At 38.9% G+C, this 222,186-nt stretch overlaps 1 protein-coding gene and 1 long non-coding RNA gene across 4 annotated transcripts; both read left to right on the top strand.

Annotated features, from left to right (window-relative positions):
- The first annotated feature begins 4,648 nt into the window (after positions 1 to 4,648).
- Positions 4,649 to 126,572, top strand: akap11 (A kinase (PRKA) anchor protein 11). 2 transcript variants are annotated; one of them, XM_039745286.1, is made up of 12 exons: positions 4,649 to 4,782; positions 44,264 to 44,380; positions 52,838 to 52,948; positions 77,934 to 77,987; positions 81,812 to 81,940; positions 84,790 to 85,054; positions 85,682 to 90,224; positions 102,816 to 102,971; positions 112,874 to 112,957; positions 113,843 to 113,889; positions 121,880 to 122,043; positions 123,578 to 126,572. In XM_039745286.1, the coding sequence occupies exons 2-12, from the start codon at positions 44,318 to 44,320 to the stop codon at positions 123,725 to 123,727; spliced, it is 5,766 nt and encodes a 1,921-aa protein (XP_039601220.1). In that variant the 5' UTR covers positions 4,649 to 4,782; positions 44,264 to 44,317; the 3' UTR covers positions 123,728 to 126,572. The 2 variants fall into 2 exon arrangements, with proteins under 2 accessions (XP_039601220.1, XP_039601221.1); XM_039745287.1 differs by lacking the exon at positions 112,874 to 112,957.
- A 6,178-nt stretch (positions 126,573 to 132,750) lies between these two features.
- Positions 132,751 to 149,572, top strand: LOC120523719. Of its 2 annotated transcripts, XR_005632684.1 has the most exons (4): positions 132,751 to 135,195; positions 148,280 to 148,451; positions 148,573 to 148,733; positions 149,009 to 149,572. It is a non-coding gene; the product is annotated as an uncharacterized LOC120523719 (long non-coding RNA). The 2 variants fall into 2 exon arrangements; XR_005632683.1 differs by having other exon boundaries at positions 148,573 to 149,572.
- Positions 149,573 to 222,186: the final 72,614 nt, after the last annotated feature.

Below are 222,186 nucleotides of genomic sequence, written 5' to 3'. Positions count from 1 at the left end.
GACCCTTTGGGAGCAACCAGACAGGAAGTCCAGTATCCAACTGCAGGGGGGAGTGATAGAAGTCCCAGATCTGCCAGTTTGGACGCCAGTCATTGTGGAAGGATGGTGTTAAACACCAAGCTGAAGTCTATAAAGAGCAGTCTGGCGTAACTCACCTGCGGCTCCAGGTGGGTCAGGGTGGTGTGGCCACAGCGTCCTCCATGGATCTCTTTGCTTTGTAAGCAAATTGAAATGGGTCTAGGTCTGCTGGCAGGCAGGTGATGATATGACTCAACACCAGTTTCTCAAAGCACTTCATGATGACAGATGTGAGTGTCACTGGGTGGAAATCATTCAGACTGTTTGTGCTGGATTTTTTTCGGCAGCAGAACAATAATTGAGAACTTGAGGCAGGATGGGACAGTGGCCTGGGAGAGGAATTGGTTGAAAATCCTAATGAAGATTCCAGCCAGTTCATCCGCACAGTCTTTCAGCACCTGTCCAGCCACACTGTCGGGTCCTGCAGCCTTCTACAGGTTCACCTTCCTTATCACCTGCCTCACCTCACACTCTTCCACCATGAATATGTTGCTGTTGTAAACAGGCGGCTGTGATGAAGCTGCTGTTGGTGTCGCCTCAAAGCAGGTAAAGAAGATGTTCAGCTCCTCCGCCAGAAAAGCGTCTCCCTCAGCAGCCGAGGAGTTGCTGGATTTGTAGCTGGTGATGTGCTGGACACCTTGCCACATCTGCCTGGTGGTGTTGCTCCTCAGATGGTCCTCTATCCTCCTACTGTACACTGCCTTGGCCTCTTGGATGCCTCTCTTCAGGTTTGCTCTGGCTACACTGTAAAGAGCCCCATCCACAGACCTGAAAGCAGTACTCCTAGTTTTCAGCAGACTCTGGACATCCCTCGTCATCCAGGGCTTTCTGTTAGGATAAATCCTTATGTGTCCGTTCCTGGTGACGTTGTCCGTGCAGAACCTGATGTAATCCAGGACTGCCGTAGTGTGGTTCTCCAAGTCTTGATGATCAAAAACCCCCCAATCGGTTCTCTGGAAGCAGTCCTGGTCATAGTGGGAGCTTGTCTCCTGAGGGGAGTATATGCAGGGATCAGAAGCATGGACGTGTGATCAGACTGGCCAAGGTGTGCTAGGTATTTAGCTCTGCAGGCCTGTCTGATGTTTGTATACAGCTTGTCCAGTGTTTTTTCTCCCCTGGTTGCACACTTTATGTGTTGATGGAATTTGGGGAGAACTGCTTTCAGATCTGCATGATTAAAGTCCCCAGAAATGATGTGAACAGCCTCAGAATACTTGCTCTGTTTACTGCTGATGGTGTCATACAAAAGCCCCACAGCCGAGTTAGCATTAGCATCTGGTGCTATATACACAGCAGTTAGCAATATGGCGTTGAATTCATGGGGGAGGTATATGGGTCTGCATTTAATTGTCATAAACTCCACGTCTGTAGAGCAGTGTCTGGTGACTATGGTGGAATTTGTGCACCAGCTATTGTTCACATAAATGCACAGTCCCCCTCCTCTTTTCTTACCGGAGCTACTTGTCCTGTCTTGCCGGTGTGCTGTGTAGCCTGCTATCTCGATCGCTGTGTCTGGTATGAGTGGCCATTTTTGCCAGACTGATATTAGAAAACTGATTTCTGATGCAGAATTTGAAAGAAAGGCTTAGTATTATTCACAGAAGTAATTTCTAAGTTTGTATTTAACAATAAATATCACAATTATAAAAAAAGTGAAAAATTTATTAGTTAAGTTTAAGGAATTGATTAGCAAAATGAGTCTTAAAGTTCACTTTTTGGATTTGCTTATGGAAGTCTTTCCTGAAAAATCATGGAGCAATGAGTGAAAAGCAAGGTGGAATATTCCATCAGCATATGAAGGACATTGAAAGAAGGTACCAAGGACATTCAGATGTAAGAATGATAGCAGACTACTGCTGGAAGAATCATAGCGATGCAGCTAGACTCGCCTAGAGTTTCTTGTATACTCAGATATGGGGATGGATATTTAAGGAGTAAACTGCAAGACAATGATTATATTTTTATATTACTAGGGGGACATATGGATTATTTTCACTTTTACTTTAAAACCTTTGTAAAAACAATACTTGTCCTTTATTTCTGGCCCTGGGCGTGGTTAAATCTTTCTTGCAGAACGTATAACGGATCTCATGTGGTTGGGTGGGGGTTGGCTGAACACATGCTAAGGAGATGCCATCAGATCATCTGTTGTCTTTCTGCTGCTGCTGGCGAGCTGCGTGTTCTTTTTGTCGCGCTGCACGTCCATCATTTAAAAGTCTGTACAGCAGCTGTCCTTTTGCCACTTCATATCTCTGCCACTTGCATTGTGAAAAGTGTGTGTGTGTTGGGGCTGGGGTGCTGGACGCATGCTATGGAGAAGCGGTCATATCATATTCCAGCTTCCTGCTACTGGCAACCTGCCTGTTCTGCTTGTCATTGTTTTAAGAGCTGGGAGCACATGATGTGTGTCTGCCAAAAGTATTCCAGCAACTGCTAGGTTAGATGTCCATGAATTTGTTTTAAATGTTGTCTCACGTGACGTTGTAAAAACAATACTTGTCCTTTATTTCTGTCCCCGGCCTGGTTAAATCTCTTTCTCGCAGGACATATAACGCTGATTGCGTTTTAAGGGGGAGATGGGGTTTTGGGGGCTGAACACACGCAAAAGAGATGCAGTCGGATTATGTTGACTTGCTGCTACTGTTGGTGAGCTTCTTGTTCTGCTTGTCATGCTGCGTATCGATTGTTTAAAAGCCTGTACAGCAGCTGTCTTTTTGCCACTTTGCGACTCTGCTGCTCATGTTGTGAACCTTTGGGGGGAAGTGGGTTTGTGAAGAAGTGGGGCTGAACGCACGCTAAGGAGAAGCGGTCAGATCATCTGCTGGCTTGCTGCTGCTGCTCCTGGCAAGCTCTGTGTTTTGCTTCTCGCTTGTCATTGTTCCAAGAGCTGGGAGCACATGAAGTGTGTCTGCCAAAAGCATTCCAACTGCTAGGTTAGATGTCCGTGAACTTGTTTTAAATGTTGTCTCATTGCCTTGTCTTGCGTAACATTAAAGTGTCTCTCACGGGACATCAAATTGTCTTCCGAGAACATCACATCTCGTCTCCCTAGTTTCCCTCCCAGGATTTGATTTTTATAATAGAGAGATATAAATTGAGGAACCATCAACAACAAATCAAACTAAATTAATAATATATTGAATGATTATTATAAAAGTAAAGTTGAATAAATTGGACTCTGCAGCTGCATGAATAAAAAGTAAAGTACCACTTTTGGATAACAGAAAATAGCCCAAAAGTTGCTAGAAATCTACATTTTGTACCTAATAGTTGTATGCAAAATTTGGTTGCCCTAAGTGAAAGCATACTCAAGTTATCATGTTTACACACACACACACAGGCAGACACAGACATAATTCCAAAATTGGTAATTTCGGACTCAGGGAGATCTAAAATGTCGAGATTTATCATCGACATTTTGATAAATGTTGATATCGAATCTTTGGACGATTACAATACTTCCCCTATATTTCATATAAGAGAAAGTAAAAAGTGTACAACTGATGGGCCACCAAATGAAGTTTTGGATTAATCTTGATGGGATCCAAACTAACCTGTGTGCTGTGGGTAACAGAAACTTCAGCTCTATCGTGCCCAGACTTTGGAACAACCTCTTTAAATGAATTAGAGCAGATATGACTCAATTAATTCTGTCCAAAAAAAAAAACCAAAAAAAACAAAACAAAACTTAAAAATAATTTTTTTCAAGAAGGCATTAACTTACTCTGACTTTTTGAATCTCCTTTCAGTTCACTCTGTTTGTCCAGATGTGCAGTTTGATTTGAATTGGTATGACAAATGATATTATTCATTAATGGTCTTCTCATAGCATTTATATTTTTGTACTGTATTCTGATTTATTGTCTCTCACTCTATTTCAGTGCTTAGTATTTCCTGTTTGTAGTGTTTATACGGATATTATTTGTCTCAATTGTCTTATATGCCCTGTTCTGAATTACTGTGAAGTGCTTTGAGTATGGGAAAGCTGCAATGTAAATAAAATGCATTATTATGGTTAAAAAGTGACAGAAAACTAAAGAAGTTATAGGTAAGTCAATGAATATGCATTGTTCTCTTTAAATATATGTTTAAAATATTAGATTGACTAAATATGTTCTTGTTAAATTGATTTAGAACAATGTATACATGAAATGTATTATATTTTAATTACATTTCAGTTTTCTACTTAAATGTGACGTGATAAAAACATTCTAATTACATATTTTTATTGAGTTCATGAGTGCAAATAAAAATAACTATTCATAATTAAAACGTTGTGAACCATGCACTATTCCTCAGGGTCCACATCACTCACCTGGGTTTCTGCAACTTTCACTAGAATGTCTGATTTTTTTTTGTATTATTATTTCATTATTTATGTGTGTCTGTGCTTGTCCATGAGTTGAATATCACGTCGTGCACCTGTCTAGGTGTGTTAGTCCACAATTTGAGCTGCGTGCGTCTCCGCTACAGACAGGCGCCCGAGCGGCGGCAGACCTGTGACGTCACGGCAGTAACTGGCGCTCGATGCGTCTGCGCTCCGCCACAATCCCTGCTTTCCCTTGCCGTGCAGGTTGAATGCGCTCTGTGCTTTATTATTGCAGCCTGCAAGCTAGGCTCGGTTTGTTGTTGTGTATGTATGGGTGTGCTTTTTAAATGGAATATAAATGAAGTGACATTGACATCGGGACGGACGGCACAACGGTGAGAGATGAAAAAAACAGCGAAATAAGGGCAAGGGCTGAAGTCGACGTTTGTATTGCATGTTCACGACCGTGCTGTTATCTTGGGAGGGAGGAGGGGACATCTATTTTAGAGCTGTATAAATGCTGCGACTCTGCAACGCTGTTGTTTTTTTTGTGTGGCTTAAACCTAAGATTTTTGTCTGTAATCAAGGAGGGAAACGGAGACGGGCAATTAAAAAGAGACTTAAGTAGAAACAGCGTTGTTTTTTTTCGGAGGGGCAGTCCTTTTGCTAGTTTGCGCTCGGAGGTGTTGTCATCAGGATGCGCAAGGGAAACTGACGTGATTTAAAAAAATGGTTTCAGCAGTGACGTTTCCTTTGGGTTTATGTGTGTGTGTGTGTGTGTGTGTGTGTGTGTGTATATTATCTGTTTGGTTTTCAATCTCTGCTAAATCAGTGGGACTGTGAGCCTTGTGTGCCCCAGTGAGGTGCCTGAAGATGTCTGATGTCAGCAAGGCCACCTTCAGTCACCTACACGTTACAGTTGGTCGTGTCGTGGGCATGTTGTGCGTCTTCTGTGCAGCTGGTCGCGGGCCAGTAAACCTGACGGGGTGTGCATGGAGTTTTCTGAGGTACAGTTCATTCACAGGCAGGCCACACTTAATGTGATACGTTTTAAAACGTGTTGCGTCCGTGGAAGATGCCACCTAAGTATACATTTGAAACCCTTTGTGGTTTGATTGGAAATGATATTGAAAACGATTTTTGTGCGTTGAATTTTTTTATACACCCTTAATGTACTTCGTATTGCTGGGGAAATGCTTTAAGGTACTATTTTGATTTGACTCTCACAACACGAAGTTATTCTGAAGATGAACAGCAAAGCTGATGTGCTTACTGCAAGTTTTATTTATGCCCATTTGGTTTTAATCCAACTAACAAATCTGTAGGTAATGCTGAAGAAGGACAAGCCTTAAATGTCTGTGCTGGTATGCTCCTGGTCGCTGCTTGATGAAGGAGTGGCTAAAATGTCACCACAAAAGGAAAGTCATCTGAGAAATGATTATAATACAATGGAAATGTTAGACGGTGATGTAATCAGACACCTGATCTAAATCCAGTATTGTAATGCTTATAATGGAAATGGCCCTCTGATTTAAAAGTTTTCAGGTATTTGTGTAGTTAATTCATCTAATGTATTAGCAATGCAAGTGAACCTAATAATCAAAAAAATGAGTATATATTCAATATTTTATATGCAGACATAAATGTAAAGAGTTGAAAATAGTACATTGTTTTTTAAGCTGTTTTGTCAGCTACAGGTGCAGTATTGCTGTATTGAAAAATCTTGCTTGCAATGGTATCCTGACTAGTCCTGGTTTCTGCACTGCAACAATGCTGCCTGCATAAGCTCTGGCCCTCATAAACCCTGACGGAGACTTCTGCAAAGAGCTGAAATTATACCATCTCAGAGAAATATTATGTATGGCACACAATGAATAGAAATATTAAATGTATAAAAAAACTAGATGGAAATGGAATAAACACACACAGTGGATAAAGCAGTTCCTTCGGGTTTCGGATTTGGATCCACCTGATCTATATGTAAGCTAAGAGATGGTTTTAGGTGGCAGGCTGGGGTGGTCCTGTAACAATAATTCTCTAGTTATAAGGGGTTGTAAGAAGTGATGGTACTACAAAGAGGAAAAAGCTGAAGTGCCAGTGCTGCAATCTGGTGGGTACTGTCTGACTTCAAACACTGCTGGCACGCAGGAAAAACTACTTGTGCTCCAAACACCAAAACATAAAAGTGCTGGTACTGAGCGCTTACCGGCCCACTTTAACTACAGATGATGCAGATTTGGAGGAAATGCACATCCTCGATCTCTGAGGAAAGTGAAGCTCCCAAGTAGATCAGTGATAATGTCTCAAATTGAATCGATCCAGTGCAGGGTTTATGGGGGCCAGAACTTATGCAGGCAGCATTGTTGCAGTGCAGAAACCAGGACTAGTCAGGATGTCATTGCAAGCAGGGTTTTTCACTTGTTCACCTTGAGGTACGGCTGACATTAGCTGTAGCAAGAGAGATCTGGGGATTCATTACTATGGCCCTAAGGTTCTTTTGGACATCCTGTATGTGTTTTCTGCCTTTCTTTAAGCAGAAAGGATGTCTGGATCTGTTTTGAATTAGTATGGTTAGCTTTTCTCATTTTATAAATTGTCTTTTTAAATTTTGTAATCCTTTTCAGAGCCTAGAACACTTTTCCTGAATTTGTATGGTGCATTTGTACATTGGAGCCTGGTGTATTACGTTAAGGTGCACAAGTATGGGTTCTTGTGTTTTAAGGCTCTAAGAGTGTTTAAAAGCATACATTGATTTATAATAGTATTGAATCTCAGTAAAAGTTGCTACTTAAATATCTTGTTCTTCTCAAGTGGACTTTTGCAAACTCATTTAATAAAGAAGAACAAAGCAAAGACAAAATGACTTACTTGTCAGCAGATATCCTAAAGTGTCAAACTACAGTGGTACTTGAAAGTTAGTGAACCCTTCAGCATTTTCCATATTCCTTCGTAAATGACACCTAGAACATCGTCAGATTTGCACGTGTCCTAAAAGTAGGTGAAGAGAATGCAATTAAACAAATGAGCCAGAATTATCTTACTTGGTCATTTATTTATTGAAGAAAATGATCCAATGTCACAAGTCTGTGAGTGGCAAAAGTATGTGAACCTTTGATTTTAGTATTTAGTGTGACCCCCCTTACTACAACTAAACATTTCCAGTAGATCTTGATGAGACCTGAACATCGGCTTTCCTCCATACAGAATTGCCTCAACTGATGTTGCTTGGTTTTCCTCAAATGAACTGCACACTTCAGGTCCTTCTACGATATTTCAGTTGAGTTAAGGTCAGGACTTTGAATTAGCCATTCCAAAGCCTTTACTGTATTCTTCTTCAACCGCTCTTTGGTAGAACTACTTGTGTGCTTGGTGTCATTGTCTTGCTGCATGACCCAGGTTCTTTTGAGATGTAGTCCGTGGACAGATGTCATGGTGTTTTCCTTTAGAATTTGCTTGTATAATTCAGAATTCATTTTCCTATCTGCAATGGCAAGGTGTCCTGACCCAGAATAAAAGGCCCAAAGCATGATACTTCTTTGTTTCACTGCTGGGGTGAGGGTCTCATGGTGGAATGCAGTGGTTTTTCTTTCTCCAAACATATTGCTTCTCATTTGAAACAAAAAGTTCAATTTTAGTCTGATTTGTCCCTAAAACGTTACTCCAGTAGCTATCATGCTTGTCCACATTGTCACAAAACTCACACAGAGTCATAGAAAGGTTTGGGGCAGCCACCCGTATAATTTGGTTTCCTGGCTGCAAAGGTCTTTTAAATGAATGCTGCACTGATGTGCACACAACCGAGTCCAAGACAGAACTGAGGGAGTAGGGAAAAGGTGTAGATTTTTAAAGGGAAAGACAAGAAGTGAGATCATAGGGATCGGGCTCATGGTCTTCAGTCATTGGTTCGAGTCCGGACGTGACATCACAGGGGCCGGGGCCGGCAAGGTCCTCTTCCATTGGTTCGGTCCTGGAAGTGACGTCAAGAGAGCCAGGTGGGATCTCCCGTGAGTGGTCTACAGGAAAGGGAGAAAAAGAGTCGGTGCACGCTGCCACATCCCGGCATGCCCTTTCGGAATCGCCCTTACTCAATCCGTTTAGCTGCCTCCCATGCGCACATGTGTGACAACATGCTTTTAAGCAGACTGTAGATAGTACGCAGTGTATTTTTTGGAAAACAGTGGGTTTCTCCTTGTAACCCTATCAGGAGAAAGAACCAAGTTCCTCTTGGTTCTTTTGAGAGCTCAATGACAATGACACGCCTTGCCTTTGGAGTGATCTTCGTTGGTCAACCACTCCTGTGGAGAGTAATAATAGACTTAAACTTCCTCCATTTGTACACAGTCTGTCTTACTGTGGATTGGTGCAGTCCATACTCTTTAGAGATGGTTTTATAGCCTTGCCCCCGCATCGACAGTTCTTTTTCTGAGATCATCTGAAATGGCCTTTGTCCATAACATGATACATTGATACTGCACAGACGGGTTCTTTTAATATAAACAGGGTACCCATTCACACCTGACTGTCATCACATTGATTGACAACACCTAACTACCAATCTCACCTTTAAATTATCTGCTAGGTTCACATATTTTGGCCCTCACAGATATGTAACACTGGGTGATTTTCCTCAATAAATAAATGACCAAGTATGATATATGTGCCTCATTTGTTTAGCTGGGGGTCTTCATATCTACTTTTAGGACTTGTGTGAAACTCCAGTGAGGTTTTAAGTCATATTTATGCAAGAATATTGAACGTTTTGAAGGGTTCACTAAATTGCAGGCACCACTTTAAATTATTCTGCTTGCATGAGTACTTTCATCATGGTGCTCTAAGTGCTTAAGTCACTTTTGCATTTTCTGAATAAAAATTAGTTTGTTTAGGAATCATTTGTCACACACTAAATCTGAAAAATTGCGTAATTAAAGACTTTCCATGATTCTGTAATTCTATATTAATATTATTTATCTTGATTTTCAGAAAGCATTTGATACGGAGCCACATGAGAGGTTGGGCATCAAACTAAAAGAAGTGGGAGTTCAGTTTGTAGTGTGTGGATGGATGCAGAATTCAATCAATCAATCAACATTTATTTATATAGCACATATTCATACAAAAAAATGTATCTCAAAGTGCTTTACAAAATGAAGAATAGAAAAATAGAAGACACAATAAAAAATAAACATAAGTCAACATTAATTAACATAGAATAAGTAAGGTCCGATGGCCAGGGTGGACAGAAAAACAAAAAAACTCCAAAGGCTGGAGAAAAAAATAAAATCTGTAGGGGTTCCAGACCACGAGACCGCCCAGTCCCCTCTGGGCAATCTACCTAACATAAGTCAAACAGTCCTCTTTGTATTTAGGGTTTTCATGGAAGGACCTGATGATGATGGTCACGTAGACTTCTGGCTTTCAGTCCATCATTTTTGGAGCATCATCATGTTTTGAGTAGGTGGTGGTGGCGCAGGCCGCCACCACAAAGAAACCGGAAAAAGAAACAGAAGAGAGTGTTGGGGTCAGTACGGATTTTAGAGCCTCTATGAATAGTTATTGTGATGAATTGAACATACAGAGTATCAGTATTAAGTTATATATATTATATATTATATAATATATTAAGAATTGTCTCAGACACAGGAAGCAGAGGGTTATGGTTTGAGTCACCCTATCAGAATTGGTTAATATTAAGAGTGGTGTCCAAAAGGGGTCAATGCTAAATGATTTGGATGGGAATATAAATAACAAGTTAATTAAATTTGCAGATGATACCGAGCTAGATGGATTGGTGGATAACCTATAATCCATTAAATCATTACAGAGGGAATAGGACAGTATACAAGCTTGGGCAGATTTGTGACAGATGACAGTAAATGTACAGGGTGTGCACAAAGTCCGTATATCCTATCTTTTGGAGGATTTTGAAAACACGCTTCGATTACGGGAGCTCCGATAAATCGTGCACTCGTCAGAGAACATATCATTTTCCTTCTCAGCATTTGTTGGAAATTGGTGCAGCATCAGATCACAAGCTTCCTGACGTCTGTCCAAGTCAGCATCTGATAACTCGTTAACGTACAATGGACGCCAACATTTCATTTGCAAGTCCTGTTTGATGTGTTTTCGCATTGTCGATTCCGCTTTTCCCAACTCAGCAGCACGTTTACGAGTGGATTTCATTGGGGATCGTTGGACAGGGTCTGCCAAATCTGCACACGTTTCATGCCTTGTGGATGGTCTTCCACTTCGCGGCGCATCTCGGATGCTGCCCGTTGCAAAAGCCTTCTTCTCCCACTGCAACAACGTCCTCTTTGTCAGTGATGCCTTCCTAAAATGCACAACAAAGTCATCCATGACATTTTTAATCGATTTCCCATTAACAGGCCGCTCATGAACCCACACAGTGGCCACCAAACGCTCATCGATCGTGAAAACACACATTGTTGTGATTTCTTGAGTGGCAGCAGGTGGCAGCACCAGACAGGATGTCGGAAACACACCTCGAAATACCAGGAAGACTTGGGCTGGTGTCCACAGGAACCAAATTGTCATGGTTATTCCTGTAAATGCTCCTAAAAATAGGGGTATACGGACTTTGTGCGCACCCTGTAAGTAAATGTATAGTATTCCATGTGTAATGTAAAATTAGGTTTGAACACACTGTGGGAGGTCTGAAAATTCAAAGTACATTTTAAGAAGAGAAACAGAATGTTAGGTTATATGGCGCCTTGATGTGTAGAGTACAAATCCAAGGAGGTTATGCTTAGGCTTTATAACACACTGGTGCGGCCTCATCTGGAGTACTGGGTGCAGGTTTGGTCCCCAGGCTACAAAAAGGACATAGCAGTGCTAGAAAAAGTTCAGAGAAGAGCAACGCACAAACATTAGAAAGTTATTCTTCAGCCAGCGAATCATAGACTCATGGAATTACCAATAGTGTGGTAGACAGCAGAACTTTAGGGACTTTCACAACTAGACTTGATGTTATTTTGGAGGAATTAAGTGGCTAGGACAGGTGAGGTTTGTTGGCCTGAATGGCCTGTTCTTGTTTAGATTGTTCTAATGTGCTAGAAAAGGTAATAGAGTAGGAAATAGTAACAGATTTTTCTTGAAGATCTTGGATGAAGGTCTTGGATCTCCATATAAGTAAAGTTTGCTTAATAACCATAAGGAGAGAGAAGCACTTTGAGGCGTAATGCTGCTATGAAAGACATGTCAGTTACTGAGTGAGGTTTAAAGAGAGCCACGTAGGTTTGTGGGAAAGAAAGCTTTGTAGCGAGTTGAGGCCAATTTTGAGGTTTCTGATCAAACGTCTTAAGCTATATGCGTGAAAAAGCTTCATGATCCCCATGCCTCTGAAAACATTTCAAAGTGTGGCTACCTCTTGACATGGATATACTTCTTATTAGTTTGGACTTGGGCGGCACGGTGGCGCAGTGGTAGCGCTGCTGCCTCGCAGTTAGGAGACCTGGGTTCACTTCCTGGGTCCTCTCTGCGTGGAGTTTGCATGTTCTCCCCGTGTCTGCGTGGGTTTCCTCCAGGCGTTCCGGTTTCCTCCCACAGTAAGTTAGGTGGATTGGCGATTCTAAATTGGCCCTAGTGTGTGCTTGGTGTGTGGGTTTGTGTGTGACCTGTGGTGGGTTGGCACCTTGCCCAGGATTGGTTCCTGCCTTGTGCCCTGTGTTGGCTGGGATTGGCTCCAGCAGACCCCCGTGACTCTGTGTTTGGATTCAGGGGGTTGGGAAATGGATGGATGGATAGTTTGGACTCTACTGTTTGTTAGAGTTGAAAAGAATAAGAATGGATAACAATACAAGTGAAGACTGCAAGTGTTCTTGTTTTTGTCTGTTAAAAATGAAGCTTGGGAGAAGGTGCACCATGAGGCAGGACTTCGATTAACATACAATGACAAAACATCAATTTCAGACTAAAAAGGTGACTGTCTTTAAGTGGTGTGGAAGAAAGCACAGCCCTTCTTTCTTATGCAATGCTCTCTGATCTCTGAGACTAAACAAGTCTTTATCTGGTGTGAGGATAAAATCATTTTAACTTACTAGTCATCGTTCCATGAACAGGATGTTGGTTCATACTGGCTTTGATTGTTCATAATCACAAGAGTCAAATATCAGCAGTAAGTCGTGACCTTAAAAGTCAGACAGGAATAGAATTCGTTTACAATTGTACAGGCTAAATTAAGAATGACATGTTAAGAAAATCACTTTTCACAGTCAAAGTCGTCATGCAAACCTCTCACTAGGATATTAGTGAAAATCTATCGTCTTAATGATAATGTGATTAAAATGAATTGGCATTGGTAAATGTAGTGGCCTTGCTGTCTTGCAACACCTGATATAGTTTTACTTTGTTACATTAGGGCAGTATTGAATCTTTATGTCAGATCAGTTAAGCCTATAAGCAGAAATTCATTCAGCGACAACAGGAATATTTTTGAATATTTTCAACAGTGGTGAAGTTCACTTTAAACTTTAATACTGTATAGAAATACAAAAGCAGCAAATATGCAGTGCAGTGCATCCCTACCTATAAAGCAAGCAGGAAACTTGCAAGGTCTAACTGAGCAGGCTATGCTCAATATGCAGATGCATCCATCCATCCATTTTCCAACCCGCTGACTCCGAACACAGGGTCACGGGGGTCTGCTGGAGCCAATCCCAGCCAACCCAGAGTGCAAGGCAGGAACCAATCCCTGGCAGGGCGCCAACCCACCGCAGATATGCAGATACAGTACACACAACATACAGCAGAAGCTGTTGTAAGTCCGAATGATTGATGGCCACTGCGTTCAGGATACCCTGCTCTATTCAGAGAAGCTGTCAGCTGCTGCTGTTTAGGAAACCATTTTTTGCCAAATGAAGGAAACAGCAGACTTAAGTGTTAATCAGGATTGAGGCATATTTTAATGAAAGCTGACATGACGATTTTAATGTCCTAGTTGTGGCATGGGGCAAACTAAGTCAGCAATATATGATGGGGGCCTAGCCACTTAAAGCTTTAAAGACAAAAGTTAACACTTTAAAATTAATCCTAAAGTGAACCAGGAGCCAGTGACGGAATGCTTAGACCAGAGTGATATGATGTCTCTTTTTAACGCCAGGTAACAGTTGCAACACTCTTTACTATATGGATGCATGGGTCATCACTTTCTCTAAATAACAATGAAATAAATAAAGCTTGATTTTAGAGCTTATTCTAAGTTTTAAATAAAGCTATTTTTGACAAAGTAAGCAAACACATATACTTACTTATTAAACTTGAGGTCTGAATCAAGAACTACTCCTTAATGTTTAACATGAAATTTGACTTTTGTTGACCGTTGCCCAGGAGGTTAACCCTAACCCTAACCCTAGAATTGACCCCTGTGGGGACTGCACACGAGACAACAACATATAAGGAGAATTTATCACCAGTTTTTACAGAAGCAGTTCTGTATTTGAGAGAAGAGACAAACCAGTCCAGTGTTGTATTGTGGGTACCAATCCAGATTTTAGGACTGTCAATGAGTTTAATATGCTTGACCACAGAATCATCAGCCTGTAATAAGTCATGTGTAATTTCGTGAAGAGCAGACTTGGTGCTGTCAAGAGTTTTTAACAAAATTGCTAAGTCTACAAAACCTAAGTTTGAGAATTTCAACTCTTGACCATTTTTAAGTTATTTGTACATGTGTATCGCTTATTAAATGGTAATTTTCAATATTTAGAGTAATATTTTGCTTATTGAAGCATTTTTGAATGTGTACTTAGCAGTAATAAAGACTTCACATATTATTTTTGCTGTAGTGCCTCAGCAGTGGAATCAGACAACATTGAATCTGATATTACGTAAAAACTGCTATAATCTTGTAGCAGTGTAACACTGGCATTGCTCAGTAGGTACTTTCACACTTCCAACCAGTACTATCAGAAATGTACGCAAACATGGTGCCTTGCACTTCGACCTCCATACTGAATAATGATTCCCTCTTTAAAATTTTGCATGCAGAAAAGACATGGCCTCTCCGGACATTTAATCTGCAGTAGAGTTAACACTTGTCGTAATTTGAAAGATTAATTCTTTTGTAATAGCGGGCACATCCCAGAAATCTAAAACAATGAAAGATTAGGTTTAGATGTGCCTTTCACCAGATGCTGCCAGCGTAGGCTCCAGCCTTTCATCTCCACCACTGATTCAGATATTTTAGTAAGGAGTAAGGTTGGCATTCCGGGACCTCCCTGCATGGAGTTTGCTTGTTCTTCAGGGGCAAAGTAGGTTTCCTCTGGGTGCTCTGCTTTTTTATTCAGAACCATAATACATCTTTAAACATGAGATGTTAAAAAATATAAAAAACATCACATATACAATATGCAATAGTTATAAGTCGCTCCTGCACAGTGCAGCCATTAAACAAAGAGATATAATGGACAATGTAATCATCACATTTCTGCCAAAGTTATGGGTTTAACACAGTATCACAACCACCCCAGATTCTCATAGAGACATAGTCTCTTTTCTGTTTGTGTGGTTTCCCAAGTACTAAGCTAGTCAAAGTATCAGAATTAGAAATATCCATGTAGTGGGGTCTGTAACTGTTTCTAACAGTTTACAGACAACATTTATAGAACCAATGTGTCCTGATTACAGCTGGGCAGGAGACACCATAACTGGATGAAGCCAACCTTGTTGATTAGACAGGCGAACTGAGATACAGTCCAAATGATTTTAAAGGCTCCACTTTCTATCCCAAGGTTTCCTACAAGACATTTCATTTGTGTCACTGCCTTCTCTGCAGTATGCCGCTGTTCAGTTATGTTGAGGGAGAAAATGGGGAACAAGCCAGGACCTCTAATATGCCTGTTATATATACAAGAGGTTTGCATAAAAAAAAATATATATATATATATATAATATATATATATGTGTGTAGAAGCTCAGATATTTTATCAGGAAGAAAAAATTCACCTGATATTGTTCTCTATATGCAGTATGCTTATATTGTGTTGCTGCATTGCTCAACTGCTACAATGGTATTTCAGTATAATTTTTGAGAAAATATAGAACAGCAGTCTCTGTAGGCTGTATGGGATCCATAAATGCTTAGTGATGGTACTCGAAAAGTTACTTTGTTGTTTCTTAAAATTGATTTTTTTTTATTCCTCTGTTAAAATTAATTACCTAACATCAGTATCTTATTTCTTTAAAAAGCTGCAATGCCAGTTGAATATTCCCACAATGCACTTTTCTATCAGCATGCAACCAGTCATCATTATCCTGTATTTATAAGAAATAACAACCAAAGTTTTACCATGGTAGCTGTGCAAGAGTCTTCTAGCCAAAGAGGTGTAATCTGAAGAAATAAAATGCTGGTATTTAGACCAAGCCACCTGGAGAAAAAGCTGCTACCTCCAGTTTTCTAAGCAGCAGTGTTGTGCTGAAGGCATTAATCAGATTCAAACTCTGTTGATCCAGTCAGTCAAACCAGCATTGTGCAATACTCAAACTATCATATTGAAGATGTACCATTTGGATTTTCTGTGACACATACCATATTTTTATATTTTGGAAAGGTTAAATATGTCCTGAAAAACACCATCTAACTGATCACTGCACATTTATACTACACTTCAGCTTATTTGGTTAGGTCCAGTTGCCTTTCTAATGATGGTTTTATGGAAAGTCTTCTTTACGTCCTCTCCAGTGACTAAAGATAGAATCATGCTATTCTGCAGGAATGGAGATGAAACTGGTTAAAATTTGGAAAAGGAGCTGGACGGAGAGGGGAAATATTGCAAAAAGGAGGATGAACTTATATTAGACTAGCAAAATACCCGCGCTTCGCAGGCAAAGTACTGCCTTAAAATTTTTATTAAGAAGAAAATTAAACCTTTTTAAATTGAGGGAAAATATACCAATAATTATTTGTTAAGGATCTCTTTGTGTACCACATTGTGAGTTCGGCCTTCCGGTTGTAATATGACCAAGCTCTGTGCTTAGCTTACTCTTAAGCATGCAACGTACAGTTGGCCATGTGAACAGTAATCTTGTTTCAAATCTCACAGTTTGGATTGCTGCTGTCATAATCGGTTTGAGTTTCATGGTTTGTTTCAATTACGACAGTATTTGTAGGACTTGTGTTGAAGAGACATTCGGCATCTGTCAAGCGTTGTAAGTATACAACCAGTTTCATCGATAACTTCACGTCCAGCTTTTGAGAGTTTAAACATTCATAAACATAAAAGTGTCTACTACTGAAATCGTCTCCTGTGAATCTAAGTTGTTTAAGAGGCATTGGCGGTTGTCCAAAGGTATAAAATATTTGGCCATTTTGGTACACTTGAAAGCGACAACCGAACAATTCAGCGGCAGCCATCAACTCACATGCAGAACCATAGGTGAAGGGCTTAAGCATTTCACTCTTATAGTGCTCCTGTGTAGTATAATTATCTCCTGTACCGTCATCAGTCCACACCTTGAACCTGTCCCAGTCATTCAATACATAAGACACAATGTTCCTGCGGATATCAAGAGTGAGCCTGATATGGCCGTGCAATATAATGTATAACAAAGAGAATGGAAAAGGCAGGTGCCATCTCCGGGCATGGAAACCACTCGATAAAGTGACAGTTCTTTGATCGATGGTGATCACCTCGATAGACATGTTAATGCGGCTACGGTTGGAATGATAAAGGAAATGGGTGCAGGGAGACGTGAATCCCATGGCGAAGCAAGGAAGGGAATGTAGAGACTGGAAGAAAAGACGGCCTTATATAGGCAGGCAGCCAACAACGTGGGAGGCGTTGGAATGGGGGACCCAACGCCGCCTCACATGGTGACCGAGCTGCAGGCTATGGACGTATACTGTATATGTACGTAAGTAGGATTCAGTTAGCGTTGGGAACCCGTGTACCAAATTTCTTGAAGATGGGCCCATAAGTAACAAAGGCCGTTAAAAAGTTCAATATGGAGGCCGACAGTGGCCTCATACCGCCAAAATAAGTACCAAATTTCAGCCTTCTACCTACACGGGAAGTTGGAGAATTAGTGACATTGGAAACTTCAATATGGCGGCCGACAGTGGCCTCATACCACTGAAATAAGTACGTACATCGGTTTTGGTTAGCGCAGGGAAGCCACCTACCAAATTTCGTGAAGATGGGGCCATAAATAAGAAAGTTCAACATGGCGGATGTTGTCGACCGTTATGACCGTTACGCGTAGAATTTCGAAATGAAACCTGCTTAACTTTTGTAAGTAAGCTGTAAGGAATGAGCCTGCCAAATTTCAGCCTTCTACCTACATAGGAAGTTAGAGAATTAGTGATGTTTGGAAAATTCAATATGGCGGCCGACAGTGGCATCATACTACCAAAATAAGTACGTACATCGGTTTTGGTTAGCGCAGGGAAGCCACCTACCAAATTTCGTGAAGATGGGGCCATAAATAAGAAAGTTCAACATGGCGGACGTTGTCGACCGTTATCGACCGTTATGACCGTTACGTGTAGAATTTCGAAATGAAACCTGCTTAACTTTTGTAAGTAAGCTGTAAGGTATAAGCCTGCCAAATTTCAGCCTTCTACCTACACGGGAAGTTGGAGAATTAGTGATGAGTGAGTGAGTGAGTGAGTGAGTGAGTCAGTGAGGGCTTTGCCTTTTATTAGTATACAGGGTGGGCCATTTATATGGATACACCTTAATAAAATGGGAATGGTTGTTGATATTAACTTCCTGTTTGTGGCACATTAGTATATGTGAGGGGGAAAACTTTTCAAGATGGGTGGTGACCATGGTGGCCATTTTGAAGTCAGCCATTTTGGATCCAACTTTTGTTTTTTCAATAGGAAGAGGGTCAGGTGACACATCAAACTTATTGGGAATTTCATAAGAAAAACAATGGTGTGCTTGGTTTTAACGTAACTTTATTCTTTCATGAGTTATTTACAAGTTTCTCTTTGTTTACAGCCATTGACATGTCGCAGAGGTTAACACGTGAGGAGCGGATAGAAATTGTGTTGATGTCTGGTGAACGCAGTAACCGGTCATTGCAGCAGATTTCAATGCAAGACACCCTACGAGACCACCCATCTCCCATGCTACAGTTAGCAAACTGCTTGCTAAGTTTCGTGAAACTGGTTCAGTGTTGGATTTGCCAAAATGTGGATGCATGAAAACTGTCACTAATGAAGAAACATCAGTGGGTGTCCTAGCTTCATTCAGCAAGAGCCCACAGCGTAGCACTCGCCGCATGTCACTGGAGAGTGGCATTAGTCGAACATCCCTTCGGCGGATATTAGCTACTCACAAATGGCACCCTTACAAACTCCAGCTACTGCAGCATCTCAACGAGGATGACCCAGATCGGCACACTGAATTTGCAGAATGGGCAAAACAAAAATTGGAACAGGACCCTCAGTTTACGCAGATTTTGTTCAGTGATGAGGCAGACTTTTATGTGAATGGTGAAGTTAACAAACAAAACCACCGCTATTGGTCTGACACTAACCCACATTGGATAGATCCCTCCAAGACTGTTGGAACAAAAAAATTGATGGTATGGTGTGGTATATGGGGAACAAAGATAGTGGGGCCATTCTTCATCAATGGAAACCTCAAGGCCACTGGATATGCGAAATTGATACATGATGATGTGTTTCCCTCTTTATGCATTGAAGCTGGCACGTTCCCCGAGTTTTTCCAGCAAGATGGTGCACCACCACATTATGGGTGTAAGGTCTGAGCATTCCTAGATGAACAGTTTCCTGGAAAGTGGATTGGTCGTTGTGGGCCAGTTGAATGGCCCCCAAGGTCTCCCTATCTGACCCCCTTAGACTTTTATCTCTGGGGTCATCTGAAGGCAATTGTCTATGCTGTGAAGATACGAGATGTGCAGCACCTGAAACTACGGATACTGGAAGCCTGTGCTAGCATTTCTCCCGCGGTGTTGCTATCAGTGTGTGAAGAGTGGGAGAAGAGGGTTGCATTGACAATCCAACACAATGGGCAGCACATTGAACACATTTTATAAGTGGTCAGAAAATTGTAAATAACTCATGAAAGAATAAAGTTACGTTAAAACCAAGCACACCATTGTTTTTCTTGTGAAATTCCCAATAAGTTTGATGTGTCACATGTGTGACCCTCTTCCTATTGAAAAAACAAAAGTTGAATCCAAAATGGCCGACTTCAAAATGGCCACCATGGTCACCAGCCATCTTGAAAAGTTTTCCCCCTCACATATACTAATGTGCCACAAACAGGAAGTTAATATCACCAACCATTCCCATTTTATTAAGGTGTATCCATATAAATGGCCCACCCTGTAGATTAAATTTAAACATTAGAACAGTCTTGGTGAGAACAAGCCATTCAGCCTAACAAAACTCGTCAGCCCTGTCCTCTCTTAGTTCTTCTAAAATAACATCAGGTCTAGTTTTGAAAGTCCTTATTTCCTTTTTGTAGCCTGGAGACCAAAACTGTACACAGTATTCCAGATGAGTCCTCACCAGTGCATTATAAAGCTTGAGCATAACCTTCTTGGACTTGTAGTCCACACGTCATGCTATATAACCTATCATTCTTTTAGCTTTCTCAATGGCCTCTGAATACTGTTTGGAAGTTGATAGTGTCAAGTTCACTGTGACTCCTAAATCTTTCTTATAAGGTGTACTTTCGATTTTCAGACATTCCATTGTATACTCAAATCAAACATTTTTACTTCTTACATGTAACACTTTACATTTATTTACATTACGTTTTATCTGCCACAAATCTGCCCAAGTCTACATGCTGTCCAAGTCCCTTTGTAATGACTTAATTTGATTCTAGATTTTATGACAGTCCACCTATCTTGGTATCATCAGCAAACTTAACCAGCTTGTTACTTATATTCCTATACAAATCATTCATATATATTAAAAATAGCAGCGGCCCTAGCAGTGACTCGTGTAGGACACCACTCTTAACATCGGCCAATTCTGATGAGGTTCCTCGCATACAACCCTCTGCTTCCTGTGTCTGAGCCAATACTGCACCCATCTAGAAACATCACCCTGAACTCCCACTTCTTTTAGTTTGATGCCCAATCTCACATGTGGCACTAAATCCTTTCTGAAAGATCACATAAATAATAAGATATTCTCCACTTTGATCAATGTACCTATGATGCATGTTACGCGTACTGGCCTGTAGCTGCTTGGATCAGCCTGATCACCTTTTGATCGACTTTATTCTCGACATACACTTTTTTTTTTCTTGACTGTGTCCGTATTTTATTTTCTTCTCCGTGGCCCTAATGCGCTTCTGTAGGATACAGTAAAGAGGTAGGTTTTTTGAGATTTTATTTTGAAATAATACAGTATTTGCTTTATTTATTTGGAACTGTCCAAAGAATGTACTTTGTTGTTCTCCTGTAAAACTTAACGGCTTTAAGATTTTAGAATTAAGATTTTATTTTATTTATTTGGAGTTGACCAACAAATTTAATGTGTTCTCCTGTAAAACTTTAAATATTTTGACAGGTCAGAAATTGAGACTTTTTTATTTTGTGTTACCTATTTTATTTTTTTGAAATTGACCAAAAACTTTTGTCACTGTCTTGTTCCGCTGACAGACTGAGGCGATTGTTCCTCCCCCACACTATGCGACTTCAATTCCACCCTGGGGGGTAAATGCTAACATTAGTCGAAGTTATTGTGTGCTTTTACAGGCATTTTTATTCCTATTTATTTTAATATTGTCCTTTGTGTCAGTATACTGCTGCTGGATTATGTGAATTTCCCCTTGGGATATAAAAGTATCCTATCTATCTATCTATCTATCTATCTATCTATCTATCTATCTATCTATCTATCTATCTATCTATCTATCTATCTATCTATCTATCTATCTATCTATCTATCTATCTATCTATCTATCTATCTATCTATCTATCTTAGTTGTGCATTGTATTTGTGTTCTCCTGTAACCATTGAAGCTTTTGACTGGTAAGAGTTTAGGTTATTAAACATTTATTTATATAGCACATTTTCATACAAGAAAAAATGTAGCTCAAAGTGCTTTACAAAATCAAGAATAGAAAAATAGAAGACACAATAAAAAATAAAAATAAGTCAACATTAATTAACATAGAATAAGTAAGGTCCGATGGCCAGGGTGGACAGAAAAAAACAAAAAAACTCCAGACGGCTGGAGAAAAAAATAAAATCTGCAGGGATTCCAGACCAAGAGACCACCCAGTCCCCTCTGGGCAATCTACCTAACATAAATGAAACAGTCCTCTTTGTATTTAGGGTTCTCATGGCAGGACTTGATGATGATATACACTTATTTAATTGATTTGAATATTCTACAGTACATTTGTCATGTTCACCTTCTGACAGAAAACAAATAATATTTAAACCAAAAATAACCTTATATCTTCATATTTCACTTAGAAGTAAAAGGAACCTTTTAGCTTGAGAGAAACAGTGATTTGATTTATATTGTGATATATATTGATATTGACTGATATGAAAACGATTATTGTGATAAAGTTTTCTTCTATATTGCCCAGCTCCAGTCTTTAGTTGTATGGGTGGGCTTTGTGCATGAGAGCTGCTCCTCCAGAAGTGCAGTGCATAGAATGTATTATGAGGAATAAGGAACACACTTGTTTTGAACCTCACAAACAGAAGAGAGGTTTTTCTTGCTGTCTTGTGTTTTAGGTACTAAAATAAAATGGAAAAAAAGAACATAAAGGTAGAGACTGTAGGTTAACTTCACATACCTGTTTACCTTTCATATAGCTCTGACTTTGTCAGGCAGCATGTTACTGGTTGTCACAAAAAACGACAGACACAACTGTGCTGAATGGTCAGCAGTCAGTTGGTAAATGTTACATAAACAGTGATTGTCAGGTGTGTAAATTAACATGGTCTGGGCAGTCAGCAAATATGACATACCCCATGACTAGGAGTCAAACAGGGTGACATTGGCTTGTATGTAGGATTGTCAATATGGATATTAAAATCACCTACAAGAATGAAGTCTGGGTAAGATAACTTAACTGAATTAGTAGTTCAGTTAGAGTAATTAAACAAAAAAAAACACCCATTGGATTTTGGAGGAAGATACTAAACAATAAGTAGGATAGGACAAAATTTCTTTATCAGTTTTAGAGCCAAACACTTGAAAGACAATGAACTTTAAGTTGGCATTTTTTGATATTTAATTTAGATCTAACAATTACAGCAAGTCCACACCCTGACTAGAGCTCCATGCCGCTGCAACGTAAACATAACTAGATGGTGTCTCCTCAATTAGAGACTCAAACTCATTTGAAGGGAACACAGTTATCTCTTGTCATGTATACATCATGTGTGGATTTATTAATTATCGCTATCACTGCTCTTTTTTTCATTGATAGTTCTTCCAATTCTAAAAGAGTGAAAATAAATATATATACATTTACACATTATGCAGAGTCCATACGACTCTACGAATTAGATTAGGCAAGCTTAATGTTGTCATGCTGCATTATTTTTACCAAGTATTGTTATATTATTTTTCAGGTTCATATAATGTGTTATATTTATCTATTCATTTTATGACTTTGCTGCAAGTTTCTTGGGGTGAAGTTGTGTTTTCATCACTTGTTTACAATACAAGACAATACAACTTATTTCTTTTATAGTGTTCTTCACTGAGTGCAGGCACAGAGTGCTGTGAACAATTCTCAGTTAAAATGCAACCATAGATTATACAAATTACTGAATATAGAACTGGAACACATCTAAATGCATATGTTTGAGAATAATGAAGTATTATGAAAACATTTTGTCGTGTGTTAAGACGATCCTTCAGGTACACACAGCCAACATTAGAAAGTTGATATAAGTAAAAGCGAAAGGTCAAGGGAGAGCTGTTTAATGTCTCCTGTCTAACCTGCATGCCACAGTAATTGGTACTTAGCAAAGAAAGGATCCATGACTATATATTAAAGAGCTTAATAATTACTGTCCTAATCTGCCGCAGAGAGTACAATGGCTTATTTTGTTTCTATTATTATATATAATAGTTTATTTACAAAGCTGCCTAGTGGCTAAGACATTGGGCTTTAAGTCAGCAGATTTCTGGTTTAATTCTCCTTACTAAATCACTGTGTGACCCTAAGAAAATCTTTGGACTGTGCTACAATTGCAAGCAAGGATACGCAGTTCTTTTGTGGACCTTTGATTTGCTAGTTTCTAAATAAATACAAAGTAAACAAACACTCTTATTCCTGTACATTTTTTATACATTTATTTTAAAGGAAATAGTACAGTCATATGAAAAAGTTTGGGAACCCCTCTTAATTCTTTGGATTTTTGTTTATCATTGACTGAGACATTAAGTTTATTGGATTAATTGAAAATATGCAATATGCATCATAACAAAATTAGACAGGTGCATAAATTTGGGCACCCCAATAGAGAGATTGCATCAGTACTTAGTTGAGCCTCCTTTTGCAAATATACAGTGCACCCGGAAAGTATTCACAGCGCATCACTTTTTCCTCATTTTGTTATGTTGCAGCCTTATTCCAAAATGGATTAAATTCATTTTTTTTTCTCAGAATTCTACACACAACACCCCATAATGACAACGTGAAAAATGTTTGCTTGAGGTTTTTGTTGTTCGGAAAACACCCTAGGACTCAGATATTCCTAGGAAATGAAAGACATACCACTGTTATCTTTTTTGTTGAAAGTAGAGTAAGTTATTATGCAGGCTAAGAGGAGTTCCCAAACCTTTTCATATGACTATATGCACTATTAAACCATAAATACATAAAATACCTAGAGAGGTACCTAATTCTAGCATAGGTAACCGGTAATGTCCAGACCAAAATCATATACTGTATACTAAATGTTTTTTTTTTTTCGTTGAATCCATTTTGAATGTTCAGAAAAAGTCTGGGCAAGAGCAATGTCATGACTTAACAATTTGATACTACTTCTTCATCTTTCGGCTGCTCCTATGAGGGGTTGCTACAGCAGATGATCTTTTTCCATGCCTTCCTGTTCATTACATCTTGTTCTGTTACACCCATCACCTGCATGTCCTCTCTCACCACATCCATAAACCTCCTCTTAGGCCTTCCTATTTTCCTCTTCCCTGGCAGCTCTGTCCTTAGCATCCTTTTTCCAATATTTCCAGCATTTCTCCTCTGCACATGTCCAAACCAACGCAATCTCGCCTCTCTGACTTTGTCTCCCAACCGTCCAACTTGAGCTGACCCTCTAATGCACCCAATTCTGCTATCCATCCTCATCACACCTAGTGCAAATCTTAGCATGTATTCTGTCTTGTTCCTACTGACCTTCATTCCTCTCCACTCCACTGTCGGCTTTAAATGCCAACATTTGTCCCCTTATTCATGGACATGGCAAGTGTTCACTATAGTAGAAAAAAATCTTTCAGTTTAGTAAGTATTGGCATTCCTTTGAATGCTTGTCTTCATAATATTGTACAGAAAAAATACCATAATAGTATATTGATTAGGTGAAGCATCAATGGATTGAAAGATAGACCATACATTTTTCACTCAGCATAGACAAATGACTAAAGGAAACATACAGAAATTTCCTCCCTAGCGAATTGGGCTTTAAGTAGCTACTACAACATTTCCAGGGAACCCTAACAAAGATTCTATAAAAGTATGGAACAGTTTAGAGTGCTGCAGCATTTTTTTTTTCCCACTTCCATCATTTCTTGTTTTGATGAAAATGCGTTTTCAGGTGCTGCGCCAGTATTTCCCATAAGTTCTTATTGGTGTTGCTACATTGTGATCAGGATGGCCTTTGTTTGTGGTTTATCTTGTTGCTATGTAATTCTAACCATTTTCACTGTGGGTATAGACATTGTTGGTACAGTGGAACATTCCTTTTCTAGCCAGATAGAAATATGTCAGTTGTGTGTGAACATTTAGAGTTCTGTTGCCCTTTTGGTGACTCAGATGATACATGAAAAACCATCTGCAGTCAGCAATAGTGAATAATCAATGTGGGTAATTTAGATTAACTGGGAATTTTTTGAAGTTGTTACTTGCAATGTAACATTTTTATTTATTATTTAAAGGTGTAGCATGCCATGCCCAGAATCCTTCACTGTGAGCAGTGCTTTTAGTGTTTGCCAATCTTGTTGTACTCCTTCTGTTGGTGAAAACAACATAAAGACATTGTTTTCTGTCTTTATACAATGCTTATTATACCACCAATGAATGTGTGCATTGTGCTACTTTACAAATAAAAGTAAATTTTTCAGTATAATTACTGAAGTTCTTAACTGATTGTTAATGAAACTTTGTCCTCATTCTCTAGATTTGTCTGTTTTTTCTTGTATCTTTTTCAGTGTGTGGACATTATAGTGAAGGAGGGTATTCTTTTGGCAAGACTGATAAATGCCATTCCTACCACCTCATCCACTGTTCTCAATTAAACATTAAAACGATAAGCAGTCATCTTACAGGTACAGGTCTTTAGCAGGCCAGTCAATGTTGTTAATAATGTGCAGTATTGTGATTCATTTCTTTCACCTTATCATACCATATCATTTAAACAAAGACACCCTACTCATTTTTAGTTAATTCATCTATAGCATTGCTCAATTTTAAGTTCATGCTTATTATATATTCATAGTATAATAAAATTATTACCTGTATGTCTCCTTGGAATTATGACAGTAATAGAATGCCAAAAAAGTCACAGAATATAACAACATGCATAGAATGTAACATATGTATGTGAAGGGTGTCTGATGGGAAGTGAACCTTCCTGGGAAGAAAGTCTTGCTGCATAATACCGTTTTGATATTTTTCAGTGTAGTCTCCCTGAATTTAAACACACTTCTTCCATAAGTGTTCCAACCTCCAAATGAAACCACCTCCTCATCAGTGTTAAAATGGAGACCAGGCAGGCAGATGTCAGTAGGTGCCAAATCTGGCAAATAAGGAGAATGAGACAACTGTTTGTGAAGTTTCCACTGTCATATGCTCTGTGTGGTGGTGCAATGTCATAATGAAAGAGGACACTGAGGGATAACTTTTTGGGATTTTTTAGCAATGGCAATGACAGGCAGGAGACGCAGTTGTCAAGATAACAGTTGTCAAGAAGTAGGTTTTGGCTACTTAAGAAAGTAAATTCACATACCTGACGTTACTCCTTCATAGGTGGGCTGATTTACCATCCAACACCCCTTATGTGTGTATTTTTATATATATATATATATATATATATATATATATATATATATATATACACATATACAGTGGTGTGAAAAACTATTTGCCCCTTCCTGATTTCTTATTCTTTTGCATGTTTGTCACACAAAATGTTTCTGATCATCAAACACATTTAACCAATTTAACACATTAGTCAAATATAACACAAGTAAACACAAAATGCAGTTTTTAAATGATGGTTTTTATTATTTAAGGAGAAAAAAAATCCAAACCTGTGTGAAAAAGTAATTGCCCCCTTGTTAAAAAATCACCTAACTGTGGTGTATCACACCTGAGTTCAATTTCCGTAGCCACCCCCAGGCCTGATTGCTGCCACACCTGTTTCAATCAAGAAATCACTTAAATAGGAGCTGCCTGACACAGAGAAGTAGACCAAAAGCACCTCAAAAGCTAGACATCATGCCAAGATCCAAAGAAATTCAGGAACAAATGAGAACAGAAGTAATTGAGATCTATCAGTCTGGTAAAGGTTATAAAGCCATTTCTTTTTTTATTAATTTTATTATAATCAATACATAGTAATCAAGTTTTTACAAAAAAAAAAGAATTATGCTAAGAACAGATCGATCCCCACCCTTGAGAGAGAGAGCAAGCCAAATGGTGTAAAATTTAAGGCTTGTAAAAATACCTAAATCAACAAATTCTCTGTGCTTTATAAACTCATTTCAAAATATTACTGATTAGATCCTGCCATGTTTTGAAAAAGTCTGCACAGATCCTCTAACTGAGTATTTGATTTTTCCAATTTTAAATAATATAACACATCAGTTTCCCACTGACTTAAAGAGGAGAGTTTGGGTTCTTCCAGTTTATCAGAATAAGTCTGCGTGCCAACAGTGTAGTGAATGCAATCACAATTTGTTTGTCTTTCTCCACCTTAAGACCCTCTGGAAGAACCCCAAACACAGCTGTTAATGGGTTAGGAGGGATTGTGAGTCCAAGACTGTCTGAGAGGTAATTAAAATTTTTGTCCAGAATAATGTTAATTTGGTGCAGGCCCAGAACATGCGACCCAGTGAGGCTGGGGCTTGGTTGCAACGCTCGCAGGTTGGATCATGCCCTGGAAACATTTTGGAGAGTTTTAGTCGAGACAGATGTGCTCGATATATAATTTTGAGTTGTATAATTGTATGCTTTGCATATGGAGCTTGAGTGAATTCTCTGCATTGCTACTTTCCACTCCTTTTCTGATATATTAATTGAGAGGTCATTTTCCCAGTGTCCTCTTGGATCTTTGAAAGGAAGGGATTGTAAAAGGATTTTATATATTGTAGAGATGGAGTCTAACTCCTTGAAATTGAGCAATAATTTTTCCAGCGTGGATGAGGGTGCAAGATGAGGAAAATCTGGAAGGTTCTGTTTAACAAAGTTCCTGATTTGAAGATAGTGAAAGAAATTTGTAGCTGGAATGTTAAATTTGGAATGTAATTGTTCATAGGATGCAAAGACGTTGTCTATATAAAGATCCCTAAGCAAGTTAATTCCAAATTTTTCCAGATATTAAAACTGCATATGTTTGTGAGGGTTGAAAGAGGTGGTTCTTTTGCAGGGTGCCACAGAAAGAAGCTTCTCCGTCTTAAAATGCTTTCTACATTGGTTCCAGATTCTAAGTGAGTGGAGCACAATTGGGTTATTAGTGTATTGCCGATAACGTGTGTTTATTGGAGCACAGAGCAAGGAATACAAAGAAGTACTGCAGGATTTTACTTCTATTGCGGTCCATGCCTGTGTATGTTCTTCTATTTGTGTCCAGGTTCTTATCGCCTGTATATTTGCGCCCAGTAATAAAACTGGAAGTTAGGTAGAGCCATGCCACCTTCTGCCTTTTGTCTTTGTAGGGTCGCTCTTTTGATGCGTGGATGTTTAGAATTCCAAATAAATGAGGTTATTGTTGAATCTAATTGCTTAAAGAACGATTTATTAATGTATATTGGTATGTTTTGAAATAAAAAGGAGCTTAGGAAGAATATTCATCTTAACAGTGTTAATTCTTCCAGCTAGTGTGAGATGAAGGGTTGACCATCTATGCAAGTCTTGTTTAATTTTTTCCATGCAGACGCGAAATTTTGTTGATATAGAGCTTTATGTTTACTTGTGATGTTTACCCCGAGGTATTTAAACTGTTCTGCAATGATAAAAGGAAGGGTGTCTAATCTAATATTATATGCTTGCGAATTCACGGAAAGAGTACACTTTTATTCAGATTAATTCTGAGACCAGAGAGCTTTTGAAATTCTGTGAGTGCTGCTAAGACTGCAGGCACAGAATTTTCTGGGTCCGATATATACAGTACCATGTCATCTGCATATAATGAGATTTTCTGTTCCAGTCCTTCTCTGCTAATCCCCTTTATCTGATCAGTATTTCGACAATGTATTGCCAGTGGTTCAATGGCAATTGCAAACAGCAGTGGTGACAAAGGGCATCCTTGTCTTGTGCCACGCTCTAGTTTAAAGTAGTCTGAGCAAATGTTATTGATGCAAACTGAAGCTTCTGGGTTAGTATACAGTAATTTAATCCATGCACAAATGTTGGGCCAAACCCAAACTTCTCCAAAATAGTAAAAGGTATTTCCATTCAATCATGTCGAATGCTTTTTCTGCATCCAATGATAATAATATTTCTGGGGTGTTTGATTTAGTTGGTGAGTATATTACATTAAACAGGCGTCGAAGATTTGAAGATAAGTGTCGGCCCCTAATAAATCCAGTTTGGTCTTGTGATATTACGAGGGGAGCACTTTCTCCATCCTTCTAGCTATGATTTTAGAGAGTATTTTAACGTCGTTATTCAGAAGTGAAATTGGTCTGTATGATGCACATTGTAATAAGTCCTTATTTTGTTTTGGAAAGACAGTGATTAGTGCTTGGCGAAAGGTTTGTGGAAGAGATTGGTTATCTCTGGCTTCTGTAAATGTTGCTAATAGGAGGGAAGCTAGCTGAGCGGAGAATTTCTTGTAAAACTCTGCAGGGTAGCCGTCAGGGCCTGCTGCTTTTCCACCTTGGAGTGACTTTATAGCATCCAGTAATTCTGATAATGACAGAGGTTTATCGAGTTCCTCCACACTAAAAGCGTCAATTTGTGGTATCTGTAATTTATCCAGAAATGCATTAGATTGTATATTGTCTTCTTTAAACTCAGTAGTATATAGGGATTTATAGTAGTCTCTAAAAGTGTACATTATATTTTTGTGTTCGATGATTTTATCTCCATTCGTGTTAGTAATTACCGAGATTGCGTTATACATCTTGCTTGTGAATTTGTTGCGCTAAAAGCTTATTAGCTTTCTCTCCATGTTCATAATAATGATGTCTGGATTTGTAAATTAGTTGTTCGGTTTCTTTAGTTGTCAAGAGGTTTAATTCTGAATGTAGAGCCTGCCTCCTCTTATGTAGAGTCTCGCTTGGTAGTCTGGCATGTTCTTCATCTATTTTAGTAATTTACTTTTTATCTCTGCTACTTTCTTCGCTTCGGATTTATTTCTGTGGGAAAGATATGAGATAATCTGTCCTCTTAAGAAGGCCTTAAGAGTTTCCCAGAGTATTCCTGCAGAGATCTCAGGGGATGTATTTGTCTCTAGAAAGAATTCTTAAAGCCATTTCTAAAGCTTTGGGACTCCAGCGAACCACAGTGAGAGCCATGATCCACAAATGGCAAAAACATGGAACAGTGGTGAACCTTCCCAGGAGTGGCCGGCCGACCAAAATTACCCCAAGAGCGCAGAGACGACTCATCCGAGAGGTCACAAAAGACCCCAGGACAATGTCTAAAGAACTGCAGGCCTCACTTGCCTCAATTAAGGTCAGTGTTCACGACTCCACCATAAGAAAGAGACTGGGCAAAATGGCCTGCATGGCAGATTTCCAAGACGCAAAACCACTGTTAAGCAAAAGAACATTAGGGCTCGTCTCAATTTTGCTAAGAAACATCTCAATGATTGCCAAGACTTTTGGGAAAATACCTTGTGGACTGATGAGACAAAAGTTGAACTTTTTGGAAGGCAAATGTCCCGTTACATCTGGCGTAAAAGGAACACAGCATTTCATTAAAAGAACATCATACCAACAGTAAAATATGGTGGTGGTAGTGTGATGGTCTGGGGTTGTTTTGCTGCTTCAGGACCTGGAAGGCTTGCTGTGATAGATGGAACCATGAATTCTACTGTCTACCAAAAAATCCTGAAGAAGAATGTCCGGCCATCTGTTCGTCAACTCAAGCTGAAGCGATCTTGGGTGCTGCAACAGGACAATGGCCCAAAACACACCAGTAAATCCACCTCTGAATGGCTGAAGAAAAACAAAATGAAGACTTTGGAGTGGCCTAGTCAAAGTCCTGACCTGAATCCAATTGAGATGCTTAAAAGGCCTTAAAAAGGCGGTTCATGCTAGAAAACCATCAAATAAAGCTGAATTACAACAATTCTGCAAAGATGAGTGGGCCAGAATTCCTCCAGAGCGCTGTAAAAGGCTCATTGCAAGTTATTGCTGCTAAGGGTGGCCCAACCAGTTATTAGGTTCAGGGGGCAATTACTTTTTCACACAGTGCCATGTAGGTTTGGATTTTTTTTTCTCCCTAAATAATAAAAACCATCATTTAAAAACTGCATTTTGTGTCTACTTGTGTTATATTTGACTAATGGTTAAATGTGTTTGATGATCAGAAACATTTTGTGTGACAAACATGCAAAAGAATAAGAAATCAGAAAGGGGGCAAATAGTTTTTCACACCACTGTATGTAAGTATATATATATATATATATATATATACTGTATATATACTGTATATTGTGACAGATAGGGGGTGCTATCGCTCCCTTGAACCCTGTCCACGAATCCAGACTCCGGGTAAAAGTTCAATAGTTGACTTTATTAAATTGCCACAGTGCACAAAGCACCCTCTCCTCCACTATACTCATATAATAAACAATAATCAATCACAATAAACAATTCCTCCACTCCCAGACGCGTTGCCCTCCTACCACCCAGCTCAGCTAGCCGTCTGGGAGCTCTCATAGTCCTTTTATATTCCCTGACCCGAAAGTGTTCCCAATCCCCAGTCCATGTGATCTTGTATCGCTTCCGCGTCAGGTAAAAAGTCCTTTTCTTCACCCCGGAAGCACGTCATTCCCCTTGTCCATGTGAATTGGACGTACTTCTGGGGTGAAGAAAAGGACTTTTTACCTGACCCGGAAGTGATACAAGATCACATGGGGGGTAGGGTAAGTAACCGTTGTTCCCCCCTGCAGCGTCCCCTAGCGGCCCCCATGGCATCCAACAGGGCTCCGTATAAAAACTACAATATCCATGATGCCCTGCTGGTTTTCGAGGGACCTCCATACTGCAGGGAGGACTCCACCTGGCAGCTTGGGGGTATTGGCCAGAATAAATGGCCAGCCATACACCACAATATATATATATATATATATATATATATATATATCTATATATATATATATATCTATATATATATATATATATATATATATATATATATATATATATATATATATCTATATATATCTACACACACACATATATACACACACATATATACACACACACAGTGGAACTTCGGTTCACGACCATAATTCATTCCAAAACTTTGGTTGTGAACCGAAGTAATTTCCCCCATAGGATTGTATGTAAATACAATTAATCCGACCAGACTGTACGAACTGTATGTAAATATATTTTTTTGAAGTTTTTAAGCACTAATATAGTTAAATATACCATAGAATGCACAGCGTAATAGTAAACTAAATGTAAAAACATTGAATAACATTGAGAAAACCTTGAACAACAGAGAAAACTAACACTGCAAAAGTTTGCGCTATAGTGCTACGAACCGCTTGTTAAAAACACTTTTTTAATGAGTTTTAAGCACAGGGAAAAAAATTAACATTTGAAAAATCCGTAATTTAATAAAACAGCAAGAAAAGTAACATTGCAACAATGCACTCTGTGAACCGATCACTGTAAACAGAAGTGAAAACAAAGACAAGCCCTGTTTATTTTTGAACTGCCTTCTCTGCCTTATGCATCCAACCCCCTCTCTCACTCTTTCTCTTTGTGTCGCCTGTGTGTGTGTCCCTGCCTCTTGCGCCTGTGTGTGTCTCTCTCACACGTGCCTGTGCGTCTCTCTCGCGTGCGCCTGTGTGTGTGTGTGTGTGTGTGTGTGTGTCTCCCTCGTGCGCGCCTGTGTGTGTGTGTCTCCCTCGCGCGCGTGTGTGTGTGTGTCTCCCTCGCGTGCGCCTGTGTGTGTGTGTCTCCCTCGCGTGCGCCTGTGTGTGTGTGTGTCTCCCTCGCTTGCGCCTGTGTGTGTGTGTGTGTGTGTGTGTGTGTGCTCCCTCGCGCGCGCCTGTATTTGTGTGTGTGTGTCTCCCTTGTGCGCGCCTGTGTGTGTGTGTCTCTCTCTCTCTCCCGCACGCCTGTGGGTGTCGCAATTTCTCTCGCTGCTCAGGGAATGCATAGGGAGAGACTGAACATGTGTGGAAATCATCGGCGCACACAAACCGAAAGGGAAACTGGCTTGTTTGTATACTGAGTCTGTGGTCGTGAACAGATGCAAAAGTTTGGCGAACTTTTTGGTCATAAACCGATTTGTAAGTGTTCCAAGAATATATATATCTTCTTTTTTTTTTCGGCTGCTCCCATTAGGGGTTGCCACAGTGTATCATCTTGTTCCATATTTTCCTGTCCTCTACATCTTGTTCTGTCACATCCATAATCCTTCTCTTAGGCCTTTCTCTTTTCCTCTTGCCTGGCAGCTCTATGCTTAGCATCCTTTTCCCAATATACCAAGCGTAACTCCTCTGCACATGTACAAACCAACGCAATCTAAGCTGACCCTCTAATGTACTCATTTCTAATCCTGTCCATCCTCGTCATACCCAATACAAATCCTAGCATCTTTAATTCTGCCACCACCAGCTCTGTCTCCTGCTTTATGGTCAGTGCCACCGTCTCCAATCCTTTTAACATAGCTGGTCTCACTACAGTCCTGTATATCTTCCATTACACTCTTGCTGATAACCGTCTGTCAGAAATTACTCCTGACACTCTTCTCCACCCATTCCACCCTGCTACACTTTCTTTTTCACCTCTCTTCCACAATCCCCATTACTCTGTACTGCTGCTCCCAAGTATTCACACTCATCCACCTTTGCCAACTCTATGTCCTGCATCCTCACCATTCCACTGACCTTCTTCTCATTTACACACATGTATTCTGTCTTGTACCTACTGACCTTCATTCCTCTCCTCTCTAGAGCATATTTCCACCTCTCCAGGTTGTCCTCAACCTGCTCCCTACTCTTGCTAGAGATCACAATGTCATCAGCAAATATCTCCTGTCTAAACTCCTGTCTAATCTCATCTGTCAACCTGTCAACCTGTCCATCACTATTGCAACTAAGAAAGGGCTCAGAGCCAATCCTTGATGTAATCTGACCTCTACGTTGAAAGCATCTGTCACTCCTTCCACAGATCTCACCACAGTCAAACTTCCCTCGTACATATCCAGTACAGCTCTTACATATTTCTCTGCCACTTCCGACTTCCTCATACAATACAACAAATCCTCTTGGCACCCTGTCATATGCTTTCTCCAGGTCCACAAGGACACAATACAACTCATTCTGGCCTTATCTATACTTCTCCATCAACACCCTCAGAGCAAACATCGCAACTGTGGTGCTCTTTCTTGGCATGAAACCATACTGTTGCTCACTGATCATAACCTCCCTTTTTAACCTAACTTCCACTACTCTTTCCCATATCTTCATGCTGTGGCTCATCAATTTTATCCCCCTGTAGTTACTATCGCTCTGCACATCCCCCTTATTGTTAAAAATCAGTACCAGTACACTTCTTCTCCAATCCTCAGGAGAGGAGTTAAAATCTTTCCAAGATTCCATTAAACAATTTGGTTAAAAACTGCACTGCCATCTCTCCTAAACACCTCCTTGCTTCCACAGGTATGTCATTTTGACCAACGGCCTTTCCATTCTTCATCCTCTTCATAGCTGTCCTTCCTTTCTCTTTGCTAATCCGTTGCACTTCCTGATTCACTATTTCCACATCATCCAACCTTCTCTCTCTCTCTCTGTCTCATTTTCTTCATTCATCAGCCTCTCAAACTACTCTTTCCATCTTCTCAACACACCCTCCTTGCTTATGAGTACGTTTCCATCTTTATCCTTTATGACCCTAACCTGCTGCACATCTTTCCCAGCTTGGTCCCTCTGTCTAGCCAATCGGTACAGTTCTTTTTCTCCCTCCTTACTGTCCAACCTTTCATACAACTTACCATACACCTTTTTTTAGCCTTTGCCACCTCTCTCTTCACCTTGCGCCTTATCTCCTTGTACACTTGCAATCTTCTATGTGCATCTCTCTGACTATCCCACTTCTTCTTCACCATTCTCTTCCTCTGTATACTCCTGTACTTCACCATTCCACCCCCTGGTTTCCTTTTCCTCCTTCCTCTGTCCAGATGTGACACCAAGCACCCTTCTTTCTATCACCCTTACAATTTCAGCTGTAGATTCCCAGCTGTCTAGTAACTTTTCATTGCCAACCAGTGCTTGTCTTACCTCCCTAAATTCAAACCTTGCAGTCTTCCTTTTTCAATTTCCACCATTTGGTCCTTGGCTCTGCCCTCACTCTCCTCCTTTTGTTGATCTCCAACATCCTGTGCTGTCTAACTACACTTTCCCCTGCCACCACTTTGCAGTCTTTAATCTCCTTCAGATCGACTTTTCTGCATTGGATGTAATCTATCTGCGTGCATCTTCTTCCACTCTTGTACGTCACCCTATGTTCCTCCCTCTTCTTAAAATACATATTCACTACAGCTATGCCCATACTTTTTGGAAAATCTACTATCTGACCTTCTTCATTCCTCTCCTTGATACCATTCCTACCTATCAGCTCCTTGTCTCCTCTGTTCCCTTCATCAACATGTACATTGAAATCCGCTCCAATCACCACTTCCTGTCCCTTGGGTGCACTGTCCATCACTTCATCCAACTTGCTGCAGAAATTTTCTTTCTCATCCATTTCACACCCAACTTGTGGGGCATATGCACCAACAACATTCATCATCACACCTCCAATTTCTAGCTTCAAAATCATTACTGTCTGACACTCTTTTCACTTCCAAAACACTCTTGAAATACTGTTCCTTCAGAATAACTACCAACCCCACTTCTCCTCCTATCCACACCATGGTAGAACAATTTGAATCCACCGCGTATCCACCTGGCCTTACTCCCCTTCCATTTAGTCTCTTGAATGCACAATATATCAACCTTCCTTCTCTCCATCATATCTGCTAATTCTCTCCCCTTACAAGTCATACTGCCAGAATTCAAAGTTCCTACCCTCAATTCCACTCTCTTTACCTTCCTCCTCTCCTCCTGCCTCCGGACACATCTCCCCCCTCTAATTCTTCTTCTTCTCCTTCTTTGGCAGACAGTAGCCCAATTTCCGTCAGCACCCTGTTGGCGGTCATTGTTAATCCGGGACTCGACCGATCCAGTATGGAAATCTGTATTGTTGTCTGCATGTTGATCTGGCAAAATTTTATACTGGATGCCCTTCCTGACGTAACCCTCCCCATTTATCCAGGCTTGGGACCGGCACTAAACACACTGGTTTGTGCATCCCCTATAGCTAGGTTATATATATACAACTTATTTCTTTAAAAGTGCTCTTCACTTAGTGCAGATGCTGTGAAAAATTCTGTTAGAATGCAAGTTTAAATTATCCAAATTACTGACTATAGAACTGGAACACATCTAAATGCAGATGTTTGGGAATAATTAAGTGTTATGAAAACTTTTTGTTGCACGTTAAGAAGATTCTTCAGGTACACACAGTAATAAACATTGCATAATAAATATGCACACAGTAGTAAGCATGGTGTGGAAAAAGAAATGGGTAGGGGTTATTCTGAAGGAACAGTATGCTTACTTAATATGTATAGTATATATATATCCATCTTTCCCAGCAATATTAGGATGCCAGACTGGAAAAAATAAATCCATCCATCCATTATCCAACCAGCTATATCCTAACTACAGGGTCATGGGGCTCTGCTGGAGCCAATCCCAGTCAACACAGGGCGCAAGGCAGGACACAAACCCCAGGCAGGATGCCAGCCCACCGCAGGGCGTGCCCACACACACACACACACAAGCACACACTAGGGACAATTTAGAATTTCCAGTGCACCCATGCATGTCTTTGGACTGTGGGACGAAACTGGAGAACCTGGAGGAAACCCATTCAGATACAGGGAGAACATGCAAACTCCATGCAGGGAGGACCTGGAAAGCAAACCCGGGTCTCCTAACTGCGAGGCAGCAGTGCTACCCACTGCGCCACCGTGCCGCCCGGAACAATAAATACTGTATATAATATTTACAAACCCTCTCACAATTTTATACAATTTGCATTTTCTGGATCACATGCAATATGTGTTATTATTACTGGCTATCCATTAACCTTCCAGCCTATGGATAGAAACTGCCTCAGAGTCAAAACGTGTGAAATCTAACAGAAGGGAACAGTAAGAAGAGTAACTGTGCAGGATCATTAAGGTCTTTAATGGGGTTATACAATATCAGAAAGTGCAAAAGAACACCCAGAAGAAATTCTGTCTGGAATACTGTAATATAAAATATTAAAGATAGAAGGCAGGAAATGTTATGATGAAAGCCCCATAGTTAGTAGAACACCCCATGCTATTACAGAGTACAACAAAGCTCACACCACAGCTATTAACAGACTGTTATCAGAGCATAATAGAAGCATTTGTTTGTGTTAACCCAGGATGCAAAGTTCTGTGTGAAGTGTTCTTCATGCCTGGTAGATGTCTTCATGCATTTTTGTCCCACTAATGGAGTTGCACCTTGATTGTATACTGGACATTAATGAAGCAGGATGCTTCTTGTAAACAGTGATATTTATCATGTGTATATATTTATGTCTGCAATACATAGGGCCCTTTGCAGGCATTGCAGTGTGGGGTACTATTAGCTGTAGTGCTTATTCATGTCTGGTGTTTGTGGAGGGCATAGAGCTAAGAAACTAGCACTACTTACATCAGGAACATCATCCAGCTGGTCCTGATCCTGAACCTGCATGAAATGAGAGATGTGTTCTTCCAGCAAGTCTGCACCCACCCACATTTTTCCCATGCAACTTAACATGATCTAGAGGCTGCTTGTCACATTCCCTAGCCTGAATCCAGTCAGCAGCAATGAGCCTAAACCAGTTGTTCCTCCTGTTTGAAAGTGCATTGGCTGACATTACACAGAAGGAAATTCATAATTTGTATGATTGCTTGTATGCCTGAGTGCAAACCTGCATTATAACATTAGGAGGTTGCATTCAATTTTAATGTAACACTACAGTATATGTACAAATTAAGCCATGTCAAATCACTCTTGTGTGAATTTGATTATTTTTTAACACACTTAGATGATTCCCCTACCCAGATCTTTTTTCTGTGGTGTGATGTCTCCAAGATGTTCTTTTTTTTTCATCTGGATGTTATACACCCAGTGAGGATGGACTCCATTATTTTCCTTTAGAAGTTAGTGATCTGTTATTCCATATTTGTTATCTGTTTATGGTCACAACTTCTGGATAGTGGTTGCAAGCAAACACACACATTTTTATGCATGGCTCATTCTCCATGATAGGATTAGGAGGACTTTGCATGGCTCAACCTTTGCTAGAGCTAGAATGTTGTGGAGGGAATGTATTTGTTGACTGGGCTACAAATGATTTAAAATGGTTTAGAAGTACTTGGAGACAGTTACCAAGGATAGGGTCGCCTCACAAAGAGAAAGTTGTGGATAGTGAATATTCATATGAGTAAAATCGTTAAAGTCAAGATCAGTTTTAACATCTCTGTTCTGCTGAAAAAAATGTCTTCCTCTGCTGACAGCTGACCTAATTATAAGCACTTAAATGTCTGAGATGTTGTTCAGCAGTAATGGTAGGGATATGGCCCTTGTCTGGATGTTTATGGTGACCCGGGGCCTTCATGTATAAATGGTGCGTATGCACAGAAATGTTGTGTAAGAACGTTTCCACGTTCAAATCGCGATGTATAAAACCTACACTTGGCGTAAAGCCACGCACTTTTCCACGGTACCTCATACCTTGTCGTACGCAAGTTCTCCGCTCGGTTTTGCAGACTGACGGCACCCAGCGTCAAAGCAGTGCTACTGTTCCTGTGTGGTTACCCTTTATTTGTTAGAACCACATTCCTGACGCGGCTTTATAAACACACTGAAACTAACCACATATTGTTTATTAGTGTAATGCATCTGATTGTAATTAACCTGTAACAATATAATGGCCCAGGGAATAGCCATAGTATTCCAAATACCATAACTGCTTTAGCGTTGTAACTCTTACTTTTTTTCCTTCTTTCAGCTGCTCCCGTTAAGGGTTGCCACAACAGATCATCTTTTTCCATATTACTCTCACTGCACCACTTGGAGTATTTATATAACTGTATCTGAGTGGGGAATCACAGCAGCAGCTGATCAGAAAGATAATTATCGGTATACAGCATCAAGCCCACTCTGCCTCAGCCACGGCAAAACGTTTTAAAGCCTTTCCTGTACGGACCTCGCGGTTCAGAAACAGTTTCATCCCAAGAACTATAAATGCACTCAATCAATTGCTCCGTGTAGAACTGTTTGTACTTATAAGTACAATCACCCCACTGCAAACTTGCACTACTGTTATAATATTACACAACCTGCGCCACTTTAGAAAGCTCATATTTACATATGATGACGATATCATTTTTATGATGAAATGCAGCAAAATATGTTTATTATATTATACAGATAAAACTTTAACTTCATTTAAATAATCTGTATTGTTAATATTTAAACATGTGAGGACACTTTGCTGCAGCGCTAGCTAGTTCACATATTGTTCCTGCCTTGCGCTGTATATTTGCTGAGGATGGCGTGACACTGGAAGGATAGACGGATAGAATAATTAAACATGTACTATGAAGATATTTCAATGTTCCTTAAAAGTTTTGAAGAATCATCATTGTAAGCTTACAGATGGCTTAACGTCTATTACAGAGCTGATTGTATGGCGATTGGGTATTTGGAGAAAGAAAAGTAAGGACAGGAGTTGGAGGTCAGTATGTTTGAAAGAGTCAGTACTGCTACAGTAATTTAATCGAAGGTTGCGCACAATCAGGCACCGTGTTCCCCTGTTTAATAACGTGCTTTAACTCCTATCATCATGAAAAAGATATCACGTATACATCTCAGTATTTTAATTATTCAGAGAGCTGTAATATCACGAATGTAATGGATTCTGTGTCCTGTCGGAGAAAGAGAAAAAACAGAAGCACGTAGTGATTCACGCACATAGAGCACATTGAAGAACAAATACAAAACAAAGCATTTAACGTGCTACTTTAGTTACGATGGGATTTGAGAAACTAGTAAATTAAATGATTTTAAAATGAAGTTTATGTTCTACTTTAATGACAAAATAAACTACATCATTAAAGTGGATATTTCGAGATTGAAGTTAACATTTCGTGCTTTTTTCCTACTCTGTGCCTTTTTTTCCTCACTGTACCCTAATAAGCTTCCATATAACACTCGGACTGTGGGCTACGTCTCGCCTTTTCACAGCGACTTTGATATGTGACAACTTCTTTTTTATGTCGGGCACTGCGCGACTTTGTGAACTTGAGCTTGTTTCTCCAACATGCTATGTCACTCGATCAATTTCCTTTTGTTGATTATAACACTGTATAAACCAACAAATAGTACATTTTTCTTTGCCTCCACTTGGTATTCGCTGAAATTCTTATATTGTCCCTCTTGCTTTTGCCATTGCCTTTTCACAGAATGCTGAGGTTAAGGTCTATTTATATTGATTTGCATATTCAAAGAGGCATAATTCTGGGAGGAGACTGGGCGGGACAGAAGGGCGCATGCATGGACGTTAGTTTTCACGCTGATTGGGAGTTATGGAGCGGAAGAACGTGAAAGTTGGAGTACGCACAGATTCCTGAATTCCAGAATTTTCTGTGCGTAAGCACATTTCGGCTTTTGTGCTTACGTCATGTTATAGTGCGAATTCTACGCACGGCGTTATACATGAGGCAGCAGGAGTTCTGTTTTTAGAAGAAAGTCTTAATTTACCCTCTGTTCTCTACTAGTCTCTGCGTCTGTCTTCATCTATGGTCATGCGTTCTGGGTAGTGATCAAAAGAACAGATAAAGTAACTGGCTGAAATGATGTTCCTCCTCAAGAGTATAAAACTTTTAATCCATGATAGTTTCAGTAACTTGACCGGTTTCAGTCAAGTGTCTGCTGCTTTGGAATAGGAACAGCTGGCAAATGATCGTGTTCACTGGTCTTCTCCTTTAGGAGGTGTACAAGGCAAAGATTTCTCACAGTAACCCTGTGGCAAACCAAAACTTACTGACAAAATGATTCCTTTCAATTGTGATGGGAGTTTTTCAGGGAAAGCTGCCAACTTTTGCTGGAGACACAGATGGCTTTTGAAGTTCTTACTAGGTTGTTAACAGAGAATTGATAAGTTTTGTAATGTTAGCTCTCTCCTGTCGGAACATAAATTTCTTTGTGAATGAAAAGCAGTATGTTAATTAATTTTTCATATGCAGTTCCTTGTGGATATATGAGTGGTAGATTCTAAAAAATGTAATTACTGAATTAGGTGCTTGCAGCCTTAAGATATGTTCTGTTCATGAAGCACTAAGAGAATGTGGTAATCGGGCTTCACAGTGATGAAACCCTTCATAAATCATATTAGAACTTTAACACTGGCTTATTATACAGCATATTGCACTTCATGTGATGTTATAACTAAGATGGAGTATCTGATATAAGTGTCCTTGTTTGGTTTTTTGTTGTACCAAATGATGAGTAAAAATGCTATTTAATAATGTCATTTGAATATTCAGAAAGAGCTAAATATAATGAAAATTAATCAAAGCATCTTAGAACTTAAAAATGACTTGCTCTTTGGAAAACAAAAAGCATGTACTGCTCAGTCTACTTTTTAGCCTCAAGGTGGCAGTGTTGAATAAAGTTTAAGCCCTTAGTCATACAATTTGAAAAGCAGAAATACTGTACAAGTTAACAGGTAATGTTAACTCAGCTTCATACTGAAGAGTTTTTCACTTTGTCTTATTATGTACACACAACACCTTATAAGGGTATACAATTATTGGAATATATGTACACATATACTGCCTATATCTACTGAATGTATTCTACAACAAGGAATAAGTGAAGTATAGAAATATAGATTTTGTTTTACATTTTGGACATATCTTGAAGGTCATCTTATACATTGTATGTCTTTTAATGAATAAAGAACTTAACAATTTTTAACTATTTACTAAGTGAGTGAAAGTGGCCAATACTGTTACTTACAGTCCTTGTGAAAGTATTCATCCACCCTCAGTGTTTGCGCTGTTTTGCTGCATTACAACCTGGAATTAAAATGAATTTTGGGGGGGTTAGCACCATTTGATTTACACAGCATGACACAAACAATAATTAAGACAAAAAACAGATATTACGACATATGCATAGGTATTCAACCAACAAACTCAATACTTTGTAAAGCTTAATTTTGCTGCAGTTTCAGCTGCAAGTCTCTTGGGGAATGTCTCTGTTAGCTTAATACATCAAGCCACTGGAATTTTCACCCCTTCTTGTTCAAAGCAAAACTGCTCTAATCTTGAGTTTATGCCATCGATTCTCAATTGGATTGAGGTCTGGATTTTGACTAGGCCATTCCAAGACATTTATTGTTACCCTTTAAACCGCTTCAGTGTAGCTTTAGAAAGTACTGTATGTTTAGGGTCATTGTCTTCTGGAAGGTGAACATTCATCCCAGTCTCAAATCTCTGGCTGACTGAAACAGGTTTTCCTCAAGAATTGCCCTGTATTTAGTGCCATCCATGTTTCCTTTAGACCTCACCAGTTTTCCTGTCCTTGCCAATGAAAAACACCTCCACAGCATGATGCTACCACCACCATGGTTCACTGTGGGAATGGTGTTCTTGGGGTAATGGGAAGTTTTGGGTTTGCACCCCACATGGTGTTTATCATGATGTCCAAAATGTTCAATTGTAGTCTCATCTGACCAGGGAACTTTCCTCCATGTGTTTAGGGAGTCCACCACATGCTGTTTGGCAAAACTCCAAACATGTTTCTTATTTATTTTCTTTAAGCAGTGGCTTTTTTTTCTGACCACTCTTCCATAAAGCCCCAATCTGTGGAATGTACAGCTTAAAGTGGTACTATGGATAGATACTCTAATCTCTGCTGTGAATCTTTGCAGCTCCTTCAGTGTTATAATTGTTGTCTGTGTTGCATCTCTGATTAACACTAGAATTACCAAAGCCTATGAAAAAACTCGTAAATCCGGACCACCTTAAATCCCTTCCTGTCCGTCAGTGTCTTTTGCTTTGTAAATGTGCCGATCAAGACAAGCAACAAGCAGCAAGCAGTCTACTTGCCTACTCCAGCTTGTAGCGGAACTGCCTCATGAGCACCCAGAAGCACTTCGGGTGTCCCTGGTATTTCTTCTGCCAGCACCTCCAGGTGTGGCAGAAGTGCTGACGTCCAGGGCTCCTCACTTGTTTGGACGCCCCCTGACGGCGGCCACGGGCCCCTATAGGGTTGCGCTTCCATGCTCCATTCCCGTGGCCTCCATACCAACCAGGTCGGCTGCCCTCTCGTGGTCCGGGGGAGGCACAGACCCCAGCTGACCACCACAGTATTGAGATGCTCTTATTGTTAATATTATACAATAAACACATACATTTGGTTTGCGCCTGTAATAGCCGATGTAAATGTATACTACTTGTAAAAGTTAGCTGTTTTTTTTTCCACTTTAATTCTCTCAGTCACGATCACGATACATACTACTGCTCACCCAGGGATGTGACGCTGATAGTTTTTATTTGAAACTGGGAATAAGTGTAGATGTGAGTGGTGTTTTGAGACAATGGAAATGGACATTCTCTGATCCGGATGGATATAAGCTGACACACAAACGCTGGTGAATCTGCCTTTTTCGTATCTCACTGTCACTTGATTTTTTTTTTTTTATTCAGTTTTATTGAGTATTCCTGCTTACGCTGAATTAGTACGCACCTTATTGTCCATGATGTCAAAGCTGCACTGACAAAAAAAAACCAAAAACATAGGTATATATGATATTTGGAGTTATTCATTTTATGACCTGTATAGTACATTTCAGAAAACATTATGGCATGAATGCAACATTATTATTGCGAGACAACAAATCTGTGCTCCACACTAAAACCCCTTGCACCATTTCCCCACTGCCCCACACGTTCTGTGGTACAAGAGTAGAGCATCTCACTATTTCTAATCCACATCCACATCTCTAGGAGCAATGGTATTGTACATGGTTGATGTTTTGGAATAATGATGTGAACTGTTAAGACATTGCACAGCCCTAATTCTGTCCAGTTATTATTCGTTTTACATAGATAAATTGTTGATTTAGTTTCTAGAGAAGCTTGCTGATAATTTCTTTTTGTCATCCACAGTTTCATTTCCTTTGGCAAACGCCAGTATAGGGAGACCTAAAAAACTGCCAAAGTATGGATGCCTGTGTCCGAGTCCGTGGTGTTCCTGTAAAGGCAAGGTCTTCTGTGAGAAAAGAGGTGAGCAGCTTTTTATTTTGTGCTAAACATTTTTAATACATGTTTTACTCATGGAATAGTGTCAATCAATGCTACATGTTGGCTTTGAAACAGCAGCACACCCCTCTTTTTAAAGACTCACCCAGACAAGACACTGGTACAAGGTTCTTTGTCTTTGGCTGTACTCATTTTTCTAATATTTTATATTTCTAATATAAAATTTCAAATTTCCTAAAAAAGTAAACTGGCTTAGACATCGCATTTCTGTAGTGTTTTGTTGTATCATTTCTGTCTTTTTCTGAAACCTCTGCAGTATGTTATATTTTGAAATTAGTATTTTTTTTAATACCCATCAAGGCCATTGTGTTTATTTTACATGTTCTGCTTTTCTGATGTTTATGTAAATTAAGTTAAAATATGAAATGTCAATTGTTTAAGAACAATTTTAAAAGTCACTTAACATACGTTTACAATTCCAAAAAATAAATCATTTGTAATTCTCTCTATTTGTAAAAAAATAATATCCTGAATTAGAAATAATTTGTAGGAAAGAATTAACAGACTTTTCACTTAATTTTCACAGACATATTGTAATGGTGGAGGCAGATTATTGGAATGAATTTTCAAGTTTGAAACTCAACAAATACTGAAGGTAGTCAGTTAGACCACACCAAGAAAGGGAATGCTATAAAATTCCACAGAAATACCCAATGATGTTGCTACCCTTTTCCCCGTATTTGGGTTTCATAAGATCGTATGTACACAGCTAATTTATTTTGAGATTAAGGCTTCAAACAGAATCAGCCCTGTTATGCTCACCTTTGTTGCCCATCGTTGTAACAATCAACATATGCTTTTGTAAACAGAACAAAAATATCTTCCATTTCTTCCTTAAAGTTATCCACTTTGTGACTGAGGCAATAGGTATTTATCTTTTATCATAGTTTATATTTAATCCACTCTTTGCAAGAAGGCAGCTTTGCTTTGCTAAAAAGAATAAGGCTTTAAATTGCTGTACAGAGCATAGATTACATACTGATGCTGCTCTATTTGAGTCTTACTGATTTGTTTGTGATTTTTATGTACTAATGCCTCAAAATTAAATCCTACAATGTGAACGTTAGTCTCCACTGAGGGGTTGTGTAGCACTTTTAACAACTTTTCCTTAAAGGTAAGAGACAATTAGAACAAGAAGAAACTAACATTCATTTAACAGCTACCTGAGTAGGAGTATATGCATAGAGTACATTGTAGGGTAGGTTTGAAGTTTTTTTAAGTTAAAATTATTTCTTCAGGATCGTGATACAGTACATATTAATTCGCCACATAAAATTGCATTCAAAAGTGAAGCTTGTTTTTATAAATATAAAAAAATGAGTTGTCAATTGTTGCAACTTACAATAGGGCTTAAGGGTACACGAGTCCATAGGTGAACTGAGAAGCCTTAAGATTTACCAAATGTGTCCTTATTGAAGCAAAGTTTTAGATTTAAGAAAACTTGCCTTCTGAATTTATGAGTCACCCTTGTGATAACGAAAGAGAATTAGAAATAATTATTTTATCACAGGTTCTTAGAACAAAAATTTTCTTGAGGCAAGAACACCTATCCAGGTGTTGTCCCTAGCTTTCTCCCGAATAAGCTCTAGCTGCCCAGTGACCCTACCCTGGATAACTGGGTTAGCAAGTTGGATGGATTATTATCATTATTATTGTGCCTGTCACAGAGAAAAATATATGAATAAATTAATCTTCTTCCTACTGTGTGTCCCGTTTTCCGGCTCATTGCTTTCCACTTCTTCTGATCTAGAACATCATGGAGTGGCGGCTTTGACTTTGCACATATCATCCCTCAGTTGTTTGAGCCAGCATTTCTAAGGAACTCCCACCTGGCCATTTGCCCTGTGGGCTGAGTCACAAGGCTGTGCTTGCTACCTACTGGTTGTCACTGTGGATCAAGTGGCCATAAATTACCAGAGGTGTGCTATTCTTTTTGAATAGAGTAATTGAGAACAACAATTAATAATCATCACAACATTGGGCTGCAAGATGGCATAGTTGTAGCACTGCATCCTGGCAGTGAGGGGAGACTAGGGTTTGTGCTTGAACAATTCAGTCACATACAGGTTAGGTGGGTTGGCATTTCTAAAGTGGCCTGTTTGTGTGTTAGTCCTGCTATAAACTGGCACTCTATCCAGAGATTGTTTCTGCCTTGCATCCAATGCTTGCTGGGATGTTTGTCAGCTGCCCTTTAACCTTGTCCTGAATAAGCATATCAGGAAGGTTGATGTATGAATAAATGGACACCTATCTGTTCTGTTCTTGCCACCTGACTACATATTCCATGCCTGTTGAATATTCTTTGTCACTAATGCATGTTTGTATTATCAATCTAGTGGCAGCAGCCAATCTTTGTGACATCAAGAAGTGAGCTTCCATATAGTCAAAAAATAAATGCGATTGCAAATGTGCCTTTTTCAATCATTATTGTCTCGTCTACAGAACTGACCCAGCCATTAACATTTGCACAGTCAATATTGTCAATAACAGGCACTTGATGATGGATTCAAGGTGAATCCCGGTGGAGAAAGACACATGGGGTTGTTGGCAAAGTGAAGTGCACAACCGGTCTCCTTTGAAGATGGATGAATCTTACAACAATGCTTTGTTACCTTTTTAAAACAGTATGAATACGCTGTCTTGTAATTATGTGTGTTATCTCAGGATGCAGATCAATACTCAATAACTTTTTGGCTTGAAAAATTGATTTTTGGTAGGTTTTATGGATATTTATTCACCTGTGAACTTGTGTACCCTTAAGCCCTATTGTAAAATGCAAGAGCAGCTATTTTTAAAACTTATAAAAAGAAACACATCACTTTAGAATGCAGTTTTCTGTGACAAATTGATATATACCATGGTTGAGAAGAAATAACTTTGACTTGAAAAATGCTGAACTTATCCTTTAATACATAGTTCTCTAAATAAATATTTTTGCAAAAAACAGGTTGTTAAAATGAGGCCAATACAATGCAAGATTCATTTGATGTTATACTGTTCTCAAGCTTGTGTACAGGAGAGCTACATCTGTGAAAGACCCCGGCTCATAACACCTTGAGTTTATGGTTGCTGAAGGAGGAGGCAGAGGAAGGTAGTCTGGACTTTAAAATGGCACTTTTCCACTGCATAGTATGGCATGACACGGTTCAGTTCAGCTCACTTTTGGGGATTTTTCCACTGGGAACAGTACCTGGTACCTGGTCCTTTTTTTAGTACCACCTCAGCCGAGGTTCCAAGCGCGCCGAACCGTTACTAAAACGTGACGTGTAAACTCTGCTGGTCACTGTTTGGCCGGAGAAAATCGCCATTACTGCGTCACTGAACTTGTGACACGAGACACAACAGACCAGCTAGATTTTAGCACAGCCAGCGAAGGTTCGGACGCACCATTTTGTTTTAACCAAAAATGGCTGTTTCGTGGTTTAATGAGGAAGTACAGACGTTCCTCGTTGGTAGCGAGGAGCGGATCCAGCGAGAGCTGGATGGGGCGACGCGGAATGAAAAAGTTTTTTCAGGAGGTCGCTTGTGGCGCATTTACGATGATGTCACAGCAGTAGAGGTGGCGCAACTATAACGACACATGAATAATCCCGCCCACTCTAAAGCGGTACTAAACTGCAGTTGAAAGCATAAACCGAGCCGAACTGAGCCGAACCAAGGTGAGCTGTACTGAACCGTGCTGTGCCGTACTATGCAGTGGAAAAGCGCCAAAAGAGAACTGAAGGAATTTGCATAATTCCCCTTTCAGAGCAATATTGTGCATTCCGAAAGGGCTGCAGGAGAATACTTCAGTCCAAACACTTAGCAATAGGCTGCATTATAGCTGGACGTAAGCAGAGGGTAAAAGAATCGATCTGTCCAGGGTATCATAGTTGGATGAAGCCAACCATTTTCAAGACAACTCTAAGGTTATAGTGAAAAATAAGAAGCCATACTGGTTCACTATTTAAACTAAGAGAAAAAGAAATTGTTGGGGTCACGTTATAATTAAAATTTGTTTTGCTTTGAATACATTTTGTGAATTTATTAGATTTTAATATTATGTAAGCTACATTTTTGAGCTTTGTTTTTATGTGTTTCATTTTTACATTTTTGTTTGAGTTAGATTTCATTTTTTTTTTTTTTCCAATTAACTTTTAAGTGCATCACAGGTTCATTTTTCTTTCTCAGTACAGTAATCCCTTGCTATATCGCGCTTCGACTTTCGCGGCTTCACTCGGATTTTAAATGTAAGCATATCTAAATATACAGTATATCACAGATTTTTTGCTGGTTCGCGGATTTCTGCGGACAATGGGTCTTTAATTTATGGTACATGCTTCCTCAGTTTGTTTGCCCAGTTGATTTCATACAAGGGACGCTATTGGCGGATGGCTTAGAAGCTACCCAATCAGAGCATGTATTACATATTAACTAAAACTCCTCAATACTATAAGATATGCTTCCCGTGCGGTGCTTGATTGTTTGCTTGTCTCTGCCTCTCTCTCACCCTCTCTGACATTCTCTGCCTGGACGGAGGGTGTGAGCAGAGGGGCTGTTTGCACAGAGGCTATTTGCTTAGAAGATACTGACGCTCCTCTAAAAAATGCCGCTTTATTGTGATGCTTCGGCAAACTTAAAAGCACATGTATTGATTTTTTGATTGTTTGCTTTTCTTTGCGAGCGCTCTCTCTCTCTCTCTGAAATTCTCTGCTCCTGATGCAGACACTCCTTTGAAGAGAAGATATATTTGCATTCTTTTAATTGTGAGAAAGAACTGTCATCTCTGTCTTGTCATGGAGCACAGTTTAAACTTTTGACTAAAGGGTGTTATTTCATGTCTAGAAGGGCTCTAATAATGTAAACCGTGTGGGAGAGTTTATAAGGGCTTAAAATATATAAAAATAACTATACAAACATATGGTTTCTACTTCGCGGATTTTCATCTATCTGGAATGCAACCCCCGCGATTGAGGAGGGATTACTGTATTCATTTAACAATTTGTTATGTAATGTAATTTCCTAAAGTCTGCATTGATGAACCTGCTTTATGAAGGCTTGGTAATAAATTACGAGATTTCAGACTCTTCAAGTTGAGTCTTGTGCTTTGAATGATTTAGATTAAAGTACTTTTCCATGTTTTGGATTTTGTGGAACCAACTCACCTTCCAATCACAGAGAATTATTGAGTTTATAGCTATTTGCATAGACATCAGAGTTCTTTTCAGTGTTGTTTTTATCATGACAGTTTTTCTCATAATTGCAGTACATTTCCAGTTTTACTTTTTATCTGTGACAGTTTGTCTTTATTTACTTGTACAAATTCGGTTAGGGAACACATCCTTTTAGAAAATCTCGTTTTTGGTGTTCTGATTTTGATCCTTGCTCTTTTACATTGTGTTGGGCCTATAGTCATTTCATAGATTTTCAGTTTTACCTGACAACAATTACAGTCAAGCCCTTTAGTCTGAAAACCAAATTTCAGTTTTCAGAAAAGTGTGTCTTTTGGTTTTAATTTTACTTCTAGTTTCTCTAAAACATACTGTAGTGCCAGTGGTCAATTTGGCGTGGTCAGGTTAGGAAAAAGATGGCTGGTGGATGTCTGAGCTGAGGATCTTTCAGGGCATTTTGCATTTCTGCTACTGATGTAACAAACATTTGCTTTTTTATGCTGATGTTAAACATATAACAAAACAATATACAGTAAGTTACATATAGCAGCAGTTAACACTAGAATTCCTGAAGCCTACAAACATATTTGTAATACCAGGCCCTCTTGCAACTCCTCATCAGCGTCTTTGTTTTGCAAATGTGTCAGTCAGCACAAGCAGCAAGAGCATGATGTGAACACTGCAAAGGATTTAAATGTATATTAATTCTGACTAAATTATACCCAGTGTAATAAGGCACTATATAGCACCTGACCCAGCACAGACTGACGCAGAAGCACATACAAAATAAACACAGGCTTTTATTATTCTCTTCAGCCGTGGGACACGTCTTCCCTGTGTCACACAGCCCAACACAGTCCCAAAGCAAAACACTCTTTCTCCACCACTCCTCCTCAAGCTTAGTCCTCCTCCTCCCGACTCTGGCTCCCGATTGGTGGTGGCTGGCCCCTTTTATAGCCCACCCAGAAGCATTCCAGGTGCTTTAACACAAGGTCCTAATTGCACTTCCGGGTGGGGCTGAAAACTCGTCCAGCCGGGCTGTTGACTTAATGCTGCACCCCCTAGCGGCTATCCCAGCTCCCAGCCAGGCTGTGGAAGACTCCATCTCCCATGGAGCCAGGAGGGAGGCTGGGAAATCACCTTTGGTCCGGGAGGCTGCCACCAAGCGTCCCGGGGGAGGTATTGAGCTGTCCATGGTTGCTCCCTCGGAACATATGCAGCAGGGGCGACACAGCCGTCCATCACACCAGATACAACTGAGATAGAAAGCATGTTATATGCTAGTACCAGGGTAACAACTGGGACAAAATTTCACAAAGCATGTTCTTATTTGCATATAATTCACAAAACACTTTTTGGATAAACCTTATCTCTCAAAATGTTAAAAATCATTGAGGGTGGTGCAGTAAAATATACTAGTAATTGGTGCATTTCTATGTTCTGTTAATTTGTTAAAAATATGCTGACATCATGTTAATTTAAACAAAAAATACTGCAACCCATGCATACATTTCTTTTTTTGTTGACTCTGTAAATTACTGGAAAATTTGCTAGCACATGATGCAACCTGCCAGCTGCTACTTCCATTTGCTATTGTATTGTGTTAAAAAAATAAATACGGTTTCCATATTTCTTTTCATGATGAATAATAATGATGTTATTTTAAAGCAGTAACTGGTCTCAGAAAAAAAAAATCATGTATATACTGTAAGTCAAAAATGAAGATGCAACAAGATACATGAAGAATTGCTTCAAAATCACATTCATCAAATTGTGAGATGCCTTGTGATTCCTACTCCTGTAGTTAATACTATTCAGGCAAGCACATGCTAAAATGTAAACCACATAACATTTGATCAGGAGTGCTCAAGGAAGTTATTGTTGATATGATCAAACCCTTAACATGGATTTTTGGGAGATGTAGCATTCTGTGGAAATTCCTGAAGATTGGAGTTAGCAAAAATCGCCCCTTCATACAAACTAGATAGTATTATATATACTTCAGTTGGTTTAACACATATTACAGGTAAATAAATGGAAGAAATTATTAAAGACAAAACTGAGAAACACAAGTTTAGTTTTATCAATGATCAGTCAACATTGGTTTAAAAATGTTGTGTCAGGAAGCATCTAAAGCATTTGAGAATAATGGAAGTGGTATTATTCATCTTGAGATTTCAAAAAGCTTTAGATACTAATGATCAAACTAAAAGAAGCATGTATTCAATATGTATAATGCACATTTTAAGCAAGATTGGTATAAATACAGGCGGAAATGAGTCATGGTGTAGGAACATTGAATCAGGTGGGGTCAGGTAAAAAGAGGAGTCTCACAAGGATGGGGCTGATGCTCTTTTTAATGTGTCTAGATAATGTCCAGATAATGACATTAGTAACAAACTGCTTAACCATGCAAATAATGTTAAACAAAAAGGGGTTAGCAGATACCCTAGGAGCAGCAAAATTATTACATAGTGGCCTGTGCAGAGTTTAGATTATACAACTCACTTGTGAAACCCCTTTTGAAATATTGAATGCAGTATGAGCTATGAGGAAAGACTGAATGAGCTGAACCTTTATGTTTATATAGTCAAAAGGTTAAGATGTGATATGACAAAAGAGTGTTCCTATTGTTTAATGTGCATAGCCTGATAACATAACTGTTGTGTTTAATACTGTATTCTTCAATGTTGTTTTCTACTTTAGAAAAAAATAAAACAATACATCCATTTTCTTTTTTTAATAATGTTAAGTTGATTTCAGAAGGCAACAAAGCAGCACAGGAAATGGTCTTTAGAGTAACACACTTAGTTCACTGCATATATATGCATAGGAAAAAAAAAAGAAATTCTGAAAAGCAGGAATGGTCTGCAAACATGCAAGTACAAGACCACATCATTTGAAGACAAAAGATGTTAACATTTATAAACTTTCAAAGGGTTACAGTACTTTGCAAGGTAATGAAAAAAAATTTTTCCATCAAGTAACTTGTAAAGTCAGACAGTGTCATCTCTGATAATATGCATTTATTTTGCTTTAGGAGAGAAAGTTCTGTGATCTTAATTCTAAATATATGATTTAATAATATTAATAATAGTAATAATTTTCAAAGTGTCATTTGTTCCCATAAATGCTTGCTGTCTATGCAGTATACTTATAAAGCACATTAAGGCAAAATCTTTAATATTTAAGGTTGATTCATGTATAGTTTTTAATTAAAAATCTTAAAAATGTATGTGATCATCCCTTTAATATAAATGTTTGTTTTTAGATCATCTCTGAAAACTCATTTCAGTCTACAAAAACATTGTTGAAAAGCAGGAAAGAATTGTGCAGTGTTGTATTTGAGGACCACCAGAAGGACCCTGTGTGTATGTTTGAGGTTGGTAATTTATGATTTTCTAAGAATTTATATTAGTATAGTGTACTATAGATGGCTAAATATCAATAGTGTCAAGATTCTAGTAACAACATTGCATGATTTGTTATTTTTGTTTTTGTGTATTTTCTTGCACTTATAGGAAATGTTATGAATATCGGCATTTTGTAAACTAGGGCACTTTGGTACTGCATGCTGCTAGGCATGGGGGCCATGCACAATGTGGCATGTGATGTCATGGAAACCATCATATTTAATGTTGACGTTCATGTCAAAATGTGTCTGATCTTTGTGTCTCTATTATAAAAAAAATCCTGGAGCGAAACACAAGGGCATCGAGACGTGATCTTCATGTTAAGATCACGGAAGACATTTAAAAGAAACCGCAAGATGAGATTGGCCCCAGAGCATCTCGTGGGGACCTTAAACATGAGACTTTGTGCCAAGAGATTGACCCAGGACCGTCTCGCGATGACGTGGAACATGAGATTCTTGCAAGACACACCCTACTTACAATCAATATCAAATAAGCCAACAGGCAGCAAAACATTCAGTCGTCTAAGGATTTGAGCACACACAGATCCAGGGCTTTCAGTGGATATAAAGCGTATAAGGACAGTACATTATAAATAAAATGTCGATGAATAAGCGAAGAAGAAAGCAACGCAGAGAAAAGAGACTCAAAAGTGGTGGAGAGAAAAAAGAGCAAAAAAGAAAAAGAATAATCTAGGTGCAAATTCAGAAAATAAGGAAAGTAATTATCAGCCTTGAGCAAGTGGAATTGAAAAAAAAGTACATCCAATCTGGTTCAGAATTAAAAGACAAAGTAGAACTTTGTTCACAAACGTTGGTGCTAAACACATGCAGAGCAGGTTAGAGATTATGAAAATACTGGAATCCGAAAGGCTCAAAAAAAAAAAGTTGGTGTGATACACATGTGGAGAAAGTTAAAGTATGAAAGTAGGAAAATTAGAAAGTATAAAAAAAGAAAGTAAAGATCGCAGTAGCGCAAACAAACAAACTGCCTCATTTAACTATGCACCGGTCTAATTTTGGTTTTGCACAATAATCACTGCACTATTACACCTTAACACTTAATTCTACTTTATTCACATAATTTTACTTATTTATTACGTTCTACTCTACTGTTATCTTTCAATCTATGTCTTTTTGTTAATCTAACTGATATTCTTCTAAGTTTGCACAGTTTTTGATAAGCGAATCAGGATGCATTTCACTGTGTGTTGTCCTATATAACTATGCATGTGACAAATAAAGAATCTTGAATCTTGAGAATTTCAAAAACAGAGTTTACCGCACATGCATTTATTGGTTACTTTGTAAAAAAAATATTAACTGCTGATGATGTAGATCGTTTTGTCTGTGCTGAAATTCTGAACAGAGAAACCTCTCCTGAATTATGGTACAAAGTCATTAAACACGTCTCATGGACCTCATTTAAAAGATTCAACATATTGGGACTCGCATGATTCCAAATATTGTTTTTTCAGAATTTCTGAAATAAAAGTGAAACTAATGAAATAGCAACAATTCAAAGAAAAAAAAAATCTTAAAATTGTGTATCCGGAAAACCAAACGCAGGGGTTGGCAAGTGAAGTGCCCTAGTTTATCTAAAGAAAAAGCTGTATGAAAGAAAAGCAATTCCTAACTGAAATTAATTGAAGAACAGATTCAGGCTCTGACCATCAGTTTTTAATGGCCTCACATTCTCATAAAGTACAGTGATCCCTCGCAATATCACGCTTCGACTTTCACAGCTTCACTCCATCGCGGATTTTAAATATAAGCGTATCTAAATATATATCACAGATTTTTCAATGGTTTGCGGATTTCTGCGGACAATGGGTCTTTTAATTTATGGTACATGGTTTCTCAGTTTGTTTGCTCAGTTGATTTCATACAAGGGACGCTATTGGCGAATGGCTGAGAAGTTACCCAATCAGAGCAGGTATTATGTATTAAATAAAACTCCTCAATGATATACAATGATATATCGATGCTTTGCATACTTAAAAGCTCTAACAGCACCTATTGATTTTTGTTTGTTTGCTTTTCTCTGTCTCTCTCACTCTCTCTGACATTCTCTGCTTCTGATGGAGGGGGTGTGAGCAGAGGGGCTGTTTGCACAGAGGCTGTTTGCCTAGAGGATACGGACTACCTTCTCATTGCTCCCTTTTCTTGCGGCTGCTTTATCGCGCTGCTTTGCATACTTAAAAGCCCAACAGCACGTATTGATTTTTGATTGTTTGCTTTTCTCTCTCTCTGTCTCACTCTCTCTCTCTGATATTCTCTGCTCCTGATGCGCACTCCTTTGAAGAGGAAGATATATTTGCATTCTTTTAATTGTGAGAAAGAACTGTCATCTCTGTCTTATCATGGAGCACAGTTTAAACTTTTGACTAAAGGGTGTTATTTCATGTCTAGAGGGCTCTAATAATGTTAAAAAACGTATTTAGAAGGTCGTAAACAGGTTTTCTATGCTCTAACTGCGAAAATATTAGATTTATAAATAAAGAATCCTACTTCGCGGAAATTCATTTATCGCGGTAGAGTCTGGAACGAATTAACCGCGATAAATGAGGGTTTACTGTACTTCACATTTTGACCCATGCTGTGTTATGAGTATTGTTTTTGGTTTTCCTATAAAAACATCTATGCTACTCTGATGATTAGTTATATCTTAGTGTTTTTTTCTTAAATCAAAATAGCCATAAGAAAGAATAGAGATGAATGGAGAAGAAAAAGAAATGCGAAAATGCTTATCTGTGCTTTAAGAGCTTATTCTAAAATATTATTGATTAGATCCTGCCAGGTTTTGAAAAAATTCTGTACCGATCCACTGAGAATTAGATTTTTTCCAATTTCAAATAGTATAAAACATCGGTTTCCCACTGACTTAAAAGAGGAGAGTTAGGCCGGAGTTATACTTCACACGACGCATGCTGCAGCGGACGCTCCTGCTACGCAAGCGTTGTAGTGTTTATACTTGCGCGCGTACTTTACGCTAAATCTGGAGGAATCCACCAGGTGGCAGTGCGAGATATTATCGAGGTGAGAACATGTTCAGCTTCTCTGTGTTGTGAATTGCCTAAAACACCTATTAAATTCCGATAACACCGTACCGCAATATCTCTGAAAAGGAAATCCATAAATCCAGGGATGTATGTGTCCATTCCAGGAAGCATTGGGCACGAGTGAGAAACAGTCCCTTGACGAGGCCTCAGCACACACATACACTAGCGTCATTTTAGCGGCACCAAATCCCCAAATCTGCATATCTTTGGAAGGAAACCGGAGCACAGTGTGGAATTCAAGCAGGAAATACCAGCAACATAACTCCCTGCGAGACAGCAGTGCTATCGCTCCACCACCGTGACACCCCCATGTGTGTAATTATTAACAGTATTCATTATTAAAACGAAATTATATGTAAAATGTAACATGCACATTTTAATGCATTTCATCATGAAAGTGATATCAAGTATAAATCTAAAGATTCTAAATGTGCAGAGAGTTGGAATATCATACATGTAATTTGTTCTGTTTGGCGATCTATTGCTGCTTTCCGCTGCTGAAGCAAAAAGCCGACATACAGAGGCATTCGTGGTGCTTTTATATTCAAGCGTCGCATATTCCCGATCGTAATGACACGATACATTTTAAAAGTCTCACATACCATCTTTTGTGCCATCTATTTTTTATTGTTTTACTTTACCTGCTGTCAGGTCCAAGAAGCTCGTAGTGATTAAAAACTGGGATTATGTTTACGACCGTCTGCTTTAATAATAAAGTAAACTACGAGGTTAAAGTGGACATTTCGAGATTAAAGCCGAAATTTCCACTTTAATCACAAAATACACGTTTTCACCGTGTCCTTTATTTTTTTCTCAATGGCTCAAATATAACGCTATACATTATGTTGCTGTTGTTAAGTTGCAAAAATTAAAAAATAAAAAAGACATATATAAATGACACGATACATTTTAAAAGTGTCACATACCATCTTTTGTGCTGTCTATTTTTTTTTTTTTTTTGCAACTTCACATCGGCAACATAATGTATAGCGCTGTATTTGAGCCATTCATCAAACAGCAAAGTGCGCACATCGATCCCCGAAGGATCTCCATAAAGGCTTGCTGTCACATATAGATAGTAAACAGAGACTCTGACGTCACGTTCCGACTTTTAGCACACTGCGCCCCCCGACTTTTTGCTGGTACTGCAACTCGTGCATGCGTCGCGTTAATTTCTGAGGACCTGCTCAGAGGACGCGTGAAATGAACGCTGGGAACGCGTGGCATCCATGATGCGGGCGCGTACGCGTTCTGAGTGTAAAGTATAAATGAACCCTTAGGATTCTTCCAGTTTAGCAAAATAAATCTGCGTGCCAATAGTTTAGTGAATGCAATCACAGTTTGTTTGTCCTTCTCCACTTTAAGCCCATCTGGAAGAACACCAAACACAGCTGTCAATGGGTTAGGAGGGATTGTGACAATAAGCCTGTCTGAAAGGCACTTAAAACTTTTGGTCCAAAATGATGTTAATTTGCTGCAGGCCCAAAACATGTGACCCAGTGAAGCTGGGACTTGATTGCAGCGTTCACAGGTTGGATCTTGACCTGGGAACATTTTGGACAGTTTTAAGCGAGACAGATTAAGTTGAATAATTGTATGCTTTGCGCATATGGAGCTTGAGTGAATTCTCTGCATTGCTACCTTCCACTCCTTTTCTGATATATTGATAAAGAGATCTTTTTCCCATTGTCCTCTTGGATACTTGAAAGGGAGGGACTGTAAAATAATTTTATACTAGCTGAAGCCCGCTGTAGCATACAGCGGTGTAAGAATAGGAACAGAAAATGGTTAGAAAGGAATTCAGTATAATAAAGGCTTAGGAAACCACCGTTGCAGTATAACGAAAATAGCAAGGAGCGAAACCAATGCCAGTGGTCGAGAGAGTACCTTCCTGTAGCAGGCTATGGAAAACAGACATATATAGATAGATGCCTCATTCACTGTGTTGCCCAGTTGACACGATAAGTCAGCGCGTCCGCCCTATTGCGAGTGGTAAAAGTGCCATTTAAACTAATACAGGTAGATGTGAAAACCAGGTTTTCTGATGAAAAAACAATAACGTTTTAAACAGTATCGTTTATATACAACAGATTTTGGCGAATCATTTACATGCAATTATTTATATCCATTTATACACTAAATGCGTGCGTATCCCATGGTCTTAGAGTTGATTGGCGGGGCTCTGTGAGTTGGCGGGCGTGGCTCTCTGTCTTGCGTGCGCTCTCTGTCTTGCTTGCCCTTAGTTAGAGTTGGCGGGCGTGGCTCTCTGTCTTGCTTGCCCTTAGTTAGAGATGGCGGACAGGGCTCTGTGAGTTGGTAATCGTGGCTCTCAGTCTTGCGTTCAGTGTAAAGTCAACGTGGCTCAGAGGTGCATGTGGACTTTTGCACAGACGAAAGTTACTGAGGCTGTGTTTGGTGAGTTGTTGCGTGCCTCGAGAGCGACGCTGGACTCGGGAGGATGGTTACAGTTGCCGTGCATGGCTCTGTCGTGCGTATCCCATGACGCGGTAGGAGGGTTTGAGTTGGCGGGCGGGGCTCTGTCGAGCGTATCCCATGGTCTTAGAGTTCGTGGGCAGGGCTCTGTCGTGCTTGCGCTCAGTGTCTTGCGTGCCTTTAGTGAATTATATATAGATATTGCAGAGATGGTGTCTAAGTCCTCGAAATTGAGCAATATTTTTTCCAGCCTGGTGGAGGGTGCAAGAAGAGGAAAATCGTGCAGGTTCTGTTTAACAAAGTTCCTAATTTGAAGATAGTGAAAGAAATGTGTAGCTGGAAAGTTAAATTTGGGTTGTAATTGTTCATAGGGTGCAAAGATGTTGTCTATATAAAGATTTCTAAGCAGTCTAATCCCAAATCTTTTTCACATATTAAAAACTGCATATGTTTGCGAGGGTTGAAAGAGGTGGTTCTCTTGCAGAGGTGCCACAGATAAGAGCTTCTCCATCTTAAAATGCTTTCTACATTGGTTCCATATTCTGAGTGAGTGAAGCACTAATGGATTATTAGTAAAATGGTGATAACTTACATTTGTTGGGGCACAAAGCAGGGAATATAAAGAAATACTGCAGGATTTTACTTCTATTGTGGACCAAGCCCGTGTACGTTCATCTATTTGTGTCCAGGTTTTTATACCTTGTACAGTGCATCCGGAAAGTATTCACAGCGCATCACTTTTTTCACATTTTGTTATGTTGCAGCCTTATTCCAAAATGGATTAAATTCATTTTCTCCTCAGAATTCTGCACACAACACCCCATAATGACAAAGTGAAAAAAGTTTACTTGAGGATTTTGCAAATTTATTAAAGATTAAAAAACTGAAAAATCACATGTACATAAGTATTCACAGCCTTTGCTCAATACTCTGTCGATGCACCTTTGGCAGCAATTACAGCCTCAAGTCTTTCTGAATATGATGCCACAAGCTTGGCACACCTATCCTTGGCCAGTTTCGACCCATTCCTCTTTGCAGCACCTCTCAAGCTCCATCAGGTTGGATGGGAAGCGTCGGTGCACAGCCATTTTAAGATCTCTCCAGAGATGTTCAACGGATTCAAGTCTGGGTTCTGGCTGGGTCACTCAAGGAAATTCACAGAGTTGTCCTGAAGCCACTCCTTTGATATCTTGGCTGTGTGCTTAGGGTCATTGTCCTGCTAAAACATGAACCGTGGCCCCAGTCTGAAGTCAAGAGCACTCTGGAACCGGTTTTCATCCAGGATGTCTTTGTACATTGCTGCAGTCATCTTTCCCTTTATCCTGACTAGTCTCCCAGTTCCTGCCGCTGAAAAACATCCCCACAGCATGATGCTGCCACCACCATGCTTCACTGTAGGGATGGTATTGGCCTGGTGATGAGCGGTGCCTGGTTTCCTCCAAACGTGACACCTTGCATTCACACCAAAGAGTTCAATCTTTGTCTCATCAGACAAGAGAATTTTGTTTCTCATGGTCTGCGAGTCCTTCAGCTGCCTTTTGGCAAACTCCAGGTGGGCTGTCATGTGCCTTTTACTAAGGAGTGGCTTCCGTCTGGCCACTCTACCATACAGGCCTGATTGGTGGATTGCTGCAGAGATGGTTGTCCTTCTGGAAGGTTCTCCTCTCTCCACAGAGGACCTCTGGAGCTCTGACAGAGTGACCATCAGGTTCTTGGTCACCTCCCTGACTAAGGCCCTTCTTCCCCGATCGCTCAATTTAGATGGCCGGCCAGCTCTAGGAAGAGTCCTGGTGGTTTCAAACTTCTTCCACTTACGGATAATGGATGCCACTGTGCTCATTGGGACCTTCAAAGCAGCAGAAATTTTTTTGTAGCCTTCCCCAGATTTGTGCCTCGAGACAATCTTGTCTCGGCGGTCTACAGACAATTCCTTTGACTTCATGCTTGGTTTGTGCTCTGACATGAACTGTCAACTGTGGGACCTTATATAGATAGGTGTGTGCCTTTCCAAATCGTTTCCAATCAACTGAATTTACCACAGGTGGACTCCAATTAAGCTGCAGAAACATCTCAAGGATGATCAGGGGAAACAGGATGCACCTGAGCTCAATTTTGAGCTTCATGGCAAAGGCTGAGAATACTTATGTACATGTGCTTTCTCAATTTTTTTATTTTTAATAAATTTGCAAATATCTCAAGTAAACTTTTTTGACGTTGTCATTATGGGGTATTGTGTGTAGAATTCTGAGGAAAAAAATGAATTTAATCAATTTTGGAATAAGGCTGTAACAACAAAATGTGGAAAAAGTGATGCGCTGTGAATACTTTCCGGATGTACTGTATGTTTGCTGCCCAGTAATAAAACTGAAAGTTAGGTAGAGCCATGCCACCTTCTGCCTTAGGTCTTTGTAGGGTCGCTCTTTGGATACGTGGATGTTAATGAGGTTATTGTTGAATCTAATTGCTTAAAAAATGATTTATTAATGTATACTGGAATGTTTTGAAGTAAATAAAGAAGCTTAGAACGAATACTCATCTTAACAACGTTAATTCTTCCAGCTAGAGTGAGATGAAGGGTTGACCATCTATGCAAGTCTTGCTTAATTTTTTCCATACAGATGGCAAAATTTTGTTGATAAAGAGCTTTGTGTTTACTTGTGATGTTAACCCCTAGGTATTTAAACTGATCTGCAATGATAAAAGGTAGGGTGTCTAATCTAATATTATATGCTTGAGAATTCACTGGAAAGAGTACACTTTTATTCAAATTAATTCTGAGACCAGAGATCTTTTGAAATTCTGTGAGTGCTGTTAAGACTGCAGGCACAGAATTTTGTGGGTCTGATATATACAGTACTATATCGTCTGCATATGGAGAAATTTTCTGTTCCAGTCCCTCTCTGTTAACCCCATTTATCTGATAAGCGTTCTGACAGTGAACCACCAGTGGTTCAATGGTGATTGCAAATAGCAGTGGTGACAAGGGACATCCTTTTCTGGTACCACGTTCTAGTTTAAAGTAGTCTGAGCAAATGTTGTTAATACAGACTGAAGTTCTGGATTGGTATACAGTAGTTTGATCCATGCACAAATGTTTGGGCCAAACCCAAATTTCTCTAATGTAGTGAAAAGGTATTTCCATTCAATCATGTCAAATGCTTTTTCTGCATCCAATGATAATATTATTTCTGGGGTGTTTGACTTTAATGGTGAGTATATTACATTAAACAGGCGTTGAAGATTTGAAGATAAGTGTCGACCCTTGATTAATCCAGTTTGATCTTGTGATATTATCGAAGGCAGCACTTTCTCCATCCTTCTAGCTATGATTTTTGAGAGTATTTTAAAATCATTATTCAAAAGTGAAATTGGTCTGTATGATGCACATTGTAATAAGTCTTATTTTGTTTAGGAAAGACGGTGATTAATGTTTGGCGAAATGTTTGAGGTAAAAATTTGATTGTCTCTAGCTTCTGTAAATGTTGCTAATAAAAGGGGAGCTAGCTGAGTGGAGAATTTCTTATAAAATTCTACAGGGTAGCAATCAGGGCCTGCTGTTTTCCAACCTTGAAGTGACTTTATAGCATCTAGTATTTCTGATAGCGCCAAAGGTTTATCGAGTTCCTCAGCACTAAAGTGTCTATTTGTTGTATCTGTAATGTATCCTGAAATGCATTAGATTGTGTGTTGTCTTCTTTAAACTCAGTAGAATATAAGGATTTATAGTAGTCTCTAAATGTGTATTTTTTTTAAAGTCAATGATTTCATCTCCGTTCGTGTTGGTGATTGCTTGGATTGCATTGCGAACTTCTTGCTTATGGATTTGTTGAGCTAAAAGCTTATTAGCTTTCTCTCCGTGTTCATAGTAGTTATGTCTTGATTTATAAATTAGTTGTTCCGTTTCTTTAGTTGTCAGGAGGTTGAGTTCTGAATGCAGAGCCTGCCTTTTCCTATGTAGAGCCTCGCTTGAACGCCTAGCATGTTCATCTATTTTAGTAATTTCGCCTCTTAGCTCTGATACTTTCTTGGTTTCTAACTTATTCCTGTGGGAACGATATGAAATATTCTGTCCTCTTAAGAAGGCCTTGAGAGTTTCACAGAATATTCCTGCAGACACCTCTAAGGATCTATTTGTCTCTAGGAAGAAACTGATTTGTTTGGATATGAATTCTGTACAGTTCTCGTCTGCTAATAGAAGCGGATTAAGACGCCATCTGCTAGGTGAGAGTGTTGGGTATAATGACTTTAACTCCAAGATCAGAGGTGCATGGTCGGAGATAACAATAGCGTCGTACTTGCAAGAATTAATCGGCAAGAAATTATTATCTATAAAGAAATAATCAATTCTTGAGTAGCAATGATGTACTGGTGAGTAGAACGAATATGTTCTTCAGTTTGGGTTTAGAAACCTCCAGGGGTCTGATAAGTTGTGGTCAGTTACAAACTGTGTAATTGTCTTAGCTGTGTTAGATGTCATCCCCCCAATGACAGGAGTCCTATCTAAGAGTGGGTTTAAAACACAATTAAAGTCCCCAACCATTATAATTTTATGAGTGTTCACATTGGGAATGGATGCATATACATTTTGCATGAATTCCTTATCATTGATATTAGGTGCATAAACATTTATCAAAATCACTTTACAGTTAAATAAGTTGCCAATGACAATCACATACCTCCCTTCAGAATCAGATACTACATCTGATACTACAAATGAGACTGTTCTATGTATGAAAATTCCCACTCCTCTAGTTTTCTTTGTAAAGCTAGAATGGAACATTTGGCCAGTCCTGTCTTTTTGCAGCCGGAACTGATCCTTGCTTAGAAAGCAGCCTATTTTGGCTTAAAATAGTAGTAAAACAAAAGAAAATCAGTGTCAAGGCATTTTACAATATACCAAAAATTTGCTATGAAGAGCTCTGTCTCTTATGGTAGCAGGTCCAAGAGTGACACCTAGTTAAAACAGTCTGAGCCCGTAAAGGAGTGGTGCATGAAAGGTATGTCAGGGAGCAGGGCTAGGCTAGGTGTAGTCTCCTTGGGTTTGGTCAGTGCTGCAGAGGAAACAGGAGATACAGTTAGTAACAGCACACCCTTTTGCTTTGTAGCTGTGTTAATGAGCTTACCTATACCTTCCATGTGCTCCCTATGCACATGTGCCTGACATGGCCCACCGCTCAGCCCGTCCCCAGTTGGACAGGTGGGCCTAGCTGAGAGGGCATCCATGTTAGCATGGAGCAGACAATGAAGTTTTGGGGCTGCAGGTCCAGGAAGCAACGGGTGAATTGAACGTTGGATTTTTTTGTGCAGGGAGAGCCACTAAAGAGGTGCACAATCCGTCCCCAGAACAAGTTCCCTCCACAATAAGTAGTAGTGTAGTTGGATGATTACTCATTTAATAGCTTGCACTTCTAGTACTATCACGGTGTACCTTGTCTCCTGGTCTAGGAGTTTTCAGCTAAGGTACATAACAGGGTGTTTGGCTATGTCAAAAATTTGACTGGGCACTACATCAAGGCTGGTATCAGATGTGCTACTCTGGAGGAGAAAAGGTAATGAAAATGAGCAATCAACACAATAACTGAGATCAGGGCATTCTTTATTTCATGGAAATCTACTTCAGTATTAGGAGTCTACACCTCTGTGCTGGGTACCCACTTGTAAGTCAGGTCTGTTAATGTTGCCGCACTTCTGGAGAAATGTGGCAGAAACATACAGTAATAACCTACAAACCCCAGGAAGCCTTGCACTTGCCTTTTGCTATGCTGTCAGGGCCAGCTATGAATGGCAGAAGCTTTGGAGCAGTAGTGTTTTACCTGTCCTTTTTCCAGCATGTAGACTGAATACTTGCTTTGGTGAGATCAAAGTAGCATTTTTTCAGGTTGTTATTCTTCAGGCCAGCTGTGCAGATGGAGCAGATAACAGCTAGAATATTTTGTACATGCTCCTGCCAGGTGCTGAAATAAATTACCACATCATCAATCTTGCATTTTATGACATTATGGAGTCATACTAGATTGTCCATGGCAGCTTGATGCTGAAATGCCACTGTGGCCATCTCACGTCTAGCTCCACTTCAGTCTTTTTCTCCCTCAGGAGATGGTAAGGGTGTTCTCCCACTACAACTCTGTGCTCCGTATTGATATAATTTGAAATCAGTGAGGTCTGTCCTGGATTAGGATTGACCACTCCCTTGACTGAGGCGATGGCAGTTCCCAGTTCTCTCCTGTGCTGGTGAGTCAGGGTTTCACCAAAATTAAGATCCCCTGGACCCTCAAAAAATGTTCCAACAGGCACAGCTTCATCTGTGTCTTTACAGTACTACCAGGGTTTCATGAGGTGCATATGGTAGACATGCTTTTGGGTCATTGGTATGGTTTGGGACACAAGATAGTCCAATAATCCCCTCCACTCCTTGATTTAATATGGGTCCTGCAATGAGCAAGGAGCTTGGAGTGGGTGATAAGGACCAGCACTAATACCCTGTCCACCAGGGCAGAATTTATGGAAGCTTGTGCCACGGTTGAACTGACGGTTCTGTGATTGTGCAGCTTTTTCCAAATGTTCTTTGACTAGAGGCATAATCCTCAAGAATTGCTCTTGCAGATTGCTACATTCTCCAGAATATTCATCAGAGGTGTCTGCTTGTCCTCCCAGCCCTCCTTTAGGAGATCCATTTGACCCCAGGGCTTTCGTCAGTATAATTCAAACAGGGGGAACCCTGTGGTGGCCTAAGGGACCTTGCGATAGACAAACAAATCCAAGGGGAGCAACTATAAGTCTCTCCCAGTCTCTCACACTACCCTTCACAACATTTGTTTAAGGGTTTGATTACAGCACTCAGCAAGTCCATCCATCTTGGAATGACAGATGAACATCTTAAGGTGCGAGATTCAGAGCAACCTGGCAGTTTCCCTGCAGATACACGGTGTAAAGGATGTGCCCTGATCCATCAGGTACTCTTTGGGGATGCCCACCCAAGCAAAGACCCTTCCCAATTCCCAAAAAATTGACTGTTACCCACTCGCAATGAAATGGCCTCGGACTACCAGGTTGCATAGTCCACAATAACCAGGATATATGTATTCCCATGTACTGAGGGCTCTAGCGGACCAGTTATATCCATGCCTTTATGCTCAAACAGTACAATAATCATCCTTTTATTCTCACTAGTGGCTCATCTTCTCAGCATTCTGATAGAACATCCCTACTGCCCTACCCCCAAAAGCAGTAAATAGCCTAAAACAGCTTTAGTGAAAGTAAAAATTATTTCCTGGCACACAACTTATTATTTGCATGTATTTTCATTGTAAACTAACAGTATATTGCTCAGACCCATTCATATGAAGAATTAACAGCTGTGCCATCTGCTGAGCATTAAGTTGGACACAATGTTGGACACGTCTTTGAATACCATTGTTTCTGTTCTCACACCAAACTGTCCTTTATGACTGCAGAATAAAGTGCTACACATCTTGATGACACAAAAAAGAACTCCAGTGGCGACATCTCCTAAATGTCACCCCAAATGCAGGTGGTATGTCTGTGACATAGAATGATAAAGAGATGAGCCTAAATATAGAACCATTGAGCAGATGACTAATACTATGAATTATTGGCATTCTGCACATACTTCACACTACAGAATGACTAATTGATAATAACAGAGACAAACAAGGAGATTGTCAAATACTCACAACCTCCCCAATATATAAACATTGCCTTTCCATTATTATATTCAAGATAGGTTGAGGAGCTGTACTTTCAAAAGTATTATTAAGTAGGTGTTCACTGTTGGGTGCTATTTAATCATATTGAAAACAAAAGCATCTGTGGCCATTATAGAAATGTGCAGCTTGCACAATATGAAACACCATTGTTTGAGGACTGGATAACTTTTTTAAGTCATAAAATAACAAGAGAGGCAGAAACATTTTATTTATGAAGAAATAGTAATAATTAAAAGTTTAGCATATAGACTTATTACAAAACAGTCTGCATCAACAGTCAGCACAGATTTTTGATATCTTTCATCTCCTTCACTCAAAACAGGGACAGTTTACACTTTACTTTTTTTTATTGCGTGTTCATCTTTCTACATAACATTGCCTTGTTGTACCAGGAGTGAGATAGATCCCAAGGGATGCTGTGGTACAGCCAGCTTTCCAATCATGTGGAAACATAAAATAATAAATGAAGTATTAGCTAATGTTTTTCTGTTTAAATAGTTTATAAAAATTGTAGCCACAGTAAAGCTTCAAAGACGTCAGTATGCAACATACATAGCCATCATCAAATTGACATAGGGAAAGAAGAACATGCAAGATGGCACATTATAGATGGACCAAGCCACGTTTAGTCAGCAGTGATAAATAATTTCAATAAAATAAAAGTGGCATGGTAGGATTGTCAAACTAAAAAGGATATGCAAATGCTGTCAAGTGTGAGCTGGAGGGGAGAGACGATGGTTCACACCTGGGTAGCAGTGTTCAGTGGCATTGGTTGCTGCAATCTTACATGGAAAAAAAAAAAACAAAAAACAAAGTGAAATATCATCAATAATGGTTTTGAACAGAACTTTAGAGTTACGACAACATGGGCACGCACTGATGAAATAATTAAAGATTTCTATGGCACTTCTAGTATTATGAAGCAGTTGTTTACAGTCAATAACAGCTTGTAGTGTGGAGTTTAATTTACTTATTTTTCCTCTTACATACTGACTACTTTTAAGATATGTCTTATTGTATTTGATCATACTTTTAAAAAGCTCCTAGATCTACATTTATCTGAAAGAAAACACAAGTAAGTTTTTTTTTTTTTTGACGGAAAATAAATTTAGCTATGATGTGTGTATTAAATTATAGGAATAATTTATTTTTCCTGAACTTGTTTGCTACGGTTTTACATTTTTTCTTCTTTTGAAATGTATGTAAGCAGTTGTTTTGTTAGGAACATTCAGTTTTTAAATTTTACAATATTAATAGCTCCTACTAAAGAGTGACTGCCATTTGCAGAACAGCCTGCAGTTAGTTTCCTGTAAAAAAAGTTCATAGTTTAAGTGAATTTTAAAAAGTTCCTATGTAAAGTTAATAAAAAAACATATCACTTACAAAACCTGGCACACTTAGAAAGATAGTCGAAAGTAAAGTGGGATGCTATTCTTTAACATTGCTAATTAACATGAACAACACAGGATGCAGTCCGATTCCTACTCCAGGAATTGTGTTATGGAATATATTTCAGCCCTTTTCCAACTCTCTGTCAGTAAAGTAAATATAAATAAATGAGAATAGCTGGATATATTTGTTTGGCTATCAAACCATTATCATGTAAGAAGAAGAAATGTGTTTAACTGTTCAACAAAATAATGAAGTTAAACTAAATTAATTTAATGATCAGTTGCTTTTTCTGTGGTTAAATGGTCTCCAGAAGAGAATCAGTTAAAGTAAAACTAAAGCTCAACAGTGAGTCAGTGCAGTTTGGTTAGGTTAATGTTATGGGAAACATTTAACACGGCACATTCATATGTATTTTGTGGTTATTATGAAAAGCCTCATATCATTTCATTAAACTGCCATTAAATACATTTGCGGGGGATTTTTTTTTCTAACAACAAACACTGCTCTATGGCTAATATAATGATTTAACCGTACAAATCAACTCATTGTGAAACAGAAGGGGCAAAGTTGTGGTTTTGTTAAAGCAAGCAAACATAAACCTTACACAATATAAGACAATGTATAAGTGGATTTGCAGAAGCTGAAAATATACAGAGAGAAGATGGTATTATAATAAAAAAAGGTTGTTGTATGTAATATACACAGTGCATCCAGAAAGTATTCACAGCACGTCACCTTTTCCACATTTTGTTATGTTACAGCCTTATTCCAAAATGGATTAAATTCATTTTTTTCCTCAGAATTCAACATACGACACCCCATAATGACAACGTGAAAAAAGTTTACTTGAGGTTTTTGAAAATTTATTAAAAATATAAAAAACTGAGAAATCACATGTACTTAAGTATTCACAACCTTTGCTCAATACTTTGTTGATGCACCTTTGGCAGCAATTACAGCCTCAAGCCTTTTTGAATATGATGCCACAAGCTTGGCACACCTATCCTTGGCCAGTTTCGCCCATTCCTCTTTGCAGCACCTCTCAAGCTCCATCAGGTTGGATGGGAAGCGTCAGTGCACAGCCATTTAAAGATCTCTCCAGAGATGTTCAATCAGATTCAAGTCTGGGCTCTGGCTGGGCCACTCAAGGACATTCACAGAGTTGTCCTGAAGCCACTCCTTTGATATCTTGGCTGTGTGCTTAGGGTTGTTGTCCTGCTGAAAGATGAACCGTCACCCCAGTCTGAGGTCAAGAGCGCTGTGGAGCAGGTTTTCATCCAGGATGTCTCTGTACATTGCTGCAGTAATCTTTCCCTTTATCCTGACTAGTCTCCCAGTTCCTGCCACTGAAAAACATCCCCACAGCATGATGCTGCCACCACCATGCTTCACTGTAGGGATGGTATTGGCCTGGTGATGAGCAGTGCCTGGTTTCCTCCAAAAAGTTCAGTCTTTGTCTCATCAAACGAGAGAATTTTGTTTCTCATTGTCTGAGAGTCCTTCAGGTGCCTTTTGGCAAACTCCAGGTGGGCTGCCATGTGCCTTTTACTAAGGAGTGGCTTCCGTCTGGCCACTCTACCATACAGGCCTGATTGGTGGATTGCTGCAGAGATGGTTGTCCTTCTGGAAGGTTCTTCTCTTTCCACAGAGGACCTCTGTAGCTCTGACAGAGTGACCATCGGGTTCTTGGTCACCTCCCTGACTAAGGCCTTTCTCCCCCGATCGCTCAGTTTAGATGGTCGGCCAGCTATAGGAAGACTCCTGGTGGTTTCGAACTTCTTCCACTTACTGATGATGGAGGCCACTGTGCTCATTGGGACCTTCAAAGCAGCAGAAATGTTTCTGTAACCTTCCCCAGATTTGTGCCTCGAGACAATCCTGTCTTGGAGGTCTACAGACAATTCCTTTGACTTCATGCTTGGTTTGTGCTCTGACATGAACTGTCAAGTGTGGGACCTCATATAGACAGGTGTGTGCCTTTCCAAATCATGTCCAATCAACTGAATTTACCACAGGTGGACTCCAATTAAGCTGCAGAAACATCTCAAGGATGTCCCAAAGGTATCACGTCCTAGTGAGCTGAATGACTTCCGGCCTGTTGCTCTGACGTCACATCTGATGAAGACCATGGAGCGGCTGCTGCTTCACCACCTGAGGCCACAGGTCCGCCACGCCCTCGACCCTCTGCAGTTCGCATACCAGGAGAAGGTGGGAGCGGAGGATGCCATCATCTATATGCTTCATCGATCCCTCTCCCACCTGGACAGAGGCAGTGGTGCTGTAAGAATTATGTTTTTGGACTTCTCTAGCGCCTTCAACACCATCCAACCTCTGCTCCTTAGGGATAAGCTGACTGAGATGGGAGTAGATTCACACCTTGTGGCATGGATTGTGGACTATCTTGCAGACAGACCTCAATATGTGCGTCTTGGGAACTGCAGGTCTGACATTGTGTGCAGCAATACAGGGCGCCGCAGGGGACTGTACTTTCTCCGTCCTGTTCAATCTATATACATCAGACTTCCAATATGACTCGGAGTCCTGCCATGTGCAAAAGTTCGCTGATGACACTGCTATTGTGGGCTGCATCAGGAGTGGGCAGGAGGAGGAGTACAGAAAGTTAATCAAAGACTTTGTTAAATGGTGCGACTCAAACCACTTACACCTTAACACCAGCAAGACCAAGGAGCTGGTGGTGGATTTTAGGAGGCCTAGACCCCTCATGGACCCTGTGATCATCAGAGGTGACTGTGTGCAGAGGGTGCAGACCTTTAAATATCTGGGAGTGCAGCTGGATGACAAATTGGACTGGACTGCCAATACTAATGCTCTATGTAAGAAAGGTCAAAGCAGACTATACTTTCTGAGAAGGTTGGCATCCTTCAACATCTGCAGTAAGATGCTGCAGATGTTCTACCAGACGGTTGTGGCGAGTGCCCTCTTCTACGCGGTGGTGTGCTGGGGTGGCAGCATAAAGATGAAAGACGCCTCACGCCTGGACAAACTTGTTAAGAAGGCAGGCTCCATTGTAGGATTAAAGTTGGACAGTTCAACATCTGTGGCAGAGCGACGGGCACTAAGCAAACTCCTGTCAATCATGAATAATCCACTGCATCCACTTAACAGTGTCATCTCCAGACAGAGGAGTAGCTTCAGTGACAGACTTTTGTCACTGTCCTGCTCCACTGACAGACTAAATAGGTCGTTCCTCCCCCAGACTTAATAGACTCTTCAATTCCACCCGGGGGAGTAAATGCCAACATTAATTTTTTTTTTTTCATTTTTATTACTATTTAATTTAATATTGTTTCTTTGTATCAGTATACTGCTGCTGGATTATGTGAATTTCCCCTTGGGATTTATAAAGTATCTATCTATCTATCTATCTATCTATCTATCTATCTATCTATCTATCTATCTATCTATCTATCTATCTATCTATCTATCTATCTATCTATCTATCTATCTATCTATCTATCTATCTATCTATCTATCTATCTATCTATCTATCTATCTATCTATCTATGATCAGGGGAAACAGGATGCACCTGAGCTCAATTTTGAGCTTCATGGCAAAGGCTGTGAATACTTATGTACATGTGCTTTCTCAGTTTTTTTATTTTTAATACATTTGCAAAATCCTCAAGTTAACTTTTTTCACGTTGTCATTATGGGGTATTGTGTGTAGAATTCTGAGGAAAAAAATAAATTTAATCCATTTTGGAATAAGGCTGTAACATAACAAAATGTGGAAAAAGTGATGCGCTATGAATACTTTCCGGATGCACTGTAAGTGTTATAAATTAAATTTAGTCTATCTGTAGTATTTCTTTTAAAAGTACACATTACGTGAATGTAAGCACTAGGATTTGCTCCTGTTTTTCTCTAAAGACTGTAATAAACAGCAGCTTCCATGGATACCGTACTAGTGTAGCAGGACGGAAGATGACAAAACAGTTTCAAATGCCTGAAGCTTTAAAGTAAAAATGATCATTTCATTTATAAAAAAAATATTAACAAGCAAGTAATCCTCTTCTTTGCCAATCTACTTACATTAAAACTATTTACTGTATATTCACTCCTTTTTTACTTAGTACAGTAATCCCTCCTCGATCGCGGGGGTTGCGTTCCAGAACCCCCCGCGATAGATGAAAATCCGCGAAGTAGAAACCATATGTTTGTGTAGTTATTTTTATATATTTTAAGCCCTTATAAACTCTCCCACACTGTTAACATTATTAGAGCCCTCTAGACATGAAATAACACCCTTTAGTCAAAAGTTTAAACTGTGCTCCATGACAAGACAGAGATGACAGTTCTTTCTCACAATTAAAAGAATGGAAATAGATCTTCTCTTCAGGAGCAGAGAATTTCAGAGAGAGAGAGAGAGCGCTCGCAAAGAAAAGCAAACAATCAAAAAATCAATACTTGTGCTTTTAAGTTTGCCGCGGCATTTTTTAGAGGAGCGTCAATATCTTCTAAGCAAACAGCCTCTGTGCAAACAGCCCCTCTGCTCACATCTCCTCCGTCAGGCGCAGAGAACGTCAGAGAGAGAGAGAGTGAGATTAAAGCAAACCATCAAAAAAATCAATAAGTGTGCTTCTGTAAGCACCGCAATAAAGCGGCATTTCTTAGAGGTGCGTCTGTATCCACTAGGCAAACGGCTTCTGTGCAAACAGCACCTCTGCTCACAGCCCCTCCGTCAGGCACAGAGAATGTCAGAGAGGGTGAGATAGAGGCAGAGACAAGCAAACAATCAAGCTAAGCGCGGGATGCATATCTTATAGCATTGAGGAGTTTTAGTTAATATGTAATACATGCTCTGATTGGGTAGCTTCTAAGCCATCCGCCAATAGCGTCCCTTGTATGAAATCAACAGGGCAAAAAAACTGAGGAAGCGTGTAGCATAAATTAAAAGACCCACTGTCCGCAGAAATCAGCGAACCAGCGAAAAATCCGTGATATATATTTAGATGTGCTTACATTTAAAATCCCGCGAAAGTCGAAGCGCGATATAGCGAGGGATTACTGTATTGTATTGTCTGTACTCTCACCATGTCTCAGATTAATATTATTTTTTATTTAGGAAAAAATATAAATAAAATTTAAATTGAACATTTTGTAAATAAAAAATTAGAAATAACATTTGTAATTTTTCTTGAACATCCGCAGGTTTGATGGTAAAAATTTTAAGCATGTTATTCCAAAGGCATTTCACAAAACACAAACCCCATTTTAGGATTCTTCATATAACTTTAGACATCTGGCAGTTTAATGTCACATTGGTTAGTGTTTGTCCATTATGGTCCCAGATGCTTGAATTCAGCTCCTTCTGTTTACTGTACTTTCAGTGTGGACTTAGCGTACTTTTCCATGTATTCATGTGTTTTTATCTCAGCACTTAGGGGTGTGTGATATTGGCAAAAATTATATCCCAATATGTTCTGGGACTTTGAAGATAACGATAATTAGACTATATTTTGTATTCTTTAAAAACATGTTTGTAAAAGTCTTACTGATCTACCTTGGTCTTGATAATCTAATATTAATTTTAGCTTACTAATGAGATTATTGGAAACAACAGTTAAGAAAAACTAATTTTATTTACTTAAAACTATAGTAAAACAACACAAAAACGATTAAAATCACCAGTCAAAGTATTGCTGAGATCAAACAGTGCAAGTAAGAATAAACCATTTCAAAGTTATTTACATGGTTTACACAAAATACCAACAAAATTATTATAATGAGAGCATTTAAAACTGACACATATCCTCAATGTAAACAAAATATGAAGCCAAAGGGAATAAAATATTAATCATAATTGAACTACAATAGGGGTCGCCTACTCCTGTCCTGGAGGACCACCGTGGCTGCAGGTTTTCATTCTAACCCTTTTTTTAATGAGTGCCCTGTTTGTACTGCTAATTAACTTCTTGTGAATTCATTTTAATTGAATTGCTTTTTTAAGATTTGTTCCTCTGAATTTCTTCATCGTTCCTCTGAAATACTTCATTTCTTTCCTTAAACGAAACCCAAACAGAAATGAAATGTGAACTGAGTAAGCCAACAGAAGACCAACTAAGGCAGGGCCTCAAACTCCAACCAATTTTATTCCGACCAGCTGCTTAATGAGGTGCCAATTCTTGTCGTTAATTAAGCCAATTCTTTAATTCCATGGCTTGCTGCTGCTCTCATGGTGCAAATTATTGTTTGGCTGCTAATTAAGGGAAAAGGAAACAATTAAGGGGTCTGAGTCTTCAAGATCAAGTTTGTTCAAATTAGTTCAAAAGAAGTTAATTACGAGCAAAAACAAGACACTCATTAAGAAAAGGGTTAGAATGAAAACCTGCAGCCACGGTGGTCCTCCAGGACTGGAGTTGGTGACCCCTGAACTACAGGGCATGAACATTAGAGTGTGAATAAATTTAAACTGTTCTGCTGTAAGATGAATTGTGCAGCATACAAGCAAGAACAAAAATGTAACATACTGTACTATAGTGTAAAAATCCAAAGTTCTATCAGATACTGCACAGGAAAAAAAAACTATTGCATTTGCAAACAAGTTCTGTCATATATTTTACAAAGACACAAAAAAAAAAACATTTTAAAACAACTAACTAACTTCAAGATCTGTCCAATATTGCACAAAGATATCAGAAAAAATAAAACAATTGTAAAATTCTACTGAGGAAACTTCAAGTGTGACAGAAGCACCAGTCAGTCCACAAAATCTGGCTTCACAGCTGCACTGTTACCTGTTACATCATTTTCTCCAGTGCTGAAAGTCCGCTAAGAAGGGCAACTTGAGGCAGGGATGCACAGGTAATTTTTTGCAAGTTTGTTTTCCACCACTCCAGTGGATTTACATCACTATCCATCTCAGGTATCATCAAGTAGCTCTTGTTCTCTTTTTCAAAGGCAGTGTGTAGACTTGCCTTCTCTGAATTCCTGTATTTTTGGAATTAGCTGCTAAGAGACTTTTCTCTTTGTTTTTTACCCAGTTATGGTCATTTCAGATGTATACATTGGTTTGAATAGAACGGTTGGGATTTACGGGCAGGCACAGCATCTCCTTTACGCTTTATCAGTGCTTTAACATTGTTGTCATTATTGTACATACTTCTTACACAAGTTGGGGTAGGATGGAGTGGGGTTATGAGGTGGGGTTCTGTGCGAGTGTTTCAAATAATGAAAAAAAAAAAGTGCTTTAGAATCAAGGACCACCAACCAAGTTGCCCGATAGGTATATGCTTCTTTCGCAAATAAAAAATAATCCATTCAAATGAATTATGTAATTTGTTTAAACAGATTTTTTTTTTTTTGGGTGACACCTATGAGACTCCATACTTCTGGTACACTGAAAGTGCAAGCCTATGTGCTTGCTTTGGACTCTCAAGGCAGGTTTTTGATTGTTTTTTGCAAAGTGAGTGACATACTCAATGATTTCAGCTCGTACATTGTTATAACAAAAATGTATATATTTTCGTAGATGATACCTATCGCCTACTCCTTCCCAGTACAGTAATCCCTCCTCGATCGCGGGGGTTGCGTTCCAGAACCCCCCGCGATAGGTGAAAATCCGCGAAGTAGAAACCATATGTTTGTATGATCATTTTTATATATTTTAAGCCCTTAGAAACTCTCCCACACTGTTTATAAATATTCTCCGCACAGTTATACAGTAAACCCTTGTTTATCGCGGTTAATCCGCTCCAGACAGATAAATGAATTTCCATGAAGTAGGATTCTTTATTTATAAATGTAATATTATTCGCAGTTAGAGCACAGAAAACCTGTTTACGACCTTCTAAATATGTTTTTTAACATTATTAGAGCCCTCTAGACATGAAATAACACCCTTTAGTCAAAAGTTTAAACTGTGCTCCATGACAAGACAGAGATGACAGTTCTTTCTCACAATTAAAAGAATGCAAACATATCTTCCTCTTCAAAGTGCGTAAGGAGCGGAGAATGTCAGAGAGAGAGAGTAAAGTAAACAATGAAAAATCAATAGGGCTGTTGCGCTTTTAAGTATGCAAGCACCGCGATAAAGCAGCGGCAATGAAGGGATCAATGCGAAGGTAGCCTTTCAGCATTTTTTACAGGAGCATCCCTATCTTCTAAGCAAACAGCCTCTGTGCAAAAAGCCCCTCTGCTCACATCTCCTCCGTCAAGCGCAGAGAACGTCAAAGAGAGAGAGAGAGAGCAAGCGCGAGATTAAAGCAAACAATCAAAAAATCAATAAGTGTGCTTTTGGACGCACCTCGATAAAGCGGCATTTCTTAGAGGATCGTCCGTATCCACTAGGCAAAAAGCTTCTGTACAAACAGCACCTCTGCTCACAGCCCCTCCGTCAGGCGCAGAGAATGTCAGAGAGGGTGAGATAGAGGCAGAGACAAGCAAACAATCGAGCACCGCGCAGAAGGCATATCTTATAGCATTGAGGAGTTTTAGTTAATATGTAATACGTGCTCTGATTGGGTAGCTTCTAAGCCATCTGCCAATAGCGTCCCTTGTATGAAATCAACTGGGCAAACAAACTGAAGAAGCATGTACCATAAATTAAAAGACCCATTGTCCGCAGAAATCCGTGAATCAGCGAAAAATCCGCAATATACATTTACATATGCTTACATATAAAATCCGCGATAGAGCAAAACCGCGAAAGTCAAAGCGCGATACAGCAAGGGATCACTGTACTCTAATTTTCGTTGTAAAAACTACAAAACTCGGTTTTTAAAGACTGGTTACTTCATTGTGTATACGACTGTAGGTGAATGAAAAGGTGTAACTCTGGAGAGGGCAACATACAATACAGCGTTTTACACGCTGCATACAGCGATTTACATCCGCGACAAATATGAATCTTCTTAGATGGTGCTGTCGCGTCCACCCACGCTCTCGGAGCACACACACTGCCTGGTCAATGTCAGTAAACATATACTCAGCCTCCCATCGGTTTTTAAAGGCTCTATGTTCAGAATCACCTTTTCTCTTCGGCATCGTGTGGGCTAGCTTCGCAATAACTTACAGCATCATAAACTAGACTTGATTAACGCGGTAAGTGTTCGGCAAGGCAGCTGAAGCGCTGCATTATGGGATCTGCAGTTTATTGTGTTACCAGCGCTTCATATCCCCGGGCCATTAATAACAATAATACAGTATATAAAATGATCTCGCGGGCCGGATATAATTACACGCCAGGCCAGATGTGGCCCGTGGGCCTTGAGTTTGACACATATGGACTAAATAGAACTTGAAAAGAAATATTTTTTCGAATGTGATTGCACAATTCAGATCGAGTTGGCGCAGCACTACAGTACATCGAGCCAGCGTGCTATTGTGGTTTTGCCTGTGTGCCTCAGTAAGTTACCCTCCCCTCGCTCTTACTTTTTTACCGTTCATCTAATGAATACACTGAGTATGGCTTTACCAAAACAATCATTGATCGCGAATAAAGTATCCATTATTCATGAAGCTTCAATTGGTGATCTGTCTTTCTGAGTTAACCGCATATGTTTTCATACGTCTCAAACCAAGGGGATGCGAGGCTAAAATGAATCGAGAAGCGCCGTACATACTTAGTGCATCCCCTCTCGGGAATCAAACCTCGGACGTCGGCGCTACAGGCGAAGGCTCTTACTATTGCGCCACGGCGTGTGGTTTATCTATTTGAGTGTAGCAGTGTAATTCGGTTTTTGTTCAGCACTCTTTGGAACTGTTGCTTTTTGTCTGCGTACTGCGTCAGTTCACGTGAGCCGCTGAATATGGTTTTATATGTCACTCACTCGCTTCTATTTGTTTCACTGCCTTCTTAATTATATAATGCATGTTTTCTTCAGCGCTTTTTGTAGCTCTTCCTGGTTTTCTACGTAATGCGTGATTACGTGAGAGGCGTGATGATGTCACATGAAACTCCGCCCCCCACGGCTTTCGAGCTCAACTCCATTACAGTAAATGGAGAAAAATAGCTTCTAGTTATGACCATTATGCGTAGAATTTAGAAATGAAACCTGCCCAGCTTTTGTAAGTAAGCTGTAAGGAATGAGCCTGCCAAATTTCAGCCTTCTACCTACCCGGGAAGTTGGAAAATTAGTGATGAGTCAGTGAGTCAGTCAGTGAGGGCTTTGCCTTTTATTAGTATAGATGATAATATTGACAGACTCTTAAATTCATTCAAAGTATAGATTACTTTATTGGGCAGAATCTTTATAGTAAAAAAGTGACATACATGTTAATTCAAGCTTATATTTTCAGCTATATGTTTTACATTTATATGGAGTTGTGTAAATTATTAGTACAATTTAAGTGCATACTAATTTGTTTTTCATTTGACAGATTAATTTTGTGAGTGTGCCAAATTCATGTGGAGAAGTAGATGTTTTCACACAGGTAAGTACTTCTGTCTACTGCCTATGCTGTTGCGCAGTTTGTATTATAAGCAGGCAACTGTCTTTTTAAATTGGAAATCAATTCATTGTTTTTCGTACCCTTTAGAACTTTTGGCCAGCCATTAATTTATTCTGTTTTAGCACATTTTCTTGAAATGGTGGACTTAAAGTAAGTCAGTAACATAATCTGCTTGTCTGTTCTCTGTATTCATTTTGATTTGGATAAGGAAATGTCTCCAGTTTTCCATATATATGTATGTAATTAGCCTTTTTCAAGTGAAGTTCAAGAATTTAAGTAGAGTTTAAACTAGTTGTCAGCATTCTGTTCGATTTAGACACTAAGTCTGACAATGGACATAAACAAGACAAGACCCTTTCACCATTGGATAGTTTGATGCACTGTCTCATTTAGAACTGTTGCCTGGTTTCTCTAGATGATGTGCAATTTTTAATGAATGGCTAATCAAATAAGTAAAATCATTATTTGCCTGTTAACATTTTTGTATGTGTTGCGGGACAATTTTACCTGTTTTCACAAGAGAATTAGGCAGATGATTAGAGGTGTAACTTAAGGTCTTGGTTCTTATTAACTTGCAGAATGTTAGTTGCGATGAATACAAGTTTTATGGATCAACATTTCATAATGCTGTACCATTTTATGCATCATGTATTGCTTTGTAATCACTTCACCAAATCTCACAATAGCTTGCTGTGCATACTGCAATACAGTTGAACCTGCATAAATGTCATGTGGCACCTTGTTAAAATAAAAGCACAATGCTACCAGTAAAAGGAGCATAGGGCTGAACATAGACCATAATATGAAGTGAGTAACCCAGTGCCCAATTTCTAAAAAAATGTTTTGCTCATTTTAGAAGTCCTAGAAGCATTTGATACAATTTAGAATATAAAACAGAATGAGGTGACTGTTCGTCATACAGCATACAAGCATGCGCACACACACACACACACACACACACACACACACACACACACACAAACAGAGTTTGGAGACGACATTTAGACAATTGTACATGACCATGTACATCGAGAGGCCTCAAATTTGAATTTACTTCTTATGAGAAGAACTTAGTTGTCATAGTGGATCCCTTACTATGTTATCCTATCTGCGGAGGAGGTGCCCAGCGTGTGCTGCGTGCTGTCATCATCTCTGCTGGTAGATTGCAATGAGTGGTGCTGCATTTCGTCTATGTGTGAAACTTGATTATAATATAATATTTGCTCCAAAAAAATGCTTTTCATTGCCATAAAGGTATCAAGTAGATGTTTTTCATCATTTTTCATTTTAGAGGGGTTTTTGGTGTTTTTCACCTACCCCGGAACAATGTCAAGTACGAGTGTGTTTGGGGTGTTTGTGTCTCTGCAGCATGTGGATGATAAATGTCAGCAGTGACCAGTATGTAAATTATTAGCCTTCTTCATATCTCTTAACAGAAAAGAAGATAGTGGGTTTTCCAGTAAAGAAGGAAGTAAAGGATTACTTGTTAGCTTAGGTACCTTGGGCACAAGCCAGGAGCATGGAGGGGTAAAAGGAGGGAAGTTCAGTATTTTGTTAAGTTGTAAATTATGTACAATTTAAATAGTATATAATTTAGTTATTAGTTTAACAGACTGTGTTACCTGTTTAATGCTTACTGGTCTCTCTAAGCACCTGTACTAACTGTTTGAGGTGCGCTCACTACTAAATATTTTCTGCCTTCTGCTGCTTTCTCACTTTAAGCTGCTTGTTGAAAGTGTTTTTATTTCCTACTAGATTTTCTTTAAGTCAGTAAGACTGTCTGTCTCCCTAAGAAACTCTCTTCACTGCAACTATTTATTTCCGTAAGCCAATGCTACTATAAATACTATGACTGTTAAAACATCCTCCTTTTTAAAGAATAAGTTTATTTTTCAATCCTTCATCCTTCACAGGCATGGTATATATTAGTTTGTCACATGAAATTGCATTCTTAACTGAAGCATATTTTATAAAATATATTTTAAAAATAACTAGCCCGCTCTTACGTTTTACAGTAGAGCTTATGGCTGCTGATGTCCCTTTATAATGAAATGCATTAAAACTACCAAATACATCAATTTTTCAACCCAGAAATGTTGCATTAGGAAAGTTTGAGTACTCTTGCAGTACTTTATGCTTGACTGTTTTTACAGTTGAAGAAGTCAGGTGAGAAACTAACTGCAGTGGATTTTGTATGGCTCTTCCATTTAGTACTTGCTTCAGACCTGCTCAGAATAGTTTCCTATCCCTGTCTCACAAACCACACCAGTTAGTGATTGATATACAGGCTTGGCTCTTTTGACATTAAATGTTAAGTTATGAGTTATAATGCATTTTATCCATATACAGTACAGGCCAAAAGTTTGGACACACCTCCTCATTCAATGTGTTTTTTTATTTTCATGACCATTTACATTGGTAGATTCTCACTGAAGGCATCAAAACTATGAATGAAAACATGTGGAGTTATGTACTTAACAAAAAAAGGTGAAATAACTGAAAACATGTTTTATATTCCAGTTTCTTCAAAATAGCCACCCTTTGCTCTGATTACTGCTTTGCACACTCTTGGCATTCTCTCGATGAGCTTCAACAGGTAGTCACCTTCAGTACAGTACAGGCCAAAAGTTTGGACACACCTTCTCATTCAATGTGTTTTCTTTATTTTCATGACCATTTACAGCACTCCATCACTCTCCTTCTTGGTCAAATAGCCCTTACACAGCCTGGAGGTGTGTTTGGGGTCATTGTCCTGTTGAAAAATAAATGATCGTCCAACTAACCTGACTTCTGCACAGCAAAACTGCTGGTCCCGAACCCCATTGATAAAGCAAGAAATTCCACTAAATAACCCTGATAAGGCACACCTGTGAAGTGAAAACCATTTCAGGTGACTACCTGTTGAAGCTCATCGAGAGAATGCCAAGAGTGTGCAACCTCTTATTTATTTTACACTGGTCACATGCAGGTAGAGAATATAATATTTATATATATTTAATGAAGGAGACATTACCTCATGAAACACAGATAAATGAACAAAAACCTAATGAAGGGAATGATTATTTGATGTTTTTCTGTATGTAACATATATCTCTATTAAAATGCACACTTTATTTAAATGATTGATTTAAAAATGTCTGCTTGATATGCCTCACACTCTCGTGCATTACAAACAGGTCACCAGTGCACATATGATATCTGATGGTGAGGATTTCTTGTCAGACTACAGTTTTATCATTTTTACAGTGTATGGCATCTTTAACTAAAACGTAAAAGAGCTTTCAGGGTTAGAGCATTGGTTTAGTAGTCTGGGCACATTTGACTGGTATGTCCATTGCATGATCAGTTTGTCACTTTGTCTGGGCTGCAGAAAAGACTGCTGATTTGTGTGCCTGGCTTGGTTCTGGTCATTGGGTGCTATGTAGAAAAAGTTAAAGCTTTGTGACGTTCCTTGTTTTATAAACTGATTGCACTACAAGACATTACTTTCTTATTGGATTGGATTGATATATATATATAAGTTTACATAAAGCAGTATTTACAATTTTATTACAATCCTTTTCATATTAAAATAAGAAGAAATTTCAATAATTTTGTGATCTTTGTTTATTTGTGTCTACAGGAATTTGTTTCATTTTTTGTATTTAACTGTCTTCTAGAAAACTATAGTATAACCCAGTTTTATCTTCTGCCCTTTAATAAGATACTCTTGCATAAAAACTATACTGAGTCCAATGTGGCTTACAGAAGTTACTCTTTTTGTACTATTTTTAAATTTTCATTACCATCATTCTTTTCAATTTCAGGCCCAGTCTACATTATCAACTGATATTTGTGACTTGCTGAGATCATTAAATATTCAAACACTCAAGGAGGAAGAAGTGTTGCTAATAAAAGATGTGAAGAAAAATCTAGGCAAAATGTCTACTTCTCAGGTACTTGAGATGTTAAACATTCAATGTTCATGTGAGAGCTTTAATACTGCAACAAAAACATCAGTTGGTACACAAATAGAAATCTTTCTTTTGTGTAAGGTTTTTATTCTTTGTTAAATACGAGAATAATTATCCAACCCATTTTAAACATTTATGTATATTGGTTTTGATTCTTGTATGTATACTAGTTCAGTCAGATTTCAGCTTCATGTTCCTCCAGACATGCAATGTTGCAATACTTCTGTGTTTTGCACATCTATTCTACGATCAGCGTTATCATTTTTAATTCTTACTTTGTATCGTCAGTTATTAAACTGCATTGCATTTTGGTTAACAGGCGTACTATCAACAGATTTTTCTCCAGTGCCATAAAAATATCATTTTGTTTCCGATCCAGTTCTGTTTCACTCTTGAACCTCAGATCCCTGATTTGCTGTTGTATTAATTGTAGCAAACAAAATTCGGTTCATTTTCTCATTAAATATAATGGGAAATAACTGCCATATTTCTTGTTTTCTATTTATTATTATTATTACAGCTTTAGACTCAAAATTTTAAAGAGCATTTTAAATGTCAGGAAAGCATACTTAGCTACCTCAAACAACATGCGTCTTTTGGAGCTGGCTAGCTTGACACAATTACTAAAAGAAAGTTGTAGTAATGAAAAATAAGTATTAAGATTATATGTGTTATATGTTGCTGAATCTGTAAAAGGGCAACAGAACAGGAAAATTACCACATATTGCAACACTATCATTTAATTTAGTAACATAACAAGAGTTTGATTTTCTTAACCACGTGTTAGAAATATCTTAACTGTTTAGTCGTAGATAGGTGCCAAGTTTACCGGTTTAACTCTGCCAAAATGCTTGAATTAAGATATTATCAGTGATGCCATAAAATACATTTTACAGTCTGGTCCTGTAAATTGAATTATAAGCATTTTTTTTTCTCACGGTCCAAATGTAGGAGTTGATTTATGCTCAAAGTGAACTTGGACTTGTATTGAACATATATGCAGTAAAATCTCAATTATCTGTCGAGTCAGGACAGAGGCCATGATGGATAAGAGAAAAGATGGCAAACAGAACAGCTACTTTAAAAATGATATACAGTATATTAGTTTAGTGAATAGTTATTTATTTACAAAAATAAAACTATATTAACAAAATATACTGTAGTGTTAACAAACTTAATTTATATATTGTAGCGACCAGTGTAATAAGAATATACTACTCAGATGTATTGGAGTTTTCTACATTTTACTCGGAGTCTTTGTTCCTTAACAAACAGTGCCTTGTCTTATACTCCGTAATTTGGGTTACAGACCACATCTCCAAAACAAAAGAAAGCTTTCCCTACCAATAATTATCTCCTGCAGCTCACGTTCTGTCTTTTTCTATACCACAAACTCTCCTGCTTATTGTCTCCTGACTCCCTACTCAAAACTTCCTTCTGCCACATCTTCTTTTTTCTCATAACTTCTCCTATCATCATCTCCTAAGCGGTCTGTCTGCTCTTCACCAGTCCTATCACTTACACAGCATTCTGTCCTTTCTGCTCCTGTACAGCACATCACAAAGCATTAACAAAACATAACAGATTTCAAAAAGAAAATACAATGCAGAAGAACTTTAACATTAATACAGAATTACTTTACCGTCAGTGGTTTCCTTTTTTGACACGTTTTTCAGTTTTGCTGGCATCATGTTTTATATCGTTCACTGTTGTTCTTCCTACTCCGTAAATTGAAGCAATACTTAAAGCGCTTTTGCTGTTTCGTAAACATTTAATAATTTTGGTATTTTTGACAATTCCAACACTACACTCATAAGTTTATGAATTTAATTATAACAAAAGACAAACGGTATGTAACTGACACTGTGATTTAAAAATGCGGCATGACACGTGGTGCTGGTGAAAAACACTGCGTACTAGTAAAAGGGAGAGTTGTTCCAATGTGCATATCTCGCAGTGTATCGTGCGGCAGTAGTAATAGGTAGACACTGGCATGCACAGTGTTTTTTTTTTGCCCTGTGATTAATGGAAACCGATGGTTAATTGAGAGACAGATAATCAAGGTTGTACCATATATATTTTTTTTTTGTGGTTTTACCAGTGTCACTTTAGTTTTTTTCCAAAGATGCTATATTTTAGATTAGAAAAACCTTATTAATCCCAAGAGGAAATGTAAATGCATGCAGTAGCAAAAACAGAGATACAGATTCACAGGGCAAATAATACAATAAATCAGTATATAGATAAGTAAATGTATATTATGCACAATTTGCAAGTTAAATTCAAAGAGTATAAATATTTAGTTTGGAACATCGGGAGGAAGCATTGAATTGCCTGATAGGAGTGGGCAGAAAAGACCACCAGAGGTGCTTCTTAGCACACAGTGGTGAAATGAACCTGTGGCTAAAAGTGCTCTCAGAGAGCACCTCCTGGACGGAATGGGGGGAATTTGCCATGATAATGCCCAATTTGGTCACCATCCTCTCTTTTCCACAACAGCTTCCAATGTGTCTAGGGGTAGCGCTGTGATGGAGTAGGATTTCCTGATTTGTTTGTTCAGGCACTGTGCATCTTTTGAGCTTAAGCTGTTTCCTTAGGAGACCATGGCACAGAACAATACTGTGGCTACTATGGACTAACATTTCTAGCAGCTTTGTGCACACATTAAAATATCTGATTTTAATCTTTTAAAAAATTGTTGATATCTCACTTTAATTGTATTTTGTCTTAAGAATATATTTGCTTAATAGGATTGCATTCTTTCTTTTCTTTAAAATTTTCCCATCTAGCATTCAACATAATATGTAAATGTTCACATTTTCTCTGTTTAGCCCCAGTGGCCAAAGGCTGTTTGTGTCTTGAAATACTCCCCTATGCCGCAGAGTAATAAAGAAAACACTGTGTTTAACCTGCTCTGCAAGTACATTAATGGAATAAGGTTTGCATTGGAGCTGCATTCCTTACTCAAAAATCATTCTGATCATTGCCAAGGAGATGATGATGATACTAACCAGTCTGTGTCGTCAATTGAAGATGACTTTGTCACAGCATTTGAGCACTTGGAAGAAGAAGAAGACATTAGCTCCGACAATAATGGTAAGGTTTAATTTATCAACTATACAAAAATGTTGAGGGTTCTTTAAACGTTTACATTTTTTCTTATGTGCCTTTCACAAAAATAGTTACAATGGCTAGATGTCTATCTCTAGGTAAAAGTTAACCATCTGTGGGTTTTCTGTGCTCGGGCAGTCGGTGCTGATTTGAAAAAAAAAAAATTAAATTGGGAGAAAAAGGCAGCCATAGAGCAAATGTGCAAATTATATAACAAATACGTACAGTACTCCAGTGGCAAAAAACATTCAAATATCAAGTGTCAAAATAAATGCAAAGTTATATTTTATAGTTGAGCATAATCCGAATTACCCACAGTGTGGCATACAGTTATTAAGTTCAGCATCATTAAGTCTTTGCTACTGAATGTTAAGTACAGTATGATTAGCATAGCTAACATCTTTGAAGTTTTTTTGTATAAAATTCAGCATAATTGTTAGTATTTAACATATGTAAATTAAATTTAAATTGTAAAATTGATTGTTTAAAGTTAAGTCTTATGTGTCCAACAGTGAAGTTATTCTAAAAGGACAAAAACTAATGCCAGTGCACGGATTTTATATAACTGAGTTTGAATGTATTAACTTGTTCCATTTTTGTTTATATCTTTAGCTACGATTTACAACAGCCAATCTAAGCTGCGTGATGTCGGCTCACAGACAGTGTCATCTCAGTGCACTGATACATCCGGTTCAAAGATCATCATGAGCTCTTGCCAAAAGAAGTTATCTAAATTTAGTGCTTTGTTTCCAGATGCATCTTCTTCTAGGAAGGATTCAATTAAAACAACAGATGAATGTACAGGGAGTCCACAAACCTACAGAACCTACAGCCCCCAGAAAATTCAAAATGACTTTAAGCAGAGAAGTATTACCTCAATTTCCTTGACTGAGTCAGATGAATCTGAATGTTCAAGCCCTAGTCCAATTATCTTTTTAGATGAAGAAGGATACCAGAGAAGCCTAGAAGCTAAAATTGAAATCCCAAAGTTACCAGTCCTTAAAGATGGAGTTGAGGACTCTGATTCAGAACTGAGTGAATTTTTTGATAGCTTTGATCAGTTTGATGAATTGGATCATCTTTCAGAAAAAAATCCAAAACCCCTGGTAGAAAAGACCACCTGCAGTCAAACACAGAAAAGAAAAATGGCTACTCAGGGCTGTTGTGCTACTGCTGCAATGAATCCCCATAGATTTGATCATTCCATTCTTCCTGCAAATGTAAAAAAACCCACACCTCTAAAACCAGACTCACCCTACAGTATAATATCTGATGGACCAGATTCACCTTGGCCAGTTAAGACTTCAGGAGAAGACCCGGGAGCGTTGTTCAGTCCAATTCGTTCTTCTGCTTTCAGTCCTCTGAGCAATTGTACTGCTGCTGATTCTTTCTGTAAAACAAATGAAGAACATTCAGAAATAAAGAAGCCTCAAGAGCTCTGTGCACTTTATAAAACATACTCTGATTATGCAAGTAGCATTTCTCATGACATTATGAGTTCAGTTTTTGGATATAATTCCTCAGCAGACATGAACGTGAATAAAAACTTAAGTTGTGTTTGTCACATGAAATTTAAAAATAGTGATGGACATTTTATGAAACTAGCTGATTTTCAGCCGACAGATAGTATTACAAAACTAAAATATACATCACAAACATTTAAAGATGGAATTCAAAGGTTTGCTACTGACCTAGTTGAAAAAAGCATTGGAAGTGCCTTTAAAGATTTACAAAAAGGCGTCTCATCTTGTACGAGTAAGCTTTGTCATCTTGCTGCAAGACTTACTACTTCAGTATTTCAAATGGCCTTTCACGAGATTGGAATGAGACATGCTTATGTACTGAAAGAACGGGCTATAAATGGCTTAGCAAGTTTTCTTGTAGGAGAAGCTTTATCAGGAGCTCTCAAAGAATTTTGCTTTGTTAAGAAACAGATCTTCAACAACACAGTTGCCCGGTTTGCTGCAGATTTAGCAGAAGAATTGGTTTTTGAGGGAATCATGGAAGTATGCCAGTTTTCACACCCACCCACTCCCTCTTCTCCAAAACACTGGTCTTTGGAGGAAGAGGAGAAAGTAGTCTTGTCTTATGCCAATGACTTATCTGAGTCTGTACTCCAAGAGGCATTTATTGAGCTGTCTCAAGCAGATGTCACATTTACAACTCAAGCTGCCATCAGTGTTTCTTTAGATAATATTCGATATGTTAGAGCAGAAAGTGCAGCACAAGCCACAAACACCTGTAATACATCATCAAATCATTTTGGATTACAGCACACATCAGATCACTTTCAGACATCTGTTCATCTTGGATTACTTTGTGCATCAGGTGTTGCAAGTTGTGCTCCTCTACCTATTGCAGGAAAAATCATTTCTGACAACAAGGCTTTAAGTGAAATTGGATCAGCTAAATCATATAATTGCTATTCTGAAGTCCGAGAGAAAGCAAATGAAGCTCCTAAGATCAAAAGTAACACTGCCTTTCAAGAACAGAGGTCGCTGGTGGGAAATGGCTGCCACATTCAAGGGACTGATCCATTTTTACCAAGTGCCACATATACATTTGAACATAAATTAGACTTGAGCAAAAACAAAGATAAAGTGGAGCACAAATCTTCTGAGACAGCATCCGGAAGAGGGAACTGCTCAGGAGCTATGGTAGACTTAGTGGTTAATGAAGGATTTGAATTAGTGGCTTCTTCCAAAGTAAAGAAAACTATGGAAGAATGTGCTGAATATGTGGGCAAGAAAATAATTGATAAAATGCCTTCTGTCAAACAGTTAACATCTCAAACTCCATATCCAGAGAATTTAACACAACCAGTATTCAAACATACTCACGAGAAAGTCAAACCGACAGTTTCCAATCCTTACCTTGACCAGATTGCACTGTCAGTGACTGAACAGGATGTAGCATTTCCAATGGAGGTGAAAACTTTTAAGTGTATAAAATCACTAGGCCATTGCAATACTAGCATCTCATGCAATCCAGTTTGCCCTGGGCAAAACAAAGATTACACAGATGATGTGTCCAATTGCATATTACTGCATGGTAATAATGAAATCAGAAGGTCTGACCGAAAAATGTTAAGTTTCAGGAGTGCTGGTCTACCAAGCTGTCTAAAAGAATCGCAGAACAGAGAGCGTAGAAATGAGGACACTCAGGGAATCCAAGACTTAAGAAATACATTAGAAATTCCAGGTTGTGAGGCATCCATGCCATCTCCAAGTAACTACTCTAATATGAAGGTACTGTATGGTATGGATTGTATCGAAAGGAACTTCACAGGATCTCCAGGCACTCCTCCATCAACTCCTCAGCAGCCTCAGCACATATGCCAGAATAAAAAGATTAAACAGTTCTCAAAGCAACTGAAAGGAAAGTTAGCCAAAGAGTTTTCTCCTGCTCCACCTCCATCAACACCACACAGTCAGTCAGATGTTTGTGGACCAGAAATTAGCCCTGAAACTGAGAAGACAGATTTTATGTTACGACTGATGCGATCGCTTTCTGATGAGCTAGAAGGTAGTGAAGATGAGGAAGACGAAGAAAATCAATCTGTTATTCATGTGGTGAAGCCTGGTAAAGATCATATGACTACTATGGAGTCAGATGTTGATAAAGGTGCTGTGTCCTATGCAGACCATTTAGCTTGTCACATAGTTTCTATGGCAACTGGAATGTCTACTCTCTGCAAAGATGAAAGAAACGATGAAAGCAGAGCCAGATCTTTATGTAATCCATTTGTGGGGCAGTTCCCTGAGCATTCCTTAAATTCATTATGGACATATGCCGGTGAAATTGCAGGAGAAGTAATTAGTGATGTGAAGAAAATGATAAGCTTAAATCAATGTAGACGTAAACCTTTAAAAAGACATGACGATATTCTGTCATACTGTTCTCAGCAAGACAGTAAAAAGAAAAAACATGAACATGAAAGAATATACTGCTTGGCTGAAAGAACTTCTAATGAGGTCTTGTCATCAGTACTTGGCTTTTCTAGTTCTAGTGACAGGAGTGACTTTGTATCCAAATGCCCAAGTTATGAAAGTGTGTCTGATGAGTATGCTGGGCATGTCATTAAGGTGTTGAAGCGAGAAGATGAGAACAGTGAACTAGTGTTGGATCAGTATGCCAGTAAACTTGCTTATAGATCCGTCAAGTCTGGTTTAGCTCAAGCTGCAAGAAAAATTAAACAGAGATGTAACTTGAGGTTATATTCAACAAGAAGGCCACCATTTGAAAGTAGAAATGAATTGTTAAGATTTCTTACAGTTGAACATAACCAAAGCATGAAGATAAATGGAAAAGTAAACAGTGACCAGGATTCCCATCTTTGCACATGTCGTCCTACTGAGGAAATGAGCCCCACAGAACATATGAAATTACTTGCATATGCAGAGTCTTTGGCATACAGTATTACATATGATGTTACAAGAAAATTGCGATCATCCTCACTAAGATTACCAAAGTCTCTTACAGATTCTTGCCTGTATAAAAAGTCTAAATTAGAAGGTATAGCAGAAAACTTTATTAAAACAAATTTCTCTTGCTCACTTTTACCTTACAAGCCAAAAAACAAACAGTATCACAGTACGGGGAGTTTAAATGATTGTCATTATAGTGATAGTGTTATTCAAGTCATTGAGCATTATGCTAGGAAAATAGTGGATGATACATTAGAAATGACTATTTCTACAGAAGACAGAAGGAAAACGGATAGTCAAACAGATGCTAAAAGTCTATCTGAAACTTCTTTAAAGACTGCTTTAGTTCACAATACCTGTGGATATTGTACACACAAAGAGCATCCATTCTATTTTGGGACCAATAGCAACCATAGGGCAGCACAAGTAGTGCAACAGGTTTCAAAAGAGAACAAGCAAGATTGTGACCAAAAATCTGAACCCTGCTGCAGTAAAACAAATGGATGTGGGTATGGTATTCCTAAAATTCATATTGACCTGGAACAAAAGTCTCTTTTTGCTGAGCAAATAGTATCATCTGCTATTGAGAAAGCTAAAAGAGAAATTAGTAGCACTAGTCTCAATGCAGACAGTGGAATTGGACATGATGGTGCAAGCTTTGCTGAGAGTATCACCACAGAGATAATGACTTCTGCAATGCTGAACGCCTGCCAAACAATTCATATTAGGTAAAGCCATCTAATTATTTATGGTATATTATACTCTTTGTTTTGGTGTGAATAGATTTGCATGTTTTGATAGTAACATATGAAAGATTTGAAATTAATTGCATAACTTTCACAGTTTATCTTTGCATCGTTTACTGTTTGTATGCTATATTTGTTTTAAGAAACGACTACACTTGTCCTAATATTAGATTTGGGAGATTTGTGCAGTGCAGTTGAGATCTGCCTGTCATGGGTACAGTATAATTCATCCTCAGTAAATACCTAAGTTTTCTTTATGCCTAAAAAATTTCCTGAAAATATCCTGAAGCCAAATGATATTGTGATATACATGCTTCTTCAGGGATAAACTTTGCATTTTTCATGCACCAATCAATTCATCTAACCAACAAATAGTCTGTTGTGTTCCTTACTCTACCAGATTCATGTTTCACCAGCTAGTTTTCCTATTTCTTAAACTTTGTAATTCTCATTGTTGTACTTGAATATTAAGAGTGTGTTGGAGCAGAAAGACCTAAAGTCAAACTCTTTTCGTCTCTTTTTATGACACATCAGAGGGATGTTGACTACCGTATTTACGCGTGTACCACGCTCACATTTTTTCCCAAAAATTAGCATTAGAAAATCAGGTCATACACGAGGAAACTGCTTGGGCTTGCTCTCTCACTCGCGCTTTCTCTCACTCTCGCTTGCTTGCTTGCGCTCTCTCTCTCACTCTCTTACTCGCGCACTTGAACTCTCGCTCTCTCTCTCTTGCTCGCGCACTCGCGCTCTCTCTCTCTTGCTCGTGCACTCGCCCTCTCTCTCTCTTGCTCGCGCACTCGCCCTCCCTCTCTCTCTCTCGCTTGCTTGCGCACTTGCACTCTCTCTCTTGCTCGTGGACTCACTCTCTCTCTCTCTCTAAACACTTCCTATACAACCACAACGTGCGTCGTACATGGGAGAATAACGATTTTCACGATTTTCTTTGTAAAAATTAGGGTGCGCATCTTACACGACGATGCGTGGTACACGAGTAAATACGGTATATGCCAGTCCCAAGATTGAGTCAATTAGATTGATAAAGAAAAGAAGAATATTTTCATGATCATGAAACAAATAGCAGAAGACAGACAGGATTTACTGTAGTAGGTTTCAGTTATTTGTAAAATGAAGGGAACATCATAATGGATAGCATTGGGATTTAGAATTCCTTGATGAAAGACATGACGAATTTAGAAAATGAAGAGAACACAACCAAGCTGTAAGTTTTCAAATAAGCAAGTTGCAAAAGTACTAAAAGGAGCTACATAGGTAAAGCAGCAGACCCAACTAGAGTGCTGTGTGTTAATCTGCCTGCCAGGCATTACCAAGGAAAATGTCTTAAGAACATTGTACAAATTACTAACATTTTCTAAAGTAAAAGCACTTACCTGTTTTGTCGAAATGTGGGGGTGCGCTTCCATAAGGATTTTAAATTTGGTTTTGGCAGGTTCCATGCATTGTGACGCTGGTGGTGGGGTAGACGCTCATCCACCTCAGGCCTGATGGATGCTGCGCGTGCCCAGCCAAAAAGTTGAGCATCTCCATAGCTGACTGCTGTTAACGAAGTAAGCAGTATGAATCATTTAGTTTAGTTAATTTCAGGCATGCATGCATTAGTTTACAAGAAAGGGATCTCCAGATAAAATTCCCAGATAGAATCCCGAGGCAAAGTTCTAAAAAGTAACTTACCTCAGTAACTCCAGAGAAGGCATCACTTTGTCTGGTGGGGCATGTAGAGGGCGAACGTATGCTTGTTCATGAGGCTGCTATGTTATGTATTACAGGCCTTACAGGAGTTGAGTGTAGCATGTGCACAGAATGCACCTGTGTCAACCGCTATAGGTAGAATGAATAGTATGGGTTGGCTTAAGGTTTCAAGCTCAGTTATAAAAGGCACTTTCTGCCTTATAGGGATTGTGACTTTTGACTCTGTCATGGGGACAGTGAATTTGGCATAGCAGTTTCTAACAGTATACCAAGTATAGTTGCTTGTGCCTTGTTTGTATATACACTGCTCAAAAAATTAAAGGAACACTTTTTAATCAGACTATAGCATCAAGTCAATGAAACTTATGGGATATTGATCTGATCAGTTAAGTAGCAGAGGGGGGGGGGGGGTTAATCAGTTTCAGCTGCTTTGGTGTTTATGAAATGAACAACAGGTACACTAGAGGGGCAACAATGAGATGACCCCCAAAACAGGAATGGTTTAATAGGTGGAGGCCACTGACATTTTACTGACTGTTTTTTCACTAGTTTTGTATTTGGCTACATGCATTGTCACTACTGGTAGCATGAAGTGATACCTGGACCCTACAGAAGATATGTGCCATTGCCAGAAGGTTTGCTGTGTCTCCCAGCACAGTCCCAAGGGCATAGAGGAGATTACAGGAGACAGGCAGTTACTCTAGGAGAGCTGGACAGGGCCTACAGAAGGTCCTTAACCCATCAACAGGACCGGTATCTGCTCCTTTGGGCAAGGAGGAACAGGATGAGCACTGCCAGAGCCATAGAAAATGACCTCCAGCAGGCCACTGGTGTGAGTGTCCCTGACTAAATAATCAGAAACAGACTTCATGAGGGTGGCCTGAGGGCCCAACGTCCTCTAGTGGGCCCTTTGCTCACTGCCCGGCACCATGCAGCTCGATTGGCATTTGTCATAGAATACCAGAATTGGCAGGTCCACCACTGGTGCCCTGTGCTTTTCACAGATGAGGGAAGGTTCACCCTGAGCACATGTGACAGACGTGAAAGGGTCTGGAGAAGGCATGGAGAATGTTATGCTGCCTGTAACATTGTTCAGCATGACTGGTCAGTGATGGTCTGGGGTGGCATATCCATGAAGGGACGCACAGACCTCTACAGGCTAGATAACGGCACCTTGACTGCCATTAGGTATCAGGAGGAAATCCTTGGACCAATTGTCAGACCCTGTGCTGGTGCAGTGGGTCCTGGGTTCCTCCTGGTGCACGACAATGCCCGGCCTCATGTGGCGAGAGTATGCAGACAGTTCCTGGAGGATGAAGGAATTGATACCATTGACTGGCCCCCATGCTCACCTGACCCAAATCCAATAGAACACCTCTGGGACATTATGTTTCGGTCCATCCAACACCACCAATTTGCACCTCAGACTGTCCAGGAGCTCAGTGATGCTCTGGTCCAGATCTGGACACCATCCGTCGTCTCATTAGGAGCATGCCCTGATATTGTCCGGCATGCATACAAACACATGGGGGCCATACAAACTACTGAGTACGATTTTGAGTTGCTGCAGTGAAATTTCGTCAAATTGGATTAGCCTGCTGCATCATTTTTTCACTTTGATTTTCGGGGTGTCTTTGAATTCAGCCCTCTGTAGGTTGATAATTTTCATTTCCATCAAACAATGTGGCATTCTTTTGTTCCTAACACATTACCCAGTACATTTCACTATAAATATCCAGCAGGATTTTTTCCCATTGAGATCTGATGTGTTTTCAAAGTGTTCTTTTAATTTTTTTTGACCTATTTGTATATAATTATAAATATAGATATCTCCTAGTTGTAGTGTTGTTGATGGGAAGTATTTATACAGTCAGGATTTGTGGTGCAGTTTTTGTATATACAGTGGAACCTCGGGTCACGACCGTAGTTCGTTCCAAAACTCTGGTTGCAACCCGATTTGGTCATGCCCCAAAGTAATTTCCCCCATAGGATTGTATGTAAATACAATTAATCCATTCCGGACTGTACGAGCTGTATGTAAATGTATTTTTTTAAAGATTTGTAAGCACAAAAATAGTTCATTCTACCATAGAATGCACAGTGTAATAGTAAAGTAAATGTAAAAACATTGAATAACACTGAGAAAACCTTGAACAGAGAAAACTAACATTGCAAGAATTCACGCTATAGCCTTATGAACCGCTCTCTCTAAACATTTTTTTAATGAGTTTTAAGCAAAGGGAAAAAAATGGACATTTGAATAATCCTTAATTTATGCAATAACTAACCATAAACAACCAAGAAAACTAACCTTGCATGAGTCGAGTTCTGGCAGTGAGGAAGAACTGGGTGGAGAGGAGATTACAGTTTTGAGGTAAAGTCTGTGAAGATGCGGGTTCGCTGCATGCTCCCATCTTGCTTCCAGGAGCCCTTAAACCCGTCACTGTTGGTAATGTTACCGATGAGCACGACAGTGAGGCACTACAATGGAGCAATCGGATGGTGAAAAAAGTACCAAGTGCTTTTATTAAAATCAACAAAACAACAATCAAAAACAAAGTCCAAATTAAAGTGCAGTGCTTTCAGAATCCTTCAATAAATTAATGATCCCATAAAAACAGAAGTGAAGTGGAGGTTAAAATCCAATAGAAAAAAGTCTTCATTAAATACGAGGTAAAAACAATGCTTGAAGCAGTCTCTTGAAAAACAAGCCAGGTGCATTCTTTAACTGCCTTCTCGTGCTTTTTCTCTCTCTCGCTTGCTCGCTCTCTCACGCTCTCTGTCTCTCGCTCTCTCGCGCTCTCTCTTTCACTCGCTGCACAGGGAATGCACAGGGAGAGACTGAACACGTGCAGAAATCATCGTTGTGTACAAACTGGAAGGGAAACTGGCTTGTTTGTCACCTGAGTGTGTGGTCATGAGCAGATGCAAATGTTTGGCAAACGTATTGGTCGTATCCTGATTCGTATATGGTCCGAGACGTTTGTGACCCGAGGTTCCACTGTACACTGCTTTTTCTGCTTGTAAATATTTTTGGGATTCATTGGAAGGACTTAGTTTTGTGTAGTTTCTTCCTGATCGTATTTTTAATTAGGAAGACTACAGTTTTTGTGTATGTACATTTTGTCTTTGATTATTTTCATTTTGGAACTGCCAAATTTATTTTTAGATTAAACCCGCTATTGTTTTTGTAAATACCATCTTTTTGTGTCTATGTCTCCAAGTCTTACCTGTCTCAAGTCTGATCCTGGTCGGTCCTGAACTACAAACTGCCCAATGTGTAGTCTTGTGACATCCTTGCCACTACTCGGGGAGTCACTTGGTGTTATAAATGTTGAAGGCAGTGGAACGTCCTGAAGTTGAATTTTTGACACACCTGCACAGCATAATTGTGTGTGAATACAGGAATCTAGAATATTAAAGATTAGAAAAGAAGTGAGTTAATTCCAGTTTACAAAGGAAAAGTTAATCCATTGAAGTGTACTGTATTGCCTGAACAAACTTTTGCAGCAGGCATAAAAAGTGGTTGGACTGTAGGAAAAACAAATTGGTTTGGTTTCATGCCTGGGAAGGGAAAAACAGATGTGAACTTCAAGCCAAGGTAGGAGAATTGGAAAGAAGCTGCATTATGCATTTGTAAATCAAGAGCATTAGACATTGTGTCATGAGAGATGGTGAGATAATGCTGAGAAATTTAGTTATGGACAAATGGTGAGTGCCTGTGGTGAAGTCAGTGTATGACGTAACGTAAACAGTGGTTGGGACAACATATAGGGTTAAGTAAAGGTGAATGCGACGTTTCAAAGATGACCATTCAGGGTCCTTTGCTTTTCAAAAGTTTGAGGAAAGTTGGGACCAAAGAATTGCATAAAAGATTGCCACAAGAGCACTTGTGTGCTGATGAAAAAGTCATGTACAGTTAAGGGAGAACATACTGAAATGGAAAGCTAGTTTGAAAGCGAATGGTCTTCATGTAAATGCAGGTGACAGGTGATGGATGGAGGTAAAAGGGAATGAGGCATGGACATGTCATGTGTGCAGTAGAGGCACTGAGGGACACTCAGCCCAGTGTGCACAGTTTGTCAGAAGAGTGGGCGCATAAACGATGTACAGTAATCCCTCCTCGATCGCGGGGGTTGCGTTCCAGAACCCCCCGCGATAGGTGAAAATCCGCGAAGTAGAAACCATATGTTTGTATGATTATTTTATATATTTTAAGCCCTTAGAAACTCTCCCACACTGTTTATAAATATTCTCCGCACAGTTATACAGTAAACCCTTGTTTATCGCGGTTAATCCGCTCCAGACAGATAAATGAATTTCCACGAAGTAGGATTCTTTATTTATAAATCTAATATTTTCGCAGTTAGAGCATAGAAAACCTGTTTACGACCTTCTAAATACATTTTTTAACATTATTAGAGCCCTCTAGACATGAAATAACACCCTTTAGTCTAAAGTTTAAACTGTGCTCCATGACAAGACAGAGATGACAGTTCTTTCTCACAATTAAAAGAATGCAAACATATCTTCCTCTTCAAAGTGCGCGTAAGGAGCGGAGAATGTCAGAGAGAGAGTAAAGTAAACAATGAAAAATCAATAGGGCTGTTGCGCTTTTAAGTATGCAAGCACCGCGATAAAGCAGCGGCAATGAAGGGATCAATGCGAAGGTAGCCTTTCAGCATTTTTTACAGGAGCGTCCCTATCTTCTAAGCAAACAGCTTCTGTGCAAAAAGCCCCTCTGCTCACATCTCCTCCGTCAAGCGCAGAGAACGTCAGAGAGAGAGAAAGAGAGCTTGAGATTAAAGCAAACAATCAAAAAATCAATAAGTGTGCTTTTGGACGCACCTCGAAAAAGCGGCATTTCTTAGAGGAGCGTCCGTATCCACTAGGCAAATAGCTTCTGTGCAAACAGCACCTCTGCTCACACCCCCTCCGTCAGGCGCAGAGAATGTCAGAGAGGTGAGAGAGAGGCAAAGACAAGCAAACAATCGAGCACCGCGCACGAGGCATATCTTATAGCATTGAGGAGTTTTAGTTAATATGTAATACGTGCTCTGATTGGGTAGCTTCTAAGCCATCCGCCAATACCGTCCCTTGTATGAAATCAACTGGGCAAACAAACTGAGGAAGCGTGTAGCATAAATTAAAAGACCCATTGTCCGCATAAATCAGCGAAAAATCCGCAATATACATTTACATATGCTTACATATAAAATCCGCGATAGAGCAAAACCGCGAAAGTCAAAGCGCGATACAGCAAGGGATCACTGTAATGGTCTGCAGGTGGCAAGTGTGACATTTGTTTTTAGAAAGTGTTGGACGTGGTGGAGAGTGCTGGTGTAAATGTAAATGTAGATATTGCAAGTGGTGTTACTTTGGAGGGAGTAGGGAATTTCTATTACTTAGGTGACATGTTGACTACTGATGGAGGTTCAGGCACAGCATTATCATTATTCAGGAATGCATGCATTAGTTACAAGAAAGGGATTAGAGGTGAGAGGTGCATGGAATAATGAAATAATGGATGAAAAGGATCTGTAGCCATTTCTGATTTCTCTGGCACTGAATAGAATCACTGATAAAACTGTGCTAGGTGTAGTATGCTCTGTGGAAGTGAGGAGATAACCAAGAAGGAGGCAAAAGATAATGTGGTTGGAGCTAGTGATGTGAAAAGAATGTGTCTCATCTGTGAGAATTTTCAGTACTTTGTAATGTGGAGGAAATAAATTTTAGTGATACTACTTAGCCTGATTAAACCCAATTCTTGTTAAACTATGATGATAATGATGATCTTTCCACTAATCAGTTTGTAACATATCCTTGCATTTGGATACTATTCTGATTTTTAATTTGGAGAAAATGTAAATGGGTTCGAATGTTGGTCAGGGACTGGACAAGCAAGGATAGGGAAAGAAGGGATAAAGATTATACAGTACGGCACCCACAGAGAAACATGTAAGTCATTCAGGTTAAAGGAAGTAATGACACCCCAAGAAAAGAAAACAACACATCATTCCAAAAGATCTGTCATACTTTGTCACAAACCAAAACAAAGAGATTATGGTGATCTTAAGGAGGAACCGGCTACTGTCTCTTTGGAAACAGATATGTGTATCTATCTGCAGTAATCTAATTCCCATCGAACAAACAAAAATAATAGAAAAATAAAGGTGCATAGCAGCACATAATACACAAACAAAAATAAAGAATGATTTTCAGAAAAGTGCAAAATGTCAATTAGAAGCAACTGCCTATACGGTATGATCAGAAACGCTGACACCCCTCTATTGCAGTCTATCATTTATTAGTGAACAATGCACACATGGGAGCTTACTTCCAGCAATATGCTCAAACACAATAATAAGTCTTTTGGAATTGGGGAAATTAGAGTATTAGTCTTTATTGAAAAGGATAAAAAATATTAATGTAACTCTAAAAACAGTCCCAATTATCTGTGATCTCTGCCACAGAAATTGTTAAGTTTTATTGTAATGCTTGTTTGTTGTTAATTTGCTTTTACCATGAACAATTTCATAATACCTTATATTTAATCATACACAGGAATTTTTAGGCAAGACATAACTGTTTTTGAGTATTAAAATAAATCAAGTTGTTTGTACATTCCATATTGAAGGTAATTTGGATCTTGACTAGAGATGAGCAAAACAGGCAAGTTTCAGTTTGCATACAGTTTCGCAAAACTGTCATTTAAGTTCTTTTCGCAAATGATTGCACAATTGCAATATTCATGAAAAAGATATTTTTGGATTAAACGTTTTTGGGGTTAAAAATAATATATCTTATTTTCAAAACCTTATTCGCACTTTTATGTTTACCTGTTTTTTTTTCCTGCAGCTGCATAATGCACACCAGTGAAATCAATTCTATGCATGAGTCTCGTTCATATCATACCAAAATAGTGCAGTGCTTTTTTTAATGACGTAAAGTGCTGCATGTTTTCCACACTGAGACATCTCAAAACGCACCATTGTGCACATCAATGTGTTTTCTCTGCTGGAAAACTCACTACATGAGAAGCTGCTTCCCTGGCCGTTGTCTAGTAGCTGCCCATTCCTGTTTATTGATACTGTAGATGATGGCTTGAATGCTGTAAGCCTTGGGATATTCAAGTTTCATTCCTGTCTGTCTTACATTTTTAGGACTGTAAACACCTTTCTTCTTCTGTCTGACATAACTTTCAATGGAATTAAAATGCTATTTGTTTTGCTGATTTATTCTTTTTTTTTGGAAAGTGAAACACATAGTTTCACAGGAATCATTTCGCTTTTCACTCATCTTGACTCACATTTGTAAACTGATTGGCAAACACTAATATATGATGAATTATTTTTCATAATGAATTGTACACAAAAAAAATTACGGTAAGTAAACAACAGTGATGCCAACTTTAATATAATAGCTGTCATGTTTTTTAAACTATTCTAATTATTTTCCAAGTTTAAGAGCAAAAAGATCCTTTAGAAATAGCAAGACCACATGATAGGGGTCTATTCTGAGTGGAATTACATTTGATTTACATATAGCAGGGCCAGTGTTTATAGTACCTTTCACAGAAGATACACCTCTGTTTTATTGTGTTTTACCAAGTGAAAAATAATGATGTTTAATTCCTCAATGATATTTAAATGCTGAAATTCCATTTTACATTTATTAATAAACTACTATTTATTTTCTGTCTTGCCTATTTTGAAAAATACTACAAATCACTGTGCAGGAAGTGCAATTCCACCAACTTTTATTGCCATGTACAGATATATACAGTATATGCATGAAGTTTAATATAAAATTACCATTTCGGGTATGTTGAAATGACTTAAACTGGAATAAAATGCTTTACATCTATACTGCTCTGAGTAATTCAGCTATTAAGTTCAGTTGTATATTAAATCCAATAATTCATACAATAATCATGTTCAAAGCCCCATTAGATGTTGTCCACTGCAGTGCTCATAGACTCACAGTGCCTGTGGTTTCTTGTTCTTTACATTGCTCATTTATGTAGTGCTCTATCCTTTAAATGATTGCTCACTGTGGCCTGTAAATTTACATGATGGCATGTCAGCTTATACTGTGAGTGTCTGTTCCCCCTAATGCAACTTTTCAGCAATGTTACAATATTTGTCATTTTCAATCCATTTTCCTAACTTGCTTTTCTTGGGCTGGGCCACAGGGCAGCTGGAGCCTAACCTTGTGTTGTTATGTTTTACCTAAACTTGGCAGTGAGATTTGGGCATTGGACAACAAAAGTGGTGGTGTGCTGGTGCTTATTTGGTCTTGCAGAAGGTGCATTAAGGGGACCTCCCCACCTTCTATTTAATGTTAGATTATCGTGGTACTCGTAAATTCAAGACTATTGTGCTCTGACCTCCCAGGAGGAATCCCCACTCGGTTATGTAAAAGTAATAATGAATTGGGAGAAGGAACAAGATGCTGACTAAACAGAGTATTGCCAGTTCCATGTTTAGCACTGCCTTTGGGCAAATAAGAATGTAATTGTACTGTGTACACAGGACAATAAATCTGAAATAAAATGACCACGATAAGTATCATGCAGTGCCTTAAATGTTTTTTAAAAAGACAGTGCTATTGTCTTCCTGCATGAACATCATACATCGGCATGTCATTTGCACACATGATAAGAAATGGTGAAATATGTGCTATAGCCAAGCAACAGGGAAACACAGCAAGTGTGATTTTTCTATAACACATGCAGAGTTGTCTTTTTTGTTAATAAGATGGTAACTGAGGACCCATAAGTCTAACATAACTGCAGCTGGGGACAAAAGTAGTTTTTATAAGTGTTAAATGTGCCTGTAGAAATCAGATTTAAAATGTGTCAAATTTGTAACCTTAATGTAAAAAAGTCTGAATTAGTGTAAGCTGCTCTAATTCAGAGTGTTCGTAATGATTTACTTCATGAGGTAGAAGTACATAATAAACAAGAATAGTGTGTCAGATATTTTAAAAATTAAAAGTATGCTTTAATTTAAAGCGTAAAGTGTAAATATTCTCAGTTTTAATATTGTCATTTAATATCACATGACATTTAATGTCTTTTTTGCATATGGTTGATACTTTTCATTTTTAATGTTCACGCAGCGGCTCTTACAGGGCTGGGAGCACTGGATAAAAATCATATATCAAAATATTATTTGTGATTAGCAACCTAGTAATAGCATAAAATGACACTCCACATGCCTATATTACTGGGGTTGGTTAGTGTGGCATGCATATCTTCAAGTCCTTCTGATCATTTTGCTGAAAATACCAATTGATTTACTCTTTATCCTAAGGAAATCATTTCCTGCATTAAATATTTGAAAATGTGTTTATTTTTCTTTTTTTTAATTGGCCTGAAGGGCCAAAAATAATGGGCAACCCCAAAAAACTCAATGTCTTACACAAGTAGACATCAAGATGAGTTAAATGGTATGTCATATTAGGGTTTCCTTATACAGGTGAGTCAGGAGGCATAAGACAAAAAAAATGATTTTAATAAGTAATAAGTATTCTTATGAAGTGTATAATTCTTACGAACACAAAAAATATATATTTTTTGTTTTAAAAATATGGCTTTGTCTTTGTAGTCCCTTTCATCATGGTAAGTTTAAAAAGTGATAATTGGAATGGTGACCATTTGTTATTCCAACTAATAGCAGTAAGCTCAGTTAGGTTTTTAATTTTTTTTAAAGAGCTTCCATAAAAGTTTTTGTGAGAAAGACAAAAGTGATTTACATGTGGTATCATGCTTAAAGTCAAAGTGAATAGAAACTTCTTATTTTAATCTTGTTAGCCACCCAACATGGTATAGTTGTAAGGTACCTCTTACAGGCAGAAAAATATCATTATAGTTCTTCTGTTAGATGAGACAAATTACAAGTTGTATTGAATGATATTTTCATTTATTATATTGATTAAGGATATGGACAGTGTTCAAATATTATCCTTCTTACAACATTTAACTTTTTTTTTTTTCTCTTTTGATAACTATTAAGTGAAGCCTGTCATGTCTACCTTTAAGAAGCACTGACACAGTTGGCAATCTGTAAAGCTATTACAGTGCTAAGGGATTATAGCAGAGGCACATTAACCATAAGTAATGTTATAGAGAAGAAGGCATCTTGTGTGATTAATATGTGGCTTTGTGCAACACCTTAAAAAATCAACACTTATTGCTTAAGTTATTCAACGAAAATATGTCTTTCATACTGTTGAAATTTTCTGCTTGTATGATTGTGTCTTGAGTATTTTACGTTGGATTTGTGCTGTTGACCACACTCCACAGTTTTTTTTTTTTCATTTTTATACTGAATGTGAGACGAGAATCTGTCTGCTTCGAAAGTTAAAGAAAAATAAACTTAATTTTCATTGCTTTTAAAATATTTTGACACATTCCATGTTGCAGGGGTACTGTGAGTGTGTTTTGTTGATCAGTAAGACAGAATGTAATTTCATAAGCCTTAAAATGTATTTTTACCTAGCAGTATGTGGGAAGTGTAGGAGGGTGTGAAGATTTGCATAAGACATGGTTTTTTATCAACCACTTAGATCAAAGAATAACCATGGTGGTGACCTATTTATGTTGACAGAAACCTTTGAATTGAATTTCCTTTTTACAGACTGAACACATTTCTCCACCAAATGCCACAAAAAGGGCATTGTTTTAGGCATGATTTTAAAAGGATAGCAAAAAGAATGAAATGTAATATTTCAGTTGAAGAACTGTGCCTGGTTTTGTGTGTTAATATGTATACCTAATTTACATACAGCTAAATTAATTTAAATCAGTGTTAAAATGAAGTATTGTACATGACAGTTTTTGTATTAACTTGTGTTTAGTGCTTCTGGGAAAGAGGGTCTACCTGTTTCAGAGTCCAGTGTGAGCCATCAGCCCAGTCTGAGTGTTGGGGATGACAGTACTGGTAGCTGGTCCAACTTGAGCTTTGAAGATGAACACGCAGATGAAAGCAGTAGTTTTCTACATATGAGTGACAGGTAAATGAGCAATAGTTGTGTTACACTGATAATAAATATATATATACCACACAAGCATGTGTATGAAAACACTACCATATTGTAGATGTCTTTAACCCACTCTCCAACCTCTGATGCAGCAAAAATATGTCCCTCTCCAAGCTAAAGGATATTATATAATTTCATGTTTATATGATATTCTGTTTAAGCTTTTTTTTGTTTATAGCAATATGATTTCCTGTTGGCCCAAAACACTGTGTTGCAATTTTTGTCTGGTTTACATCCTTTAACATGTTAAGGAAAATGTATTAGGCTAATGTCCCGTCTTAAATAATCCACAAATATGTAGACATAGCTAAAGCATAATTGATAAAAGCATGTTTTGTACTTGGTAAAAATGTAGAATGCAATACAAAGGTAAGTATGTTTTCTTTTATTTATTTATTTTTTTCAGTTTCTTGTTTAGTTGTATGGTGGCGCTCAGTGTGTTTTGGCTGGTGGAATGCAATCGTGATTTTTTTTTTCTTTATACTCTGCCATTATAAAGTTAAGCTTTGTCATTGGTTTACACTAGAGAAGAACTAAAGGGAGTTGTTTGATTCCGGCTTGCAGGAACCCTTGAATATGTGGGAAATATCAATCGGATCTAGACTCTTAACAAAAATTTCACACATTTAAGTTGAGTACTGAAACAGTTTTTAATTATAATTAATATAACTATTGTTGTCATATTATTATTTAATTAGTTTTAATGATTTTATTGTAATCATTCCATACAAATAGATCCATTTTTACAAAAAAAAAAATAGGATTGAAAACAAATCAACCCCCGCCCCTGAGAAAGAGAGCATAGCCCACGGACTAAAACTTAAAAATAGTAAATATGAATAAATTCATGGAGAAGATAAAGAAATGCGGAGAGAATCTATTTCCTCAGTGCTTTAAGAGGTTATTGTAAAATATTATTGATTAGAACCAGCCAGGTATTGAAAAAGTTCTACACAGATTCTCTAAGTGAGAATTACATTTTTTCCAATTTCAAATAATATAAAACACTAGTTACCCACTGACTTAAAAGAGGAGAGTTAGGATTCTTCCAGTTTAGCAAAATAAGTCTGCGTGCCAATAGTGTAGTGAAGGCAATCACAGTTTGTTTGTCCTTCTCTGCTTTAAGCCCATCTGGAATTACACCAAACACAGCTGTTAATGGGTTAGGAGGGATTGTGACACCAAGGCTGTCTGAAAAGAATTTAAAGATTTTGTTCCAGAATGATGTTAATTTGGTGCAAGCCCAAAACTTGTGACCCAGTGAGGCTGGAGCTTGATTTCAGCATTCACAGGTAGGATCTTGCCCTGGAAACATTTTGGATAATTTTAACCGAGACAGATGTGTTTGATATATAATTTTGACTTGAATAATTGTATGTGGGAGATGGGGGAAAATCTGGCAGGTTCTGTTTGACAAAGTTTCTGATTTGAAGATAGTGAAAGAAATGTGTTACTGGAAAATTAAATTTGGAATGCAATTGTTCATAGGATGCAACGATGTTGTCTATATAAAGATCTCTAAGCAATTAAATCCCAAATCTTTTCCAGGTATTAAAACTGCATATGTTTGCAAGGGTTGAAAAAGGTGGTTCTCATGCAGAGGTGCCACAGAAAAAAGATTCTCCATCTTAAAATGCTTTCTACATTGGTTCCATGTTCTGAGTGAGTGAAGCACAATTGGGTTATTAGTATATTACCGATAACTTGCATTTATTGGGGCACAAAGCAGGGAATATAGAGAAGTACTGCAGGATTTTATTTCTATTGCAGACCAAGCCAGTGTATGTTCATCTATTTGTGTCCAGGTTTTTATAGCTTGTATGTTTGCTGCCCAGTAATAAAACTGAAAGTTAGGTAGAACCATGCCACCTTCTGTCTTAGGTCTTTGTAGGGTCGCTCTTTGGATGCATAGATGTTTTAGGTTCCAAATATATGAGGTTATGGTTGAATCTAATTGCTTAAAAATTATTTATTGATGTATATTGGAATGTTTTGAAATAAAAAAAGAAGCTTAGGAAGGATATTCATCTTAACAACTCAGCTAGAGTGAGATGGAGGGTTGACTATCTGTGCAAGTCTTGCTTAATTTTTTCCATACAGACTGCAAAATTTTGTTGATAAAGAGATTTATGTTTACTTGTGATATTTACCCCATGGTATTTAAACTGATCTGCAATAATAAAAGGGAAGGTGTCCAATCTAATATTGTATGTTTGAGAATTCATTGGAAAGAGCACACTTTTATTCAAATCAATTCTGAGGCCATAGATCTTTTGAAATTCTGTAAGTGCTGTTAAGACTGCAGGCACAGTATTTTGTGGGTCTGATATATACAAAACCATATCATTTGCATATAGAGAAATTTTCTGTTCCAGTCCTTCTCTGATAATCCCCTTTATCTGATAAGCATTTCAACAGTGAACTGCCATTGGTTCAATGGCGATTGCAAATAGCAGTGGTGACAAGGGGCATCCTTGTCTGGTACTACGTTCTAGTTTAAAGTAGTCTGAACAAATTTTAATACAAACTGAAGCTTCTGGATTGGTATACAGTAGTTTGATCTATGCACAAATGTTCAGGCCAAACCCAAATTTCTCTAATGTAGTGAAAAAGTAGTTCCATTCAATCATATCAAATGCTTTTTCTGCATCCAACGATAATAATAACTCAGAGGTGTTTGAGTTTGCGGGTGAGTATATTACATTAAACAGGCATCGGAGATTGGAAGCTAAGTGCTGGCCTTTAATAAATCCAGTTTAATCTTGTGATATTACCGAAGGCAGCACTTTCTCCATCCTTCTAGCTGGGACTTTGGAGAGTATCTTAATATCATTATTCAGAAGTGAAATTGGCCTGTATGATGCACATTGTCCTTGTTTTGTTTAGGAAAGACAGTGATTAATGCTTTGCAAAGTGTTTTGAGGTAGAATATGATTGTCTCTTGCTTTTGTAAATGTTGCTAATAAGAGGGGAGCTAGTTGAGTAGAGAATTTCTTATAAAATTCGACAGGGTAGCCATCAGGGCCTGCTGCTGTCCCGCTCTGAAGTGACTTTATATCTAGTAATTCTGATAGCACCAGAGGTTTATCCAGTTCCTTTGCAATAAAAGTATCTATTTGTGGTATCTGTAATATATCTAGAAATTCATTAGATTGTGTTTTGTCTTCTTTGAACTCAGTAGAATATAAGGATTTATAGTAGTCTCTAAATGTGTGTATTATATTTTTATGGTCAATGATTTTATCTCCGTTCGTGTTGGTGATTGCTGGGATTGTACTGCGAACTTATTGCTTGTGGATTTGTTGCGCTAAGAGCTTATTAGCTTTCTTTCCGTGTTCATAGTAATGATGTCTTGATTTAAAAATGAGTTGTTCAGTTTCTTTGGTTGTTAAGAGGTTGAGCTCTGAATTCCTATGCAGAGCTTCACTTGGACACCTAGCATGTTCTTGATCTATTCTAGTAATTTCGCTGGTTAGCTCTGATACCTTCTTGGTTTCTAATTTATTTCTGTGGGAAAGATATGAAATAATCTGTCCTTTTAAGAAGGCCTTTAGAGTTTCCCAGAGTTTTCCTGTAGAGACCTCTGAGGATGTATTTGTCTCTAGGAAGAAACTGATTTGTTTTGATATCTATTCTGTACAGTTCTCATCTGCTAATAGAAGTGGGTTAAGAAGCCGTCTGCAAGATGAGTATGTGGAGCATAATGATTTCAGCTCCAAGGTCAGAGGGGCTTGGTCAGAAATAACAATAGCGTTGTACTTGCAAAATTTAATCGCAGGCAACAAATTATCATCTGTAAAGAAATAATGAATTCTTGTGTAACAATGATGCACTAGTGAGTAGAAGGAATATGTTCTTGAGTTTGGGTTTACAAACCTCCAGGGGTCTGATAAGTTGTGGTCAGTTAAAAGCTGTGTAATTATCTTTGCAGTGTTAGATGTCATCCCCCTCTGACAGGAGACCTATCTAAGAGTGGATTTAAAACACAATTAAAGTCCCCAACTATTATAATTTTATGAGTGTTCCCATTGGGAATAGATGCAAATACATTTTGCATGCATTCCCTATCATCAACATTGGGTGCATAAACATTTATCAGAATCACTTTACAGTTAAATAAGTTGCACATGACAATCACATATCTCCCTTCAGGATCAGATACTACATCTGATGCTACAAATGAGACTGTTCTATGCATAAGAATTCCCACACCTCTAGTTTTCTTTGTAAAGCTGGAATGGAACATTTGGCCAGTCCAGTCTTTTTGCAGCCGGAACTGATGTTTGCTTAATAAGTGGGTCTCTTGTAAAAATACTGTTTTAGCGTTTAGACCTGTTAGGTGAGAGAATACTTTCTTTCTCTTTAATTTATGATTCAGACCTTTAACATTCCAGCTCACAAAGTTAACTGTCCCATCATGGAGACATTGATTCTGAATTTTTGATGTCATTTTGTAGTCTTAACTGGAAGTGAGACAGCTTTAATCTTAATTTCCAATTTTCCCACAAGTTATTGCTATGCTGCCTATTGTTGCATTGGAAGATATAATTATAAGGATTAAAAGGATAGATTAGATATGGCTTACTCTCTTTCTCTCCCCTCTTATCTCCCCACCCCCCATTTTGCCTCCCCACGTGAGGCTTGATCCCACTTCACAAAGTCCCGGTCCTCTGACATACCTAGAGACAGAGCACGTCCAAAACAAAACAAGCTCCCCAGCAGCGGCATTTCAGGATTAAAAAGTAGAGATCTATTGCCGATAAAATCTAAATACTATAAGCATAAAATATAATCATCAACAGACTATAAGCATAAAATATAATCATCAACAGTCTAGGTTAGGTAAATACAGGATACCTTGGAATTGTAAACCCAGGGAATGGTGTTAAAAAGTGGCCTTGAATAAGCATAGTAAACCTTAATGCAATAATAACAATAAACCCAGGGTATGGTGTTAAACAGTCTCCTTTAGAATAGTTAAAAACCAAAATAAAAAAAGAACGAAGTACTTTAATTTAAAAAAAGAAAGAAGTACTTCAATTTGTTCCACACATATACATGTAATTATAATTAAAACATCAACAAAATGTGGCAGAGAAGAGAAAAAGGATGTATAATTTTGGTACCCGTATCATTGCAAGCAGATCAGACAGCAGGTAATATTTTTTTGCCATACTATGACAGGATGCGACTCACTTTCGTATTTTAAAAAAGTGTCGGGATTAGCCTTCTTAACTCCTTTACTGCTTCTTCTTTGGAGGAGAAGATGTGATATTTGTCTTGAATATCCCCTTTCAGTTTGGCAGGATACAAGAGGCTGTATCTGATAATGGCCTTCCGTAACCGCTGTTTAATGTTGCAAAAAGCTGCACGTTTAGCAGCTGTTGAGGGTGAGAAATCATGGAAAATATGAATATGGTCATTTTCAAATATAATCTCTTGTTTGTTTCTGAGAAGTTCCATTACATTAAGCTTAAATTGCAGTCTCTCGAAGTGGACAATTAAAGACCTAGGTTTAAAGGTATTTGAACCACTTATGCGATAAGCTGCCTCTATCTCGGTATCTGATTTAAAGTCCTCTCCAATTATTTTTGAGAATAGTTCAGCTACGAATTTCACTGGGTTTGGACTTTCATGGTTCTCAGGTAGACCTTGGATTCTAATATTATTCCTTCTACATCCATCTTCCAGAGCCGCTAGTCTATCTCCGAGTTTTTTGCATTCGGAAATCGCAGCTGTAGCTTTTCCATTGGCGTTAGATGCCAATTGTTCCTCTTTTTTCAGTTTGAGCCATGAATGCCTGCTTAATATCTTCCAGCTGATCAGCAAGTTCTCCCAGTTTAGACGCATTTTCCTGAATGTGTTCCTAAATTTATCTCAATATGTATTTAAAGACTGCTTTAAAACGATGATATATACATTTTTCCAAGTCTTTATATTCCTGCTGCATCTCTTGCAGCTCCAGCCGCAGCTTCTCGTTTGTCTTCTCGATTGTCTTGAGCAAGCCATTTATTTCTTTCTTCATATATTTCTGAATGTCTTTCTGAATGTCTTTCTTGAGCTCACATATGGCCGTGGCCAATGTTGCGATCATTTTGTTTAGTTTGGAGAAATCGTTTTGGCTTTCGTGCTCCACGGGAGAAGTGGCAACCTCAGTTACAGCCGATGCTTCCGGCTCACGAGGAATGGATGAAAGCGTGGACTGCAAGGCCATTTCTAGTTTCAAGTGATCTTTTGAAATCGGCAAGCTATCGTGACCTGCATCGCTTGCACCTTCACTCCCATTTTCGCTCTCGACTGGAGATGCTGCAGTGGAGCTGGGTCCTGGGAAGTCTGTGCTTTCGCCTGCCAGTTCCAGGTCAGTCTCTGAAGGGCTGTACCTTGCACTTGCACTTGGGCCTGATGTCTGTCTAGACTTGGGTGTAGTTTTAGGTTTCTTTTCTAATTCCTTCTGACCCCCTTTCTTGTTACTCACGTTTATATACTGTAATAGAAACTCCCTAGGTTAGGTAAATACAGGATACTTCGGAATAATAAGAAATAAGAGAAAAAATAAAGCCGCTGCAACGGAGCTCTGCTTCAGACGTCCATCTCCCATAACGGACGAGACTATATTGTTGTCATATTATAATGCAGAAAGATGATACAGTATACTGATCTGCCTGTTAAATACAGTTGCTTACAGTATATAAGTACATTTAATCACATGAAGATTTATTTCAAAGTACTCTGTCTCTGAAGAAGAAAGTAAATAGTAAAAGAACATAAAAATGAAAAATGTAGGCAAGTAATTGTGAATTAGAAAATAAGCAGGTCCCAGTGGCACATAACAAATATTAGATTAGGTTACATTAGCAAGTGCGTGAATTAGTTTGTATTGGCAGTGATGATTGTGGACAATGTTGATAAATGTTGTGTTTGAAGTTGTGTCCTGCTGACCCCTTTTAGAGTTTGTAGCGCCACAGTTGACTCAAGTCTCATAACAAATTAGGATTACTCATTGTATTTAGTCTGAATACAATCAACCTTTTCCACTTTTAATTTACAGTGAAGTTTCCAAATAATGACAAGGAAACATCTAATTACACAGATGTATTGAAAAGCACGTTGAGTTATACCCTGTATTGGGAGGTGGTATATAAATAAATGTAATTTTTGAATATATAAAGTAATGTTTATTAGTAAGCCTATTAGAAGTTTATTGAAAGCTGATTGTGTTAGTTTGCATTTTGATAAATCAAAAGGTTTATCCGTTTGAAGGACAGGTATACAAAGTGTGCAAAGTATTGCTTTCTCCTATTAAAAATTTGTCTTTGGCCTATTTTATAAGTGCACGATTGTGACATTTTATAACTGCATGATAAGTGGCATTGAATTGTAATTTTTTTTTCTTCTTTCATATAAAAATAGTAATAAATGAAGGGTGGCATGGTGGAATTGTTGTGAGTATAGCATTGGTGCTGCTTGAATTCAGTGTACTGTTTGGGTTTTCTTCCAACACTCCCTAAGATGTGCTCATTAGATTAAGTGGTGACTATACATTGGCCCATAGAATGTGTGTATGAGTAGTCCCTGCTATGGGCTCCAACTCTGTCCAGGGCTGTTTCCTACCTTGTGCCCAGTGCTGCTAGCATAGACTTATGTCTATTACAGTAGCCAATAATTTAAGCTCATTAAAACAAATAACTCCTCTTCTAAAGTGTAAGAGAAATTAATATTGCCATTTCTTTGTTGAATAGTTTTTTATACCTTGTGTTGTTGTACCATATACAATATTGTTACTGTATAATGTGCCAGCCACTGAAATTTTGGAACTAGTAACTAATAGGTTTACTTTAAATTGTAGTGACAAATAAATGAAGTTCAGTTGAACAAAAGCAACTAACTCTAATCGGTTACAATATAGACATAAGCTTCCTCTGGAAAAGTCTTAATGGTTTAGTCATAAAATCTCTCTTGGGGAAAGAAAATTGCTTTGTAGCAGAGTTCTTCTAATTAAGAAATAGTTCAAAAATCTGATGAAAGTTTAATAGTGTGCATGTTTTTATCTAAATAATGCTAAACTGGCATCTGTTTGTATGCATACATGTATGTTGGCATCTGTTTGTACTTGTGTATGCTCTAGCATCACGTAAAAACAGGCTCAGAATTTCATGACAACTGGAGGATTACTCAGGGATATTTCTACTTGAGCCCAGCGATTTTCATTTGTAGCCCTCATGAACATAATCTTAGGCATAATCTAACAAGTCTAAGTCGGTGGCCGGCTCCTATGAAGTCAGTCTTCTGATGTGACATAACTAATGACTGAGACCAACTAAACTGTGACAGGCTAAGATCAAATAAAGCAGATTTGATTTTTTCTTTGGTTGCAGTGATGATCAAGAGTTGAGAACCAATGAGTGTTCAGCTGACAGTATAATGCACAGAATGTAGTGATGAGGAAAAAGGAACACGCATGTTTTGAACCTCACAGATAGAAGATCATCTGTCTGATGTTTTACATGTTAAAACCGAATGGAAATAAAAGAAAAAAAGACAATGCTGAATGCACCACAGCTATTACACCTTAACACTGTGCATTTACAGCACCAGCTCTATCAGACAGCACAGGAACTGTGAGCCTCACAAACAGAAGAGAAGCTTGTCTGTTGGATGTCTCATATTTTAAATACAACAACAGATTGGAAAAAAAATTAAAGGCAGAGATTATGCTGAACCCGCTGCTACTGTAATTGTTGATTTCCATTTATGTTTAATCAGTTTCTTCTTGTTCTGTGTGTGTTTTTAACAAATCTGTATTTACGTGCATCAGTTCTATATTTAGTAATTATTATAAATTATACTTGTGTTTTGACTGAGAAATGTTCAAATCTCTCTGTGCCTGCAATCGGTAAAGAGTGCTATACATAAAATAGATTGTATTGCATTCTAATGCTTCGTACAGCACCTGCTCTGTTAAGCAGCACGCTATTGGTTGTCAGATAAAGGGGAGAGCATGATCGAATATCGGCGCTCAATCGGTAATTGTGACATGAGCTCTGGTCTTTAGTCATGTAATTTGACATGGTGCAGTGACAGGATCAGCGACTGCAATCAGCAAATCTGATAATACCCCATTACAAAAAGTTGTGTAATGTGACATTGGCTTTAGAATACAGGCTTTATGGCATCTCAGTAAGGCTACAGAGGAGCAGGGGCAACACAAGTGTTATGAAATAGTACAGTGTGATCTCTCAGTTTATTACACTATTACTGGATTATCTGGACTAATTTTAATATGAGTCCAATGTAGTTTATGTAAGTGGAGCTGTGTTCATCATTTAAAATTCAGCAGCCTGATTCCTATTTTTATTTAGTTTATTTTAACGTCAAGCTTACACACTTTTTATATTATATATCCTAATATATGTCTTAATCCAGGTTCAATATCAACTTTGCATATTTGGTACAGTGCCGCATTAGCTGATGCGAAAATAGCACCAGTGTATCATGATTTATCATCTTCGTTTTTGTGGTAGTCACTAAAGTAGCTTATTAGTACTAACAGGTCTCTGTTTTTTTATTATACTGGTCTAGACAATACAGTGCCCTCTTAAATTGTTGTCACTAATAGCATGTGTATACAGTAAGCATATATTAATTCACTCTGTAGGCAGATTTCATATGGGATGTGCTGGCCTAAATTAAACCTGCAGATTTTTCATTCTGTCATGAGGAGAGAAAGAGGAGATTCAGTTTTATTGTTAGGCTTGTTTGTAAATTCGGTGTTGTTTTTGATTAAAAAAGTGAAAGAAATACGGAATAAAATATAAGTAATGAACTTTTATTAAAGTGTTTCTGTATGAATATGAGTTTTTTTCTTCCCTTGGCAGTAATGGTAACAGCAGTAGCTGGAGCAGTCTTGGGTTAGAAGGAGATATTTATGAGGAAAGTTTATCCTTTTCACCATCAGACAGGTTGGTCTGACAGTAAAGGGTGCTGACATACATTTAGTGGGCATGTTCATATTTTTTGCATGATAACCGCCTTAGTAATAAATTGCTAATCGATATGTCTGCTTATGTGGGCTTTTTGCATCCACCTTCAGTTAACCAAAGGTTGTTTTCATAGCGGTTTAAGAAGAACACAGTAACGCAATGGTTTTTTTATCCATATGGGGGATTCAATAAATGTAATGCATCAGTCTCACCTAAGCAAACATAGAAGTGCTGTGTGAATCAACTGCATGCAAGGCATACAAGCACAAGTTAATACTTACAGTTTCTGTACTTATCACAGTATTTAATTGCACAAATTGGGAGGGAAATTGTTCATTTATTTGACAGTTTATAAATCTGCAGTTGCATGGTAGAAGCTGAAATTAACAAATGGCTGTGAATGTTAGTGTGTAATTTTTAGATTTTTTGTGTGCTTCAATTATGCCATGTTTGGCAACTTGCAAACCACTGAGGTACGTTCTACAGTATAATGCACTTGTAACCACAAAGAGCAATTACAAGATACATTACCAAAAATATGTTGCGTGCTTATAATAAATGACAAATAAATGTGTTAGAAAATAAATAAAGGTGTTAAAATGTGGTGAGAATGACTATTTTGACCACATTTACATACTAAGACCTGCTAAACTTTTTTAAGATGCAACTATAAATTCTCGCTTACTTTTAAAGGAAATCCTTTCCCTTGCTCCTAAGAAATACTGTGACAAGTACCACTAATATGATTTTCAATAATTCCTTATAATTTTGCATGTTTTTTCTTTATTTTGTTTTTATTACAATGAATAATAAAACATAATCTCTCAAAATATTCTTTTGTTCCTTTCATTTTACACTTCTCAGTGAGGGAACAGAAGATAAGGAAACAGAATCTAAAGACATCTTGGAAGGTAACGTTGCATTTAATAATTAATCGTAAAGGAAGTGTGTTTTTATCAAATCAAAATAAAGAATGTTTAGTAATATATTTCAAAACGATCCCTTTACTTCCAACATTGGTGTATAGTTTTTTTAATGTTAAAGTAACATTCATTCATTGAGCATTATTGTCTACCTTTTGTTGAAGATATTAAAAGACAGGTAAGTTGTTTGCCAGACATACTTGCTTTGTCACTTTCAAGTTTACAAATACAGTTGGCCCTCGTTTATCGCGGATAATCTGTTCCAGACTCTACCGCGATAAATGAATTTCCGCGAAGTAGGATCTTTATTTATAAATCGAATATTTTTGCAGTTAGAGCGTAGAAAACCTGTTTACGACCTTCTAGATACATTTTTTAACATTATTATAGCCCTCTAGACATGAAATAACACCCTTTAGTCAAAAGTTTAAACTGTGCTCCATAACAATACAGAGATGACAGTTCCGTCTCACAATTAAAAGAATGCAAACATATCTTCCTCTTCAAAGGAGTGCGCGTCAGGAGCAGAGAATGTCAGAGAGAGAGAGAGAGAAAAGCAAACAATCAAAAATCAGTAGGTGCTGTTCGGGCTTTTAAGTATGCAAAGCACCGCCAGACAAAGCAGCTGCAAGGAAGGGAGCAATGTGAAGGTAGTCTTTCAGCATTTTTTAGAGGAGCGTTCGCATCCTCTAGGCCAGTGTGCGAACAGCCCCTCTGCTCACACCCCCTCCGTCAGGAGCAGAGAATGTAAGAGAGAGTGAGAGAGACAGAGAAAAGCAAACAATCAAAAATCAATACGTGCTGTTCAGGTTTTCATGTAGGCAAAGCACCGCACGGGAAGCATATCGTATATCATTGAGGAGTTTTATTTAATACGTAATACGTGCTCTGATTGGGTAGCTTCTCTGCCATCCGCCAATAGCGTCCCTTGTATGAAATCAACTGGGCAAACCAACTGAGGAAGCATGTACCATAAAGACCCATTGTCGGCAGAAATCCACGAACCAGCGAAAAATCCGTGATATATATTTAGATATGCTTACATTTAAAATCCGCGATGGAGTGAAGCCGTGAAAGTTGAAGCGAGATATAGCAAGGGATCACTGTACTGCATATTTAACATACATCAAGATGAATTTCCTCAAATGAAAACGAGTACGTTTTTGGCACTGTCACAGTGTATTTATATTTCCCAGTAAGTGTGATTATTTGAGATAATTAATAATCATCTCAGAAATTTTACATTTGCACACAGACTGCCTTAGTGTAATGTCCAAATGCTTATTTAAAGAGCCATCAAAATCCCAAGCACTTGCACTCTGTAAAAGGGAAGCATCTGCACTGCTGTCTTCTTTTCAGTCTAGCAATGACAGCTGTGTGTTCAAGTCAAACCTCTCAGCCTGTTGGGAATGAAAACAATAGCCCTCACCCCCTGTCACTCAACTGTCCTGTACCCTCACAAAAAGTGCTTTCTCCATGGGCTCCGCCCCAGTTATGCTCCCCATTCTTTACAGATGTCCTTGCAGCAGCAAGACATGTCACAATATGGTTATAGTGCTGGACACCAGCTGAGTGTTACAAGAGGGACCCATGCAGCAACCTTTTTATATACACTTTACGCATGCAGAATCACTTAAAATACAAAATTTTTAAATATTAATAATAATGTAGCAAAGCGTGGTGACAGGATTTCAGCTTCCTTTCATGGCTGCTTTTATGGCTGCGCTGATAAGGATTGAGTTGTATCTGGATCACCCAGTAAAACCGCAATCAGTGAGAATTGTAAATGAAGCAGGAAAGCAGGCAAGAGGCAGACAGTTTGAAGGTAGACCTGTTTTATTATTTTGGAGATATCCAAGAAGTAGTGGTAGGGTACTGTTTGTATCACGGCTTTCAGAATAAAAAGCCAGTTGGCTCCTGTGAACTCACCTAAAAATGCAGGCTTATCACTGTACCATGTCAGGATTCACACAGTCTGTCAATTTTTTTTTCTCATTTATAGATGCAGAAATATTTTAAATAAAGTTGGCCTGAATATTTTTAATTACACCTCATTGTTTTAGACCCAGTGTGTCAAACCAGCAGCTATGCAAGATAGAGAGATAATTGTGGGACACGGGGTGCTGGCTGACCATCACAAGGCTCTTTAGAATAGGGAATTTTAAAGCATTTTAATAAAAGGAAAATCAGATTTATGATAGGTATTTTACAATTGCTTTAATGAGAAGGTCTTAGCATTAAACAGCAGTCGGCATCTCTTCTTTAAGAGTGAATGGGACAGAATCAAACGCAAAATAATACTTTTAGGCCATTTAGAAAAGCTGCTCCAAGTACATTTGTTGATCAAAGTGGAGAGCAGTGGGATGGGAAAAAAATACACTGTGAAGGAGTCAAGCCGTAAGTTTTGCTATTGAACATAAGATTACCCTTCAAATTTACAAAAATGTTGATAATGGTTTGCATGTTTATCAAGCGGGGTCATTTTTGCTAAATCGCTTGTACTGTAATTCGACCTCTCCAAATTAGAATCATTGCTGTTATTGAACTATCTGGAATATAAACACGTTTGGTCTCTTTGTAAAGGTGACATTCTCTAGTTTCACCTTTAGTAGTCAGAATCACTGTAGGTGTGACTGATCAAAAGTTATGCACATTAGAACTCACAAAAAAAACGAATTTTTTTGTTCTCGCCTAAGTTTTTTTTATGAAAATAAAGGAAAATAAAGCTGCAGTAGGTAGGTGGAGACAGAAACACACTATGTACCAACAGAATAACTTGTTGACTACTCAAATTTCAAATTTGAAAAGAATACCTGTAAAAATGACATTTTTTACACCAGTTTTTATGTGGGCATGCCCAGGGGCTTTTTAGAGGGACCATTATCCACATTTTGTAACATATGGAAAAAGTGTAATAACTTTTGAATGCTTCAACCCACATATATCAATGAGGGCTCTACTGAAAGCTTACACCTAAAGGAATCTATATCTACACACAGTGTCACTCTATTAGTTATGGAAATTCATGTTCCATAATAAAAACAATAAAAAATACACATTTCTATGTAAAAATAGTCAATACAAGTTATGGGCCAAAAATATATTTATATTTTTTATTTTTTACTTTTTTTTTTTATAAAATGCACACAAACTATATATATCTTTTACAAACTGTTACAGCACAGCTCAGCGTTTTTCCATGTGCCACTTGATGGAAGCAATCACTAGCAAGCAGAAAGCACAAGGCGGCACGCCGCTCTCTGCCATTAGACGTCTCCTGGGCGGTTGAATACTTTCGCAACGCGCATACATGCATCTATTATTTAATCGAGCGTTTATTTACGTTTAAACTTCTACTTTTATTCATATTTAAAATGTGAAAAAACTTGGCGAAATCACAATAAACAACCACGCACCAACTCTGCAGACTGGCACAAATGCCACCTTCACGCAGCTCCGATCGCTTTGTTTACAAGTTAGTATGGCAAGTTACATATCAAAATGCTCGGCTGCTCATTGGCTGTAAGTTTTGAGTGTCAGTCACAGTGTCCAATCAAACTGGTAGATTCTACCAGGGTTTGGAGCTATACGTCATCCTCCAAGCTTTCTGTGACACTGGTTGGCTATACGAGGTGCCAGTCAACCCCAGACCCGTCGTAATTGGCCAACTTAGGTGTCTTTCGGAAGCTAACACTTCAGTGTTTCATGCGGTAGCATGGTTATCGCCGACAGAAACAAATTACGTCTGATATGAGCAATATAAATGAAAAAAAATTACGTAGGTGGTCTCAAGTTATGAAACGTTTTCTGGAGTTTTTGTCCCTTTGAGAATATATTGTGTGTTTTGGACCTAAATCGTTTTACTGGATTATATTCGCTGGAGCCTTACGGACACAATGGGATCAATACTGCTCGGAAATATTGATGTTTGACTTGCAGGGGGTCTTCAAAGTTAGGGACAGTCAACTCTTAAAAGTATGTACTTCTCTGTAAAAAAAGGCTTTAGTGTCAGTGCTGTGGTTGTTGTGTGTCAAAATGGTTTATATCAGCGGAAAGACGAGACTTTGAAGTTTCATTTGATGGGTAGGGTGTCGAGATGCATGGCAGATGGGCATGCACACATTACTGTAACGTTTTTAAAATGCTGTTATGTCCCGGGACCGGCACGTGTGCGCGTTAAGAGGTTAAGTAATATGAAAAATTCGTGTTAGTAAAACGAACAACCATTCTTTTACAATTGATAATCAGGTTTTGCCTTTAAATAAATAAATTTGAATTATATTTGACTAGCAATGTTCACATAATCCAGCAGCAGCATACTGATACAAAAAACAATGTTAAATTAAAGAGTAATAAAAATGCAGGTAAAAACAGACAATAACTTCGAATAATGTTAGCGTTTACCCCCTGGGTGGAATTAAAGAGTCGCATAGTGTGGGGAAAGAACGATCTCCTCAGTCTGTCAGTGGAGCAGGACAGTGACAGCAGTCTGTCGCTGAAGCTGCTCCTCTGCCTGGAGATGACACTGTTCAGTGGATGCAGTGGATTCTCCATGATTGACAGGAGCCTGCTAAGCGCCTGTCGCTCTGCCACAGATGTCAAACTGTCCAGCTCCGTGCCTACAATAGAGCCTGCCTTTCTCACAAGTTTGTCCAGGTGTGAGGTGTCCTTCTTCTTTATGCTGCCTCCCCAGCACACCACCGCGTAGAAGATGGTACTCGCCACAACCATCTGGTAGAACATCTGCAGCATCTTATTGCAGATGTTGAAGGACATCAACCTTCTAAGGAAATGTAGTCGGCTATGACCTTTCTTACACAGAGCATCAGTATTGGCAGTCCAGTCCAATTTATCATCCAGCTGCACTTCCAGGTATTTATAGGTCTGCACCCTCTGCACACAGTTTCCTCTGATGATCACGCTGTCCATGAGGGGCCTGGGCCTCCTAAAATCCACCACCAGTTCCTTGGTCTTGCTGGTTTTCAGGCAAGAGTCTTTGATTAGTTTCCTGTACTCCTCCTCCTGCCCAGTCCTGATGCAGTCCACAATAGCAGTGTCATCAGTGAACTTTTGCACGTGACAGTACAGGACTTGTATTGGAAGTCTGATGTATATAGACTGAACAGGACTGGACAAAGTACAGTCCCCTGCGGCACTCCTGTGTTGCTGACCACAATGTCAGACCTGCAGTTCCCAAGATGCACATACTAAGGTCTGTCTGTAAGATAGTCCACGATCCATGCCACCAGGTGTGAATCTACACCCATCTCTGTCAGTTTTTCCCTAAGGAGCAGAGGTTGGATGGTGTTGAAGGCGCTAGAGAAGTCCAAAAACATAATTCTTACAGCACCACTGCCTCTGTCCAAGTTTGAGAGAGATTGTGTAGCATATAGATGATGGCATCCTCCGCTCCCACCTTCTCCTGGTATGCGAACTGCAGAGGGTCGAGGGTGCGACGGACCTGTGGCCTCAGGTGGTGAAGCAGCAGCCGCTCCATGGTCTTCATCACATGTGACGTCAGAGCAACAGGCCAGAAGTCATTCAGCTCACTAGGACGTGATACCTTTGGGACTGGGGTGATACAAGATGTTTTCCAAATCCTTGGGACTCTCCCCTGTTCTAGGCTCAGGTTGAAGATGCGCTGTAGAGGACTCCCCAGTTCCAGCGCACAGGCCTTCAGCAGTCGTGGCAATACTCCATCTGGACCCGTTGCTTTGCTGGCACGAAGTCTGCTCAGCTCTCTGCTCACCTGCACTGCTGTAATTGTGGGGGTTTCTCTCCTATGCTGGTATCAGCAGAAGGATGGTTGGAGGATGCAGTACTCCGAGGTGAGAGTGAGTTAGGGTGGTTAAACCTGTTAAAGAAGTTGTTCATTTGGTTTGCTCTCTCCATGTCTCTCTCGATGGTGGCACCCCGCTTCGAGCTGCAGCCAGTGATGAGCTTCATCCCATCTCACACTTCCTTCATGCTGTTATTCTACAACTTCTGCTCCAGCTTTCTCCTGTACTACTCCTTTGCCGCCCTGAACTGGACTCTGAGTTCCTTCTGCACGCGCTTGAGCTCATGCTGATCACCACCTTTAAAAGCCATTTTCTTCTGGTTCAAAAGGCCTTTGATGTCACTTGTAATCCATGGCTTGTTGTTAGCATAGCATTGTGCTGTTCTTACTGGAACTACAATGTCCATACAGAAGTTGATGTAATCAGTTGTGCAGTCAACAACCTCCTCAATGTTCTCACTATGTGATCCCTCCAGAATATCCCAGTCTGTAGTTCCAAAGCAGTCTCTCAGAGCCCTAGTCCTCACCACCTCCACTTCATTGTCAATGGGCAGAGTGGGCTTGACACTCTTGAAGTCATTGATTAACTCCTTTGTCTTATTACTGTAACGTTGTAGGTGGTTTAGTTTGTACAATTCAACAGAGTTCTTTACTAGTGTCTTGTGTTCACTCCTTCCCACCTTTGATGAATCTAAATCTTTCTCACTGGAAAATTTCTACAGATGACATGATTCCGTGTCATATCTAAAGACTGAGATGTACAGGGTAAATAGAAAGAGAGGTAGAACAGTTCACCATGGAACACCTGTGATTCTCATGACAAATGTCTAAGACACAGTTCTTAATTCGCACAGGCTGTGGTCTGCCAGTTAAGTAGTCTATCAGGGACACAGTGGTGTCACATTTAATTCACTATTTAGAGAAAGCTAGGTATTAGCCCATGCCTTGAGTGAAAAAAATGAAATTGACCTCTTGAGCTCATTAAGTGGATACTACTTCTATGTACCCATACATTTTCTTCAGTTATGTTCATTATGTTGTAGTGTTATATATGAAATTCTGTCTCTCTCATCCTTGCAGAACAGATTTTTGCCTTTGAACAGAAGGTTCTGTTTCACATTCTTCTGCATTGTCTCAGGGGGATTTATGTTTGCATTTGGATTAAGCAAAAATTATGAATTTATTTTTCTTCAGTTCGTCAGATCTGCATGGTGTTGGGGATCTTTTGCCTGTTTGCTTCTCACCTATACTTGATTATTCACAGTGGTGCAAATTAATGACAGTTTATACTGATCCAGTAATTTCTACCATACTGAAATCCAGCTGTGAAATTCCTTCCTGAATGCAGTGTTAGCTTTTCTTTAGACATAACTGGACCAACATCTTCCACTAAGTACCATTTTTCACATGTCTGTGTATAGAACATACTTTCAGGATGTAAAATTTCCAGTTCAGGTTAACAGTCAAGATATTAAGTGGTGTCAGCCTTTTATTTTTTTTTATCGTTCAGGATATTTCTCACATTGGAGTTATGAGTATTGACTTTAGCTATGGCGAGAAATCTTATTATCTCTAATTGTGGTCTAGGGTTATTTGTAACTTCCTGGAAACTTCTACACATTTTTTCTTTGAGAGATTTTGATAAAATGTTGACAACAATTAGACAGTATGGCACTAGGTGTGTTTCACTGGCACCCTTCAGTGCTAGAAATACTATTGTAACTTTTTCCAAATTAATAGACATGAATGGTATTTTCCTCCAGGGGTTTTTGAGAGTTTTTGCTTGTGATATGATGTGCCTGTTAAACCTACCTGCTGACATGAGTTGGACTTGCATAGGACAGGCTTAACTGGCCTGATAGATAGTTCAATTGATGTATTGCTTTGAGTGCACTTCATTTAGTAATCAAATTATCCAGTGACAATTATATGCCTGATTTAACACTCACACCAAACAAACAGGAGAAGCAATCCAGTTGAGATTTTGTTTTTTCTTTTAGATTCTACTGTGTACACTACTATATTTCATGAAAATACAGTATACAGTCACATTCACTGTGAAAAATGTTCTTTAATACAGAAAATCAGAAAGGTGGCAAACACCTGTTCACTGTATGCAAAATATGTAAATGTAAGATGGAATTTATTAGTTTACTAAAATATAATAATTGTGTTAATTCCTCTTAATGTTTGCTTTAGGTGGATTAGCACTAACTAGAAAAGGAATATTATTACTTAACACTGAAATAAAGAGCCATGAAGTGGAGCCGCAGCTGCGGACAGTGCTTCAGTGGGTTGCTGCATCTCATTCAGAAATGCCTGTTTTGCAATTTGCACAGCCTGCAGAGAAAGAACTTAGTCTGGTAAGTTGAATTTTGTTTTTGGTCATTTATTGTTTTATTATGTACATTATATAATTATACATTAGCAAATAGAGGTTTATACAGGCATATCTCAGTTTAAATAATATTTGACATAACACAGTAACATATTTTCATAACATTTTCTTGAGTTTTTGACTTCGGTGATGTTATGACTGGAAAAAATCAAAAAGATTCTGAGAGTGCCCAAGACATATGTGGATGCACAAAAATTGATTTAGAAATGAAAACTGTAATGATAAAGAAATATAAAGGTGGAAAAAGCTATATCATCAGTCTGCACCTCAGTGTCAGTAATGAAAACAATTGTAAAGATGCTGCTCACTTCAAATAACATGTGAAAGCAACTGCCCCTTTAAAGCCAACAATAATAATGAATCAGACTTCTGGTGCTATTGATGATGCGGAACAATTATTAATATTATGGATGGAAAATCAAAGACTTACCCCATTAAGCTGAATTAAATGAAGTCTAGAAGTCTTTACAAACTCAGACAGAGGAAATTATCGTAATCCTTCTCAATTGTCTGTGACTTGTAATGATTGCCTTCATCTTTTAAAGAATTATGCTGGTCTTCCTAATGAAAGAAATAATTAAAGACAGAGGTTATTTGCAGCAACAAATTTTAATGAAGATGAAACTGTTTTGTACTGAGAAAAATGCTAACATGCAGATATACTTCGAAAACAGAAAAATAAAACAATGGCAAGATTCAAAGCTGTAAACGCAGATGGAATGTGTTCCTTAGATGTAATGTTTCTGGTTGCTGTAACATTAAACCTCTGTTTGTCTATCATCAGTAAGGCAGCTCTTCCTATTTGGCACACTTCAGACCCAAAGAAGGGGGTACTGTTTTTAAGACTGAATTGCCCCTGAATTGATAGTTGTTTTTATCTAATTTCTTTGAGAAAAAGAAGACTCCCTTTCAGAATGTTGCTTAATCTCAATAATTCTCCTGATCATTATTTTCAATTAGAAGACTATCATCCAAAATGTAAAGTCCTGCTCTATCCCATCAACACCTATAGCTTTGTGAAATTGCAAAGGCATGACAAAAGCTTTCTGTTTGGAAAAGAATGTATCCTCAGTTTGTCCATGACTTCAGAGGCTTTGAAAAGGACAAAACTCTTGAGAAAGTGAACAAAAAAAGATGAAGCTTAATGAGTAGTTAGGATTAGAAGTTGATTAAAAATATGTTTAGGGATGAATGAATCACATAGAACTAGAAACTAACAAATGATTAGGCTTGGCAAGATTCTTGTCCTAAACCAAATGGTCTGATGTTCCAGCCCTTCCATGTGTTCTCTTACTATTAGTGCATAAAAAATTTCAATGTAAAATGGAACCAAATTTAGTGTTTCATAAATACAGATTTGATAGATAGGTGGGAAGTTGTATTAGATGGTTTGTTGTACAAAAATAATGAATTATTCTTTTTTTTTTCCTGGTTTAAGAATATTATTATTTTGAAATTTAATTGTCAACCAATTACTAACTCTCTTTTTTCTTTAAAAGCTTCCGTTTGTTCTGAAGAGAGCAAAAGATAAGAACTGGAAGGTGGGAGATTTGTTGCAAGCGGTTTTGAGATACTATGAACACCTGGAGTTGGAAGGAGAGACTAATTCCCCCAAACCATTATTTGAATGGCTTCTAAATTACACGTAAATGCATATGCACAGTTGGTTAAATGTTTATCTAAAAAAGATTAGAATGATTATCAACAGTTATATGAAACAGGCTTTTTCTTTCTTAACAAAAATCAAAATTAAAGGCTTATGTTAGATTCTTAACTGAAAATGCTCAATTTCAGGTCAATCAAAATGAAGAAACTTACATTTTTCCAAATGTAAATGTTACATTTGCTTAGTTTGTTGATGCAGTGGTGATTTACCTGGCTTTGTCAAACCAGATCATCAGTCCTCTCAATCCACTGCAGCTTTGCTTTTTGCTCAGTGTTTTTTGTGTTTGTGGCCATGCTTCTCAGCTCCTGCACAAAGTATAAGATACTGGGTAGCAGATGCAGTATATTTTTTCATATATTGTATTTTTTGCATTAGTCCTCATTTGTGCCATTGAGGTCCACACAGTGTGTTTAGTGTACTGTTGGAAAAAGTGAGAGACAATGCATTCCTGTTTTTCAATGGGGAAATTCCCTTGGCATAGCTTTCTATGAAGTCATTCTCATTCTGTCTATGAAAGGCCTCCTGTTGATATTCTGTATTGGTAAAAGTCAGTCTGAGACATATCTGCAGTAGATTTTGGTAACCAAAACATATAGCTATACCATACTTACCGGTATTTCAGTTTTTATTTGTATAGGATCATGATGGAAAAAACAATCAACCTTTTTATAAGAATACATGCTTAGTTCAACAAATCTTTCAGAAAAAAGTAATTTCAGTGGTTTAGGTAAATTGGACTAATCTATGTTAAATTTTGCAAGGAAAAGCCTTTCTAAAAGAATAAATGGCTTGGTCTCTCTCCATTATTACATTAATTTGAAAAAATCTGCGAGAGTATATAACACAGTGTGTGAAACAGCACTCCAGGGTATTTTTATCAGAGTATGTCTCAGAGATTTTGAAATGCAGCCAGCATAGATTTCCCACTTTAATTGCATCAGACCAGAAGTGGGATCTGGTGACGCACAAGTAGTAATTATTCCTGTGAGACATCACTTGTGTCTAAACCTTGCTTAACCACAGAGTATTCATGTTATCACAGAGTTTTGAGTGAGTGACACTAATACTTTTACATTTAAATTGGTAATTGTTTAAAACACTATTTCCTGTCTTGATTCATGTGTTAAGAATAATATGGACACATAATAATGGATTACCTTTGGATTTTGTCTGCTCTTGATGTCTTGTTAACACTAGAAATTTATAGTAACAACATTTTTTGGAACTGGACATTAATTTCAGTTTTAAAAATTAGCATTTTAAACTTTTAAAATATGGTTTCAGCCCTTTTATCAAATTACTGAATATATGTAGATGCCAATGTTTGCAATCCACAGAACTGCTACTTAATTTGTCTACTAAATCCTAGTATATTTACTAGGTCACTCCTAATCAGATATCAGTAAATTCCAACAAAAATAATATATATATATATATATATATATATATATATATATATATATATATATATATATATATAGTGTTTAAAGGTTTTTAAAAAATCATGTCCAAACAGAACTGGAATATTAAAACTGCTAGATCCACTGGCCCTAACTTGCTATCAACATTTTTATAAAGTTATATGAAGAGTTTGTTGACCCACTAAGTTCATTGAAACAAAAACGACCGAGTTGTTAATTCTTGCCAAAATCAGAAAGTTCTAACTCTCAGACAAAACACAATTTCCCACAAATAAAATGTTAAAGTTAAGTACTTTCTCTTCCCCAGCGATGGACCCAACTTCCTAATTCCTGTTTAGTAGCCCGGTGTGTGGCACATGGTATGGAGATCAATTGCGTCAATGCCATCTCAAAGCTAATCTTAAAGTATTCTGGGATTTACTAATTAATGTAAGATTGCATTTGAGTGAAACCAAATGTGGCTATTTCTAAGATAATAAAAGTTGATGTATTTTGTATTTTTGGACTATTATTTTTAAAACTAAGATGAATAATAACTAATCTTAAGAATGAGCAACATCTGAAAGTGCCATATTTTATGGTGTATCATAACCTTTGAAACAAAAAGATGTGTTGTATTCAAGGAAATGCAGAAACTGAGTAATGAAAATGAATGTAAAAGAAGTAACAGCACATCAAAAAATTCTTTACTGTTGATCTTGGATTCTATTCCCCAGTGCAATTGAAATATTAAAACTATGAATATATTGAGATACTGTTGTCCAGGATTAATAATTACCAGTACAGCAGCCAACTTTTCAAGTCTGAATGCCATAACAGTTTGTATTTTACATGACACAAGTTTGCACTCCAGTGTTGTTAGGGTTCAAAATAATGAAAGTTAATATTATGCCTTTCGTATTTAGCACTATACCATTTGAAATATACACAGGAGAGTTGAGAGGTGACATATCTGGTGCTGAATGAAAACTGTACTTCAGACCTAAGGTGTGATTCTCTGAGTTGGAACACGAGGTTTATGTCTATTTCTCAAATTATAGTCACTTTATTTTGTGTACATTCCTCTCTTTATAAATGGCCACACATTTTGTGTTTAATAACTGAATGTGTAATGGTAAAATGACTTGCTAATTTAATAACTGTATCAAGTTAATTAATAGTACATTGTTATCTTCTTGATGTCAACAGTTGTAGTTTATATAATATTTATGTTGACTGCTGTATTTTTTTCTGCAAATTGCATAATTATGCCAAAAAAGCAATGGATTTATGTAACTTATGAAGATTAATTAATTTGTCTAGTGATGCAGGCGGCATAACTGGTGTCCAGATTTTAAGCTTGCACTCGCACTACATTGGTCATTTATTGTTTTGTGATGGCTGCAAATAAAGAGATTTTTTTCTCTCCCCCCTGTTCAGAAGTGTGTGTTTATTTGGGGCTATTTGCTCAGGTATTCAGTTTGAAGAAATAAACATTTTCAAAGAAGACCTGTAAAGAATGTGCACTTTAGTGGAGGTGATAGATGACCTTGGCCTACTTTGTGATGCCTGCCTGCTCTGCAAGTCGTACTTCAAAGTTTGTTCACTGAGAAGTCCCATTTACTTAGGTTATTTCATTCTACTTTTCTTCCTCAGACCTAAAAACTGTTTGTTTTAAAATTTCTTAGTTTTGAAAAGTATAAGTCTTTGATTTGATTCTAAAATTTCAGAGATATCTTTATTTTTGGGGAGCTATCCTTTTAATGTGCTCACATCTTTCATAAAGTAGAGCAAAAAACAACTGATACGTTGGCCATCAGCTGGAAACAAGGGCATTTAAACATTGCAGTTTTATATCAAAGTCAAAATATTTACAAGCAACACTAAGACCAATGAGCAAAAACGAGATGCTTTCTAATGGTTTAGTTTTGTACGTTTTAAAGGTACAGTGCACATATGGTGTTCCTCACAAAGTACTGATCCCTTACCTTTTTGAGTGTTTGTTTCCAACTCGTTCTTCATTTATGTGCAGACAATCGCTCAAAATTAAAACTTAGCAGAGTAATCAACTATCCTTTTGCCCCTGCTTTTTTTATTTCCTTCTGCTGTAACCCTTTTTCTCTCTTGCAGGCACTGTTAGTAGACAGAAGGCCGTTTACAGGTACACTGCCTGTCAGTTCATGTTGACCTATAAATACCTGTAGTGCTGAATTTAAGTAATATAAATTACTTTCTGCAGTGTGAGCACAGAATGCTCGGTAACAGAAATGATGTAATCTGTAATGGCCTAGCTATGCGATCAAGAAATGTGCCTTTGGCTTCCTATTTTTTTGTATCAATTACTTGGAGAAAGTCCACAGGGACTTGCTACCATAGATGGCCACTTACTGTACCTTAAGTGTATTCTGTGTAGTTATTGTTTGTCAGCATCTTTAACAATACAGTGGAACCTCGGTTCACGACCGTAATTCGTTCCAAACCTCTGGTCGTAAACTGAATCAGTTTCACCCATAGGATTGTATGTAAATACAATTAATCCATTCCAGACTGTACAAACTGTATGTAAATATGTAAAGATTAAGCACAAATATAGTTAATTACACCATAGAATGCACAGTGTAATAGTAAACTAATGTAAAAACATTGAATAACACTGACACAAACACCCAGGCTCCCTGCTCAGCTGCACGCGCAGGCTCGCTCTCTCTCAGCAGCACGCACCCTCTCTCTCTCTCTCTCTCTCTCTCTCTCTCTCTCAGCAGCACGCGCCCTCTCTCTCTCTCTATCAGCAGCATGCACCCTCTCTTTCTCTCTCTCTCAGCAGCACGCTCTCTCTCACTGTAACATTGCAGCAGTTTGCGCTATAGCCTTGCAACTGATCGCTGTATAAACACTTTTTTTTAGTTTTAAGCACGGGAAAAAAATGAACATTTGAAAAAGTGAAAAGTAACACCGCAACAATTCACGCTATGAACCGAAAAATGAACATTTGAAAAATCCGTAATACAAAAACTAACAAACCACCAAGAAAACTAACCTTGCATGAGTCAAGTTCTGGCATGAAGTGAGGAGGAACTGGGTGAAGAGGAGGTTACAGTTTTGAGGGAGAGTCTGGCTCCGCGATGGAAGGATGTTTTCCTTCAGGTGTTTTCTCTCGTGTGATTTCTTTGGGTTTCTGGTGATTTTAGCTGTTTAGCTGGTGGGAGCAAAAGCTTCATGCAGCCATTCCAAAAACAAAGTCCTTGTGACCCAACCCTTCGTGTTTGCCCTCCACATCACTGGCAGTCTGGCTTTGTTTACATTGTGCTGCTTGAAAGCACGAGGGTTCTCAAATTGGTAATTGAGTAAACTGGTAAACAATTTTTCCACCTCTTCCAGCACTTGAGGTCTCTGCCTGGTTAACGCTGCTCCTTTTGCAACATCAGCTGCTTTAATAGATTCTTTCTGCTTTAGAATGGTCAAAAGCACAGAAATACTGTAGTGCACAAAGAGATCACAGGTAAAGCACGCACGTCTGACTGAGAACAATGAACAGGGAGCGGCTCTGCTTAAATACAGTAATCGGCGTGTACGAACTGGAAGGGAAATAAAATAGAGCACAAAGAGTTCACAGCGAAAGCACGCACGCACATCTGACCGAGATCAATGCAACACGTGCGGAAATCATCAGTGCGCACAAACCAAAAGGGAAACTGGCTTGTTCATATACCGAGTGTGTGGTCGTGAACCGAGGCAAAAGTTTGGCAAACTTTTTGGTCGTAAACTGAGTTGTACATGTACCGAGATGTTCATGGACCGAGGTTCCACTGTACAGTTTTACATTGGGATCAGTAAAGGATCTGTCTGTCTGTCTAGTCTCTACTTAAAGGATGTGAAGCAGACTAGTGTGTGTGTGGTAAGACGTAATGTATTTTTCACTTCTTGGGAATGGAAGTAAGCACAAGTACAAAGGACTAGCTAATGATTAATAATGTTGGACTCTGATGACAAGCACATAGCACTAGTGGTAGTGATACTGTCACATATATATTGTAATTCGTTCTCACATATCCAGTGTCAGAGAAGCAGTGCCCCTTAGTTTCATACCCTACATGCCTACTGGCTACAACCTATCCAAAGTTTTAATTTGCTTCTTGTGCAGCATATCATTTTTAACTATGAGGAAGCTGTAACAGTAAATAATACAAATGTCTGTGCTGCTGTTCTGCTGTGCATCCTGTAATTGTGTTGACTGTGCAGTAATAGCATAACATTCTCAAACCTGCCTGATCCAACTGAGGGTTACAAGGGGCTATTGCCTTCCCTTGCAGCACTAGGCTTGAGGTGGGAATCACCCGTGGACAGGGCACTAGTCAAACACAGCTCATACACTCCGCCACACTTACACAAAGTGCCAGTTTGGATCTCCAGTTAACCTAACCTGCACGCCGTTGGAGATATGGAGGAATGGACGAAAAGTCTCACAGACGAGTGTGACTTCCATAATGCGTGATATTAAACCCAGAACATCACATCCATGAAGCAACGGTTCCACCCAATGCATGGCAATGACAATGATTTATTTTTGTTTTATCAGTAAGAAGTCTGTAACTTTATACTTTAAATTGCATTTAAAACCAGGTGAGCTTTATCTTCCTATTTTATGCATAACTTAATGGTCTGTTCTTCAAAGGTTTAGTCAAAAAATGTTATATTAAAGTTTTAAATGAAATCCATTTCAAATGTTGTACTTAAATTGTGTTTGATATGTACTTTAAAGTAGACTACTTGTCCAGTTACACTAAACCTGCACAATATGGTTGTAAATAAACATTTCTGCAGAGTTTGGAATTTGTATGCCTTACTTTTGTGCCTTTTACTACCTGAACTGAGCCACATTGTAGTACGTTCTGTGATGCTTCCAGTGTCTGGAGATCCAACATGAGTTTCTGTGTACTTTCTTGCTTTGACTTCAGAATGTGATGTCTATGTGAAAAATATTTACATGGAATCTCTTTAGCTGCAAGCTTTAATTAGTGCTTTAGTGCCTCACTAATTGACTACATGTGCTTGTTCTTTCATTTGTCAAATTGCTGGCTTCACTAATGTAGTGAAAAGGCCCTCACTTAAAATACATTAAAAGATAGAAGCAAAGGATTTGTTTTTCATAGTTTTATGTATTCTGCTGAAGTAATTATATATAATTTAACGCTGTAAATGCTTTCATTTGGTTGGTATGCTCACTTGATAATACATGTAGGTAATTATAAAATATTGTTTTAGCTGATACCTACTGTAGCACTTGGAATAGTTACAACACCTTATGTGAATGGAACAACTCACATCAGTGACATAATCGCATTCTTTATGACTCTAAAGGTAACTTGTAATAGCTCTTCATAGCTTTTTATACCCAAAGGAAACAAAAATTGAGTTCAGACACAAGGCCAAGCAGACTTTTATTGGAAACATTTTGGTACTTTAACCATCATATATTGAACTATCAAGTGAAAGAAGTACTGAGGATACAGTAATGTGTAGTCAAAATGAATCTGCCATTAGACTATCAAACAGCGTTGTCCACAATTGGTCAAATATGTTACTACTCACAGATGTTAATTCCATTGGTTGGGACACATAATGTCAATTGCAATGTGTGGATTACATGAGCTAAGATGCTGTGCCTCATTGCATATCGCACAATAAATAAGATAATATCACCTACTGCTTAAATAATACTAATGCTCAACATATGCATTCCTGAGAAGAATGTCATTCTATGTTCGTTAATATGAATGCTGTCTTTTCTAATCTACAGTATTTTCCGTGTTGCAGAATATTGTAATCTCTGCTCAGAGAGTTTTTAACAAAAGGAAGACCGAAGTTTTAAGGTAAGGCAGTTATACTCACTTGTCATGGCACTGGAGAGGGACTGATGTGTTGTAAGTTGATTAGCATGAGCAGGTGACAGTTTTAATGTACTCTATACACTCACCTAAAGGATTATTAGGAACACCATACTAATACAGTGTTTGACCCCCTTTCGCCTTCAGAACTGCCTCAATTCTATGTGGCATTGATTCAACAAAGTGCTGAAAGCATTCTTTAGAAATGTTGGCCCATATTGATAGGATAGCATCTTGCAGTTGATGGAGATTTGTGGGATGCACATCCAGGGCATGAAGCTCCCGTTCCACCACATCCCAAAGATGCTCTATTGGGTTGAGATCTGGTGACTGTGGGGGCCATTTTAGTACAGTGAACTCATTGTCATGTTCAAGAAACCAATTTGAAATGATTCAAGCTTTGTGACATGGCGCATTATCCTGCTGGAAGTAGCCATCAGAGGATGGGTACATGGCGGTCATGAAGGGATGGACATGGTCAGAAACAATGCTCAGGTAGCCCGTGGCATTTAAACGATGCCCAATTGGCACTAAGGGGCCTAAAGTGTGCCAAGAAAACATCCCCCACACCATTACACCACCACCAGCAGCCTGCACAGTGGTAACAAGGCATGATGGATCCATGTTCTCATTCTGTTTACTCCAAATTCTGACTCTACCATCTGAATGTCTCAACAGAAATCGAGACTCATCAGACCAGGCAGCATTTTTCCAGTCTTCAGCTGTCCAATTTTGGTGAGCTCGTGCAAATTGTAGCCTCTTTTTCCTATTTGTAGTGGAGATGAGTGGTACCCGGTGGGGTCTTCTGCTGTTGTAGCCCATCCGCTTCAAGGTTGTGCGTGTTGTGGCTTCACAAATGCTTTGCTGCATGCCTCGGTTGTAACAAGTGGTTATTTCAGTCAAAGTTGCTCTTCTATCAGCTTGAATCAGTCGGCCCATTCTCCTCTGACCTCTAGCATCAACAAGACATTTTCGCCCACAGGACTGCCGCATACTGGATGTTTTTCCCTTTTCACACCATTCTTTGTAAACCCTAGAAATGGTTGTGCGTGAAAATCCCAGTAACTGAGCAGATTGTGAAATACTCAGACTGGCCCGTCTGGCACCAACAACCATGCCACGCTCAAAATTGCTTAAATCACCTTTCTTTCCCATTCTGACATTCAGTTTGGAGTTCAGGAGATTGTCTTGACCAGGACCACACCCCTAAATGCATTGAAGCAACTGCCATGTGATTGGTTGATTAGATAATTGCATTAATGAAAAATTGAACAGGTGTTCCTAATAATCCTTTAGGTGAGTGTATGTGACAGTAATGACCCTCTAAAACAACAGGGTACTGTAATGAGGTCCCTATAAGTATTTTTGTTATCAAAATGGCATCTCACTTTTGTTTTTTGCCTGTAAGGGGTTGCATACTGAAAAAGGCTGTGTAAAATAGATATGGAATAATTAATACAGCACTTCCATATAAATTACCCTTTAGGGATACTGCAGGAAATGGCTCAACTGAAGATTTTACAATACATGTACAATAATATACAATACAGCCAAGTACATTAGCTTACAAAAAATCTGTTATGTACACGAATAAATGTAGACTAAAATGAACAGGAAATTGAATCAAGTGCACAACAAATCTTGCTTGAGAGGAGTGAACCGAATTACGATTATTTGGATTTTGAGGAAAAAAAATAAGTGGGGGTATTTTCTTTCAGTAAAACATGTGGGAATGAAGATTAAAAATAAAAAATAATTGTGCTTGGGGTCTGGGACTCCATGACATCTCCTAGTGGTCATAAAGAAATGATGCATCTCTAAAACTACTTATTAAAAAATTGCAAATCAATAGGTCTGGCCCCATGACAGATCACAGCAGACTGCAAGAACTGTGGTTAAAATAAACAATTTCTATAGCAGTTTTCTTTGGAAATAGGTCGAATTGTTTTTGTAGGGTATGGAAATAAGTACTGGATCAAAAACAATTGACCAGAAGCCTGTAACAAGACAAACACGATGCAATTTGTTCAATAAAAATAGGTCAGTTTTTTCAGAGATTATTGTGGTCTTGGCATTCAGGGTAAACATCCCAGAAACCACTTATTCTGAAATGTTCTGTCTTTGCTAGGATGTAGTCATTCAGGAATCCTACACAACCCAAAAAAACACAATTTTCTGGTGGAAATTGTAATTTTAAGACATGGAAAAAAAATGGTATTTCCACAGACCCACATTCTAAAATCAGAATCTGAACTTAACTTGACAGCAAATTTTTATGCCTATCACCAAACTTCCATTTAAAAAAAAAATAAACAAACATACATGTATATATTATAAAGTAAATAACCTTGGCTCCCTTTACGTAGCATTGAGCACGTAGCAAGTTATAGATTGATTAAGCCTAGGGCATATTCATTGATGAAACGAGACGGGCCTTTTATTTCAGATGACACTGCCTGTAGTCCAATGGGAATGTGTCGTCGGTCTTACCATTTATATCTGGGCTGAAGACCTATTACTTCAGCATAGTGTACCCTCGTTAGAACTACTGATTAGGCCATAATGATTGTTAATCAAATAGAGGTAAAGATAATATAATGGAACTAACAATTTGTTTAAATTAATCTTCTCTATTCATGAGAAAGCAAACTGCTTACCTGCTCAGCTGATGGTTGGTCTAATTTGTTCTGGGTCTTTTACATTTTTATATTTACTGCTATGAAGCACTTAAAGGAAATTATTAAACCACATACACTTACAGTATGTGAGCACAAAGTAAAACAAAATGAATCTGAATAGTTCACGTAAACAAGTCATGAATATATTGTGCCCATTACCGTTATACTGTAAGTGCGCTATGGCCCGAGCAAAAGAGAGAAAAACCAAAACTCCAGTTTAGAACATTCTTGGAGAAGACAAGCCTCTAGAGACCCAACGCTCAGTTATAATGGACAGTGCAAGTTACCTAGGCTAGTTGGCTGCCCGGCCCCTCGTTGGAAAATGCGCAGTATTGGAAGTGCATACTGAAAGGTATAAGGATCTTAAGGACCTCCAAGATCACTGCTGTCAGTTTGCATCAACAGGAGTGTTAGCATGACAATATGGCGTTGGCACCAAGTACTGCAGCAGGGTACACAGAATAGCCCTTTGTGGCTTTGCCACTGGAGGCACAGTCAAGTCTCTTGCAGCAGCATTATTTATCTGTTTTTGGGGAGAACAATAACATAGACTCTGAGATTTATACATCGGTAAGTTTTGTTAAGTAAGTTAAACCATGTAAAGCTTTAGCGCTATATTTTAGAAGGGCGATTTTCAAGTCAGGATGTAATCACAGGGGTGAAGTGGTTGTACTTCTATTTTTTAGTGCAACATTTTGAAGTAAGTAAAAGTTACAAATGCAGTGGTTTGAGTAGCCTGTAACTCATGCAAAAGGAACGTGGTAGTTTTCATTTTTGAAAGGTAAAGGTATGGTTTCCTCTTCTATAGTTAAGTGACTCAGGTGGTGGGCACATGTCAAGGTAAGTTGCTTTGTTTAAACTTTAATTTATATTATAGGCAAAAGCATAAAAAATCAAACATTATTAAGTAGTGATTAGAGATAATTTCTTTTAGAGGAGTAATAATGACATTTGGGATATGATAATCAGATGTAATATGTAATTGTGTGAGTCTGCCTGTTACTGAACCATGAATATCTGTAGGAACATTCAAAACTCTCATCACCACTTCATGACTGTGACATAGAGCTCTGCTGGGACGCCGGCTCACTAGTGTCCTCATGGACTCTTCTGGCCAGGGTGCTACCCTTTCTGGCTCACAGTACATTGGCGGCACTTCCTGTCCCCAGTCAGGCTCTCCTTCTTCTTACTTTGTCATGTTGATTTGCAGGTTTCACTTCCTCTGTTAGGTCCCATCTTGTGTCATATGTGTACCAGCTTTGAGCCTGGCATTATAACTAGCATGGCATGGTGAAAACCTTACTTGAATTTTTTTTCCTGTATTTCAGAAGCTGAAGAAGCATTGTGTTCTCCTTCACCCAACAGGCAATATACCAACTGAGCACCCATGGTTTATTTGTTCTGGCAGTGATCGTTCACTCTGCTCATCCAGAAACCTCTCAAAAAGCAGCACAAACATTTGGGAGCAAAATAAATGCAGTTGCCACAGTATGTAAAATAATCCTTAAGCCTTTCTTTCATAATATGTCACTTTTGTAAATGCTATGCACATAAATTGCATGGATGCTTATTGTAATTGCTATTTTTCCTTTGTCTTTTCTTTTTTTTTTTTTTTAACTGGTATTGTCTATCACCCTACAGTTCCTGAACCTTCACATTACATTTTCCAAGTCATGGCTGAATTTCAAGTTCGTCTCCTTATCTTCTGTACTAGTTGGCCTTTGACATTACAAGCCTGGCCCCTTTGTAACATATTGCTATACACAGTGTCTTCATAGATCTCGCTGCTTTCATTGCAAGTTATTTTTACAAACGTGCAGTGTTTTTTATTTGCTCAATTCTTTCATTGTCATCATTTTAAAAAATCAACTTTCATCTATCAGTTAATAAGTAACGCTGCTCCCATAGCTTGGGGTAGAGGTGTGCATATTCTGATCTGAGCTTTGGTGGTTTTTAGTAATTGATTTAAGTTTCTAGGAAACTTCATGAGAAATAACAACACAACGTGCTTATATATTTATCCAAAGTGTCTGAAATCGCCAGCTGACCACACGCTGCCTTCTGCCTTACAGAGGTGCTGTGTTTCACACTGTTTAGTCATTCCCAGTGCAGTATATATGTAAGAAGAATTTGATCTTCTCTATTTCAATGTAAATCTTCTGCCTCACTCCTAAACCTTGTAAGACACCATAATTAATAACGTGACTGAGAAAAGTTCCTGCTTTTCAAATCTGCTGCCCTTCCTAACAAACAGAATGTCTCCCCCTGCCACAGTATAGAAGAAGCCATGTTATAAGTCTTGGAGCTTCCTCAATAGTAAGATTTGTAAGGAGCTCGACTAAATGCTTCTTGCTCATCCTCCTTTCTTCTCCTGTCCCATACACTGTGATGCCCAGATTGGGCGCAGCTGGCATACTCTCCTTCTTGAACCTGGACATTGATAGTCATAGACTGAGCTGGACTGGAGCAATGAGGACACAACAGCAGTTGATGGTACAAATGTGCATAGTGTGTTTATTAAAAAATAAAGACAATCAGTGTTTAAAGTGCTGTGCAGTTTTATTGTCAGCAGCCATGCCACCTGCATTTCAGGAGAGGTTATCCATTTGTAGCTAAACATATGTTGGGCCCAGCCATTACTGTGTTTGGAAACCATCTTGTTTTGCTGCTGGAAGAGGTGTTGGTGAGGCCAGCAGAAGGTGCTTACTCTGTGCTCTAAGCGTGGATCCCAATGCCCCTGTTCAGTGGTGGGGACACTGTGGTGTAAATATGGTGCCTTCGTTTGGAGGAGACATAAAATCGAGGTCCTGACTGTCTGTGGTCATCCTTCATAAAGAGTCAAGTGTTTCCCGATTTCCAGGCTAAATTGCCCACTCTGACTTTGTCTGTTCTTGCCCCCTTGTCATCCCTAGTCTCTGATAGGCTGTCTCTCTCACCACTTCACCACCTAACAGCTGCACTGGTGCACTAATGGCTGCCGTCGCATCATACAGGTGGGTGCTGCACATTGGTGGCAGTTGAATTGGCTCCCTTCCTTCTTTGAGTAGTTTAAAAGGCGCTATATAAGGGTCATGTATTATTATTATTACAGGGATGTAGCCAGCCTCTCTTATGAGGTGGGTCTTTTTTCCAAAAAAAAAACCATTTTTTTATTTTAAATTAGCTTACTATTTTGTCATTTTCAATAAATGTTCCGTATTTCCTTGTTTTTCCGGCCTTATGGTTCAAATAAACTGAGATACAAGATAGATCTAGTTAAACAGCGCCATTTATTATTCATTGCACCACTTTTCCTCTCATTCTAACTCTGAAACCAGCATCAAATTAACGTTAATTTCTAAGCAACATGCAGCCAATGTTTTTGTTTTTAACTGAACTACATAAATGAATAAATTTAGTAAAACAACTCTAAAATACCACACAATATTTGACAATGCTAAATACTAATACAACTAGATATTATGAAATGTTTCAGTAATGTACTGTTCATTAGACTTTTGCAGGATTTCTTTTAAAGTTACCTTATTTTTAAAGGTTATTTATATTTCATAGTGGCAGTTTTCCAGGCAGCACTTTTCAAAATAGCTTGTTATTTATTTCAAAAGGTCTCTTATCTTATCAATCCATCAATCTTTTACATACATTGTTGCAGTTTGTCAAAATTTAATGATTCATTTATTTATATTGTTGCTCTTTTTCATGTGATTACTTTCATAATTACTTTATTTATTTGGCACAGGTGACATTTTAAATGCTCTTGCCAATCCAGATGCCCATCATTAGTGAAAAAGCTGATTCATGCTGTTGTTTGTATGCGTTATAATTTTAATAAAACATGAAAGTGTATTTTACGAACACTATGTTCCTACAAAGTTTGTTTTTTGACTGGCTAACAGTTTGGGGTAAGTTGAACAAACCTGTCTGAACCCCCTCCTGGCTATACCCCTGTATAATCCTTTATAAATGTGCTCAAGTGATTGGATCAAAAACAGATTAATAGTTTTAAACTCCAAAACAGTGCAGATATAACACCTTGCTTTGTTCTTTCTTCCCAGAACTTCCTGTCCTCATCTGGACTTTGGCAGTTCTCAACTACGCAGCCTGTCACGTCCCATGGTCCTCCATGCAGACCCGGGCTGTGACTGCCTGCAGCTCCCAAGGTGCCGCTGCCCTTTTCTCCTCCCATGGCCCAGCTCACTGCATCCTGATCCCACAAATGTATTGGAGCTGCACAGCCAACACAGCCGTGTTCTCCAGGGCACCCGGCCGATCTTCCACCACCCTCGCCACAGCTCAGTAGATGAGCTTGCAGCCCTTTTGGAGTGTCCACAGCACTCGGTTGGACTTCTTAAAAGCCATGAGCAGCCAAGTCGATTCTGCCTCGTCCACCACACCCCCCTCACACACCACCTTATTCTCCATTCCTGTCTCAAACCTTTTTTATACTCAGTCTGGGTGCCGGAGCACTAAACGGCTATGAGGGAAGCTGAGCTGGTCAGTTTTCCGCACATGAATGCCTTATCGGGTCATTCCTTCTCTAAAGTCTCCACAGCTGATTTCTGCTCTTACCCACTCTCACCATGTCCAAGTCACATGGTTTTAAAAACTGACTGCACCTGCTGTGTTAATCTGCCACGGACCCTGTGCACACTTTATGACATGAGCCCTGTAGTTTCTTTTTGACTAGACAGTGTGAAGGAACCCATGTATGGACGGGCATCCCAGCTGGGATCGATGCCATTCCCTTAACCATCTGGGAGGCCAGTATGACTGAACAATGGAAGGAGGCTCATTCTCAGAAATATATGCCTCCTCAAACTGCTACATGGCAGCATCCCTGAGCTTTAGGACCCAGTCCCATAGGCATCATGGGATTTGCAGTGCCGTGAAGGCAACGCTGCTGGGGTCCTTGGGTGCCTCCAGAGGGCGATACTGGGAGTTACGCTTTCTGATTATTTAGGGAACTTTCGATTGACCTGGAAGTACTTCAATCTGGCTGTGCCCGGGCACCAGAAGTACTCACAGGTCCAAGATAAAAGGAGCCCCTCAAACTCACTCAAGTTAAGTCGGAGTCGGGAAAAAGAGGAGTCATCGTTGATTGTGATTATCTTGTTGAGAAAGGTGTTTGGGAAGAACAAAAAAACCTTTATTTAAACCCGTGAATATGTGTGTGTCCATTGTGTCTGAGGTTTGGGGCTCTGTGGCGCCCGATGTCTTCCACAACAATCGTAGTTTAATGTTTAATATTGTGTGTGTGTGTGTGTAGAATATGTATGTGGATATACATGAGGATCACACATGTGTTCCTACTATATTTTCAAATAGGAAAAAAAGTAAAGTAAAATGCTGCATCAAAACCTGATTCATTTTATTATCTCCCCCGTGCCTACCCATAGAGCATTTGGGATTCCTACATTTCACGTAGCAATAAGAGAACATCTCGCCTGGTAAATATCTAAAGGAAATATTTGCTACAGGTTATGGAAAATCATACTATTCTGCTATAAAATGCAAGGCCTTGGGAAGCCCTGCAGTGCAGCACAGGATTAGCTAAAGCGCTGCACTCATTTCAAATTCTTTTGGCAACTTGTAAAGCAGAAATGCTCCCAGGTGTGTGTTCTCACCAACATGTGTGCTCAGTTATATGTGAGGCCCTCAAGAACAGTCCTGTCCACGTGCTACGGCCACACTCGCTGTGACCTGAGGCCACGTGTGTGATTCTGGCACTCAGTATTATTATTACTGCTTATTTTTTGACATTGCTAGTAAACACTTTGTTTTGCAGTTTAGGATGTTTCAACTCTTCATGTCATTATTTTTCATAATCTGGCTTTTTAATTCATTTATTTTGTAAATGCACTTGGCCTCTTTTGACCAGGTTTTTCCAGTGCCACTTTGGTCCTCTGTTACAACGACAATGGCAGACATCCACACTCCTTCTGTAACGTCAGGTTTCTCTAATTGGGAGAGCTTAACTGTCAGGGCTGGAGTGAAGCTGAACATCTGCTCTGCGTATGGCTGAATGTTCAAGTGGCCATACATTATGACAGTGACAAAAGAACTGAAAAGACATAAAGAGGTAAAAATAAAAAACACAAACTGCAGATTGCCACAGACAGGTGTTATATATGTGAGAGACAATGAACACTTCAAACGTAATCAGTTCTTGTTGTTGTGACTTCGGTTGTAAGGACAGTGTGGCTGATGGGGGAAGCCCATCCATGACGATGACGAGGAGACACTTTGTTATATCATTAAGTGTTACTCTAGCAGGAAATTTTGTGGTAGAAATCAATATCTTAATCAAAAAAGAAACTTATCCTCTAACAGGACAAATCAGCAATCAGGCAGGAGAAAAGCTTGTCCTTCTGTATCATTTACTATGGTTTAGCTAATGCTTGAACAGGCAGCAGTCTTCTATGGCATCATCATTAAAAGTGTATGTCTTTTCTGTAAGGAACCCCATTTACATAACTTTGTCAATCAATACATACATTTACTCTGGTTGGTTCGTTGGTCTACACCCAAATGATTTATATAAAATAAAAGGGCATTATGTTATACAGTATTCTGGTTCTTCTTCATTTTGGTGTAACTGACCAATTTGGTTGTTCACAGGACATCAGCATACTTCTTAGTCATCTCCTAATCATCTCTCAGTACATTTTGTTGTTCACTTAACTTTTATCTGATTCCCTGATTTGCCTGCAAAGGTTTCTGACATTTATTAACCCTTTATGCTATTTCTGTAAGATCAATGCCATGTTACCCTAAAATTATTCTTCCACATTTTCGAGTTCAGTCCTGAGGGACCCTGTTGACTGCAGGTTTTATTCCAACCAATTTCACAATGAATGCATCATTCTTACTTATTTGGTCTCAATGTATAATTCTAAGAAATCCTTAGATTTGTGTGGTCTCTGCCTTGAATTTGTATGTTTCTTTTTCAATTACTTTTATATGTTGGGCTTGTTCCCTTATTGTATCTAAAAGCTGATGATTAGCATTGAGCAGCACAGACTGAGGGGCAAACAACACTGAACGCTAAAAGGGAGAAACTCCTTCATTGCCATTTTCTTGTATCTGCTTATTAAGAAACATCCCTTACTGATGAGTGTGGCACTGAGGTCATCACTCCCCTTCAGTGTTGAGTGCTGCCATCATTTGGGTACACTTGTGGGAGAAAATGGTGAATTAAAAGGAAAATAGCAAATAAAACAAGGAATTTCAATTTCAGAAAAATAAAAGTGTTTCAGAATTTTATAGAGTACAGGGAATTAAAAAAAAAAAGCAGATCCACAAACAATGAGATTAATTAAAATTAAGAATAATTTGATCTACTAAATAATAATAAACTGATCGCAAAATCAGTTGGAATGAAAACCCACAGCGACAAGGGGCTCTTAGGATTTGGGATCCATTGCACTAAAGCACACTGACATTGCTGTTTAGGTGATGTGCTCTCAACGTATAAACAACAGCACGCCCCGGACCATTAAAAGCTTCTGCAGTGGGGGGGGTTCACAAACATCACTGCAGGACCGCGCATTACAGGAGACCACACCAGTGTCAATGTTCAGTAGTGTGAGAAAGGGATTCAAAGGTGATTTGAAATTTCTATAGATCACAACTCTATTGGCATCAAAGCTTTAAAGTTAGAACTGCCTCTTCATAAAGTGCACTTGAATAAATGTCTGCCAACAACAACAGTCAAAATTTTCAAATTATTTTTACTCCCTTAAAAATGCCATCCTTGGCAGTGCTCATTTTGTCAAATTCTGAACACAAGAATAAGAGACTCCACTTGTGCTACACAAGAAACTTGCACTTCATTCTGTTTCATCACGACTTAAACAACATGGCGAGAAAGTAGAAAATGGTGAGAGTTGATTGGTATCGTGAACTTATTTAATGACATAAGGGTAGACAACAGAGTTGACTTTTCTGAAATATAAGGCTTTGCTTTGGTGAAAAATGTGTCATCAATTCATTTCCAATTTATTGTAACATGTGTAATGAAATTCTTCTTTGTACGCTGGACCAACACATACACAACATGCCGTTGCTGTCACACGGCCTGAATCTCGCTCTATAGGTTACGTAACATATCACAAAATCGGTAGTGATGAGTGAAACTTATCTTAAAGTGGGCTTTTGTTTGAGTGGCAAGAAAGGAACACTGAACACCTGTAGATCTCTCAGGAAATGATCCAGTTGAACATAAATGGAGAGAATGCATCTTTTGGAACTGCAACATGGCTAAACACAACTCACGGTGAGACAAAAAAATGAGGTCTGAGACCGAAGCTGTGGTCCAGTGAGGCAAAGAAATTCTTGTGGATGAGAAAATCAACGCTGTACTGTAGGTATGGCATTAGACCTCCGCACAGTCCTCTCGTGTGATGGGAATTATAGTCCCTGTGTTGACACTGCTACATGAAAATATAGGAGGGAAAAATGTTTTTATATACATTAAAACCTTGGATTGCGAGTATCTTGGTCTGGAAGTGTTTTGTAAGACGAGCAAAAATTTTTAAATAAATTTTAACTTGATTAACAAGCGAGGTCTTGCAATACAAGTAGTACGTATTGTGAACACGGTGAACACAACCCCAAGGGGACGTGGCCGCTCCTCTGAAACCCCCTCTTAAACAGTGATACAATGGGAAACAAACACAGGTTTTCATCTCCTCTTTGTGGGAACAGCTGCTAGCCTACTGCTTGCTGCTGTGCCACATGATCTGCATCTCGCACGGGGCTTTGAACATGTAAAAGACCGCGCCATGGCTGTCCTAGTGTCTCACCGCCTTGTCTCTCTTCCCCCAGACATCTCCTGTTCCGGTTGTGCCCCTTTGAGGAGGAGGATTTTGTGTTCTTTTGATCAAGAGACAGAGTTGTGGCAGCCGATTTGACTGTGAACCCGGATCACTCCTGAAAGAGACTTGTGTTTGTTCCGTCTGTATTCGAATAAAGTTTCTGTCTCTTGAAAACCCTGAGTGAACCTGTGCAACTTTGTGACCCAAGCATGACAGTGTACGCTTTGTCTGCCGAGCATTACATCATCACAACTGAGTTGATGATTCTTCTCTCTCTCTCTTTCGTTGCGGCATTGTGGGTAATGTCTCCTATACTTGGTCTCAGTCGGCATGCCTGACTCGTATAGTCAACATCCATACAAGTGTATACTAAAGCATTTTAACCATGTGTGTGTGCATAACGATTCTTTTCAAAGGTAAAGTGCAGGTTAATTTGTTTTATGTATTTTTACTTTATATTTTTTGTTAATCATTTTTATATGAATATTTTGGGGTTGTGGAACAAATCATCTGAGCGCCCATTATATCTTATGGGGAAATTCACTTTGATATGTGAGTGCTTTGGATTACAAGCACGTTTCTGAAACGGATTATGCTTGCAAACCAAGGCATCACTGTATTTTAAACACCATTCATCCTGTTTCATGATACTCTTTGTGAAGAGAAGTTCCTAAGTTTCACTGCAAATCCAAATTTGCTGTAATCACTGATTCACAAGTAATAATGGGCTAAAAGTGTCCAGGGCTCCCCTAGCATGTGTGGTTCTCCTAGCCTTGCATTGTGTGTGTCATGGCATGAGCTAAACAAACAAGCGTCAAAGACGGAGTGAAGTCCTCCCTTCTGTTGAGTTTTCCCATCATCTGTTTATTTAAAAATGAAAGAATCTTTCTAAATGGGTGCAGTGACCAAAGCTCTGAAAAGTATTTTTGTTTGACTGTGGTACAAGCCTCCATGTACATTATGCTGAAGTCGTACAGTATAGTGAGTAGTCTAAGAGATCTGAGCAGCACAGCACAAGTAGACATTTATCTGCAGTTAACGCACGGGAAGTGAAGAGCTCAGCTCATGGCCTCCTTCCAGCCTAAACAACCAAAGATTTGGCTTTTTCTCTGAAGAGACACTGCTTGTACTTGGGAACCACTGGTTTGACTTTGTTTCGAATGAGCGGTTGCTCATGCAGTCTCGAGTGAGGCACATTGCCTGCATTGTGAGGAAGTGTCAGTTATGGCTCTACGGTCATGTGGCATGATTCCCCGAGGGAGATCCAGCTCACAAGATCCTCATTGTTGATGTCCACCTAACACCTGGCTACGGCAGATAGAGGGTCATTTCCGGAGGGTGGGACTGGACCACGTGTCTGCCTGGGGTGTTGTCAACCGGGATTCCAAGCTGTTTCGTCATGCGGTGGGTATGGCAACATGCTGTACAAGTGCATGCTCCCCAACCTGACCTGACCTGACACTCATTTCTAGTTGCCATTAATGCATCCATTTCTGTAATCTAGACCAGCACCACAGGGTCACTTCATCAGAATTAGGCCTACCTTCAAAAGCCGCACATGACAGGACTGCCAGTCTACCGTAGAGTATATGAATGCATACCACCACGCTCATTCACATCGTGCTTCTTTGTTGTCGCCCATTAAGCTAGTATCCATGTCTTTGGCGTGTGGGGAAAACAGAAAAATCCACATGGACACTGGGATTGTCCGGGCTGGAACTCAACAATCAGTACTTGAAAACAGGCGGCTAACATCAAGCTGACTGGTCAGCCTCATATGACAGAGGCTTACCACTTGCTGCATTCCAGTTTATGACACAAACGTAATTTTCCCCCCAACCAGCCAACCGAATCGCTTTGACTGCAGCTTTTATTAGGAGGTGACATTGATAAGCTTGCTGTCAACAGCAGATGGGGGGGAGAACCATATTTATGAGCAGCACCGACTATGTAATACATACCACACAGAACAGCTTCTAACCACAGAGACTGGTTACAGTGCAATAAAAAATGCATATACTACATCAGAAACAAATGCTAGGGCTGGAGGTTTAACCTTGGGAAATGCAACCACAATTAACCGGAGCAGCACTTCCAGGATTGCTCCAATGTGAACGTCCGCCCGATGACTCGGCACAGTGGCTCCCAGCATCCCGGTGTCAAACACAATTTTTATCCTTTTAACTTTTCTCAGTCTATCTTAAGTATATATGGACATGTTTTGCTAAGTCATGGCTGTCAGGTTGAAATAATAAGTTTAATGGACTGGAAAATCTGCACCCACAAAGAAGTTATGTAGAAAATGGTAGAACACTCTTGAGAAAAATCACTGATGCGGTGACCAGACACAGGATGTGAATCCAGGATGGGCAGCCCCTGTGAGTATATATTTTAAAATGTATGAATCCCACCCTGGTTAATGTTGGCGTGGAGCAAGAGTGGCAAACGCAGATCCTGGAGGGCTGCAGCCACTTTCTCAGTGAGTATCCAGTTACTGCTGCTAAGAGAAATGGCCTCTTCTGCCTTCATTTTAATTCTCTGGCCTTCTCAGATTCACCACCTTAGCCTTTATAAGGAAATGTAAGACACGATCAGCTAACTTTCATACTCAGTTCCTGGAGGGCTCTGACTGGTTTCTTTTAGAGATCCATTTTTGCTGTAAATGAATCATTTTATTTAATTCTATAGCTTATTTGCTACTAATAATTTGTGTTGGGCAGACAAAGCTGCATGGAGCTTTTGAGACTCCAATATGATTGTTTTGGAGAAAAAGTCAAAGCTTCGGAGCTTCAGAAATTGGGATATCTGATGGTTTACCTAAGCCACAGCAGCCGTGATCTGGAGACGGCCACGTCCAGCCTCTTGTTGATTACGAAGCTTTAATCTGACAAATGCACTAAAGTCTAAACAAACGCTTGGTGTGCTCATTTTGATCTTGCGATAATCACATTCTCATTAACTGACTGCAATAAGTGTACCTGTTTGTGCGTGCAGCAATTTTCAACAACAAAATAATACTTAAATATGATGTGCTAAAGACGGAATATGTGGCCATAATTTCAAACATTATGAACACACTGTAGGCTACCACTGATTGACAACAATGTGACAGCTTCGTCAGGAGAGGGGATTGTCACTGTGAGGCAATGTGAAGCTTCAATATTTTTACTTTCTCGTATACGAATTATAAGGAAGGTATTGTAATCGTTCAAAAATTTGATGTCGAGATTTTAATGAATCTCGACGTTTTAGACCTCTCTGACTTTCTCGTATACGAGGCATAGGAAAAGTATTGGAATCCTCCGAAAATTCCCTTTTAAGATTTTGATGAATCTCAACGTTTTAGATTTCCCCAAGTCTGAAAATACCATTTTTGGAATTATGTCTGTGTATTTGCCTGTGTATGTGTATGTGTAAGCACAACAACTTGATTATGCTGTCACTAAGGTCAACCAAATTGTGTATACAAATATTAGCTACAAAACGTAGATTTCTATCAACTTCTGGGCTATTTCCGTTAACTGGAAGTGGTACTTTACCTTTTATTCATGCAGCTGCAGTGTCCTATTTATTCAACTTTACTTTTATAATAATTGTTTTATATATTACTAATTTGATTTGACTTGTTGTTGGTGGTTCTTTACCGTACGTAATATAAAAATATAATCAATCATTGTCTCACGGTTTATTCCTCAAATATCTATCCCCTTATATGAGTATTCGAGAAAGTCTTGGGAAGACCACTTTTGATTTTTATGTTAGTGTTTGAGGAATACTTAAGGGTTAAGAGAATCGTACCAGGAACAGAGCAAAGTGCAAGGGACAGCATATGAGGGGGCTTAGTGAATGTGCCCACAGCAGTGGCTCTCAACCTATTCTATACCCTATACCCCTAGAAGATGTTTGATTTATGTTCGAACCCCCTACAAATGTCATATCACAATTGAAGATGAAGTCATGTGTAATTTTTGAACCACAAATTGAAGCTTAGACGCACGATTGGTGATCTGGTGGTTGGGGTATCCCATGAAGCATCAAGCGGCATGAGGAAATGACAAACGATTAACAATCTTGGATTTAGGGGAATTTGAGACTCCCGTGAAGCAAAGGGTGGCTGGTGGGCTGTTAAGTAATGAAACAGTCAACCAGCTTTGTCCCCCGATAAGACCTACATTGCAGATGCACCACCCAGTTAAAATTGCTGCGCTGCTGCCAGGACCACCAGCAGAAGGGGTGGGCTATGTGTAAGCAGCACATGTTTCATCCAATTCAGTCCCTCTAAAGACACAAATGTCAGGCAGACCTCAAAATCAGTGACGTTTCTCAATCAGGGCTTGCACAGAAAATCTATACTAGACCTCGACTGTCTCTACAGATCATTGAAAGCTCCTGATTCCATTCTCTACTCCCTTGGTGAATCCAGATCAGTCCAGTGTGCGTACACCGAGTGCTGACAGACCCTCGCTTTCTGGGATTCTTCTAGTAGAAGTGATGGGATCACGAAACAGTGTGATAGATATATACAACAGTATCAAGTTGTGTTGGCTTCATACATTTGATGAAGACATTTAAGATATTCCTGTCAACTATTCAGACTTCACCCCCCACATCGTGTCGAGCAATGCTGCTTTTCGCCTGCCTCATATGAGGTTTCCTAAACTTGTTATTAGATTCACTTGGTCAGTGCGCTTGAGAAATTCCAGAGCCTGGACTAGGCGTTCATGAATTGTTCTTTGTTCAGACCAAAAATGTTGTGTTTTCATTGTGACAAGAAGAAGGAGGAACAATGGGAGAGATGTGAGGCAGTGCCCATCCAGGCAGGGGTACCTTTACCCAGCCAGGACGCTATGCTGACTAGGGGCAGTGCCAGTATTCTGCTGCCATTCTTGAGGCTTCCACTGCTACCCATGCTGTTTCACGGAGTCTTCTTGGGTTTAACAAGGTGAAGGGATTGGAGTGGCACCACCATTAACCTTTTAAAGGCTTCACCTTCTCAGTTAGATGAGCTGAGGCGAGGGGTCACTTGGCGAGGAAGAGGAGCAAGAGGCAGGAGGAACGAAGGAGTGTGTATGATTTAGCATCTGGTCGACAAGCTGGAAGTATTTAGTAAGGCCCAGGGGGGACCTGCTGCTGCCTATTCTGTCCCCTTGGCTATGTCATTTTGAGCTGTCCCTGCCCCTGTATCATTGTTTTGCCTTCTTATCCATTTATCTGGCGATAATGGTGTCTTATTGTGTTTGGAGTCACACCAGAGTAGCCCAGATTCTTCAGTCTCTTTGTCTGTCTTTCCTCTGTATAGAGTAGCAATGCAGTCTTGTCTTTTTATTTTTTATTTTTGTAATCTAATGACTGTGAGACATGGGGTGGCATGTGCTGTCTCTTTAGGTATTGAAATGTTTGGTCATCACCCCTCTTGTGCTCATGGGTGTCTGGATACCACCTGTGCCCGCTTGTCCTTTAGAAACACTTTGCTGTGCCCCCGATTCCCATCCTTTGTGTTGCGCTGCTCCCACTCAGCAAGTATCCCTGCTGCACCCCCACGACTCACACCCCCAGGCTGGAAAGATAAGCCCGTTCAGAAAATGGATGAACAGAACAATTGGAGGGATCTCTTAACCGCTTTCAACATTACCATCCTTACACAGGAAAGAAAAGCTGCAGTGACAAATGCTTTGATCTGAAAACATCCTGCTGCTGACCCGGGTGATTCATAATGAACTCTATCCTAAATTACCACACATTTTTGTTTGTTCCAGACAGAACAAAACCATCTTTGTAGGTAAAGACACATCCAGTACAAACACCTACACAGAGGTGCGCAGGGGCAATGTCATGAATCCTGGCAACCTAGACAAAGCAAAAAAAAAAACACAACCCAGGCATGCACCGCTGAAGAGGAGTGGGTGACACACTTTCATGATCCTCAAGGTATTTTTCTCTAAGGTTAAAACTGTGTCAGATTTATAGTCACTGAGCATTACCAGAGCTTAAGGCCTTTTCCTGTTTAGATTTGTAATAAAGCAGACACTTAAATCCTTTCTTCTAACAGGGTGGATGAAAGTACTGACCTCCAAAATCAAGGAAAGAGACTGCTGAGGTGTTAACTCGGGGTGCACGTCCTTTGAAAAAAGGAGAATGACAGCAAAGTGGAGCCGAGAACACCAAAGTGAGGCCGGGGGGATTGTCAGTGACCTCTGCTGGACATGAAAGGTACTGCATATGAGATAAGTGGTGCCAGAGACGACAAGAATGAGAGAGACTGAGCGATTTGACCCAAGGGGGGAGATTTGCCTTTTCATTTTGACTGAAATCGGTGAAGCTGATTCTGTCGTATGTGTGTTTTTTGAACTGTCATATTCAAACGTTTGCTGGGTGGTTCCATCCTAAATATGTAAATAATTATGACTTCTTTGTCTCTAGTTAGAGATAGCACTTTCTAAAGGTCCACATCCTCTTTAACAAAAATAACATTGTGTTTAAAACAGGGCTGATATGTGCTATGTACCATGTGTATGTATATATAGTGGAAGTCCGAGAAGGACAACAGGCATCCCTGCGATGGAGGATAGTAGGAAGCAAAAGGACAGATGGGTGGGCTGGCTAGACGAAGAAACTACATTGTGCCTCGCTGGAATAATGTAATGGAAAGACCAGCAGAAGTGGGAGACTAAGAACAATTCCATCCCCCATACAGCAGATGGCAGTGGCCCTCTGGTAGCATCACAGTTTGGGCACCCACAAGGGTGCTTGGAAGTTGTAGTCCAGAACTGCAACCATGTTGGGGTTCTTGGGTGCCAGTAGAGGGTGCTGACTTGGGAGGACCTCCCAACTTTCCATGTGACCCGATAGTACCTCCAAGAAGATTCCCATGTCAAGCTTGAAAAGAAGCCCACTGCCTCACTTTGGTGAGTCAGAATCAGAGTCCAGAGGCAGCAAGCAACACTCAAAGAAGGAGCAGAAAGAGAAAAAAGAGAGACATTTGGTCTGATTGCAATCGTGGCTGGTCTTTATTGTACATTAGGTGACTTATTTGTAATAAAACACATTATATTGTACCCAAGATTGTGTGGAGTACTATTGTGTCTGACGTTTTTTGGCACTGTGGCTCCCCCTTAATATATATATATATATACAGTTAGGTCCATAAATATTTGGACAGAGACAACTTTTTTCTAATTTTTGTTCTGTACATTACCACAATGAATTTTGCACGCCCAAGCCATCACACTGCCTCCACCTTGTTTTACAGATGATGTGGTATGCTTTGGTTAATGAGCACCCCTTCTTCATACTTTTTTCTTGCCATCATTCTGGTAGAAGTTGATCTTGGTTTCATCTGTCCAAAGAATGTTTTTCCAGAACTATGTTGGCTTTTTTAGATGTTCTTTAACAAAGTCCAGTCTAGCCTTTCTATTCTCGAGGCTTATGAGTGGCTTACACCTTGCAGTGCAACCTCTGTATTTACTTTCATGCAGTCTTCTCTTTATGGTAGACTTGGATATCGATGCGCCTACCCCAATGGAGAGTGTTGTTCACTTGGTTGGCTGTTGTGAAGGGGTTTCTCTTCACCATGGAAATGATTCTGCGATCATAAACCACTGTTGTCTTCCATGGACATCCAGGTCTTTTTGCGTTTCTGAGTTCACCAGTGCTTGCTTTTTTCTCAGGATGTACCAAACTGTAGATTTTGCCACTCGTAATACTGTAGCACTTTCTCGGATGGGTTTTTTCTGTTTTCGCAGCTTAAGGATGGCTTCTTTCACCTGCATGGAGAGCTGCTTTGACTGCATGTTGTCTGTTCACAGCAAAATCTTCCACATGCAAGCACCACACCTCAAATCAACTCCAGGCCTTTTATCTGCTTAATTGATAATGACATAACGACGGACTTGCCCACACCTGCCCATGAAATAGCCTTTGAGTCAATTGTCCAATTACTTTTGAGCCCCTGAAATGAAGGGATTGTGTTAAAAAAATGCTTTAGTTGCCTCACATTTTTATGCAGTCACTTTGCTCACTTCACTGAATTAAAGCTGAAAGTCTGCACTTCAACTGCATCTGAGTTGTTTCATTTAAAATTCATTGTGGTAATGTACAGAACCAAAATTAGAAAAAAGTTGTCTCTGTCCAAATATTTATGGACCTAACTGTACGTATGTGTGTGTGTATATATTTAGATTTATTTACTATATATTTATATATTTATATCACAGTTTATAAAAAACTTTTTGGTCGAGATGTGATCATTTTGGAGGGACACTTTGAAGTCCTGCAAGACTTCTTGCACATCGTACCCTACTTACAAACAATTTCTCAGAGACACTTTAATGTCCCATGAGACAAGGAAGTGAGACAAAAGGACAGCAGCTTTACAGGCTTTTAAATGATTGTTGTGCAGCGCAACATGCTGATCACATGCTGACCGTAGGTTCAAGCCCAGATGTGACATCACAGGGGCCGGAGCCGGCAAGGTCTTTTTACATAGGCTCGGTCCCGGAAGTGATGTCAAGAGGACCAGGTGGAATCTCCCGTGAATGGTCTGCAGAAAAGGGAGAAAAAGAATCAGAGCACTGTGTCACATCCTGATCTGAATCGGAACTGCCCTTACTCAAGCCCTTTAGCTGCCTCCCATGCGCACGTGTGTGACAAGGCGCCCCCTCCTCAGCCCAGACCCGTTGGGTCGGGCGACCCTAACCAAGAGGTTGTGAACTCGAGAAAGAGCATCAGCATTGGTGAGAAGAGTGCCCTGATGATGAATGAGTGAAAACTTGTATGGCTGGAGGTCAAGAAACCCCCTGGTGACCTACGGATTCGACTCCTTGTACAGGGCCATCCTCAGCTTATTAATTGCCCATTTATCGCCAAAGCCTCCCTCTCCACCGCCGCATACCTGGTCTCTCAGTCCAACAGTTTCCGGCTCAGGAACATGATTGGGTGTTCCACACCATCGATGCTTTGGCTCAACAAGTCTCCCAGGCCTGTGTCCGAAGCGTCCATCTGGAGGATGAAAGGTAAAGAAAAGTTAGGTACTTTCAAAATAGGTGCAGAAGTAAGGGCCTGCTTCAAGTCACTAAATGCAGCGCCTGTCTTTTAGTCCATACCACAATGTCTGGGGCCCTCTTCTTTGTTAAATCAGTCAAGGGCTCTGCTCTCTCTGAGAACCAGGGCACAAACCGGCAGTAGTACCCCTCTAACCTGAGAAAGGTTTGGACCTGCTGCTTGGTTCGCGGAAGTGGCCATTTCAAAATGGCATCTACTTTGGAGCACTGTGGCTTCACGCTACCCCGACACACCAGGTAGCCTACATACTTGGCTTCGCTCAACCCAAAGAAACATTTCTTGGGATGAATCCTAAGCCCGGCCTCACGAAGTGTCCACAATACCGCTTTTAGCTGCTGTAGGTGTTCCATCCATATGCTGGTATAGATGACCACGTCATCCAGGTAGGCAGCACTGTATGAGTTATGGGGCCTGAGCACTTTGTCCACCAGACTGCTGAAAGGTTGGGCCCCATGTAACCCAAATGGAAGGACACGATACTGCCAGTGTCCGCTAGGGGTGCTAAACACGGTCTTAGCCTTCGTGGAGTCCGTTCCAGCGCGGTCAAATATTGAGCCTGCCTAAGCCTCTTGAGGAGGTCATCCACTCGTGGCATTGGAGAAGCATCAAATTGGGAGACTTGATTAACTCGACGGAAGTCATTGCAAAATCAGCAACTGCCATCAGGCATAGCAACCAATACAATGGGACTGGACCAGGGACTTTCCTCGATTACTCCTAGTTCCAGCATGTGCTTGATCTCAAACTCTACTTCAGCTCTTTTTGCCTAGGGAAGATCAAAAAAGATGTACTCAGACTATAACCCAGGGCTCTATCACAGTGTCGTGCTCAATCAGAGAGGTCCTTCCGGGGTTTTCACTCACTACCTCCAGGACGGACAGGATAACTGTTTTCAGCTCCCGTCGTTGTCTGAGACTTAAATCTGCACCGAAGTTAAGGCTAGTCATGTGAGCAAAGACTGAGCGGGGCTGACTGGAGGAGAGATCAGGATCTGAATCGGAACTGCCCTTTCTCAAGCCCTTTAGCTGCCTCCCATGCGCACATGTGTATATATATATATATATATATATATATATATATATATATATAAAATGGGGTGCCAAACAGGCAATTACAATGATTTTCTGAATATATAAAGTCAGCGTCCCTGCAGCACCCACTGGACTCAACAGTGTCCATAGTGTCATAGAGGGGGACAATGCCCTGAGCACACTTTCCCCCCTGGTCCTTCCATTTCAGAGGCGTCCTGTATGGGGCAAAGCAGCCCATCCTGCGAGAGCTGTCTTTCCCCTGGAGGGGCTGTTGATAATGGCCAGTCAGTAGCTTCCCCCATAAGACAGAACCAGGTGAGTGATAGGGAGACACTGCGTCGACACCAACTCCTGGTGTCTGCCTTTACTCTGTTCAGGCAACATCCATAGCACATCCACCACCTTCCTGGTGCCCATGAACCTACAAGAATGGAGACTCCTACTCCAGCACACACCCAGCCACCTGTGAAGAGAGACCCTTTGGTGTAATGTTTGGAGGCCGAGCCTTTTTCTTACAGGTCTCCTTCATTCTCTCGGGAACAGTGGCAGTCTTGGTCTCTTTATGGCTTAAAGAGAAACGCTGCACTGTCTGTACCTCTTTCAACTTGTGTGTGACTGCTGCTACTCTTTTGAGGAGGTGGGGAGCCTGGATTGCAACAATAACAAGCTGCTTTGTCTCATCCAGCTCACGATCTTCTTCCCCCACTGTCAGGTGGTTGGTCATCACACCCATGTCCACTGTGGGGTTACAGCTACTTGCACCCAGTATTGTTTACTTTTGGGGTCCCTATGATCTGCACCCCCCTTTCCTGTAGGGCACCAGTTTTAATCACATGTACCAGTGCATTTACTTGGAAAGGAAATTCGAGAGCATGCCACCACAGATATTCCTCTGCCGTTTTTAGTGGTGCCTTGGCTACTTCAACCCCTCGATTGTCTGCTTCAGTAGATTGACCTCCTGCAAAAGATCCTGTATGGGCTGGAGCAGCTTTTACAGCTCTCGTACAGAAAGCCCACAGTTAACAGCTTCGCCCGACAGTAAGCTCTGGTCTTGCTCATCCCCATCTGCTGGCCATGAGCCATTACGTCTGTGCCTCTCCAACACAGTTTTAGATGGGTTTCTTTTAGGCTTCAGGTGGACATTAACTGGCCCCGTCTCCACCAATTTACTTGCAGGGTTCCTGCACTCACCCTCCAATTCCTGTCCTTACTTTTCTTTCTCCAAATACCCAATCGCCACACAATCAGCTCTGTAACAGATGTTAAGCCATCCATCAGTCAGCTTAGAACGCAGATTCTTCAAAACGTTTAAGAAACATTGAAATATCTTCATAGTACATGTTTAATTATTCTATCCATCTATCCTTCCAGTGTTGCACCAGTCCCAGTAAGAATACAGCACGCGGCAGGAACAATCCGTGAACGGAGGGTCAGATCGTCACTAGCACTGCAACACCGTGTCCTCACATGTTTAATTATTAACAATACAGATTATTTAAATGAAGTTAAAGTTCTATCTGTATCATTTAATAAACATATTTTGCTGCATTTCATCTTAAAAATTATATTGTCATCATATGTAAATACGCACTTTATAAAATGGCTGAGCTTGTGCAATATTATAACTGTATCGCAAGTTTACAGTGAGGTAATTATACTTATAAGTACAAAGCTTTCTACAAGGAGTACTTGATGGACTGATTGAGTATGTTTATAGTTCTTGGGATGAAACTGTTTCTGAACTGCGAGGAAAGGCTCTGAAGCGTTTGCTGTATGACAGCAGTTCAATAGACAGCATGGCTGAGGCAGCGTGTGCTTGATGCTGTATACTGGTAATTCTCTTTCCAATCAGCTGCTGTAAAGCTGTGATTCCCCACTCAGATACAGTGATATAAATACTCAGAGGGGTGCAGTGAGAGTAATATGGAAGAAGATGATACACTGTGGCAACCCCTAACGGGAGCAGCTAAAAGAAGAAGAAGGTGCAGTGAGAGTAACAATGCTAAAGCAGTTATGGTATTTAGAATAGTTTGACCATTCTGTGGACCATTATATTGTTACAGGTGTCAGGGATGCCAGGGGCAACGACCCAGCCGGGATGCCGTGAGGGACCGGAAGAGGGTCAAAGCCCACCCTGGATTACGTGGGGGCCACCTTCCTGGTTGCTCTGGGGGCCACGGGTACAGGGCATGGAAGCTCCACCCTGTAGGGGCCCGTGGTCACCGCCAGGAGGCGCCCCAATGCCTTGGGGACCTGTTACCCCAGCACTTCCGCCACACCAGGAAGTGCTGGGGGGAAGATTTAGGATGGCACCCGGAGAGCTGCCGGGAGGACAGCCTGCACTTCCGCCACGCTAGGGCGTGGCCAAGGGAGGAATGCCGGGAACACCTGGGGCTCATCCGGGGACTGCATAAAAGGGGCCGTCTCCATTCATTCAGCGCTGGAGTCGGGTGGAGGCAGGACAAGGCAAGAGAGAGGAGAGTGGAGGCGGCCCAAGAAAGGCATATTGTGGCCAGGACTGTGTTTGGGGTTTGTGCACTTGACTTTTGTAAATAGTTATTATTGTAAATAAACGTGTGGTGGTGATTAAGAGCATGTCCGCCTATCTGTGTCCAGGTCGGCTCCAAACAGGTTAATTACAATCAGATACATTAAACTAATAAACAGCATGCAGTTAATTTCAGTGTATTTATAAAGCCGCGTCAGGGATGTGGATCTAAAAAAGAAAGGATAACCACACAGGAACAGTAGCACTGCTTTGACGCTGGGTGCCTCCAGTCTGCAAAACCGAGCGCAGAACTTGCATACGTCAGGGTATGAGCTACTGTGGAAATGTGCGCGGCTTTATGCCAAGTTTAGGTTTTATACATCACGATTTGAACGTGGAAAAGTTCCTACGCAACATTTTTGTGCATACGCACCACTTATTCATGAGGCCCCAGGTTTGTAAGGAACAATAACTTTATTGCTGATCAGGCAGAAACAGTTCCAAGACTTTTATTCAAAAAGGAGTTTATCTCCAGCACACAAGCACAGAGGTTACAACAAACATCCTATTCCAGCTCCTTTCTCCAGTTTAAAAGAACACCAAGTCTTCTTTGTCAGGTAGGTTCAGCGGATCGGAAGCAGTAGCTGAGGTAGACCCAGTTTGGAGGAGAGAGGACAGAAAAGTGAGCAATTCAGCTGGTCAGGGCTTAGTCTTTTAAATGTTCTAAACATTGTGCAAGATGTACGTTACACAGTAGGCCTGCGAACCTGCAGTTGATCCTGCAGAAGGCCGGTTAAAGTTATGTTTGTTTCCCATTGAAATACTGTTTAATAGGGAGTTTTCAAAAGGCAGCTGTGTTTCTTTGCCATTGGTTTACCTTTTAACAGAGAATGAGCACACAGTTTGTATGAGAGGGCAGCTGCTGGAGTTAAGTGGTAGGAATAAGTAACAGAGGAGCTTCCGAGCTGTCTTTGAGTGACTGCCGCCGCCATCACCAAAGGGCTCTGATACAACTTGCATATTTGTAGCTAAAGATCCACAAACGGAGAAAATGAGTCATGTATCTTAAAATAGTTTTTTACTCCTAAGCTTTCGACAACCTATCAGGTGTCATCATCAGAGGGAGGGTGGATTAATAAGGTAGGGTTGGTCATAAAGTCTTTTTTATTATTTGGATGTTATTTTTTTAAGCCTGCATATATTGGATTCAAGTCCAAGTGTCTGTTAATGGTGTTTCATTAGAGAGCCACAACTCAGCCAGCTCTCTGACAGTCTTAGTACTGGCCCTGAATTTTACTTTCACAGACTCCCAGTTAAATGTGTGTCCGGTGGAACTTGTTTATCTGTGTAAATCAGGGACTGTGGGTCTTTCCTTCTGATGAGATTGCGTTGTTCCTGTTTATGTGTTCCGAGTCTTTTAGATTTTTGACCCACTGGGTATGCACTGCATGGAATGCTGTAAACTGTGTTTCTCGTCTCTGTGGTCAATTTTTTGCTTTTGACATTGAAAAGGACACTCTGTAAAGTGTCTGCTGGTCCCAGATCTGGACAGGACGTGTGCAGTATTTTCCAACACACCACAATGATAAGGAAGGGTGTGGTGGGAGACCAAGTTGGAGTCTGCGGCATCTCCTATATAGGAATCTATACTAATAAAAGGCAAAGCCCTCACTCACTCACTCACTGACTCACTCACTCACTCACTCACTCACTCACTGACTCATCACTAATTCTCCAACTTCCCGTGTGGGTGGAAGGCTAAAATTTGGCAGGTCCATTCCTTACAGCTTCCTTACAAAAGTTGGGCAGGTTTTATATCGAAATTCTACGCGTAATGGTCATAACTGGAAGCAGTTTTTCTCCATTTACTGTAATGGAGATGAGCTTCAACACCGTGGGGGCGGAGTTTCGTGTGACATCATCACGCCTCCCACGTAATCACGCAGTACATAGAAAACCAGGAAGACCTCAAAAAGCGCTCAAGAAAACATGCATTATATAATTGAGAAGGCAGCGAAACAATAAGAAGCGAGTGAGTGACATATACAACGATATTCATGAGTTCTGCTACTTCGGAAACAAAGCACGATGTAAACCTACACTTTAAATTAAGTTCATAGACAGGCTGCCGCTGGCGTTTGTAATTTAGTGCCTGCCCATATAAGGACGTCCGTCAGCGGCAATCCAATAGCAAACTGCCACGGGTAAATATTCACGGGTGAAGGACTGTGCTTATGGAGAGGAAGATGAGATGGTCAGGGTGGTGTTTGACACAAACTCAGCGAAACTGCGAGAGAAAGTTTTAAGTGCCAGGACTAAGGTAACATTAAATAAAGCTATGGACATAGCACGAGATGGCACCAGCACAGCTGGGAACCTTTGATGCAAGTACACGAGTGGCTCACGTGAACTGACGCAGTGCACAGATAAAAAGCAACAGTTCCAAAGAGCGCTGAACAAAAACGAATTACACAATTGAAAAGGCAGCAAAAATATGAAGCGTCTGATAAGCATATTCATAAATCCAGCTACTGCGGAAACAAAGCACACGTTGGAAAAAGTCAATGTCCCGCTAAAGGAAGACAGTGTAAAAAAACCCGTGCATGCAGTGTGTCAGGTCTCAGATAAAGAAGAAGACGAGCTGTTTATTGATGCAGTAAGAAACGAATCGATGAATGAAACCTGTCATCTTTACAACGATTGACAAACACGGAATGTAACTTGAACACAACACATCCTACAAATACGAACCTGATTGAAAGAAATAATGATAATCAAATCCTTGATGACAGCAACACTCAGTAACACTCACAAAACAAATACTGTATATTGACAGTCATGTTACGTTATTTTTAAAATGTTCCCTTTTCTTTTCTACCTTTTTAACACACTACTTCTCGCTGCGATACGCTGGTATATATATATATATATATATATATATATATATATATATATATATATATATATATATATATATATATATATATATATATATATATATATATATGTATATATATATATCCGCTCTACATACTCGAATAATGGATACTTTATTCGCCATCAGTGATTGTTTTGGTAAAGCCATACTCAGTGTATTCATTAGATGAACGGTAAAAAGTAAGGGCAAGGGGAGGATGACTTATTGAGGCATGCAGGCTGTAGTGCGCGTCAACTCTATTTGAATTGCGCGATCACATTTGAAAAACATATCTTTTCAAGTTCTATTTAGTCCATATGTGTCAAACTCAAGGGCGCGGGCCACATCCGACCCGGCGTGTAATTATATCCAGCCCGCGAGATCATTTTATATACTGTATTATTATTATTAAAGCCCGGGTATATGAAGCGCTGGTAACACAATAAACTACAGATCCCATAATGCAGCGCTTCAGCTGCCTTGCATCAGGGTAACCTGAATGCAATTCAGAAGATACAGAAAACAGCATAATTAAATAAGAATCTGACACTTCAGCGGACGTTTTAACCCGTGCACAATCACAAAGTGATTTCAAGTGAAGCTGCTTTTATGGGAGACACAAATGCACCAGTGCACCTTGCCCCACTTTCCCTGTTGCCAAGTACTGTTAAACCAAGTCGTCACTACGGTGTTCCCAAATACGCACTTTGCTGATAAACTGAGCGCACTGAGTTTGCACGCCGCTTTGGTGACTTTGAAGAACAAAAAAAGTCCGTCTACATGCGGCTCGAACCTTGTGCATGTTTGGTAGCACATATCTGTGTGAGAAGCTCTTCTCAGTGATGAAGACTAACAAAACAGCACACAGGAGTCGCCTCACTGATGAGCACCTGCAATCCATCCTGAGAATCTCCACAACACAGAACCTCACACCAAACAGAAACGAACTTGTGGCCAAAAAAAGATGCCAGGCGTCCAGCTCTAAAATGACATATGAGCAAAGACAACTGAATGATTTGATTTGTTATTGCACGTAAGGCGGAGTCAACCGTTTTAACAAACAGCGTATTGCACTGATCTGAAATAGCTGTGTGTGTATATATGTAGATATGTATGTATATGTATATATATGTTTATATATGTGTGTGTGTATATATATATATATATATATATATATATATATATATATATATATATATATATATATATATATATATATGACAACAACACTCATCACTCACAACAGTGACAAAACAATTACATTGACAATCAAGTTACGTTATTTTCAAAATGTTTCCTTTTCTTTTCATTGCTTCTTTAACACACTACTTCTCCGCTGCGAAGCGCGGGTATTTTGCTAGTTGTTTAATAAATGCTTCTCATTCTTTTTTGTGTCGATTGTGTTACAATGGGTGTTAATCTTTTTGAACAAAACCTAACACAACTCCATTTATGCGATAAAGGATGGTTACTGGAAAAGTGTACTCTTTTGTCTGTATGACATTCCTTGCGATAAACACTCATAGTTAAACATTTCAATGGAAATGTCAAGGAAATTAATGCACCCATTCATTTCTTTTTCCATCATGAATTGGATTGTGGGGAATACTGAGTGGAAGTGGCTGTGGAATTCATTGAACTGCTTACTTTTTAATATGATGAATGTGTCGTTGACGTAGCATATCCAGAGTTTAACTCTGAACTGGGTTAGAGCCGCGCTTTCAAGTCGGTGCATAACCAGTTCAGCTAAGAGTCCTGATAGCGGAGATCCCATTGGCATGCCTTCTTTCTGTCTATAGTATTTTCCATTAAAATGGCAAAGTGATATTAGATGCATTATGTTCTTAGTGGAGAGCTTCATTCGTGCTGTTATGGTGGGTTTGTTGTTTAGTTTTGTCAGTAAAGGCCAGATGAATTGGGATCGTAGTATGTAACGACACAACATCAAAAGAGGCCATGATCTTCATTCTTCAGGTGCTGTAATGCCACCTCAGCGCTATTAACAGGATTATCTGGGTTATATGGTAAATGTTTGAGCATATGAAAAGGCCTGCTAGATAAGTTGTATGCTGGTCCTCCTGTTAGGCTCACCACAGCTCTGAAATTTAAAGGAGTCTTGTGGATTTTTAAGAGGCTACAGAATTCCTGGCAGATTGCGTCGATTTCATTTTATAGTAAACTTTTACGTTTAAGCAGTTGTTAAGTTGGAGTTTACTCAGAGTGGTGCTGATTTTATTCAAAATCAGAAGATAAATTGCACTGTTAATTCACTCTTAACTCTTAATTAACTACTAATTGCCTTGGAAAATTAATTCATTCATTATTCTGAATCACCAGTGGTTTAATTTATACAACTTTACATGGATTAAGATTGACAATTTGTGTACAGCAAAGAAAAATATTTTTTTTAAAACCTGCCTCTGCACATTGCTAAACAATTTACTGTTTATAAATCTCAATCATCTTGTAAATGTGTGTGTACGTGAGCTCACCTCAAACCCGCCTGGATGCCACCCTGAAACAGCCATAAATGGACTCTGCTAATGAGCCTCATACATACTGGCAGAGCAGCCTTCCAGCTAACACATTCAGCCATTGCCAATTGCTTTTGAGGAGTTCAGTGGCTCCCTCCCCTCGGCAGGGAAAGGCGTATGTCACCAGTGTCTGAGTGGGTTGCCATTACCTGGCACATGATTTCTATTACAGTGAATAGTATAGGGCAAATGAAAACTGGGGGTTCAGCCAGATACCCTACCAACAAGCCAGCCATCATGCACAGCACCATCAGCAAGTCATCTGCTTACGGTTACAAGAGCAGTTTCACTCTCACTTGATGCCCTTATTGCAATATGAGTGCTGTCACAATTCAATGAGGAAAATCAGGCACTGTTACTGTTTCAAATTAGATTTTTATGTTGCTATTTTTATGTCGCTTATGGCTTACAGCACAGCATATCTGATATTCATGAACTGCTGGCCAGTTCCCTCTGGTCGGTACCTGATCCCATTAAGTCAACCATTGATAAGCCCTGAGTATGAACAAGTACAGCTCAGTATTGAGCAATCTATGTTTCTAATGCCACGTCAGCACATCACGAAATTCCAAACTGGTTCAGAAGGCAGTCATCATGATAGGCAAAAAAATCCTGAACACTCGTTCTGCTTGTTCATGACCATCTGCATAGTCTTCGAGTGTGCCATGTTGTGTCAAACCATTAGACCGGTTGAATTAAAACATTAGGACAATCTGGACGAGAACAGGCCATTCAGTATAACAAAGCTCGCCAGTCCTATCCACTTCATTCTTCTAAAGAAAATCAAGTCTATGAATAGGCTGCTGGCCATGAGATTTAGAGCGTTCTGAACGCGGAGAGTGAATCACGCCTGTGTTTTTACTGCGCTTTGATTTCTAATCCTTAGTAGTGAGTATAAACTGACGAAAAAACTAATGAAGTTATATAGTGCAATTACGCAGCATCAGCCCTCTTAAAAGGGAACTGAAAGATTCTTCCTATTGTATTCATTACTTTTGAGCTTTAATATGTTTATCACATTCGCACAGATTATAATAATGGTTATTATACACGTGAGTTGTCATTTAGCTGTTTTGACTGCATTTCCCAATTTGATTAAGAGTGTTGTGTCATTTGCCAGTTTCCTTGAAATATTGTGTACAGATGAGTCAGAGTTGGTGTGCGTATATATAACAATATAAGTTCTCCAGTAAAGTTTTCTTTTATAAATCCTGTCGTTTGTGTTGAAAGCTGCATATGCAAATTTTGGGGCTCTTATTGTGTGTAAGCAAGTTTTACGAATCTGACTCAGGAATGTCAGACGTGCCAAAGAAAAAATGCAACACACCTGTTTGTGCCTTTACTGGGTGATCCAAGTTCAGGTATGTAGTGGTGGGCCTGCTTTCACCACCAAGACATAGTGTGCCAACTCAAGAAAGGGGGGTACTCTTGTGTCCTTATTTAAACAAAAACCTTTATGTAGGCAAACAATTGACATTTATGTGGTGCCAACTTATCAATTACACAAGACTATCTGGTGGAACTATAAACTGATTTTTTTTTTTAAATATGCAAAATATCCTGTGTCACGCATGCACGTAGGAGGACCTACTCACAGGTTCAGGTGAAGTATGTAGTAAACCACCAGGACAAGACGGGGCGCTGCCACTAACAATGCTGCCCCTTTCCTCTCAGAAGCACTAATAAACCGTCCCTTATGGTCCAACTGCCATAAAAGCCTGAAAGTCCCAGAAGGAGGCACCATTGACTGGCCAGAGCAACCATGAGACGGAGCTCCACAAGACGTGGATAAATGTATTTTGTTCTCTTAATAATTCCAGCTGAAGCGTCAAGGCTTGCGAGCGTTTCTTTATGTTTGTTATTACTTCTTGAAAGTCCGATGGACATTAAATGGCACAACTCAGTTGATGCCCCAAAATTTCCTTGTGCTGTTTTCATGCTGTCATTACCATACCTGGCCAAACCTGATCTAAGGAGATGGCCCCTACTTCAACACTTGACAAGTCAGTACATTTGGAACATGAAGCAATTATTTTTTATTTTGTATTAGCTGGTGTAAAAACTCTAAACAGGAATATTCATGCATTTCTTGGCCTTCATAAAAAATAATATTTCCATCACAACACATTTAAAAACATAATTTGAAGAAAATTAAAATGTAATGATTCATGTGTACAGTATTGTTCAAAATCAATTTGACATGAACATATCTAGTCAATCTAATATGTTTGTACATACAGTGATCCCTCGCTATATTGCACTTCGAATTTCGCGGCTTCACTCCATCGCGGATTTTAAATATAAGCGTATCTAAATATATATCACAGATTTTTCGCTGGTTCACGGATTTCTGCGGACAATGGGTCTATTAATTTATGGTACATGCTTCCTCATTTTGTTTGCCCAGGTGATTTCATACAAGGGACGCTATTGGTGGATGGCTGAGAAGCTACCCAATCAGAACATGTATTACATATTAAATAAAACTCCTCAAAAATATACGATATGCTTCCTGTGCGGTGCTTCGCATACTTAAAAGCTCTAACAGCCTGTATTGATTTTTGATTGTTTGCTTTTCTCTGTCTCTCTCATTCTCTCTGACATTCTCTGCTCCTGACGGAGGGGGTGTGAGCAGAGGGGCTGTTTGCACAGAGGCTGTTTGCTTAGAAGATATGGATGCCGCTCTAAAAAATGCTGAAAGACTACCTTCACATTGATCCCTTCATTGCAGCCACTTTAACGCAGTGCTTCACATACGTAAAAGCCCGAACAGCCCTATTGATTTTTGATTGTTTGCTTCTCTCTCTCTGACATTCTCTGCTCCTGATGCAGACACTCCTTTGAAGAGAAGATCTATTTCCATTCTTTTAATTGTGAGAAAGAACTGTCATCTCTGTCTTGTCATGGAGCACAGTTTAAACTTTTGACTTAAGGGTGTTAGTTCATGTCTAGAGGGCTCTAATAATGTTAAAAAACGTATTTAGAAGGTAAACAGGTTTTCAATGCTCTAACTGAGAAAATATTAAATTTATAAATAAAGAATCCTACTTCGTGGAAATTCATTTATCTGTCTGGAGCGGATTAATCACGATAAACAAGGGTTTACTATATAACTGTGCGGAGAATATTTATAAACAGTGTGGGAGAGTTTCTAAGGGCTTAAAATATATAAAAATAACCATACAAACATATGGTTTCAACTTTGCGAATTTTCACTTATCGCGGGGGGGTTCTGGAACGCAACCCCTGCAATTGAGGAGGGATTACTGTGTATCTAAAGAAAACAGCAAACCATATTTATTGACTTGCCTGTAACTTCTCTAGAGTTTATGACGTCTTAGTCTTTTTGATCCAAAACTTTGACTGGTGGTCCGTTGTTTTCCAACTCTTACTGGGGTGTCAATATGAATCTTCCAGCAGTAGTCCACCACCATACTAACATCTCAACATCCCTGGTACCTTCACTCACTGCATTAAGATTTCCAGGGAAGAATTGCAGATGTGAATTCAAAACGTGAACTGTTGCAACCCAATTCCTTAAACTTAAGTAATACATTTTCCACAATATCTTAGTAATTTTGATTTTTATTGTTACCTAAAATCTTAGAGATGACTTCTTTGAAAGCTACCCAAGGTTCTTGTTCCAGGTCTTGTTCTGCTTCAGACATCGGGTTTTCTAATATCAGATCTGGCAGAATGACTGTCTTTCAATTATCTGCAGACAAACCTGGAAACTTAAGACCCAAATACATAAAGCAGGCTCCATCTTTTGGTTGACTACCCATCATGATCCACCAAGCTAAACCCGATGACGATTCTGGCACCAAACTGTAGCTTTTTCTTCTAGCTGGCCATTCCTTCTGAACCCAATTGAAATTCTTGGCTCTGCTGTCCCACTCACAGAATTGTAGGCTGCTAATGGCGTCACATGCTGCGGCCTACTGCTGTGACTACTCACCATGTTCAGTTCCAGCTATAGTCTGACCTTATTATCAAATAAATGTAACTGTATTGCTTTAAACTTAGATTTTAATATTAGAAAATATTAAAACAAATTATCATTAAAACATTGGTATTTAATCAATTACAGTGTAAAAACAGTAAAAAGCCCAAAATTTCCAGCAAAAAATGTGTTTTGCGAAAAAAATAATTGATGATAGACAAAAATTGGTTTCAGATTTTTGGATTCAGCACCCCAAAATACATAAAAATCACTTGAAATAATTAAAAGATTTTTGCATTTTTTTATACCTCTGATCAGTATCCATGAATGAGAACTGAAAAAAGCTTTAGGATTTCAGATGGGAAGAGAGGTTTAGAGGCTTAAAGTGCACAAGGAAACCGCTGCAGTTCTGTGGCAGCCTGTTGGATGAAGGTTGGGGTCTCCTTTCCAGAAGGTCATGGCAGATACCTTGTGATTCAATGGATGATCCTTTTAAAGATGCCCCGAGAGGAGGAGGCAGGGATATACACTCTTAAAAATCAAGGTGCCAGAGTCGTTCTTCAGAGCAATGCCATGGGGAACCATTTTTGGTTCCCAAAAGACCCATCAATGGTAGGTTCCAGAAAGAACCTTTATTTATTTAGATCCGTAACAGTCTCCATACCATAAATAACCTTGAATAGATGTGAACAGATTTGTGAAATACCAATGTCTCATGATTGTGAAAGACACTTGCTCCATACGTGTAGTTACGCAAGGTTTTCTTAAGCTGTTAGTGTCCTGCTAGGTAGCCTACCATAAGTTAAATGTTTCTGCTCTCTTCTACATATAAAGAAGTTTTTCAAAGCACAAATAACCAACTTCAGATGCAAAGAACTCTTACAAGAATGAAATGGTGCTTTGTCAGGCAATACGTCTACAAGGAACCACACTACCAGTTAAAGAAGCATAAAATGCCATTAAAGAGCCATTATTTTTAATTTAACGCGCACACGTACCGGTCCCGGGACATAACAGCGTTTTGACGACGTTACAGCCATGTGTGCATGCCCATCTGCCATGCATCTCGACATACTACCCATCAAATGAAACTTCAAAGTCTCGTCTTACCGATGATAGAAACCATTTTGACACACAACAACCACAGCACTGACACTAAAGCCTTTTTTACAGAGAAGTACATACTTTTAAGAGTTGACTTTCCCTACCTTTGAAGACCCCCTGCAAGTCAAACATCAATATTTCTGAGCAGTATTGATCTCATTCTGTCCGTAAGGCTCCAGCGAATATAATCCAGTAAAACGATTTAGGTCCAAAACACACGATATATCCTCAAAGGGACAAAAACTCCAGAAAACGTTTCATAACTTGAGACTAGCTACGTAATTTTTTTTCATTTCTATTGATCATATCAGACGTAATTTGTTTCTGTCGGCGATAACCATGCTACAGCATTATACACGGAAGTGTTAGCTTCTGATTGACACCTAAGTTGGCCAATTACGACGGGTCTGGGGTTGACTGGCACCTCGTATAGCCAACGAGTGTCACAGACAGCTGAACGATGACGTACAACTCCAAACCCTGGTAGAATCTACCAGTTTGATTGGATAGTGTAAGTGACACTCAAAACTTACAGCCAATGAGCAGCCGAGCATTTTGATATGCAACTTGCCATACTAACTTGTAAACAAAACGATCGGAGCTGCGCGAAGGTGGCATTTGTGCCAGTCTGCGTGGTTGTTTATTGTGATTTCGCCAAGTTTTTTCGCATTTTAAATATGAATAAACGTACAGATAAATGTAAATACACTCTCGATTAAAAGTATTAGATGCATGTACGCGGCGTGAAAGTATTCAACCGGCCCAGGAGACGTCTAATGGCAGAGAGCGATATGTGCCACGCCCTTGTGCTTTCTGCTTGCTAGTGATTGCTGCCATCAAGTGGCACATGGAAAAACGCTGAGCTGTGTTGTAACAGTTTCTAAAAGAAATGTATATAGTTTGTGTGCGTTTTATAAAAAAAAGTAAAAAATAAAAATATAAATATATTTTTGGCCTATAAGACTTGTATTGACTATTTTTACATAGAAATGTGTATTTTTTATTGTTTTTGTTATTTTTATAACTAATAGAGTGACACTGTGTGTAGATATAGATTCCTTTTGGTGTAAGCTTTCAGTAGAGCCCTCATTGATATATGTGGGTTGAAGCATTCAAAAGTTATTACACTTTTTCCATACGTTCCAAAATGTGGATAATGGTCCCTCTAAAAGCCCTGGGCATGCCCACATAAAACTGGTGTAAAAATGTCATTTTTACAGGTATTCTTTTCAAATTTGAAATGTGAGTAGTCAACAAGTTATTCTGTTGGTACATAGTGTGTTTCTGTCCCCACCTACCTACTGCAGCTTTATTTTCACAAAAAAACTTAGGCGAGAACAAAAAAACTCGTTTTTTTTGTGAGTTCTAATGTGCATAACTTTTGATCAGTCACACCTACAGTGATTCTGACTACTAAGGGTGAAACTAGAGAATGTTACCTTTACAAAGAGACCAAACATGTGTTTATACTCCAGATAGTTCAATAACAGCAATGATTCTAATTTGGAGAGGTCGAATTACAAGCGATTTAGCAAAAATGACCCCGCTTGATAAGGGTTAAGAGTATAAATGGAGCCGGCAGGAGTTAACTGCTCTTTGTCAAAGTTGGCAATGTCACCATTGAAAGGGAAGCAGGCAGACACACAATCATCTCTGTGGTGTCTTCTGAAACTCCCTTTCCTTGGTCGCTCCCTTTGGACGTAGTCAACAACAGCAACATTTATTTCTGTAGCACGTTTTCATACAAGCAATGTAGCTCAAAGTGCGTTAAAACAGGTCAAAAAAAAAGTTACATACAAATAAAAATAAATTCAAATGAGATAAAAAATAGTAATTCATAAATAGTATGCATAAAACAAATTATCCACCCGTACTGTAAATAAGACAGGTCTGTAGTTAAGAGAAGTCGAGTCCTTAAATATAGAATTGGTTTTGCAAGTCTCTTAATGATGGTCTGTTGATAAGGTCAGTTGGCCAGGGTGGACAGAAAAACAATAACTAAAGTTTATTTTATTTATTTAAGCTGGAGGAAAAAAAAACAAAACCTATGGGGGTCCCAGGCCAAAAGATCACCCAGCCCCCAGTGGGCATTCTGCCTTACATGAATGTTCTTAAGTGGTTCTTTTTATTTTTTTTAAGACTTGTCTTAGAGGATTTGACGCAGCCACATTCTTTATGGTATGGAGACAGCGAATCACAGAGATGAGACACAGAAAGTTGCTGGGTAGTAAAGCCCCTTTCTTAGGCCATCATTTGAATGTCACCCTGAACGTCTCAGCATTCCATGGAATTTGCTTTATCACATCTGGCCAGCTCTTCGGACAACTTGGTTATCCTTTTCCTTATCTATGGATTGGGCTATTAACCAATGAATTTCTTTCTTTGTGCTATATATACGCAGTGTAGGCATCTGTAAAAATGTTTGTAATGTTCACTGGAACTCCTCCAAACTTTTAAATTGTAAAGTCACATTCCAAACCTGCATTTCACAATTTCCTTCGCTCAGTCACAGGATGTCTAATTACGACACAGACGTGCCAGTCAGCTCTCACTTAAAATGAAAAAGACTTTTCAACGGAAGCTCAACCACTGGGCCTCTGTCATTAAAGAGAGGATGACATCACAAAAAATGGACATCTGGTAGGTTTCATTCCTGAGATGTTATCAGTGTCACTTCTAAGACTTTAGAATTAACGTAATATAAAGATGGTTGAAAAAGGCCCAACCCCACCAGGGGATAATCCTAACACACAGAGTGACCCTCTGTATTTTAATGTGTTATTATAGATGACTGACTACTATATTTATAGGCATCTTGACCTGAAGAAAAAGACTGAAAGAAGAACTCTAATGCACAAGTAAAAACAAAACTCTGTTGTTCTTTATCATCCCTTGGGAACTTTAAATGTTTTATCCAAGTCGAGTCTCCCTCTCATTTGTACTGACACTTCTTCCTATTGCCATAGTAATGCATCTAGCACTTGTTCTGGGTTTACCACACTCCACTGACCCCACATTCCCACAATGGCATCTCCTAAACATTCCTTGTGGCCACTGTGGCCCTCTCTTTCCTAGAAGGTTCATGAGGGACTTGTCCTATCCTTGCCATTCCCAATGCTGTATCATCCTGGTAATTCCCTTTCATTTTAGCAAACTCTTGCCAACTACGCAGTCTTACACAATACTCACTGCCATTTAGAAGGAGGGTCTCAGTGTCTGATTTTGGATCTCAGAGATGATAAAATGTTAACAAACAACTAATGGGAAGAGTGTCCTCTGACCTTCCTGTTTTGTGTCTATAGTTATCATGCATCTCAGTGTAGGAAAACAGTCCTAACTGGCTGAAAAAAATCTAAGAGTGGTGCAAAGTTGGTCCTACTCTTAGGCATAGGAGTAAAAGTATTGTATTAATTTTCTTAATTTGGGAAATGACTTCTAACTTCATAAAAGCTCATGAGCTGCATGCACATTCAGGGACAGGTGGAATATTTTGGGAAACGCTGGACAACGATGAACTCCTGAGATGTCGATTTGACAGGGATGGAATAATATTCATAACAAACCTTGTACGTTATGAGATCGCTCCATCTAAGTGAAGAAGCCATGTGTCATCAGCCAAAATGACAGTGTTGCATGTAAAATGCAGCTTTGCAATAGCGATGATTTGGGAACATCATAACCAATCATTTCTCGAATTTTGCAACAAACTTTGAACACCCTTACAACACATTAAGTAATTTGCAGATTCATACATTTCCCTACCACTCCACATGAATTAATGTTAAAGCAAGCAGCATTCATGCAAATCACCAAACACACACAAAGATCACTGCCCCAAGTGTGGATGAGCATGCATCTGTGAATCAGTGGCAATATGATAGTATTAACACACAGGTGGGCATGGGGAAAAACTGTACTATAAAACTGTACTGTAATAGGCAGTTTATTACCCTGAAGATAGGCAGGGCAGCATGGGTGACTGGCAGTGAAATGTCACACAGGAATGCTGAGTTCTGCATCACACGAACCTGTGGACTATTCATATTACTCTTTACGAGTCCAGAAAGGTTCAAAATGGCAGGCCGATACTTCCAGGATATTGGATAAATAGAACCTCACAGAAGATAAAGAGAAGATATGAAGATGGGCATTTCATGGGACAGTGAAAGATAATCAGCGACACTGGAAGAGTTAACATGACTTCAGAAACCATGGTGTGACTGTAACTATTTTTTTTTACAAGAAAATTAATTCCTATAAGAGAAGATGATTCTTCTGAAAGCATGGTTATGGATCAATCAACATTAAACAAACATGCCCATTATTGGATTTGGCATATTTGGTGTGTGTGCGTCGGTCTTTCCATCTGACAGTATGCAGTACAGTATTATTCATGATGTTGTTGCAGAATGGCGACAATTAAATTCATGATAACACTATACCCTACTTTAATATGTTTTCCTTTTTAAATTATTATTATGATCATCTTTGTTGTGAAGCCTTAGCATTAGTATCAGAAAACTGTAAAATGTCACCATGAGTGCCACTTTGCACGGTCAGGGTGCCATAAACCTGTGATGTCCTTCAATCTCAAATCTCCTGACTGGCAGTAGGTGTAGTACACTTCATAATTTCTTCTCATGTCCTATTCTTATCCTAGTCAGTCTCTTAGTGCAGTTCCCAAGACCCTTGAAAAATACGGGTGCTGATCGCGTGCCACTTATCAAAACATTACTGCATTTAAATTCTACAGTACAGTGAACTCATCATAGTGCTCTTCACCTCTTTTGGCATTCAACCATATTTTAATGTTAAAGACTAGTATAAATTCCATGGGGAAATGCATTGTTTTTTGTCTGGAGGCTCTCCAGTTAAGTTTATATAATGTTGAGATGCTGGAATGAAGACTCCCGACTCTCCAATACTGAAGGAGTAATGTTGATTCTGTAATTGTCATGAAGCAGTGGACCAAGGCTTTCTCTTTGCCTAAATGTTTTCTGGTTTGTGTTAGTTGTCCAAACTTCCCTATAGTACACTTTTATGTGGCTCTTCAGAAGGAATATGACCATATACTCTGTAGTATCATGTGTGAGGTGCAGCACGACTAGGGGAGTTCAGGGTCACTGTTCTTGAATTAGAAAGATTTCTGCTTGTGGTCTTGGTTATGTATCAGATCTTTTTAACGTGGGAGATGGCTTTGTCTTACCTCCATTCCTTTTTGTTATTGTTTTGGAAAGATAAAAGTTGTAGCTTAAACTTATACTATAGTATAATATAATAATAGTACTATGTATATAGTGCCTACAAAAAGTATTCACCCCCTTTGAGGTTTTCAATTTTTGTTATAATAAAACATTGAATGCTTACCTAGGACTGTCACGTTGACATGGTAGTCAGGCTTGTATACCTTAGTGAAGTTCAGAGCTGGGCTGTCTGGTGCTTTGTGCTCCTGGTAGGGTCACTCTTGATGAATAAGTTTGGTTTGAAACGTTAGACAAAGAATAGTTTACATTGACCTTCATGAAACTACAAATTAAAAATCAAGGGTGTCCCGAGTTGCTAGGATCTACTTTTGGAGGGAGGCCATAAGGTGGCATTAGTCAACAAGCATCTGGGTCAGGAATCCCACATAACCTTGCTGGATTTGGCCCCAAACGGTGATGTGGAGCTGCCTTGTGGGCTCACCATCTGCAAGACAAAGGTTCAAGGTTAGGTGCAATGCCAGTTTAGTTGTAGGCAAAGGCAAGAAAGATCTAGACGGACTGGAGACTGACTTTAGAAACTTGGAACATTACCTCTCTGGGGAAGAGGGAACCTAAATATGTGCAAGAGGTGAAAAAGTACAACTGTTTTGAGTATTCAAGTTTCTTAGAAAAAGTGAGTGAGGTGTTTCAAAGTGTGCTGCCCACTGACTAGGTAGTCTTACTGGGTGACTTCAGTGCTCAGGTTGGGAATGACGTAAATACCTGGCGGGGCATGAATGGGAGGAATAGCCTGCCATATCTGAATGAGAATGATGAGTTGTTATTGGAATTTTGTGATAGTCATAGATTTCCTATAACAAGCACCATGTTCAAACACAAGAAGGCTCATAAGTGTATCTGGCATCGGAATACCTGGGGCCAAAGTTTGATGGTAGACTTTGTAGTTGTGTCTAAACTGAGACCATATGTTTTGGACACTCAAGTGAAAGAAGGGCTGAGTGGTCAACTGATTACCACTTGGTAGTGAGTTGAATCGAAATGAGGGGCGTACGCTTAATAGTCCAGGGAATCTTAGACAAGCAGTTTGGGTTTCATGGGAACATCTGGTCGAGGCTTACGTTCTTTATGAGTTTAACATCTACCTCCGAAAGAGCTTCTCCCATGCGTAGAGTGAGGTTGGCAACCTTTAGTCCTAATGGGCGCCATTCCAAACCTCAAATGTGGAAGCAGCTGTTAAAAGCTGTGGTCTTAAAGTGGTGGGGGCGTCTCATGGTGGTAACCCTAGGACCCAATAGTGGACACCAGAGGTGAGGGAAGTTATCAGACTGAAGAAGGTGGCCTTCAGTGAAATGCCTTCTTTGGGATCTCCTGACTCACCTCAGATGTACCAACAGGCTAAGAGTACTGCTGCAAAAGTGTTTATAGAAGCAGAGCTTTGCATGGAAGTAGTTTGAAGAGGCCATGGAGAATGACTATCAGATGGTCTCGGTTTTGTTCCAGAAAATTGTTTGGCACCTCAGGAGGAGAAGTTGTGACCTTACTCAGACTGTGTTAAGCAAGGATGGAGAGGTGCTGATGTCTTCTAGGGAAACTGCAGAATGGTGGAATGAATACTTTGAGGAATTCCTCAAGTTCAAGTGGTGGGCATGCCCTTCTACAAGGAGTCAAAATTGGACATGTTCAGCAGGTGAGGATCTTATCACTGTTGCCAAAGTCACTATAGTGGCCTGACGACTCTCAGTGGTGGTGAGGCTGTTTGGGTAGATGAAGTTTAACTAGAGATGTTGAAAGCACCAGACATTGTTGGGATAACATGACTCACAGGTATTTTCAGTGTTGCATGGAAGGCAGGTAAAGCACCCTTAGAATGGCATCTTGTAAGATGTTTGTAGAGTTTGTGCTTGTATGGATAATATATTTAGATTCCAACCTGCAATACAATAAAAAGTGCACATTTAATCATCTCCAAAAGTCATTACACCATCTGACGAACCCTTGAGCCAATGTTTCCAAGTTGCAACTGACCTTTCAAAGTTGTGACGTAGCTGCCAGGTTTTTCTAATTGTTTCCACGGCTCTACCTCAGTTCGGTGTACACAGTAAGTGAAACATGCATTACGTGTAAGTCAGGAATTAACATTTTCTTTACTGACAATGGTTAGATTTCCCAAGAAAGATGCGAAATGAGTCAGCACATGCAAACTTAGAAGGAAACAAAAAACAAATGCAATTTGGATAAAAAAGAGACACTGATGTTTGGTTTATGCACCTGAAGTGTATTCTGGCACAGAATCCAAAGGCTCAGCGGTGTACAGTTTATTTTGAATTATGCCTTGGAGGGAATACTAAACTTAGCACTTGAATTTATAGGAGCATTTATGCAATGGGGTGGTTGTATAAAGAGCTTTCAGTAATTACTAATATGCATGCAACAGACCTGGGGAATCTCGATTTGATGTGTCACATTTATGGCATCAGACACACCAACGTAAAAACATTATAAAATATCTGAGTGGCTTACTTTCAGAACATTTCCCTGTCTCCTCCTTTGCAAAGATGGATTGCCTTTTAAGCAATTGCCTTATTGTCTCTTTTTGCTCTGTGGAAGTTTGCCTTTTATTTCACAAAAATAGAATCGTGCATCATTTGTTTCTACATACTTTTTATGAGCCCTGTTTTACAAGCCAATGGTTATAATGGCTCTTCTTCCTCTTGAAATGTTTATAGATTTTGCCCACTCACCATTTCTGGGTCCTGCTCCAGCTGAAGCCAAACAGATGTCTCAGAAGAATAGCTGAAGTATGCTGAGCCTCTGCTGGACAGACCCTCTGAGCTGCTCTCTTTGCTTTCTTTGTTGGTCTTTTTCTTTCACAGAGCCATGGAGAGCTGAAGTCTGTCCTGGCAGCCTTGGGCACAGGGCAGGGCACAGCACAACACTGGATGGAGGGCCAACTCCTTTCCAGACACACTCCCTAGTTTTGAGCCTATTTAGAATGGGCACGTTGACTTATAATGTCGGTAGCTGGGACAGGCTCCAGCACCCTAAATGACCCTGGTGTGGATTAAGTAAATGACATGACGTGGGGAAACCTGGAGCACCCGGGATGCCGTCCATGTAGATGGCACAAAAAGTATGTTGTAATGTGTAAAAAAGATTTTTTTATTCTAAGCCACAATAAATAGTACTATTTCTGCTTGGAAGATGCAATCAAAAAACTGCACAAAGCAACCACTGAGCACAATGTACAAATAGTAGTGTGTATCAAGCTAACACCGGTTAGTCCGTTACTGTTCGTTCCGGTAATGTGAATGTTTACCTTCTCAGTGTTCAGTGTTATAGACTGAGGTCATTCATTTTAAATAAATACTTGTAATAAATAAATTAAACCTATAAACTGTTACTGTAATTCCTGATCACAGTGAACACTGTCATTTTGGATTGCTGTCATAAGCTGAAGTTGGATAAACTTTCCACTTTTTGAGTCAAAGATTGGAAATTTTGAGTTCTGAGTTTTGGTTGAATGCAGCATTATGCCACAGTTGAAATACAATGTTCCAGTGAATACAGTATATCTTCTCTCTAGCAAGCAAACAGGTAGCATAACTATTAACATTAGAATAACACATGCACACATTTAGAGATTACAATAAATCTTTATATTCTACTGAGTTTAAAGAAGACAACACACAATCTAATGCAATTCTGGATGCATTACAGATACCACAAATAGATACTCTTAGTGCAGAGGAATTGGATAAACGTCTGGCGCTATCAGAATTACTAGATGCTATAAAGTCACTTCAGAATGGGAAGGCAGCAGGCCCTGATGGCTACCCTGCCAAATTTTATAAGAAGTTCTCCACTCAGCTAGCACCCCTCTTATTAGCAAGAAATCAAATTTTACCTCAAACTTTTCGCCAAGCATTATTCACCGTCTTTCCTAAACAAAATAAGGACTTACTACAATGTGCATTATACAGACCAATTTCACTTCTGAATAATGATGTTAAGATACTCTCCAAAGTCTTAGCTAGAAGGATGGAGAAAGTGATGCCTTCGGTAATATCACAAGATCAAACTGCATTTATTAAAGGCCAACATTTAGCTTCCAATCTTCAACGCCTGTTTAATGTAATATATTCACCTGCAAAGTCAAACACCCCAGAGATATTATTATCGTTTGATGCAGAAAAAGCATTTGACATGATTGAATGGAAATACCTTTTTACTACATTAGAGAAATTTGGGTTTGGCCCGAATATTTGTGTATGGATCAAACTACTGTATACCAATCCAGAAGCCTCAGTTTGTATTAAGATTTGTTCAGACTACTTTAAATTAAAACGTGGTACCAGACAAGGATGCCCCTTGTCACTACTGCTATTTGCAATCACCATTGAACCACTGGCAATACACTGTTGAAATGCAGCTCAGATAAAGGGGATTATCAGGGAAGGATTTGAACAGAAAGTTTCTCTACTGTATATGCAGATGATATGGTACTGTATACTGTATATCAGACCCACAAAATACTGTGCCTGCAGTCTTAACAGCACTTACAGAATTTCAAAAGATCTCTGGTCTCAGAATTAATTTGAATAAAAGTGTACTCTTTCCAGTGAATTCTCAAGCATACAATATTAGATTGGACACCTTCCCTTTTATCACCACAGATCAGTTTAAATACCTCGGGGTAAACATCACAAGTAAACATAAAGCTCTTTATCAAAAAAATGTTGCCGTCTGTATGGAAAAAATTAAGCAAGACTTGCATAGATGGTCAACCCTTCATCTCACTCTAGCTGGAAGAATTAATGTTGTTAAGATGAATATCCTTCCTAAGCTTCTATTTTTATTTCAAAACATTCCAATATACATCAATAAATCATTTTTAAGCAATTAGAATTAACCATAACCTCATTTATTTGGAACTTAAAACATCTACGTATCCAAATAGTGACCCTACAAAGACCTAAGGTAGAAGGTGGCATGGCTCTACCTAACTTTCAGTTTTATTACTGGGCAGCAAATATACAAGCTATAAAAACCTGGACACAAATAGATGAACATACACAGGCTTGTTCTGCAATAGAAATAAAATCCTGCAGAACTTCTTTACATTCCCTGCTTTGTGCCCCAATAAATGCAAGTTATCACCAATATACTAATAACCCAGTTGTGCTTCACTCACTCAGAATATGGAAACAATGTAGGAAGCATTTTAAGATAAATAAGCTTTTATCTGTGGTACCTCTGCATGAGAACCACCTTTTTCCACTCTCTCAAACATATGCAGTTTTTAATATCTGGAAAACATTTGGGATTAAATTGCTTAGAGATCTTTATATAGACAATATCTTTGCATCCTATGAACAATTACATTCCAAATTTAACTTTCCAGCAACACATTTTTTCACTATCTTCAAATGAGAAACTTTGTTAAACAGAACCTGCCCGATTTTCCTCATCTTGCACCATCCTCTATGCTGGAAAAAATATTGCTCAGTTTTGTGGACTCAGACAGCATTTCTGCAATATATAAAATTATTTTACAGTCCCTCCCTTTCAAAGATCCAAAAGGACAATGGGAAAAAGATCTCTCACTCAACATATCAGAAAAGGAGTGGAAGGTAGCAATGCAGAGAATTCACTTGAGCTCCATATGCGCAAAGCACACATTTATTCAACTCAAAATTATATATTGAACACATCTGTCTCGACTAAAACTCTCCAAAATGTTTCCAGGGCATGATCCAACCTGCGAACGCTGCAATCAAGTCCTAGCCTCACTGGGTCACATGTTCTGGGCCTGCACCAAATTAACATCATTCTGGACCAACATTTTTAAATGCCTTTCAGACAGCCTTGGTGTCACAATCCCTCCTAACCCATTAACTGCTGTGTTTGGTGTTCTTCCAGATGGGCTTAAAGCAGAGAAGGACAAACAAACTGTCATTGCTTTTACTACACTATTGGCATGCAGACTTATTTTGCTAAAATGGAAGAATCCTAACTCTCCTCTGTTAAGTCAGTGGGTAACTGATGTTTTATATTATTTGAAATTGGAAAAAATCAAATTCTCACTTAGAGGATCTGTGCAGAACTTTTTCAAAACCTGGCAGGATCTAATCAATAATATTTTAGAATAAGCTCTTAAAGCACTGAGGAAGCAGATTCTCTTCCCATTTCTTTTTCTTCTCCATTTATCATTATCCGCTTATTAAACTCATCAATTTATTTATTTTTTCTAGCTTTAAGTTTTACTCCATTGGCCATGCTCTCTTTCTCAGAGGTGGGGTTGATTTATTTTCAATCATATTTTTTGTAAAAAGTGATCTATTTGTATGGAATGATTACAATAAAATCAATAAAATTTAATAATAAAAAAAATAATAACATATGCACAAGGACTTTCCAGTAACTTCACCTGACTGTCTTTTCTTCTGCTAGAACCAGGGTGGTGCTGATTACCACCTACAGGGCTACTTTTACATGTGCCACCCTTTATCTATCACAATAACTGAGCACTCGTGTCCATATTAAATTAAATATTATTTTTCTGCAGAATGAAAAGACATCAAGCTTGAGGAAGCAGACTGTGGCATTTGTCAAAAGAGCAAGAAGTAGAAATTATCAACATGATCCTTACCAGAAATGTAATTTCATCTCAGAAATAATTAAGATTTGCATTAATTTGCCTAGCAGATGCTTTTATCCAAAGCAACTTACCAAAGAGATCTGCATAATCGTTTAAACATTAGTCTGGTGGATTGTTTGGGAACAAGTGCTACATGACAAAATTGATTGTTTCAAGTGAAGAGCTCGGAGAAAAAAACAATATGTACGCTAGTTACTCCTTCTTAGTTGCAAGAATTTATCATGGCCAATAACACTTAGACAGAAATTCTCCAAACAAGATAGTCTGCAAACACTTCTTAAACACATCGAGAGAGTCAGATGTTCTAATGGATGTGTGCAGCTCATTCCACAAGTTAGGAGCTACACATGAAAATAATCTGTCTAATAAGCCAAGTCAAACAGGACTGTGGTGTTGAATAAGTGGACAAGCAGGAATAACAAGAAGGTCCTTCTTAGCCAGGTTGAGCTGGAGATGATGCTTCTTCAGCCCGATTGCTATATAAGTGAAACATGCAGAGATTGTTGCTGATAAATTGTGGTCCTCTGGAGGAATTGGCAGGTACAACTGTGTATCATTGGCATACTACTGATATGAGGAACCATGGGACACAATGATAGGGCCTAGTGAGAGTGTGTATAGAGAGGAGGAGAGGGCCCAGCATTGACCCTTGGGGCAACCCTGTGCTTGGTGCCTCCTTGTCATCTCTCATTTCCAGGACACGTGGCAGGATCTGCCAAAGAGGTCAAATTTGAACCATCTGAAGTTTGGGAGGGCCCACAGGGAGGATCTGATGGTTGACCATGTTGAAGGCAGAGGAGAGATCTAACAGGATGAAGTCAGATGACTTTGTGGTATTTCTGGACCACCATAATGTGTTGACAACAGATTCATCTTGATGGAATGATCCATCTTGAAGCTTGACTACATTACCCAGAAGATATATTTGAAGGAATTGACCGAGTTAGCATTTTAACTATTGACTGCATTCTCTGAAAAATAGAATATGAACAAATCAAGACAACTGTGTTCCTTTGGAAAGGAAAAGAATCCCAACACTTCATATATGTGTGTCTTCATCCCATATTTTTAAGTAGAACATTTCAGCAGTGTATAGTGAAAACAAATATGATAGAAACTGGTGAAATACAGGAAAACTCTCAGTCAGTTCTTAAAAGGTAACTGATATGAGAAAGATGAGAGCAAGCAAACCACACACAAAAAGCTACAATTGGGCATCTGATTGTATTAGCTGTTTGAGTTATCTCCAAATGTATCAACTGTTTAAGCTAAATACTCTCCTGACTTGACATTTTTCAGTCCAAACAATAGCGTAAGAACTTAATGAAAATGGAGGAAGCCTGCGTGATGTTATCAGTGAGGTTGGATCTGCAGGAGGGCTTGGCTGCAATTTAAATTTAGGTCCACAGATTTCACAAAGTCAGTCCCCCCACAAACCTGCCCAGCTCTTTGTGAGTTGGCAACATGTAGGCTGGCGTGGCACCACAGTGAGAATCACCACGGGGGATGCCTCAGAGTGATCACGCAGTGTGCGTGTGAGAATTGAGGATTGCAATGGAAAAGATGTTATGGATCATTTCTTCCACTTAATTATTATTTCTTTAATGCTCCACATGTGTTTCCTGCAATTGTATGTATTTTTAACCACAGAATTATTCCTTTTGCTAAATGAAAGCCCACATCTCGACCAAAACCCTCTACATCACGTTCAAGCATGAAATAATAACTTTTAAAGGTTAAATTGGTTAGTAACACACGCATATAACAATGAATCATACAATTGTGGCTAGTCGTGACTGTAAAAGGCTGGCACTTTAATCAAGATAATGCTCTTTGCTTTTGATTTTTACTCTTACTTCATAATGTATGCAGTAAAAAATAAAAGCAAGAGAAAATGTATTAAATCTTAGAACATGCCTTAGAATGTGAATTAAAATCAGACAAAACCTGATTAATTCATTATCTAGTATCAAGAATACATTAATGTAGGAAACTGGCACTACTCAAAGCCCAGGCCTACAAGAAGCAAGTCATTGTATAAAAGTATTGTGGTACGCCCAAGATGACCAGAGGAGGGCTTGTGCCTCCTCCAGACCTTGAGGGGGTGACCGCCCTGGGCGCCACGGGTACAGAGCTGGGAAGCTCGACCCTGTAGGGGCCCGTGGTTACCGCCAGGGGACACCCCAATGCCTGGAGGACCCTGGACCTCAGCACTTCCGCCACACCCGGAAGTGCTGCGGGAAAGAAGAGAGGGGACACCCGGGGATGAATCCGGCACTTCCACCACACTGGGGCATGTCGGTGGGAGATTGCCAGGAACACACCTGGAGCACATCTGGGAGCTTATTTAAAGGGGCCGCCTCCCTCAGAAGATGACTTGAGTTAGGTGGAAGAAGGACGAGGTCTCTAGAGGAGAGAAGGCATTGTTGTGTTGGCCTGAACTGTGGGGTATTGGGGCTTGTGAGCTGAAGAATTGTAAGAGACGGAAACCCTCAATAAATGTGTGTGGGGTGATTACAACGTGTCTGCCTATCTGTGTCCGGATCAGGTTCCACAGTATGTTGAATTAAATCTCATATTTTCATAAGTCTTAAATAATACCAATTTAAATAGGTTAGCATAAATCATAATCATAATTGAAGGAGGACCGAATTGAAATCCTTACTCGAGCAGCTTCTGTTTACTGTATTGCATGCTCTACCTGTTTTATTCACATCTTTTGCTCTAATAATACATTTACTAAACAATTTTTTTTTCTGCTAGTTTCAATATGGTTCTTGATCTGCCCAGAACTGCCTTATGACTAACATTTATAACTGTCATAAACATACCTCCATTAATGACATCTGGTGGTCATTATACACTACATATCAATACATTCCCTTTCCTTTATGTATAAATAACACAAAATATCAGCAATAACCTTAAAAACATATTAGTGTACCAATCATCGGAATATGAGATATAAATTTGCTTAAACAAATTATAATCAGCTTAAAGCTTTTTTTAAACTAAGACAGAGTCATTATTTCAAAAATGAAGTCTAAGAGGCTTTCTTACAAGTCTTGTGGATCTTCTTAACATAGGCGAGTTTGGTGGGCTTGTGTCTGTGTTACAGTTACAATCAGGAAGTACTTTAGTATTACATTACAAGCAGTAAGAGAAGATGCAGATTCAGATTCATCAGTGTCTCCCCAGATCTCTTGAGCAGTTTCATTTGTTTTCAGAAGACTGTGATGGCTTCACCTAAGGACTTGTCCTTCTTCAGTTTTCACAGTGTAAAACCTCTGAGCTACTTCTTCAAGAACAATGGCTTTCTTGGTCCAATCTAATTATTTCAATTATAAACACATTATTCCTTGATAGGAATTGGAGACATTTTGCTGACCTATCATATAATGACTTCTGCTACTCTTTAAGCTTTTTGAGTTTTTGTTTTGTCTTAGTGCACTACTTTTATGGCAGACAGAAAAGTAGTGAAGTACGAAGCTTTCGATTCATCAACAGTTCAGGTGATAGGCCACAAACTACAAGTGAGATTCTATAGCTGATCAGAGCAAGACAGGCATCAGAATTACTACCAACAGCCTTTTTAGGAGCTGCTTGAGAATGTTAACTCCTTCTTCTGTCTTTCCATTAGATTGATGGTACAAATGACTAGATGTGATGTGTTGGAAGTGATAGTGTATTGAAAACTCTTGAGATTCTTTACCGTATAAACATGGACCATTGTCACTCATAACAATACTCAGTATACTTGGTACCAAGACGGCCTTCATGAATTCTTTGAAGAACATCTTTTCTCAGATTATGTGGTGTCACAAGTTCTGCTTTGTTTTAATAATAGAATATTCACAACACTTAAATCACCTCAGACATGATAGTATGGTGGAAAAGAATGTGTAGGCCATCTATTGTGAATGTTTTCAATAATTGCTTGTAGCTATGTGTCCTTAGAAGTTTCTTCTGCTATTTCTTTTAGTTTCCTATCTGACCCAGGAAGTGCAATAAAAATCATATCAATGTTACCTTCAACATCCTGCTCAGCTGAGCTGATCTTACTTGCTGTGGGAGCTTGTGAGGGACCATCTGCAATCATGAGGTATTTCCCTGAAGTGTAGGTTAGATTGAAATCATACCTTTGCAGTTTCATCATCAGATGTTGAATTCTTGATGACATTTCATTTAGTTTCTTTTTGATGATTGCAATAAGAGGACGATGGTCTGTTTCCACAGTGAAAATAGGGAGGCCATAAACATAGCCATGGAACTTCTCAAAACCATACACTAACCCTAGATATTCTCTTTCTATTTGAGCATATCAACATTCACTTTCCGTCATGGACCGTGACACATATGCAACAAGCTCCAATGCTCACCTTCTGCCTGAAGTAACACCATACCCACCCTATCTTTAGAAGAATCAGTGGATAATCCTCTTGTTTGGATCAAAAATGTAAGCACAAATGTAGTGGTTGGTGCTAATTTGAAGTTTTGCCACTCTTGCTCACATTTTGCTGTCCATATGAATTTGTTTTCTTTGTTTAGAAGCTCACGCAGATATGATGCTTTTGCCAACAGGTTGGTAATAAATTTTCCTATAAAGTTGATTTTCCCCGTAATCAGACGTAGGTATAGTAGCCAAAAATTGTACTCAAGTAAGAGTAGCGTTACTTCAACATAATATTACTCAAGTAGAAGTAAAAAGTAGTCATCCAAAAAATTACTCAAGAAAGAGTAAAAAAAGTATTTGGTGAAAAGGCTACTCAAGTATTGAGTAACTGTTTAATCATAATAAATTATTTATTTTTTAGAAATGTTGTAAGAAGACAGACAAAAATATAAAATAATGTGCAAATTCTGCTATTTCCAAATAATAAAGATAAGTAAAAATAAATAACATCTTTACAAAATAAAGATGCACAAATAACACTAAGGTCCAAATCTCAGTTTTTCACAACAAAGCTTTTGAAGCCAATACCTACAGTAGGTAACATGTATGTCTGAACAGTGCAAACTACTTACAGTGACAAGATGTAATGCACACTGACAGTATGATACTGCATATTCACTTGCCCTCCAAATAGCACAGCTGATAGAAAATAACATTAGAACAAGGCAGCTTGTGCACGTACAAGAAGTCTCACTTTACCTTGACTGTCTGTGTCTGTGCATGTTTGGTTAAAACGTGCTTGTTCTTCACTCAGTGAAGTGATGGTTAAGCTTGAGCAGGAGATGGCTCTCATTTTTCATGTACAAGTGGAACTTTGGATTGCGAGTAACTTGGTTTGTGAGTGTTTTGCAAGACAAGCTAAAATGTTTAATACATTTTGACTTGATAAACAAGCGAGGTCTTGCAATACGAGTAGTCCGTATAAGATTTGTCTGCCGAGCGTCACGTGATCACAACTGAGCTGATGGTTCTTCTCTCTCGGGATTGTGGGCAATCGTCAGTCGGCGTGCCTCACTCATATAGTCAACATCAGTACGAGTGTATACTGTTTACTACAGCATTGTGACCACGTGTGTGTGATGTGTGAGTCCCCATCTTGCTCACCAAAACACAAAGCTGAGTCTCAATACTTTAGCGTCACCATCTTTATTCAGCTTGAAACAGGAACAGCACGGTTATTTATTGTAGCAGGATCTGCTACTCTCCTATACACAGACACAGCAATCAGGCAAGGTCATGCCCAGGTTAGTGGCCAAGTAATACTGTGCCCTGCGCATTTATAATGTTCCTTGTTCCTTGTATCACCCTTCAACAACAGGCGCTTATAGCATGTCCCCAATCTTTTCAGATTTGCTTTTACGGCGAACTGCTACAGTGCTGGGTGCCTCTGGTTGCTTTAGGACGCTCGTCTGAGTGTCGTCCCGTTGGGTGAAATCCCACAAGAGTTTAGAAACTCACTCACACCAGTCATGATTCTTTTCAAAGGTAAAGTTAATTTGTTTTATATATTTTTACTTTATATTTTGTATTAATCATTTTTATATGAATAGTTTTGGGTTGTGGAACAAATCATCTGAGTTTCCATTATTTCTTGTGGGGAAATTCGCTTTGAAGTACAAGTACTTTGGATTGTGAACATGTTTCCGAAATGAGTTATGCTTGCAGAGCGAGGTTTCACTGTATTCTTTCTTTCCCTGTCTGCTGTCTGTGAAGAGTTTGTGCCGCTATGCCGCCACAGTTTGTGTGTGGTCATGTGACTGCATGGCTACATTTGATTTGTGAAACGGAGTCTTGTGATTATTGTTGCTACGTCTGATTGGTGAAACAGTCATGCTGTAGATCCACTGGCAGCTTCTCTCTGGCAAAATATAGTGTATCTAATGGAAAAAAGTAACAATTCTAGTGTTGCCCAATGTAGCGGAGTAAGAGTAGCGTTTCTTCTTCACAAGTGTACTCAAGTAAAAGTAAAAACTATGGTGCAGTAAAACTACTCTTAGAAGTACAATTTTTTTAAAAAGTTACTCAAGTAAATGTAACGGAGTAAATGTAACTCATTACTACCCACCTCTGCCCGTAATGTACAGAACTTCTCTTTTATCTGTTGGTCTTCCCATATTCAGAATGGCATTGATCTTTTCTTGATCTGATTGAATGCCTTGAGCTGTGAGTTTGCCTCCCATGTATATGATTTCCTGAACACCAAATTGCCCTTTACTCTTGTTAAGTTTAATACTCTGTAGCACTTTATTCAACATCACATTATGTTTCTGGACTGTGGAACCCCAAATGAGTATAACATCTATATACACTTGCACTCCTTCAAGCCCTTCAAGGATCTGTTCCATAGGTCTGTGGAATATCTCTGATGCAGAAACAATTCCATATGGCAATCTCAGAAAAACAGTTTCTGCCAAATGGTTTATTAAAAGTACAGTCTGTGGTACGTTTCTCATCTAGCTTCATTTGCCAGAAACCATGCGAAGCATCAAGCTTTGTAAAATGTTTGGCACCTGACATTTCACTAGTGACTTCTTCATGTTCAGGTGTTCACGCTTTATGTTTTCATTTAAATCTTTTGGATCCATGCATATTCTTAAATCACCATTCCTTTTCTTAACACACACCATGGAGTCTCCCACTTTCTTGATCATCCCCAGAGTAGTCATTCTGTCTAGTTCTCTCTTTAGATGATCTCTTAATGGTGCAGGAACTTGGCGTGTAGCATTGACTACTGGATGTGCATTTTATTTTAATTGTATTTGTATGTGAATTGTAAAATGTGAATGGTGGTAATGGCACCAAAGCCTTTAAAGACATCTGAACATTTTTCAACTATGGCGTGTACAGAGTCACTGTTTCCATCTTTTAATAAACTGTTGTTGTTAATATGGTAAATTCTTTTCACAAGATTCAAATCTTCACAGGTTTTATCACCTAATGGTGAATGAGGTTCTTCAGTACAACAAGTCGTATGATTTATTTTTTACTGCTACTCTCAGCCTGCACGTGTGTCCCTAAACAATGAATCTTCTGTCCATTATAATCTTTCAGCAGTAACAATGATTTATGTATTTTTAGTTTTTCTTTCACTACTTTGATATCAGACATGCTGATCAAGTTTGCTTTTGCACCAGGATCTGTTTTAAACGTGACAACAATTCCATTATTATCCAATTATTTGAAGCTATGTTCTCCATTTATCCTCTTTAACAACATTAATTAGATTATGCATTTTATTAGGAACAGATTGTTGTACACCGTTTTGCTTTTACTCTTGGGTGCATTTTCACAGGTTATCATGCCAACGAAAAATGTATCACTTTAATATTCTTTCTTCGTGAGAAGTCAAGCAAAATGACACATTTTATTGGCTAACTGAAAAGATTACAATATGCAAGCTTTCAAGGCAACTCAGACCCCTTCTCAGGCAAGATGTAATACAGAGACTGGAGTTCCCTGTGTTTATATACACACTAGGACAAGTAACAACATTGGTAATTTTTTAAGTGAGCCATCTTCAATGTAAAACATTAATAGACCTCTTCAGGCTAAGATTCATTTAGCAAGAGAGGAGAACAATGTATGGTCAAGATCTTTGTCTTATCCAAAGATAGCTTCCTCCAAAGTCAGGTCTGTTTCTCGTAACAAACATTCTTTGACTTTCATCTCACAAACTCCAAAAACAATCTGATTGCGTATCATTGAATCTCTCAGATGGCCAAAGTTACACATCTGTGCTTTCAGCTTCAAATCAGTTTCAAAAGCTCACAGAAGGCTCATGCTGCTGCTGCATTCGAGAACGACATACATTTCGTATGTTTCTGTCTTCTTCAAATTTGTCCTTATCTTCTTGACCATCAAACACAAACAAATTAGATATTTTAATGGCTTGTGGACCCTCCATAGTTTATCATCTTCCCAGTGTTTGGTTTTGAGTCATGTCCTACAGCTGCGATGTACAGCAGGAGTAGCTGCTTGAAAGCAGACCAGTTGCTATCCACGTTTCCTGTCAGTTTCAGATTCTCTGGTGGCTTAAAACCATTCATCCTGTTTTTTATATATTTTTTTAAACCATTTTCAAAATGTAGTAGCTTTCACTTCAGGTAACAACATTTTATTGATGCCAACAAACAATTCTTTATTCTTGTTCAATATAATTGCCCTAGTCTGCCCAGAACTGCCTGACGGCTAACATTAAATACTGTAGTAAACCAAACCTCCATTACTGACATCTACTGGTCATTAAACAGTACAAATCAATACACTACCTACACTATTGTGCCCTGTGACTGACTGACTGACATCACCTCATTCAGGTCAAAATCCTGCTTCACAACAATCCTGGCTGGAATTGACTCTGATTTAAAGGTGCATTATCATAAAAAATTAGTAATAGTGACCTCTTTATATTACACACTTATAAGACAAATCTATCTATCTATCATGAAACGTGTGTACCAAATGTAAAAACAATGTGTTATGGCAGTATAATTTTCGTCACTATATATAGCATTACTGATAAACTCAGGAGTTTGTTTTTACTTTTTTGTGTTATCTCTGTAATTTGGAAGCAGTGTTTTTTTATTGTTAGTTCACATTTTTCTGTTTCCTTAGATGGTTTAGCACAGCTTGAGAGATGCCAATATATCTGCTGTCCACACATTGAATAATTGTATTATTTAATATGATAGCTTGCAGTTTTTCTCAATCGCTTTGATGCAATTCCATCATCCTCCTCCCTCTCAGTGCAGTTGTGACATCACTATCACATCTCCCCACACATACTGTATTAGCGTTTCTCATTCTGTCTGTTTTAAAGGTCATTAAGTCAGCTCATGTTTCACTACTAAAGACGTTTTGTCATTGTGTTGATGCTTTTCTCATCTGACTCTGATGACTCATGGAAGCAGTTTGTATGTTTCTTAGTCAGAATTACAGGCCTCTCATACCACCCTGCACTGCATTACTGTTTTCAATCAAAACACTTTCAACTTTCTTCACATAAGGATGAATGAACAAGGCCAGTCACTGTCAGTGGTAGGTACCAGAGGATGTCTAATGAAATACGGCAACAGTTGTGGAGTATGTTATCATCCATGGCCTAAGCTTGGCTGAAGCTGGATGACAGGGGCAGCCTCAGGTGATACAGTCTACTGTGGCATCTGTAATATGAACATTCGGGAATGAGGACAGATATCTGATCTGACATATTCATTAGTTCTGTATCACATGCAATATGACACATATATTTCTGCAATGTACAGTACAGAGTTGAATCTGTGTCCACTGTATAACAGCTGATATGTCACCTTTTGTATTGTTAGAATAGTACCACCACCTCATTCTGGTGGGAGAGGCCAGCTTTTGACACATGAGCAGAGGATGGCAATTGCGGACATGTTCAGGGAAATTAATGCCATTAGGCTAAATGAGTTCCAGAGAGCTGTTGTGGAGAACAATGGCATTTTTAAAAACATTGTCTCTGTGAGTCTTTCAGCCCAAAAGTAAAACATCTGTACGGGGTTCCATTTGAGAGGAACAGCGAGAGAGTAAAAGAACAAAGCCATCACGTACAGGTAAGGATATGGAGATATGTTTGTCTGAGCAACACTATTCCAGATGGTTCAAAGCTGAACTCTTTCTCTCTGATTTTACAGAGGATACTTGAGTTGAATACCAACGTTACCCAGAACACTTTAGTGTATGTGGATGGCTGAGGATTTGACCTAAACAAAGTAAAGCAAAATGGCAGGAATATCATAGTTCAGGGGGCTTCACCAAATTAATAATGCATGTAGCTGTCTTCAATTTTACCTCAGATATAAGAATTTTGTTATGCAAAAAAATATTTAATAATAATAAAAAAAACAGGACTGCATTTTGTGTTTCTCCTTATTTTTTTCCATTATGGAAGAGAAATAACAACACTGCAGTTGATGAGAAGATTGTCTAAGAAGTTAAGAAAAAAATGATAAAAAAATTAATAAACAATTGAGGGGGCACAGTGGTAACGCTGCTGCCTCGTAGTAAGGAGACCCGGGTTCACTTCCTGGGTCCTCCCTGCGTGGAGTTTCCTCCAGGTGCTCCGGTTTCCTCCCACAGTTCAAAGACATGCAGGTTAGGTGCATTGGCGATCCTAAATTGTTCCGTGTGTGTGCCCTGTGGTGGGCTGGTGCCCTGTCCGGGATTTGTTCCTGCCTTGTGCCGTGTGCTTGGCTGGGATTGGCTCCAGCAGACCCCCCCGTGACCCTGTGTTAGGATATAGCGGGTTGGATAATGACTGACTGACTAATAAACAATTGATTAAATTGTCAAGTGTCAATTAATCATCCAGCTCCGCAACCTCATCTTCTTATTTGTAAACTAAAATCTTTTGGATATGGGCAAACTTTTCTGTGAATCACAAAATTAAGAAATGTGCATAATGACCAACAGAACTAATGAGATGTATGATGTATTTGGTTAATATTCAACAGCAGCATTACAAAATAACAGCCAAATTACATCTAATTTCTAGATTTTAAAAGGCATCTATAGATATAATTCACTAAGGCAAGACACCCATGGAAAACACGCCGGAAGGGGCGTGGATTCACTAAGCCGCCGACAAGTAAGACACCTAAGGCGCACGCAGGAAGGAGCCACGCCCACCAACTCCAAGAAGTAAGTAGTCTTTAAAAACCGAGTTTTCGGTTACGACGCACGACTGCGTGCACCATAGCAAACTGTTTTACACGCTACATATAGCAATACGCTTCCGCAACAAACATGCGTCTTCTTAGATGCTCCTGCAGGAACACGGAAAGTCTACGTGAGTCACAGGTGCGTCTGGACTGTGCAAAGACGACAACGACTCAAGTGACGATTTGGAGGTGGGCACATGAGCGATGGCGGTCCACCAGTTTTCAGTCACGGACGATTGTGTGTTGGTTCGTTCCATGCATTGTTACAATGTTGCTTTTCTTGCTGATTTATTACTTTACCGATTTTTCAAATGTTAATCTTCTCCCTGTGCTTAAAAATCATTAATTATGCGGCGTATGGTACGCCGCGGGTTGGCTAGTTTTTTATAATAAGCATTTCAGAGAGTGGTATTATATTCCAATAAACAGGTAAAGTCCAAGGTTGTGAGGCTGAATAGAGAAGACTATAGTATGCATGGCCAGATCAATGCTGCGACTCTGCTCACAAAGAAGCCTTAGTGTTATATTTCAGCCAGGGCCTCTCCTGCCTGAGGTTCAATGCCTTTTTCTTCTTTGTTGAGTCATTTGTTTCTGTTAATGTTAGTTTTGTTAGTTATCTGCTGCATTTTCTTTACCTGTGTTACATTCTCTATGTTTTGTTGTTGGGCCTTCAAGAGGTGAGGCCACCTGTCAGTCGCAGCCAGGAACTGCATCCTGCCCTATAAATCTGGAGAGGTTTCCCACAGTTCCTGGCAGTTTGTTGGGAATGTGCTCTGGAGTTGGTGAATGTGTGTGTCTTTTAATGTGATTTGTAAAATTCTGTTTTTTTACCTTCTTCTCTTGACTTTGCTATTAGAATCTCTTTTTGGACTTGCTCAGATTGACTTTGTCTAACAGTTTGCCTTTTATGCTCCACAAAGCTTTCTTTAGTGCTTCCAGGCAGTTTGTGAAAATAAACCCTTTTATTTTATAAAGATTTTATGAGGCACTTTTAGCGTCCAGCCACGGTTTTAACAAGACTTCCCCATTTGGTGGGTATTTTGGGAAGTGCATATCCAACAGGAAAAAAAGTTTTTTAATAATAGGAAAAGTCCATACAGTACAAGCGCCCGCTGCAGTTTGCTATCCAGCACCCACCCCTACCATTGTTAACGTTGATTATCTTACCATCTTTCTTCTTCAGTGTAATAACCTTTTAGCCTTTTTTCCCCGGACACAGCTTTCAACTATCTGTAATGTTGTTTGAAATGAAAGAAAAAAAAAATAAAACATATATTGTGATGTATTTAAAGATATCCATTTAAAGGCCTCAAGGTAACATACACTGAACATTTAACTTGAGACCTGCCCAATCATGCAAATTAAGGGTCAATTGGCCAATCAGAGGAGTGATGTTTGTTGTAGCTTGGGAGGTAGGGAGGTGTATGGCCAGAGGTGTATTTGCTTGCCTGAAATGGACTAATCAATACTGGACCAAATTTCATAGAACTGGGTGGGATTTTGTCTGTGAATCGGCTGTAGAGTGCCAATCAAATCTGGCAACCCTGCTGATTGGTTGACACGAGTGGGGTATGATGTCTCATAGGTGACTCTTATGAGATCATACATTAAAGTTTTGCTGTGTCACAAAAAGAGAAAACATTCACATGGAAGGTAATTCAAAACAAGAGCCCAGTGATGCAGTTAAAGAAAAGTAAGAAAAGAACAGAACCAAAAGACTCTGTTGTGCTGAAAATTATATCAGACGTTTAAAAACAGTAAATAAAATAATGATGTCAGTAAGTACTTTAAACAAGCCAGTATTGTAGATGAGACTAATGAGAATGATCTTAAAAGAGAGTCAAGAAAGGGCTGTGTGACAGATTAAGGCTTTCTCACACCCTTATACCCTCAGACCACACGTCAGACACCAGATAAAAGTCCCAAATAATTATTCACTAGCAGAATACCCGCGCTTCGCAGCGGAGAAGTAGTGTGTTAAAGAAGGTACGAAAAAGAAAAGGAAAAATTTGAAAAACAACGTAACTTGATTGTTAATGTAATTGTTTTGTCATTGATATGAGTGTTGTTCTCATATCTATCTATATATATATATATATATATATCTATCTATCTATCTATCTATCTATATATATATATATATATATATATATATATATATACATATATATACTATATATATATACCCGCGCTTGGCAGCGGAGAAGTAGTGTGTTAAAGAAGGAAAGAGAAAGAAAAGGAAACATTTTGAAAATAACGTAACATGATTGTCAATGTAATTGTTTTGTCACTGTTGTGAGTGTCGCTGTGATATATATATATATAGCAAAATACCAGCTTAGCGATGTCATGTGTTAAAGAAGTTATGAAAAAGAAAAGGAAACATTTTAAAAATAATGTAACATGATTGTCAAAGTAATTGTTTTGTGTATTTGGTGGCAGCGTCACAAAGTTTTTTTCGTCTAGCTGCATCAGAAAATGTACCACGACTTCTGACACGCCTCCTTTTTACTGTTTTCTCACAGCTTGGATTGCTGCTGTCATATATATATATATACACACACACACACACACACACATACATATATATATATATACATATATATACACATACATATCTTCATATCTACATATCTATATACATATCTACATATACACATATATATATATATACATACCTATCTACATCATATATACACACACATACATACATACACACACACACACAAATTATATATATGTGTGTATGTATATGTGTGTGTGTGTGTGTGTGTATATATATAATCTAGATAGGGGTGTGTGTGTATATATATATATATACACATACATACATATATATACACATACATATACTTGTGTGTATGTTTGTATGTGTCTATATGTGTGTGTATAGCTTTGGTCACTGAGTGCAAGGGAAAAATAATAAAATATAGTCTATAAGTTATTAAACAGTAAAACATTAACGTTTTAAGAAGTACAGGTATATTGAGTACTACTGGAGTGGTTGTGGGTAAACTACATTTTAAAGACTGTGTAACACAACAGGTAAGTAACTAACAGCAGCTAAAATGTATATGGATCATCTCTCGGTAGTTGATCCCTTTTGAAAGGCGCTACACGACGGCTGTGGTATAGAAATTACATTTTCTATGTGAACGTTCAAATTTGTGCCTCTGGTAATGTGCCTTACCGGCATTTAAAGAAAATTAGTTTTGTGTCCTCTGCAGTGTTAAGAGAGAAAGACTTTGGTTTGGGATAAAAGGAAAAAATGCGTAAAGAAAGGAAAGTTGCCTTTTTCTTTTATATAGTATAGAGAGATGTGTTCGCTGACGTTATGATCGCCTTTTGGGGACAGTCGGTGGGTCTTGTGTAGACTGGTGAGACGTCCCTGCCATTAATCAGCTGTGATGGCACTGTCAGTCCTCCACTCGTGTGCGTGTTTTCATAATCCGAGCTGAGGACCTCATAATCGTATACGTGCAAAAGAAAGTGTGAATCGCCTTAATATTATTTTTCCGTGGTGTAGAAAAGGGGTCCCATGTTTGCACTTGTCTGGGCTATAGTGCAGGGGGAGGATGAAAAAAATTAAAAGTGCTCACTTTGACTTAAGGCAGAAGCGCAGTCAGCGTCTCAAAGGCCGGCACAGCTATGCATGCGCGCTGGCTGCTCGACTTTTGCTGGGCAGGAGACCACAGTTTTTCGCGTTATGGAGCACATGCATCGAAGCTTCTCAGCTGTGCTTGTGCTAAGAAAAGGAAAGATTTTAAAAATAACGTAACACGATTGTCAATGTGACCTTTTGTAAGTAGTGCCTGGAGGATTCAGTGTGGAGAAACTTCGAGAGATAGCGTGTGTATTAACTTGTGGATTTTTCTGTGAGTATTTGGTGGCAGTCTGACGAAGTTGCTTCGGAAGACGGCATTAGCCGCGGAGCTCAGCTCAGAGCGAAATGAGATGAATGGGAGGGGAGATGATGACGTGACTCCCCACCCGCCTTAACTGTCAATCCCCACAAACACAGTCTCGGAATTTGCATAAGCACACCCCTTCACCTACAATTTTAACTTAGTTACAAAGTGATCAAAACTCTCGTTTATATCCTCGTCCTCTCATTAAACTTGTATCCCGCATTACCTGTGGGCATGTGAAAGCCAGCGTAGCCTGTCTATGAACTTAATTTAAAGTTTAGGTTTACACCTTGCTTTCTTTCCGAGGCAGCAACACTCATGAATATGGTAGTATATGTCACTCGCTCGCTTCTTATTGTTTTTCGCTGCCTTCTCAATTATATAATGCATGTTTTCTTAAGCGCTTTTTGGATGTCTTCCTGGTTTTCTACGCACTGCGTTGACAGTCAGTTCACGTGATTACGTGGGAGGCGTGATGATGTCACACGAAACTAAGCCCCCCCCCACGTCATTCCAGCTCAACTCCATTACAGTTAATGGAGAAAAATACCTTTCAGTTATGACCATTAGGCGTAGAATTTCGAAATGAAACCTGCCCAACTTTTGTAAGTAAGCTGTAAGGAATGAGCCTGCCAAATTTCAGCCTTCTACCTACACGGGAAGTTGGAGAATTAGTGATGAGTGAGTGAGTGAGTGAGTGAGTGAGTGAGTAAGTGAGGGCTTTGCCTTTTATTAGTATAGATTATAATAATAAAGTGCACAAAGCACGCTCTTCTCCACAATTCTCCAATAATAATACACAATAACCAATCCTCCAAACTCCCAGACGCTTAGCCACCCTGCCTCCCAACTCAGCTTGTCTGTCTGGGATCTCCCACAGTCCTTTATACTCCTTGACCCGGAAGTGTTTCAAAGTCCTCAGTCCATGTGATTATCCAACACCTCCGGGTCGGGTAATCTTCTCTTTTCTTCAGCCCGGAAGTATATCATTTCTTCCGTTTCCACGATTGTGAAATACTTCCGGGTTATAGGGAAAGTACAAGTCCCTGGGCCTTACTGCAGCGTCCTCCAGTGGCCCCCATGGTATCCAGCAAGGCTGTGGTGAAAAACTCCGAGTTCCATGATGCCCTGCTGGAATTCGGGGCCCTTCCATGTTGCAGGGATGGCTCCATCTGGCGGTTTGGGGTTGTTGGCTGGGATACACGGCCGGCAATCCCTCACAGCTGGTATCACCGTTCTAGCAGCTTTAGATTCGACATGCAGTCCAATTCTGTGGAGTCACCTACATAGACGTGAACAACCAACAATGTGGAAGACAACAAGACAACTGCAGGAGAAAAGACACACCAAAAAAACAGACTTAAGCGAAGGGCCCTTTTTAGTGTTTGACTTTATTTGTCCCCAAAATTCAGTTACATATCACCTTTTTTTTTTACCACAAACAGACATTTTAAAATGTTTAATTAATGTTCATTAACTCTTTTAGGGTTATTTTTTTTGTTTCTTTTCTCCCAGGGCTGAGTTACTGTATAAAAACAAAAGCTGAATTTCATCAATGTGATGTTGGAAGGTGAAGATGACTTGATATAAATATTTGGACATTTTCTATCACATTCCTATACCTGTTTTATTATTTGCAAATGTGATATCCATAATTTATGACTATATGTGTGTGCCTGGTGGGAGAGTCTATGGTAGAGATAATGAGTTTGGAGACTTAACCCCCCATATTAAGACATCTGTTGTTTAAACAGATATAGTCGGCACTTATTTTACTCAAACGTATTAATAACTTTAATAGTTAATTCTTACACTCAAGAATATTAATAAAAGATAAAGAACTTTGATAGAGTTCAGAGCCCTTGGGAGTCAGTGCTTGAAGTGGAACCAAATTACTGGTGATACTCAGGATTACCAGGTCCTGCAAATGTTTCAAGCCCAATGATAACTAAAAACATGCCTAATGGTGCTACAGACCAGGAAAATGAATGATGTATACAGTAATCCCTCCTCGATCGCGGGGGTTGCGTTCCAGACCCCCCCGCGATAGGTGAAAATCCGCGAAGTAGAAACCATATGTTTGTATGGTTATTTTTATATATTTTAAGCCCTTATAAACTCTCCCACCCTGTTAACATTAATAGAGCCCTCTAGCCATGAAATGACACCCTTTAGTCAAACGTTTAAACTGTGCCCCATGACAAGACAGAGATGACAGTTCTTTCTCACAATTAAAAGAAAGCAAACATATCATCTTCAAAGGAGCGCCATCATAAAGGAGCGCCGTCAGGAGCAGAGAATGTCAGAGAGAGCGCTAGCAAAGAAAAGCAAACAATCAAAAAATCAATACGTGCTTTTAAGTATACAGAAGCACCGCGATAAAGCGGCATTTTGTAGAGGAGCGTCCTCCGTGTCCTCTGTGCAAACAGCCCCTCTGCTCACACCCCCTCCGTCAGGCAGAGAGAGCGAGAAAGACAGAGAGAAGCAAACAAGCACAGCGCGGGAAGCAAATCTTATAGCATTGAGGAGTTTTAGTTAATATGTAATACATGCTCTGATTGGGTAGCTTCTAAGCCAACCGCCAATAGCATCCCTTGTATGAAATCAACTGGGCAATCAAACTGAGGAAGCATGTAACCTAAATTAAAAGACCCATTGTCCGTAGAAAGCGTCGAACCAGCGAAAAATCTGTGATATATATTTAGATGTGCTTACATTTAAAATCCGCGATAGAGTGAAGCTGCGAAAGTCGAAGTGCGATATAGCGAGGGATTACTGCATTCCCTTTGGACCATTCATAACACGCAATTTAAAATGGTGTTTCAAGCACACTGCAAGACTGGCAGTGGTGGTGGTGAGTGTTAATGCACCGTACATTGCCAAATTAATATTTTTACCTGCACAACACTTTTGAAAATAGCCATATTTGGCAGAAAACACACACATCTGGTAACCCTGGCAGTACTCTGTTTATTGTAATATACTTGCATTCTATCAGTAGGCTGGAGGGGTGAAGGGCTCCTCTTGAAACTTTGAGTACTGCAATAAAATACGATTCAGTCTGAAGACTGGGGAGTCCCTGTGATATCTAAGCTCTGCAATACAATAATATTCTATTGAAGAGGGGTGGTCCCCTGTGAAGCTTTGAGCAGTGCAGCAATACAATAACACAATAGCAGTTGATTTAAGTGAGAGGAATGTCGGGTCCCTGTGGAACTTCAAACACCACTAAAACTGTGTACCTATGAGAAATATGGCTGGTACTCTGAGTAAAAATTGGAAGTGGTGCCAGTACTACAGCTGATTTCAAGCACTGGAGGTTATTAAAATGTGTACACAAACAGAAACACCTTTATCATAGTCCACCAAGGATTTCTGCATCATATCGAGCAAATAAAACAGTAATGACCTTCTTGTTTAATACTTCATAGATTCAGTGTGTATGTTTAATTGAAGTACAAAAGTAAACACAATGATTTTATTTTCTTTTAGAAACAAATGACATGGAATGGACATATGCTGTGATATAAATGAACACTTAAAACACTTAATAGATGTAATGCTTACCAAAATACAATTTTAAAAGAATGGTTACTTACTGTTTGAAAAACTGAGCTGCATTTGAACGGTGAGAGGAGTGGATGGTGGGGGGATCAGTCACAGTCTTCTTGTTAATTTTCTTTGTAAACCTTTTTCATGTAATAATAGCGAAAATCAAAAGTGCAACACATTTAAACAGCAAGAGCTCAAAATACAGCTCTGAAACACAACATCCAGTGTCATCATTTCTGGACAGTGAGGCAATTTAAACTTTTTGCTGGTGTGAGTGCACAATTTCTTTGGATGATGATTTAAAATATGAGGGATTCAAGTGGACAGAGAACTTTGGATGCAAATATAACTGAATCACTTTCTCATAGAGTGATTACAAATAACAAAGGACTGATCCATCAAAAAGACAGCAATATTGAAAAACAAATCGGGAGGGTACCTTCCCCACAGATGCCCATGCCTAATAGACAGATACAGTATACCTGCACCGGCCACTGGTAAATGTGCGGCAAGGTCAAACATTTAAAACTGATGCTATCAACATGTGCATCAGGAAATATGCCAGTGCAGCCGATCACCTCATGTCGATTCATATATGAAGTTAAGAAAAGCAGTACCCCAACCAGTAACCATACTGTGCACACATGCCTTTACAAGCTGCTATGCATACGTACCACAATGCCTGGAATGACTCATTTAAAAACTCAAGCTTACAAAACCAAACCACTGTGTCACAGATACACACACAGATTCAAACACACACACACATATCGTGTTTCCTTCTTTCTGACTTCATGTGCTTTTATAAATTGAATATTTTATATATATATATATATATATATCCATCCATATACTGTAAACATATCAAAGAGCTATATATAGTTTATTATTTTGTATTTTTTTCTATTACTTTTCTTAGAGATTCAAGTCTGTTGTCCCCGCCCCCTGCAGACCACATAAATAAACTAACCATCCACGTCTAACCTTAGTCTGGCGCCACAAAGCCTTGGGTCAGGTCACTCAGTTACTGCTGGATTTTTATAAGAGTACAGATCTCCACCTCATATTATATATAAGTACATGTATCTAGGCCCCAGAATTTTAAACACACATTTATATGTATTCAAACAAAACATTTTGAATATGAAATATTATAATTTCAGAATAAACATGAAACATTATAATTTTATACCCTTAATACAAACAAATGGATTTGCCTTACATATAATCACTTAGAGCTAAAGTTAGAAAAGATAATGTGGCTGTTGTGTACTGTAAATAAGTAGTCCTAGTCTTACTGTGGAGACTGCTCAGATACTTTAAATCCTTGTCCACAACTAAAAAAAGGTTCAAGTATGATGAATTGACTGAGGGGATTTTTGGTAACACTTTACATGAAGTGTCCGTAATTACACTGTAACTACTATGTAATTACCTGTATAAGTACAGTGTAAGTACGAGTTATTACTTCATACTTACTTTGTAATACAAAGTAACCCTATAGTTAATTACTCAGTTGTCATCGTTATTCCACAGTTTATATAATTGCGATGTAACAATTTATCACTGATCCAAAAACTAGTGTACTTACATAATTACATTGTATCTGTACTTTCAAAATGTAATAAAAACATCAGGGTATGTAACTACAACTATGTAACAGATGTTCCATGGTCTGGGTAATTGTAATGGAGAATTGCAGTGATAACTGGATAGGTTTTCAATGATAACTCCCCAGGGAACAGAATGTACTTACCATGTACTTACTCTGTACTTACACTGGAATGGCCTACTTAATGTAAAAATCTAGAGGGGCACCTCCTTGACATGTTTTGCTTAAACAAACATTTGTCACATTCTTGGAGTTGTGTTACATTATTTATTGTTGAATATTTTTAGGCTATTATTATACCCATCCCTAACATTCTACTGTGGCAAGCGGGTGGGGGTGGCACCCAGCCGGGATGCTCGGAAGGACCGGAGGGGGGATTACACCTCCTCCAGACCGCGAGGGGGCGACCACCCTGGTGGCTTTGGGGACCATGGGAACTGAACTTGGAAGCTCAACCCTTTAGGGGCCTGTGGTCACCGCCAGGGTGCGCCCCAATGCCTGGAAAGCCCTGGTCCTCAGCACTTCCACCACACCTGGAAGTGCTGGGTGGAAGATGACCAGGGACACCTGGAGTGCTTCCGGGTGCGGAGCCGGTACTTCCGCCACACTGAGGAGTGCCGGCGGAAGATTATCGGGAGGCACCTAGAGCATGTCTGGGTGATTATAAAAGGGGTCGCCTTCCTCTGTTCAGTGGCTGGAGCCGGGAGGAAGAGAGACGGAGCTCAGGAGGAGAGGAGTGGAGGCGGACCTGAGGAAGGCACTGTATAGGAAGGCCTGGACTTTGGATGAAGTACTGGGGATGTGTGTGTGCACTTTATTGTTGTAAATATGTATAATAAACGTGTGTTGGGTGAACCATCGCTGTCCTCCTGTCTGTGTCTGGGCCGAACATCACAACTGCCAAACTTGCATCATTCAATCAAGGTACACAGGGTCACAGAGCCATTCCAAGCATCACTGGGCACAAGGCATGAAACGGCCAAGGATGTGGAGCCATCCCATTGCAAGGCCCACTGACAAACATACCACAGCAGTCACGCTCTCACACGTATGGCCACGTAACCCAACCTACATGTCGCTCGGATGTGGCAGTAAAATACATGAAGAAGACATAGGGAGACATGGGTAGAATGTACAAATTTTACACACATATCTCTAGACAGAATTCCATCTCAGGATAATGGATCTGTGAGGCAAAAGCCTTAAGCATTTTGCAAAGGTGTTTTCACCATTTAAAACAGACCTTGAAATATCATCGAAAACCTATGCAGTTATCACTGCAGTTCTCTATTAAAATTGCCCAGACCATGGAATATCTGTTATATAGTTATAGTTACATACCCTGATGTTTTTATTACATTTTGAAAGTACAGATACAATGTAACTGTGTAAGTACACTTGTTTTTGGATCAGTGATAAATTGTTACATTGTAATTATTTGCACTGTGGAATAACAATGTAATTAACTATAGCATTATTTTGTATTACACAGTAAGTATGGAGTAATAACTCGTAGTTACATTGTACTGATACAGTTAATTACACAGTAATTACAGTGTAATTATGGACACTTAATGTAAAGTGTTACCGGATTTTATTTTATAGTATAACACATTTTTACCTATAGGCATATGAATTTGACTTTAACTTCTGTCAGATGAAAAAGAAAATAAGAAGTTAAAGTTTATTTTAGAACTGAATCTCAAAACATAATATATTACCTATCTAAAAAATGTATCATAGTAGAGTTTAATTGTGGAGTGCCATTCAACTTTGTATAGTTTGTTTGGCCTGTGTAGTTACAGTCAGGGGACCAAGAAGATTTGTTTCAATTTTATAAAGAACCTAATAGACAATTACATGAATATACGTGGAGTAGAAGTCACCACAAACAAGAATTCTTGGGCAGTTGATGGAAACAAGACTTCACATGTGGGACGGATGTGCAACTGCTACTTTCACCATGGAAAGTTAGGAAGTAGGACCCTCCTGAGCAGATAAATGTATTTTGGACATAATGCTAAGTCCTCATTGAACTGGTTTATATCCTAAACGTTTTTGTAAGTAAGTGCAATAAATTCCAAGAACTGCAAACACTGATCTCTGATGGCACTCTGAAATCACAGCCACGCTCACTCTTAGTGTATAAATGGATATTTTTAATTTGTAAATACAGTATAAAGTAGTGCGCCAGGTTAAACCTGAAGTTCCTTGACTGGCAGCTGTGATGCACCCAGAAGGATGTTAAATTCATATAAGATACACCAGATATCCTCTGCACAACACACAGCACCACTCTTTGTTCGAGCTGTCATTTTATTTGTTTAGCTCCAGAGGAAAACAAAAATCAACAGCACTGACATCATTTCTGACTCTGTTTTCTTCAAAATCCTAGATTTATAATATTTAAATACTGCATATAACTGATTAATTACAGAGGAAGAATTGTGCACCAGTTGGGGGACACTTGATCATCCATCATGGCCAGTGATTGTAATTATAATAAACACATTCAAGTACAGCAGTTAAGCATTCCTAGCTAAATTACCATCGCAAGCACCTTGGACCAGGGACAATTACCATTTTAGAAAACCTTGAATAACTTCTTTACATTATAGAACAGTGTGAGAGGACATTCTTATTTCAGAGTCCCAATATGTGTGATTTGAATTTTAAAAAACATGCAGAATTAGTTAATTTATAACTAGCACCCCAACCCCATCAGGTTGCTGTCTTCTTCCCAGTGCTACAGTGTGGGTATCTTGAAACATTTTAATTCTTTTCACATGTTAAAATCATTATTTGTATTTAATATTTTTAATGACTGATTCATTTTTATCTTTTTATGGATATCGCCATGTTGCTTACAGTTGCCTTTGCCATTTGTTAGGTATGTGGTACATGTGCGATGTGATCTTTGGTATCATGGCAGCCATGATATAAAAAATAGCTGCACACAATTCACAGTTGTCCAAGTTTTTGGATTTTACAAATTCTCACAACCCCTTGTGGTTTGTTTTAAGTAATTCTAATTTAGATCTCAGATTATAACCTTTTGTTGAGTTCTGACTAAAATTTTTGACTTTCATTTTTTGGTTTCAGTTTCGTAGTTTTCTGATCTTTTGTTGTGGCATTTTGGCTGTTCTAAGATAATTCTCTGGACCTATCTCTTTTGACTTGTGGTCCATTTGCCTTTTTCATTGCAAGCCTTTTCTCTTTCAGGGATGATAGTTATTAAGATAGGCTTCAGCATCTGACAACTGAACTGGATTAAACAGATTTGAAAAGAATGGATCATCAGTTTTTCCATCCATTCTTTTACCGAACCCAGGTCTTCCAGTGTAAGGTTTTGAGAAGCACTCCTCAATAAAATGCCATTCCACCATTTGACACACAACACAGCACTCACTAATGAACTCAACACAGCTTTCTGATGGATTAAACAAGACCAGCAGGAGAAGACGCACACAAAGAAAGGGAAAATGTGCAAGAAGAGAGTAAATGAGCCAGGGCTCGAAAATAGGCCTATGGGGAAGTATAATTATAGCACTACTAAGGTGAGATCATTTTAAAACCGGTCTCTACTTCCATTCTGACCCAGATGTTCCAGACATTGTGATCTCCATTGATCTCTAATTGTTTTTTGATGCCTCCGTTTCAGAAGAAAAATGTTAGTTACTGATAGTCGGGCCGTTTTTTTTTTTAATAACTAGGACTATCAGTGACAGCTTGGCCTGATTTTAAAGTTAGAATTCTAAAGAAGTTCATTTTGTGCGTTGTGTTAGTCCATGTGTCATAGTTTTTCACATTAAAATGTATACTGTACATCCCCTAACCCAGAGGTGTCTTTCTAGTCAAGGAAGCTGCCTCTTCAAACAGTCAGAATAAGATTTCGCACAGACATTTACAAAGATGAGCTGAAGATGTGAAACTATAACAGTGACTTGTGGTTTAATGTTTGAGAGTGTGTAGAGTAAACCTGAAATGTCAACTATGAAGCCACAAAAACGCTGCCTATGGTTCTTTCTAGTCCTTGTTTTGTTGCAATAATTTTTATTTTCACCAACTGAAAATACTAAACAGTACTGTGACAGTTTCAAAGCCAGATTTTCTCCCTGAAAATTTTATCTGAGGCCTAATATTTGCCCACAACACAAATAACCTAGTTTCTAATATTTTAACATACAAGCCACTATCGAGACAAGGAACATATTGTCATCCACTATCAGATCAAGAGGAACATGGAGAAGTGTCCTATCTGCTGCCAAGTTTGTAGATTCTTTAACTTTGCCCAGTTGCCTTGGTTTGGAGGAAACAGAACACTTAGGTCAGCATAACCATCTCACAATGACATACTAAACAGTGATTGCAGTAGTAAAGTCATTATCAGGAATGTCCAGGATCTAACTGACTCTGGATAAGGAACTGGAAAGCGTTACAATATGCACTTAAATTGCAACATTCTTCATCACTACAGTAAGTGGGTGCTATTTACTTGGCATAATATGGCACGTTGATCAGAAAAAATTCCATTATAGTAAGGTAAGACAATAAATTTTTTTTTTTTTAAAAGCATGCATACTACTTAACCTGATGTTATGTTATGTGACCCAATTTGGCATTAAAGGAAATACTGTTTGAAAATAATATTGAGCTTGAAAAACCTTTTTTTTTGCAAAACGAGTATGTTTCGTGGTCAATCAGACAATACAATACATCCTGTTTAAAAATCAAATTGGGTGTTGGATTATAATAACATGTTAAGAGTATACATCAAGACAGATTATGCATGAGCGTTTATAATTTGTGATATCACTACAACTGGAATAATGTGTTTAGTTGTGATTAACATTGGTGAAATTAAGAGAAATACATAGAGCTTATATTACCTGTCACAGAATACTGAGACATTCCGCCTGCTCCATGATCAGAACAGTAGTTAGCTGCATGGGCCTCCTTCTTCAAAAGCTTCAAACACTCACATCTGTTCAGGGCTCTCCATTCATCCATTTTCTAAACCTGCTTATCCTGAGCTGAGTTGCAGGGAGCTGGAGAATTATGTGTAAGGCAGGTACAATCGAGGAACTGAACGCCAATCGATCTCAAGATGAACACACACACACACGCATATGCACACATATTGGGGTTAATTTAACAAAGCCAATCCACCTAACTTGCATGACTTTGGAAGAAAACTGCAGCACACCTGAAGGAAACAAATGCAAAGTCCGCACAAGGAGCCCCCGGGACATAAACCCCAGTCTCCTTGATGTGACACTACAACACTAAGGTCTTGTCGTAAGATTTCATATTAACTTTTTCTTCGGATTCTTTCATGTTAATGTTTTTTCTAATCCCATTGATCTTTATACCTAAACTGACATGCAGTGTTCTGAAAATATTGTACATGAGAGTTCTAAAGCACAAACATGATTTCTCTAACTTTAACATAACAAACCATGTAAACCTTCAATCAAAGCAGAGTTCTGGTATAAAAATATAATCATTACAGACTCATAAACAAAATTTGATTCAATAATTATGTGGACCGTTTTAAATGAAACCACTTGTAAATGTTATAATTAAACAAATATTCTGTATCAAAATTTAATTTTGATATCTGAGCAAAACAGCCATTGGTAAATAAATGGCATTATCAGTTTGTTACTATCACAGCAGTTCTATATTTGTTTGCTCATGAACTCCCTAAAGCCATATGTTTTACAGTGTGTCACCTAGGACCCCCTTTTACTGTATGTTAGTAGCCATCAAAGCCTCTTCTGTCCTATTGCTCTCATACATATGAAAGAGGACTGTGTTTCCAAGGCACAACTAACTGATGTGGTTTAACAATATGCGCACTTCCCTCCCGTAAATAAATAATTGTTTACAGTGGTTTCACCTCTTTGTACAGACAAAAACTGGAGGAGGAGAGAGGTTTACATTTCTTCTTTATACGGACCTACATCAGTGTTAAACACAGTAATGGAAAATTTGGTTTAAGGGATGATAGCCATGCATCTAATAGAAAATGAAAGGCAGCATGATTCCAGGAAAGATTTCTTCAGTTAGATGAATTTGACTGCTCACCCTAAAGAAGAAACTGATGATGATGATGTGAAAAGATATAATCTAATTAAGTAGGGTTTTCAAAGTATAATACTTATTGTTCACATGCCATGTAATAAACAGTTAGACACCTCTGAGACGTTACGTTGTGATGACTCTGATGTTCTTCAGGGAGGTCACCATTGGTCTCCCTGCTGTTTCTGATCTGTACAGATAGTCTGAGGAATGCAATCCCAACCAAATTATGTACTACACCAATTGCACAAAACAGATTTTCCCACCATGTGTTTTAAACTCAAAATGAGTAAATGAGATTCTCTTTCTTTCAACATAATACATTAACAAATATGATCTATCTATCTATCTATCTATCTATCTATCTATCTATCTATCTATCTATCTATCTATCTATCTATCTATCTATCTATCTATCTATCTATCTATAAATGAAAAAAATTGCATTATAGATTAAATTTGTCTTATTTGGGTGACACAGTGGTGAACGTCTTAATGACGATGCCTTAGTATAACTTTGACTACTGGCTGGCCCTGTCACTGGCTATCATCTGCATGTTGAAGTTGGTTTTAATCAAATCTCCTTCCACATCCCAACTGCAGGGCTCTTTATTAGTGTATCCACTGATGGCCTGGCATTCATTGTTGATTTCTGACTTATACTTGTCTTCAAAGCTCTAGAATAGCAAATGTGAGTTTAGACTGACACGACTAAAATATAGTGACTATTAAATCATATTTTACTGTCCATTCTTGGCAGTTATTCTGTCACTGTGAGGTCTGCTTCAGCATTCTTGGTTTTATTCAAATTTTCATTAAATTGACCCTTGCACATTTTTCTTTTTTGCTTTAATAATTATATTTTCTGTAAATCCTTGGTAAACTATGTTTAGGTGTTGGTGGCCTTAATTATGTGTTTTCACAAAACAATCTACAAATTATCTTGAATACAATACAACTGTGGGAAGAAGTAATCTGTCATTGTGTGCCCAGCAAATCCTGAGGTAAAAATGGAAATGGGAAGGTGTTGACAGTGCTTTAATGCAGATGTGTTCACAGACAAGTGGCTGACAGAATGTCTCTCCAGAGTGTGTCAGGACAAACTTTGACTTCTCAAAACATTTTATTGTCCTTACTGAGAGAACTTTGAACATCCCATGATAAAACCTTTTGGCTTAAACAGAAATGGAGATTGTGTTCATAATCTAATCCTGAATTTCTAGTTTAAATGGGAGTAAAATGTACACAACCAACTCATTTCATTTTTTCGGCATTCAAGAAGTAAATACAAAAATGCCAGCAAATATGTTAAAGCTGTATATTTTCAATGTAAGTTACTTTCACTTTTACTGTGTGCTTCATCTTTCAGGACTTGGGACAATTGAGTGTGTTGTTTTGATTAAATGGGTACAACTGACTTTTCTTGATCTTTATTTTCTATCTGAGTTAGCAATGTCACTTACTGATGAAACTGTCAAGTGTGCCACAGGTAGAAGTGTTGCCACGTCACATTCATGTATGGTGGACAGCAGGTCTTTCTGGTTAGACCTTTGTTTACTGAATACAGTGGTGGGTAATACCCTATCTGTGCAATAATAAAAAGTGAAAGTTATAAAAGAAGAGTTTTACGGTGGAGAAATGTAAAGGAACATTATATTTGTTTGCAAAATAAAAAAAAATATCTTACAAATTGATTTTAACAACTTGGTTTTCAGTGAGTCAGTCCAGGGTCACAGAGGTCTGCTGGAGAGTTTGTCAAATTTTCTATTTTATTGGTTCTTAATTCTAAGGCCTTGCTTAGGAAAGTTCATCTTGTTTATGTTTTGGAAATATTTAATACCAATGTGAGGTTTGTTTAGGTATCATAACATCTAATCTAGTAGTTATTTATCATATACTGTATGATCATAGTGATTAAATGTCTTTCTTATATGGTGGCTTCTCCTGCTTCCGCATTAAACTTCGAGAGGTAAGCAGAAGGTGTTTAAGTTGACTATAGATTTTGGCTGTATTGGCAACAGATATGCTGAACTGTTAGAGAGGTGTGTGAGCCACAAAGTGAGAACCTGGGATTGTGTTAATCAGTGCCCTCACACGCACAAAGGGGGAAACTGTTAATGTCACTGTTAATTTGAATGTGATTGTTCATTAAGTAGTGACACGGTGACACACCAGAGGAGATCTACCATCAGGGTGTTCTGGGTGTGTGCCCAGGTGCCCATGATGGTAAGAAGCCTTTTCACTAATCTCCACACCTCTGCCCAATGAATGAATCGAGTCAAGAGTGGGAAATGGCATTAAACAGCATTAAACTACCGGGTGTCTGTGTACTGCACTGTTAAAAGTATGATCAGCACTCTGTTGAGGAACTATGTCACCCAAGAGACTTAATATGGACTTGGTGGTGCACAGGTTATCACTGCTGAACTCACAGCTCCAAAATGCTTGGTTTTAATTATGAACTCTGGCACTGCTAATGTGGAGTCTGCGCATTCGCCCAATATTGAAATGGGTTTCCTCCAGGTACTCTGTTTTCTTCTTATATTACAAAGATGTTCGTTGAAGGTTGACTGGTGTGTCTGAAATGGCCCCATATGATTAAGAGTGGTGGTGTCTGTGTGTCTCGTTAAACTGGTTGGATTTTCTTATGATGGACGTTATTTATTAAAAGTGTGTATGTTTTCATGTGGGAACAAGGTATACTGTACATCGTTTTTAGTTTTTTTTTACTCCGTGAATCAGTTTCTAATGTTAGCTTTGTGTTTAATGGCATTTAAGAAAAGTTATCATTTTAATTGTTATTTCATAATGCCACATTGGGTACCTCTATTTTCTCTTATTCAGCATTGCAATTTCCATGGAAGCTTTTACTCAGAGGGTTTTGGGAGATGCGACGCATGTCATATCACCAGTGTGACCATTTAAAGGATAGAATGTGCATTCATTAACAGCCTGAGACCTCGGTATTCATTGCTTTACTTCTTTTGGTGTAATTCTGGTCGTAAAAGACTTACCTGTTTAAGGATTTTTGAAAGGATTCAATTGAAAAACTGTTTTGACTTCCCGGTTACAAACTGGGAACAAAGGCAAGTCTTTTCTCTGAGTCCTTGTCATTACATATCCAATGTGCAGACAGAACAGAATCAATTGTTTCAAGCAACCTCCAACATTTCACAGCTTACAACTTATAAGACACTAGAATGGAGACCTGCTCAGTATTTAACTCTGGAATGGCAGCAAATCACAACAGATTCCAGGTGTGTTTCTGTGTATCTGAGGAAAAGATAAAATCATAGAAACCCTTTAAATCTGTATTTATCACGTGTTTTTCATACCACTCTCTCTGTAAAATGACCACTTTATTATTTATTACCAACTTCTGCATCCGCAAAAACACTTAACTCTTGACTCAAATTCTGTTAGTTTAGGATAAAATAATCAAAATTATCAACAAATATGAATCAAGTGTAATTCATGACCAACAGTCTGTTTTTTTTAATTGGCATTGTGAAGGTCAGATTTAATAGTTTGAATTAATATTAGATTTTTACAGTGGAACTGTGATTGTAAATGTCCAGAAGACTTATAGTGGATTCAATATACTGTAACTCTGAGGACCCTGAAAACCCAACTGAAACGTTGTGAGCTTTCTAACTATGGACATGTAATGTTTTATAATTAAGGGAAACCATAATTTATAAGGAACTATGTGGATCAAAACTGCTGCTTGGCTATCAGACTATTGTGTTTTTCAAGTTTTAGAGCCAAATTATCAGATGCAAGTTAGAAGTAGTCCTGTAAAAAGGCCAGTGTCAGAAACGAATCCATCTGGAACACATGCACATAAGTCGGTCATTCATTGTGGCCAAATTATGTTTGTACCATTGATGGTAATTACAAATTATACATACAGTTTAGCTTTAAGTGGGTGGATGGAGGGGTTTTCATGTGGCACAACTAACAGTAATCCTGTAGTAAAAGCAACAAACTTTGTAGAAGTACTTTATGAAAGTTGTGTCGTCCAAAGTCAAAGGATTAAGCAGGCAGTGAAGTCCAGTGGCTAAGGTGCTGGATTTTTTAATGACACTATACAAAATAAAAGTAATTTGGGCAGCACATTGGTGCAGTAGTTAGGAATGCTTTTTATTGATCCAGCTTGCTTGGTTTGAATAGCATGTCTAGACATTTTCAGCATTTAGTTTGCATTTTCTCCCTGAGTCTAGTGTGAGCCTTCTTCATTTAGTTTGGTCTTCGTTCCATATACCTGAGATATGTGTTAGTATTGATCCAGTGTTTGAGAGTGGGTGCTGGTACATGTATGAGGCGACTGACAAACATGGACAACTTTAACTTTAAAGCAGAGGAAAATTCAGTTATCAGTTGTTAACATAATAACACCATAGTGATAGTCAAAGTGTTTTTATGTTTGTCTGAATACATTCTGTGTCCCATTCTGCTTGCATTCAAACCCAGCCCATGCCAATAAAGTCCTTCTAACCTACTAAAGACAAACAGTCCTGAACAGGGAGGAGAACGGCACATTGTCCTGGCTTAGGGCCTTTAATTCTGGTGGATTCGGGTTAGCATGATGGGAAAGAGTGAAGGTAAAACTACTATGTTGCATCTTGTTTTACACTTTTATACTGCATTCTTCAATAATCATTTTTTTATTATTAATGACATGTTGGACTGGTCTCAAAACACAGAGGCACTGTAAAAAAGGCCAGAACAGGCTCTTCTTCTTCTTCTAATGTTGATAATGACATTATTCACATCTTCTAGTAACAGTGATGGCCAGTGTGATTTTCTACACTATGGTGTGCCTGGCTAGCAACATCACTTCAAGAGAGGCCCACCCTATCAATAAGCTAATTCAAAGGGCAAGCTCAGTTAAAGGGCATACTTTGGAACCCCTGGAGGTCACAGCGAAGGAGAGTACTTAAAAAAAAACTGAGCTCCATTATGAAGAATGCTGCGCATCCTCTGTCTGACACGCTAACACTGAGTACTTTCAGCTAATGAAGCATTCAGTAGAAGTGTGTCAAGAAACATTGCTGGGGCTCCTTCAATATACCTTTATAATACATCACTGAAACTGTGACTGTGAGATCTATCTATCTATCTATCTATCTATCTATCTATCTATCTATCTATCTATCTATCTATCTATCTATCTATCTATCTATCTATCTATCTCTTAACAATTACTGCATAGGAGATATTATAAAGTGTTCCAGTAAGACTTTTTTGGCTTCTAAGTCTGAAGTTCTGCCAGTGAAGAGAATTGCAGTGTATGCTGGGCATGTTGGACTAGTAAGCACAACTTTAGAGCTTTATTTTTATTATTATTGTTCAGTGTGTGTGTGTGTGTCCTGTGGTGGGTTGGCGCCCTGCCCAGGATTGGTTCCTGCCTTACGCCCTGTGTTGGCTGGGATTGGCTCCAGCTGACCCCCGTGACCCTGTATTCGGATTGAACAGGTTGGAAAATGGATGTATGGATGGATGGATTTTTGTTATGTTTTTGAGTCTGACGTTCTGCCAGTGAAGAGAACTGCAACATATGCTGGGCACGTTGGACCAGTATGCACAACTTTAGAGCTTTATTTTTATTATTATTGTTATGTTTTTGCTTACTTAGCTGGGAATCTTAGAAAACTGAAATTAAGCCTTCTTGTGATGCCAATGTAAGAAGTATTTTCATGTGCTATGAGAAACTGCACAAGTTAATGCCAGTATGCTCTGCTAGTGGTATGTGTGTCCTGTTTGGGCAAGAGAAGGGCAAAGATGATGCCAGAGGGGCCACCCATGCTCCCCTTCTCTCAGGTGTTGTTTAAAAAACTGATCAAGAGTTCTCTATTGCTTGCTTGCCAAATCCTTCCTTTGCTTGACAACACATAACCTGCATGAAAAGAAGGTGCCTGCGAGTGGAATGGTCATTAACATCTTACTATTTCTGCTTGGACTGAATAAAGATCTGAGGCACTCAGATTGTATGATTCTTTTTTATCACTAACTATAAACTTGTTGTTTTCATTCAAATACATATAATTTAAAAATAAAAGCTTAAACATAAATGCCTTTCTCTGATTATTATTATTATTTGTGGTCTTTTAAAGGCTCAAGGTAATGCCTTTGAGAATTCCTCCACTGGTGGAAAAATGAGTTGAAGCAAAGGTTTGGAAATAAGGGCAACTCCAGTCAGCAAGCAGCCTGCCATTAGAGGACCCAAGAGTGAAAAACATGGAGGGCAGCATGGACAGTGCGACAGGTAAGAGTTTACAGATAACACATACTTTATATAACTGGTCTTGACATTTCTTACTGTGCCACATTAAGAAACAAACCTTTTATGTCAGGTGATCGGATAGCACAATAAAACAATTACTACTGGTATGTATTTCATTTTTATATTAAACAGATGGTTGATTTGCAGAGCTCCCCTTTGTAAATACAATTTAAAATCTATAAGGTATATTTTCATTCCTCATGTCTTTTAGCAATACTTTTTTTATATGATTTAATAATCTTTTTTATTTAACCTTTTAATCTATTGTTTCTGTTTAAATCAAAATTAAAATCTTGTAGACTGCCTTGTGACAGTGCACACTGTTAATGATGCTTTATAAAATAAAGATTACTTGTTTGACTGATGTGAAAAAACAACCATGCCATCCAAATGTAGTCTATTATTAGTTCATACAATTACCTTTTTAATATCCATCTGTCATAGTCCATTGATCTGGACAGTCCAATTTTTGGATCTAAAACATTTAGATAATTTCAGCAGCATCCATAAACAAGACATATTCACTGCTTCTTTTCCACTAAAAAAAATTAAATGACAATACAACTGTGGTAATGGCATAGAATTAGACCACGATATGTCTGAATGTCCATTCAGATTCCCAATGAATTCTATAGTTTGCCATGTGAGTCAAGTTTTACTGTGCATATGATAAATATCAATCTTACAAGCCCTTACATGGCAGTACTTCAAAATGCTTTGTGGAAGCAGAGGAAGTTCTGGTAACGCCTTTAGTAGGGACTTTAAAAGCTCGCTGTAGTGTGTCTGTGAGTCACTCATAGTGGTGGCACACAAGTAAAGCCTTTGTACAAGTCATGTCAAAGACTAATTCAGTGGTTCTCAACCTGTGGGGCGGACCCCCCTAGGGGGGCACAAAGTAACAAAAAGGGGGGCGCAAAGATGTGAAAAAAAGAAAACAAGAATCAAAAATATGAAAAAAAATCTGTTGAAACCAAAACAAATTAACTTAAACTACATTCTGATACTAGAACAATAAATACAGAGTTAGATAAATGTCGATAAAAGTTAAGTAGGCATAATAAAATATGCATCTACATTTCAAATAAATGTTAGGGGGGCGCGATTAAAACTGTAATGAAAACTCGGGTCACAAAACTTAAAGGTTGAGAAATGCTGGACTAATTTACACACTGTAAACTAAAGTGATGTCACTGGTGTTTCATAAATCTTATATTAACCAAGAAAAATGTTTCATTAGGATTTGTTATATTACAATACATAGGTATTTCTTTTTCAAAATTGTTACTGAATTTTCCACAAGCAGAAAATCTACTTTCTATTTTTTTCAATTAGACAGAAACCTAAATACATCATAATTTTGACAACTGGCTTTTTCAAAAAGACCACCATCCTGCAGTATACAGAAAGCTGTAATCCAGGTTGTTGTTGATCATTGATTAAAAGGAAATTTCTACCATGATAGTGTTCTAAAGTCATTTTTGTTAGTACCTGCTATGTATTGCACTCTATAAAATTTGATTATTAGGATGTGTGGTGACTAAAAGTAGTCCAGGAATCTGAACTCAGTTTCCAAGGTGTAGAGTGTGGATCTTCTCTCTTCCTCTTTGTTTAATTGTCTTTAGTAAACTGAGTAGTTTAGGGTTATTAGCACCTTTTGACTGCTTTACTTTGAGTGATTGTGCACTCGGATGTGCCTTGTAATGGACTGGCATCTGTTAGCTTCTGCATTACACCTGATATTGCCACTATGGACTCAGACTGCCAGTGAGAGATAGCAATTGATAAAATGTTCTAAGAAATATGTACAATTTAGAACACAGGCAAGGACCCCCAAGAAAGAAATGTAATGTCTGCCTCCTGTGAACCTTTACAATTTAAAGCCTGACACAAATAGCTGTGCTCTTGTATTTGGATTGTGCTTTCTTACTGTGTATATAAAGTGTAAATGCTTCCTTGTTATAATCAAACTTGTGTTTAATTTGATCCTTTTTTTTCCCTGTACATTTATAGTAATCTTGTGCAATTTTATAATGATGTGAGAAATTCTGAACTTGTTGAAAAATAATTAACATTATTAGGCACTTCAGGCTTTTTCCTGTGTAAGATTGTCTTGGCATTCAGAAATATTTATTAATAGAAAAATACTTTTTGCCCTATGAATGTAGTATATGATTTAACCTTATTTATTGTATATACATACCACACTTTTAATAATGCATAAATTTGATTGTATATTGTATATCATATATTCTTCTTAATTATATGTTTTGGTTACAGTGGAAAGGGCCTAGCAAAACACTTTGTGGTTGTAGAGATGAACATTATGTGATATATAAACCAGCAACCCAAGCAGCAAACAGCCCTTACTTGGTTTGGTTTAAGTTAAAGAAAAAGTTGATTGACATTTACGGAAGAGCAGACCTAAGTGTTTATACTATAGCCAACCATCCTGTAACATATTATTAATATTTGAGCATCATTAGACATAAATACTTTTATGGGGTCATTATTGTCACAAGTAGACAGCAGAGTGAAGCTCTTACTTGCATCTGCTGATCAGCCTGCAGCAGTCGTCCTCTTCAGTGCCATGATCATGAAACTTCGGTCTTCCTTACCTGTAAAATTTCAGAACACATTTGTCATTAGCAATGCAAATAAACACACTAAGACATCAAACATCAATATAAATTATGGCAAGGGACTAAACAAATGCATTGGTTAGCTTGTGTATTCTAAGTAAATATACCACAAGTACATATATTTATTTACTGTGGGACTACATTTTAGTAGCAGTAGTAAAACAGCTTTCATCACTATGTAATCCAAACCTACAAAATATTTAAGTGTCATTAATCCAGAAATGAGTTCATGCCAACAAACTGTCTTCAGCATGAGCAACATTTTTGGCTTCAGTCAGAGTTCTCAGTAAAGCCTAAAACCAGAGAAGTGAGAATTACAATGCTGATATGAAATATAAAACTGTCATATGAGGAACAGAGGGGTATGCTTAGTTTGTAATGCTGACAGTGGGAAACACTAGCTTGTCATGTTGACATGTTATTGTTAGATTTTTGGTTTCTTCATATGACATCCCTGCAGTGGATTCTGATTCAGTTCTACTTCAAACCTAAGAATCTGTAGATGAGGTACACTTGATGGGAAGAGAGACAGCGAAAGAAAACAAGAGATGTAAAGAGGTAACAGAAAATCATGCAAAAGAATCACTGAACACTATACTAGCTCAACTAATTATATTCCCCAATAGATATAATGTAATTATGTACAAAACTGATTTCTTATTAAATTAAGTATAATAGTTAACATTGTAAGACTGTCAAACTTTATAACTAAGGCAGAGATGATTATGATAAGGTTAATCTCAGTTTATTAAAGAATCAGTCCCATGTTGTAATTTCAAGCATGAAAGTAGACTGTGTTTTTTTAATTAATAATTCAGTTTTCATTAAAATAATTGCCTCCCATAAAGTGGGTTTAAACTTAAAAATACTGGAGAAAAGAAAAAAATAGTAAAGAAATATGAATTACTTTCCTATTTCCGAAATGTCATAAATAAATTGAACAGATTTCTAATACTTTTTACAATACATTTTTAGTTGTAAAATTAAAATGCCAATCATGTGGCTCATTCCCAGCAGCTCCTGGTTTGTTCACTTGGTCACTCTATGCTGCTTCTTTGAGCTGAGCCCAACCAGACTACGATTATTAAATAACTTGGACTAGGCCTGATTCCAGCAGTTGGTAACAATTAGTGATGAGCGAACCCCACTGAATTTGCTTTCTCTTGAGTTGAGCAAAAATATTTGGGAATTTCAGCAAACTTGACAAAATGCATTAAAGTCAATCATTAAGGAGAAACTGAACTAGTTTTGAGTGCATTATACTGGTGCAGTGGTCTTTTAATGTTCCTTAGGGCTAGAGAAGTGTCTTGTTATCTGAGCTGTGAAGCACCAGTACTAACCACTGTGCCACCACACCCCCTGAAATAAAATTATACTGCAATTAAACTGATAAAGTCCTTTGTCTCTCCTTGCATCCCCTTAGCTCCTATTATTATGACTAAATAACAACCCCAGTGCCTGTGATGTAAGGGACCAGTGTTATATACTCATGGGCTGTTCCTGTCACTCCCTGGTCTGTGCTACATAGCCATGAGCATAACATGCTTAATCTAGAAGTGCAAAAGACACTCAGTACACAGCAATATCCTAGTACTCACCAGGAATGGCGCCATGTGGCGAAGCAAAAGGGGAAATTGATTCCTCAATTGAATTGTCCTGCACCCTTAGATTTGGAAGAAAGGATTTTTGAACACTTTTCACTTACTTAACTTAACCCTCTAAAAAGCTGTACTTACCAGTGGTCAAATAATTACACAAACCGCTATCCCCTAATTCACACCAAAACAACATGTTGCTACATTATTCATTTACAAAATTCACACCAAATCAAAGCCTGTTCTGTACTTAGATGCTATAAGTGAACGTAAAAACTGCAGGGATCATTGTTTTTGAGCAGTGCTTTGCAGATCTGTAGTTTCTCAAATTGAATGTATCAGCTATGGGGTAAAGTGCACTTCTGATGATGTTATTTTCATTTTGAGGCTGTATTGTTTGTTTAGTAAGTGAATCGAGCTTCTTAATTACAAATACTATTGCATTTAAAAAATATGTTGTCTTGAACATCTGTGAATATGTTAGGAAAGTCAAAGATGAAACCATGCTACGTTTGTTTGATTGGAGATTATTAATAGCATAATGAAATATTAATTAGTTAAATAAACAATCTGACAGATTTTATAATACCAAATGTTAGTGGTCAGTATAGGTTCTTGCTTCAGTGTTTAGTGACACTTAAGTGAAAATAAAGTTTCACTTGAGTAATTGTAAGTAAAATGTCACTGTCTCCTTCTTAGAGTTTCAAATGCTTTATTTTTTCACTGACACTGATTCTATTCCTCACCAGGCCCTAAAATAAGATCAATCTAAACTCAGGTGAAAAACAACACCTAGTAGATTTGGCATTGTCATTTATTAAAGGTAGGACACATTTTTAGCTTTAACTAGCCTGGAAAATGCCAAAAAATGTAAACATACAAGATGGATTAATATTTGTAAGGCATTACAGTGGTGTGATGATTGATTCTTAGCTGGGCATCCTGATACTATGAGAATCACTGAACTATCTAATGTCAGAAAGGCGCTATATAGTGCCCGACCCGGCACAGACTGACGCAGAGGTACGTGTAAAAATCACACAGGCTTTTATTTTTCTTCAGCTGGAGGGCACGTCTTCCCCATAATCCCTCCTGCCACAACACAGTCCCAAAAGCACTTTAACAACACACCAACAACTCTCCACCTTGCACCACCACTCCTCCCAGGCAACCTCATCCTCTTCCTCCCGAATTCTGGCCCTTTAGTGGTAGAGGCTGGTCCGTTTTATAGCCCACCCAGAAGTGTTCCAGGTGCTTGATCACCTGGTCCCAATTGCACCACTGGGTGGGGCTGATGACTCGTCTTGAGTCTTGGCAGCACCCCCTAGCGGCCACCCCATCTCCCAACCAGGCTGTAGAGGACTTCATGTCCCATGGAGCCATGTGGGAGTGTGGGAAATGAACATTGGCCAGGGAGGCTGCCACCAAGCGTCCCGGGGGAGGTATTGAGCTGTCCATGGTGGCTCCCCCGGAACATATGCAGCAGGGGTGTCCCGGCCAGGCATGGGACCCGGCTGTCCATCACACTAAATAATATCTCTGGAGGCCAACAATTAATAAAGGTATTCAGTAATATATTAATGCCTGTGAATGATGTAATAGGGATACATTCCCCACAGCTTACCCTATTGGTCTCTTACATCTCCTACCATTTCCTAACAGACCTAGGAAAAACAATATCACATTTTATTTTATTTCCACCCTCGCAGAGCTTTACCACCTTTTTACTAAGTGTAGCTCATTTTTCCAAAAGTACACACTTTTCCCTTGCACACAACTGTACATTTACATTGTTTGGAACCATGGACCGCGATTTCTATCTCAATTGTGAACATTTCTCAATGCAAAAATAATCATCACTTTAAGTTTAATTTCAAGTCTAAGTGAGTGAACCAAGAATGTGAAAAGTATTTACTGTATGATGTACAGAAAATTCACTACATTTCAATTGGTTGGTGTTATTGCCCTTGCTAAAGCTATGTAGAAACACTTTAAAAACAAAACAAAACAACATAAAAAGATTTCCCCTAGTCCATCTACCTTTTGTCCTTTTCAGGGTAAGCCTTTTGTCACGTAAGGCACAATAAGACGTTACTCAGAAAACCTCTAACAAGCAGAAAAAACTCTGCAAAAGCACACCACAGAGACAAAAAACAAAAAAAAAGAAAAGAAAATAGAATCACAACACACCCCTTTCCCAAAGGCATAAACTCCATGCATTCTCCTCGAGAATCATTAACAGTACGTGTTGGTAACCAGGATTGATACTCCGTAACCTCACCAATGAATAAGGTAGTCCACTCTGAGACCCCATTTGGAAGAACATCTTGAATCTCCTATTAATTTCTAACCATCCACCATAACAGGTATACTTACTAGAATATACAAGCTTCAGGCATAACACATGAAAAAAGGGTAACTGGAGTGAAAACAAAGGTGATAGGTAACAGGGCTAATCTGTTTCATGATTATATAAGGCTCAATGTACAAAGGATCAAGCTTGAGTGACGGCACTCTTAGGCAGAAGGCTGGATGAGAGACTTTCTTTGGGGGATGAACTGAGCCTTCTTTGAAAAATGACCTTCTAGAGCCAAAATAGTAGTATGGCCTTTTGAGAATGGAAGATCCCCTTCCCAAGGGCAGAGTAAATCCATTTGTTCTCCAAAACTAGACTTAAACCTGTTGCAGATCTCATAGGCTAAAATTAAATTTGTACACCCTTATTCATTGTAAGCCACCCAAAATTAAATGGTTTTGGTGACATCAGGATGACATAGGAAAGAAGAGGAATGTCCCCTCCCCAATGTAAGACCTCCCTCCTAGACCTGATCAGACACAAATAACTTCTCCTCTGGAGCATCCTCAGGAGGTCGACATTTAGCCCAGGTACCCTGAAGCATTTCTGGTAAAGTATTTGGAAGCTCAACTAGATATTATCTACAGGAATAATATCTTCTGGTAAGAATGTTCAGGTTGAAATATTCTTGACAGTGCATCAACATTTAAGGTATATGTATGCAAATGATAAGTAATGGAGAAATTGAATCAATTAAAAAATAAAGCATTTAACCTTTTAGCTGTCTTTCAATAGATAAAAGAGGTTTTTATGGTCTCTAAATATGGTCAAAGGATGGTAAGCACCCTCCAGCCAACGACAACATTCTTATAATACCAATTATATGGGTAGCATCTCATGATCTCCAATGTCAAATTTGTGTTCAGAGGATGATAATTCTTTGAAAATGTAAGCACATACATGTAGTTTGTTGGAATCAGGAAACTGAAACAAAACTGCCCCAATCCAACTTTGGATGCATCTGCTTGTACTTGAAATGGTATTGTGCTATCTGGATGATACAGAAGTCTCTGTTTTAGTGTATTGAACGTTTTTGGTGTGTAGTCATTCCATACAAACATTTTATTATACTCCTTTGTCATATAAGTAATGGTACTGATTAATGAGCTAAAACCTTTAATAAACCATCTATTGTAGTTAGCAAAACCAAAAATTCTTTGTACTTGTTTGATACTTTCACATAGTTTCCAATTTGAGATGGCGACAATTCCATCAGGATCCACTGCAACACCAGAATAACTAATGTGATGATTGACTTTTTTTTTTAATTTATAATATATTTTGTTTTCCCTTAATTGAGATAGAACATCCCTCATATACTGAATGTATAATTCCATACCAGAAGAACAAAATCAATAAATTATAAATATAGACCAATGCTGAATGAACCAATAAATCCCAGAAGATCTCATTGACAAATGATTGAAAGACCTCTGGAGCAGTAGTTAAACCATTGGGCATCACCAAATGCATTATTAAATACTAGCTAACCCGCGGCGTACAATACGCTGCATAATCAGGCCGGTTTTTTAATGATTTTTAAGCACAGGGAGAAAATGAATGTTTGAAAAATCGGTAATGTAATAAATCAGCAAGAAAAGCAACATTATAACAATGCACGGAACAAACCAACACACAATCGTCCGTGACTGAACACTGGCGGACCGCAATCGCGCCTTCTCCTGCCAGACGGAGGGATGGGGGTGCATGGCGAGGAGTGTGGAAGCGGAGGAGAGGAGAAGGACGTCCATTCAACTCCTTCCGTCATGCTAGTCTGCTTCTGATATCTTATTCAGTATGCACTGCCCGCTCATGTGCCCACCTTCAACTCGTCACTTGAGTCGTTGTCGATTTTACACAGTCCAGATGCACCTGTGACTGACGTAGACGTTTCATTGCTCTGTGCGGTTTTGGCTGCTTTTCTATATATAATCCACCAAGACTCCCGACCACGGTAGTAGCGAGGTGGGAGGGGGGTGTGTACAAAGGGTAGGGACGAAACCAGTGGGAGCGTATGAGTCGCACTTAGTCGGAATTCCACGGTTTGCAGCCCGAATGGGGTTTAACGGCTTACCCACGCCTCTCTGCGCCGGGTAGACGCTCAATCTCATGCATAATTATTTATTGAATGCTAAACACTTCTGGAAAGACACGGTTGTCTAAAACAGATTGGTGTGAGAATACAACAGTAAGTGAATGAAAAGATGGAACTGGAGAGAGCAAAATACAACACAATAGTGAACCCGCAGCATAACAAACGCTGTATATTTATTTATTGATGGTTGAACACTTCTGGAAAGACACAGTTGTCTAAAAAGGGAGGGTTTGAGGATACAACAGAAAGTGAATGAAAAGATGGAACTCTGGAGAGAGCAACATATAACTGTCCGTGAGTGAAGAAGACGCATGTTTGTCGCGAATGTGAATTGCTGTATGAAGCGTGTAAAACAGTTTGCTATGGTGCATGCGGTCATGCGTCATAACCGAAAACTCGGTTTTTAAAGACTGCTTACTTCATTGTGTTTTAACCTCAGTTGTAAAGGATTGTTTTAAGGATCCCATTTGATACCCCTCGCAAACCGTTTTACATGCTGCATATGGCGACTCACCTCCGCGAGAAACATGCCTCTATGAACAGTCAACGTGGCTCGGAGGTACATGAGGCCTCTATGACAGACGAATATAAATGACGCCGTTCCTTCTGTGTTTTTGCGTCCGAGTTGGTGGCCGTGGCTCTGCGAGTTGTCGTCGTATCCAATGGTCTTGGAGTTGGTGGTCGTGGCTCCTCCCTGCGTGCGCCATAGGTGTCTTACTTGTCGGCGGCTTAGTGAATCCACGCCCCTTCCGGTGTGCTTTCCATTGGTGTCTTGCCTTAGTGAATTATATATATAAATAGTGTTCCACTCATCACCTTCATCAGCACAGATCAGGTTGTAAGCACTTCTTACAAAATAAATCTAGGTGACACAAGGCTGAGACCTTATTTATGTTTCCCCTTTAGATGCAAATTTGAATTGGGCCGTATTTAGTGGATTGATTCCTGGACATTTTGTCTGTTGTGATAAAGGTATGTACAAAACACCCAAGTGTTATTTTGAAAGGAAACAAATGAAACAGAAGATGGTTTGTAAAAAGGGCTTTGCATTAGATTTGTAAGAAGAAACCAGGGTCAAAATAGACAAAAGTGTTAACCCCAAAAACAATAAGAGGTCAAAAATAAAACCTAAAGTCAAAACCTGAAATGAAACAAACAATATGCTCTCTGAGGTTTGCCTGCATTAGAGTTCTTTTTAACACAGCTTTTTTTTATTCACTTAAAGAATACAAACTGTTCACTTGCCCCCATATTTATCCCGGGAGGAAACCTCATGTCAATGGAATATGTTGGCTGCCAAGTTATCTCAAAATCAGCTCTGAAAAAAATGTCATAATAATGAAAAATAAGATGATCACATTAATCAACATATTCTAAATGAAACTAAATCTGTAAACTAATAAAAAAATTACTTTAACATTTAAAAATGTACCATGTAAAGGAATAATGTAGCTGTACTGTACCATTCATAAACAGAACATTATAAAATTATGACAATGAGAAACAAAGCTAAATTCAAAGCAAAAGACTTCCTTTTATATAAAACTACCAAAACATTAACAAGAAAGTCACTCCATTATTCTCAATGTACAGTATAATAGAGTGAGAATTAGTCTAGGAAGTTAGAGTTTCATGATTTGGAATGTACTGAAACCCATCAGTACTCAACTGCCATTCAAAACCACAATGTTTTCTTGCAAGATTAATAAAACTTGATGACTGGCGATGTTACAAACTGAGGATCATCAGATAAGAAAACAAAGACAGAGATTTATCTCAATTTCAGGTAGAGACTGAGTGACACTACTTTTTTCTTTTTTAGTTCAAAACTGTGCACTGAGTCCAGCTCCTCTATGACAACATAATGTGCATCACAGAATGTCCTGTTGGCACCTTGCCACCATTCACTGTCCAAGTTGGGCTGCATCAAGATCAGCCCTCTCCCTTTGATCCTCTGCATGGACTTCTAAGTGCCACATCCCTGGACACTTCTGTATGTTGATGATGTCCTCCTAATGAAGGAAACACTCCAAGGCCTCAACCCGTACATGGAACAATGGAAGATGTGATTAGATGAGAATGGACTTGGCTAAACATCAAGAAGACTGAATACATGGAATACAGCACACAATCAAATGGCACCATATGTTTTCATGGACAATACCTCAATAAACTCACTAATTTCAAAGGCCATGTGCTTGCTTGTTTACTTCAACAGTGACATCTTTCCTGGTGCTCAACCAAGAGTCAACTCGACACGGCTCAAATGGCACCAGGTAACTAGGGTACTCTGCAGCTGCAAGATGCCAAGATATCTACAAGACTGTCACCAGATTAGTTGGCCTGCACAGTATAAAGGGCTGGCCAGCAAAAACAAAACACAAACAAGCACTCCACATTAGGGAAATGTAGATATTCTGCTGGACATGTGGCCTGACCAGGCTCTGCCACCAAAAGAATGAAGATGTACGGAGGATCATGGGAACAGCACCAATTACCAAGGCGGATGCATGAAGAATGCCTCCAATTATTTGGGCAATTATATGGTCTGCAACAACAGCCAGACAGTGGCAACGGTGACCCTCTGCCTTAATCCAAGTGGTATACGACCATGTGGATGGAAAAATAAATGCAGGCTCATTCAACTAAAAGAAGCTATGAAACAAGTGAATGCCACTTGAAAAGAACCTCTCAACTGGAGCATGTGGAGAGTGACATGCCAAACAACTGACCCTATGCAGAAAGAAAGAAGAGGTCAACCTGTGGGGTCATTGATGGATACCATTGATAGAGATCACATAAGAAAGTAAACTAGACCAGCAGGTCATAATGCACAATATTTATGAGAATTTCTGTAAAATTGATTGTAATATTTACAATTTATCATATCAGCCATTTCTATCCTTTAAATGAACTCCTTATTGTGTCAGACATATGCTTCTAGACAATTGCCAAAAGTTTTAGTCACACCTAGAAATCTCTTTCCAGTCTGGAGCAGTTCTATCATGTGGTTTACTAAACAGCACCTACACAGAATGCAAGCAGACACCATAAGGCAAATTAACTCCTACCTCTTGTTACATTCTGGGGAAACCCTGGCAATCCCCTGGTTTGCTCACAGGCATAAAAATAATTCATGATAAAAGTATTTTTAACTAGGGAGACAATAGGGATGTTTTTTGTGTGTATTGTTCTTCACATGGGCGGCACGGTGGCACAGTGGTAACACTGATGCCTGGCAATTAGGAGACCCGGGTCCTACCTGCGTGGAGTTTGCATGTTCTCCCCGTGTCTGCGTGGGTTTCCTCCCACAGTCCAAAGACATGCCGGTTAGGTGGATTTGCGATTTTAAATTGGCCCTAGTGTATGCTTGGTGTTTGTGTGTGTCCTGCGGTGGGTTGGCACCTGGCCCAGGATTGGTTACTGCCGTGTGCCCTGGGATTGGCTCCAGCAGACCCCCG

Source organism: Polypterus senegalus, chromosome 2 (assembly GCF_016835505.1).
Source record: "Polypterus senegalus isolate Bchr_013 chromosome 2, ASM1683550v1, whole genome shotgun sequence".
In the NCBI taxonomy this organism is placed as follows: Eukaryota; Metazoa; Chordata; class Cladistia; order Polypteriformes; family Polypteridae; genus Polypterus; species Polypterus senegalus.
The sequence above is the reverse complement of the archived record's forward strand: the minus strand, read 5'-3'. Positions and strand labels throughout refer to the sequence as shown.

Coding starts and splice junctions, on each gene's coding strand:
- akap11 (XM_039745286.1), top strand. CDS start 44,318: ATGGATGCCTGTGTCCGAGTCCGTGGTGTTCCTGTAAAGGCAAGGTCT. Junction 44,381..52,837: donor GGTCTTCTGTGAGAAAAGAG/GTGAGCAGCTTT, acceptor GTTTGTTTTTAG/ATCATCTCTGAAAACTCATT. Junction 85,055..85,681: donor CATTAGCTCCGACAATAATG/GTAAGGTTTAAT, acceptor TTATATCTTTAG/CTACGATTTACAACAGCCAA.